The sequence below is a fragment of the Ursus americanus genome, chromosome X (assembly GCF_024610735.1).
Source record: "Ursus americanus isolate L20-20 chromosome X, mUrsAme1.1.p, whole genome shotgun sequence".
NCBI classification, from domain to species: Eukaryota; Metazoa; Chordata; class Mammalia; order Carnivora; family Ursidae; genus Ursus; species Ursus americanus.
In genome coordinates, this window is record NC_142164.1 from 61,014,071 (window position 1) to 61,257,863 (window position 243,793).

The 243,793-nt window shown below is 38.9% G+C and overlaps 3 protein-coding genes and 2 pseudogenes across 5 annotated transcripts in view; 1 reads left to right on the forward strand and 4 right to left on the reverse strand.

The window, feature by feature from the left end:
* Positions 1 to 12,185, reverse strand: part of PGK1 (phosphoglycerate kinase 1) — a 20,011-nt gene extending 7,826 nt beyond the window's left edge. Inside the window, exons 1-5 of the mRNA XM_045793703.2 lie at positions 12,022 to 12,185; positions 6,431 to 6,481; positions 3,613 to 3,768; positions 3,357 to 3,501; positions 29 to 132 (exon numbers count right to left, since the gene is read on the reverse strand). Coding sequence (XP_045649659.1) covers positions 29 to 132; positions 3,357 to 3,501; positions 3,613 to 3,768; positions 6,431 to 6,481; positions 12,022 to 12,086 — 521 coding nt within the window. The 5' untranslated portion in view covers positions 12,087 to 12,185. The remainder of the gene's footprint in view (positions 1 to 28; positions 133 to 3,356; positions 3,502 to 3,612; positions 3,769 to 6,430; positions 6,482 to 12,021) is intronic.
* Positions 12,186 to 50,743: 38,558 nt separating this feature from the next.
* Positions 50,744 to 76,050, forward strand: LOC123789781 (toll-like receptor 13; annotated as a pseudogene).
* Positions 76,051 to 81,025: 4,975 nt separating this feature from the next.
* On the reverse strand, positions 81,026 to 232,859 carry ATP7A (ATPase copper transporting alpha). Of its 3 annotated transcripts, none has more exons than XM_087859793.1 (23): positions 232,578 to 232,859; positions 176,674 to 176,814; positions 144,668 to 145,157; positions 143,413 to 144,138; positions 133,401 to 133,604; positions 130,220 to 130,383; positions 126,282 to 126,443; positions 124,162 to 124,238; positions 123,554 to 123,779; positions 122,235 to 122,468; positions 121,024 to 121,115; positions 119,445 to 119,572; positions 118,288 to 118,442; positions 117,918 to 118,052; positions 109,919 to 110,113; positions 108,191 to 108,373; positions 105,857 to 106,073; positions 101,017 to 101,163; positions 99,245 to 99,387; positions 93,243 to 93,446; positions 92,603 to 92,720; positions 84,044 to 84,146; positions 81,026 to 83,674 (listed from the first exon to the last, which is right to left on the reverse strand). In XM_087859793.1, the coding sequence occupies exons 2-23, from the start codon at positions 176,791 to 176,793 to the stop codon at positions 83,398 to 83,400; spliced, it is 4,500 nt and encodes a 1,499-aa protein (XP_087715919.1). In that variant the 5' UTR covers positions 176,794 to 176,814; positions 232,578 to 232,859; the 3' UTR covers positions 81,026 to 83,397. The 3 variants fall into 3 exon arrangements, with proteins under 3 accessions (XP_087715919.1, XP_087715921.1, XP_087715920.1); XM_087859795.1 differs by lacking the exon at positions 232,578 to 232,859 and adding an exon at positions 156,594 to 156,667 and having other exon boundaries at positions 176,674 to 176,791; XM_087859794.1 differs by lacking the exon at positions 109,919 to 110,113.
* LOC148106919 (solute carrier family 2, facilitated glucose transporter member 3 pseudogene) lies at positions 110,121 to 117,908 on the reverse strand (annotated as a pseudogene).
* A 6,059-nt stretch (positions 232,860 to 238,918) lies between the features above and the next one.
* COX7B (cytochrome c oxidase subunit 7B) lies at positions 238,919 to 243,417 on the reverse strand. Its single transcript, XM_045801303.2, has 3 exons — positions 243,257 to 243,417; positions 240,375 to 240,499; positions 238,919 to 239,115 (listed from the first exon to the last, which is right to left on the reverse strand). Exons 1-3 carry the CDS (start codon positions 243,294 to 243,296, stop codon positions 239,038 to 239,040), a joined length of 243 nt encoding a protein of 80 aa, XP_045657259.1. The 5' UTR covers positions 243,297 to 243,417; the 3' UTR covers positions 238,919 to 239,037.
* Between the last annotated feature and the right edge of the window lie 376 nt (positions 243,418 to 243,793).

Consider the following 243,793-nt stretch of genomic DNA (forward strand, 5'->3'; position numbering starts at 1 on the left):
GCTCAATGTCAAAAAAGACTGTTAGTACCTGTGGGCTCGGTGAGCAGTGCCAAAAGCATCATTGACATACACATCTCCTAGCTTGGAAAGTGAAGCTCGGAAGGCTTCTATTTTGGCTGGCTCAGCTTTAACCTGCAGGGGGAAAAAAAAAGGAAAAACCAACACAGAAAATGTTGATGGCTCCAAAGACAACTGTAAAAGCATTTCATACCCAGGAGTCCCCTTGAATATCTCAAAAGACCCAGAGTTGCTGGGACAGCAATTTTCACAACTAGCAACAAGATCTACTTCTTCCTCCAAATATTCCAGGTCTTCTGGTCACTTCTGCATTCTGCTCTCCTTCATTTTGCCTCAAATTGCAAACTTAAGATTCCTGAACCATGGCTTAACCTCTAATCACATGAAGCTAATCACATCCCACTGACCTCTCCCCAACTCCTAAGATAAGATTATCTTTTCCTTTCCTTAGCTTGAGTTATATTCTCATTTTAACATATTCTCCTTGCAGAAGTTAGGATTATACTTGACTCAAGCTTCTAGCTACCAAGGCCTTTCTGAAAACTGGAAGAGGCCCTCACATTCTTCATGAGGCTTGAACAGAGAAGGCAGGTGGAAACATGACAACAGAAAAGGACCTCAGAAACATTTTATATATATTAAAAGAAAGTATTCTATATAACCTTCCCTAGAAGTTAGGCCTCTAAGAAAACAAGAAATACACTTCTACAAAAAAGAGAAACAAAAATTAGAAGTAAAACACTATGGCCTTAAAATGTCAGCTCACTATCCAGGATCCCCCACCCACCCACCCAAAAGGGGACATAAAGCAGGATGGCAGGATGAACAAAATCTCCAGAAAGAAACCAAGCAAAGATGCACAGGGGGACACAGCACAAAACAATATACAGAACAGATACTCATTTCAGTCACTGCCGCCTCCCATCCTCCTGTGTTTCAAGGGGAAGGAGGCTGCCACAAAGAACAGGGCTTTCCTCTAATGACCCAGAGATGCAGGGGAACTACTGCTAAAACTAAAGACTGTAGAACCCACATAATCTTTCTAGAATGGAATATCATCTGCCACGGGTGACTGGAAGATAATTTGTGTAGTGATGAAAATACTGCCCAAATGGCAGGACACCTGGGTTCTAGGCCCAACTCCAACACTAATTCACTGTGTATGTAAGCTTTGGTAAGTTGATCTCTGTCCTGAAATCTTCCTATCTATTAAAAAGGTATGATAACCCCTCCAAGAATTGTCTAAGGAAAAATGTGCAAATTGAAGCTCTTCTTGGAAAAGGTACTATAGAAATTAATAACCAGAACCCATTTCTCATTTTTGATCTGCCAATAACTAGATGAAAGAAAATGTTCCTAAAAGACCAATGTGGCACACTGGGAAAAGGAAAAATTTTATGTCCTTGCTTTGTTTTGTTTTGTTTTTAAATCTATTTTGAACTTATTACTGGCTCTTGAAATTTCAAGCATTGAAAGCCTGGACACTAAATGTAAAGTTAATTAGCTAAAAAGTCATAGACTAAAACTGTTAGTTCATCACTTTCTGAATAAAAGGTTTTGCCTCAATTTGCTACCATTTCTAAGTCCTAGAGTCCATGCAAGTGAGTTTCACTCTAAAAGGGCACCGAATTTGAGATCAGCACTTGACTCCTACTATGGTTACCAAGACTACGCCAAAGGCAGGATAAGGCAAGACCAGGGCCTAAGGTGCTAAGAAAAGAAACTGCTTGAAAGCAGGTACTCCGATGACCTTAAGAAACACCAGAAGCACAACAGGAGATTAAGATACTAGCCTCAGAGAATCTTGTTCCCCAAGACACTGAACACCTACGGGTAGAAAGTTCTAACGCATGACTCCAGCTTCTCTTCTACCAATAGGCAAATTCTGTATCATCCTCAGGGAGCCAGCTTTATCATTTAATATTTAAATTCTCCTTGTGTCAGGTCATAGTAATCTATTTTGTGGATTATCTATCGTTGCTCTTATTTTTGTTTTGGGTAGTTTTTCTATGGTCGCTTTTGCATGCCGACAGCAGAACTGAGTAGTTCCAACAGAGACCATATACAGAGGTGTGACTGTATGGCCTACAAAGCCTAAAATAGTTATTGTCTGACCCTTTATAGAAAAAGTTTGCTGATCTAATGGACTGAGCTATATATAAAGCCCAGCAACAGCACTACTACCTCTTTAACTTCAGTAAAATGACTGCCTTTCAGAGACTCAAATTTCTTTATAAAATGATGATAACACCTGCACTTCCTTATCTTAAAGAGAATTCAAAAAAAATGCTTTACACTTCCAAAGTGTAAAAGGCAATATCATCATGATGATCATTTACCCAAATACAATCAATTTTCCCAAATAGTCCCTTTCCACTTGACTTAGGAAAGTACTTTCTCTGCTCACATATTCTTTAGTAAGAAATTCCCAATTATATCACACTTAATTTAAACTTATGGTTTTAAGAGTACCAAGCTCAACCATTAAGTTAATTCCCCTTCTAAATAAGAATATTACTGTCCTTCCATAACACGCCAGGGTCTATTGCTTAGAAAAACTGTTCCAGCCTTGTCAAAAAAAATCTAGAACGGGCTCTGTTGGAGGAACACCTGGTATAGCAGGAACACCCACCCCACAACTGCCTGTGAATGTCCACTCTCAGCACTTGGGAATCACAGGACACCCCTCACTAGGATTATCACACACACTGTCAGAAAAAAAAATCCTCATGTGTCATAGGCCAAGTAGGTAACAAAGGAACAATTGCAAAAGTCCACTGAAAACTCTTACACCCAAATGGCACTCACTTATTTTTCAGAGGTATTACAAACACTTGAGCATGAGAAGGCCTCAGGGATGCTAGCCAATATTCTATTCCTTGATCTAGGTGGTGGTGACACAGGTGTGTGTGTACTCTGTGGTAATTTATCAAGCCATGCATCTATATATCTGTATCTATATCTATCTATACCTATATCCATATATTTATATAAATGCATAGCTTTTATATAAATGCATAGCTTGAATATAAATTCATATATATTCAAGGTTATCATATGTGTATTAAAACAACCTTATATATATGAATAAAAGGTTATTTCATTTTTATTTATGTATATATATGAATATTCATGTATATGAATAACCTTTAAATACATATGAATAAATTTTAATGTGTAATAAATACATGTATGTGAATATATATATATATATATTTATGCTCTTCTGCAATAAAAAGGTGTCTAAGGAAAAAATAAACATGAACTACTTCTATTCTTCCGTCTCTTATAGACTCAGTCCTCCTCACCCCAAATAATGTCAAAGTCACAGGTCCTACCTTATTCCCAGAAGCATCTTTTCCCTTCCCTTCTTCCTCCACATGAAAGCGAAGGTTCTCCAGCAGGATGACAGACCCAGCAGCTGGGTTAGCACAAGCTTTTTCCACTTCTTGGCCCACACAGTCCTTTAAGAACAAAACATCCCTGGGGAGAGCAGGAGATGGACATATTTGACAAGGCTGAAAGAACCAGTAACAACATGCTTCACAACACCTCCTGTCACAGAGTCCACCAGCTCCCGAGTCTGGCACTTACTTGCCCAGCAGAGATTTAAGTTCTACAGCAACTGGCTCCAAAGAGTACTTGTCAGGCATGGGGACACCATCAGGCCGGCCCAGGTGGCTCATAAGAACAACTGACTTAGCTCCATTGTCCAAGCAGAATTTGATGCTTGGGATGGCAGCCTTGATTCTGCAACCAAAAAGAGACAGCAGGTAGATCAAGGTTACTCCTGGGAATTAGTGGGAAAGATTTTATTTATGGCCTCGTGAAATAGAAAGCCCCTTTTCTTCTCTAAATTCCTTCAAATTTAACTGTTGGCAACTCAGTGATGCTTCTCAGGTTCATGTTCAAGGGAAGAAGTCAATTATGATGCCAACCCCCCACCCAGGATTATTAAGTATGATCATGTTTTGCCCCTTATGCAGAAAAGAGCTAGCACAGCAGGCCTGAAGCTGCTATCTTTAGGAGGACTTGCTTGCAAGGTTGGCCCTTGGCCAAGGTCTGGAAAGCTGGCTTCCAAAGTGGTCCCTCAATTTTCTAACTGACACCACTCCTAGACTGTACAAACTAAGTGATTTATGCTGAACACCTGCTTTCCTCTAATAGTCTGGAATTTTGCTGGTTGCTAGGCAGAGGGTACCCATATGACCAGCTCCTAGTAAAAATCTTGGGAGCCAAATGCAAAAGCAATGCACAGTACTGCTGCAGTTTCCACTGCTGGAGGGAGAGCACTGGAAGCCCATGCATGGATTTCTCCAGACTTTGTGTGTCTTTTCACCTGCGGATCTTGTCATGCATCCTTTCACTGTAATAATGAACTTTAGCAGTGCGAACTATATGCTACGTCCTGTCCTGAGTCCTTCTAGTAAATCACTAAGTATGTAGGTATCTTGGCGACCCCTGAAACATCCCTCTTATGTGACTGAGGAAGATATCTAAAATTCCCAAATCTTGACACTATTAAAGGAAATTTAGGAAAAACTTAAAAATACGTAGTAACTTTTTTGCACCCATCATATATCCTAAGGAACATTTTTTGGTAGGAAGAAATACATTATATAGAGCATAGTTTAAATGATGTCATATTATCTACATTATATTTTAACAAAAAATTATTAAACTTCCTTCAAACATGTCAAATTTTTGTTATAAACTGGACACTAACTTTCCATTTTTGCCAGTCTTTAAGAAATTAAAATTGATAATAAAGAAAATCATTAATGTACTCAACAAATATTTATCAAGTGCTTCTTAAGCCAGGTACCTTTCCAGATTCTGAGAATACAACCGTAAATGAAACAGTCTCTGCTCTCATGGAAGTGAAATTCTAATGGAGGGAGAGACAATAAACATATATATGTGTGTATACATATAAATATGGGTGGGTGTCTGTATCAGGTGGTAATAAGAGCTATGGAAAAAATAGACAGAGAGACAAGAATGACTGAGTAATAGTGGTGAAGGGGATTTTAGATAGGGTGGCCAGGGAAAGTCTCTGGTAAGGTGACATTTCAGCAGACAACGGAATACTAAAAAATCAAGTTATGTTTCTAAAATACCTTATGCTATTTGACATATATAAAAACTGACACCAAATAAAGAAGAAACTTTCATTAGGTACAACGTTTGCCCAAAGAAACCAAATTATTCTTCAGGGCTATCCCTTATCGGCAAGTTCTATTATTTCTAATGCTTCCTTTTGTTAACTCCATGGATTTCTGAAAGTGAAAAAACGTCCTCAGACCTGCTTCTCTGCTTTTAATTCATAAAATACCTTGATAGGCATAGTTCCAATTTTTCCTGTGTGCTGCAGAAAGTAATGAAAATCAAGAAGGGTCAGAGCTGCCTTACACGAAACACAGACCTTCCACTATGGTGTAGCAGGGATGTACATGGTAAAATGCCAGACTCCACCCCGGGGCCAGTATCTGAAAATGTTCTGACTCTAGACCTGCACCATCCAATAAGGCAGCCATTAGCTACATGTGCCTCTTAAATACTAGAAATGTGACTAGCCCAGATCACGATATGCTGTGTTAAAATACATGCTGGATCTTGAAGACTTAATACCAAAAAAGTTAAATGTCCCTTTCATTTTTTATCGACTACATACTGAAATGATTATTTTGGACTTACTGGATTAAATAAAATATGTTACTTAAAATTAAGTTCACCCAGTTCATTTTACCTTTTTAATGTGGCAACTAGAAAATTTTAACTTATATGTGGCTCATACTATATTTCTATTAAACACTGCTCTAGATCATTGGAAAGCACACCTTTCCAGCTCAAACCCCTCATCTGAAATTTAAAATTAAACCTTCTTTACAATCAAGTCAAAAGCAAGAGTATACTCTCACTTAAAATTTCTGCTTCTGATTTTGGAGACGAGATATTTAGAACAGCCTTAACTGACCGAAAATATTACTTCTGAAATCTCTTCCATCAAAATTCTCAAAAACTGCTTTTATCTGGGCCATACTGAATAGGGGCTTGTAAAAATATATGTAAGCTTAATATTATTAGTATTAAAAAATCCTCTTGCACAGTTCTTCATTTTGCAAGGGACACCAAGTAACCTTCAGCTTCGATATTCTTTAAAAATGCATAACCCCAAATTCTTCAAATTTTCAAAAAATGGGGAGAGAACAAAAATCACTTGTCTTAAGATGACTTTTTTCGATTTCTGCATTCTCGTAAAAAAGCAGACCAGATAGTGGGTTTGTGGAAAGCCAAAACTATATGGCTTAAGTTACCACACAGTTCTACACTAAGAAAGGAAAAGCATTTCATCCTATATACCCAGATACACACACCTTAAACGAAACTCAAGGTTTAGCACAGACCTTACCTCTGGTTGTTTGTTATCTGGTTGTTCTTCATAGGAACATTGAAGTCCACTCTAAAAAAGAAACAAGGTTTCAGATTCCCTCAAAGATTAGGAGAAGCACTTTTAGTGAACCAGTTAAATAAGGTGGGAGTTCAAATCCACCTTAAAAATAATCAGTGTTATTAGAAGTCAAGATAGTGGTTAGCCATGGGAGGAGGGGAGTAGGGACTGGAATAGGACACCAGAGGGTGCTTCTGGGCTTGTCGTATATTTCCCAACCTAGGTGATTACACAAATGTGTTCGTTTTGTGATAATTCTTTGAGCTTATGATCTGTGTCCTTTAGGTATGTATCCCACCCTTTAAAAGAGAACAATCTTTAAAAATGAAAAACAAACCTAACTGACATCACAGGAACTAGCCCTGAAGAGCTGGGAAACTAAAACCAGTTCCACCTAAAAAGATTTTTCTGTGGGCCTAGCATGATAGTATCTAATAATAATGGCAGCTAGATGGATATGGGGTTAAGGAACACATCCGGATTCTGATTCCTTTGATATTATTTCTGGGTCCTAGTGAAGCTAACACCACTCAAAAGAAAAAAAATGACTGGAAAGTAAAACACATCAACAGATTATCATTTTTTCCGGAGAAAGCCTGGGGCCTCGTAACCAGAAAAAACCCAGTGTCCAAAACCCAAATTCACACAGTACTCTTCAAGCAAAAGACAGTAAAAGTAAGATAGCTTCTTTCATAAAACCTGAGAGGCGAGGGCGGAACATATGATCCTGCCTACCTGACAAACAGGCAAATAGGAGAGAAGTGATCGGGACGGCACAAGCAAATAATTTACTGCAGTATCTCCTTTCTCACCCAACAGATTACTGCTTTACCATTTTTTAAGAACCAGTAATTCCTTCCCCCTTCTGAACTCCTTGGAACCTCAGCTTACTTCAACCTGACTGAAAACAACGTGTGATAGCTAGTTGTTAGGGCTAAGTGTTGCCTGCCAAGATCCTGTTTAAACGCTTTCTTTCTCATGTGCAGAATGGGGATGATAGTATCTACCTTCCAGTTATTGTGAGAATTAAGTGAGTTAGTGTGATTTGTAAAGGGCTTAGAAGAGTACCCAGTACACAGTAAGTACCACACAAATGGCAGCTATTATTATATATGTTAATACTTCTCCAAAACGTAATCGACCATTACAAAACAGCTGACACAGTCACATGCTAAGGGACTAAGGGAAGATACGGCCTACTCAAGAAGACTGCTGCCATGCTCGAGGCCTAGTAGATAATTACAGAATCCTCAGCCCTATTAAGAAGACCACCAATTTCCTATATCCCCTAGGACTATACTCCAATCTACCTCATTGAAGAGTAGCCTTTCCAAAGGTGGGCTGAGGGAATAATTCTATATTCAAACATTTTAATCAAGTCTTCAGAAAGAAAGCAGTATGCCTCTGAAGAAATATACTCTACTCAGTTTCAGGCTACTTGATTCTGATTCTAAGCATCTTCTCTAAATATCCTGAACAAGGCTCCTGCCAGCCTCCAAGTACATTCTGAAGAGGAGAGAGTATCCCATTACCTGTGTCATTTTCCCTCTTGCAGCCTCCCAGAAAGGCCCATGGTCAAAAGGGCTAAAGCCAACAGGCTGAGCACAAGCCACCCTTTTTCAGTGCTCCCTACTCCCAAGCCCTTAGAGGGAGGAAATTCTTTGGGCAGAGAAACTCAAGAATCTGTGTCATCTAGCCCAGCTGCCATGACACAGCTTACTGATGAGAATTAGACTCCTCTCTTCTCTTTGCCTATGCTTTACCTCCTTTCATCACCTAGATTCTCCAGAACAGCTCTGCTTTTAGCTTCTCCTGAGGACTCTGCTGCAGAAACTGTTCTTGCCTACATAGTCCACTTCTTTGAACAGTCCACTTCTTCCATTCTATGTAAAATCTGCACCCTTTCCTTTTCCACTTCCCTGAAACACTGGTGAGCTTACTAGCTTCAGGCATGAACTCAGATTTCACTGCACAGCTATTAGAAGGGCTGAAATAAAAAAAATAATGACACCACCAAAGCTGGGAAGATGCAGAAAAACTGACCACTCATATGCTGATAGGAATGTAAAACAGTGTGCCTGCTGTGGAAACCAGTCTGGCAGTTCAGCATTTGGTGGTCCAGTGATTTCACTCCTAGGTGTTAATCCAAGAGAAATGACAGCATATGTCCAGATCAAGACTCATGCATGAATATCCAATGTACACAGCAGCTTTACTTGTAATAGTCCCAAACTGGAAACAAACCAGATGTCCATCAATGGGTGAATGGCTAAACACACTGTGCAACACCCGTACCATAAAGTACTGCTCAGCAGTATTAAGAATGGACTACTGATACATGCAACAACTTGGATAAATCTCAGGGGCATTAAGCCGAGTAGGGGAAAAAAAAAAAGCAGCCAATTCCAAAAGGTTATATACTGTGATTCCACTTATGTAACATTTTTGAAATGACAAAATGTTAGGGGCAGGAAGCAGATCAGTAGTTACCAGCAGTTGGAATGGGGGGGGCATGACTCTGCAGAGGTAGAATGAGGAAGGCCTTGGTGGTCATCAGTTTTGTAACTTGTGGTGGGAGTTACACAGATCTATACATGTTGGTAAAATAGCACAGACCTATACACTTTATCCCAATGTCAACTTCCTACTTTTGATATTGTACTCTTAATTTTTTAAGATGTATCCTTTGGGCAAAACTGGATGAACAAACTTCTCTGTACTAACTTTGCAACCTCCTGTGAATCTGTAATTATTTCAAAATAAAGTGTTAAAAATACTGATTTAGTTAGAATAAGACTATCAAGTCTCTGTCACCTGAAATCTCAGGGGTCCAGGCCCAGGCCCAGGCCCATTAAAAGCTCTCAAGAGTACTATGCCCACCCTTGCATCACTGCCCCTGGCCGGAAGATTTGGGTATTATGGATGTCTTAAAGACTTTTTCTCTGCTCAGTTTTTCCTCCCCATTTCTTTTTCCACTACATCAGAGCTGTTGCTTAACAAGTTAGAACAGGTTAGAGAAAAGCGATGAGGTTTAAAACAAAAAAGGTGTGGAGGGAGCAAGCAAAAAGGGAAGTGCTTCACAAGTCACCAAAGGATTAAGACTGGCAATCCGTGCGGGGAAGAAAGGAAATGACATTGCAAAAATAAGCCGGAAGTTACTCAAAAGGCGGTAAAGTCAACTGGAATGGGCGGGGAACGGAGGTGGAACTGTGGAACTTGATAATCATCCAGTCAGAGGTTTCTGGCTATCTGAAGTTCCCTCAACAAATCAGTGTTTCCCTTGGCAATTCAAAGCAGGAGCCAGAATACTCGACCAACATCAGTTATCTTTTGCAGAACAAAGAGAGGAGGCAAGTGAAGCAGCCACTACTCAGAAGGCCCTGTTTCTGAAACACTGCCAGCAAACACCACGTAAGGGTGTTGAAACAAAAAGCAGTTTGAGCTGGTAAGGCATAGCTGCCCAGGCTCTTCCAAAAGTCCTATAAAATGTGACTCTGTTCAAAAGAGATACTTTAATAATCAGGGAACAAAGTAACCCCCTGTCCCCAGGCGAAGCAAGCAGAATTCACCCAGATTACAGGGGAGAAAATATTGATTGCAACCTTCAGCAGACAAAAAGCCTTTTTTTAGCCTGTCCTTATTTACAATGTTGAGTATTTAGAGGACCTGGTTGGCAGCCAAAGAGATCCAAATTCTAGTTCTAGCTCTGCCACCAATTTGCTAGTTCAGTGACCTGGACAGGTAACTTTACAACAGCAAATCATTTCAAGGCTCAGGGTTAATCTGTGTTAAATGAAACTTTGAGCCCTTGGACACCAAGTTATTTCATGTTAAGTCCAGAGGGAGAAAAGATAAGCACCTCAAGTCCCACTCCCAGCTAGCCCAGTTAATTCCTCAAACCAGTTTCCATGAGGAGAAGATACAGCCGAAGACTGCAATTGCAGGAAGGTGACCAGTGTGACGCCTCACCCCGGGTCTTTCCGCCGGTGTATCTGGAAAGGTCAGCCTTGAACCCAGTGAAGATGGGAGTCAATAATTAAAACCTAAAATCTGGTTGCATGCCAATGTCCATCCGACCTGTTTTCCATAGAATCTGTCCCCTCTTAAGATCACCTGATGGGTAGAAAGTACTTTCTAATACTAGGATGACTTTGATTCCTACTTTGTCCAGACTGCAAATGCCTAGGTCATTTGGGAAAATGTGGACACCATGTGTTTCTCATGGCCATAAGCTACTGAGTTCTATTTACACAAGGCAGAGAAGGCCACGTGCGAATAGTGGCCATGATGAAATTAGAGAAAAGGATAGAGTTGCATTAACTCTTACGGTGTCGAGAGTTCTGATATTCAGAGTGCCCTCCTACATTTAAGCCTAGGGTGAAAGAGATTCCCTACGGCCTTATGTGTCTGTTAATATCCAAGAGATGCCCTCACTTGAACCAATCCAAAATGGGAAAGGGGCTGGATCACACCATTCACATGCCTGCCCATCAATCAACCACTTCCCAAAAAGGACAGGACTGGACAAGGCTATCAGTGCAAGCCCTGTGATCCGGACAACGCACCGCCCTCGGATCCTATCAAGGTATATTAACAGTCAATCCATCAGTCACATACGTAACTGTCCCGCACTTTGCTCCTGGCTTGCAAATATACCACACGCTACCCAAAGAATAAATGTAAAAGCTCCATACACCATACTACTCATTTCGGCATATAAAGGAGAAGCCACGTGGTAAGTGACCAGGGATGCACATGTGCAGAGTAAAAGACCCCAAAGTGCATAGGTAGCCATTCTCACGTCTAATATCCTACTTCTCTTGCCATCTGTGAAGTGAGGTTGGAGAACAGCAAGGATGAGCACCCACACCCTGCTCTACCATTACCCAGCGTGTCACAATTCTGATGTAAACCCCATGGCCTGTAGTCCAATGGCGTGGTGCAGGGGCCTGTTACATAAACTCTGCAGAGCCTCCTTCAATGTGCCCCACCCCTCCCCGCCCTCCCATCCCCAATGTTTTAGGGGGTTCTACTCCTGAACATCTAAATTAACATCTTCTGGGCAAATTTTCCTTTCGCGCAGGGACCTTTGAAATCTGTGCCTTCTCTCATTTGTCTGGGATGATCTAGGGCGGTGGGGGAAGGGAAACTAACCAAATGACCTTTCAAGGTCCCTTCTTTGGGGCCTAGGGATGTGCAGGCTAAGCATTAGGTCCCACCTCGCCTGTTGGGAGCTGGAGGCGACGGAACTACATTTCAGGAATAGGAAAGAGGACAAAATAGGTCCCGGAATTGAGCCCTTCCTCAGTGGAGCCACCTCCAAAGGGCAAAAACGGCTCGCTTTCCGGGCTGAGGCCAATGAGGTCAGGAACCTTAAAACTGGGGCAAAGCCTCGACCACAACGGTGAGAAGCCTCACTCTGCAGGCCTAGAAACCACGGGGCCGAGCCGACGACTAAGAGCAACTTTGGGCACGGGAGGAAGCAAGCTGGCTCTGGTCGAAGAGACTGCGGCCAACCCCTTGAGGGAGCACGAGCATATGCGCAGAATTACCTCATGACGACCCGCTTCCCCTTCACGTCCAGCTTGTCCAGGGTCAGTTTGTTAGAAAGCGACATCTTGGCAATACACGGGCCGCGAGGCGGAGAGCTTACACAGAGGAGAAGAACGCAGCCGACGTGCGCCCCAGCCGCAAACGGAATGCCGAGAGCCGCCCGCCCCGCCCCGCCCACCAGTTCTCCCCTTCCCCCACGCGCAGCGCCCGGCAGCCGCTATTGGACGCGGCCGGAAGGCGCCCGCACTCTGCCATTGCTCCGAGGCGCTGTCTGTCTGCGAGGACACTGGTGGGACGTGCTGTTTTCATTTGTCACGTCCCGCACGCAGCGAGCCGCCGGAGACCTTTGCGACTTGAGGGTGGGAGCACGGGGCGGGGCCACGGAGTTGGCAGGGGGGAGGGGAAGGGAACTGGGTGGTGCTCTCGGGGCGGAGGAGGGGAGAGTGAGAGGCCCAAGGCCTCCGCCCTGGTCCCTGCGGCCGTAGCGCCGCGTCCGGAGCCTCCCAGTGCGGTGCGGAGCAGACCCGCTACGGATGGAGGAAAAGCGCCGCCCCCACCCGGGGGGATTCTTGGCAGCCCTACCAGGATGGATGCAAATGGCACTTACCTTTGCAAAACTAATCGGGTTTCCTAGCTCCCCAAAATGTAATCCTAAGTAAGGCTGCTAATTGGCCTCGATAACTGAGACCTCTCAGAATTCGGGGAAGGCCCAGGTCCCCCCCAGCTCCCCCGCCTTTTATAATAAAAAGTGCTATGTAATTTTTCTGGTTTTGACACAATTAATGCTAATGGCAAACAAATAGCATTTTCCATATATTAACTAATCGTGGTCACAAAACTCGGAAGTAGGTATTGCCTTCCTCATTTTACAGATGAAATAAATGATGCAGAAGGAGGTTTAGTGACTTGCTTAGGGTTTCACATCTTTTAAGTGGTGGATTCAAACCTAGGCAGTCCAGATGTAGAGTCCATACATAATAACTATTCTGTAATACAGACACCATTGCCCGGAAATAGGTACTCCATGCCCCACATGTTTGCAGAGTTGGCTGGAATTGTAAGCAGAGTTAGGGGTCCCCGGGAAAAGAAAGACCAGATATAGGGACGCCTACAAACCAGTCTCGAGGACCCAAAGGGAGTCCACAGGACCAACCAAGAGGGTCCTTGTCTTTGCTCAGTATAGAAATCAAACGCGAGGCAGCAGGAAATGAAAGCAGAGTTCATCGAAGATAGAGAGCAGATACAGACGTCCGGAAGATTGAAAAGGAAAGAAGCATGTCTTGTCTTTGTTTGGGGCCCCGGGGGGGGGGGGTATTGAGGGTGACTGCCTGATGTACGTGTCCTCTCAGGCATCCAGGAACGGGTTCGAACAAAGACCAGGTATTATTCCTCAGAGCCAGGGGGCCTTAGCATCAAGAGGTCTAGCACCAGTAGTCTGTAATATGCATATGATAGCTTCTTCCTTCCACTCTCACCTGGTCCTTCCTCAGTTGTTATCTATTCTAGACAAATCATTAACTCCTTGTCTCTTAAATGGAGGACATACTCCATTTGCATTGCAAGGCATGTGTAAAGTGGGGTGGGGGTGCAGGGCCTAGCAAGAAGAGAAGCAGGAAAAGGAGCAAAAGCAGATTTTTATGGAATCCTTCAGTTTCCCCGTCTCAGTAGCTTTCTTGTCTTTTTAGGCCCCTGGCCATCTTGTGAAAGAACATAAGAATAAACAGCCACTATCAGACCAAGAGATAACCTAATCATATCCAGAACAGTAGTAAATCAACGGTAAAACTCCCAGTGCTGATTCAAAAGTAAAGATTGACCTTGACATACATTTTTAAATTATCTTTGCAGGATCTAAATCCTTTTGAACACTCAGATACTGACCAAGAAAAGCCAGAGAATTGATGATACTGACCCTTGCTGGCCCTCATAACTTTGACCTGGACTCTGTCACCTTGAGATGAATTTTGCCCGCAATTCCATGCTGAATTCCCCGTTGCACAAGCGCCTTCATGAATTTATGTGAACCCTTAGCTTAAAACTTCCCCAGTTTTGCTGTTTGAGGAGACACTGCTTTGGGAAATATCCATGGTGTTCTCCTTTACTTGTGGCAAGTAAAACTCTTGTTTTAACTAGTCTTTGGCTTGGTTGTGTTTTTTGGCTCCACACCCACTAAGAGGCAAACCCAGTTTCAGGTAACAGAATGAAGTAATTTGAGTCAGAAATATAAACGTTTTCCACACATGGCACTTAAGGTCCAGATAAAATGAAGTGTCACCAGCTAGACCCCAAGACCTATACTACCCGAAGCGATCTACGCATTTAATGCAACCCCTATCAAAATACCACCAGCACTTTTCACAGAGCTAGAACAAACAGTACTAACATTTGTATGGATCCACAAAACACCCCAAAGAGCCAAAGCAATCTTGAAAAAGCAAAGCAAAGCTGGAGACATTACAATTTCAGACTTCAAGCAATATAACAAAGCTGTAGTGATCAAGACAGTATGGTACTGGCACAAAAACAGACACATGGATGAAATGGAACAGAATAGAAAACCCAGAAATGGACCCACAAATATATGGTCAACTAATCTTCAATAAAGCAGGAAAGATGATCCTATGGAAAAAAGACAGTCTCTTCAACAAATGGTGTTGGGAAAACTGGACAGCCACATGCCAAAGAATGAAACTGGACCTCTCTCTTACAACATACACAGAAAAAAAATTCAAAATGGGTGAAAGACCTAAATGTGAGACAGGAAACCTAGAAGAGAACAAAATCCTAGAAGAGAACACAGGCAGTAACCTCTTGGACAGCAGCCTTAGCAACTTCTTAGTAGACACCTGGATGCAGCTAGAGTGTATTATGCTAAGTGAAATAAGTTAGAGAAAGACAAATACCATAGGATTTCACTCATATGTGGAATTTAAGAAACAGAACAGATGAACATAGGGGAAGGGGAAAAAAGAGAGGGAAGTACACCATAAGAGACTCTTAACTATAGAGATCAAACTCAGGGCTGATGGAGGGAAGGTGGGCAGGGGATGGGCTAAATGGGTGGTGAATATTAAGGAGGACACTTGTGATGAGCGCTGGGTATCATAGGTAGGTGATGAATCACTGAATTCTACTCCTGAATCCAGTATTACACTATATGTTAACAAACTAGAATTCAAGTAAAAATTTGAAAAAAAAAATCAAATTATACTGATGAGGCAAGGTAAGCAGGGACCAGATCCTTCGGGCCTTATATGTCATCACACACTGAAATGAAGTTCTCAGAGGCCAATCTGAGCGGCTGTGCAGGGCTGCCTCTGCAAGGGAAAGCAGCCGCAGCTGAACCCTGCACATAGCTTTTGTTTTTGTTTTTTATCAGAAAAGCAAGGACAGATGCCTCCAAGTGTGGGAAAGGAGTATAAAGGGATGGCAAATATCTTGACACAGCTTGCATTTTCCCCTCCACGTAGGCATGCAGGGAGTCAGTCATGGGATGAGGGAGGAGCGGGATGTTTGGGCTGGCAATCGCCAGGTAAAGAGAGGGGAGACTGAGGGTTACATTCTTTCATAGCTCCTAACTGATGCCCTGCCCTTGGGGATCCTGGGATCCTGCTCCTAACGGGCCGCTGAGTTCAACAGCCCGGGAACAGGAACGCTGCTGACGTTTCGGCTGCATCCACACTCACTCCTTGGGGCTTATAATATATTTTCTAAGACTAACTCCACACTTACAAGCATAATAAAGATGCAACTTTCATCTTAATAGCAATGAGAATCCATTTTTTGAAGTCACTGTTGCCCATCCAACAGCCATTCCCGAGCCACCATCTTCCTTCCTAACGGATTTGATTCTTGGGCCCAAGACAAGTACCCAGGGAAGGTAAGCTTATCTCACAGCCTCAAGGGATGAATCCCAATTGACCTAAACTAAGCATGGTAATCCCATTCCCCTTTGTCATGAATTAATTGGTCTGGGAATGGGCATTTACTGAATTTAGGTAAATGATCCATAAGAAGTCAAGAGTATTTGGTTCGCTCAGTGGCTAGTGCACATGACTCTTGATCACAGGGTTGTGAGTTCAAGCCCCATTTTGAGCATGGAGCCTGTTTAAAAGAATTTTTAAAAGTCAGCTAGCACTGTCTGGGAAGGAGTTTACTCTCTGATAAAAGAGGAGCTATAGGAGCAAGGTCTCGTTGCCCCTACTCCCAACTTCTTGCTTGGGATGCTACCCTGTGAGAACGTTATGTTTGCAATTCATGGTAGTTTTAAAATACGTCCACAAATTATCTGATACTCATCCTTTCAAAAGGCAGAGTCCAATTCCCTGTCCTTGACTGTGGTCTATACTTACTAACTTACTGCTGATGAACATGAAAGAGGACTTAAAACTACCTCCCTTTTTTTTTAAAGATTTTTTTATTTTATTTATTTGACAGAGAGAGACAACTAGTGAGAGAGGGAACACAAGCAGGGGGAGTGGGAGAGGAAGAAGCAGGCTCCCAGCGGGGTGGGGAATCCGATGTGGGGCTCCATCCCAGGACCCCGGGATCATGACCTGAGTTGAAGGCAGACACTTAACGACTGAGCCACCCAGGCGCCCCAAAACTACCTCCCTTTGGACCTCACTCTATGCTTTCTAATTCATTGAGTTCTTTCCAGCTTATCTCTTTTTTTTAATGTAATGTTCACTGATTCATTAGTTGTGTATACCAACCAGTGCTCATCACACCATGTGCCCTCCTTAATGCCCATCACCTAGTTACCCCATCCCCCCACCCCCCACCCTTCCCGCAACCTTCAGTTTGTTTCCCCAGAGTCAGGAGTCTCTCATGGTTTGTCTCCTTCTCTGATTTCCTCCCATTCAGTTTTTCCTTCCCTGTCCCTATGATCCCCTGCGCTATTCCTTATATTCCACATGAGTGAAACCATATAATTGTCTTTCTTGATTGACTTATTTCACTTACCATAATACTCTCTAGTTCCATCCATGTCGATGCAAATGGTAAGTATTCATCCTTTCCGATGGCTGAGTAATATTCCATTGTAGATATGAACCACATCTTCTTTATCCATTCATCTGTTGAAGGATATCTAGGCTCCTTCCACAGTTTGGCTATTGTGGACAATGCTGCTATGAACATTGGCGTGCAGGTACCCCTTCTTTTCACTATGTCTGTAGCTTTGGGGTAAATACCCAGTAGTGCAATTGCTCGGTCATAGGGTAGCTCTATTTTTAACGTCTTGAGGAACCTCCATACTGTTTTCCAGAGTGGCTGTACCAGCTTGCATTCCCACCAACAATGTAAGAAGGCTCCCCTTTCTCCACATCCTCACCAACATTTGTTGTTCTCTGTCTTGTTAATTTTAGCCATTCTAACTGGTGTAAGGTGGTAGCTCATTCTGGCTTTGATTTGTATTTCTCTGATGGCAAGTGATGTGGAGCATTTTTTAATGTGTCTGTTAGCCATTTGTATGTCTTCTTTGGAGGAGTGTCCATTCATTTTCTGCCCATTTACTGATTGGATTATATGTTTTTTGGATGTTGAGTCTGAGAAGTTCTTTATAGAACTTGGATACCAGCCCTTTTTTCATAATGTCATTTGCAAATATCTTCTCCCATTCCTACAGGTTGCCTTTTAGTTTTGTTGACTGTATCCTTTGCTGTACAGAAGCTTTTTATCTTGATGAGGTCCCAATAATTCATTTTTGCCTTTGGTTCCCTTACCTTTGGAGATGTGTCTAGCAAGAAGTTGATGCGGCCAAGGTCGGAGAGGTTACTGCCTATGTTCTCCTCTGGGATTTTGATGGATTCCTATCTCATATTTAGGGCTTTCATCCATTTTGAGTTTATCTCTTTGTATGGTATAAGAGAATGGTCCAGTTTCATTCTTTTGCATTTTCCCAGTGCCATTTATTGAAGAGACCGTCTTTTTCCATTGGATATTCTTTCCTGCTTTGTTGAAGATTAGTTGACCATAGAGTTGAGGGTCCATTTCTGGGAACTCTATTCTGCTCCATTGATCTATGTGTCTGTTTTTGTGCCAGTACCATGCTGTCTTGATGATTATAGTTTTCTAATATAGCTTGAGAAGAAGCCAAACTCTCTGTCTTTGCAGATGACATGATATTTTATGTGGAAAACCCAAAAGACTCCACCCCCAAAATTGCTAGAACTCATACAGCAATTCATCAACAAGGCAAGATACAAAATCAATGCACAAAAATCAGTTACATTTCTATACACTAACAATGTGCCTGAAGAAAGAGAAATTAAGGAATCGATTCCATTGACAATAGCACCAAAAACAATGAGGTACATAGGAATAAACCTAAACAAAGTGGTAAAGGATTTATACTCTAGAAACTACAGAAAACTTATGAAAGAAATTGAGGGCTGGAACAGAAGAACAGGTCTAACCCAGGCACAAGAAGGCAGGTGATCAAGATTAGAGCAGAGATCAATGAATTAGAAACCAGGAGCACAGTAGAGCAGATCAACAGAACTACAAGCTGGTTCTTTGAAAGAATAAATATGATCGATAAGCCACTGGCCAGACTTATTCAAAAGAATAGAGAAAGGACTCAAATTAATAAAATTATGAATTTAAAGGGGAGAGATCACAACCAACACCAATGAAATAAGAAGAATCATTAGAAACTTTTATCAACAGCTTTATGCCAATCAATTAAACAACCTGGAAGACATGGATGCCTTCCTGGAAACCTATAAACTACCAAATCTGAAACAGGAAGAAATTGATTATTTAAACACACTGATTAATTATGAAGAGTTTGAAGCAGTGATCAAAAACCTCCCAAAAAACAAGAGTTCAGGGCCTGACGGATTCCCTGGGGAATTCTACCAAACATTCAAAGAAGAAATAATACCTATTCTCCTGAAGTTGTTTCAAAAAATAGAAACAGAAGGAAAGCTACCAAACTCATTCTATGAGGCCAGTATTACCTGGATCTCCAAGCCAGGCAAAGACCCCATCAAAAAGGAGAATTACAGACCGATTTCCCTGATGAATATGGACGCCAAAATTCTCAACAAGATCCTAGCTAATAGGATCCAACAGTACATTAAAAGGATTATCCATCATGACCAAATGGGATTCATCCCTGGGATGCAAGGGTGGTTCGACATTCGCAAATCAATCAGTGTGATAGATCATATCAACAAGAAAAAAGTCAAGAACCATATGATCCTCTCAATTGATGCAGAAAAAGCATTTGACAAAATACAGCATCGTTTCCTGATTAAAACCCTTCAGAGTGTAGAGATAGAGGGTACATTCCTCAATTTCATAAAAACCATCTATGAAAAGCCTACAGCAAATATCATTCTCAATGGGGAAAAGCTGGAAGCCTTTCCCTTAAGATCAGGAACACGACAAGGATGCCCACTCTCGCCATTATTATTCAACATAGTACTAGAAGTCCTTGCAACAGCAATCAGACAACAAAAAGGGATAAAAGGTATCCAAATTGGCAAAGAAGAAGTCAAACTGTCTCTCTTCCCAGATGACACGATACTCTATATCGAAAACCCAAAGGACTCCATCCCCAAACTACTAGAACTTATAGAGCAATTCAGTAATGTGGTGGGATACAAAATCAATGCTCAGAAATCAGTTGCATTTCTACACATGAACAATGAGACTGAAGAAAGAGAAATTAGGGAATCCATTCCATTTACAATAGCACCAAAAATCACACGTTATCTCGGAATTAACTTAACCAGAGACATAAAGGATCTATATTCTAGAAACTACAAATCACTCTTGAAAGACATTGAAGAAGACACAAAAAGATGGAAAAATATCCATGCTCATGGATCGGAAGAATTAACATAGTTAAAATGTCTATGCTACCCAGAGCAATCTACACTTTCAATGCCATCCCGATCAAAATACCAATGACATATTTCAAAGAACTGGAACAAACAGCCCTTAAATTTGTGTGGAACCAGAAAAGGCCCCGAATCGCCAAGGAATTGTTGAAAAGGGAAAACAAAGCTGGGGGCATCACAATGCCGGATTTCGAGCTGTACTACAAAGCTGTGATCACAAAGACAGCATGGTACTGACACAAAAACAGACACATAGACCAATGGAACAGAATAGAGAACCCAGAAATGGACCCTCGGCTCTTTGGGCAACTAATCTTTGACAAAGCAGGAAAAAGCATCCAGTGGAAAAAAGACAGTCTCTTCAACAAATGGTGCTGGGAAAATTGGACAGCTATATGCACAAGAATGAAAGTTGACCACTCTCACACCATACACAAAGATAAACTCCAAATGGATGAAAGAGCTCAATGTGAGACAGGAATCCATCAAGATCATAGAGGAGAACATAGGTTGCAACCTCTTTGACATCGGCCACAGCAACTTTTTTCATGACACATCTCCAAAGGCAAGAGAAAAGAAAAAATGAACTTATGGGACTTCATCAAGATAAAAAGCTTCTGCACAGCCAAGGAAACAGTCAAAAAAACTAAGAGGCAGCCCACGGAATGGGAGAAGATATTTGCAAATGACACTACAGATAAAAGACTGGTATCCAAGATCTACAAAGAACTTCTCAAACTCAATACACGAGAAACAAATAATCAAATAATAAAATGGGCAGAAGATATGAACAGACACTTTTCCAAAGAAGACATACAAATGGCTAACAGACACATGAAAAAATGTTCAAAATCATTAGCCATCAGGGAAATTCAAATCAAAACCACCTTGAGATACCACCTTACACCAGTTAGAATGGCTAAAATTGACAAGGCAGGAAGCAACAAATGTTGGAGACGATGTGGAGAAAGGGGATCCCTCTTCCACTGTTGGTGGGAATGCAAGTTGGTACAGCAAGTTGGTCTGGAACTAGAAAAGACCCTGAATACCCAGGTGAATGTTGAAAAAGACAACCAAAGATGGGGGGGCATCACAATTCAGCTTATCTCTTAACTCAGGCAAAAGACCCTGTGGGCAAAGCATCCCCTGATGGGAACTGAAACTACCCCCTCAAGCAATAAGGACTGCCCCGAGCCAGCATATACCCCCCCTCCGCCCCCATGATTGACCCCAAGGAGTGATTGACCTGACCTTTATGGCCACCTGCATGCACCCACTGACCTTGTCCCACATTTCCTTATATAAACCCAGAAGTACTTTCAGCACTTGGGAGACAGTCTTTGAGATGTTAGTCCACTGTCTTTCCAGTGTTGGCCTCACTGAAATAAATTCCTTTTTTGTTTTACCATCACTCAACTCTCTGCCTTTGCATTTTGCCAGTGGTGAGTGGCTGAACCTGGTGTATTTGGGACCCCAGAGCCAGGTGCTCTTGTACCCCTGCACCCCAGTTACAAACAGAATGTGATAGAAATGACCACGTGTGACTTCCAAAATTAGGTCTCAAAGGACATTGTGGATTTTTCCTACTCTTTCTTAGGTCGTTCACTCTGGGGAAACCAGCTGCCATGTCATGAGGACATTCAAACAGCCTGATGGGGAGGCCCATGTGGTTACAAACTGAGGCCTCTTATCAACAGCCAGCAAAGAGCTAAGGCTTCCTTCCAGTAGCCATGTGAATGTGCCATCTTGGAAATGGATTCTGTAGGCCCACTCAAGCCTTCAGATGCCTTAAGTTCTGGCCAACAACCTTACTACAATCTCATAAGAGACCTTGAACCAGAACAAGGTTAGCTGTTTCCAAATTCATGGCACACCAAAACTGTGAAATAATAAATATTTGGTTTTTTTTTTTAATTCAATTAACTATTTGTCGTTTTAAGGTACTAAATTTTGAGGTATTTTGTTACTCAGCCTGGGTCCTTGATAACATCAATGACTTACTGAATTAACCAACCATGGCTCTGCCCTAATGAGACAGGGAAACTGAAAGGATCCCATAAAAAAATTTTTAAAAAGCTGTTTCTTTTCTTTGCTCCTTTTCCTGCTTTTATTCTTGTTGGAACCTGCACCCCTGGCTTCCACATGCCTTGTTGTATGGCCTCCTTGTAAAGGTGAAGGAGTTAACGATTTCTTTGGAGTCTTTCAGCACAAGAGATAACACCTAAGGAGTGGCCAAGCAAGCTCTTCATGAACGTTCTCCAAGACCACTGACTCCAAACACCTTGACACCAGGACCCCTTGCTCCAGGGCATAAGTGACTTATGGAGGACACCTGAGAATTGATCCTCATTCAACCAGTTCCTGGATGCCTGAAAGGACATGTACACAAGACCATCGTTCCCAGTAAAAACCCCCAGACCCCAAAGAAAGAGAACCATGCTCCTTCCTTTCCAAGTCTCCCAAATACTTCGTCTGTATCCGCTCTTTTTCTATCTTCAAGGCAGTGGCCACGTTTCCTGCTGCTCGCATTTGATTTCTATCCTGAGCAAAGCTGAGGACCCTCTTGGCCGGTCCTGTGGTACCTGCTCTGCATCCTCAGACCCAGCCTGCCTGCGTTACTATTACCCAATTTCTTATCATTGAGATTAACAAACCTTATAATTTAAGCCTCATTTCACTGAGTATACTGTTGCTTGCCGCTGAATATATCTTTCTACACTATTGAAGGGATTTAAGCAAGAGTGGTATGATTAAGTTTACATTTTTGAAAGTTCATTTTTGGGAGGGTTTCACCTCTGCTACTGGGGTAATCTTGGACTCGGTGATTGGAATTAACCCACCCATTGAGAAATAGAAAATCTGGACAAATTTTAAAAGCATCCATTCCAGGTATTAGAGAACTACCGAGGTCAGTGAAGCGTAATGAAGAATTAGGAAGGCGAGATTCAAGAGGAAAATGAAACACAGAGAAGTTCAGTCTATCTGGGGCTATTTTTCCCATAAGGATGTCTGCCAATTCCAGAAGAGGCAGAGGAGAGACCTAGCATAATTTTGGTTAGATTCAGGGGACTAAAGAGGAAAAATTAGACTTCGGGGCCTACCAAGGAAAGGGGGCTTTTTTAAACCATCAGGCTTTGGGTTGACCTTGAAGGGCAACACCTTAGGAATCACAGTGAAAAGGAAATAGATCAGCTCTCACATGAAGCCCAGTTCTTCTTATCTCAATCCATGATTGAATAATGTGACCTAGAATTTCTAATACCTCTAGTTTAGTAGACCACCAGGAAGAAACAAATATAAACCCTTTCTGGAGGAAGACAACATTATCAAAAGCCTCAAATTATTACTACATCTTTCATACACAAGTAAAAGTTAGAAAGTATAGGGGTGCCTGTGTGGCTTAGTTGCTTAAGCAGCCAACTCTTGATCTCAACTCAGGTCTCAATTTCAGGGTCGTGAGTTCAAGCCCCATGTTGGCCTCCACACTGGGCATGAAGCCTACTTAAAAAAACAAAACACAGGGGCACTTGGGTGGCTCAGTCGGTTAAGCATCCAACTCTTGATTTCGGCTCAGGTCATGATCTCATGGATCATAAGATTGAGCCCTGCATCAAGCTCCACGCTTATGAGGGAGTCAGCTTGAATTCTCTCCCTCTGCCCCTCCCCTTGCTCTCTCTGTCTGTCTGTCTGTCTGTCTCTCTCTCTCTCTAAAATAAATAAATAAATCTTTTTTTAAAGATTTTATTTATTTATTTGACAGAGAGAGACAGCCAGCGAGAAAGAGAACACAAGCAGGGGGAGTGGGAGAGGAAGAAGCAGGCTCCTAGCAGAGGAGCCTGATGTGGGGCTCGATCCCAGAACCCAGGATCACGCCCTGAGCCAAAGGCAAATGCTTAACGACTGCACCACCCAGGCGCCCCAATAAATAAATCTTTTTAAAAAATTACAAGTATATTCTTATCTGTTGCTATTTGTCTCAAAACTCAGCACCTTAAAACAACAACAACAAATATCTGTTTCTGTGGGTCATGAATTCAAGAACAACTTAGCTGGGTGGTTCTTACTCTGGGTCACTCATGACATTCCAGTTACGTGAAAGCTTGTCTGGGACTGGAGGATCTGCTTCCAAGATGGTGCACTCACATGGTTGTTGTCAGGAAACCTCAGTTTCTCACCACATGGGTCTCTCCATAGTGCTGTTTGAGTATCCTTATGATGAGGCAACTATCTTCCCCCAGAATGAATGATTAAAGAGAGGATGAGGAAGAAGCCATCATGTCTTTTATGACCTAGTCTCAGAAGTCACATACCATCATTTCAGCCATATTCTACTCATTAGAAGTAACCACTAAGTCCAGCCCACATTTGGGGATAGAAGAATTGGGTTTCACCTCTTGAAGGGAGAAATATAGAGAAATTTGTGGACATATATTGAAACAACCACGCATACCTGCCTGGGTCCTAATTTTGCTGAGGCCTAGACCTGATGATATCCTACAGTGCAGTCTTCTGCCCATGAAGAGATAAACATAATAATTCTGAGGAATATTAAAGACAGATTTCAGCCACTGTGGCCACTGCTTAGACTTCTACCCATGTCTTTTTTTTTATAATACTTTTTTATTATGCTATGTTAGTCACCATGCAGTACATCTTTAGTTTTTGATGTAAAGTTCCATGAGTCATTGTTTGCTTATAACACCCAGTGCTCCGTGCAATATGTGCCCTCCTTGATACCCATCAACGGCCTATCCCAATCCCCCACCCTCCTCCCCTCTGAAGCCCTCAGTTTGTTTCCCAGAGTCCATAGTCTCCCTTGGTTCATTCCCCCTTCTGTTCACCCACCTATTCATTCTTCCCTTCCTTCTCCTACCGATCTTCCTGCTATTTCTTATGTGCCATAAATGAGTGAAACCATATAATTGTCTTTCTCTGCTTGACTTATTTCACTTAGCATAATCCCCTCCAGTTCTGTCCATGTTGATGCAAATGGTGGGTATTCATCCTTTCTGATGGCTGAGTAATATTCCGTTTCTATCCATGTCTTGCTTATGCTTATATTTTCATGTGATTATAAGAATTTCACAGTTGGTAGCAATTTTAAGGTCCCACAGGTCCAAATTCCTACCTCCTATACTATAAAAATGCCTTTTAAACATCCAGCTTCTATTTGGATATTCAGTAATGGATATTACATTAAAGGGCATTTAGTTACATTATTGGGTAGATACCATTATTAGGATATCTATGTATTGTTTTTTTATTTTTTTATTTATTTGTCAGAGAGAGAGCACAAGCCAGGAGGAGAGGCAAGGGAGAAGTAGGCTCCCCGAGATCATGACCTGAGTTGAAGGCAGACACTTAACCTACTGAGCCACCCAGACGTCCCAGGATATCTATGTATTGAATTATGATCTGGGATACAATCAGCAAAATAATTTGAAGAAAGTGAAGAGGGTGAAATAATACATAGATTAACAGAAACAAGAGATATATCAAACAAGTGTGGTTCCTATTAGAATTATAGTTCAAACAAACCAACTGTACACACACACACACACATACACACATTTATGGGGCAACCTAGCAAATTTGAACACTGACTGGATATTTGATGGCCTCAAAGTATTTGGTAAAAAAAAAACAACTTTAGGTATGATAATGGTATCATAGTTATTTTTTTGAAGAGAATTAATCATACATACTGAAATGTTTTAAACTGTCTTCTGAAAATACTTTCAAATTTAGAGAAAAGTTGCATAAATAATACAAAGAATTCTCATATACCATTTGTCCATATATATATGGACACAAAGATGCAGTCTTCAGGGAAACAAAGTCTGCTAACACTCTGAGAAAAGCGAATCTTTCCATAGTTGAAACTCTGATGAGACAGTCACCCTGGCTGACACCCGGATTATAGTATAGTGAGACTGTGAGCAGATTACCCAGCCAAGATGTGCTCAGACTCTTGACTTACAGAAACTGTGAGATAATAAATGTGTATTGCTTGAAGCTGTTAAATTTGCTACACAGCAATAAAAAACTGATATACCAACCTATGACACCAAGAGGTAACACATACACTTGTAAAAAACAGTCAGGAAAGATTGGAGACTGAGAAAACCTTCATGGTGTACATTTGCTTTTGAAATCACATAATTGCACTTAGAGATATCTCAACTCGGGGGCAAAATCTTTTGATGGGGATTTAAATTTTAATTTGGTACATTGATATTGTGCTTCAGAATGGAATGAAATTGAGACTTCCAAAGATTTCGCAGTAACTTTGTCAGAATAGTGAAAAGAATTAAAAATAGAGATAACTTATTGGACAAATTGTATCTTAAGCATTAGTCAAGGAAGGGTACTCTGAATGGAGGCATAAAGACAGAACCTGTGAATATACTTGATCTGAAATATATATAGATTTCTAATAAAAAAAAAGATTAGTATTGAGAATACCTTCCATTTAGTAGAATTTTTTTCTTCTCCTATGGAGTATTTCTTCAATTAGAAATATTATTTTTAATGAATGGTGTTGAGACACCTGGGTAGCTATATTAACAAAAGATAAAGTTCAATCTCTTCCATACACCATATGATAGGTTAAAGTCTAAGTGGAACAAAAGACAAGAAAAAATTCCGAGAGTCTGTCAATAGGGGACTAGATAAACCATGATACATTGATATAACTGAATACTGTACTACGTAAGTTGTAAGAAAGAATGAGGGAGTTCTGTAAGCACTGATATATCTTCCAGGATGTACTTAGGTTAAGAAAGCAAGATGCAGAATTGCTGATAGTAATTTTGTGTAAGAAAGGGAGGAAATGAGAACATATACAAGCATACCTTGGAGAGATTACAGGTTCAGTTTCAGAACACTGCAATAAAGCAAATATTGTAATAAAGTGAGCCAGATGATTTTTTCATTTTCCCAGTGCATATAAAAATTATGTTTACACTATACTGTAGTCTAGTAAGTGTGCACTAACATTATGCCTTAAAAAGCAATGTACACACCTTAATTTAAAAATGCTTTAGTGCTAAAAAATGTTAACCATCATCTGAGCTTTCGGCAAGTTGTATTCTTTTGGCTGGTGGGGGGTCTTGCCTCAATGTTAATAGCGGCTGACTGATCAGGGCGATAGTTGCTGACGGTTTTGGTAGCTGTGGCAATTTCTTCAAATGAGATAGCAATGAAGTTTTCCACACCAACTGACTCTTCCTTTCACGAATAATTGCTCTGTAGAAGGCAAGGCTGATTGATAGCATTTTACCCACAGTAGTACTTCCTTCAATCCTCTCACATACTGTCAATACTTTATCAAAGAAGTTTATATAATATTCTAAATCCTTTGTTGTCATTTCAACAACCTTCACAGCATCTCCACCAGGAGTAGATTTTATCTTAAGAAACCACTTTCTTTGCCCATCCATAAGAAGAAACTCCTCACCCATTCAAGTTTTTTGTTTAAGATTTTTTTTTTTTTTAGGGAGAGGAGCAGGAGGGAGGGGGGAACAGAAGGAGAGGGAGAGAGAAACTTAAGCAGACTCTGTGCTGAGTGCAGAGCCCTACGCGGTGCTCGATCTCACAACCCTGAGATCATGACCTGAGCTGAAACCAAGAGTGGGACGCTTAACTTCTTAACTTACTGTGACACCCAGGTGCCCCCCATTCAAGTTGTATCATGACATTGCAGCAATTCAGTCCTATCTTTAGGATCCACTTCTAATTATAGTCCTCTTGCTATTTTAACCACATCCAGTTACTTCTACTGAAGTCTTGAATCCCTCTAGGTAATCCATGAGAGTTGAAATCAACTTCTTCCAAACTCATGTTAATGTTGATGTTTTGACCTCTTCCCATGAATCATGATTGTTCTTAATGGCATCTAGAATGGTGAATCCTTTCCAGAGTTTTTTAGTTTACTTTGCCCAGATTAATCAGAGGAATCACTATGTATAGCAGCTATAGCCTTATCAAATGTATTTCTTAAATAGGAAGACTTAAAAGTCAGGGTGCCTGGGTGGCTCTGTTGGTTAAGCATCTGTCTTCTGCTCAGATCATGATCCCAGGGTCCTGGGACCCAACCCAGTGTTGGGCTCCCTACTCAGCAGGGAGCCTGCTTCTCCCTCTTCTCCCTCTGCCCTTTCTCCCACCCCCACTCAAGCTTTTTCTCTCTCTCAAATAAATAAAATCTTTTTTTAAAGAAAGAAGACTTAGAAGTCAAAATTACTCTTTGATTCATGGGCTGCAGGATGGATGATGTATTAACGGACATGAAAACAACATTAATCTTGTGTTAATCAGAGTTCTTGGGTGCACTGTCAATTAGCAGTCATATTCTGAAAGGAATCTTTAATTTCAGAGCAGTAGGTTTCAACACTGGGCTTAAAATATTTAGGAAACCGTGTTGTAGACAGATGTGCTGTCACCCAGCTTTTGTTGTTCCCTTTATAGAGATCACAGACCACCAGCAGAGTATGTTTAGCATAATCCTTATGGGCCCTAGAATTTTTGGAATGGTAAATGAGCATTGGCTTCACCTTAAAGTACTCAGCTGCATTAGCCCCTAACAAGAGAGTCAGTCTGTCCTCTGAAGTTTTGAAACCAAGCATTGACTTCTCTCTAGCTATGAGAGTTCTAGATGGCATCTTCTTCGAATAGAAGGCTGCTTTGTCTACGTCGAAAATGCGTTATTTAGTGTAGCTATCTTCGTTAATTATCTTAGCTCGATCTGGATAACTTGCTGCCGCTTCTGCATCAGCACTTGCTCCTTCACCTTGCGATTTTACTTTATGGAGATGGCTTTTTTGCTTAAACTTTATGAACCGGTGTCTGCTAGCGTTAAATTTTCTTCTGCAAATTCCTCACCTCGCTCAGTCTTCATAGAATTAAAGAGAGTCTGGGCCCTGCTCTGGATTAAACTTTGGTTTAAGGGAGTGCTGTGGCTGGTTTCGTCTTCTATTCGGACCTCTACAACTTTCTCCATATCAACAATCTTGCTGTTTTGCTTTTTTATCATCCGTGTGTTCACTGGAGTAGCACTTTTAATTTCCTTCATAAACTTTTCCTTTGCATTCACAACTTTGCTAACTGTTGGCCTAGCTTTTGACCCACCACATCTGTTAACGCGCCTTCCTCACTAAGCTTAATCATTTCTAGCCTTTGATTTAAAGAGAGAAATGTGTGACTACTACTTTCACTTGAGCACTTGGAGGCCATTATTGTACAGTTATTAATTGGCCCATTTTCAGTATTGTTATGTCTCATGGAATAAGGGGGCCCGAGGAGAAAGACAGAAATGGAGGAACAGCCAGTAGGCAGAGCAGTCAAAACACACACACTGATTAAGTTTGCTATCTTGTATGGGTGTGATCCATGGTGCCCCAAAACAATTACAATAGTAACATCAAATTTCACTAGTCACAGATCACCATAACAAATACATTAATAAGAAAGTTTGAAATATTACAAGAATTACCAAAATATGACCTAGAGACATAAAGTGAGCAAATACTGTTGGGAAAATGGTACCAATAGACTTCCTTGACACAGGGTTGCCACAAACCTTCAATTAAAAAAAATGAAATATTTGCAAAGTGCAATAAAGTGAAGCACAACAAAATGAGGAATCTCTGTATTTATTTTTACTTGTATCTGCATAAAGAAACACGGAAAGGATACATAAGAAACTAGTAAACTGTTTATGAAGATGGAAAGGATAGGGTAGATGGGGACAGGAGTGGGTATGGCAGTTCTAAATGTAAACCTTGTTATTTTCTTTTTATTTTTGAACCATGTTAATGTATAAGCTAGTCTAAATAAATAAATGCAACTTTAAAAGAAAAAATGGGGTTGGGGGAAGCAAGATCATCCATAAACTCTTATCAGGAAAGCCCAAGATTTTTATTGACTCAAAGGCCAAAGTCATCACTAAATTCTATCACCTACGCACTCCCTGAACACCAGCATGCCACCAATGAACACATGGAGAAGGAAATCAAGAAAACTGGCATGATTGGGAGCTGTAAAATGGCTGGAGAATCCAGATACCATGCAACCACAGTACAAATTCAAAAATTCAGCCTTCTCTACGGCAGTGAGACCTCTTCCTGGTTTTCTTCTGGTCATCACATATAGTTTCATGAGCAGTCACTTTAGGCCACACAGGAAAATGGCAGAGACGATCATCGACAGTGAGATCACAGCACACAAGGAATTTTTATGGCATCATTTAGCCACTGGGTCATATATAAAAACAGCTATATAGAGAGAATTTCAAATGGCTTCAGGGTGGGCTAAGTGGCGCCCTTGCTCTGATTTCCCACATGCGTTGAACCTACAATTACATAAACACTACCATTTAAGGCAATGCTTGGGTAAAAGTATGGAAATCTTTGGCTAAATGGGGAGTTGGAGAGTTATCATATTAGTTGATTGCCACCCAGTAACGTCTTTTTTTTTTAAGCAAAGCAAGTTTTATTGAGTGATAGCAAAGTGATACTACAAAGCTCCTGAGGAGGGAGGGGACCCGAGAGGCTTGCCCGCCACCCAGTAACGTCTTATTATGAATTAGCCAGTCATCTAGGGTCCTGAAAAATGGAAACAAGAAATTATTAGATTTTCATTCTGAAAAGAAAGCTCAAAGGAATAGTACGATGAACACCATCGGAAGAGGGCAGGGTTGGATGAGCCACAGTAACAGGGGTTGGGGGAGGGGATGAAACTAAGAGTCTAGGAAATGTCAGGGTAGGCAGAGAAATGGTGGGGCCATGATAAAACCCAGTCTAGTTCCATGTGGCTTGCCACACAGATGTCTGAGCTCCAAAGAGAGTTACTAAATCATATGGTAGATGGAATTCCTTATGATGCAAAAACACAATGCAAATGAAAGGGGGACTATAAAATTTTATTAAGCACCCCAGGTGAATCTAATGCACAAAAGATCTTGAGAACTGCAGGTTTCTGGTACGTACTCACCATGGCAGTTGCATTTCTCACTGCAAATAATTAATGTTTTTTGGCAATTGCACAAGAGGTCAACTCTAGGACATGCCTAATGGCCAATGACAGTAGGCTACCCAAATAGCTCATGATCAAAGACTGGAATTAAGGCAAGTGAGAGAAGAGAGGGCAAGAGACACATTTTAAGAAAAGCTTGAAGCAGGGCAAATTTGAGCAAAAACATTTGCCTAGTCATAGGTAAAGAGACAAACCCACAAATTCCAGCAGATTCTACTATTATAGTTACAAACTAAGGATAATGTTCACATATACATAGTACTAAAATAATGGTTGGTCATACAGTGAATTCAACCACATTGCTGTCACTGTTAGCCATGTATCATTAAACATAAAGGACAATACATTGTATATACACAGATAATTTAGTTACTTTCACCAATGATGGTGAAGTGTCACAGATCATTTAAGCTAACAAATAATTCAAAAGTAATACCAGTTTGTCTGTGGAATACATTTTAAAATGTGCTCTGCTTTAACAAAACCAAATATATATCAAAGTTCAGAAGATAACAAATAACAAATGATTACTTGCATTACAAAAGATTATTTGCTTTATAGCAGGTATGGTTACAGTATGATTCTGTTTACATTAATTCAACTTACAGGTAGCACTTTGTTTATTTAAATCTAATTAGCCAACATATAGTACATCAGTTTTTGCTGTAGTGTTCAATGATTCATTAGTTGCATATAGCACCCAGCGTTCATCACATCACGTGCGCTCCTTAATACCCAGCACCCAGTTACCCATCCCCCCACCCATCCCCCTTTCCGCAGCCCTCAGTTTGTTCCCAGAGTCAAGTGTCTCTCATGGTTTGTCTCCTTCTCTGATTTCCTCCCAGTTTTCCCTCCCTGTCCCTATGGTCCTCTGCATTATTCCTTATATTCCACATATGAGTGAAACCATATGATAGTTGTCTTTGATTGACTTTTTTCACTTAGCATAATAATAGGTAGCACTTTAAATTTGTTGTTAAATTTGTTTTAATTATCTGGGGGCAGGGGTAAGGAGTGACTGAAAAGGACACAGGGGAGCTTTGGGGTGCTAACAATCGATACTCTGTTAGCTGATTGGCTGCTCATTACCTGAGTGTATTCAGTTCATGAATTTTCATAAGACTTATGATACATGCACTTTTCTGTATATATACTTCAATTGAAAGTTTCAAAAATAAAAGGAAGGGGAAGTATGCCAGGAAAAAAAACAAAATTCACGAGAAATAAACAATGCTAGTGCATTGTACCTAAACATAACAGATGCGGTCTCATTCTCTGCATTTGATCAGAACCACACAACTCTGACCGTTCACCAGTCTATGAATAACTGGAAACTACACATGGAAGAAGATATGGACGTGGATATAGATGATTGAACAGATGTGAATTACATTTTTGTGATTACTTTAAAAAACGGTAATGAGACTAAACTTTTTGGCTATCTATATTCTCACATTTTCTAGAAGAAAATTATATTATCTGCCAACAATGACAGTTTTGTCTCTTCCTTTACAATATTTATACATTTTTCTTTCTTTGTCTCACTGACGGGGACCTTCAGAAAAATGTCGACAGGAAGCGATGCTATTGAACATCTGCCTTTGTTTCTGACTTTATTGAAGCTTTTGCCTTTGACATCAAAGCTTTTCAACTTTTGCACCACATCCCACAGTAAAAAAAAAAAAAACTTATTTCACAATCTACACACACACACACACACACACACACACACACAAATATTCAAGAAACAATACTTACCCTTTCCTCATGCAGACTGCAACATTTTTTATCCTAGCTCATGTTTTCATGCTGAGTGCCTTAAAGACATTTAATGACAATTGGGGAAATTTGAATATGATTCGGTTTTAGATGATATTAAGGAATTTTTGTTAATTCTTTGTTAGGTGTAATAATGATATTGTGACTATGTAAGGAAATATTCTTATATTTTAGAAATCCATAGTAAAATTTTTAAGGGTGGGATGACATGATAATTTAAATTACTTCAAATGGATGATTGACATGACAAAACGTTAACCATTGTTAAATCTAGGTGATGAACACACCTATTACATGGGTTTTTCAAAAACTGGCAATACCAAGAGCTGGTGAGGATAGAGTAATTGAAACTCTCATATATTGCTGATAAGAATACCAAATGGTAAAACCGCTCTGGAAAACACTTCAGCCATTTCTCATAAAGTTAAAGCATACCCTTATCATGACCCAATACTCCCACTCCTAGGAGTATACTCAGGATAAATGAGAACATACATCCACTTTCACATGAATGTTCTAGGAGTTTTACTCATAAGAGCCAAAAAGTGGAAATAACCTAAATGTCTGTCAATTGACAACTGCATTTTTAAAAATGGGGTACATTGACAAAGATACAGACCTAGTGAAGAGAAGAGCCATATGCTCCCCAATGTTCATAGCAGCATTGTCCACAATAGCTAAATTGTGGAAGGGGCTGAGATGCCCTTCAACAGATGAATGGATTAAGAAGATGTGGTCCATATATACAATGGAATAGTACTCAGCCATCAGAAAGAACGATTACCCAACATTTGCTGTAACATGGATGGGACTGGAGGATATAATGCTAAGTGAAATAAGTCAAGCAGGGAAAGACAATTATCATATGGTTTCACTCATTTATGGAACATAAGAAGTAGGAAGATCAGTAGGAGAAGAAAGGGAAGAAAGGGGGTAAGCAGAAGGGGGAATGAACCATGAGAGACTATGGACTCTGGGAAACAAACTGAGGGCTTCAGAGGGGAGGGGGGTGGGGGAATGGGATAGGCTGGTGATGGGTAGTAAGGAGGGCACGTATTGCATGGAGCACTGGGTGTTATACGCAAATAATGAATCATGGAACACTACATCAAAAACTAATGATGTACTGTATGGTGACTAACATAACATAATAAAAAATTATTATTAAAAAAGACTACTGGCAAAAATAAAAAATAAAAAAACAAAAAAATAAAAATGGGGTATGTTGGAAAAATACACAACAATAAAAGGGGATAAATAACCATTATTAAATGCAACATCATGATGACTCTCTAATACATTATGTTAAGTTAAAGAAGCCACATGGTATCTGATTCCTAGGGTTAGGAGTAGGATAAGGCAAGGTTGGTACTCAGGGTTGTCCAAGTGCAGGGTCAGAAACAGAGTGGGTGCCTCTTTACATTTGGCACGACAGACACATCACTTGCCTCATCTTAGTCCTGGTCCTCGCGCCTGAAGTTTCTTTTACATCACATTCTGGAAAAGGTGAAAGAAAGAAAGAAAGAAAGAAAGAAAGAAAGAAAGAAAGAAAGAAAGAAAGAAAGAAAGAAAGAAAGAAAAGAAAAAGAAAGAAAGAAAGAAAGAAAGAAAGAAAGAAAGAAAGAAAGAAAGAAAGAAAGAAAGAAAAAGGGAGAGAGAAAGGAAAGTAAAGAAAAGGAAAGGGAAGGGAAGGAAAGAAAGGAGAGGAGAGGAGAGGAGAGGAGAGGAGAGGAAAGAAGGAAGAAAGACAGTCAAAGCAGATAAGTGCTTGCCAGGTGTTGGGATGGGTTGACTACAAAGGAGCAAAATAATGGAATTTTGGGGGAAGTGATAGAATGTCACTTGATTGTGGTGGTGGTTACATGACTGTATGCATTTGTCCAAACTCATGGAACAATACACCAAAAAGAGTGAATTTTAGTGCATATGATTTATAAAAAGTGAAAAAAATTTTTTTAAAAATCCAGGTGACATATATATGTTAATTCATGTGCTAAATTATACATTTTTGTAATGGTTGAATACTTTATAATAAGCATATATTACTTTGTAATCAGAAAAAATGAGAAAAAGACAAAGGTTTTTTCACAAAGATGTTCATTGTAGCCCTATTTTTTTTCTTTTTCAAAAATTTTATTTAAATTCAAGTTAGTTCACATATAGTGTAGTATTAGTTTCAGGGGTAGAATTTAGTAATTCTACGGTTGCATATAATACCTAGTGCTCATTACATCACACGCCCTCCTTAATGCCCTTAACCCAATGACCCCATCCCCCCACTCACCTCCCCTCCAGCAACCCCCAGTTCGTTCCCTATTGCTAAGTCTCTTATGGTTTGTCTCCCTCTCTGATTTCATCTTAGTTTATTTTTCCTTCCCTTCCCCTATGTCCATCTGTTTTGTTTCTTAAATTCCACATATGAGTGAAATCATGTGGTATTTGTCTTTCTCTGACTGACTTATTTCACTTAGCATTATATACTCTAGTTCCATCCACATCATTGCAAATGACAGCTCTTATTATAATAGAGAAATAAACTAAATGCTCAAGATCAGAGAGGTTGAATAAATTATGATACTGCCATATAATAGACTCTTACACTGATAAAAATTATTTTTATGTTGCATTTGTATAACAGGGAAATGTTTATGGTACAAAATTAAACATAAAAAGAAACATACGTGATCGTATTTACAGTATTTTAACTGGTAAAACTTTTGCACAGAAGAAGAATGGAAGGATGTAAGTCAAAATATGTCTGCATACTTCCATTATCAATTAATATTTATTTTTTAATTTTTTTGTTTCTAAATTTTCTACAATGAGCAAAAATTTTTAATAGTCCTAGGCAATTCATAAGGCAAAATAGTATTATTGGAAAAGACCAAACTGTAGCTAATATTTGCAAGTGAAGGGAAAAGAGAATTAGTTTCATGAAGTATGTTTCTGCTAGTCCACTATGCCAGGTCAATTCTCTCTAGATTAGAGTTTAAAATCATGCTTTCTGCTCAGTAAGTGAAAGCATGCTTGGATTTCAAAAACCTTTTACATTTTTTTAAAGATCTTATTTATTTGATAGAGAGAGAGAGAGAGACAATGAGAGAGGGAACACAAGCGGGGGGAGTGGGAGAGGAAGAAGCAGGCTTCCCGCCGAGCAGGGAGCCGGACGCGGGGCTCAATCCCAGGACCCTGGGATCATGACCTGAGCCGAAGGCAGATGCTTAACGACTGAGCCACCCAGGCGCCCCAAAAATCTTTTACATTTTGACAAGACTCGTATTTGACATTAGTGAGCCAGGCTGGCAAAGATAGTTTTCTAGGTCAAAAGCTCTAATTGAATTGGAGACGATTACTGAGTACTTCTTATGGAACAGGCATCAAGTTTTACACGTTGTATTAGTTTTCTCGGGCTGCCATAACAAAATATCACAGTCTGGGTGGCTTAAACAACAGAACTTTTTTGTCTCACAGCTCTGGAGGCTAGAAGTTTGAGATCAAGGTTTCTCCTGAAGCCTCTCTCCTTGGCTTGTAGACCACCATCTTTTCACTGTGTCCCCACGTGGCCTTTTCTCTACACGTTTGCATCCCTGGTGTTTCTCTGTGTGCACACATTCCCTCTTCTTCTAAGGACACCAGTCAGGTTGAATTAGGGCCTACTCTACCAGCTTTATTTTATTTCTTTATTTTTTAATTAAGTTCTCTATTTTAATTCCGGTATAGTCAACATACAAATACAGTGATTCAACAGCTCCACGCACCACTCAGTGCTCATCATGAGCGGCCTCTTTAACCCCCATGACCTTTTTCACCCATTTCGACACCCACCTCCCCTCTGGCAACCAACAGTTTGCTCTCCATAGTTACGAGTCTATTTCTTGGTTTGTCTCTTCTCTCCCTCTTTTTTATTTGTTTGCCTCATTTCTTAAATTCCACATATGAGTGAAATCATATGGTATTTGTCTTTCTCTGACTTATTTTGGCCAGCATTGCACTCTCTAGCTCCATCCATGCTGCTGCAAATGGCAAGATTTCATTCCCTTTCATTCTTGTACAGTATTCCATTGTATACACACACCACATCTTCGTCATCCATTCAACCGTAAATGAACACCTGGGCCACTTCCACAATTTGGTCACTGTAAACAGTACTGAAACAAACATAGGGGCTCATGTAGCCCCCTGAACAAGCATTTTTGTATTTTTTGGACAAGCACCCAGCAATGTGACTGCTGGATCATAGGGCAGTTCTATTTCCAACTCTCCAAGGAACCTCCATATTGTACTCCATGTTGGCTGCACCGGGTTGCATTCCCACCAATAGTGCAAGAGGCTTCCCTGCCCTCCACATCCTCACCAACACCTATTGCCCTCTGTTTTCTTCATTTTAGCCATTCTGACTTGTGTGAGATGATATCTCATTGAAGTTTTGATTTGCATTTCCCTGATAATAAGTGATGTTGAACATCTTTTCCCAGGTCTCTTCGTCATCTAGATATCTTCTTCGGAGAAATATTTGTTCATGCCTTCTACTCATTTTTTTTTTAAAGATTTTATTTATTTATTTGACAGAGAGAGAGACAGCCAGCGAGAGAGGGAACACAAGCAGGGGGAGTGGGAGAGGAAGAAGCAGGCTCATAGTGGAAGAGCCTGACGTGGGGCTCGATCCCAGAACTCTGGAATCACGCCCTGAGCTGAAGGCAGACGCTTAACCGCTGTGCCACCCAGGCGCCCCAAGATTTTATTTATTTATTTGACAGAGATAGAGACAGCCAGCGAGAGAAGGAACACAAGCAGGGGGAGTGGGAGAGGAAGAAGCAGGCTCATAGTGGAGGAGCCTGATGTGGGGCTCGATCCCATAATGCCGGGATCACGCCCTGAGCCGAAGGCAGGTGCTTAACCGCTGTGCCACCCAGGCGCCCCTCTACTCATTTTTAAATTGGATTATTTGTTTTTTGAGTGTTAAGTTGTAAAAGCTCTTCATTTATTTTAGATACTAACCCTTTATCAGATGTAATTTGCAGATTTCTTCTCCCATCCAGCAGGTTGTCTTTCAGTTTTGTTGATTGTTTCCTTTGCTGTGCAAAAGTTTTCTATTTTGATGTCCCAGTTGTTTATTTTTGCTTTTATTTCCCTTGCCTCAGGAGACGTTTCTAGAAAAATGTTGCTACGGCCTAAGTCAGAGAAATTACTGCCTGTGCTCTCTTCTAGGGTTTTTACGCTTCAGGTCTCACATTTAGGTCTTTAATCCATTTTGAGTTTATTTTTATGAATGGTGTAAGAAAATGGTCCAGTTTCATTCTTTTGCATGTAGATGAAGAGTTTTCCCAACACCACTTGTTGAAAAGATTGTCTTTTTCCCAATGCATATTCTTTCCTCCTTTATCAAAGATTAATCAACTGTACAATTGTGGGCCCACCTCTGGGTTTTCCACTTTGTTCTAACGATCTATGCATCCACTCCCACGGCCGCACCATACTGTTTTTTTTTTTTTTTTTAGATTTTTTATTTATTTATGTGACAGAGAGACAGCCAGCGAGAGAGGGAACACAAGCAGAGGGAGTGGGAGAGAAAGAAGCAGGCTCCCAGTGGAGGAGCCTGATGTGGGGCTCTATCCCGGAACGCCGGGATCACGCCCTGAGCCGAAGGCAGATGCTTTAATGACTGCGCTACCCAGGCGCCCCCGCACCATACTGTTCTGACCACCACAGCCCTGCAATACAATCTGAAGTCTGGAACCACGAACCCTTTGTCAACATTGCTTTGGCTACCTGGGGTCCCCCATGGTTCCACACAAATTTTAGGATTGTCCACTCTGGTACTTTCACAAATGCTGTTGGTATTTTGATAAGGATTGCATTAAATGTGTAGATTGCCTTGGGTAGTGTAGACATTCTAACAACACTTGTTCCTTCAATCCATGCGCATGGAATGTCCCTTCATTTCCTTGCATCATCTTGAATTTCTTTCATCAATATGCTACGGTTTTCAGAGCACAGGTCTCTCACCTCTTGGGTTAAGTTTACTTCCAGATATTTTATTGTTTTTGGTGCGATTGTGAATGGTATTGCTTTCTCAATTTCATCTTCTCCCACCTCTCATTAGTGTATAGGAATGCAACACATTTCTGTACATTGACTTTGTATCCTGCAACTCCACTGGATCCATTTATCAGTTGCAGTAGCTTTCCGGCGGAGTCCTTAGGGTTTTCTATGTATAGTAACATGTCCTCTGCAAATAGTGAAAGTTCCAGCCCTTCCTTACTAATTTGGTTGCCCTCCATTCCTTCTTGTTGTCTAATTGCTGTGACCAGGGTTTCTAGTAGTACCATGTTGAACAAAGGTGGTGAGAGTGGACATGCCTGCCTTGTTCCTTACCCTAGGGGAAAAGCCCTCAGGTTTTCACCCTTGACTATGGTGCTAGCTGTGAGTTCTTAATACAAGGCCTCCATTACGTTGAGGTATGTTCCCTCTAGACCTACTTTGCTGAAGGTTTTCGCTATGAATCGATCTTCTACTTCATCAAATGCTTTTTCTGCATCTATTGAAATGATAATATGATTTTTATCCTTTCCCTTATTGATGTGATGTATCATATTGGATGATTTGAGAATATTGAATCACACTTGCATCACAGGAATAAATCCCATCCAATCATTGTAAATATTTTTTTCAATGTATTGTCAGTTTCAGCTTGTTAGCATCCTGCTGAGGACACCCGCATCCAGGCTTACCAGAGATACCAGCCTACAGTTTGCCCTTTACATGACGTCTCCATCTGGTTTTGATATCAGGGTGATACCAGCCCCACAGAATGAAACTGGAAGTCCTCCTTCCTCCTCTACCCTCTGGAATACTTTAAGAACAGGCATCAACTCCTCTCTAAACGTTTGGTAGAGGGGCACCTGGGCGGCTCAGTTGGTTAAGCGTCTGCCTTCAGCTCAGGTCGTGATCCCAGGGTCCTAGGATTGAGTCCCATGTCGGGCTCCCTGCTCAGTGGGGAGCCTGCTTCTCCCTCTCTCTCTGCCTGCTTCTCCCTTGCTTGTGCTCTTTCTCTGTCAAATAAATGAATAAAATCTTTGAAAAAAAATAAAAACAAATAAACTTTTGGTTGAACTCACCTGCGAAGCTGCTGGTCCTGGACTTTTGTTTGTTGGGAGTTCCTTGACTACTGATTCAATTTCACCACTGGCAATTGGTCTGCTCAACCCCTTCACCTCTTCCTGCTTTAGCCCTGGCAGGTTATATGCTTCTAGGAATTCATCCACTTCTTCCAGGTGGCCCAATTTGTTGCCATATAATTTTTCGTAATATTCTCTTGTAATTAATTGTTTGTATCTCTACGGTGCTGGTTGTCATTTCTCCTCTTCCATTTGTGATTTCATTTGCTTGAGTCCTCTCTCTTTTTCTTCTGATGAGTCTGGCCAGAGGCTTATTAATTTCGTTGATCCTATCAAAGAACCAGCTCCTGGTTTCATTGATCTGTTCTATTGTGGGTTTTTTTTTTCAGTCTCTATATCATCTATTTCTGTTCTAATCTTTATTGTTTCCTTCCTTCTGCTGGTTGTGAGTTTTGTTTATTCTTCTTTCTCTAGCTCCTTTATGTAAAAGGTTAAGTTGTTTATTTGAGATTTTTCTTGCTTCTTGAGGCAAGCCCATATTACTATAAACTTCCCTCCTGGAACTATCACCAAATACATTCACATTCTGAGGTAGTGGTGGCTAGGGCTTCAAGTATGAAGTCTGGAGGGACACATTTCAGCCTATAACATATATTATCTAATTTATCCAATAATATTATGTGGTAAATTCATTCTGCATTTTGCAAATGTAGAAGTGCTTGGGAAGAAGTCTAAATAAAAACCCAACTCACTAATTTGAAAGAAAAATCAAACCAAATTATTAACAAAAAGACATTTTAAAAGATTCACTTTTAATTAAAATATAAATAGCTGGAAACAACTAAAACAGTATGGATTTTTACTTGAGAAGAGGGTGATTCGGCTTTTTCAATTTGTCAACCAATGGTTCGGGATCAATCGTTTTGTAATTTATATGCATTTATTTACTTTCAAATTAGTTAGCAATCAGATTTGTAGAATACATTTGGGGAAAATGAACTTCTGGGGAAGATGACAAAGTAGGAGGATCCTAGGCTCACCTTCTCTCATGGATATAGCTAGATAACACCCACATCAGACCACATGCGGTCTGACTCAACTCAAGCCCAAGGTGGCCCCGGACTAGCCCACTATCAACACAGGGAGCAGATACTGCTTGTAATAGGCAAAGAGAGCCACTGCAGATGGCCCAACTGAAGGCAAACGTGGTTCAGTCATAACAGTAGGGCACATTCACATACCCATGTAGTGTCAAGTTCTGGTGACCAGGATATAGCACTGCAGAGCACTACGGGATCTCTTCTTCACAAGGCCACTACTTTCAAAAGCAGGAGATATAACTGACTTTCCTAACATATAGAAACAGACACAGAGAGTTAGACAAAACAAGGAGACAGAGGAATATCTCCTAAATGAAAGAACAGGACAAAAGTCACAACAAGACAGCTAAATGAAATGGAGATAAGTAATACCCCTGATAGAGAATTTAAAGGAATGATCATAAAGACACTCACTGGACTTGAGAAAAGAGTGGAGGACCTGAGTGAGTCCCTCAACAAGGAAAGAAGTAGAAAATATTAAATTGAACCAGTCAGAGATGAAGAACCCAATAACTGAAATTAAAAATACACCAAAGAAAATAAATAGTGGACTAGAGGAAGCAGAAGAATGGATCAGTGACCTGGAAGACAAAGTAATGGAGAGTGATCAAGTTGAACAGGAAAAAGAAAAAAGAATAATAAAAAAATGAGAATTAACTAAGGGACTCTGTGATACCATCAAACATAATAACATTCACATTATAGGGATCCCAGAAGAAGAGAAGAGAGAAAATGGGGCAGAAAATTTATTTGAAGAAATAATAGTCAAAAATTTCCCCAATATGGGGAAGGAAATGGAAATCCAGATTAAGGATGCACACAGAGCCCCCAATAAAATTGACCCAGGGAGGTCCACACCAAGACACATTAAAATGTAAAAAGTGATACAGAGGACATTTAAAAAGCAGCAAGAGAAAAGAAAACAGTTACATGCAAAGGAAACCCCATTAGGCTCTCAGTGAGTTTTTTAGCAGAAACTATGCATGCCAGAAAGACGTGGCAAGATATTAAGGGGGACTATAAGTGGATAGGAAAGACCGTATAGGAGTAAGAAAAGTAGGAAGCACAAAAGCAGTAAAATTACATATATTTATAAAAATCAGTCAAAGGAGTCACAAAATAAAAAGATGTAAAGTATGGCACCATATAGCTAGAGCGGGTTCAAATTTAAACAATCATCAACTTAATATAGATGGCTACATGCATCAGATGTTACATAGAAACCTAATGGTAACCACGAATCAAAAGCTGGCAATAGATATTCAAAAAATAAAGAGAAAGAATCCACATATATCACTAAAGAAAACCAGCAAACCACGAGAGAAGAGAGCAAAAGAAGAAAAGAAATGAGAACTACAAAAACAACCATAAAACAAGTAACAAAATGGCAATACATTCATACCTATAAATAATTATGTTGCATGTAAATGGACTCAAAGCTCCAATCGAAAGACATAGCGTGACAGAAGGGATAAAAGGTAAGATCCATGTATATGCTGCCTACAAGAGACTCATTGCAGATCTAAAGACACAGGCAGATTGAAAGTGAAGGGCTAGAATGGAACATTACATCAAAAACTAAGGATATACTGTATGGTGACTAACATAATAAAAAATTATTATAAAAAAAAGAAAGTGAAGGGCTAGAAAGTGAAAGGTTGGAAAGACACAAGCATATAGAAGTGAAAAGAAAGCTAGGGGAACAATGCTCATATGAAACAAAATAGACTTTAAAACATAGACTACAACAAGAGACAAAGAAGGGCGCTATATAAGCATAAAGGGAACAATTCAACAAGAACATATAACAACCGTAAATATTTATGCACACAACATGGGAGCACCAAAACAAAACAAGCAGCTAATAACAAACATGAAGAAATTAATCAGTAGTATATACCTTAATAAGAGGGGGCTTTAACACCGCACTTGCGTCAATGGATAGACCATCCAAATGGAAAATCAACAAGGAACAGCAGCTTTGAAGAACACGGTGGACCAGATGGATCTAACAGAACATTTCATCCTATACAGAGCATTTCATCTTCAAACAGCAGAATACCTATTCTTTTCAAGTGCACATAGGACATTCTCCAAAAGAGATCACATGGGTCACAAAATGAGTCTCAACAAATTCAGAAAGGTTGAAATCATTATTATGCATCTTTTCCAACCATGACAGCATGAAACTAGAAATCAACCACACGAAAAAATCTGGAAAGAACACAAATACATGGAGATTAAATAACATGCTACTAAACAATGAATGCATCAACCAAGAAATGATAGAGGAAATTAAAAAATAAGTGGAAACAAATGAAAATGAAAACATGATGGTACAAAATATTTGGGATGCAGCAGCATCAGTTCAAGTGGGAGGTTTATAGCAATACAGGCCTACCCGAAGAAGCAAGAAAAATCTCAAATAAACAACCTAACTTTACAGTTAAAGGAGCCAGGAAAAGAAGAACAAACAGAACTCAAAGCCAGTAGAAGGAAGGAAATAATAATGTTAGAGGAAAAATAAACGAAATAGAAACCTAAAAAAACCAGAAAACAACAGAACAGGTCAATGCAACCAGGAGCTGCGTCCTTGAAAAGATCAAAAATATTGATAAACCTGTAGCCAGACTCATCAAAGAGAGAGAGAGAGAGAGACAAAATCAGAAATGAAAGAGGAGAATTAATAACCGAGAGCACAAAAATAACAAAGGATTACAAGAGAATATTGTGAAAAATTATATCCTAACAAATTGGACATCGTAAAAGAAAGGGATAAATTCCTAGAAACATATAACCTCCCAAAATTGAATCAGGAAGAAATAGAAAATTAGAACAGACTCATTACCAGCAATGAAATTGAACCAGTACTCAAAGAACTCCCAACAAACAAAAGTCCAGGACCAGACGGCCTCACAGGTAAATTATATCAAACATTTGAAGAAGCATTAATACTTATTCTTCTCAAACTATTCCAAAAAATAGAAAGGGAAGAAAAGCTTCCAAACTTATTACATGAGGTCAGCATTTACCCGATGCCAAAACCACTATAAGACACTTTAAAAAAAAGTTTTACTGGCCTATATTTTTGATGAACATAGATGCAAAAATCTTCAATGAAGTATTAGCAAGCCAAATCCAAAAATACATTTAAAAAATCATTCATGGGACACCTGGGTGGCTCATTGAGTTAAGCATCTGCCTTCAGCTCAGGTCATGATGCCGGGGTTCTGGGATCGAGCCCTGCATCGGGCTCCTTGCTCAGCAGGGATTCTGCTTCTCCCTTTGCCTGTCTCTCCCCCTGCTTGTGCTCTCTCTGTCAAGTAAGTGAATAAAATCTTAAAACAAAAATAAAATAAAAATAAAAAATCATTCACCACAACCAAGGGTGCTAGAGTGGTTCAATATTTGCAAATCAAATGTGATATAGCACATCAAAAAGAGAAAGGATAAAAACCATATGATCACTTCAATAGATGCAGAAAAAACATTTAACAAAGTACAAGATCTGTTCACGAAAAAAAAAACTCAACAAAGTAGGTTTAGAGGGACCATACCACAATATAATCAAGGCGATATATGAAAAATCCAACAGCTAATAATATCCTTAATGGGGAAAAACTGAGAGCTTTTCCTCAATGGTCAGGAACAACACAAGGATATCCACTCTCCGCACCTCTATTCAACATGGTACTGGAAGGCCTAGCCGCCACAATCAGAGAATAAAAAGGAAAAAAAGGTATCCAAATTGGTAAGGAAGAGGTAAAACTTTGACTATTTGCAGATGACCTACTATATATAGAAAACCCTACAGCCTCCACCAAAAAAACTACTGGAACTTATACAGAGATCCTGTAAGATCACAGGATACAAAATCAACATACAGAAGTCTGTTGCATTTTTATACACTAATAATGAAGTTGCAGAAAGAAAAATTTAAAAAAAATTCCATTTACAATGGCACTAAAAAGAGTTAAATACCTAAGAATACCTAAGGGGGTGAAAGACCTGTACTCTGAAAACTATAAAATCATAAAACATGGATGAAAGTAATTGAAGATGACATAATCAAATGGAAAGATATTCTATGCTCATGGTTTGGGAGAAAAAAACATTGTTAAAATGTCTATACTATCCCAAATAATCTGCAGGTTTAATGCAATTTCTATCAAAACACCAACAGCATTTTTCATAGAATCAAAAAAAAATAGTTCTAAAATTTTTATGAAATCACAAACCACTCCAAAGAGCCAAAGTAATCTTGAAAAAGAAGAACAAAAGTAGAGGTATCACAATCCCAGATTTCAGGATACATGACAAAGCTATAGTAATCAATGCAGATGGTAGTGGCACAAAAATAGGCACATAGATCAATGGAATGGAATAGAATAGAAAGTCCAAAATAAATCCACAATTATATGGTGAATTAATCTTCCACAAAGAATGCAACAATATATAATGGGAAAAATTCTCCTCATCAAATGGTGTTGGGACAATTTGACAGTTACATGCAAAAGAATGACACTGGACCACTTTCTTACATCATACAGAAAAATATATCCAAAATGGATTAAAGACCTAAATGTGCAACATAAAACCATAACAATTCTAGAAGAGAGTAATTTTCTAACATCTGCTGTAGCAACATTTTTCTAGATATGTCTCCTGAGGCAAGGGAAGTAAAAGCAAAAATAAATGATTGGGACTACATTAAAATAAAAAAAAACTTCTGCACAGCAAAGGAAACAATCGACAAAACTAAAAGACGATCTACTGAATAGGAGATATTTGTAAGTGATATATCAGATAAGGGGTTAGTGTCCAAAATATATAAAGGACTTATACAACTCAACAACAACAAAAAACATAATCCAATCAAAAAAATGAACAGAGGACACGAACGGACATTTCTCCAAAAAAGACATATAGGTGGCCAAGAGACACATTTAGAGATGCTCAACATTATCAATTATCAGGGTAAGAGAAATCAAAACTACAGTGAGATATCACCTCATACCTGTCAGAATGGTTAAATTCAAAAACACAAGAAACAATAAGTATTGGCGAGGATATGGAGAAAAAGGACCCTTCATGCACTGTTGGTGGAAGGCAAGCCACTGTGGAAAAGATTATGGCGATTCCTCAAAAAATTAAAATTAAAACTACCTTGTGATCCAGTAAATACACTACTAGGTATTTACCCAAAGAATATGGAAAACACTAATTCAAAAAGATATATGCACCCCTGTGTTTACTGAAGCATGATTTACAACAGCCAAAACACGGAAGCAGCCCAAGTGTCCCCTGAAAGATGAATGGATGGTGAAGAGGTGGTACATATATAATCAATGGAATATTACTCAGCCATAAAAATGAATGAAATCCCATTTACAGTAACATGGATGCATTAACAAGAGAGCACGATGCTAACTGAAATAAGCCAGTCAGAGAAGACAAATGCCATACTATTTCATTCCTATCTGGAAATTGAGAATGGAGGATCTAAGACAGCGGAGTAGTAGGAACACAACCCTAGGCTTGTGTTGTCCCTCAAACACAGACAGCTAAATATCAAATCATTCTGAATACCCAAGAAATCAATCTACTGTCAAAGGACTGACAGAAAAAAGCTGCACAACTAGAGGGACAGAAGAGGCCATATCATGGAAGGTAGGAGGTGTGATGTGGTGTGGGGGAGAAATGGATCCCAGGTTCTCCAGATGCGAGGGAGCCCCGGTCATGGAGAGAGGCGGGAGAGCACACAGGGAATTGCACAAGGAAAGCATTTCCCCAAAGCCATTGAATGGGAAAATGAGAGGGGCTGATTTTCATGAGTTTTTACAACCAGCTGGTCTCAAATGATGGAGCTGTAGAGGTCCCCAGCGTGGCTGGTGTGGAGCCCTGAGGGTGCTGCAGTACTCCTGTGGATGACCCTGCAGCTGGCAGACAGCCCAATCTGAGGATTCCCTGGAACGCACTGGGAAAGACAGTTTCTCCTTCTTGGAACACATCTTGGAGAGGTGGCATTGCCTCTCCTGGGACAAAAGAGACTGGGGGCACCATTATCCTCCCCTGCCCCACAGCACAGACACAGAGATTCCTGCTGAGGGCAACTAATCTGGACACTGGCTCTTTGCTGTGCTTTACTCTAAACTCCACACGTCTGTGCTTTGGTGCAACTGTCCTTCTGAGACAAACCTGCATCAGTCCCAGCACAGAGAGACCCTGCCCCAGAGGACCAGCTCAGGTCCCCACCACACCAAGTCCCTAAAGTCTGGAGTTTAAAAACTCAGCCAGCCTGCCTGGGATAGACCCCAAGGTGCACTGCGCTGTCCAGTGGGCAGGCAGCCTGGATGCAGACAGGGTGGAGGCAGCGATCTGAGGACACCTGGGACACACGAAGATTGTTCACTCTTCCGAGAGGGCTTCCGGACAGCAGCAGGCAAGAACTCCTCTCTCTGGGGACTAGGGAGCTGGCTGGCCCCATTTCCTTCCCCCACCCCTCAGCATAAACTGATGTCAGTAAGCAGCACTGCACCAATACAGGCGGACAGAACCACTCACACCAAGCCCTACCCCACTGCACTCTGCTGGTACTGCTGGTCCCACAAGTGGGACTTAACCCTGGCTTTCAAGGCTGGTCAATATTTGCAAATCATTCAATGTGATACATCACATCAATAAGAGAAAGAATAAGGATCATATGATCATTTCAATACATGCAGAAACGACATTTGACAAAGACAATATCCATTCATGATAAAAACCCTCAACAAAGTAGGTTTAGACGGAACATACCTCAACAACATAAAGACCAAATATAAAAACTCCACAGCTAACAACATCCCTAATGGGGAAATACTGAAAGCTTTTCCCCTACGGTCAAGAAGAAGACAGGGATGTCCATTTTCACCACTGTTATTTAACATAATATTGGAAGTCCTCGCCTCGGCAGTCAGATGACAAAGAAATAAAAGGTATCCACGTCGGCAAGGAAGAAGTTAAACTTTCACTATTTGCAGAGGACATGATACTCTATGTAGAAAACCTGAAAGACTCCACCAAAAAATTGCTGAAACTGATACATGAATTCAGCAAACTCGCAGGATACCAAATCAATGTACAGACATCTGGTGCTTTTCTATACACCAATAATGAAGCAGCAGGAAAAAAAATGAAGGATTCGATCCCATTTACAATTGCACCAAAAACTATAAGATACCTAGGTATACATCTAACCAAAGAGGTAAAAGATCTGTACTCGAAAACTATAGAGCACTTCAAAGAAATTGAAGATAACAGAAAGAAATGGCAAAGCATTCCATGCTCATGGTTTGGAAGAACAAATATTGAGAAAACGTCTATATTACCCAAAGCAACCTACACATTTAATGCAATCCCTATCAAAATACCACCAGCATTCAGGGCACCTGGGTGGTTCGATCACTTAAGCATAGGACTCTTGATTTTGGCTCAGGTCATGATATCAGGGTCGTGATGGAGCCCCATGTCACTCTCCACACTCAGTGCAGAGTCTGCTTGGGATTCTCTCTCCCCCTCTCTCCTTCTGCCCCTCTCCCCACCTGCTCTCTCTCTCTCGCTTTCTCTCTCTCAAATAAATAACTAAAATCTTTTTTAAAATACCACCAGCATTTTTCACAGAGATAGAACAAACAATCCTAAAATTTGTATGGAACCAGAAAAGGCCCCGAAGAGCCAAAGCAATCTTGAAAAAGAAAAGCAAAGCTGGAGACATCACAATTCCAGACTTCAAACTATATTTCAAAATTGTAGCCATCAAGGCAATGTGGTACCGGCACAAAAACAGACAGAAAGATCAACAGAGTAGAAAAGCAGGAAATGGACCCACAACTACATGGTTAACTAATCTTCAACAAAGCAGGAAAGAAAATCCAACGGAAAAAAAGGCAGTCTCTTCAACAAATGGTGTTGGGAGAACTGGACAGCAAAATGTAGGAGAATGAAACTGACCACTTTCTTACACCAAACACAAAAATAAATTCAAAATGAATGAAAGACCTAAATGTGAGATAGGAAACCATCAACATCCTAGTGGAGAACACAGACAGCATCTCTTTCACCTTGGCCATAGCAACTTCTCACCAGGCACATCTCTGGACCCAAGAGAAGCAAAAGCAAAAATGAACTATCGGGACTTCATCGAGATAAAACCTTCTGCACAGTGAAGGAAACAATCAAAATCAACAAAACTAAAGGCAACCTTTGGAATGGGAGAAGATTATTTGCAAATGACATATCTGATAAAGGGTTTGTATCCAAAATCTGTAAAGAATCTGTCAAACTCAATGCCCAAAAAACAAGTAATTCAGTCAGGAAATGGGCAGAAGGCATGAAGAGATATTTTCCCAAAGGAGACATACAGACGGCCAACAGACACATGAAAAGTTGCTCCACATCACTCATCATCAGGGAAATACAAACCAAAACTACAAAGAGATACCACCTCGTATCTGTCAGAATGGCTAAAATTAACAACTCAGGAACCAACAGAAGTTGGCAAGGATGTGGAGAAAGGGGAACCCTCTTGCACTGTTGGTGGGAATGCAAACTGGTGCAGCCACTTCAGAAAGCAGTATGAAGGGTCCTCAAAAAGTTAAAAATAGAGCTACTCTATGACCCAGCAATTGTACTACTAGGCATTTACCCAAAGGATAAAAAAATACTGATTCAAAGGGATATGTGCTCCCTGATGTTTATAACAGTGTTATCAGCAATAGCCAAATTATGGAAACAGCCCTAATGTCCCTTGACTTATAAGTGTAGAAAGAAGTTGTATATGTAAGTGACAATTTGCTAAATTCTACTCCTGAAATTAATATTACACTATATTTTAACTAACTAGAATTTAAATAAAAACTTGAAGAAAACAAAGTTGTAGATATATTACTTTAAAAAAATTTTTTAAATTAAAAAATAAAGTTGTAGCTATAGTACCTAAAAAAATAAAGAAAATCAAAAAAAGAAAAATTGAGATAGGAGTCACCGAAAGAAAAGCTCAAATGGCTACCAAACATATGAAAAGTTTCTCAACATCACAAATATTCAGAAATATGTCAATAAAAAGCAATGAAAGATCACTTTAATACCACTAGAATTGCAAAAATTACAAAAGTGGATAATAGCAAGGGTTACTAATGTTGTAAGCAGATGGGTCCTCCTGTGTGTTATTCTTGAGAGTCTTAATATTACAGGCTTCCGTAAGTGTCTTACTTATAAAAGGTTTTCAAAGTCATATTTTGTGATTCTATTCATTTTAATACTGTTGTGATTGTAGAAGTACCAACTTAAGAAATTCCCATTCTATTATATATATATTCTATTCTATTCATTCTAATATATATATATATATATATATATATATATATATATGTATGTATAAAACCAGTTTTTATAATGGATGCTTGTTTTGTCATTCTTAGAATTACAAAGAGTGCTAAAAATATATCTTTGTGTGCATAAGCCATTAACTCAACTCTACTGTTTCTCTCCTTCTGTGGCTACCAGCGCTCTTGAGACAAAAACTAGAAAACTCATACAAAGATGGTATGCTAATGTTGGCCTAGTGTTAAGGCAAAAGAAAAGTGGTGAGGAATAAAATTTATTGAGCTCCACAGTATTCTAGCCACCAAGCGGGGCACTTCAAGGTGTCTTATTGAATGTATACAGTGTTACAAGGAAGTAGGTATTATTATCCTACTGTATGGATAGAAACAGGTTCAGAAAGGTTAAGTAATTTGTCAAAGGACACAGGATGGAAGCCCAGGTCTGTCTGGGCTGATGCTTTTTCACTATGTTACCATGAGCGACAGTGGGAACAGGTTGAAACTGGGAAGCAAAGCTGGAGAAACTTCGGGCAGCACACATCAGAAAGTAGATTGGCAGATCTGAGTGTTTTGTAGTTCTATTTTTTTTCTGTGTACCAGAAATGCCACACACTGATAATGGGTTTAATTGCCTGACGGATGTAAATGCAAATCACGGTAAAATGGGTGGCTTTAAAGCAAGGACTCTATTCATTTATGTTAAGGTAGAGATGACCTGTAAACCTTGTTTTTTGCCCCTACCATGTATCTTTTAACTGGACTAAGATCCATAGACCCCCTCCAAATGCATTTCCAGTGGTGGAATTTCAGGTATCATCCCAAACAGTGAGGGAAGTGTTTTATTGAGCAAGGGTGAGAAGAGGGTTGGGGAGCCTGTTAATTCTTTAAATTAGATCAAATACGCATTCGCTGCCCCTGCCTCCATGTGCTAACTTTGATTATAGGAGAAACAACACTGGTGTTTGCTGACACACGTAGAGATTGCTTTGGAAATGGATTTGGTTTAGAAGTTAACTTTGGGGGGGGGGCGCCTGTGTAGCTCAGTTGGTTAAGCAACTGCCTTCAGGTCAGGTCATGATCCCAGTGTCCTGGGATCAAGTCCCGCATTGGGCACCGGGCTCAGAGGGGAGCCTGCTTCTCCCTCTGCCTGATGTTCCCCCTGCTTGCGCTCTCTCTCTCTCTCTGACAAATAAATAAAATCTTAAAAAAAAAAAAGAAGTTAACTTTGGGACACATTTTCTTTTTTTAGCTTTCTCGAGGCAGCTGTGAAGTATTTGTTAAGAGAGAGAAATTTGAACTAAACACCTTTCTTTTTTCTCTTTGCAGCAAAGTCAAAATGGAAGGGCCATGCGTTCAAAAACAAGCATCACACACGTAAAGGAACTTCTGTTTCTAACAGTAGCTCTGAGGCCTGGGGCCAGCAAGATGGGCTCAGAGAACCTCCTGCCTTCCCAGCAGCTCTGGTTCGTTCTAATCGGGTGTTCCCTACGGTCTTTGGCAGAGACATGCGTGCTCAGTAGATGCACACAGGACGAGTCGGACCTTCCCCATGACGTCTGCATTTGGAAGGAGATCACCACCCGGACAGATGCCGTTTGTGATATCCCTGGACACGCTGCTCAGCTCGGCCTGACAGAACCAAATTCAGGTTCTTCCTCCTTATTCTGTCACTAACATGTCTGCTCTGGTGGACTTGCAACTGGAATGGCATTCCATTTAGAGGATTGATGAGAGGGCCTTTCAGGGACTGGAAAACCTGACCCTTTTGAGTTTAGAAGAAAATAAGATTCAAAGTTCGAACAGCTCCTTTGAGGGCCTGTCCAACTAGTAGACTTTGCTCCTGAGCCACCATCAGATTGCCCGTATTCACAAAAATGCCTTTGTCCCTCTTGCCAAACTAAAAGATTTAAGCTTATCTCAAAACTTTATTACCGATTTTTTCCCGATATTCTTAAAGCAGTCCAGCATCTTCCACACCTGGAATACTTTGATCTTACCAACAACAGCATCATCTCCTTGGACCACAGGCCTAGGTCACTGGTCCTCCTGACCCAGCTAAGCCTGCAGGGGAGCAAGCTAAGGGAATTAAATTTGACTAACCTGACCACTCTGGATGTCTCTCTGAATAGCCCTCATGTCATCCCGAATGGAGATCTGGAAACTAACCCAACTGAGGAGCTTGAATCTGAGTGAAGTGTTGGTGACACTGGAGATGCTTCTAGCTGAATACCTACAGAATCTAAGGCAAAGAAACCTGAATAACCAGGAGTTTAGGGGTGGTCACTAGAACTTAAACACAGTTGTGTCCCCTCCTCAGAATCGTACCCATATTAGAGAATTTGGTTTTTCAGGAAAATGCCGCTGATGCAGGGGGCATAAAGTGCCTTGCCAACTAGACCAGGCTTTTGTCCCTTGACCTGAGCCAAAGAAATGATCTGGTTTACCTCAATGACAGTGAGTATGGTGCTGCCCAGCCTTGGGCATAGCCTTGTATAGCCTGGATCTAAACTAGTGCCAACTTCCCTTTGTCCGCAGCAGGACCTAGAGTACCCTCCAGAACTTGAAATCCTTAGACTTGAGCCAAAACAGGCTTACCAGATTTTCCAGACTTTGCATTTTCACCCTTGAGGTACCTACCTACAATCTCTCTTTTTCTCTAGAAATCCCATCCATAAGGTGGCCTTCTATGGGCAATATTCACTGAAGGAACTCAAGTTGGCTGAGTGCTGAATAGTGAAAACGGACAGATACTCCCTTGCTCAGTTTCCAAATTTAGAGAGTATAGATCTTGGAGGCAACAATATTCGTACTCTGGAGCATGGAACCTCTCAGTTTCTGAAGAAACTCCGTTTTGATTCTCTCCCCAAACTGCCTGAAAGCTGTAGAGAAGAATGCATTTCCTGACCTCACTTACCTCTACGAACTTGGTCTGGCGTACAATTCTCGTCAAGTTTTTAGGCAGGCTTTTTCTTGAGCCTTGAAAATCTAGAAGTTTTGAGTCTAAGCTTTAATAAACTTAAATTAAGCTTTTTGAAACCACTAGGTATCGTCGGGTTCAGAGAGCAAGCCACGAGACGGGGAATGAAGAGATGACTCCAGACACCTTAGTAGGAGAAAGGAGAGGCCTGGGGACCAGACGCTCTAGTGGCGAAAGGCCCTGAGCCAGGCTTTGTCTCCGCTTTTATTAGGGTCTTAGCAACATATCAGGTGCAAGCGCTAAGCAAGGAGGAAGGTGTAACCTTAATGGTCAGGATAATATATGGGGCAGCGTGTGATAAGGACGAGGAGGCAAGGAGCCCGTGAAGTACGTGACCACCACAGGTGCCTGTTTTTCTTCAGAATTTAAACATGTACTCCCTAGATGAGAGCCTTGAGCCGCAGTAGGAATCTGGCCGTTTTCAGCCAAGAAACTTCAAAGGAGGCCCAGTGTTCTAGGCACTCCTCTTTGCTTTTCAATTAGTCTCATCCAGGGAGGCACATACGAATCTGATTTTGTCTATCCAGGCACTGTGAATTCCCACACTATACCATTTGGCCAGGTGCCAGGCTTGAAACACGTAGAGCCCATACCATAGAGATGAAGTTCTGTTGGCACCAAACCAAGAGAAGACCATGGTTATGAGGACTGGACTGAAGGAACAGAAGAAGTCAACACTTGCCAGGTCAAAATTAGACAGCATTTTCAAAATATATCAACAAACTCTGGGTATTTGGCTGCTGACAGAGGTAGCTTCAAAGGTAGGGAATATGGGCATTTGCTGTCTTCACTGACTAGTTCTTGAGCCACACATTGTTACAGTCGCACTGAAGTTTGTTCTCATAGAGATCAAAGTACATCTGAAACTTCAGATTCTCCAGATGACATTGATTATGACGTTGAGGTTGTTAAATCTTAAAGAGAAGACCTGAAAGCTTTCCAAGCCAGAGAGCATGCCAGGAATCAATGACTCTAAGTTGTTTTCCAGGCACAGCATTTATAGTCTTTTCAGTTTTAGGAATAAAAAATTATTAAACAGAGATTTTGGTCTTCAGCTTTTGTTCCTGAGATAGCCAACTTTGTGAGATTCATCAGGGAATCAAATTGGAGGTGGTCCAGAAATACCACAGAATTTTTTCCTAGGAGTAGCTCCTGCAAGCCATTCAGTCTTTGAAAAAAGTTGGTTGGAACAACCAAATCCCATGTACTTGTCCTTCTCAGTTGAGTTGTTTCAAAGACCAAAAGTTCATAAATGGAGGAAATGGCAAAGTCCTAGTGGTTTCACGCCTGTGGGAATTCACAGTGCCTGGATAGACAAAATCGGATTCGTATGTGCCTCCCTGGATGAGACTAATTGAAAAGCAAAGAGGAGTGCCTAGAACACTGGGCCTCCTTTGAAGTTTCTTGGCTGAAAACGGCCAGATTCCTACTGCGGCTCAAGGCTCTCATCTAGGGAGTACATGTTTAAATTCTGAAGAAAAACAGGCACCTGTGGTGGTCACGTACTTCACGGGCTCCTTGCCTCCTCGTCCTTATCACACGCTGCCCCATATATTATCCTGACCATTAAGGTTACACCTTCCTCCTTGCTTAGCGCTTGCACCTGATATGTTGCTAAGACCCTAATAAAAGCGGAGACAAAGCCTGGCTCAGGGCCTTTCGCCACTAGAGCGTCTGGTCCCCAGGCCTCTCCTTTCTCCTACTAAGGTGTCTGGAGTCATCTCTTCATTCCCCGTCTCGGGGTTTGCTCTCCGAACCCGACAGTATAGGACAAAGGAGTTCATCTATCATGGCTTTATCTCTTTCACTGCTACTGCTGGGCAGTGGGTATACGAAGAAGAACTTGTTCCAGCCCTAGAAGAAGGTGGCCAGCCCACCTTTAAGCTCTGTCTTCATCACTGGGACTTTGTACCAGGTAAAGACATCTTTGAGAACATCCAGAATGCCATCAACACCAGTTGGAAAACCTTGTGTGTGGTCAATAACCACTATCTGCACAGCGCATGTGCCAAAGGGAAAGAGAGCTGGCCAGCATCAAGATGTTTTACGAGCGTGAGGATGTTACTAGCCTGATATTCCTGGAAGAGATCCCAAACTATAAGTTACCCAGCTACCACTGACTCAGGAAACTTGCGAAGAAGCAGACATTTATTACCTGGCCAAACAGTGTTGATGAGAGGCTACTCTTCGGAGCTCATAATAGGAATGCAATGGGCAGGGGCGCCTGAGTGGCTCAGTCAGTTGAGCGTCTGCCTTCAGCTCAGGTCATGATCCTGGAGTCGCAGGATCGAACCCTGCGTTGGGCTCCCTGCTCAGCGGGGAGTCTGCTCCTCCCTCAACTCATGCTTTTTCCCCTCTCACTCTCCCTCTCAAATAAATAAATAAAATCTTTTAAAAAAAGTAATGCAATGGGCAACAAATCTGTGGAGATATACAATGTAGGGTTAATTGTGGCCAAGTGACTAGAAGTCTTTGCGACCACAAATCCAATGTCGCCCAAGGCGTGGTCTAGGCTAAGAGAGTGGCTGAAGGGAAAAGGGCACGGGGTGCTCATGACCCTGAGCCTCAGATCATTTGGTTAATGTCCATCAGGCAACTGGAAGAGTGAATGGGGCTGCTTGAGGAAGCTTCAGGACCAGTGTTCCCACTATTAGGGGATTAGATATTTAAAAAGTGTATCTGTTTTATTAAGAGGAAGGTTGGGAGACAAGTCGCCTGCAAGTCTAGGGACCAGGAAGCCCTCACATGTGCCTGAGAACATTGCTCAGCTAGTTTATCCAAATCAGTTCCTGTCAAGATAGATTGACCTGTACTTCTAAACACCTGTAACAACAGAAAAAAACATATACATGGCTCAAGTAAAGCAAAAGAAAAATGTTGAAAATCGTGTATTCCTCTTCAGGGCTTAAGGTTCAAAAGGTCAACTTTTTCCTCTAAGTCTGAGCCCAAGAGTTGGAAGAGTCCAGTGTGGATGCATCCATTTATTTAATGGGAAGCAGCCTTTATGAACTAGCAACACAATGATGGCTGCAGAAGCTATCGTCTAGCTGTGGTAAAACAGACTTCATAGAGCAGTTTCTGTCAGTCACCTTAAACGGAGGTGTAGAGCTCCAGTGGTTTCACACGTCAGGCACCAGACACAGCAGTGTCCTATAGCCAGCAATGCCTCTCGGAAGCAATACCCACCTGGGAGCCATGGCTCTGGTACTAGGGAAAAGTGCTACCAAGTCCTTGAGCAAGAGGAACCATGGTGACCTAGTGGAGATCAGCTTATAATGGGAGTAGTAGGGAACCAACATTGTCCTCTTCTGATTGCCTCTCCATCAGGGCTTGGTCCTTTGCTACTGGCTTTCTTCTCCAGTCTTCCCCTTATCCCTAAAACTCTGGGAAGAGTTTGCTGAGGAAAAGGCCTTGAAAGGAAGAGTTGTTAGCAGCTGGGGTAATCAAGAGTTTAATTCAGTGGGCCTTAGCCAGGCCTCGTTGCACCATAAACGGCCCCCTGTGTGAAGAGAGGTTGGAACGTTTTGGACAGGACTTCTGTTAAACCGTGATCAAAAAATCCAAGGGCATTTGTGCTGGAAATTGTGAGTCAGCCTTCTGGGTGTGGGGCCCTGAGTGACTGTACTGGTCACAAAGCAATGAAGCTGGCCCTGTTTGTGATTACCAGTCAATGAATAGGCTTTGCTCCTCACAACTTAAATCTCCAAGTGGGAAAACGGTGGGTATTTCCCCACAGAACATATTAATTCGGTAAGGGGATGGATGATTAGTTCTTTAAACAAAACTCTCTCTGCAGCTTCTGAGGTCATCTAAGAAAAGAAATGGCACTGTCCTTCATAGTAAAACAAATACCACCACCATCACAGATAAAATAGGTCTTCTGTCATTCTTGTTGTTTTAGTCTTTGAAGGGATCAGTGAAGTAATTCAAAGCATACTAATTATATAATGGTTTGCATTATGTCTTTACAATGTATCAAATACTTACTTAGCTGGCATATATGGAAATTCATTTCCTAGACCAAGTTACTAGAACTACAGGTATTTTTAAATGAAGCCACTGGGTCTGTAATTTACTTCAAAAGATTTTTGGAAATGATTATGTAGTTAATTTCTCTGTCAACAAATCTGAAGTAGTAAGCGGTTTAAATTGGAACAGAAAAAAATTTAGGGGGCGCCTGGGTGGCACAGCGGTTGAGCGTCTGCCTTCGGCTCAGGGCGTGATCCCGACGTTCTGGGATCGAGCCCCACATCAGGCTCTTCCACTATGAGCCTGCTTCTTCCTCTCCCACTCCCCCTGCTTGTGTTCCCTCTCTCGCTGGCTGTCTCTATCTCTGTCGAATAAATAAATAAAATCTTAAAAAAAAGATATAAGGGATATGAGATGAAAGGTAATATAGTGAGGATAAATTTCTAAGCATGAAACTATAGAATTGTTCATAGAATCCCAGAAGGGATCTTTATGATTGGGTAGATTGAATTATTATGATGAGGGAGCAGAAGGCTGGCTGAAGACAAAGCATAAGCTGACACCTTGCAACCTCCCTCCACGCCCCCCCCCCACTCCTGGGTGGGACAGCTGTGACATTCTTCGGGGAAGTTCCCAACTATTTTAATGCTAATGCCTCGCTAGCTGGAATAACAACCTTAACTTGACAAAGGCAAGGCCTCCGGTATCCTGTGAGTCTTCTTTAACATATGAAAGTACTTTCTCAACTTCCCTTTTTCCTCACCTCCCCCAACCCCATATATATAATCAGCCACCCCTCACAACCCCGGGGCAGCAGCTCTTTCTGCCCCATGCTTTAATAAACCACCGTTTTGCACCAAAGATGTCTCAAGAATTCTTTCTTGGTCATCAGCTGCGGACACCACCCCACTGAACCTCACCTATATTCCAAAACCCCCATCAATTATGTCTAAAATAACATTCATTCTAGGGAGCACCTGGGTGGCTCAGTCCGTTGAGTGTCTGCTTTTGGCTCAGGTCATGATCTCAGGGTCCTGGGATCGAGCCCCGCATCGGGCTGCCTGCTCATCGGGAGCCTGCTTCTCCCTCTGCCTGTGCCCCTCCCTGCTTGTGCTCTCTCTGTCTCTCAAATAAGTAAATATTTTTTAAAAAGAACATTCATTCTAATTGTTAAGGTAAAATAAAAATAAAGGAGGCCTTGGAAGCTACTTATGTGTTCATTTGAAGCAGTAGGAACTTGAGTGAGTTAGAATTAGCCTAAGGTAATGGAGATACACAATGCAGGAGTGAGAACAGTGTGGAGGATCGACTCCCTCTGGAGCTGTAGAAACAGGTGCACAGATGTGTCTGGACGCCAACAGCTGTAAAGGTTTGTTTGCAGATGAAAAAGCTTACACGGACCCAATAATGTCACTTGTTCCAATTATCTTTGATTTTACTGTACTGTACCTCCAGGAGGAAATGAAAGAAGCCTTCGATAGGTGGCCCATTGCATCCTAAAGCATTTAGGAAGAATGGGGATAAAGCTATTACGGATTATGGCAGTTCTAAATCCAGTCCTAACAATTTTGTAGCTTTCAAATAAAGTTCTCAATAGAATCTTTCTAAATTGAAAATTATTAAATAAAGTGACATGGACAGGATTCTAACTGGGGGAAATGGTTTCCCAAGGTAAAAGATGTTAACAAGCATTTAGTGAAAAGCCACAGCTTTTAGGCTCAATGCCACAGGTGCTGTGTGGGCTACAAACATAGCTAAGGTATGGCCCCTAGCTTGATGGAGTTTGCTTTCTAATTAGGAGAAGATAACATATTTATGTAAAAAGATAATTCAAATGTTAGGCACTGGGGTGGTTAAAATGTCAAGTGAATATACAGACAGAAAATGCTATATTATCTAGAGCAGGGAAAGATGGCCAGAAGCCAAGTAGCAGTAAGATATGGCAATTAATACGAGATGACCAAGGTTTGAGGCTTGACTCGACCTCTTAGGAACTGCAGCCCTGTTACTCAACCACTCAAAACCTCAGTTTTCCATTCTGTAAAATCAGGAAAATTGTAATAGCTTGTTTCTAGGCTTCTTTAAGGATTAAATTTAAGGATGTATAGAAGGCCCTAGCAGGATGCCTGGCCCATAAATGTTAGCTAAGAAACGCACCTTCCTTAGATTGACCTGGGGCAGAAAGAGCAATGGGTGTCTGAGAATGGGCTTTTACTGAAGAGAAGCAGCTAGAAATATAGAGGCCACCAGCTTTGCCCACTTCACTATTTGACAAAAGACATCCCTAAGGGGAGACTTGGGTTGTTTCTCCTGAAGATGGCAGCTTTGTTGACACTTCAAGCTTTGTAGAGTACTGAGGGACAGATTTTCATTTCATTACTTACCACCACTTGATATGCCCAACCTAATTTCTATAATCTAAACTACCTGAGGATGTCCAAGGCCCAAGCCTGCAGCTTTTTAGGTCCAGAAAGAAGATTCCAGGTTACTGGGATGGAGTCATGAAAGGAAAGTCGATATCCAAGGAGAGAAAGAGGAAGTGAAGCCCCGGAGTTTCCTTGCTCTCTCCTGCATAGCACTGCCACCTGGTGGTCATTTACTGAATTATACCCTCTCCCCACCCCCTCCCCCCCCAATCAAGGGTCTTGTCTTAATGTGCAGCCTAGTGCTGAGAGAACAGACTGACACATTGTATTCCTTTCCTGTGACTGTTGTAACAAATCACTACAAAACTAGTGGCTCAAAGCAACAGAAATTTATTCTCCCACAGTTCTGGAGGCCAGAAGTCCAAAATCAAGGTGTAGGCAGGCCCTGATCCCAAAAGAAACTGTGGGGGAGAATCTGTTCCTTACCTTCTCCAGATTCTGGGGGCTGATGGCCACCATCCCTGAGCTTGTGGCCACATTACCCCCGTCTATGCCTCCGTCTTTACACGGCCTTCTCCTCTTCTGTGTGTCTGACCTTCTTCTCCCTCTGTCTTATAGGGACACTTGTAATGGCATTTAGGGCCCACTGGGGAAAAAATCTAAGATTTTCTCTTCATTTTAAGATGCTTAATTCAATTGGCATCTGCAAAGACTCTTTTCCAAGTAGGGTTACATTCATTGATTCCAGGGATTTGATATGGGTATCTTTTGAGGACCATTTTTTGGCCTAACATTCACACCTCTCTTTATTATCTTTTGATTCATTGTTGGTAATTAATATGTAAGATCTATTTGCTGGCCAGTGGTCAGGTTATCACAGAGGACTCTGGGCACATGGGTATAGAAGATAGTTCTCATCCTTCAAATCTTCTATATAAATAAGGAAATGGGTACTCTTAAACATTGCTGGTGAGACTGGTAGAGTTGGTAAAATCTTTTTGGAGAACAAATATATACATATATATATATATATATATATATATATATATATACTTCTATCCAATAATTTTACTTCTAGGAATCTATTTTAAGGAAATAATCAGAATACAGGAAGTTTCATACACAAAAATATTCCTTATATCCTTTTTTACGGTACTCTTGAGTGTTGAAAACAACTCAAATATTTACCTTTAGTTGAATGAATTATGGTTCATCTATGATGGAATATTTTATAGTCCTGAAAAAGTGTGTTTACGAAGAATAGGAATACTTTATATATATGCACATTGTACAAATACTAATTCTAGGCTGAATCAAGATTTCAAAAAATATATATAACCTCTTTATGCCCATTTATACATACCAAACTCTCAGAAATTGTGCATAAATATTTAGATGGCATAACAACTTTATTAAAAAGCATAAGCATCATTTCTTTTATTTTTGTATTTACCTAGCTCAGTAAAACCTTGCCACTTGAAGCTAAATATTTTCCCTCAACTTTTGTTCCCAAGAAGTTATGCTTAAAGATTTGTAGCTATACGAGTCTGCGATACATGCTGAATTACTACTGGAGCTGCAGCTGTAAACTGAGTGACTGTGGGTGATGCCCTTGTCCCTAAAGGCTATAAGGGACTTTGACAGAACCCAATAGAGTGGCAGCACTGCCACTGGTCCTGGAACTTATGGTACTTGGATTTTAGTCCTGATACAGATGAGACTTCTTTTTTTAAAAATTTATTTATATATTTTTAAATTTTACTTATTTTTTTAAAGTAATCTCTGGGTGCCTGGGTGGCTCAGTTGGTTAAGCAACTGCCTTCGGCTCAGGTCATGATCCCGAGGTCCTCAGATCGAGCCCCGTGTCAGGCTCCCTGCTCGGTGGGGAGCCAGCTTCTCCCTCTGCTTGCCGCTCCCCCTGCTTGTGAGCGCTCTCTCTCTCTCTCCCCCCCCCATCAAATAAATAAATAAAAATCTTTTTTTAAAAAAAGTGATCTCTATGCCCAACGTGGGGCTCAGACTCACGACCCTGAGATCAAGAGTCGCATGCTCTACCGACTGAGCCAGCCAGGCGCCCCCAGATGAGACTTCTTAACATTACATTTTGTTCATTCTCTAAAGTGCTTAAAGTGAATTCATGGCAGAAACCTCAATAAAGGCCAATGTAGAAAGATGTTCTTATGTCGGTGTTTTAAAATATATGTGGGAGATATACTGAAGATGGTGGAGGAGTAGGGGACCCTAAGTTTCCCTTGTCCCTTGAATACAGCTAGATGGTCATCAAATCATTCTGAGCACCTGTGAAATCAATTGGATATCCGAGAAAAGAAATGCTGCAATTCTACACTTAGAAAAGTGACCACTTTTTGGAAGGTAGGAGGTGCAGATAATTGACTGTGGGGTGATATATTGGAGGATATGGTGGAGGGGAGGCTACCGCAAAGGATTATAAGCAGCGGAGTGCAAAATCGGAACTTTTAGAAGTCGGCTACAGTGGGGTAAGCCCCGGCTTAAAGGTGCTCGGGTGGCGAAGTGGGGTGAAATCCCAGGTGGGACTGTGTTGTCTCAGGATCCCCGGGGTCACAAGAATAACAGGGTGCCTGAGGGCCACAGAGCTCGCAGGCATAGGAGCTGGGAAGCCGGCTGAAACAGAGTGCCTAGGTGCCGGCATTCTGCTGTGTGTTGCCATAAACTGTGTACTCCTGCACGGTTGTGGGACCACTTTACCAGCAGGGGTCCAGCAAAAGATAGAAGCGTGGTGAGATCCTCCTCCCTTGCTCGGGAGGAACTGGGTGGGTTCACACCACAGGAGTCTGTAAAATTCAGAGATTTGAAACTTAGTTGCATGCCTAAGATAAAAAAGCGCTGTCAAAGGCGGGGTGAACACAGAGCTCAGATGGAAACTGGGGAGGCAAGAGTGATTGACTGCTTTTCTGTGAGAGATCACTAAAGAGTGGGGGGCACAAACTTTCAGCTTTGGGGCTAGAGGGCGGGACGCTGCCGTTTTTTCATCCTGCCCATCGGTGCTGAAAGCCTTCAGGGAGCAAAACAGCACCACCTAGTAGAATCTGGAGGCGCTTACACTGACCCTGGCCCCCTGGCAAGAGAGGCGCATTTCGCATTTCCGCCTGGGCAAGGGCACAGGAGACTCAGCGCAACAGGCCCCTCGCCCAGAAGACCAGCAGGAACGACTGGTCCACACCAAGTTTCCTGATCATAGAGAGCTGCAAAGCTTCAGCTCTTGGGGAAAACAGTATACAGCATCCAAGGTTGTTTTTTTTTTTCATTCTTAAGTTTTTCAGTATTATTTGTTCAATCATTTTATTTTTTCAGTTCTTTTTTACCCTTTTTTAAATTTTTATTTATATATATATGTTATATATATTATTTTTTGTTTCCTTTCATTGTATTTTATTTTATTTTATTTCTGTGTGTGTGTATGTATGTGTGTGTGTGTGTATATATATATATATATATATATATATATGTATATATATATATATATATATATATATATATATATATATATATATATAGAACATATATGTTTTTCTTTCATTTTTATTTTGGATCTAATTTCTTTTAACAAGCAGACCAAAACACAGCCAGGATCTAGTATTTTTTTTCTTCTGTTTTGTTCCTGGTTTTATTTTTTTCTTGTTTTTTTTTTTTCTGGTTTGTTTTGTGTTTTTTTCTGTTGTCATTGTTGTTAGTCGTTTTCTTTCTTCTGTTCTTTTCTGAACAAAATCATGAAATGGAAAAGTTCACCCCAAAAGAAAGACAGGAGGTAGTACTCACTGCCAGGGATTTAATCAATACAGATATAAGTAAGATGTATGAACTAGAATTTAAAACAACAATTATAAAGATACTAGTTAAGCTTTAAAAAGGCATAGAAGACACTAGAGACTCCCTTACTGTGGAAATAAAAGCACTAAAATCTAGCCAGGCCTAAATTAAAAAGGCTATTACTGAGATGTAGTCCCAAATGGAGACTCTTAAAAGGAGGATAAATGAGGCAGAAGAGAGAGTAGGTGATATAGAAGATAAAATGATGGAAAATAAGGAAGCTGAAAAGAAGAGAGAATGAAAATTACTGGATCATGAAGGGAGACTTAGAGAACTCAGTGATTTCATAAAGCGAAATAATATCTGGATAAGAGGGGTCCCAGAAGATGAAGAGAGGGAGAGAGGAACAGAAGGTTTATTTGAACAAATTACAGCTGAGAACCTCCATAATCTGGGGAAGGAAACAGGCATTCAAGTCCAGGAGGCACAGAGAACGTTCCTCCAAATCAATAAAATTAGATCAGCATGTCAACATATAATAACGAAGCTTGCAAATTTCAGACATAAAGAGAAAATCTTGAAAGTAGCTTGGGACAAGAGGTCTTTAACCTACAAGGGTAGACACATAAGGGGCAGCAGACCTGTGCATGGAGACCTGGCAGGCCAGAAAGGACTGCCAGGGTACATTCAGCATGCTAAATGGGAAAAATCTGCAGCCAGGAATACTTTATCCAGCAAGGCTGTCATTCAGAATAGAAGGAGAGATAAAGAGTTTCCAGGACAAAGAAAAACTAAAGGAATCTGTGAACAGTACATCAGCCCTGCAAAAAATATTAAAGGGGATCCTTTGAGCAAAGAGAGCCCCAAAGCAATAAAGACCAGAAAGGATCAGAGACAATGTAGAGGAACAGAGACTTTACAGGTAATACAATGGCACTAAATTCATATTTTTCAATAATTACTCTGAATGTAAGTGGACTGAATGCTCCATCCGATCAAAAGACATAGGGTATCAGAATGGATAAATAAACAAGACCCATCGATATTCTGTTTACAAGAGATTCATTTTAGACCCAAAGACACCTCCAGATTGAAAGTGAGGGAGTGGAGAACCATTTATCATGCCAATGGACATCAAAAGAAAGCTGCGGTAGCCATCCTTATATCCCACAAACTGGATTTCAAACCAAAGACTGTAGTAAGACATGTAGGGGGGCACTATATCATACTTAAAGGGTCTATTCAACAAGAAAATCCAACAACTGTAAATATTTATGCCCCTAACTTGGAAGCACCCAAATATTAACCAACTTATAACAAATTTAAAGAAACTCGTTGATAATAATGTGATACTTAACACCCCACTCACTGCAATCAACAGATCATCTAAGCAGAAGATGAACAAGGAAACAAGGGCTCTGAATGACACACTGGACCAGATGGACTTCACAGATACATTCAGAGCATTTCATCCTAAAACAGCAGAATACACATTCTTTTCGAGTGCACATGGGACATTCTCCAGAATAGATCACATACTGGGTCACAAATCAGGCCTCAACCAGAACAAAAAGATTGAGATGATACCATGCATATTTTTAGACCACAATGTTATGAAACTTGAAGTCAACCACAAGAAAAAATTTGGAAGGGCCACAAATATATAGAGGTTAAAGGGCATCCTACTAAAGAATGAATGGGTCAACCAGGAAGTTAAAGAAGAATTTAAAAAATACATGGAAGCAAATGAAAATGAAAACGCGACCATTTAGAACCTTTGCGATGCAGCAAAGCTGGTCCTAAGAGGGAAGTATATTGCAATACAGTCCTTTCTCAAGAAACAAGAAAAGTCTCAAATACACAACCTAACGTTATGCCTCAAGGAGCTGGAAAAAGAACAGCGAAGAAAGCCTAAATCCAGCAGGAGAAGAGAACTAATAAAGATTAGAGCAGAAATCAATGATATAGAAACCAAAGAAACAGTAGAACAGATCAACAAAACTGGAGTTGGTTCTTTGAAAGAATTAATAAGATCAATAACCCCCTAGCCAGACTTATCAAAAAGAAAGGAGAAAGGACCCAAATAAATAAAATCATGAATGAAAGAGGAGAGATCACAACCAAAACCGAAGAAATACGATTATAAGAGATGGACATTTACGATGTTTCCATGTCTTAGCTATTGTACATAATTCTGAAATGAATGTAAGGATATGTAATATTTCTTTGGATCCCAAATTCTTAACAGCTACTTAAGTCATTGGATATATAGGTGGAAGGGTGTAAGCAGTAGGGAACAAGGCTTGTTGGACGATACGAAGAGAAATGCTTTGTTTCTTCTATGTAATACCACTATCTACGGTGGAATTTCTGCATGAGTTACTTTGAAGAAAAAATTATTTTCTTAATCCCTCAGTCTCTAGTAAAGCCACCTATGTCTTGGCATTATTCTGGGAAATTATTTCTTTCCAAAATTCCTTGTCTACTGCTGGGATGCAATCAAGGGTCAAAGAAAACGACATAACTGTGAGAAGCTCTTGGTACATGTTCCCGTTGCTCGCCTTTCTGCATTCAGATTTTCTTTAAAGTAATAAACTTCTCTTTCAGGAAGCTTCAAAATCTCAAGATGATTGCTCTGAGCTCCTAGGACATGTGCCCAAAAGCAAAAGGCATCTTCTTCCTCCTCAGACCTCATCCTTTTGTATGTTTGTATGGGAACTGATCGAGTTTCCTCAGAAGTGCCAAAGTCCTGCCTGGCATGTTTTGTGAAACAAGCAGGTTTTTAGTGAGATTTCACCTTCTGTCCATCACAAGTTCCTCCAGATTTCTTGCTCCCTGGGAGCTCCTGGGATCGTTCAGCTGGTTCAAGCCCTGTGTTGGGAGCAATTCCAGCCAATGTGCCTGGAATGGCACATGCTGCTTGGTCAGGTGAAGCCTCTCTTCTCTTTCTTTCCTGGAACTGACATGATTCATCCTCATCTCGGTCCCAGGTGTGTTTGAGCCTTGTGGGCAGCCTGTCTGACCTGCTTCCTTTCCCTCTGACTCCTTTCTACCACAAACGTGGTTGCCCACTTGAAGGGATTTCCATGTTGCCCTGCATTTTCTTTGGTTTGGGGTGCAGAATTTGTTTCTTTCCCCTGATGATGGCCAAGAGAAGCTTGTGAACAGGTTGAATCCTGACACTGCCACAGCATCAAGACTGATTCAAAATGATTACAAGAGGGTGGGAAGAAGAAACCCCACAAAAACCCTTGGCAAAACTGAAGGATTTCTAGCTGGGTCTTGGTAGTTGAAACTTAGTACTCTCTCCTTCACACATCTCTAGAGTATCAGGGGCCCAGATTGCCTTCTACAATATGTGTCACACTCCAGAAACTTGCGGGTCCCCCCTCCTTTCATAGTCCAGTGTTCTTCTAAGTACTAAAGGTTTCAGTAGAGCTGTGGCTCAGAAAAAGAGATAAAAGCAGAATAACATATTTTGCAAAAACATCGTAATGGGGAGGGGTTGGGATACCCCTGGACGAAGTCTTTCTGTGTATGTGTGTATGAGAAGACACCCCCTAGCATGCTTCCTGAGGTTTGGGGCAATGCCTTCTCGGCAGGAGGTGTGGGGGGTAAGGACTCTCTTTTGACTTTTTCAATACTCTCATTCATACCATGTACCCTCGCTTGTTTTATGATAATAACAATAGCCAATAGCAAAACTTCGAGAGCATTTATGTGCCAGGCATTGTAATAAGTACTTCAAAGGTATTTATGCAGCTAACAAATAACTCTATGAAGGAAATACTATTATTGCCCCAGTTTTTAGATGAGGTTATCGAGACACCGAATAATTAAATAAGTAGCCCAAGGTGACCCATCCAGTAAGGAATGGATCTGTGATGGTATCTCTGTTCACCCAGGCACCTGTGTGGCTTCTCTTGATCGAAAGTACTTTCTGCTGGTGGGTTTGGGCTAGTGTCTCCTCCTCCTTGGGATTCTGGATCTTTCTTACTCAAGCCACTGCCAGCTCTTCTGAACACCGCATATGTTCTGAGCCTATACCTTCGTGGAAAATTATTTATTTGGACTGAAACAATTTAGAAAACAACAAAAAATTTTAAATGAAGTCACACTAAGTGACACCGCTCCTAAAACAGCAAGACATCCTCCCCTTCCTTGCCACTCAGAGATGGCTTCTTTACATATTTCCTTCCAGAAACCATTTGCGATTAGCTCTCCCAACTGAGCAGCAAGAACAAAGTTAAAGCCATACTCTGGATCATCATATAAGCCATTTATAGGAGAAATTCATGATGCTAGTGTTATTTTTGTGGACAAATATACTGATCTGGAAACTTTGATTTACACAAGCTCCTCCAACCAAACACAGCCCATAAGCCAATGAAGTGTGATTCTACAAGGAAGGAACATTTATTTTTATGTACTTTATTATCTCCCTAAAAATAAAAAAAGAATTATATTTTTGTCAGATGCTTTTCCTAAATCTCCTAAATCAGTTCACAACTCTCTCCCACTTCTCTTGGGTCTGACATGAGGCCACCCAATTTCCCAGTCAGTGCTACCAGAGAAACACCTGGGGGGAGGTGGAAGGGAGGAAGGAGAAGCAGATTTAGGAGTGATTTGCTTATGATACTGTGATAACTCCGCCTAGGAGCAGGGATGGGCACGGGAGATGGCCAAGTCTTGACTTCTGTCTCGCAAAATTCACAGACAGTAAAGGTGTTCTTTCAATAAAAGGGTCAAAGTATTGGGTTTTTTTTATTTTTTTGAGAATGATTTCTTGTTATGATGAACCAGATATACGTAAGTCCACTGTAAAACTGGAACAGTGGACAGAATATGGTTGAACTTATTTCCCTCAAGGGAAATAGAGAGAGGGTCAAACAAAGCCAATGAATGGAGAAGCCCAAGATCGGTTTGGTATAAACATAAGGATAATAGCATTTCGGCATGGATAGCTTCTGACCCCTCCCAGCAGGTATCCGCCATCATTCTATCCCTTTCTTTTCTGAAGCGTCTGCAACCGAACGGCTATTTCCTCTCTATTGCGGGTATAAGCCAACCCAACAGTATCTCTGTGGACGCGATACAAAGCCAAGAGGGAGAGGGAGAGGAAGAGAATCCCAAGCAGGCTCCATGCCCAGTGTGGACAGGCTGTGGAGCTCCACCTCACAACCCCGAGTTCATGACCTGAGCCAAAACCAAGAGTCGGAGGCTCAACCGACTGAGCCACCCAGGCACCCTAAAGGCATCTTGGTGGTGCTTTTTTAAGCACAACTTTCACTGCTGACTATGCAGCCATCTTCAAATCTTGAGAATCAAAGGAAATGGATGCCAGTGCGTCTCCCAGGGCTGCCACCATGGCTGCAGCACATAGGCCAGACCCAGCCGAACCCGAGTTGACTTGGTGGGTGGTTGGTTAGAGGTATAAGCAATAGGTTGCTAGGTTAGCTCCTTGTTGCTGGAAGGCTATCTGGCCGGCCAATCCACCCGCTCACTTGGTCTGCCCTTTCTGTGCCATCACGGCCACCACCACCAGGGACTCCTGCTCAGTGTCCAAAACAAAATGGCTGCCACATGAGATTTCTTATCGGTAGTAATTGTTTGTTGTTTTATGTCATGAGAAAATATGGGTAAGACATAAAGAAATTACAGAACTTATGTATTTTGAAGTCTTAGCAGGCACTCTTGATGTCGAATGATAATTCCATCCCCCTTGCTTGTGACTAATTTAGGAAAAGGCATGTGATGCAATTTTAATCAATGAGACATGAAGTGGTTTCTGCTTGGAGCTTCTAGAAATGTTTCCTCACTCTTAAAAAGTGGCACAAGTGAAATATCACTACCTACCTTTTCGAACCATCCCAATCCACTGGCAAAGATGTGGAGCAACTGGAATTCTACTATATTGCTGGTAGGAAAGTAAACTGGCACAACCACTCTGGAGAAGAGTTTGGCCATTTCTTATAAACATACACTTACTGTCTGACTCAGAAATCATACTCTTGGGCATTTACCCTAGACCAGGTTTTCTCAACCTCGGCACTGTTGACATCTCAGGCCCACTAACTCTTGGTTGTGGGGAGCTATTCTATCCGCTGTAGGGTATTTAGCAGCCTCCCTGATAGAGGCATCCCAGTAGATGCCAGTAGCACTCCCCTGCCCCCCAAGTTGAGACAACCAAAATTTCCTAGACATTGCCAAGTATCCCTTGGGGGGCAAAATAGCCCCTGGTTGAGAACCAAATCCCTGGAGAAATGAAACATGTTTGTCTAAAAACCTGTACCCAAATGTTTATGGAGGGTTTATTCATAACTGCCAAAAACTAGAAATGACTCAAATGTCTTTCAATGGGTAAATGAACAAGCGAACGTCGCTAAAGCCATGCAGTGGAATACTAGTCTGCAATGAAAAGGAAAGAGCCATTAATACACCCAATAAATTCAAGGGACCCCCAAAGGTATTATGCTGAGTGAAAGAAGTCAGTCTCACAACATTACACTCTGTATGATTCTATTTATACGGCATTCTGGAAAAGACAAAATTATAAGTACAGAAAACAGATCCGTGATTACCAGAAGTTAGGAATGAAGGGAAGGTGTGACAAAGGGATAACATGAGGGAAGTTGGGGGCCTGGTGGCAGAACTCTTCTATATACAGATTATGCTGGTTGTCACACGTATTAAAGCTTATAAAACTGTATATCAAAAGAATCAATTTTATTGTATGTTCATTTAAAAAGTAAAAATTTTTAAAATAAAAAGGTTAAGAAAAACCATGGCACAAAGGTTTTGGATGTTATTAAATGAGGATGTGATTCCAGGAGCTTCTATAGCCATCCTGGCCTTGACAATGTCAGTGACAGTCAACATTGGAACCGCCCCTCTCAGGACTTCTTGTGGTGTGAGATAATACATTTCCCTGATCCTGAAGGCCACTTCCAGTTTCATTTTCTATTACTTGTAGCTAAAAGCGTTTCCTCAAAAATAGATGTTAGATGTTATTATTCATCAACCTGTTAACATTTCATTTGGTTTTAAAAAGTAAACATTGAACCTCTAATAAATTATATTGAAATAATTAAATGCAATATTAATGGAGAACAAAGTAGAAGTTTTTCTTTTAATAAAAAAGATCATGAATGATGGAACCTTAATAACTCCTCACATCAATACAGCTTTTTACATCTCAAAAGCATCTTTACATCCACCATTTCACTTGCTCCTACAGATACCATATGAGTGAGGCAGGCATCATTTATCCCATTTTAGTGGTGAACACATACTCTGTAAATAATAGGTAACATGTTTATGGTCAATACCTTAACACAAAACAGTAATCAACGGTGCAGCTTTATTGTAGGAGTGTGTTGGAGGAAGTATTTTTGGATACAGGAGGCCACTGTGAGTAGTTTTTATGTTCTGAGTGAGACAGGAAACCATTAGAGGCTTTCAAGCAGGAGAATGATTCCAAGGATCACTCTGGCTGTTGGATTGTGAATAGACTACAAGGGACAAGCATGGAAGCAGCAGTGAATACAGACCTGAAGGAAGTATCTCCTTATGGGAGGATAAGATGAAACAGTTTAAGGAAAGGGAGAGGGTGAAAAAAGTTTCTTGAGAATTCTAGGCAGAAGGAGCTGCGAGTGCAAGGACCGTAAGGCAGCAGTGTGCTTGGTGTACTCAAAAAACCGCAAGGAAGGGGTCCCTAGGTGGCTCAGTCGGTTAAGCGTCTGCCTTCGGCTCAGGTCATGTTCTTGGGGTCCTGGGATTGAGCCCCGCATCGGGCTCCCTGCTCAGTGGGGAGCCTGCCTCTCCCTCTCCCGCTCCCCCTGCTTGTGCTTTCTTGCTATCTTTGTCACTCTCCCTCAAATAAATAAATAAAATCTTAAAAAAAACCAGCAAGGAAACCAGTGTGGCTGGAGTGGAAGGAGTGAGAGGGGAAAATATAGGAAATAAGATAGGAAGGTGGGGGGCACAGGTTAAATTTGAGGCCTACTTGTGGAAGCACAGAGGCTTGTTGGGGATTATTGATGTAAGACAGATGAAAAATGATGTTGGACTGATTGCACCTGAGTGGGAGCAGTGGCAGTGGTGAGGTGTCAGCTTCTGAATGTAATTTAGGAGGCAGACCTGACAGGACTTGCTCTGGATGGCTATAGCATGTAATACGGAACAGGAGGACAGTACAACTTTTGAGTCACCAAATCAGATCTATACATGTTTGCCTTTGTATTTTTAAAAATGTGGACTGTGCCTCTTGTGGCAGCAATGAATGTAGCACCTGGTGTTTTTTGTTTGTTTTTGTTTTTACAGATTTTTATTTATTTGAGAGAGAGAGAGAGCACGCGAGAGCACGATCGGGGAGGAGAGGTTGAAGCAGGCTCCCTGCTCAGCAGGGAGCCCAACGAGGCTCTTGATCCCAGGACCCTGGGATCGTGACCTGAGCCAAAGGCAGGCGCTTAACCGACTGAGCCACCCAGGCGTCCCTCTAGTACCTGTTGATATCTTTGAGACATCCTCACCTTCCTAGAGGATAGGGTGAAAGAGTACTCAAAAGAAAAAAAAAAGGCAAGGAAACATGAAATAGGTAGCAAAAGATCCTGAAAACCTCAGAAGGAAATTAAATATAACAGGGACACAGATTATGCTTTCATACCCTTCCAGACTCTGAAAGAGAGAGGAAGATCTGTGAAGTAATAGCTAGTTACATAGATGGTGTTAAAAACCAGGATTTGACCTCAATATCACCAATCATTAGGGAAATACGAGATACCACCTAACACCCATTAGGATAGCTATTATAAAAAATACAGAGACAACAACTGTTGGAGAGGATGTGAAGAAATTAGAAACCTTGTGCAGTGCTGGAACGTAAAATGGTGTAGCCACAATGGAAAACAGTATGGCAGTTCCTCAAAAAAATTAAACATCGAATTAGCATATGATCCGACAACTCCACTTCTTGTTATATACCCCAAAGAATTGAAAACAGGGACTTAAACATCTGTTCACCCGCCCAGGTCCATAGTAGCATTATTCACAAGAGCTAAGAGGTAGAAGTGGGGCGCCTGGGTGGCTCAGTGGGTTAAGCGTCTACCTTCAGCTCAGGTCGTGATCCCAGGGTCCTGGAACCGAGCCCCACGTCAGGTTCCCTGCTCAGTGGGGAGCCTGCCTCTCCCTCTGCTTGCTGCTCCGCCTGCTTGTGCTCCCTCTCCCCCTCAAATAAATAAATAAATTTTCGCAGAATAAAAGTGAAAAATAAATGTCAAAGGAGGAAGCAAGCCAAGCGTCCACTGAAGGGTGAATGGATACACAAAATGTGGTATATGCATACAATAGAGTATTATTTGGCCTTAAAAAGGAAGGAAATTCTGAGACACACTATAACATGGCTGAGCCTTGAGGACGTTACGAAATAAACCCATCACAGAAAGACAAATACTATATGATTCCACTTACATCAGGTAGTTAGTGCAGTCAAATTCATAGAGACAAAAAGTAGAATGGTGGTTTCTAGGGGCTAGGGGAGGGAAGGAATGGGGAGTTATTGTTTAATGAGTACACAGTTTCAGTTTTGCAAATAAGTTCTGGAGATGGTAGGTGGTAAGTACAATATGAATGTACTTAATGCCATTGAATCATACACTTAAAAACAGTTAACATAGCAAATTTTATGTTATTTATACTTTACCACAAGTTTTTTAAAAAGTTTTTTAAAAAGAAAAAAACACAGGATTTGGTTTTCTGGATTATGACTAATAACTCAAGAAGGATAAGCCCTAGGAATCTCACAGAGAACATCTTTGAGAATAAATGTTTGTCTCACTTTATTTTCTTTGAATAGATTTCTAAAAATGGAATCCCTGAATCTAAGTGTTTGAATATTGGTAAACTCTCCTTTTGAGGTATATTGCCAAATTGTACTGTGGTAAACGTGCAACAACTTAAGCTATACCAGGAAACAGAAAACCAGAGAAAATATTTGTAACGAACATAACAAAAGGTTAATGGTCTTAATAGGAAAATACAAATGGATAAGCAAAATACACTAAGATCAGAATAGGTAAATTGGTAATAAAAATGAACAGACATCCTATATAAAGACACACACACACACACACACACACATACACAAATGGCTTTTAAAATTATGAAGTGGTCCTACCTCACTGGCATCAAAGAAATAAAAATTAAGGGGCACCTGGCTGGCTCAGTTGTTAAGCATCTGCCTTCGGCTCAGGTCATGATCGCAAGGTCCTGGAATTGAGACCCACATTGGGCTTCCTTCTCAGTGGGGAGTCTGTTCCTCTCTCTCTCTCCCTCCTTCATTGAGGGTTTTTATCAAGAATGGATGCTGTATTTTGTCACATCCTTTTTTTTGCATCTATGAGAGGATCCTTAACCTTTTATTAATGTGGCGTATCACACTGATTGATTTGCAGATATTGAACGACCCCTGCAGCCCATGAACAGAGCCCATTTGGATGCGGCGAATGATTCTTTTAAGGTACTGTGGATTTGATTTGCCGGTATCTTGTTGAGAATTTTTGCATCCATATTCATCAGGGATATAGGTCATCTCTAATTCTCCTTTGTAGTGGGGTCTTTGTCTGTTTTTGGACTCAAGGTAACGCTGGCCTCATAGAAGGAGTTTGGAAGTTTTCCTTCCATTTCTATTTTTCGAACAGTTTGAGAAGAATCAGTATTAACTCTTCTGTAAATGTCTGGTAGAATTCCCCTGGGAGGCCATCTGGCCCTGGGCTTCTGGGAGATTTTTGATGACTCATTCCATTTCTTTGCTGGTTATGGGTCTGTTCAAATTTTCTATTTTTTCCTGTTCCAGTTTTGGTAGTTTGCATGTTTCTAGGAATTTATCCATTTCTTCCAGATTGTTCAGTTTGTTGGCATATAATTTTTCATAATATTCTCTTATACTTGCATTTCATTGGTGTTGGTTGTGATCTCTCCTCTTTCATTCATGATTTTATTTATTTGGTTCCTTTCTCTTTTCTTTTTCATAAGTCTGTGTAGGGGTTTTTCAGTTTTAATAAGCGTTTCAAAGAATCAGCTCTTAGTTTCATTGATCTGTTCTACTGGTTTTTGTGTGTGTTTCTATATCATTTATTTCTGCTCTACTCTTTTTCGTTTCCCTTCTCCTGCTGGCTTTAGGTTTTATTTGCTCTTCCATTTCTAGTTCCTTTAGGTGTAAGGTTAATTTGTGCATTTAAGACTTTTCTTGTTTCTTGGTACTTTCCTGTTGCAGTATACTTCCCTCCTAGGATCATCTCAAAGGTTTTGGATGTTGCATTTTCATTATCATTTGCTTTCATGTATTTTTAATTTCTTCTTTAATTTCCTGGTTAACCATTCATTCGTCATTAGGATGTTCTTTAGTTTCCATGTATTTGTGGTCTTTCCTAATTTTTTCTTGTGGTTGACTTCAAGTTTCATACCATTATGGTCTGAATAGATGCATAGTATGATCTCAATCTTTTTGTACTTGAGGGCTGATTTGTGACCCAGTATGTAATCTGTTCTGAAGACTATATCATGTGAACTCGAAAAGAATGTGTATTCTGTTGCTTTAGGATGAAATGTTCTGAATACATCTGTTAAGCCCATCTGGTCCATGGCGGCCTGAGTGACTCGGTTGGTTTAGCTCAGTCATGATCTCAGGATTGTGGGACCGAGGCCCTCCTAGGGCTCCACTCTGGGCATGGAACCTGCTTAAGAGTCTCTCTTTCCCTCTCCCTCTGCCCCTCTCAGCACCCCCCCCCCCGGAAACAAAACAAAACAAAAGGAAACTGGATCCTATTTCCCCTAGAGCTGAAGCTTTGCAGCACTCTATGATCAGCAGACTTGGTGTGTGGGAGGGGTTCATACTGGTCGTCTGGAGAGTGGGACTTGGGGCGCGCTGATTCTCGGGCTGACTTGCCCTCTCGGAAATGCACTGGCAGGGCACAGGGGGGTCGGGGTTTGGTGTAAGCAGCTCTGGTCTCCACTTGGTGGTGCTGTTTTGCTCACTTAAGTTGGTCAGTGCCGATGGGCGGCAGGGGGCAGCAGGGTGCGGCGGGAATGGTGTTACTCTGCGGTCTTGTTCTCGGAGCGCCCACCAGTCTTCCGGAAGCCCTCACAGAAGAGTAATCACCCGTGTTGCGTCCCCGGCTTCCATCAGATCCCTACCTGCGTCTGAGCTGTCCGTCTGCCAGGCGGCACAGTACTCCTGTGTTTTAGCTCAGGCATGTGGCTGGGTTTCAAAACCCCAAATTTCGGAGATCGGCTTGGCACAGACCTGTGCTGATCCTCTGGGGGAGGGTCTCGCTTCGCTGTTTGCCAGGTGCCAGCACGTCCCAGAGGCTGGCCGAGGCGGCACAGCGGCTCGGGGTTTATGGTAAAGCACAGCAAAAAGCCAGCACCAAGGTTCGCCGGTCAGCCGGCATCCCTGTTCCTGTTAGTGATCGGAGCAGCTCAATGGAGCCTGCCGGGTCTTTTGTCCCCAGCAAGGCCAAGCCATCTCTCCCAAATGCACCCCAAACAGGGCAACAGTTTCTTCCCCTGCGACGCAGGGGATCCTCAGACAAGGGTGCCCACTCCCCGGGGGCCGCCCTCCTTCCCCACCAGAGATCCCCTAAGCCGGCCAGTCGAGGCCCTGACGATGGCGCGGACCTCTAAAACTTCAGACTTTCACTTCATTGCTTTTAATGCAGTATTCAGCCCCCTTTTCCTTTTCCTAGTCAGTGGTTTTGGGGAAGAGTTTTTTTCTCGGGCAATCCCCTTTGCATATTTTCACTCTCTCTGTCTCTTGCTCCTCTCTCTGTGACCGGGGCTCCCTCCCCTCTGCTTTCTCCCCCAAATTAACTCTCTGCAGCTCCCACCTTCCACGATGTGGCCAGGTTTGTTTGTTTTTTAATCTCTCGTTGTGCAGTTTGTTCTCTCAGACCTTGAATGGATTTCTTGGGTGTTCAGAAAGATTTGATATTTATCTAGCTGTGGTCAAGGGACGAGGCAAGCTTAGGGTCCCCCTACTCCTCAGCCGTCTTAGCTGCCTCCTAATTTTAATTTTTCCAGTAAACACATTCTTTAATAGCAAAACTAAAAGTGATGAAGTTTGTCCTCAAATGATTACAGTCTGGAAGACTCCGGTGTGGGTCTTTGACAGATTTGCAGGCATTTCCAGCTTATTCCAAAGCAGTTCGCTTCCAAGGCAGTGCTCTTTATATTTTAATGCACATACAAACAGGGATCCTGTCAACATGTGGGTTCTGGTTCATCTGGTCTGGGGTGGGGAAGCTGATAGTTTGCATTTCTTACAAGCTGAACCAGTGTTTCAACCTAACAAGGAACAGTAATTTTTTAAATTTAAATTCAATTAATTAACATATAATGCATTGTTTTAGGGGTACAGGTCTGTGATTCATCAGCCTTATATAACACCTGGTGCTCATTACAACACATACAGAGTAATTTATTTTGAACAGAGGCAGCTGGTTCTTTGTGACTATGTGAAAGGACTTTGTCTGACAGCTGTGGTCCTAAATTTATGAATGCACTTAGCTATTCCTCAGTGTGGGAGTGTTATTTTAGTGGAACTGGCACAAAAGTGAAGAGTAACAATTAAGGAAGAAAAGGAAAGGCGAACATTGCTAAGTTTAAGGACTCAGAAGAATGTGATCGGTACAGGCAGTATTTGGGTCAAGCTGGCTGCTATTTTGATGCTCCTCAAATCACATCATATGAGGCCTTCCTACAGGCAAAAGAAGCTCTCTTCGAAATAGGACATGAGCATCTCAGACAGCTCCAGACCAACACCTGATCTACAAACCCAAGTGGCTGTGGCAAGTTTGTCTTTCTAGCCCTATGCTCAGGCCAAGGAAACGGCAGCACTTCCCACTGTGGTTTTGGTGTTTCGGAAATATTATCTCCGTCACTAGCAAGTCTCACAATTCTGCAAGGTAGGTATTCTTGTCCTCATTTTGCACTTGTAGAAACTGAGATTCAGTTAGATTAAGCAGCTTGTCCATGGTCACTGTGGTGGGCAGAATAATGTTACTTTCCATGGCAAGAAGAGACTCGGCAGATACAGTTAAGGGTGTTGTGAGGAAGAAATTATTCTGGATCATCGGAGCGGACCCAATGCAACGACACAGGTGTTTATAAGAGGGAGGCAGAAGGGTCAGAGGGAATAGTCGAAAATGGGATGATGGAAGCAAGAGGTTGGAGTGATAGGAGGAAGGGGTCCTGAGCCAACAACTGTAGGCAGCCCCTAGGAGCTGAAAAAGGCAAGGAAGTGGATTCCTCCTAGAGCCTATAGAAGTAATACAGACTTGCTGACACTTGGATTTTAGCTTGAGACCAATTTCAGACTCTGACCTCCAGAACTCCAGATAAGACACCAAGTTTGCTGCAATTTTTTTACAGCATCAAGAAGAAACTAATAGTCACCCAGGTAGTAAGTGGCAGAACTGGGAGTTTGCAAATAGGTCCTGGGGGCTCCAAAATCACTGCTCTTCCCATCACTATGGGGGATGTGATGATTTTTAAGAAAGGAAGGATAGAAAAGTGGGGTCCTGGGGTCCTGGGATCGAGCCTCACGCTGGGAATCCCTGCTCAGCAGGAAGTCTGCCTCTCCCCCTGCGCGCCCCCCCACCCCGTCACGCTCACTCTCTCAAATAAATAAAATCTTTAAAAAAGAAAAGAAAAGTGGAAAGTAAAAAGCTGCGAGAGGGGTGCCTGGGTGGCACAGCGGTTAAGCGTCTGCCTTCGGCTCAGGGCGTGATCCCAGCATTATGGGATCGGGGCCCCACATCGGGCTTCTCCGCTGGGAGCCTGCTTCTTCCTCTCCCACTCCCCCTGCTTGTGTTCCCTCTCTCGCTGGCTGTCTCTATCTCTGTCAAAAAAATAAATAAAATCTTAAAAAAAAAAAAAAAGCTGCAAGAATCAAGAAGAGCTGAGCAGAGTTGATCCTGGGGTTTACTTTCCCCAAAATCTCTTCCACAGGGCCAGATGTTTTTCATTTCAATAACGTTATTTGGATTGAAAACAATCTTTCCAAATAATTGCAAATACTTCTGGCCAGATTTAAAGGGCACTGGCATTTTAGGATGGGTGAAATTAATCTCTGTTTTTGTCCTATTACTTGGTGATAAAACTGCAGTGAGGAAATCGAAGTTTTGATTGGGTGAGGCGAAGCAAGTAATGTTAAAGTAATGGCAACACTTCCACTTATCAACAGGCCTGGGGGCATGGATCTGGACACTGACAATGAAAAGCTGGGGGCCACTCCAGGGCCATAGGTACATTATGCGAAAGACTACACAGCCTATTTCAAACTTTTCCAGAGAGAAGACTGTATGGAAGTTCTCCGATTTCTTAAGTTGCATGAGATCCTATTTATAATAGCATCTTCACTTGAACCTTGTCCTGGAGTCTTGCCTTTCATCCCTCACTTCTAATTCATCTCCGCAACCAGTGGTCACATCCACGAAGAGGAAGCTATTAAGCAAGTAGGGTTGGTTGGCTCCAGTCACATTTGTGAAAAATACAGCTCTACCTCTCCTGTCTTGGTTTGAATTTTAGCAGGGACTTCGACGCCTTAACATAGCAAGCATCCCCAAATAGGAAGGTTTTCTGGTTTTTGGTTTTGTTTTTTGTCTGGAAGGTTTTGAAACCACACCTGGGATGTTGCCATCCTGAACATCCTTCCAGGTTAGTCAAGACACCGACAGAAGACGGAGGCTGAGCAGCTAAGTGGATGGTTCAGGGATTTTACTCTTATGTTTCCAGTTCCAATCCTATCTCATCAACCTGAATAGTCTCAAGATTGGGGGAGAGAAGTGAAAATGAGGTTTTCCTTTACAGTAAGTTTAAAACCCTTTCCTTAACCCACAAAAGTGCTTGGTAAGGGACTATATTTTGTGTGTGATCCTCAAACACTGTAGAGGGAGCCCCAAATGCAAGAAAACCTCTTGTCTCCGTTAAGCTCATTTGGGGTAGACAGTATCAAGAATGTATTAGAGACTACAAAATTCCTTCTGAGGACAACTATATTCCTTTCTTTGTTTCTCACCCTCACTAAATGATACGGCAGTGGGGTGGAACTGAAGGAAACCAGAGTTCTCTTCCCTCCCACTCGCAGTGAATGTGTAGTGCTGCCTCCAGTCCTGCCCCATCATCGATGAACAGTCAAAAAAAGAACTAAACCAGGGTAGTGTGGAACTGCTGGAAGAGGAGTTGGATGGTTTAACAAAAGAGACACTGACAAAAAACCATTTCTCTACAATACTATAATTATAAATTTGAAGGCACATCCGTGGCAGAAATATGATCAATTACATGCTTATGGAAAAACAAACTACTGAATATCTTAACTGTAGTAGATGATTATTGCACAACATTGTCCACTGCTGTCTTGGGCACCAATCAATGTTTAACAATGTTTAGTTAAACATTTAACTCAAAACATAAGGTTGAGACGCCTGGTTTTGGCTACACAAGGTATCTATTATCAATGCCATGATAGAAGCTCTTTTAATTGAAGAACAAGATTTCAGGTTTTTGGGCGTTCCCTGGTTATTCACACCGGATAAACTTTCAGAGGGACTACAGAAACTTAGGGTAAAAATAGCTAATAATTCGGCATGAATCCATATTTTTTATATTTGGAAAAATAATATTTTTAGATAGAGAAAAGTAAGAAATAAACAAGCAAAAAATCCAAAGGGAGTGATTCCAGGAATGTTTTTATTCTTATTAAAATAACCAATAACCAGATGCCTCACCCAAAGAAAATAACAAAATAGAGTAAAATAAATATTAAGAAAAATAAATTTAAAGCAAGACTCACAAGAAATGGGAAAAAATTCTCAAAGAACATACATTCTTGATTTTAAGCTGTGTACATAAAAGACATGCACACTTAAATTTTTGGAAACATCTTGTCTACAGTGCTATTTTAAGCATTCTGAAGAAAGAAGACATCTGAAAAAAGAAAAAAAACTTTTAAAAAGTTAAAGCACAATATAAAACTTTTTGTTCACAAGGCATCAAGTTTAACACTCCAAAATGCTGATACTAAACTAGGAGAAAGAACATCTCTGTTTTCACAACTGACCGCCATACTTCTTTAGACTATAACACTAAATATTCTAGTTGTGTTTTTAACCTTTGAAATTCAAAAGGCATCTTTGGATATTCAAGATAAAAGGTGCCCCATAGTTGAGTCAGAACCAGCACTGAATATCAAAACATCCTTGTTATCTTCAGACTGAGGGCATGGTTACCGAGTGAATACAGAAGAGTGATAAAGGAACAACAAATAAAGAACTTCAGATATTCAAATATCAAATTCAAATATAAATCCATTTTCCTTCAATACGGTAAATATGTGTGTGTACATACGTATGTGTGTACATATGTATGAACATACACATACACATTTATAACATTTGTTCTCACTAGTCACTACTTACTTAAACCTAGTTACTAACTGAAAGCAATGTTTTTGATCCTGATATCATCTCTCTCTCTCTCTCTCTCTCTCTCTCTCTCTCCTGTGAATACAGCTGCTCTATGAAGCTAATGCGAGTTCAGGATTACAAGAGACTTGTGGTAGAGAATTCAAAGATGGTTACAGATATTTAAAATCGGATTCTTTCTTTCTTTTTTTTTTTTTTAAAGATTTTATTTATTTATTTAACAGAGACAGCCAGCGAGAGAGGGAACACAAGCAGGGGGAGTGGGAGAGGAAGAAGCAGGCTCCTAGCGGAGGAGCCTGATGTGGGGCTCGATCCCAGAACGCTGGGATCACGCCCTGAGCCGAAGGCAGACGCTCAACGACTGCGCCACCCAGGCGCCCCGGGTAAAATCGGATTCTTTCTAAACATGTTTTCTGTTCTGATAGTAAGGGTTGAAATTAAATCCTTGATTTTTCCCAGACTGTAGGCTGCTCTTCTCACTGTCCCGGGTCCCTTGGCAAGTGGAGCCCAAAAGGACAACTCTACACATAGAAATAAAAGTAGTAACTGGCTGTGTTCAAGTGTTTCAAAGACAGAGAAAGAGTAAGTAAGGGAGAAAGAGAGAGACGTGCTTCTTTTTCTCAAAAGTCTATTATACATTTGTCCTATTAGCTGTTTCTTCTGGAAGAAACAAGTTGTGGTAGGATGAGTCACTTGAATTAAAACAAAAAACAAATATTAAAATTCAAAGTGGAAGCATGGAAGATGGCACAGGCATTTAAAGAGCCTAGACATACAAACACATTCATATTTCATTAAGATGGGTTTGCCTTTCTAGATTAATAGCACCTTCATCAATAGTTTCAATTCTCTCTTTAAGATAGTTGAGATAAAAATGAGATTTTCTTCCAAATCTGAAAAGACAACATGGAATAATGTGGTAAACTTTTATGTGTGTGTATGAAAGGATAAGAGAGAAAGGAAGTAGGAGAGGAAGAAACCCATCCCCCACTCCCATCCGATTATAGATTCTGCCCTAAAAAAACTGATTATTAATATTCATTACAGACCTCAAGGGGAGAAAAGAACAACATTTACTGAGTGCAAATCCTATGTGCTAGGCATTGTGCTAACAGCTTTACATATGGCGATGGGAACAAAATATGAAGAATTTATTTATTTTCACTTCCGTATTCCGCACATGAAATCCATCTTGCAATTAATGAGGAATTTAAACAGTGATAAAAGTACCAGATCTCTGACCAGTGTATTAACTCCTAGGCACTCAGAGGGCGATTTCTAAATGAATATGGCACTGAGAACAGCCCCTGAATTTGAGAACCATGCTAACTAGCAAGGGCAAATGTTTTACACTAGAGAAAAAGTATAGATTTAGCTAAAAAGTATCACAAACTAGGGAAATTCTCATTTCTGTATTATAATTTATTATAGTTTTTGGTAAATGCAGCTTTGTGTAATAGCATTATTTTAAAGTCATTTTGAGAAGTCATCTAAAATACTAAAATATAATTAAAATCTACTAAATTATATATACCAGCTAAAGTCTTGTATTCTCTCCATAAAAGGACAAATTTAGTGAATCCAGGTAATTTCTTATGACCCGTATATGTTAAAGGTGGTAGTGTTAATCTCTGAAAAAGTCAACTGTGGAAGAGGCTCAAAATCTTAAGTTTCTGGACTGAGGCTGCTAGAGTAAGAACAATTGATAGTGAAACTCAGCAGGAGTGAAGTGAAAGTTTGTACAGAGCTGGGGAGTCAATGAAAGAAGAATCTGATTTTTTTTTTTTTTTACAACAGCGGGAAGATAAGAAACGAGGAACCCTATGGACCCTTAGGGTCTTTTGGGCTACAAAATAAAGAAAGGAAGAAGATGTTGGAAAAGTTGTCAGTTATCTTTATCAATCAAAACTCACCTACACTTAGCTCACTCGAAAGAACAACAACAACAACAACAACAAAACGTACTAGGGCATCTAAGAAGGCAACGGCAAAGACAAAGGTGCAGGGAGAATAAGGGGGGAAGAAAGCCTGTAATAAATAAGGCACGTCTATTTTTAAACAGTTTCTACTGTTTTCCTTCTAAAACCAGATGCTTGATACAGTGTTTTAAAAGCCCTTGCTCCCCAAGCTGGCAGGGATGAGAGCTCAAGAATGTCCTCAAGATCATGGTCTCAGATCTTCAAACTTTTAAGTATCCTTTTTCTTGAGCCTTTTCTTTTTGGTCAAATAAAAAAGTATCCATCACTTTAGCAGCAATTCAGCAATCTTCAATTGTAGGGCTTGTTGTAAACCTCACTGGCCTACCTTATCTGTTATTAGTGAAAACAAAGAGTATTGGAAATTCATTTTAAATAAAGCTAGGTTGAGAGCTAATGCTCTGAAAAAAGATATTTTTGCCATTAGACAAATGCAATTCAAAGAGATTCCCTAACGTAAGGGCACGAGACCGATATAAAAGCCTTCCACACATTTTGAAGTTAAGGAGACATCATTCATGCTGTATCAGTGCATAACCACATCAGCTAGTAGCATCCTGTGTGGCCTGTTACAATGTGGTGTCATCATCTTCCCTGCAGTCTCCCACCAGAAGTGAATGCTTGTCAGGTTCACCAGTACCAATGCTGTTTAGGGACCGTTTATCAGACAGTAGTGAATTTATGGAGGCTCTGCTGTAATTAACAAACCGGTCCAGCAAACCCAGTTTAGGAGAATTTCTCGAGGTGTCATCTATTCCAACATGAACGCTGATCTCTGAAGGCCTTTTCTGTCCCATCTGGCTTCGGGCATGCAGTTCGTAATTCTCGTAAGTTGGTTTTCTATAACTGAACACATGCAAAAATACACTAGTTTGAAACAACCAAATAGGAACTAGACACCTGTTATGGTCAAAACTGGAAATACATTTGCCGGGTATGAAAGCTACAAAGGTGGCTCCCGCTAGGAAAGTAACTCAAAAAAACTGTATGAAGTCACATGGTCAGAAATACTACTTCTCAGAGCTCCGGTACTACATTTTACCCCACTCAGTGCTGTGGTTGCTAGGCAGAGACTACAGAAGATGACAATGACATAGTTAACATTTATTATTAAGAACAGTTGGGGCCCATCAGACAAGAATAAGACCTACCAAGACTGACTGTGGATGATAAAAGGAATATAAAATACAAACGTGAGCAAGCCATCATACTTACAGCTTAAGGAAGAGAGAAGAAAGTACTACTGAAACAGATGAGGCAGCCATTGCCGCAGATCCCATCCAGGGCTGCAAAACCAAACCGATAGGCATAAAAACTCCTAGGAAACAAGTTTGGATTAGTTAGAGCAGGCAGTATTAAACAGATTATTAATGTGTTTCTTTTTTTTTTTTTTTTTTTTTTTTTTTTTTTTTTTTTAATAATGATTTTTTATTATATTATGTTAGTCACCATACAGTACATCCCCGGTTTTCGATGTAAGGCTCGATGATTCATTAGTTGTGTATAACACCCAGTGCACCATGCAATATGTGCCCTCCTTACTACCCATCACCGGTCTATCCCATTCCCCCACCCCCCTCCCCTCTGTAGCCCTCAGTTTGTTTCTCATAGTCCATAGTCTTTCATGTTTCATTCCCCCTTCTGATTACCCCCCCTTCCTTTATCCCTTTCTTCCCCTACTGATCATTCTAGTTCTTATGTTCCATAGATGAGAGAAATCATATGATAGTTGTCTTTCTCTGCTTGACTTATTTCACTAAGCATTATCTCCTCCAGTGCCGTCCATGTTGTAGCAAATGTTGAGAACTCATTCTTTCTGATTGCTGAGTAATATTCCATTGTATATATGGACCACAACTTCTTAATCCAGTCATCTGTTGCAGGGCATCTCGGCTCCTTCCACGATTTAGCTATTGTGGACATTGCTGCTATGAACATTGGGGTGCATATGGCCCTTCTCTTCACTACGTCTGTATCTTTGGGGTAAACACCCAGTAGCGCAATGGCTGGATCATAGGGTAGCTCAATTTTTAACTTTTTAAGGGACCTCCACACGGTTTTCCAGAGTGGCTGTACCAACTTGCATTCCCACCAACAATGTAGGAGGGATCCCCTTTCTCCACATCCTCTCCAACAATTGTTGTTTCTTGCCTTGTCTATTTTTGCCATTCTAACTGGCGTAAGGTGGTATCTCAGTGTGGTTTTGATTTGAATTTCCTTGATGGCTAATGATTTTGAACATTTTTTCATGTGTCTGTTAGCCATTTGTATGTCTTCATTGGAAAAGTGTCTGTTCATATCTTCTGCCCATTTTTTGATTTGTTTATTTGTTTCTCGTGTATTGAGTTTGAGAAGTTCTTTGTAGATCTTGGATACCAGTCCTTTATCTGTAGTGTCATTTGCAAATATATTCTCCCATTCCGTGGGCTGCCTCTTAGTTTTTCTGACTGTTTCCTTGGATGTGCAGAAACTTTTAATCTTGATGAAGTCCCATAAATTCATTTTATCTTTTGTTTCTCTTGCCTTTGGGGATGTGTCATGAAAAAGGTTGCTTTGGCTGATGTCGTAGAGGTTGCTGCCTATGTTCTCCTCTAGAATTTTGATGGATTCCTGTCTCACATCGAGGTCTTTCATCCATTTGGAGTTTATTTTTGTGTATGGTGTGAGATAGTGGTCAAGTTTCATTCTTTTGCATGTAGCTGTCCAATTTTCCCAGCACCATTTATTGAAGAGACTGTCTTTTCCCCACCAGATGTTTTTTCCTGCTTTATCAAATATTAGTTGCCCAAAGAGCTGAGGGTCCATTTCTGGGCTCTCTATTCTGTTCCATTGGTCTATGTGTCTGTTTTTGTGCCAGTACCATGCTGTCTTTGTGATCACAGCTTTGTAGTACAGCTCGAAGTCCGGCATTGTGATACCCCCAGCTTTGTTTTTCCTTTTCAACAGTTCCTTGGAGATTCGGGGTCTTTTCTGGTTCCATACAAATTTAAGGACTATTTGTTCCAGTTCTTTGAAAAACGTTCTCGGTATTTTGATCGGGATAGCATTGAAAGTGTAGATTGCTCTGGGTAGCATGGACATTTTAACTATGTTAATTCTTCCGATCCATGAGCATGGAATATCTTTCCATCTTTTTATGTCTTCCTCAATGTCTTTTAAGAGTGATTTATAGTTTCTAGAATAAAGGTCCTTTACGTCTCTGGTTAAGTTAATTCCAAGGTAACGTATGGTTTTTGGTGCTATTGTAAATGGGATGGATTCCCTGATTTCTCTTTCTTCGTTCTCGTTATTCGTGTACAGAAATGCAACTGATTTCTGAGCATTGATTTTGTATCCCGCCACGTTACTGAATTGCTCTATAACTTCTAATAGTTTGGGAGTGGCTTCTTTTGGGTTTTCCATATAGAGTATCATGTCGTCTGCGAAGAGAGACATTTTGACTTCTTCTTTGCCGATTTGAATACCTTTGATCCCTTTTTGTTGTCTGATTGCTGTTGCAAGGACTTCTAGTACTATGTTGAATAATAGTGGCGAGAGTGGGCATCCTTGTCGTGTTCCTGATCTTAAGGGAAAGGCTTCCAGCTTTTCCCCATTGAGAATAATATTTGCAGTAGGCTTTTCATAGATGGCTTTTATGAGATTGAGAAATGTACCTTCTATTCCTACACTCTGAAGGGTTTTAATCAGGAAAGGATGCTGTATTTTGTCAAATGCTTTTTCGGCATCAATTGAGAGGATCATATGGTTCTTGAGTCTTTTCTTGTTGATATGATGTATCACGCTGATTGATTTGCGAATATTGAACCACGCTTGCATCCCAGGTATGAATCCCACTTGATCGTGGTGGATAATCCTTTTAATGAACTGTTGGATTCTATTAGCAAGTATCTTGTTGAGGATTTTGGCGTCCATATTCATTAGGGAAATCGGTCTGTAATTCTCCTTTTTGAGGGGGTCTTTGCCTGGTTTGGGGATCAAGGTAATATTGGCCTCATAGAATGAGTTTGGTAGCTTTCCTTCTGTTTCTATTTTTTGAAATAGCTTTAGGAGAATAGGTATTATTTCCTCTTTGAATGTTTGGTAGAATTCCCCAGGAAAACCATCCGGGCCTGGAGTTTTGTTATTTGGAAGGTTGTTTATCACTGACTCAATTTCTTCATAATTAATTGGCCTGTTTAAGAAATCAATTTCTTCCTTTTTCAATCTTGGTAGTTTATAGGTTTCCAGGAAGGATTCCATCTCTTCCAGATTGCTTAGTTTATTGGCATATAGCTGTTGATAAAAATTTCTAATAATCCTTCCAATTTCAGTGGTGTTCGTCGTGACCTCTCCTTTTTCATTCATAATTTTAATAATCTGGGTCCTTTCTCTTTTCTTTTGGATAAGTCTTGCCAGTGGTCTGTCAATTTTATTGATTCTCTCCAAGAACCAGCTTCTAGTCCTGTTGATCTGCTCTACTGTACTTCTGGTTTCTGCTTGATTGATTTCAGCTCTAATTTTGGTCAACTGCTTCCTCGTGCGTGGATTAGGCCTGTCCCTCTGTTGCTGTTCCAGCTTCTTGAGGTGAGAATATAAAAACTGCATTTTAGATTTTTCTATTCTTTTGAGTGAGGCTTGGATGGCTATGTATTTCCCCCTTAGGACTGCCTTTGCAGTATCCCATAGGTTTTGGACTGTTGTATTTTCATTCTCATTGGTCTCCATAAATTGTTTAATTTGATTTTTGATTTCCTGGTTTATCGAGTCATTCCTGAGCAGGATGGTTCTTAGTCTCCAAGTGTTTGAGTTTCTTCCAAATTTTTCCTTGTGGTTGAGTTCCAATTTCAGAGCGTTGTGGTCTGAGAATATGCAGGGGATAATTTCAATCTTTTGGTATCGGCTGAGACCTGTTTTGTGTCCCAGAACATGGTCTATTCTTGAAAATGTTCCATGGGCATTAGAATAGAATGAGTATTCTTTGGTTCTGGGGTGTAGTGTTCTATATATATCTAAGAGGTCCAACTCGTCGAGTGTGGCATTCAAAGCCTTTGATTCTTTGCTTAGTTTTTGCCAGGGTGTTCTGTCTATTTCTGAGAGTGGAGTGTTGAGGTCCCCTACTATTAATGTATTTTTATCTATATGTCTCTTTATTCTGGTTAAGAGTTGGCTTGTGTATCTTGCTGCTCCCCTGTTGGGGGCATATATATTTATAATTGTCATATCCACTTGTTGAATACTTCCTTTAAGAATAATATAGTGCCCTTCTGCATCTCTAACTATAGTCTGTAGTTTAAAATCCAATTTATCTGATATGAGAATTGCTACCCCAGCTTTCTTTTGAGGTCCATTTGCGTGAAAGATGGTACTCCATCCCCTTACTCTCAGTCTGAATGCATCTTTGGGTTCGAAATGAGTCTCTTGAAGACAGCAAATGGATGGGTCATTTCTTTTTATCCAATCTGCAACCCTGTGGCGTTTGAAACCAGAATTCAAACCATTAATGTTCAGGCTGAGTACTGAGAGATATGCTTTTAATTCTGCCATGTTGTCAGTAAAGTCTTTGTTTGTATTGGCTGTGACTTTCTGTTTTGTATCACTCTTGGGGCCTTTTTACTTTTATAGAACCCCCCGTAATACCTCCTGTAGGGCTGGTTTCGTGGTTACGAAATTGGCTAGTGACTGTCGATTCTGAAATGTCTTTATTTCTCCATCAATTCTGAATGACAGCCTTGCTGGATAAAGGATCCTTGGCTGCATGTTTTTCTCTGAAAGAGCTTTAAAAATGCTCCCCCAACCCTTTCTCTCATTCCAGGTCTGTGTAGACAGGTCTGATGTAATTCTGATGCCTTTGCCTTGGTACGTGAGAAATTTCTTTGCCCTGGCCGCTTTCAATACTGTTTCTTTGGATCTCATATTTGCGAATTGCACTATGACGTGACGTGGTGTAGGTCTGTCATGGTTGAGCTTGGGAGGGGTCCTCTCTGCCTCTTGGACACGAATTTTTGTTTCCCTTGCTAGATTAGGGAAGTTTTCAGCTACAATTTGTTCAAATATCTCTTCTAGACCTCTGTTTTTCTCCACCCCCTCGGGGATGCCGATGATTCTAACATTGGATCGTTTCGTTGAGTCAGTAATCTCCCGTAGCCAACATTCGTGGGCGTGGATTTTTTTAAGACCATCTTCTAATTTTATTTTTTCCTCTATTAACCCATCCTCCAATTCACTAACCCTTTCCTCCGCTTCCGTGACCCTGGCCGTCAGAGCCTCTAGTTTTGCCTGCATTTGGCTCATAGAATTTTTAATTTCTGTCAAATTCGCTCTCATTTCCGCCCTTAGGGATTGTATATTCTCAGTAATATTTTCCTGAATACTTTTTTCAAGTCTACTCATTATCTTGACCATTGTTACTCTGAATTCCATTTCTGATAATTTGGTTACATCCATATCCGTTACTTCTGTGGCAGAGGCCCCTGACTCACTGTCTTTTCTTTGCTGGGGGGGGCTTCTCCTTCTTGTCATTCTGATGAAGAGAGGTTGCGGGGTTTCCAGAGCCCAAAATTATTGACTGGGTCCCAGGCCGTGCCTCTTGTTTTATAGGGATCTTAGAGATGTGGGCTTCTTCTTTAAAGATTTTATTTATTTACTTATTTGAGAGAGGGAGACAGACAGTCAGCAAGAACGAAACAGAAGCAGGGGAGTGAGAGAGGAAGAAGCAGGCTCCCAGCGGAGGAGCCCGATGAGGGACTCCTTTCCGGAACGCCGGGATCACGCCCTAAGCCGAAGACAGGCGCTCAATGACGGCGCCACCCAGGCGCCTCCGGTTGTGGGCTTCTTGATTTTTCAGCCTGCCTTCTGTGTTCTGGGGGAGGGGCCTGCCGCGCCGATACTCAGGCAACCCTGTTTGGTTAGAGTCTCCGTGTCCCCTGCGAGGGAGGATGGGGATGGGCACTCTCTGAGCCGGTATTTCCAGGCTTTTGTTCTCTGGCGGCTTTCCCTGGCGGCCGGCTATGCCTCTTCTGAGGGTCAGAGCAGCAGAGGCTGCATTGTCGCAGAACAGAGGGATTGCGGCCCGTTCTCCACTGATGTTCTGGCCACTTTAACTCTGTTACTGTTGGTGCTGCTCAACCCTGCGGCGTCCCGGGATGTGCGCACCAACTCGGCGACCCTGCCCTCACTTCCAGGGCCGGCGCGTCTCTGTCCTTTGTGTTTCTAATGCCGCCAGCCACCGGCCCGCGCGTCTCTGTCCTTTGTGTTTCTAATGCCGCTAGCCACCGGCCGCCCCGCGCGCTCCCGGGTCTCCCGGTCTCAGTCTATGCCCGGTGAGCACACCTCGATTCCGGAGTTTCGTGAGAAGCCTGGTGGCGCGCGCACCCGGTTCAGGGTCTCAGTCTGCTGTTTCGCGGGTGCCGACCGCGAGTCCGCCCGCTCCCCCGTGCAGGTGGCCCGCCAGCCGCCAGCCGCCCCGCGCGCGCTCCGGGAGTTCCCGGTCTCAGTCTGGATCCCGTGAGCACACCGGGATTCCGGTGTTCCGGGAGATGCCTGGTGGCGCGCGCGCGTTCACGGCTCACCGGTCTCAGTCCGCTCTCTCGCGGGTGCCCTCTGTGTGTCCCCCGCTCCCCCGTGCAGGTGGCTGCCGCTTCCCGGCGCCCAAACGCGGCGGCTCCCTCCCCCTTCCGTTTATCTTCCGATATCTGTGCACGGTTTACAGCTCCCCTCTTCGTACCTCAATACTCAGCGCTGGAGATGTTCATTTGTAGAGATCCAGATGCATCATCCTGCGTCTCAGGCTGATTCCGTGGTTATTTAGGCTGGTCTGGTACCTATCCAGCTCGACTCAGGGGACCGGCTGAAAAAGGGGTCCCCTACTCCTCCGCCATCTTAACTCCCTCCTATTAATGTGTTTCTAATAGATACATACAAATCAGTTCCCTGTTTGATATTTATTCAGCACTTTATATGTGAAAAATTGGCAGTGACGTAAATCGCCACCAACAGGAAGATAGAGTGTTGCTGTGAACATTCTTGTACATGTCTCCTTGTGCACACGGTGGAGACTTTCTCTAGGGTATACCTAGAGGTGAAACTGGATTATAGCATGGGCACATCTTCAACTTTAGGTGGATATTCCTCAGTTGTTCTCCAAAGTGCCTCGGACCAGATCATAATCCCAGCAATAGTGTGTGAATAGTGTATGAATTTGACAGACATTTGAACATTTGGCTTATATGATAGGGATAAGATACACTTACTGTACTTCTAACTTTTTCTGTGCTTATCTGTATTTTTCTTTTTTCTACAGTGATCATACATTACTTGCATAATTTTTTCCACTCTGCCCCTACTTTTATAATTTTAAAAAAATCATTTGCTCTATGAATTAATCTTTCTGGATTTTGATTGTCCTTTTATTTTTTTGTTCCCTCAGCATTTTGTGTCCTTGTTTATAAACAGGTTTGTAATTGTTCTTACATCATTTTGTGTCCTTCTTTGGCTCTCAAACCAGAAACAACAAGAAGAAAGTGATAACTATTTCTCTTCTGTTATTACCAACTCCTGGGGCGCCCAGGTAGCTCAGCTGGTTAAGCATCCAACTCTTGGTTTTGGCTCAGGTCATGATCTCAGGGTCGTGAGATCAAGTCCCACATTGGGCTCTGTGCAAGGCGTGGAGCCTGCTTAAGATTCTCTCTCTCCCTCTCCCTCTGCCCCTCTCCCTGCACTCTCTTTCTCTCTCTAAAAAAAATTACAATTTATTACTAACTCCTACCAAGTCCCTAAGTACAGAACATTAACAAACGTTTATTTAAAAATTCTAAATTGCTTTTCCTGGTCATATTCCTTTATTCAATCTCCCTCCCTCTCCCACTTCCCCACTTTTTCTCCTCCCCCTCTCTCCCTTCTCCCACCCCGTCTGTCTCTGTCTCTCTCTTTTTCTCTCATGGTACCCAAACTTAAAAAAAACCAACCCTGTTGGCTATCAGAATGTTAAGAGCAAAAAAATTCTCAGTATGCTATAATTATAACTATGTAACAAGACAAAAACACTAATGCAAAGTAAAAAAAGACTAGAAGTAAAAACACTAAAATGCTAACAGTACTTGTATTTGGGTATTGAGATTAAAAGTAAATTTGTTCTTGGGGCACCCAGGAGGCTCGGTCTGCTTAAGCGTCTGACTCTTGATTCTGGCTCAGGTCATAATCTCACTGAGACTGAGCCCTGTATCGGGCTCCATGCTCACAGGCAAGTCAGCTGTAGATTCTCTCTCCCTCTCTGCTCGTGCTCTCTCTCTTTTTCTCTAAAATAAATACATAAATCGTTATCTGTTCTCTTCAGTAAAAGATAAATAAATAAGTAAATAAATATAAACATAAATATAAATGTGAGAGCACATGCAGAAAGAGATGAAACATTGTGGCAGAGTATTATTAATTTGTAAATTTAAATGAAGACTATAAGGTTTTCATTGTATCTTTCTTCCTGGTTATACATAGCTTTGAAATTTTTCAAAATAGAAAGTAATAAATTAATATGAATATTAATATAAATTAATAAAATATAAAGTAATAAATCAATATAAATATAAATATAAAATAAACCTATCAGAATGTTTATATATTTTATGCCATAATGAACATTGCTCAAAATTACAATTATTGATTTTAATATTACCTTTCACCACACCAGCAGGCTACATATAAAAACTGAACTCAAAGCTAGTAGTAAGATAAAAAACTTCCAATATGATAGGTCTCTAATGACTTCAGAGGAAAAAGTAATACTAGCTAACAGTCACATACCAGCAGCTATGGGAATTCCAACTAGATTATAAATTAGCGCAAAAACAAAATTTATCCGAATCCTCTTGACTGTCTTCCTTGATAAGTCAATACTTGCCACTACATCCAGAAGATCATTCTGAGAACAGAAATATTTGTGATATTAGTGAGAGACTCTAACTTAACGAGTACTTTTGTATTTGATACTGTGATTCTAAAGACAATGTGTACCTTACGGTGGGTAATGAATTAACTATAAATTTCAAATACTGCTGAAAATTTCAGTCAGCCTTGGAAGATGTTTTTCAGGAATTTTTCTCAGGGGTCTAGAAAACACTTTTTGGGTTATATGCTGCTACGTAGATTACCTCCCTTAAAATAATTTCAGCAAGTGTTTTTTGAAGATAATTTTATTATAAGTATATTCCCCAATCTTATTCTTTAACTTTAGAAGCTTGTCATTCTCATTTGCTTTGTTTGAGAAAGTCTGGAACTAATTAGTATGACTTCTCATACTCCCATCTTGAATTCTCCTAGTCTCAAAGACTAGGAGCACGGGAGTTAGAAGGAAAGAATTGTTCTACTCGACATACTTTACAACATTATCCCTGACCATGCGGAGCAATATCACAGACCTCAAAGTTCAGGCCACAGCACTTACCCTTATCAAAACCACATCAGCTGCTTCAATGGCTACATCTGTACCCGTGCCAATGGCAATTCCTACATTAGCCATCGCCAGGGCTGGAGAGTCATTGATCCCATCTCCTACCATTGCAACCCGTTTCCCCTCCTCCTGAAGTTGCTTCACCTTAGCAACCTTATGAGAAGGGAGAACTTCAGCAAACACCTTTGTAATGCCAACCTACATGAGGAAAAATAAACTCAATTCATTGCAAGAAATATTACCAGTACCTTAAATATAACACAGCAATAATGAGCATCGTTTTCTACCCACCAGAGAGCTAAAATTTCAAAAACTGATAATATCCAGTGATAGTAAGGATATGGAGAAATGAGCTCTCATATATATTCTCGGTGGGTGTGTAAACTTTTGTCGTCTTTTTGGAGGACATTTGACAGGATCTATCAAAATGCACACATCATTTGCGCAATTCCACTTCTAGCCATATTCTGGACATATTTATACAAGTATGAAAAGATATATGTTTGACTTCCAGGGAAGATGGCAAAGTGGGGGATGCTGGGCTCACCTCATCCCATAGATGCAACTGGATACACCCACATCAGTATGAATGGCCCAGAGAACGGACTAAGGACTGGCGGAACAGACTCTCCACAGTTAGGTACAGAGAAGAGGCCATGTTGAGGAAGGTGTGGAGGGGGACATACGGTCTGGAGCCAGGTGGACTCATGGGACAGTCTGTGGGAGGGAAGAGTGTGGTGGGTCTGGAGAGGGGAGAGGAACAGACCCCTACACTGGGTGCCCCAGGCACAGGGGCCTGCATAGGGAAGGCAAGTCCCCACAGAGTCTGGCTTTGAGAACCAGAGGGGCCTGGCTTTGCAAGTTCTTACAATCAGTGGGGCTTAACACCTGGAACTTCAAAAATCAGCTGCTTCAGCTCTGGGAGAACCAGAGGGCAATAAGGAACTGAGTCCCCCCCCTCCATGTAGACAGCACAACAAACAGCTTCTAGAGCACAGAAGCAGCAGTTTGAAAAATGCCTGGAGTACACAGGAGGGAGATTCGTTTACTAATGTCAGAGTGTGTGCAGCAGAGGCAGGGATCTTTGGGAGACTTCTCCAAGAACAAAAGAACTGGCAGGCAGCATTTCCCTCCCCTGCCCCCAGCCTAGATACACCAACACCTGTGGTAAGTAGCACAGTGCCAGCTCTCTCCACGTAGATTACTAACAGTGTGCCTGGCTGCCACACAATTCTGCAGATCCACCCCCTCCAACCCGGCCAGACTCAGCAGTTTTCCCTGGTGACTACAGGTCCCCTCCCACTGCAGGCCAGCGCAGACCTTGCTGGAACCCCACGCCCTGCCTACGCTCTCTCCCATAGACCTGCCCCCTCCCGTATGCCGTATGCCCTCAGCCGGGGCCCATCCGAAGTGGTGCCACAAGCCTGGCAGGGCAGGGGTCCAAACCACTCCAAAGTGGCTCCGGCCCCAAGCAGAGAGGAAGATAATCACACACACAAGTCCAACTGGGGCCCTAGCAGTGTGTGGGAGGTAGATATCGGGTCTGATGGCAGGCTCTACCCACCTAAGAAAGCTTCTCAGGGGACAACACGGGGAGAGCACCCTATAGTTTGGTGCTACTGCATCTCTGGCAAACACCTGCTCGGACTCAGCTCATGCTCAAAGCAGCCCCAGACCGGCTCACTGACGCCACAGGGACCAAATCTTGCCACCACCAGGCAAAGAGAGACACTGTCGACAACTGGACGGAAGGCAAACGTGGCTCAGCCAAAATAGTCCAGTGCATGCAGCACACATAGAAGACACCAGCAGAGTGTCAGATCTAGTGAGCAGGGGACACTGTACTATGGGGGTACTGAAGGACCTCTTCTTCATAAGGACACCAGTTTCAAGAGCAGGAGATATAGCTGACTTTTCTAACACATAGAAACAGACACAGAAAGTTCAACAGAATGAGGAGACAGAGGACTACGTCCCAAACGAAAGAACAGGACACTATCACAGCAAGAGAGCTAAATGAAATGAAAATAAGTAATATGCCTGATAGATAACTTAAAGTAAGGGTCATAAGGATACTCACTGGACTTAAGAAAACAGTGGAGACTTCAGTGTGACCATCAACAAAGAGATAGGAAACATAAAAAAGAAGCAAATGGAGATGAAGAACTCAATAGCTAAAATTAAAAAATATACTACAGAGAATAAACAGGAGACTAGAGGGCCCACAGCAAACATCATCCTTAATGGTGAAAAACTGAGAGCTTTTCCCCTAAGGTCAGGAAGAGAACAAGGATGTCCACTTTTATTCAATATAGTATCAGATGTCCTTGCCACAGCAATCAGACAACAAAAAGAAATAAAAGGCATCTGGGGCGCCTGGGTGGCTCAGTCAGTTAAGCGTCTGCCTTCGGCTCAGGTCATGATCTCAGGGTCCTGGGATTGAGCCCTACATCAGGCTCCCTGCTCAGCAGGGAGTCTACTTCTCCCTCTCCCTCTGCCTCTGCCCCTGACTCATGCTCTCTCTCTCTAATAAATAAAAAATATTTTTAAAAAAGAAATAAAAGGCATCCAAATTGGTGAGGAAGAAGTAAAACTTTCACTATTTGCAGATAACATCATACTATATATAGAAAGGCCTAAGGACTTCACCAAAAAACTACTAGAACTGATGAGAGAATTCAGTAAGGTCGCAGGATACAAAATCAATATACAGAAATCCATTGCATTTCTAAACACTAATTACACAGTAGCAGAAAGAGAAATTAAGAAAACAATAGCATCTACAATTACACCAAAAATAATGGAATATGTAGGAATAAGCTTAATCACAGAGGTGAAAGTCCGGTACTCTGAAAACTATAAAACACTGATGAAAGCCATCGAAGATGACACAGGCAAATGGGAAGATACTCCATGCTCATAGATTGGAAGAACAAATGTTAAAATGTCCATACAACCCAAAGCAATATACAGAGGTAATGCAATCCCTATCAACATACCAACAGCATTTTTCACAGAACTGGAACAAATAATCTTAACATTTGTATGGAACCACAAAACACTCTGAATAGCCAAAGTAATGTTGAAAAAGAACAAAAGTGGAGGTATCACAATCCAATATTTCAAGATATACTACAAAGTTGTGGTAATCAAAACAGTATGGTACTGCCACAAAAACAGACACATAGATCAGTGGAACAGAACAGAGAGTCCAGAAAAAAAACCCAGGATTATATGGTCAATTAACCTTTGAAAAAAAGAGGTGAGAATATGCCATAGGAAAAAACAAATCTTCAACAAATGGGGTCAGAAAAACTGAACAGTTATGTACAAAAGAATGAAACTGGACCACTTTCTTACACCATAGTAAAATAAATTCAAAATGGATTAAAGAACTAAATGCGAGACAGGAAATCATAAAACTCCTAGCAGAGAACACAGGCAGTAATTTTTCCAACTTTGGCCATAGCAACATCTCTCTAGATAGGTCCACTGAGGCAAGGGAAACAAAAGCAAAAATTAACTACTGGAATAACATCAAAATAAAAAGCTTCTACACAGTGAAGGAAACAATCAACAAAACTAAAAAGCAACCTACAGAATGGGAGAAGATATTTGTATATGACCTATCTGATAAAGGGTTGATATCCAAAATATATAAAGAACTTATCAAATTCAACACCCAAAAAACAAATAATCCAATTTAAAAATGGGCCGAAGACATGAACAGACATTTCTCCAAAGAAGACATACAGATTGGCCAACAGACACGTGAAAAGATTCTCAACATTAGTCATCATGAGGGAAATGCAAATCAAAATCATAATGAGATATCACCTCATACCTGTCAGAATGGCTCAAATCAAAAACTCAAGAAACAGGTGCTAGCAAGGATGTGGAAAAAAGGGAACCCTTGGTCACTGTTGCTGGGAATGCAAACTGGTGCAGCCACTGTGGAAAACAGTGTGGAGGTTCCTCAAATAATTAAAAGTAGAACTACCATATGATCCAGTAATTCCACTACTGGGTATTTACACAAAGAATATGAAAACACTAATTCGAAAAGGTATATGCACTGCTATGATTATTGTAGCATTATTTACAATAGCCAAGATATGGAAGCAGTCCAAGTGTCCATCGATAGATGAATGGATAAAGAATATGTAGTAGGTATATACCATGGAATATTACTCAACCATAAAAAAGAATGAAATCTTGCCATTTGCAACAACATGGACGGATCTAGAGGGTATAATGCTAAGTGAAATAAGTCAGTCAGAGAAAGACAAATAGCATATGATTTCACTCATATGTGGAATTAAAAAAAACAAAACAAACGAACACGGGAAGACAGAGAGACAAGCCAAAAACCAGACTCTTTAACTACAGAGAACAAACTGATGGTCACTAGCGGGGGGTTAAGTGGGAGGATGGATAAAATAGGTGAAGGGGATTAAGAGCACGCTTACCATGATGAGCGCTAATGTATAGAACTGTTGAATTACTATGCTGTACACCTGAGTCTAATATAACACTGTATGTTAACTATACTGGAACTAAAATAAAATTTTAAAAAATAAATAAAAAATAAAAAATGAAAGCTCTGTGAAACCCCTCCCAAAAAAAGATGTATGTCCAAAGATTTACATCACTGTCTGTTTGTAACAAAATCTTCAAAACCACCTAAATATCCATCATTAGAGGAATGTTTAAGTAAATTATGATACATCCATACCACAGAATTCCATGTAGTAATGTTGAAAGGCTAAAATAACTTTGTATGTTTGGATATGGACAAAGCTCCAAGGCATATATGTTGTTATGTATAAAAAGCGAACTGCTGGGGCGCCTGGGTGGCTCAGTCGATTTGAGCATCTGCCTTCGGCTCAGGCCATGATCCCAGGGTCCTGGGATTGAGTCCTGCATCGGGCTCCCTGCTTAGTGGGGAGTCTGCTTCTCCCTCTGCCTCTGCCCTCCCCCCTGCTCGTGCTCTCTCCCTCATGCTCTTTCTCAAATAAATAAAATCTTTAAAAAAAATAAAAATAAAAAATAAAAAGCAAACTGCTGAATGAACAATCTTTGGAAAAATGATGTAATTTATGTTGAAAAAACCATAACTATACATTTGTATATGAACACATATGCCTATGAAAAATTGGGGATAGGACTGGACAGAGAGCTTGGGAAAAGGGTGACTTAAACTTTTTACTTTATATCCTTCCACATTCTTTATATAAGAATGTACTCATCTAGGGGCGCCTGGGTGGCACAGCGGTTAAGCGTCTGCCTTCGGCTCAGGGCGTGATCCCGGCGTTCTGGGATCGAGCCCCACATCAGGCTCCTCTGCTATGAGCCTGCTTCTCCCTCTCCCACTCCCCCTGCTTGTATTCCCTCTCTCATTGGCTGTCTCTATCTCTGTCAAATAAAAAAAAAAAAGAATGTACTCATCTATTACTTGTGCTATTTAATAGAAGAGGGAGGAGGCATTCTGAAGTAAAAAAGACTAATATGAGAAAAGTTTTGTAAATAAGGCAAATGTGGGGGTCAGGAGCAGAAAATTATGTCAAAGTGGTGCATTAGGCGATGGTTCCACCAGTGATGTTCAGGATGGACTAGAGAGGGAAGTGCCTGGAGCTTTCAGCTGTAATTTAGGCATGAGAGATTGGGCACCTGAGAGTGTGGCTTAGGCTGGCAGCACCGGTAAAGAATATGAGCAGCATTTCAAAGGAAGTATCAACAGAAACTGGTGTATGGTGCTGCTGAAGCAACTCATGGATTAAGTAAATGGTTTTTTTAGTTATAACAATAACACAAAGTCCAAACTCCTCCAACACAGCATGCCAACTGTTCTTTAAAGAACCAGATATTGATACTCAGTGATAAGAAAAATAATAGGTAGTATGAATCTTTAGCACTTGGAAGCAAGAAACAAAATGTATATGAAGAACTAGAAGTTACCACACACCCCCACCCCAACAACTAAGTAAACCAATTACCTGAGAAGCAATAGATCTAGCCGTTTTACTGTTGTCTCCAGTCATCAGAACTACTTCTAAGCCCATAGATTTCAAAATATGGACAGCCAATTCTGCTTCAGGCTTCACTGTATCAGCAATAGCTATCAAGCCACACAGCTCATCTAATATGGGAGCACCAGAAAATAAGAGAGTTTGGGAATATGGCGAAGGCAGGAATAATACTCTAACTTAAATTTTGAGAAAGAAATTAATTTTGTTAAGCAAAGTTGTTCAGGGCTTAGCTTAACTCAGAATGTCTCCAAGCCCACACAGGCTGTATTCCACACAGTCTGCAACAAACCTCCATATTTAGTTATGAAAATTTCAGAGTGAGGTAGGGGTTACTAATGAAAGTAGTAATTGGAAAATGAAAAGAGAGGTCTTATTGGACACTAAAAGACTCTTTTTTTTTCCCCTTCGCGAAGTATTGATCAATAGTCCCAAACAGTTTAGTTCATTTAAAGGTAAATGAAACTGAAAACTAATGCTTTTTTTTTTCTTTTTAAGGTGAAGGGGGTGGATTGAGACAAAATTGGCACTTTACACTGGGGAAAGAAATCACTGCAAGTAGTTATTTTATTTTAAAAACAAAAGTAAATGGTATTTTTTGCTCCTTCTGGGCCTAAAAATGTCATAGTTAAGATACTGCCTTCAGGGGCGCCTGGGTGGCACAGCGGTTAAGCGTCTGCCTTCGGCTCAGGGCGTGATCCCGGCGTTGTGGGATCGAGCCCCACATCAGGCTCCTCCGCTATGAGCCTGCTTCTTCCTCTCCCACTCCCCCTGCTGTGTTCCCTCTCTCACTGGCTATATCTATCTCTGTCCAATAAATAAATAAAATCTTTAAAAAAAAAAAAAAAGATACTGCCTTTATGCTTAGCAAGGATTATAAATGTTGACTAATGAATCTCACAGCTAGAAATTTACCCAAGAAATAATTTAACAAAAGAAAGCACCTAAAACCTCATATATGTTTATCATAGTGTTACTTATAATAATGAAATATTAGGAATAGCTTAAATTTCCAACAAGGGAATTATGAAGTTAGTTATAGTAATATAATAAATTACTGTGTGTGTATATATATATAAATAAATTACTGTATATATATATATGTAATAAAATAAATAAAGCAGAATTAAAATAAAATTAGAAAATATTTATGAATATAGCAAGTAAATGAATAAAGCAAAATATAATAGTACTTGTACAAGGGATTTTTAAATTTTTTTAAATGATTTTTTATTATATTATGTTAGTCACCATACAGGGATTTTAAATTTTTATTCAACTTTATTAAGGTAAACTGTATATGCAAAATATGCCCACTTAAAAACAGCATATATACTAATATTATAATTCTGTACATATATTATATTGTATATAAAATATACACACACATACACACACAACCAGAAATGGAATACACGCAATTAAAACTGACACTGAGTTAGGATGATGAGATTATAGATATTATTTGCTATTACTTTAATGTTATTCTATTTTTAAGTTTAAAAAAAAATCCTTGATTAGCTTTTTTTTAAAAAAACATAGGCCAGGGAGAAAAAAACAAAGCCAGGCAAATGCAAAAGAATTCTAAGTTAATCAGTAACAATTATGTATTGCTAACATTTTCACTTTGCATTCAGGCTGCTTTTCAAAAGACCTCAAGTTCAGAAGTCTCTCAAAAATATACATAAAATCATAACTGAGATCATAACATTGAGTCATAGTGTACTCATGGAAAACCTTACCATCAACTGCCACCAATACAGCAGTCCGACCTTTTCTTTCATGTTCGGTCATGGAATCATCTACATCGTTATTAACAACAAGACCGTTTCTAATCATCCACTCCCGGTTACCAATGAGGACTTTGTACTGCTGAGCATTAAGAGCATCTGAAATAAAGTACAGAAAGAACATTTAGTGAGACTGTTTAATATTTGTAACAACACTGTGAGGCACGTTCTTCCTGTCTAACCTTACACAGTCACTATGTTGTATGTTTGGTAGACCGCAGCCTACAACAGTGATTTCCAAATTTTCAAGGAACATACTCTGCTCTTCTATGCCTTTGGGCCTTTGCCCATGTTGCTGTCTCCACCTGGAATGTCCTCACCCCTCCTCTCCAATTATCAAACTCTATCCTATTCTTCAAGAGCCAGTTCAAATGTTACTTTCTTGGTGAAGCTTTCCCTTTGATCTTTCACACAACTGAATTAAATTCAAAATATTTATTGTGCATCAGTAGCTGAATATGGTTGGATGAAAACATATAACCATACTGACATCTCATTTTAAACATGTGACCACTAACTTAACTCAAGTCCTTAGAGTTGTCCGGCAATTCTATACTTCCCTAGTCCATTCATTTTCTGTTCCTTCTAGAGAGCTAGTTTATACCTTCTATTCTCCCACCCTTATCTATGGCCAGATGATGAATCTGCTTCCTACTTCAGAAAGAAAAGCAATCAGAAGAGAACTTCTGCAAGCTCTCACTGACACATCTAACCAACTACCTGTGCCTATGTCTACACCAATCTAGCTACTCTTCTATTATAAACTGCCCCTGCTCCTGTTTGAGGCCAGCCTCTCCACTTATGTACTAGACTCCCTTCCTTTGCTTTTCTAGAACATTTCTCCTACAATTCTCTCCTCTTTCTCCCGCATAATCCCATTTTCTCTGTCGCACATAGTCCTATCTTTAAAAACAAAACAAAACAAAACAACCTCTCTTGATCTCACTTACCTCTTTACTACTGCCTCAAATTTCTGCTTCTGTACACAGCAAAACTTCTTGGAAGTGTTGTCTCTATTGACTATCTCTAATTCATATCTTCCCATTCGCTTGTGAACCCACTCCAATAAAGCTTTCATCTCTACTACTCCAAAGACTTGTTCACACAGTATGCCAGTGATCTTTATTTTCATAAACCTAATGGCTAATTCTTGTTCCTCATCTTACTTGCCCTATTAGAAGCATTTAACACAGCTAATCACTCCCTTCTTCCTTGGCTTCTAGGACACCAAATTCTTATGAGTTACCTCTTCACTCACCACTTCTTCTCAGTCTTCTTTGCTGATCTCCTTGATCTCTTAACCTATTGTACTGTAGGGCTCAATCCTTAAACCATCCCCCCTTCTACCGACTCTCACTCTTTGGTGATCTTATCCATTCTCATAGCTTTAAATACAGTCTACACCAGCTTTGTCCGACAGAATTTGGAAATATTCTATATCTGCTATTTAATACAGTAGCCGCTAACAACATGCGACTGTTGAGCAGTGAAATGTGGCTAGTATGGCTGAAGGGCTGAATTTTAAATTAAATTTATTTTTTAAAGTTTATTTATGTATTTATTTTAAGTAATCTGTACACCCAACATGGGGCTCAAACTCATGACCCCAAGATCAAGAGTCACATGCTCTTCCGACTGAGCCAGCCAGGCAGCCCTGAATTTTAAATTAAATTTAAATAATTTAAGTTTCAGTAGTCACATGTAATGAATGGCTATCATATTGGAAGGCACAGAACTGTAAGTGGATGACTCCCAAATCTACATCTCCAACCTAGTCTGTTTCCTTGAACTCCAGACTTGTGCGGCCAACTGTCTACTTGTTATTTCTGTTTATATGGCATCTGCACTTGAATATCTAATAGGCACTCAAATTTAACATGTAAAAAACATGATCAGTTCTCCTCAATATTGCCCTTCCAGTGGTCTTCCCCATTTTATTTAAATGGTAACTTCAAACCTTGGCATAGTTCTTGACTCCTGTTTCTGTCATGCCCCATACCCAATCTGTGAGAAAATTTGTCAGCCAGCTCTCCCTTCAAAACACATTCAGATTCTGATCACTTCTTATGACCTCTACTGTTACCACATTGGTCCAAACCACTCTTCTCTTTCACCTGGATTACGGCAACAGCCTACTAACTCATCTCCCTCCTTCAATCCTTCCCCCCATTCCTCCAACACTGTATTTTTGTCAGAGCAGCCAGGGTAATATTTATAAAACATTAAGTTGGATTCTGGCACTCCTGTACACAAAACTCTCCAATGGTTTCCCATCTCAAGGGTAAAAGCCAAAATTCTTTCAATGTTCTTACATAATCTAGTCCTGTACTACTCTCTAACCTCATCTCTTACCCCTTTCCCACTCATTTACTCTGCTCTAGGCACACTGTTCTCATTGTTGTTTCTCAAACTAGGCTTGGGTACTTAACATCCCTCCTGCCTGGAATGCTCTGGTCACAGTCACATAGCTTTCTCCCTCCCCCTTCTCAGGTTTTTGCTCTAGCACCAACTTATCAATGAGGCCTATTCTGATCATCCTATATAAAATAGGAGCCAATCCTCACAGCATTCCCTATACCCCTCTACCCTTCTTTATTTTCCTCTACAACACGATCTCCATCAGACATATTGTATTTTCTTATCTTTTTGCTCACTGTTTTGTGTTCTCCCACCAGGAATATAAGCTCCCAAAGATAGTGACTCTGTCTATTCTGCTTGTTGCTGATTCTTTAGTGTCTTGAACAGTGCTTAATAAAAGGTGTCAAATGAACAAAATTACTATGTGTCAGTATGCTTGACACTGGAAGTTCGCAGACAAATAATAAATTGTAGTTTGGTGGAATCAGGCAGGTAAATAAAGTATTACCATGCAGTGTACCTAGCACCAAAAAAATAGAGCTTAAGTACAGTACATATCAGTTGACAAAGGCTTCACTGAAGAGAGATGTGAGCTGAGTTTTGAAAGATGAAAATAAGTTCACGAGGTAGATGCCGCTGTAGACAATGACGTTACCCAGAGAAAACAGTACATGATCTAATAAGCAGGAAATGACACAATGTAAAAAGGAACTGTAAGTAGTTCATATGACTGGAACAGAGTACATGGAGGTCAGTGGAAAAAGACAAAGTGGGTGGTGTAGGTAGGCAGAAGACATATCATGGGGAACGGACCTGGAACAAAGTCCAGAGAGACTGGTCTTCGTCCCACAGGAGACAGCCAGCAAAGCCAGGATCCCTAACAGAATCACGCTGATAGGGTTTAGGATACATGCAAACCTGGAGCACTGGGTGTTATACTAACATAACATAATAAAAAATTATTATTAAAAAAATAATAATAAATGCTTCCCAGATTGCTGTAAGCCTTTGGTTAAAAAAAAAAATAAAGGCCTACTCTGCAAAAACAAAACAAAACAAAAAGGATACATGCAAACCTCCAAAACAAAAATTTTTGGCAGGGTGGGCATAACTTTTATCACAGTCCTCCAGAGGTTCATAATTCAAAAATAAATCATAAACCACTATAATAAAAGGTATTAGTCAGACAGTTATATCATCATATTTGCAGGTTAGCAAAATCACTAAGGCACAAATGGGTGGGAAGGTGCTAGAACACTTAGGTGGCTATATTATATTTTGGGGCAGATGGACAGATCAACCAGAAACTCGGGAAAACAGGCCTTGGCTAGAGATGTGGATTTTGGGGTGGTAGTAGAAGCCTACAGGTGGCAGAACAAGCAATAGACATGAATGAGATTGTACAGAGAGTATATAAAGTGAGAAAAAGACAAAGAACAAAACCCTGGGGATCCCCAACATTTGAGAGCAGGAGAAAAGAGAAATCAGAGGAGGTTTGGAAGCAACAGCCAGGTAGGTGAGAGGATAATCTAGAGAACAGATGGTCATGAAATTAAAAGAAGAAAGAGCTTTAGGAAGGAAGCAATGGTCAACATTCTCAAATGCCTTAATGACATTCTCAAATGTCATGCAGGATGCAGACTGAGAAGAAACCACTGGAGTGAGTACTGAATAAGATCATCAATGCACTTAGAAAAAATAGTTTCAGTAGTATGAATAGGGCAGAAGCCAGGCTGTGCAGTGAATAAGTGAATTCAGTAAACCGAGACTTCTCTTTCTAGAAGCTTAGATATAAAGGGGAAAAAAAAGAGACACGATACAGTCTAGAAGGGATTACAGTGATACTGATGGAAGAAATGTTTATATGTTTAGGAAAAGGAGCTAGTACAGAGAGATGGAAAATAAAGAAGTGAGGGGATGTAACAGAGTAAGGTCCCTGAAGAATCAAGACAGGGTAGGATCTAGAGCAAAGATTATGGGATTCATCATGCAAGATGAGGGATACCTCTTCCCCTGAAAAAGGAATCATTCTGGGCAAAAAGCTGAAAGAACAAATGTCTGAGAATCTTAATTTTCTATGTGAAAAATAAACCTGACAATTTGCTTAGGGAACTAGGGAGAAGGCCACAGTATCTCGTGAAAGATATGAAAGGCTTAGAGTAACTGTGGTAAGAAATAAAAGAAAGATAGCTGAACTAATATGGAAGATCAACTAAGACTAGAATTCATCACCCTATGGTAGAATCAAGGAGCACAGCTGAGAAATGTTCTCGAATAACTCAAGTGAAGTGACCAGAAGGTCTATGGTAAAATTATTTGACAGAATGAAACCATGATGCCAATTTTTGTTTCTTATCTAACAGTTCAGGATTATAAAGTTAGACATCTGTTTATATTTGTCCCATAATTGGTACTATGAAGAAAATTAGCTTACTTGAGAGCTGGGCATCAATAATCATGGAAGATGAAGTTGATGACTGTTCATTACTCGCACCAATTTGAACCAGGGATGCATTTTTAATATTATTTTCCTCTATCTTCCAGTTATTCTTATGTAGCAAGCCTTCAATATTGATGACTTTACAGCTAATACCACAGCCTGGCACAACCTGGAAATCTACGCAGGTACCCAAGGTTTCAGTGTCCAGCTCCTAACAAATAGAAACAGAAGGATTTCTTCTGCTGTTCCAATAATCCAAGGTCATCAATAGTACGATCAAAGATTATTGCTGGTTAATTCTAAATGTTTAGACACACGCTACATGCCTGGTTAATTCTAAATGTTTAGAATAAAACATCAGGATTGTTTATTTTAATCCCACTCTCTAAAATTTATACCAAGTTCAGAGAGAGAAAACATGGAAGGTTTACCAATATTCTCTGTCCTTTCCAATAGAGAATTACAAGTTAAATATTTAATTCTATTGTCAAGTCAGATTTTCTATTCAGTACAGGGCAAAGGGTAACAAAGAACAGGGCCTTTAGTTACCAGAGTGCCTCTCTAGTATGATTCTGTGTCCTTAGTAAGCCAAAGAATTTTGGTGGCCATCATTGTTTCCTGGCTCTTTATATCTTCATCCTCTCTGTTGTTTGGTTTGGGTGTAAAGAAGCCAGGTCAGTAATAGTAAATTGGTAAAAAGGAAAGAACACCAATGATAGGAATTGGCACATCATAACTGTAAAATTATGAGATAATTTACAAAGAACTTATACAAGTCAATGAAAAAAGGGTAAACAATCCTATGAAAAAAACTGGCAAAGGATACAAGCAGAAAAGTTACAGAAAAAGAAATTCAAATGGCCAATGAAAAGATGTTCAACCCGATTTATAATTATGGAAATACAAAGCAAACTATCAATGAATAAGTATTTTTTATTTATTAAATTGGAAAAAATAAAGAAAGAATGTGGGAAAATGAGCACTAATAACTTTTGGTGGAAGTATAAACTGGTACAACCCTTCATGTAGGTATTGGTAATATTTGCTATGTGGGCACTGGTAATAGTCAGCACAATTTAACTGCATGTATCCTTTGATCTAGCAATTGCACTGATAGGCATTTAACATAAAGATAAATTTGCAAAAGCTGACGAGAACTTGAACTGTACACTGTAAGAGACGAAAAAACCAATCATACAGTAGGACACAATATAGCTACTAAACATAATGAGACAGATCTATATGTCCTAATATGGAAGACTCATTCAATAAAATAAAAAAAAAAGGTACCACAGATTGGTCACTGTGTGACCTTTCTACATAAAGTCTAAAAAGTAATAAATGCATATATGTTCAGATATGCATTTAAAATGGTTAACAAATATTCACTTTTGGGATTATACTAAAAATTACTGAATTGTACAATTTATGATGAACTTTATAGTATGTGAATTGTATCTCAATAAAGCTGCTACAGGAGTCCTCCTTCTCCCAGCCACGGTTTCACTTTCCTTCAGTTACTCATGGTCAGCTGTGGTCTGGAAGCAGATGATCCTCTTTCTGACATAGCATCAGAAGGTCAATTGGAGCCTAATGCCAAGTCACAATGCCTACATCGTTCATCTCATTTCATCTCATCACACGGGCATTTTACCACCTCACATCATCACAAGAAGGGTGAGTACAGTACAATAAGTAATTTTGAGAGAGAGAGAGAGAGAGACCACATTGACATAACTTTTATTACAGTATATTATAATTATTCCATTTTATTATTAGTTATTATTGTTAATCTCTTACTGTGACTAATTTATAAATTAAACTTTCTCACAGGTATGTATGTATAGGAGAAAACATAGTACATAAGGGGTTCAGTACTCTGCAGTTTCAAGCATCTACTTGGGTCTTGGAACGTATCCCCTGCAGATAAGGGGAGACCACTGTATTTTAAAAGACTGTTAACAGATTAACACTTGTTAAACTCTAGAGAGAGGAATTATGAAAGAGCGCAGGGAATGAGGCTTTCCTTTTCATTATGTAACTCTCTGAACTATCTGAATTTTCCTACCATAAATAAGCATTACATTTTAATTTTTTAGTCAACAGGGGTTATCTGTGTGATAGAATTATAGTTAATTTCTGTTTTCATCTTTATACTCTTCTGTATGAAGAAACTAACACATACTATAAAATAAAATGAGAAAGTACAAGTCTTTCTAGCCTCCTACCAACTATACTATGTAAATCATAGTCAAATGCCAGTTTGGATTTGGTCTGTGTAATTCCTGTAGATGACAACTAAATTAATAAACAAAGGAAAAATTGTACCTGCTTGCAGTATTTGGTTATGGCTGCTCCTAGAGGGTGTTCACTGTTACTTTCAGCAGTTCCCACGATGGCCAGGATCTTACTGCGTGATATTCTGTTACTTTCCACTAGAACCTTTACTTGATTCACTACTGGGGTTCCATGGGTAATGGTTCCGGTCTTATCAAATACCACTACCTTCACCTGTAAGAAAATTAAAATACACTGCACCTATATGACTTGATAATCCTTAATACTACCTTTCCAAAAATAAGAAAAAGGTTTACTTTGTCAGATGAATATTTTGTTTCTTAATAAATTGACCTTTGACTTAATTGGAGTTGAACTGTCTTTGAGTGAGCAAAAGTAAGGGAGAATAAGAGAAAAAATACTCTAAGTTACATCTAATAGCCCTCCCTTGCTAATGTTCAACCATATTGTGAATATATGTTAAACAACTAGAATTGTTAATAGTTGACTGTTAATAAGTACTTAAGAGATGACTCAGTGCCTCAAGGAAAGAGAAAGGCTTTCAATACTAATGAATTCCAGAACTGCAGTGGAAATCTGGGCAGTAGGCATATGATTATAAAAGAAAGGTAAGTAATTAAGTTGAAGTGAACACCAGATAAGACCTGCTGGTTTGCTTTGATTTTATTGGGTCTAGATGAGAAGCCTGGTCTGAGAAGAGACAGCTCTGTGAACCCATGAGGGAAACTGAGCCCAGACAGGAAAAAGGAAGAATCCGGAATTAGAGAACACAGTCACCCCACAGTAAACATGGAATACAAACCTTGAAAAAGGACTGGCTTGAGGAACCAAGATGAAAAGAGATATAACGACTACATACGAAGCATAATTCTGAACAAGAGAAAAAATAGCTATAAAGAGCATTATAGAAACAATTGAGGAAACTGGAATACGGACTAAAGGTTAGATAACAGTATTATAGCAATGTCAATTTCTTGATTTTGATCTCTGTACTATGATTATGTAAGAGAATGTCCTTGTTCTTAGGAAAGGAGCCTGATATCTGCAGTAAAGGGGACACAGGAGTTCTTTATGCTGTTCTTTCAATTCTTAAGTTTGAAATTAAATCAAAGTAAATAAAAAATTACTATAAATACTAACATCTTGTATTCACTGGTTATATGAGGTTCCAAATCTGTTCTAAGCAGTGTTCTGTTTTTACTATATGCATCTGTATATAGTTTATATCCTCATAATAAGAACATATTAGAAGGAACATGGTTTTAGTTGAAGTCAAGTAGCCTTGATTGAAATTGTTTTGGAAATCCTAATATGAGAGAGATGAGGAATAAGATTGTATTTCTGAAGCTATAGCTGCAAACTCTCAGCTAGTGGCAAAGGCACGAAACTGCAATGTTAGGATAAGCACTATCTCACGGTGAAGAACACAAACATGGAGTCGCATTTTTCCTGGGCAAACGCCTCTTCTGTCTTCCTGACCTAAAGACATTTCTAATCTAAGTTGGAATAGGACTCCAAGTTTTCCACATCAGGGTCTGCTCTAAGAAAGTAGGCCTGGAGTAGTTTTAGAGATCTTACATAACTAAGACCAATCCAGAACAGAACCAAAATAACACCTTTCCTACCTCAACCCTCAGGATAGTCCCAGAAGAAGCTCGGCTTATGGACCATGTGGAAATAATTTTGGATTCTGTTTCCCAATAGGGGTGCTACTGCTAGTTTGCATGGGACAATTCTTAGTTCTGGGGACTATCTTACCTTATGAGCCATCTCCAATGGCTCGCCACCTTTGATTAGTATGCCATTTTGAGCGCCTACTCCTGTACCCACCATCACAGCAGTTGGAGTGGCTAGTCCCAGTGAACAGGGGCATGCAATGCACAGAACTGTGATAGAGGCTTGGAAAGCAAAGCGTATTATCGTTTCTGTTCGGGAGATACTTCTGTTATATCCCTTTAGAAGAAAGGCATGAATTTTGGTTATTGATCTAGAGCTGTATAAAACAAAAGGAACAATGCTTAACTCTATTTAAATAAAACCACATTTTTCAAGGCACACATAATCCTACTTAGCTGCCAACATACATATTTTGGTTACTAGTAAGAAATCACTTTTTTCTTCTTGTACGAATATAAGAAATTGTGACATTACTGGTAAACAAGTCATAGTCCTGAAATCAGAAATTCAATTTTGCTAATTCCAGAGTTACAAATTATGCAGTTAATCTAAAGAACATGAAAGTCAGCTTTTTACCTCTATATTGAGAATAAGTGCTTTTACTGGGATTTTCAAAAATAGCTGCAAATATGGGACCTGGTTCTCAGCAACTCTGATCCTGAAGAAAAAGAATTTTGAATCTCTGTACACTAAGACCATAAATCTGCCTTTCACACTATACTTTCAAAACAATGGAAAAATCACCCAGCATGCAAAAGAAGCTTAATCCTATTTCAGTAAAATTCTTTTGAACATAACAGTGTGAACTGAGTATATCAGGTAGTATATAGCTCTTAGTGACACTGAATATTTGCTTGTGTGAGTAAATACAATTGACAGTATTAGGGGAAATCTCCTAAGCCCCCTCCCCCGCCCCGAACTCATGAGAAAAATTCCTAAGAGATACACATTCCAAAATACTTCTCAGCAATCTTCTCGTTCAGTGTGTAATTAACGAATGTGAATCATTTAAAAAAATTTTTTATATTATACTAATGACCATATATCATGAAGTAGATACATAGTTTTTATGATTCTACTTGTTCTGTTTGTTTTTTTCTTTTTTTTACATTCAGAATTTTTTTTTAAGATTTTATTTATTTATTCGACAGAGATACAGCCAGCGAGAGAGGGAGTGGGGAGTGGGAGAGGAAGAAGCAGGCTTATAGCGGAGGAGCCTGATGTGGGGCTCGATCCCATAACGCTGGGATCACGCCCTGAGCCGAAGGCAGACGCTTAACCGCTGTGCCACCCAGGCGCCCCTACATTCAGAATTTTTATCTCAAAATAAAGAACCACAGGGGCGCAAGCGTAAATCCCTCCATCTCATCTAACTCTCTGAAATGTTCCAGAGTTAGAAGTCTCCAATTTGTTTTTTATCCCCTTAAAAGAAAGCCACTCTCTCCTCCACAATTCCCCTCCAGCGCCCCCAAGAGGCCACATGTCTTGATCTCACACTCTTCTTAACTATTTCCATTGTCTGGGTCTACAGTGAGAGTCCTCCACCCTCAGCCTCAAGACTTAAGGAGTTCTCCCCCAACTCTCCAACAAGAAAAAGTAGCCAGATGAGACTGAACACTAAAGCTTGGAAAAAAGCCATAGACACAAATTCCACAAAGCAGAGGCAGTGTTATTTATACACAGAGAGATGTTTAACAGATTCTATCCAAAAGGGGGCTGTAGGAACACAGGAAACAAGCTACCAATAAACTACTTCCAACTAGAGCAAAGTGACAGTACATATACATTCACACTCTCTCAAGTGTGGGCTACACTGCACATTTACTCACACTGTCTCAAACGTATGCGCCCCTAAGGGCACTTGACCTAATACAATGGAAACATGGTAACGAGGGTAACTTGACATGGTAGCAGATGAATAAGCATTTGATGACGCCAAAGCAACAACATACATCAACAAGATAATAAGGGTTCAGGAAAAATCCTCTCCCAGAGCTGAGGTTATGAATTCAAAGTTAGCTATGAACATTCTCCTCCGAATTCTTTTAAAGCTATGGCTTACAACAAATTAAAAATCCACATCAAATAAGACAAAGGATAAGAACCATACGATCATTTCAACGGATGCAGAAAAAGCACTGACAAAGTACAAAATCCATTCATGATAAAAACACTCAACAAAGTATGTTTAGAGAGAATATACCTCAACATAATAAAGGCCATTTATGAAAAACCCACAGCTAACATCATCCTTAATAGAGATAAATGGAGAGCTTTTCCCCTAAGGTCAGGAACAGGACAAGGATGTCCACTCGAACCATTTTTATTCAACATAGTACTAGAAGTCGTAGCCACAGCAATCAGACAACAAAAAGAAATAAAAGGCATCCAAATCGGTAAGGAAGAGGTAAAACTTTCACTATTTGCACATGACATGATACTATATATAGAAAACCTGAAAGACTCCACCAAAAAACTGCTAAAACTGATAAATTCAGGAAAGTAGCAGGATACAAAATCAATCTACAGAAATCTGTTGCCTTTCTATACACTGATAATGAAGCAGCACAAAGAGAAATTAAGAAAATAATCCCATTTACAATTTCACCAAAATAATAAGATACTTAGGAATAAACCTAATCAAAGAGTTGAAAGACCTGTACTCTGAAAACTAAAACACCAATGAAAGAAACTGAAGAGGACACAAAGAAATGGAAAATTATTCCATGCTCATGGATTAGAAGAACAAATATTATTAAAATGTCTATACTACCTGGGATACCTGGGTGGCTCAGTTGGTTCGGTGGCTGACTCTTGATTTCAGCTCAGGTTGTGATCTCAGGGTCCTGGGATCAAGCCCCATGTTGGACTCTGTGCTCAGCAAGGAGTCTGCTTGAGGATTCTCTCCCTCTGCCCCTCCCCTTGCTCATGCTCGCTCTTTCCCTCTAAAATAAATAAATCTTAAAAAAATGTCTACACTACCCAAAGCAATCTGCAAATTTAATGTAATACCTATCAAAATAGCAACAGCATTTTTCACAGCACTAGAACAAACAATCCTAAAATTTATATGGAAACACAAAAGACCCCGAATAGCCAAAGCAATCTTGAAAAAGCAAAGCAAAGCTGCAGGCGTCACAATTCAAGGCTTCAAGTTATATTACAAAGCTGTAGGAATGGAAACAGTATAGTAGTGGCACAAAAATAGATACAGAGACCAAAAGAACAGAATAGAAAACCCAGAAATAAACCCACAATTATATGGTTAATCTTCAACAAAGCAGGAGAGAATACCCAATGGGAAAAAGACTTCAACAAATGTTGTTGGGAAAACTGGACAGGGACATGCAAAATGAGGAAACTGGACCACTTTCTTACACCATACAAAAAAAATAAATTCAAAATGGACAAAAGACGTAAATATGAGACAGGAAACCATCAAAATCCTAGAAGACAACACAGGCAGCAACCTCTTTGACCTTGACCGTAGCAAATTCTTACTAGACACGTCTCCAGAGACAAGCGCAAAAATGAACTACTGGGACTTCATCAAGTTAAAAAGCTTCTGTACAGCAAAGGAAACAATCAACAAAACTAAAAGGCAACCTACGGAATGGGAGAAGATACTTGCAAACGACATATCTGAGAAAGGGTTAGTATCCAAAATCTATAAAGAACTTATCAAACTCAACACCCAAAAACCCCAAAAAATCCAGTCAAGAAATGGGCAGAAGACATGAATAGACATTTCTCCAAAGATGGCCAACAGACATGTAAAGATGTTCGACATCACTTATCGTCAGGGAAATGCAAATCAAAACCACAATAAGATATCACTTCATACCTGTCAGAATGGCTAAAATCAACAACACAAGAAATAACAGGTGTTGGTGAGTATATGGAGAAAAACAATCCCTCTTAAACCTTTGGTGGGACCTGGTGCAGCCACTCTGGAAAAGAGTATGGAGGTTCCTCAAAAATTAAAAACAGAACTACCCTACGATCCAGCAATCACACTACTGGGTATTTACCCAAAGAATACAAAAACACTAAATTCAAATGGACACATGCACCCCTATGTTTATGGCACCATTATTTGTAACAGCCAAGATATGGATGGAGCTAGATAGTATAATGCCAAACAAAATAAGTCAGTCAGAGAAAGACAAATACCATATGATTTCACTCATATGTAGAACTTAAGAAACAAAACAAACGAACAAAGGGGGAAAAAGCTAGAGAGAGAGACAAGCCAAGAAACAGACCCTTAACTATAGAGAATAAACTGATAGTTACCAGAGGAGAGGTGGGTGGTGTATATACCTGAAACTAATATAATACTGTATGTTAACTAACTGGAATTAAAGCTAAAACTTTCAAAAAAATAAAACAATTAAAATCTCCTTAGAAACAAAATTGGGTTACTCATTTGGAGGGCTCCCCCATCAGATTGGTGATTAGGAATAGTTTTCTTTTTTAAAAAGAGTCCGCTACATGGGGAAGAACTTTTTTGGTCCAGTGAGGGGAGAAAGGAGTTCTAGAATTAATCTTCCCTTCTCTGGACTCCATCCAAAATTAGAATCCATCAACCACCATTAACTACAATACCTATTTTGGTAATCATCCTAGATTTCAAGGAATACTACATATGATCTTCAACAAAGAAAAAAGTTCCAAAGGAAACCAGTAGCTTCTTAATATAGGCACATGACTTTCCTGAGAAGTTAAACTTGAGAGTTTCTACCTGAAGGACAGAAACTGTTAAGAGGCAATGTGCAAATCTCACACACCACATCATGTATGCTTCAACAACACATTACATTTCTCTCTAAAGTCTTCTCTTCTTATTGCACCTTGACCTTTCCAGTATCAAATCTTCCACCCTATAACCTCTCTTTAAGCACCTCCCTCTAACCTCAATTTCCTTGAGTTCTCATTATTTGGTAAAATTGCTTTACACTTAAAGAACTAAATATTTATGTAATAAAACCAGAAGATAAACAGAACTCGAGTTAATAATCTCTGCAGAGCTGTATAGAAGTGAGGAAGGTGCTCTTATTTAATCCCTCTCTGCCCTCCAAACTCATGTAGATTTGCTTCCTGTTAAGTCTGGGGTGGGGGAAACTGCACCTTACTCTTACACTCCTATATGTCCTTGTGAGGCAATACTGAACCCAAGGGAGGAAAAGCTGGCAAAGCTGTCATATGCCAAGCAGCCAATTCCTTTTGAAATGAGGAAGGTTCACTTGGTCTCTCCTAAACAGAAGAGAATGTCCAAGCAATAAAATGTTTAAAAAGCCATTGAAGATACAACTAATTCCAGCACTGGGTTCCTCTGTGTGCCCATGAAGTGTGTGGGAAGAGAAAGGAATCAAGTAGCAGCATTCAGAAACAGTCCCGGGTTACAACCTGATGAGGTCTCTCTCTCTCTCTCAGGGAGAGTTTGCTTTTTCATGTTGGTAGGGAGGCAGGAAGGATGCACGGCTTAGACCTTGGTGGTAGTCTCCCTCAACAGGTTGGATGCTGTTTATCTCCACAATGGGGCCTTTGTCAGCTCTACTGTCCTCTTTCACCTGCCCTTCAAAGTCTCGTTAATTTCCTCAAAAGTCCTGCCATGGGTCTCGGGGACTAAAGACCAAGAAGATAACAAGGAAGCCAGTGAAGACAATACAAACACGGGCTCCTAAACAGAATGCAGCTGAGGGGGAAGAGCTGCCCAACCAAAAAGTTGGAGGTCCCGTTGGAACAACCAGCCTCTGCCATTGCAGCTGGGTGGGGTCCCTGGCTGAAGAGTTTGGCCATAATAAACGAGGGAATGGAGCCTGGGCCAATTTCAAAAAATGGCATGAAGAAACAAGACAGCTGCAATACAGACAAAGCCCATTCAGTTATACTTGTCCTTTAATAATAATGAAATGGTCATGAGGATGGAACAAAAAGTCATTCCTCCAAGACCAATCAGATGCAGAGTCTTCCTCTCTGCCCTTTCCACTAAAACCAGAGAAACTACAGCGAAGACAGGATTCACCACACCCACACCAATGGCTCCCCAACACCTGCATCTTTGAAGATTCCTACTCAGTAACAGAACAAAGCACTGATTCTCCAGCCAGGAGAGCTGGAGCATGGTGGGAATGATGATATGCTGTCAGCAGCTGGGCACGCTGCAGAGCTCCAGCACAGTGACTTGCTTTTCTTGTGCCATCCCAGCACTCTCATCTTTTATCTCCCTGATGTCCTGTCTGAGTCACACCCTGGGTGCCCCACAATCACTAGAAGATCTCCTTAGCACTCTCTTCTTCCCCTCTGTTAATGACCAAGAATCTAGGACTTTCAGGGCAAAATGGAAGGGCTGTACTTCGTAGGACAGCTAGAATGATGGTGAAGCCCAACAGCAGGGGCCAAAGCCCTTCAGCCTCCAAGACGACTTTCAGACCAAAAATGTGAGCCACCAGAATCCTGACAACAATGCCCAGCCGGTTAGGAACGCCAAAGCCCCCACCTGCCACCACAGGGCAGTTAGGAGATATCTCTCCAATGCATATGGGCACAAAACCTGTGCAGTATCTGCAGAAGAGGTCAATAATCTATTGGCCCAGGACTGGCATTTCAACAGACTCTGCTAATTTGGAGAAACCCATTAGGCAGCCACCAGTAACAACCAATAGGTTGACAAGAAGCGTTGAATTGTGCCTGCCAAAGCTGTTGACAAAAAGTCCAGTGGAAAAGGAGCCAATCATACCACTAATGGAGAAGATGGCCACAGACAAGGACCAGAGGGAAGTGAGTAACACCTGAGTGGGAGTCTTCTAATCTCTCTTCCAAAGAACAATTGAGAAAATCCTTTATGATTGTCTCAGGAGCACTGATGACTGAAAAGAGCCAAACTGGAGAGTCTATTTTATCAATGGAGACAGCAAAGATCAGAGGTGCTGTGACCGTCTGTGTCCCCATGGGGGACATTTAATTCTTTTCCAATCTTCAATAAATATCTAGGAGTGAGAGCCCAGAGACACCTCTTTTAGACAACAAAATCTTCAAAATGTCCTTCTTGGCAATAAGTTTTTCTTCAGGTCCCCAGTAAGGCTCTACGTCTCACCCTCACTCTCCTGATTCTATTTGTTCTTTAACTGAAGGGACAAACAACATGAAACAGTGTATAGCATGGCATTTTTTTTTTTAAATAATGAAATACAACAAAGTAAGACTTTCTTAGTAGTAATGACTTTATGGTGCTAGGTTCTTACAAAGTTCTCAAATACTTAAACTAAGCATTCACCTAAGAGGCATTTATCTTTACAGAAACAGTTAGAAGGGACTTTCATAGACATGAAAGCTTATGCTTTAATATATGTCATATGTGCATGTTTTCACCTACACTAATTCCAATCTTGCAATTTAGGTATTATTATTACTACATTACAGGTGACAAACAAGGATAACAGAAGTGACTTAAAGGCTATATCTCTAATATGAGGCACAATCCAGACCTACTTTACCACTTTACAACACCATACTTTTGAGACTATCATAGAACTACAGAGGAACAGGCACTAATATTACCATATATTTATAATGCATTTAATAAATTACAAGTGTTTCCAATATATCATCTTATTTAACTTTCACAACAGCTGCAAGTTATGCAGGATGGGTATTATTAGAATCTCACTTAATAAATGAAGAAACTGAAGCTCAGAGAGAAATTAAGTTGACCTAAGATCACACTGATGGTATATGGCAGAGCTGAAATCCCAAGGTTTTTCTCAATATTATCTACAGTCCTTTGAGAAAGCAGAGTCATGTTGGGAATGAGACCAGGTATAAAATATAAAAGTTCAGTATTTGCTTTGGGAAGATCATAATGAAAATAATAAAAAAGAAATGAAAATAATGAAAAAAAATCTTTCCAGAAGGAAATTTTTATATTTATAGAAATGCAAATGTTATTCTTATTACCCTCCCATTCCAGGCCCATAAAGATACTAGTAATTATTAAAGTTATTTTCCAACTAATAGTTTATGCAAAAGATTCACAAACTATTTTACGTATGGCAAAGAGTTGTTACAAGTCACTTACAGGAAAGTAGGTTTCCACAATTTCAAAATTCAGAAATCCAATTATAATCCAAACCAAGAGGGTAGTGATGGAAATAATAACAATAAAAGGAACAAAGTAGCCACTGAGTTTGTCTGCAAACTGCTGGATAGGAGCCTAGAATAATAATAATAATAAAAATAATAACAACAACAACAACAACAACACATGTATCAAAGTCTCCTTTTTTTGATAATGAATACAGAGTATATTTGGTATTACACACAAATATTTTAATAATCTCCATATTAATGCAACCGGAGTTAAAGGAAAATATAAACGCTAGATCAAGATTTATACTGAGCAGCCTTGGAAAAAAATACTTTCTGTTTCTCCTAGGGAATTAAGTTACCTTTGACGTTTGTGCCTCTTCCACAAGTTTAACAATTTGAGAAAGTGTTGTGTCAGCTCCAACATGGGTTGCACGGATAAGTAGCGACCCATTCTGGTTAATGGAACCAGCAATTACTGTGCTGCCAGACTTCTTAGCCACAGGCATTGCCTCCCCTGTATAAGGAATAAAGACAGATTTAGGGAGCATAAATGCATACTATCTTGAAACATGCTGTTATTTATTAATTGTCAAAAATATGTAGAAAGGAGATTCTTACTTCATGAAATAGAATCTGGATAAACACCTAGGTGAAAGTTGCCCTCCCTTTTTTCTTATGTCAGTTCTAGGACAAACCCAGGGACACATATCTTAAACTAGAAAAATCTATTAAGTCAGCTCTTACGTGCAGACACTTTTAAAGCTGACCCTAGTCTTAGATCACGGGTCCTCAATATGTTCCCAAGGAGCATTTAGAAACGTGGGAGTTCTTGTTTATACTAACTACTGCTGGAGCATGGGGTACTGCTACTCCAATTTAGTGGGCCAGGGTCAGGGATACTAAATGTATTACAATGTGCAAGCAGTCCCCCAGAAGAACTGTCCCATCTGAACTGGCAGTAGCACCCTACTGAGAAACACAGAGTCCTAAATTATTTCCTCATAGTCCAGAAGCTGAGCCTCTTCTGGCTATCCTGAGGGTTCAGACAGGAAAGGTATTCCTTTGGTTCTGTTCCAGATTGGCCTTAGTTATCTAAGGTCTCGAAAACTACTCCAAGGCCTAAGTTCTTAGAGCAGACCCTGATGTGGAAAACCTGGAGTCCTATTCCACCTCCGACCAGACCACTCTTTAGGGCAGGAAAACAAATAGGTATTTGCTCAAGAAAATCTGCCAAAGTCTCTTGGGCTCTACATCAGAATGAGACAACTTCCTTTGGTTACACATTCTAGTAATTAATAATCCTCAGTGAAAAAAGCTTTCAGTAGCATAACGAAAAACACAAAGTAAGTCTACAGAAATTGATTTAATACAGTCTTAAAAAGAATTCCTATTCTCTTTACTCATCATTTACTCATTCCATAGTTTCTACAAAAAGCTCTTCACCTTTTATTCCTATTTTTTATTAACACTTTGGATCCACTTTACTTTCATGTCATGATTCTCTAAAAGAACATACCTGTGATAAGGGACTCATCTACCATAGAATGCCCTTCAATAACACGACCATCCACTGGAAATTTGCCTCCTGGAACCACTTTAATGATGTCTCCACGTTGTACGAGTTCCACATCCACTTGTTCTTCACTGGATAGGAGTTAAAATAAAAAGCATTGGGAAAACATGCTTCTCACCCCAATCTTTCCATGCAGGCTTATTGGTTCATGTCAAGCTTGTGGCTCCATAATTGCTACCAATGGAAACTAGAACTAACGTTTAAGCTGGGAACTACAACGTCAGTCCTGTTCACTGTTGAAGAACTGCTCAGTACCTGGCACAAAGGATATATTTGTTGAATAGTGATTGAATTAATAAATGAAAGCTTTAGAAAATAATACGAGGGGTTTTATTTAACTAAACAATTTATGGGATGCCTGGGTGGCTCAGTCGGTTAAATGCCTGCCTTCAGCTCAGGTCATGATCCCAGGGTCCTGGGATAGAGCCCCACATCAGACTCCTTGCTCAGTGGGGAACCTGCTTCTCCCTCTGCCTGTTGCTCTCCCTGCTTGTGCTCATTCTCTCTATCTGGCAAATAAATAAAATCTTAAGAAAAAATTAATTTGTGTAAATTTGCCTACATAATTTTATGAGTATATAAATGAGAAATACAAAAGAATGAATTTTTTTAGAAAAGAATGAAATCTTATAAAGTCTTTAACTCTAACTTTCACTTTACAGGTAACGGGAGTTATAGAACAAGTTAGATGACACCACAAGGAACCAAAGAGTTAAATTCATACTGTGTGATATTCTACAGGACAATTGATGGATGGTCCTCTAACAAGTCATCTGCAAGGGGCGGGGTGTGTGGGGGGGTGAACAGGAGGGATGAGCTGTTCTAGATTAAAAGAAACATATCAGTCAGATGCTTTGACACATGGACCTTGTTTAGTTTCCATTTCAAACAAAGAAACAAAACTTTTGGAGACAGGGGCGCCTGGGTGGCTCAGTCAGTTAAGCATCTAACTCTTGGTTTTGGTCAGGTCATGATCTCAGGGTGAGATCAAGCCCCACAACGGGCTCTGGGCTCAGGGCAGGGTCTGCTTGAGATTCTTCTCCCCTCCCGCACCCTCCCCATCTGCTCTTCCCCATGTGCTCCTCCCCCAACTCACACGTGTGCACTCACTCTCACTCTCTCGAGCACTCTCTCTCTCTCTCCCCATCTCTAAAGTAAATAAATAACTTTTTGGAGACAATAGGAGAAATGAGAATACAGACTACATACATATTAGATGATATTAAGGTATTGTTAATTTTGTTAAATGCAATATGGTCTTATAGTTACATAGGAATATGTCCTATTTTTAGAGATACTACAGGAATATTTAGCAATAAACCAATATAACTGGAATTTAAAATACTACTGCAACAATATAAAAATAGAATGTATAGATGAAGTCTGGCAAAATGTGAATAATTGTTAAATCTGGGAGACAGATGATGTGGGTTCATTATACTCTTCTCACTACTTCTGGGTATATTTGTTATTTTTTTTGTAAGAAGTTAAAAAGATAAGGGGGAAGAATGAAAATAAATACCTTAAGAGAATATTATCAGAGTCAAGAGTTACAATAGTTGCTTCCGTAGCTTGTAGTGAAATTAACTTAGCAAGAGCCTCTGATGTTTTGCCCTACAAATTAAAACAAACATGTTAACAATGTTAAGGAAGAAAAAGCTCAGGTTCTACCTAAAATAAAGATATCATACTTAACATTTGCCAAAAAGATAGCTTTAGGAATATTAATTACTTCAAATTAGAAAATGTTTCACTTCAAAAATACAAAGTATACAAAATATAAAATGTATTATAATTAACAAGAAAAACATCAGGAACTCAGGTACATGAGCAAAGGACATCATCAGGCAATTTGTTTAAGAAGAAATAAAATACCTCGTGTGTAGAAAAATGTTTATTCCGGCTATTAATGGAAGAAATGCAAACAAAAGCAACTCTATGATACCACTTAATGCCTACTAACTTAGCAAGAACTTATACAGGAGTTAATGCTGATGAAGGTGTAGCAAAACTACTTCACTAACATATTCTTACTGACAAAAGAATGTTACAACTCGTTGCATGAGCCATAAAAAGACTTATGCCCTTTACTCATACACTTTGTAATTTATCCTAAGATATTAATTGAACAGAAATTACTATTAAACACAAATAAGTTTAATACAGGATTATCTAAAATTTAAACTTGGAAACAATCTAATTGAGAACAAAACCAAAATGGTTTAGTGAGTTATAGCACAATGATTTGACAGAATATTATTTAGAAAATACCAAATATTTCTACCTGGACTGCAAAAATGGGGGAAAAACTTCCTAGTGTTAAGGATAAACTAGTATGTATACAATGTTAGCCACTCTAAAATATAAAGGTATATAGAAGAGAATTAGAAAGTAATTTCCATTATAGCAAGGGATTATGGGTGAATATCTTTTCCATCATTATTTTAAATCTTGTGGTCGCATCAATTTTTCCATTAATAATGTGATATAAATAAGTACTTAGCAAATGTCTCTCTCTTAAAATAAACATGGATATACTATACTATCGACAGTATTAATTACATAAATTTGGTAAATCTTCTAAAGGAATATTTAACTTAAATAACGTTACCAAAACAGAAGTATTTCTTTTGTCAATTATATAAATCAATGCATATTTCCAATAATTGGTCTAGAAAATAGGATCACTTGTCCATCCAAGATTTTAACAAACGTCACCCTCTCTTACTTTACCTTTGCTATATGCTCCAGCCACCGGCCTAGTGCAATAAACACAAATAGCATAGGAGGTGTGTCAAAGAAAGTAATTGGGTTTACTTTGGCTCTTTCATACATCGCAACCAGAAGAATAACCAAAGAGTAGGCAAATGCAATGGTGGTTGCCAGCACAATCAGTACATCCATATTTGCAGTTTTATGCTTCAGGGCTTTGTAGGCCTGGATGTAGAAGTACCAGCCTCCAAAAAACTGCAATATAGAAACAATAATTATTGCTTTTTAAAAAAATGCTGAAATTCACATTCATAGCTCAGCAACAAAGATACAGTCCCAATGTTAATTTCCTTTTGCTTTTATCTAATCCATAAACACTAAGGAAAGATTTTAGGCTGAAACAATAATGTTTGCATTTTAGCAGGTATGTGTGTGTTGAGATTCAAACTGCTGCAGACCTTGGCAGCTGTTCTCTATGATCCAATGGATATTCCATAATATAAAGAAAGTCAGATGATTCCTGGATTTTTCTTTTAGATGCTAGCAAACACAAGAACTAAGAAAACAATTACATTCTTTTGACAACGGTTTTTTAATATAAAACTCAGCTCCCCTGACTAAAATTCAACCCAAGTGGTATATATCACAAGCGACTGGAACTGCTGGCTGTTTTCATTGGTAAACATAACTGAAAAGCTTATTTTTAATTAGTAGAGAGAAACATACTAAGATGTTCTTAAAATCATCATTGCCTTTTATAAGGATCAGAAAAAGGAATAGATTTATTAGATGAAGTGTTCCATAGTAAAAGTTTATCTGAAAAGAAGAGCTGAAAACATACAAAAAGTAATGTATTTCAGTACCAGGGAGAAATAATTAAAATAATAACATAATATTATGATTATTACCATCATTTTATGTTATATAAGTTAATAATTAAAATATATTTATAAATATACTTAATATAGTAACCATAATATAATTACTTTTAATATATTTAATATAGAATATTAAATACAAATATAAATAAAATATAATCTATTTTATTATTATAACTTTAAACATAAAGTTATACACAACAGCAGATATGAATGCTAAATTCATATCTAAGCATGAATTGAACTCTTTTTCTCTGCTTTGTTGTTAAACAATATCCTTAGGAGTTAAGTGGAATTTATTATCTACTTTAACCACTCAGTTTAAGATTACTTTTATAAAGCATTTAGCATAAAGTGACCGAACTTCTGGCTAATATCTGTTTTGCAATTGAAAATAGCCTTGCCTGTCACATTTTGTTATTTTTCATTATTAACATATATACTTGCTAACATTTCACTTGCCTGTACAGGTACACACAATAGAAAGGATAGCAAATTCATAATGGACAATCCTGGCAGGATCTGGCGCTCCAGGAACATGGAAGAATGAATGTTGGTCATTTCTTCTTGACTCATGTTCTTATTATGGTGAAGAGCTGCAAGATGGTGATCCATAACCATCATATATATCATCAGCCCCATTACAGGAATACAGAAAAAGAGGCTCACAAGGAAGGACCGTCTCCACCTTACGTAGAAAAGAAAAATCCTTTTAGTAAGTGGCTGATGGTTAAAGAGTCTATGTACTACAGGGAAACAGAAATTGTGACCACTCCACCCAATATAAGGATGACACTGTAAAACCCGACATGTCAACAGGATGTTAAACTTGTAACAAAGGGGCACCTGGGTGGCCCGGTTGGTTAAACACCCAACTCTTGATTTTGGCTCAAGTCATGATCTCAGAGTCATGAGATTGCCCTGCGTCAGGCTCTGTGCTGAGTGTGGAGCCTGCTTAAGATTCTCTCATCCTCTTCCTCTGCCTCTTCCTCATTCTTCCTCTCTCTTAAAAAAAAATTTGTAACAAAGCATCAAAATCTGTTTTTCATTGACACACCAAAAGCACTTACTGTCTTATTTCTCGTTTATGGTCCAGGTGGCTTGCTGATCGATCCTTCTTGACCAAAGAAGCTTCAAAACCTAAGCTCTAAGGAAATTTATGAGAAAACAATTATTTTATTGAATATAAAAATATTATATAGAGAAATTCAAAGACACGGTACTGTCATTAAAAACAATTCAACTCAACTACTGAGGGCAAGTCACTCTGGTGAGTGCAAAGATGAAGATATGCTCCCTTCTCTTAATTGCTTTTGTTTATAATCTTTCATCAAAGAAATGAATAGTTCCTTAACCTCTAGTTAATGTCTATCCTACTGTTCTCAAACTAATGATTCAACTCAAGTGCAGTTGTCCTCACTAAGATTCTTATTATATCAAAAAGTAGGCTAAAGCCTCCAATACGTAATTTTAGAAAAAAGCAGAATCCGTTACTTGGTCAGGCTGACAGTGTTTGATGACCTAATAAAGACAGAATTCAATAATAAAATCACAAATCTTACATTTAGACAAGCATCACCCACTGGTATTGATATACATTAATCACCTTTTTTTTTAATTTTAGCTTTGACATCTATCTATCCATCCATCCCCTGAACAAGTACAGAAAACTGAATAACACGCCACAGAAGTTAGCACCATATTAAATATATTATTCCAGTTTTTGCAGATGCAGTCTCTGCTCTTCTTCTATCAGAAAAAGAACATGAACAAAAATTTTCTGCAATAAAACGAAGTATTAAAGGAAACTACACATAAGTAAGACTCATATGCACATAGTAACATACACTATATTTTCAACTGCTCAGGAAAATGCTGTCATCTTATATTTGTTGGCAGTGTAGTACAGCACAGTGAAAAAAGCAAGCATGAGCTTTAGAGACAGAAAGAATAGGCTTGAGGTGCCTGGGTGGCTCAGTCAGTTAAGCATCTGCCTTCAGCTCAGGTCATGATCCTGGAGTCCCAGGATCGAGCCCCATGTCAGATTCCCAGGGAGTCTGCTTCTCCCTCTCCCTCCTCCTGCCTGCCCTCAATCTCTCTCTCTCAAATAAATAAATAAAATCTTTTTTAAAAAAAAGAAAGAAAGAATAGGCTCAAATCCCAGTTATGACACTTAATAGCTATGTGATTTTGGGCAAGTAACTTAACTTCTCCTAACCTGAGTTTCGTCATGTCCAAAATGAAGATGACAGCACTGTTGTGAGAATTATATTTAGAGTTGAAGCTTTGCAATCTTGGTAACTGGCTCATAGTAAATACTCAATAATGCTAGCTTCACATTAATGGTATTGTTATCCATACTAATAGGATCTTATCTGAACTATGAATAGGCTCCAATCATTAAAACTTTTAAAGCATTTTCACATGTACTACCACTTGATTTATTGAAGAACATGAGATAAGTTTGTGACAAATAAAAGGGTTTGGTCTTTTAAATTTCATACTTAAAAATACATCATTTGTAAGCAGAATCAGACCTATAAATAGAGAACAATCTGATGATTGCTAGAGGGGAGGTAGATGGGAGATGGGTGAAGTAGGTGAAAGGGAGTGGGAGATACAGGCTTCCAGTTATGGAATAAATAAGTCATGGGGAAAAAAGGCACAGCATAGGGAATATAGTCACTGGTATTGTAATAGTGTTGTATGATGATAGATGATAGCTACACTTGTGGTGAGCATAGTATAACTACTGAGTTGTTGAATCACTATGTTGTACACCTGAAACTAATATAACGTTGTGTCAACTATATACAAATTTTTAAAAATTACATTGTTTGCTTTGATCTAGGTACAATAAAGCATCTAGCATGACGCTTGTTTTCTTAATGATTACTCTTACAACAAATTGTACTTTACTGCCATTTTCTAATTATTTTTAAAGGATTTGTGGTTCCACCTACAGTCTACTCCTGATTAATAGTGCCAATACGCCTTTGCCTAACTCTTCCTGACAAAGACCAAGAAAAGAAAGGTTGTAAACACATTTATGTTAAATTTGAGACATGTTAATTGAGAGTAATCAAAGGGACCAGATCTTTTTCATTGTCTCTGATATAAACAAGAAGTGACTGAACAGAGTGCTGACTGAATAGGTAAGAACACAGAAATGCAAAATCTTACCACTTACTTCAACCATATGGATAATATCCCTGGGACCAATAATTTCTGGGTCATATTTAATATGTGCTTTGTTGGTTGCCAGGGCCACAGAGCAGTAGAAGATCCCTCTGTGTTTTGTGAGGATAGACTCTATTTTATGTACACAGGAGGCACACGTCATTCCTCTCACCTGTTAAAGACAAAGGTTTTGTTATTCAGAAATCTACTTTTTCCTCCATCAAACATGAATTGTAACATGGGATGAACACACAAGATCTTATCTGCACTATTTATATCCTTCAGATATGTTCATTAGAATGCTGTTTTTATATAAAATTACATTGAATAAAGATATGGTCCCAGCTGCAACAGGTTAAATAGAAGAGGATCTCAGTCTCCCTCTTCCTGTCACTACTAAGTAATAGAGGATTGGACATCTATCATTTCCTGTATTCAATGTCTTGTTTCCCTCTAGATTTTTTAGTCTTCAGTATTACTTTTACCAAAGGTTAATGGATGACAAAAGTGATATACCTTTGTCTAAAAATGTATTTTGCCTTACGTCTTCGGTGAGGTTCTAGTTCAGCTTGGTATTGAATTCTAAAACGGAATAGCAGAACTTCCAGAATGACCATGTGTGGAGTTCAGCAAATCCTTTCCCCCAAAAGCAAAAATAAAATTGAACAAAAGTTTCAAAAACAACCCTTTAAAGACTCTGGGAAGTGACTAAAGAGTATACGACAAATTACAAAGCTTTTATTCAAGAGTATCTACTGAAAGAGTATCAGTAATGGTGTAGTAAAGGTCTTTGAAAATTATCTCTTCCATAAAAGCAATGAGAAAACTGGCAAAAACTGTCAAAAACAACTTTTTTTTGAAATCTGGAAATTAAATAAAAGCTTTCAGCAATCCAGGAAGCATTTATTAAAGAAAATCAGATGGGGGCGCCTGGATGGCTCAATTGGTTAAGTGGCTGACTCTTGATTTCGGCTCAGGTCATGATCTCAGGGTCCTGGGAATGAGCCCCATGTTGGGCTCCTCCTTGCTCAGCAGGCAGTCTACTTGAGGATTCTCTCTCTCTCTCTCCCTCTGCCCCTCCCCCAACTTGCACTCTCTCTAAAATAAATAAATAAATCTTTTAAAAAAAGAATTAAAGGAAAATATAAGAATGCGATCTCACCAAATAAATAATGTCAATAAAGAGAGAGATTATTAAAAAGGCCCAATGGACAGTCTGGAATTGAAAAGTACCATAACTGAAATGAAAGCAGTACTTAGAGGGAAATGTGTAGCTGTAAATGTCAATATTAAAAAAATAAGAAAGATCTCAAATAAATAACCTAACCTTCCATGTTAAGATACTAGAAAAGAAGAGCAAACTAAACGTAAAGCAAGCAAAAGGAAGGAAATCAAAGATTAGAGTGGAAATTAATAGAACAGAGAATAGAGAAAAATCAACAAAACCAAAAATCGTTTTTCTGAAAAAACTGACAGAATTGACAAACTTTTGGCTAGACTGACCAAGGAAAAAAAGAAAGAAGACTCAAATGCTTAATATCAAGAATGAGGAGTGACTGCTAACAGGCAAGACGTTTCTTTTTTGGGTTAATGAAAATCTCTTAAAATTAGATATGGTGACAGTTGCACAGCTCTGAGGATATACACTGAATTGTACACCTTAAAAGGGCAAGTTTTGTGGTATGTGAATTATATTTCAATAAATCTATTAAGTTTTATTTATTTTTTAAAGATTTTATTTCATTTATTTGATAGAGCACCAGTACAAGCAGGGTGAGGGAGAGGGAGAGGGAGAAACAGACTCCCTGCTGAGCAGGGATCCTGATGTGGGGCTGGATCCCAGGACCCTGAGATCATGACCTGAGCCAAAGGCAGATGCTTAACCAACTGAGCCACCCAGGTGCCCCCTAAGTTTCAGAAGTCTTTAAAAACTAGGGGTGGCACAACTGGGCATCCCACTCTTGGCTTCGGCTCAGGTAGTGATCTCCAGGTAGTAAGACTGAGTCCCGTGTCAGGCTCTGCATTCAGCATGGCATCTGCTTGAGACTCTCTCCCTCTCCCTCTCTAAAATAAATAAATCTTTAAAAAAAAGTTAAAAAAAAATAAAAGTCCATGGGGGTGTCTGCCTGGATCAGTCGATGGAGCATATGACTCTTGATCTCAGGGCTGTGGGTTTAAGCTCCATGTTGGGTGTAGAAATTTGTTAAAAATAAAACCTTAAAATTTTTTTTCAAATATATAAATAAATAAAAATAAAAACCCACCCATTCTTTTTAATAGCTGCTTAGTATCCTACTATATGGATGTAATTTATGTATCTAGTCCCCAGTGATTAACATTTAGTTGTTTTATCTTTTGCTATAATAAAAAAATAAAAAAACACTATAATGCACATAGTATGTCATTTCATACATACACAACTCTGTCTGTTGGATAACCTCCTGTGAGTAGAACTTCTAAAGCAAAGGGAATGTGCAATTTTACTTTTGATAGACATTGCCAAACCCCCTGCTAAGAGCCTGTATCAACTGGCTCTCGACTAGCAATATATGAGAGATCACACAGTGTTAACAAAATTGTGTATTATCTTTACCAATCTAATAGATGAAAAAATGGCATTTCTTTTGTTTTGGTTTCATTTTTTTTATTATGTTATGTTAGTCACCATACAGTACATCCTTAGTTTTTGATGTAATGTTCCATGATTCATTATTTGCGTGTAACACCCAGTGCTCCATGCAATCCGAGCCCTCCTTAATACCCATCACCGGGCTAGCCCATCCCCCCACCCTCCTCCCCTCTGAAACCCTCAGTTTGTTTCCTGGAGTCCATAGGAAAAATGGTATTTCAATGCAGTTTTAATTTGCTTTATTCTTGTTACAAGTGAGGGTGAACATCTTTTCATATGTTTAAAGTGATAACATTTTGAATTTTCTGTGAATTTTCAGTACATATCCTTTACTATCTCTCTTCCAGGTTGTTGGTTCTTATTGATTTATAATATCTCTTCATATATTAAGAAAATTCACCTTCATCTATGGTAAGAAATAATTCAATTTACTTGTCTTTTGACTTTGTTTATGGTGTTTTCCTTCCAAAAAGAAATTTTTATGGACACGAATTTATCAATCTTTTCTTTTATAGGTTTTGTATGATACTTAGGCCATTTCCACTCAACTATTATTTTTTAAGTGATAGATTAGACGTTATTATTGGGAAAAGCTGGGTAGAAGCTTCATAGAAATTCTCTATTAGTTTTGCAACTTTGTGAGTCTAAAATTATTTACACAATGGATTAATAGACTTATGCATAGTAAAACAAATACAATAAAATGTTAATGGAGAATCTAGATGGTGGGTATAAGGGTGTCCACTGTACAATTCTTTTGATTTTCCTGATGTTTCAAGTTTTTATAATAAAATACTGGGGAAAGAGCTCTAAATATTTCTCCTACTAATTTCATGTTTTTTTACGTTCAAATTTTTGATTGAGCTGGAACTAATTTCAGTACAGTATTAAGTTTTTTGTTTTAATTGTTTAAGTTATACAAATAAAACGCAATTTGCTGGATTGGAGAAAATGGCCATTTTAAACCAATATGCCTTACACCTGGTTCTATGGCTTCATTTATAGTCTACAATGCATCTGAAATTTATTCTTTTCTTTGTTATTAGGTAGGAATCATACTATATTTTAAAAGCTGATTTTCATTTATTTATTCAAACCTAAATCTCCTTTTTTGGTTGTTAATAGAGAAATGATTATCTTTTACATTCCATGCTTAAAGGCCACCGTTAAGTCATATCTTTTCCTTCTACTTTCCAGTTTCCTTAATTTTCCTTTTATGTCTTATTTTCGCAACCCTTAAATATCTTTGGAACTATTTTCTGAATCCTCCCTAAGTTTTTCCCGGAAATTTTATCAATCACACAAAAATGATTACTTACAACAAGTTCCAAAACACCATCTCCTTCATCAGCATTTTCTATCATAGTGGCTCCAAATCCAAGCTCTCGGATGAACTCAGCTATCACTGGGGGTTGTATAACAGCAGGATTATACCTTACTTCTGCCTTGCCAGCCATCAGAGCCACAAGTACAGAATATATTCCTAGAACCATTGATAAGAAAAACAATTGAGATAACATCCTTATAAAAAGAGTAAAGTTATTAGCTTTTTTTCCTTTGTAAAAGGATTAAAATGAACCTAGAAAAATTTATAACTTAATTTTTATACAGTCTTGAACCCAAACCAAATAAAACTATTTGAAAGGGGGCCTTAATTTCTTCAACTTCTTATTATGGAAATTTTCAATTATATATACCCAAAAGAGAGAACAACATAAAAACTTGATAAAACCATTGCCCAGTTTCAACAATTATCAATAATACTGGGGCTGGGGGTACCTGGGTGGCTCAGTACGTTAGACAGCTAACTCTTGATTTCAGCTCAGGTCAAGATCTCAGGGGTCCTGAGATCGAGCCCCACATTGGGCTCCATGCTCAGTGGGGAGCCTGCTTAAGGATTCTCTCTCTCCCTCTCCCCCTCCCCCGTTCTCTCTCTCTCTCTCTCTTTAAATAAATAAATAAATCTCAAAAAAAAAAACCCTAATACTGGGGTTGATCTTGTTTCATCTATATTCCTATCCTCTTACTTCCTATACTCTACCCTGATTATTTTAAAGCAAAACCCAGATAATATATCATTTCATATGTAAATATTTAAATACATATCTCTGAAAGATAGACTCTTCTCTTAAAAAATACCCATTGTACCATTATCACACCTAAAATAATTCTTCAATATCACCAAATATCCAGGCAGAATTCACATTTCCAGAATTATCTTGTAATTGTTTATTAGTTTGCCTAACACAGTCTGTTTTCTTGAATTGGGATCCAGGTAAGACCCATGAATTGTGATAGGTTGAGGCCTTACCATGTAAATATAAAGCACTTGTAGAAACTAGTAAGACAGAGCTCTAGATAAAAGAACTCATGCACTTAAGGAAATCACTGCAGTCACAGCAAAGAATTTAAGAATGTACCAACAGGCACATTAAAACATAATCAAAACATAGTCATTTCTTACAATTACCAAATTTTACTGTCTGGCAGACACTAATATAAAGTGCTCTTATTCATAGGGGGAAAAAGTGCCATAGAACTTGTTAACAAAACAAAGGAGTTCATTTTATCACAGTCAACCTGTTCTCTAGCACAAGCCTTTTATTAACAACCACCCTACTTCTCAAGGCCAGCTATTGCTGTCATTGCCAGGAAGAAAATTAATTCTGCAGAGCAGAAGTGTCAGCTCTTTCGGGTAATCTATGCACTTGGTGGCTACCTGAAAAGGAATGGGGATCAACAGTCCATAGGTTAACTCTGCCGTTGGATAAAAGGAAAAAAAATAATATTAATGATAGTTTTTAATAAGAAAACAAAGTACCTATATAATCTAAGTTTTCTATATAAAATGCTTACATTCTGGGCTTTGTGGATACCAAATAATTCAGAGGATCAGTTCATAGGAAAGCGTCAGTAATAAGAGTAGGGTACAGAGAAAGCAGAAAAAATCTTTTTGCTTCATTTGGATGTAATCTATAGCCAAACAGAAATAGAAGGGAAAATTTGACTCTCAAAAATAGGTTTCATACTTATATAAATTATGGATAACTTTCTAAACTCTTAGTTCAAACTATAATTAAACTCTATTCATTTTTAGAAATATAATGCAAACTAAATGAAGAGATAACCAGTGTTACTTAGTTTTCTAAAAAGTGAATATAGTGACCCCAGTTAGGCCAATGGTATTCCTAACTGGGTAAAGAGGTGGTAAAGGGGATAGTAGGAAGCAACTTAAGAACCAAGCAACACAATGGATTTTTTTTTTAAAGATTCATGATTGGCACAGGCATTGCTTGTCTCGTGAAAAAGGCTGTTTCTGAATTGCCAAAAATAGTTGGTTCTAAAATTAAACAGGAACCTTACAAACTTCTTTTGCTTTCATTTGTTTGTAACCTCCCTCCTTTCCCCTTTTAATCATTCAAAGTGTAATATAAGCTTCAGCCTCAACTGCATTCTAATTAGATATAATGCAGACTGAAATGACATGCAAAAATGACACAATGCAGATATGGTAATAACTGAAGATGGCTCTGTATAACATACACTTTGTTATAATATTCTGACCTGTATATATAAGGTAAGGTGTGTGTGTGTGTGTGTGTGTGTGTGTGTGTGTGTGTATACACATGTGTATATATATCTATATATATATATATATATGGTAAATATAAGGCCTATGGACCCCAGGCCTGTATTATTATCATATACTTTGAGTTACTGCCCCACAATAGAGGGGATAAGCTGATACTAATCTTACTTATTTGGACCCTATGACTAAGGGCATGTATTATTTAAGACACTGGGGCTAGTACCAAACCTATGATTTCAGTCTCATTAAACATAACTGCATATCTCTACGGTTAACAAATCTATTATGCCACAGTATGAAGTCTATTAATATGAATGCAAACTTATAAGGTAAAACATTTGAGTATAACTGAATAAAAAAGTATGCTATAAATTTTCTATGATTTTATAACCTAGAGTTAACATTTATACACAATATTGAGTAACTTTTTAACATTTTTACTGCAAGCAAAGATCAGCGATCAAACTGTTGGAAGAGAATAATAGAATTCTAAACAAACTTGGTTTTGGTCTAGTTCTTGGTCCAGGTACAGCAATAATGAAACTTAGGAACTGCGGTCATTAGTTTTAAGCACAGCTTTATCAGAAAGTTTGTGTGTTTCCTAAAATCCATTGCAACCAAGGTCCATAGAGAATAGTAACTTCATATATTACCTTCTGCTATTTTTCTACAAATTTCATTGATATTAAAATGTGACCGTGAGGTAAACAAGATAGGAACTTGGGAACTAAGGGAACAAAACAGAAAAATTGGCTGTCAGAAAGTCAAGGTCGTCCTGCACATCACTCATATGCAAGACTTCACAAGGCCTTGGCAAGAACCACAAAAATGGTTATAAAACACCTAAGAGGACAAAAAAGACAGAGTACTCAAATCAATACACAAAATAACAGGCTCCAAGAGTGTCTCACCTTCTTCTCGTCTTAAATTCCGTTCAATGTTTGCTACACAGGAAGCACAAGTCATACCAGTGACCTGTATGTAACACTTAGATGAAGTCTTTGCCTCCACATCGTGAATTGGTGTCATCATTTTAGTATAAAATTCATTAGTTGAGGTCAAAAGCGGCATTTCCGATGAGGTCTGAGCTATTATTACCAATGGCTCATTTGTATCTGGTGGACAGGGAAAGATTCTTTTCATTTGAGGTATTCCTCAGCTGCATCCTCGTCATTCATCACAATCCACACCTCCAGGCACTGTTAATTCATTCCTTTAAAACCAGCATGGACCTAGATCTCTCAGCACTGCTTTTTACACTTTCTAGAAAGTGACTTCAATTTTCAATACTGCCCATCCCAGTTCTCTAGAAAATCTGAACTAACTGAGTAAACAAAACTTTGGTTGTACCAAGTTCTTCTAGCTATTTTCTCTATTGCAAACCCCAGGTAGAGAGTAGTTTGTTGATGGATAGATAGCTCATGTTTTTATAATGAATTTTTATCATCATGTTAATGATTTGCGTACTGGCATTAAACCAATTCATGATATAGTAAGGAGAACAAAAAGCAATTTATAAAACAGCATTGCAGTATGATATCATTTAAAAATGTTTCCTGTAGGAGTGCCTAGGTGGTTCAGTCGGTTAAGTGTCTGCCTTCGGCTCAGGTCATGCTCCTGGGGTCCTGGGATTGAGCCCCATGTTGGACTCTCTGCTCAGTGGGGAGCTTGCTTCTTCCTCTCCCTTCGCCCCACCCCCACCACTTGGGCTCTCTGTCTCTCTCTCACTCTCTCTCGTGTGCACTCTCTCAAAATCTAATATATATATATATATATAAATTTTAAAAATTGTGTATATGTATATATGAGACCACTTATAAGAAAGTCAAGATATTAATGGTGGCTATCTCTGAGGAATGAGGTTAAGGCAGGAATAGAAAGACAGATGAACACATTTTCTCTATAGGCACTTCTGTATTGTTTGAATTTTAAACACTAATATATAGTACTTTTTTACATTAAAATGTCTTTGTGGACAACAGAAGAAAAGACAAGGAGTAAGCCAGCAGTAATCTTTGTTCTGTGCAAAGGACTATTTGGGGGGGGTGCCTGGGCGGCTCAGTCAGTTAAGGGTCCGACTCTTGATTTTGGCTCAGGTCATGATCTCAGGGTCGTGAGATTGAGCCCCAAGTCAGGCTCCACGCTGGGCATGGAGCCTGCCTAAGATTTTCTTTCCACTTCTACCTCTACCCCTCCCCCCTGTCACGTGCACATGGGCACATGCTCTAAAAATATATAAAATAACATAAAAGAAAAGGAATATTTGGAAAATCTCTCCAGAGAATGTTTATGCACTATGGAACAATGGGGAGCTCCTACAATCCAGAAGTTCCCCTGCAGTCTCAGAAAAAACTGCCATTCTGTTTTAGTTTATCCACTGCAGTATTAATCACCTCCAAGAAGGGAGAAGTTATCCTCTCTAGCACATCCATGCACTTGCAAAGCTAAAGATTTTACACTCCCCTGCAGAGATAAGGAGGAAAAGAAGTGATGTGGAAATTTTCAGGCACCTAACTTGTTCTTTCTTCCCCTTGGGCAAAAAAACTCATTCAGGTCTATTTGGCTAACCCACAGAGGAATCCCTGCATCAGAGCTGGTTTTCAGGATGCTAAAGAGGGCATCTTTTGCAGAAACTTTAACAAAAGCCCAACCATTTAACTCATAAATAATGATCTAGACTTCCCAAATCAGTGTAATAGCTCTTAAATTTTAATGCACATACAACAACCTGGGGGATTTTGTTAAAATGCAGATTCTGGTTCAGGACTTTTAGATGGGCCCTGAGATTCTGCATTTCCACCACTCTTCCAGGTGATGGCACTACAGTCTGTCTGGGTTACAGCAAAAGACACTTTGATCACTATTGACTAGATACTCCCAATTCCAAAATTAGTCCATCTCTGATCTTAAGAAAATCAATTTAGAAAACTATACTTATTCATTCAGATTATGAGAGCATTATTTAGAAAACATGGTAAAATTTACCAAATACTACTATTATTGGAAGCTCATTTGCCCAAAGGAAATAGCTGTGGCTTTGAAAAAATACATTATTTAAATCCATCCAGGAGCTTACTTCATTCTCTCATAATTATTATTAGGACTTAATTTTGAACTTAGACACTGAAAAAAGTTTATACTGCTACTTACTTTAGGTCCTTTGCCAGTATTCAGTTATTTCAGGTACCAGAGATAACCCATAATACAATCTGCAATTTTCACACTCTGGAAGTACAGTGCTAAATTAAAATAAGTCATGGAGGTAGTCCCTTTTAGCTACCTTGGCATGACCTCTCAACAAAGATCCATAAAATCGCGCCCTTTACCCCAGTGAGTGTGGCAACTAGAAGAGCAAAAGCTTCCATCTTCCACAGAAGCAGTGCAGGTGTTAAAAAGCCACACTGAATTAAATGACTACTTTTCTTCAATTAGATTTTCTATAGGCTGTAGCAACACTACCTATGCTTAAGTGAATTCAAAAGGAAGGAAGGTTGACTTCCCTGCACTTGAGGCAACAATCAGAAAAGATTCCAGATTTTTAAAGAAAGGGTTTCCGATATCATCCTCAAAATTGGTGGGTTCAGTGTCTGAAGTAATATGAAGAATAAATAATCAGAAAATGGATTAAAAAGAATTAAAAACATCATTTCTGGAACATACTCTCAAATGATTCAGAAAAAGTTAGTGTGTGTGATCTGTGTGTGGGTGTGTGTCTGTCAACAGAGAGTATGATAAAACAAATGTGGTAAAATATTTAAAATAAGGGAATCTGAGAGAAATTGGTAAACAGGAATTCTTTGTATTACTCTTGTAGCTTTTCTAGAAGTTTGAAATTAAAAATAGAAAAAGTTACAAAAAAAGGAAAAGATTTTAAGTATTTTTTTCCTTAACTGGTTACTGAAGACTTAACTTCATATGTTATATATCTTTTTAAGAGAATGATGAGATTGACGTTCATGATAAAAAGTACCTCCCATTCAAGGATGGCGCAGTATTTGTAAATCAATCAACGTGATACATCACATCAACAACAAAAAAAGGAAAAAACCCATATGATAATTTCAATAGGTGCAGAAAAAGCATGACAAATTACAACATCCATTAATTATAAAAACCCTCAAAAAAGTAGGTCTTACAGGGAACATACCCCAACGTAATAAACGCTTTATATGAAAAAACCCACAGCTAACATCATACTCTATGGTGAAAACAGAGGTTTCCCCCTAAGATCAGGAACAAGACAAGGATGTCTGTTCTCACCACTTTTATTCAAGTACTGAAAGTCTTAGCCACAGCAATCAGACAACAAAAAGAAATAAAAGACATTCAAATGGCAAGGAAGAAATAAAACTTTCACTGTTTGCAGATGACATGATACTATATAGAAAACCCTAGAGTCCACCAAAAAACTACTAGAACTGATAAATGAATTCAGTAAGGTCACAGGATACAAAATCAAGGTGCAGAAATCTGTTGCATTTGTATACACCAATAATGAAGCAGCAGAAAAAGAAAAAGCAATTCCATTTACAATTGCATCAAAAATAGTAAAATAGCTAGGAATAAACTTAACTAAATAGGTAAAAGACCCATACTCTGAAAGCTATAAAACATTGATGAAAGAAACCGAAGAAAACACAAAGAAATGGAAAGATATTGCATGCTCATGGATTGGAAGAACAAATAATATTAAAACATCTATATTACACATTTAATATAAGCAATCTACATATTTAATGCAATCCCTACTGAAATAACAATAGCATTTTCCACAGCACTAAAACAAACAATCCTAAAATTTGTATAGAACCACAAAAAACCCTGAATAGCCAAAGTAATCTTGAAAAAGAAAAAGAAAACTGGAGGTATCGCAATACCAGACATCAAGTTATATTACAAAGCTGTAGTAATCAAAATAGTATAGTACTAGAACAAAAACAGACACATAGATCAATAGAATGAAATAGAAAGCCCAGAAATAAGCCCACAATTATATGGTCAAATAATCTTTGACAAAGGCAGCTAGAATATGCAATGAAATTTTTACATCCATGTTCATCAGGGATATTGGTCTGTAATTCTCCAAAAAAAGACACACAGATCAATGGAACAGAATAGAGACCCCAGAAATGGACCCTCAACTCCATGGTCAACTCATCTTCAACAAAGCAGGAAAGAATATCCTAATGGAAAAAATACAGTCTCTTCAACAAATGGTGTTGGGAAAACTAGACAGCCACATGCAGAAGAATGAAACTAGACCACTTTCCTATACCATGAACAAAAATAAATTCAAAATGGATTAAAGACCTAAATGTGAGACAGGAAAGCATCACAATCCTACAAAAGAACACAGATAGTAACTTCTTTGACACAGTCATAGAAACTTTTTTCTAGATATGCCTCCTGAGGCAAGGGAAACAAAAGAACAATAAACTATTGGGACTAAATCAAAATAAAAAGCTTCTGCACAGCGAAAGAACCAACAAAACTAAAAGGCAACCTATTGAATTGGAGGAGATATTTGCAAATGACATATCCAACAAAGGGTTAGGATCCAAAATATATAAAGAACTCATCAAATTCAACAACCAAAAACCAAATAATCCAATTTAAAAATGGGCAGAAGACCTGAACAAACATTTCTGCAAAGACAGAGATGGCCAACAGACAAAAAGATGCTCAACATTAGTGATCCTCAGGGAAATACAAATCAAAACTACAATGAGATATCACCTCATACCTGTCAGGATGGCTAAAATCAAAAACTCAAGAAACAGCAAGTTTTGGCAAGGAGGTGGAGGAAAAGGGACCCTCGCCCACTATTGGTGGGAATGCAAACTGGTGCAGTCACTGTGGAAAATATTATGGAGGGTCTTCAAAAAGTTAAAAATAGAACTACCCTCTGATCTGGCAATCACACTACTGGGTATTTACCCAAAGGTTACAAAAACACTAATTCAAAGGGATACATTCACCCCAATTTTTACAGCAGCATTATTTACAATAGCCAAATTATGGAAGCAGCCCAATTGTCCATCGATTGATGAATGGATAGAGAAAGTGTAGTGCATATATATACTTACACACACACACACACACACACACACACACACACACACACAGTGGAATATTATTTAGCCATAAAAAATGAAATCTTGCCATTCGCAATGACACAGATAGAGCTAGACAATAAGGGAAATAAGTCAGAGAAAGACAAACACCATATGAGTTCACTCATACGTGGAATTTAAGAACAAAACAAATGAACAAAGGGACAAAAAAGAGAGAAACAAATTAACAAAGAGATTCTTAATTATAGAGGATAAACAGATGGTTGCCAGAGGAAGAGTTTGGAGGATGGGTTAAATAGGTGATGGGGATTAAGGAGTGCACTTGTGATGAGTACTGGGTGGTGTAAGGAAGTGTCGAATCACTATATTGTACACCTGAAACTAATGTAAAACTGTATGTTAACTACACCGGAAATAAAATTAAAAAAAATAAAATTTAAAAAAGAATTCATCAATGAAGAGAAAAAGCACCTCATATATCTCTATCTCCTTTAACTTTTACAGCCTACCCAGGATTAGTACTTCATAAAGACAAATCATGTCAGCCCCTCTCTGTCTGGGAAGGAGTTATAGTGATAGGTTGTGAGGCCAGGATCAGCACTGACACTGAGATTCAGAAAATGGGCAGCCACCATTCTGATGGCATCTCAAACTCTGAATGATCTCTAGCAGAAATATAGAATGCGATCATTTGATATCAACCTTCTATCCCAATAATATGGGTCATTGTAGCCACAACCCTATCAATTCTTTTAGTGACGTTCACTGTGCCAAGGTTTTTTTTACCTATTCATCATGGCCATTAATGTGTTTGTTATGACCCCTAACAGATGTAGGGCACCTAACACGCTCCTGGTAATTATTTGTCGAACAATCAATTCCTGGGGCCCTTGACAATAGTTGGTGAAGGTAAAAGCCGTTGTTAAAAGTTACTGAACATGTTGCGTTCATGGATCCTGAGAACTAGGTAGATGATAGACATGGTACTAGACTATTAAGTACTCTTACTAGTCTGACCAAAATTTCTCCTATTGCTCAAATCCATCTTTGAAGCCATGTGAGATAGTTGGAAAGTTACTTTTACTCTGCTCACATCTGTGATATAAAAATTCTTAAATGTCATTTTAAATTATATTATTTAATATTACATTATCATTGCATTAAATAAACAATGTTCATATAGATTTAATTCAAAGAGTTTATTTATAGAGGTCACTGCAGCAAATTATTTATACCAGTGCTTCTCAAACTTTAATGTGCATATGAATTACCTAAAGAGCTTATTAAAATTAAAATGTAGATTTTTATTTAATGGGTATGCAGTAGGTCAGACAGTCTAGTTCTAAAAAGCTCCCAGTGATGGTGATGCTACTGCTGATCTGTGAACCATAATTTAAGCTGCAAAAATACAGACCCTAATGAATAGGATAAATTCCAATGAGGGGGGTCCAATCTGAAAGTCTGCGAGGTTCTTGCTTACAATAATACCAGATACCAGATTCGATTTTTAAAAAGTATTTCACTTTCATACTATATGTGGTATAAGCTGATAGGATTTGAGTTCCTATATTTAAGAAGCATAGGAATATCACAGTGTAAGTAACTTGTCTGACTGATATTAACGTAAACTAAATTATGTGGTGTCCATAACGCATTATGTATGCCGAAGTATTTTAATTTAATAGAAACTGAATATTAACTCAACATTATGAGATAGCAAAATGTGAAACAGTTTCAAATACTGTCATTTTGAAAATTTTAAAAATTATAAGCAATGGGGGTGCCTGGGTGGCTCAGTTGGTTAAGTGTCCGACTCTTAATTTTGGCTCACGTCATGATCTCAGGGTCATGAGATTGAGCCCCACGTCAGGCTCCATGCTGGGCGTGGAGCCTGCTTAAGATTCTCTCTCTCCCTCTCCTTCTGCCCCTCCCCCTGCTCGTGCTCTCTAAATAAATAAATGAATAAAGTATTAAAAATTGTAAGGAATGATAGATACAACTAAATTTTGCTGATAACAATTTTATTCATTTTTTATCTGATACAGTTTCACTTTAATATTTCAATTAAAATTTTTCTTCTTGTTTCATAGTTATTTCCTTTTGCAACTATGGATTTCCCATACTTTGTTCAGACTTTTAGTACTGGAGGCTCTTTAACATTTCAGTATCCTGTATGAATTTTCTAAAAAGGAATTATGTATCTCTTTTTTTGAACACAAGAATTTTGGTCTTTTGAGATTTTCTTTATTAAAGTGAGAATTCTAGGTGGCAATGTAAAGTGGTTCAGCCACTTTGGAAACATATGGCAATTCCTGAAAAAGTTAAACATATTCACCCTATGACCCAGAAATTACACTCCTAGGTATATACCCAGGATAAATAAAAACATACATTCATGTATAAACTCATACCCTAATGTTCATAGCGGCATTATTCATAAAAGCCAAGAAGTGGAAACAACCCAAATTTTCATGAACTGATGGATGGAGAAACAAAATTAGGTGTATATATGTATATACACAATGGAATACTATTTAGAAATAAAAAGAAGTGAAATACTGATACATGTTACAAACACAGATGAACACTTACGTACCTTGAAAACAATATATTAAATGAAAAAAGTTAGACACAAAAGGACAAATATTCTATGATTCCACTTATATGGAACCTAGAGTTGTCACATTCATAAAGACAAAAAATAGAACAGTAAATAACAGGAACTGAGGGAGACGGAAGGGAAATGAGGCGTGACTGCTAATGGGTACAGGGTTTCTTTTAGGGGTAATGAAAATGTTATAAAATTAGATAGCAGTAATGGCTGCAAAACTCTGAATATACTAAGAACCACTGGATTGTATACTTTAAAAGGGTGAGTTTTCATAGCAGCAATGTCCACAATAGCCAAACTGTGCAAGGAGCCGAGATGTCCTTCAACAGATGAATGAATAAAGAAGATGTGGTTCATATATACAATGGAATACTACTCAGCCAACAGAAAGGATGAATACCTACCATTTGCATCGACATGGATGGAACTGGAGGGGATTATGCTAAGTGAAATAAGTCAAGCAGAGAAAAACAATTATCATACGGTTTCACTCATTTGTGGAACGGAAGGAATAGCACAGAGGACCACAGGGGAAGGGAGGGAAAACTGAACAGGAAGAAATCAGAGAGGGAGACAAACCATGAGAGACTCTGGACTCTGGGAACCAAACTGAGGTTTTCAGAAGGGAGGGGGGTGGGAGGATGGGGTAACCGGCTGATGGGTATTAAGGAGGGCATGTGTTGTGATGAGCACTGGGTGTTATATGCAACTGATGAATCGTTGAACACTACATCAAAAACTAATGATGTACTATGTATTGGCTAACTGAACATAAAAAAAAGAAACAGAGCTACAACTGATGTGAGAGATGGCCCCACAGAAGTCTTACATTTGCCATCCTTGGGGTAGCATATAATAAATTAATATTAGCTTTAAAAAACTGAAAAAATAAAAACTTTAAAAAATAAAAGAAAATATTTTTTTAATTAAAAAAATAAAAGGGTGAATTTTATGGTATGCAAACTACATCTTCACATTAAAAAGTGAGAAACCAACTGAGGGCTTCAGAGGGGAGGGGGGTGGGGGAATGGGATAGGCCGGTGATGGGTAGTAAGGAGGGCACGTATTGCATGGTACACTGGGTGTTATACGCAACTAATGAATCATCGAACTTTACATCAGAAACCAGGGATGTACTGTATGGTAACTAACATAATACAATTTAAAAAAAGTGAGATTTCTATAATTCCTGCCATTTGTCATGAGCATGAAAATTAAGAATATTTATTATGTCTCTGGGTCCTCTTCCACTGACATTTAACTACTGCAATAATTTGAGCATGTGTTTAATTTTTTATGCTTCTCAGTTTTAGTGAGCTCAAAAAAAGAATATAGCTATTTGATATCCTTCTTTCTGATCAGAATAGCAAAAGTTAATAACATTGTCTGGAAATTAGTTATACAATTTCTCTCTTTTACTTATAGCAAGAAATTTCATCAGGACATTTCCAGTTTAATTCAAGGCTAGGTTCAATTCTAGTTCAAAATAACAAGTTCCCATAGGCAAATTCATTGAATATTCAATTTTGGTTTCAGTTCAAGGTAAGAGCTGTCAGGAAACTGTCAGACTTTGGGGCAGTTCTAGAGTCAGTTTCATTTGAACGTCTACCTTTAAAGCTACAGTTAAAATTCTATTATTTATTTCTACCTTTTTTCTTTACAAACTAGCATTTGCTTCTCCCATTATACACGCACACATACATCCTTGTCACAAAAAAACAAAACACATAGGCAAGCACAATGGAAATAAATATCACCTTTACCCCACCACTCATATAATAACCACTGTTAAAATTTTAGTTCATGTCCTGCCAGGAATTTTATTCACTCATATATGTAAACAACATATACATGATATAAATCCTTATACACGTGTTTATAATATTTTGATCATGCTGAATATACAGATTTTTAGCTTTTATTTTTTCATTTAACAAGATATCACAGACACTTTCCTGTGGCATTAAGTATCTTTAGTACTGTAATTTATTTTGGCTCTATAGCATTTCATCATATTGATGTATCATGATTTAATGTTTCTAGTTTTTAAATATTGCAGATAATTATGCAAACATCCTTGCAAGCATCTTTGTATACATCGCTGACTACTTCTATAGGACTTACTTTCAAAAACTGGAATTGCAGTGCCTATTACTCATTTATTATTGATGAAAGCCACAGAATTCAAAATAAGAAATAAAAAACATTAGGGGAATCTGAGAAAAAAGTGATAATTACCTGACAAGGCAGCATCAAATCCCATGTCTTCTATTGCTTCTCTCAAGGTTTCTGGAGTGGTTAGTAGAGGATCATACTCAACAGTCCCATTGCCATTTGCAAGAGAGACTCGTATGGATTTTACACCTGCCTTTTTTGATATGACACCCTCAATAGACTGAACACAAGAATTACAAGTCATTCCATAAATGTTTATCACAGTTTCTTGAGTCAGAGGATGGCTAGCTATGTTCAAAGGAATCTTTTGAAGAGATGAGCTGGAGGGAGAGTTTGAGGTGCTCTCAGCTTCACTTGAAATACTAACTCTATATTGCCCTGGTGACACGGCCTCTATCGCTTTTCTCAGGGTTTCTGGAGTGACTGAGCTTGCATTGTACTTCACTATGGCAGATCTATTCTCTAAGGAAACTACTATGCTGCTTACATATTGGAGTGTAGATAAAGCACTTTCAATGTTTAACACACATGATTTACAATGCATGCCATCTATAATGAAAGTGACTGTTGAATCACTGGTGTATGATGGACTCCTTTGCTGTGATCCTTCTGAGGATTTGACTGGTGTATTCTTTAGGCGTTCTATATCAATAGCTCCCAATTTGAGGTACTTGGGCTGTTTCTTGATGAATGCTGGAAAGCCCACAGCTTCAATCTGCCTTTTTATTTCCTCTGCTGTGATAAGATGAGGTTGATAAACAATAGTAGCTTCTTGGTTGTCCAGGGAAACTAGTTAATAAAAAGAGAAATATTATATCAGTTATTTCTGGGCTACTTCAGAAAACATTCTGTAGACCAAATCAATACCACACATAATTGTTTCTCTTTGCTGTCATTATCCTTTCTTAAGCTAATTCAGTTCTTTTCAGAAAATGTTACTGACACAGACTGGAAAAAAACTAAAAAAATATGACCACTAGATCTATGGTCTCCCAGTTTCCACACGCCTGAACAGAAATATGTTAGAGGTGGAGAGGACCCCAGGCATGTTGCATTAAAAACCCGGGACTCCATGAACTGCCACTCCTGCTACCTTTTCTGCTTGCTTAAGACTCATGTAACTTTTAATTATAATCATTCATTTTACCCACTTTAACCCTGGGTATATGCGCACTGTACCCCAAACTGCAATGAAACAGTAAGTATTCTAGTCCAGTGGATTCAAAACCCATGCTTAAGAAGAAAGCAAAAACCTCAACGACCAAAACAGAAGACTAAGCTCATGAAACAATCCAACAAATAACACAAGATATATTACCTTTAATTCGCTGAACACCTTGCAGCTTCCCAATTTTTCCTTCAATGGTGCTGGTGCATGAATGGCAGGTCATGCCTTCTACTTTCATCTTCAGCATGACTTCACCTGCTTGAGCCATACTGTATTCTTCACAAGTTCCTGACTTTTTCTCCAGAGTTCCAGTATCTAAACTGAGATCTGGAAGCAGCTCTATTATCTGATTGGCATTCACTATAGAAGGAATTACTGTCACCACTACAGTTCTTTGCTGAGGGGAAATTTTAATGTCTGTCACACCCTTGGTCTTGAGCAATGTGTTTTGGATATGGTCCCATGGCACAGCCAGTGAAGCAGCAACAGTCAGAAACACAGTATCAGTTAAAACAGGGAAAGGATTAGGATTGTGGAGAATAGCATCAAAGCCCATGTCCTCAATAGCTTCCAGTAGGGTCTTTGGAGTCTGTAGTTTAGGGTCATAAATAATAGTTGCATTTTTTTCTTCCAGTGAAACCTTTTGGAAGAGAAGTTCAAAAGTCAGTTTAATTAAATTTCATGACCTAGGACTTAAAAATGAACAATCATCGTATCACATTCAAGAAGAATGGAACAAATAATTCAATCAAATTGAGTTTCCCTACTAGTTCTCATCTTTACTATTCTCTTCAGAAAGAAACAGAAAATGTCTTCTGTACTTACAGGAATGATAAAGTTATATGTAGGTGTATGTGATTCAAATACTGATTAGGCATTTGAAACATACACATAGACAAACACACCCTAGAATTTCACAACAGAGTACAAACAACTCTTCTTTACCACCTCCTCTCACTAATTATGCCAATACTTCACACTCTACCGATTCAAAAGATAATAAAGGAAACAGGATCAGCTGCAGAAAATAAAAAGTGATATGAAGTTTAAAATTTAAAATGTTCAATGAAGATAACTTTGTTTGGAAAAAAAGATATAAGCATGCTAGTTTATGATTAAAGGTAGTATCGTAGGGTTTTGTAGCATATATTCCTATAACCTTCTAAGCTACTACAGCCTAGTATTATTTTTATTCAAAATAAGGATATATTTATTGTTTCACCTGATTCAATGATAAAAACAATGATTGGCTTCCTAAACCTCAGTTACTGTATATAATTTAACTACTACCATGAGTACATGCGTATCTTTGGCTGACACCTTACAAAAATTATTGATGTGGTCACACACACAAACACATATGCACAAACACACAATTACTGGGCTGAGAGTCAGAAGATTTGTGTTCTACTGAAAATTCTCTGCTTATTAGTCAGTCACACTCATTAATTCTACCATCTGAAAAATGGGGAAATATGCCCTATAATCTTCTAGGGTTGTTATACGGATCGTATGAGTAAATAGATAGGAAAGCAGTTCTTTGCAGCAGTGAGTTAAAGGTAAACACTGAACAACTAATATTTATTGAGCACCTATTATATGTGCCAGGAGCCAGGATTCTTGAGACACAAAGCTGAGCATGACACAGTCACAGGGAGCATATACTAGAACAGAAAAATACAGAAAACAGACATGTATTCATCCCTGGGAATATGGGTCAGAAAAGGCTTTTTAGGGGAGATAATACCTTAATGTAAAAGGACAAACACAAATCAGCAAGGACACATGAGACAGGAATTCCAGACAAATGGATAAAGGATATAAAGATCACAAGCAAGAGAATTGGGCAACTGATTTATTATGGGGCCCCTTTTATGCCAATAATGGTTTGCAATTTATCCTGTTGGTAATAGGGGGCTATAGAGAAGTTAAGCAGGGGAATAACATGATTGTATTAGCATTTTAGAGAAGAATCGTTTTGGAGACGTGTGGTGGAATGGAGTGACACAGGATGGAAGATCAGTTTGGAGACTATTGCAATTGCAATAGTGGTACAGAGAAGATCTGAATTAAGGAATGAACGCTGGGGGTAAAGAAAAAAGGCCAGTTCCAACATACATGTGGGAGGGCAAGAACTAGTAAGGAGATTATAGAGAATAAAGGAGAGGATTACAACGACATATATGTTTATGGTTTGGGCCAATGTATAGATGGTGTTGCCATTAACTATTATCAGAGAGAGAGGAGGAAAACTGGAGGAAGTTAAGAGGTTGGAGTGGAGGGAAAAGAAAGAATAAACTGTTTCAGAACCACTGATTTGGAGAGGCAATAGGGTACTAATGTTCTAAAGGCAGTAAAAATATGGGCATTATTGGGACGCCTGGGTGGCTCAGTCTGTTAAGCTTCCGCCTTCAGCTCAGGTCATGATCCCAGGGTCCTGGGATCGAGTCCTGCATTGGGCTCCTTGCTCAGCTGGGAGCCTGCTTCTCCCTCTGCCTGCCACTCCCCCTGCTTGTGCACTCTCTCTCTGACAAATAAGTAAAATCTTTTTAAAAATATGGCCATTATTATTATTATGGATTTCTGATGAAAATCTCTGTTCCATAAAGAAAAGCAACCCCAAAACATAATTAAAAGTACTTAAGAATCAGGGCACCTGGGCGGTTCAGTCAGTTAAGTGCCTGACTCTTGATTTTGGCTCGGGTCTTGATCTCAGGGTCGTGAGTTGAGGCCCTGCATTAGGTTCCATACTGGGTGTGGAGTCTACTTAAAAAAGTAATTAAGAGTAGGAAATCTCACTTTAAACTGTCTACAATAGTTATATAGTTTAATCTTTCACTTATTTTAATGAACTTAATATTTTTATTTCTTCCTTTAGCTTGGTAATCAAGGGCTAGGTATTTGGTGGAATCTTAAAATGCGCCCATGAAACAAAAAAGATTCTAAGACTGATAATTCTAGTTGGTCAGCTTGCTCTTAGTTATGGAAGAGATTACTAGCATAAGTGATCCAAAACAGAAGTGGGAAAATAATTTAAATTTTGTCTTGGAATATGCCACATAACACTTTTTATGAATAAGCCACAGTATAGCCAAACCACATGTAGTTCAGGCATACACTTTTCAAAGAGATGCAATATAAATACAGTCACTATAAAATGAAGGCTTTTGTGTTTTTTATCTCTAAAGAGATTTTTTTTATTTTTTTAAAGATTTTATTTATTTATTTGACACACACACACAGAGAGAGCACAAGCATAAGAATGGGGAGCAGCAGGCAGAGGGACAGTGGGCCCTCTGGCCCTTCCCACCTTTGCTCTCTCTTTCTCAAATAAATAAATAAATATCTTTAAAGAGTTAAAAAATTTAAACATTTAAACTAAAGAGGAAGATGGAGAACAGATGATGGGTGGGAAAGGAGTGACTATAAAGGGGCAGCACAGGAGAGATTTTGGCATGATGGGACTAGAGTGTCCTGGTTGTGGTGGTAGTTAAATGAATCTATACATGTGTTAAAATTCACCAAACTAGGGGCGCCTGGGTGGCTCAGGTGTTAAGCGTCTGTCTTCGGCTCAGGGCATGACCCCAGAGTTCTGGGATCAAGCCCTACATCAGGCTCCTCTGCTGGGAGCCTGCTTCTTCCTCTCCCACTCCCCCTGCTTGTGTTCCCTCTCTCACTGGCTGTCTCTCTCTCTGTTAAATAAATAAAATCTTTTAAAAAAATATTCACCAAACTGAAAAAAAAAGAAATCATAGACCTGTATACCAAAAACAAGTCAATTTTGCTATATGATAATTGTTTTAAACAAAAAAAATTAAGATAAAAAATTCGGTTAGTTGCATTAGCTACATTTCAAGTGTTCAATGGCCACTGTGGCTAAGTGGCTGCCATACGGTACTGGGGATCTATAGAACATTTACATCATTGCAGTACATTGCATTGGACAGTACTGCTCCAGGTACTACTATACTTTTTTATGATAAAGTACGAAACTGTTTTGAGAAGGTGGAAATTTCCTTTCTCTTATGTTTAAAAACACTGTATATGGTATCTTTTTTAAAAGATCTGGTTTTGAGCTAATTTCCACCTCCCCAAAAATGCTAATTTACCAACATACCCAATGAGAAACTGTTCTTAAAACTAACTTTATTTTTTAAATTTTTTATAATAACTTTTTATTATGTTATGTTAGTCACCATACAGTACATCCCTAGTTTTTGATGCAATGTTCCATGATTCATTACTTGCATATAACACCCAGTGCACCATGCAATACGCACCCTCCTTAATACCCATCACCAGCCTATCCCATTCCCCCACCCCCCTCCCCTCTGAAGCCCTCAGTTTGTTTCCCAGAGTCCATAGTCTCTCATGCTTCATTCCCCGTTCTGTTTACCTTCCCCCCCACTTCATTCTTCCCTTTCTTCTCCTACCGATCTTCCTACTTTTTATGTTCCATAAATGAGTGAAACCATATAATTATCTTTCTCTGCTTGACTTATTTCACTTAGCATTATCTCCTCCAGTTCCATCCATGTTGCTGCAAATGTTGTGAAATCGTTCTTTTTGATGGCTGAGTAATATTCCATGGTATATATGGACCACATCTTCTTAATCCAGTCATCTGTTGAAGGGCATCTTGGCTCCTTCCACAATTTAGCTATTGTGGACAATGCTGCTATGAACATTGGGGTGCATATGGCCCTTCTCTTCACTACGTCTGTATCTTTGGGGTAAATACCCAGTAGTGCAATGGCTGGGTCATAGGGTAGCTCAATTTTTAACTTTTTAAGGGACCTCCACACTGTTTTCCAGAGTGGCTGTACCAACTTGCATTCCCACCAACAATCAAAAAACACTTTCTCACTAGATGGTTTACTATAATTTCTACTGCATTAACCTATCTTCTAATTATAAAAGGCATAAGGAGACACAGAAACTACGTATTTAAAATACTACACACAAAAGTTATATTACCCTATGTTGTTTTCATGCTATAGACTAAAAACACTTACTCATTTAATAACTTTTGTGTGTTTTAAAGCTGGCCAACCACACTTACCACAAACAAAAATGTTCCCCTTTGGGGTAACATCACTCAACTTTTCCTCTGAATGTTAGACATCTAAGGATATCTAGAGAGTTAGATATCAAAGAGACTTTTCAAGCCCAAAGTCTCAAAGGAAACAAAAACAAGCACTACCTTTGTTTCTTTTAAGAGGAAATTCATACAGTGATTATCACAATACTGTTCTGTATACCACATCCTTGAGCAGGAAACTAAAATAACATTTATTTATTTGACAAATATTTACTGAGTGTCTATTGTGTGCCTGGCACTGTGCTAGCCGCTACGGATACAATGGTGAGCAAAACAAGCACTGACTCTGTAAACCTGGGAATTCCTGGTAGCAGTACGATTCTGGGACGGCTTAACTCTTTCACATTTTCCCTGCCAATGAAAACCACCTCCACTTATTTACCAAATTGTTCCAAAGTTTCAACAGCTCGTCTTTTTCTCTCAATCTTTTATTAAGAACCAGTATTGTTAATTGCACTACTAGGCATTTACCCCAAAGATACAAATGTAGTGATCTGAAGGGGCACCTGCACCCCAATGTTTATAGCATCAATGTCCACAATAGCCAAGCTGTGGAAAGAGCTGAGATGTCTATCAACGGATGAATGGATAAAGATGTGGCCCATATATATAATAGAATATTACTTAGCCATCAGAAAGGATGAAATATTACCATTTACATCGACATGGATGGAACTGGAGGATACTATGCTGAGCAAAATAAGTCAATCAGAGAAAATTATCATATGGTTTCACTCATATAAAGAATATAAGAAACAGGGGCACCTGAGTGGCTCAGTTAAGCCTCTGCTTTCAGCTCAGGTCACGATCTCAGGGTCCTGGGACAGAGCCCCGTGTTGGGCTCACAGCCCAGCGGGAAGTCTGCCTCTCCCTCTGCCCCTTCCCCCTACTCGTGCTTGCTCTCTCTCCCTCTCTCTCTCAAATAAATAAATAAAATCTTTAAAATAAAGAATATAGAAACAATGCAGAGGATCACAGGGGAAAGGAGGGAAAAATGGAATGGGAAGAAATCAGAGAGGGAGACAAACCATAGGAGACTCTTAACTATGGGAAAGAAACTGAGGGTTGCTGGATGGCAAGGGGGGTTGGGGGCATAGGGTAACTGGGTGATGGGCATTAAGGAGGGCACCTGATGTAATGAACACTGGCCGTTGCATGCAACTGATGAATTACTGAACTCTACATCTGAAACTAAGGATGTTCTATATGTTGGCTAACTGAATTTAAATAAAATAAAATTAAAAGAAGAACCAATGCTGTTATTTCTATTTTCATAAGAACTGTTTTTCTATTAAATCAATAGTTCCTCTAAAAATAAACATATACTAGTCTACAAATTATGAATGTGACTCATAGGAAGGACTCAAGGTGGAATACTATTCACTGTATTTAGATGAAGGCAGGAGTGGAACAGAAGAAAAGAAAAGAAACATATTCTGTGGCCTCAACAGCATTAATAGTGGCGTAGAGGGTGCTAAATGTCCACAGAAATTATAACAATCCATTATTTTAATGAGTATGCTATTCTTTATCTACTGAAATGCCTAAAACATGAAATTCAAGCACAGTATACTTTATCTGCATGCAATTTCTACATAATTTGCTTTCAAGTAGGATGAAAGCTAGAACCTTGGACAAATCACCCTAACTTAAAGGGCTTCATTTTCCTAAAAGACTGGTTTAAAGCTCACTTTCTTACATTTTCATAACAACTCAACATAAAGGTAATCAGAGGTTTTTCAGAGCTTGAAAGGATTCTGTAATTTTATACAGACTGAAGTCAGAAAAATGAAATGATTCATCAGTTATCTTGAATTTCTAATATGTTTGATTCGCCAACCACAAATAGTTTTGACTCAACTAAAAACTATTTAAAATACATAGGAGGAACCTGATATAGATTACATATTTTACAATATAAATTCTATTATCCTTTGTTGAAAAAATAATATACATATATTAATCAAGTAACATTCTACTTGGATGCTTCGATATAGGATACTGAACATTAAAAGCCATTAATATAAACTGTATGGTACTGGCAAAAAAAAGAGACACATAGATCAATGGAACAGAATTTTAAAAAACCCAGAAATAAACCTATGCTTCTATGATCAATTAGTCTATGACAAAGGAGGCAAGAATATAAGATGAGAAAGAGACAGTCTCTTCAATAAATGGTGCTAGGAAAACTGGACTACATGTAAAAGAATGAAACTGGACCACTTTATAACACCATACACAGAAATAAACTCAAAATGGATTAAAGACCTAAGTGTGCGACTTGAAACCATAAGAATCCTAGAAAAGAACACAGGCAGTAATTTCTCTGACATCATCCATCGCAACATTTTTCTAGATATGTCTTCTAAGGCAAGGGAAACAAAAACAAAAATAAACTACTGGGACTACACCAGAATGAAAAGCTTTTACACAGCAAAGGAAACAAACCATCAACCAAACAGAAAGGCAACCTACTGAATGGGAGAAGATATTTGCAAATAACACATTCAATAAAGCATTAGGATCCAAAATATATAAAAAAAACTTATCAAATTCAACACCAAAAAAAATCCAAATAAAAAATGGGCAGAAAGGGGCGCCTGGGTGGCTCAGTCGTTAAGCGTCTGCCTTTGGCTCAGGTCGTGATCCTGGAGTCCTGGGATCGAGCCCCACATTGGGCTTCTCCCCTTGGAGCCTGCTTCTTCCTCTCCCACTCCCCCTGCCTGTGTTCCCTCTCTCACTGGCTGTCTCTCTCTGTCAAATGAATAAATAAAATCTTTTAAAAAAATGGGCAGAAGACATGAACAGACATTTTTCCAAAGAAGACATACAGATGGCCAACAGACACATGAAAAGATGCTCAAAATCAGTGATCATCAGGGAAATGCAAATCAAAACTACAATGAGATAGCACCTTACCCTTGTAAGAATGGATAAAATCAACAACACAAGAAACAAGAATTGTTGGCAAGGATGCAGAGAAGGGGGAACCCTCTTGCACTGCTGGTGGGAATGCAAACTGGTGAAGCCACTCTGGACAACAGTATGGAGGTTTCTCAAAAAGTTAAAAATAGAACTACCCTATGACCCAGCAATTCCACTACTAAGTATTTACCCAAACAATACAAAAATACTAATTCAAAGGGATACAAGTACCCCGATGCTTACAGCACCATTAACTGCACTAGCTAAATTATGGAAACAGCCCAAGTGTCCACTGACTGATGAATGGATAAAGAAGATATGGAACTATGGAATACCACTCAGCCATAAAAAGGAATGAAATCTTGCCATTTACAACAATATGGATGGAGCTAGAGAGTATTATGCTAAACGAAATAAGTCCAAGAAAGATAAATACCATATGATTTCACTCATATGTAGAATTTAAGAAACAAAACAAGTGAGCAAAGGGGGGGGAAGAGGGGGGCAAACCAAAAAACAGACTCTTAACTACGGAGAACAAAGAAATGGTTACCAGAGGGGAGGTGGGTGGGGGGATGGGTTAAATAGTTGATGGATTACCACCAAGTGTTGTATGGAAGTGTTGAATCACTATATTGTACACCTGAAACTAATAACACACTGTTAACTAACCAGAATTTAAATAAACACTGGGGAAAAAAGAATATTGAAGAGACAGTACAGATATCCATAAAACTCTTCCTTTATAGTGTCCCCTATTATATTGCTTAATGTATTACATTCGGTGTGATACATTTGTTAAAATTGATTAAAGTTTCTATTTTATGAAAAAAAATAAAAAACCAAATATCTTAAAATGAAAAAGATGCAGAGATTTTATTAGTTTTTTTTAAGTTGTAGCATTATTTTTCATACACTAAACTATCTGTAAACTGAGTGCACTGGCAAAATTTTCATTGCTAATATATTATCATTTTGTTAAAAAATTATACAACAAATGCATGGTTATGTATTATGAAATATTTAAATACAAAATTATACAAAGGAAATAGTGAAACTTGCTGTCCGTGCCATTCCTCCACTGCTAGATTTTTATATTGAATTTGACCTTTTTTTGAAATTTGGGATAATGCTCAACTAAATCAGAAACCTAACCCTCTTGAAAAACTGACTCTACATCTTCATGGATGGATGATTATTATCTAGGAATTATATTAAGCAAAATCCTGCTTTACTCTAATACAATGTTTGAAAAACAGAATGTTCAATGCTCTATCATTTGCCATAGGAAAAGTTAGGAAATGAAGAAAGTTCCAAATAGAAATAAAAAAAATTCATCTCTGTATGCTGATATGGAACAATCTCTAAGATATACTTACTAAGTGAGAAAAGCAAGGTACAGATAATATATACAGTATATGTGAAAGGTGAAAGAAAATGGAGTCCTCATGTCAAGGGGCTTTAAAATGGAGCCAGGAGGCCATTAAGGAGGTGGGCCTTATACATGCTCTCACCTGGTAGAACCATGAACTTCTGAACTGGGCCAAACCACAAATGTTCCAAGACTCTGCACAAACATCTGCAACTTACTATATTAACAGACTTTTGCTTAGTGACAGCCTTAGCAATCATGTTGAGCCAAAATTAGTTTTCTGCCACCAATACCAATCAAAATTCTTTGTAAACAATGTATACAAGCATTTCTCTTTGTCTTTAAAAACCAGTGACTTTTGTTCCTTAAGGGAACACAGTTTGGGCTGCTACATAAATCTGTGCTTCCTGAATTGTAATTCTGAGACCCCAAATAAATGCTTTTGTTCTATTTTAGTTCTTCTTCTTTTCTCAGTGGACATACGCTTCCACTGATTGATAGATATAGACAGACAGATGGATGTCTATATAGATACACATATATACATGTAAACCATTTTACACTCATAGTCTATTTCTGGAAGGATACAGACATCAGCAAACTGATAACTGGTTTCTTTTGGGAGGGGGATTTTACTCTGTTACTTTTTCAATAATAAAAAAACAGTTATGTATATCAACTATACTTAAATCTAAAAAAAAAATAGTTAAGGGGAACAAGGAATATATTGGTTCACAGGATGAATTTGGTAACTGCTAGCATCTAGGTGGCCATTTTTTACTTTTTAAAGATTTTATTTATTTATTTATTTATTTATTTATTTATTTATTTATTTTTATTTGAGAGAGAGAGAAAGAGCAGGGCAGAGGGAGAAGCAGACTCCCTGCTGAACAAGGAGCCCGATATGGGACTCGATCCTAGGACCCCGGGATCATAATCTGAGCTGAAGGCAGATGCTTAACCGACTGAGCCACCCAGGTGCCCCAATACATTTTTTTAATAATAATTTTTTATTATATTATGTTAGTCACCATACAGTACATCCCTAGTTTTTGATGCAAAGTTCCATGATTCATTACTTGCGTATAACACCCAGTTAGGTGGCCATTTTTTAAAGTGTAGTCTAAATTAGGCATATGGACTGCAGCCTTTATCTGAGTAAAGGGAAAAAGCACTCAAAATGCTAGCAGTATAAATTTCAGGGACAAAAGCAATTTGGTAATAAGGCATTAATCTTTGGAGTCATTCAGTACTTGTATCTAATTAAATTTGTTTTTACATTTCCCCTTTCAAAAAGGCCAAATAATTCCAGAGAAAGACCTTCATATTATCTGCCCATTTTATTTTTCCCCTGAACAGACCACTAAGTGATTAAATTAAACTTTGGGTTAATCTCTTTAAAGTCTACAGCCTTCACATGGACAAGACAAACAAGAGTATTATACTCATTTACAAACTTTACAAGGTAAGACACAATTCCCCAAATGTATTTAAAGGCTGATGCTGCAAAGAGAAATAATCACATTAATTCTACTTATTACAAAATTAGAGACATCTTGACTATTCAACTCTCCTTGAATTCTGTTAATTAAAGCTCTAATCTGTTCCACTGTAGCATTTTTTCAATAAAACAACCCCACTCAATTTAACGTCACAATTACATTACCTTATTGAAGAGGTTTATTCCAAATACAAGAGCTTCTTGACTTAGTTGAAAAAAATGTCCTCTCCAAATCTGTTTTCTTTTTTTAGATTTTATTTATTTATTTTAGAGATTTATTTAGAGATTTTATTTATTTATTTTAGAGAAAGTGTAAGTGCCCACAAGCCAGGGAAGGAGCAGAGGGAAGGAGAGGAAGAAGGAGAAAGAATCTCAAGCCGACTCCGCCTGAGGCAGGGCTCTATCTTATGACACTGAGATCATGACCTGAGCCAAAACCAAGAGTTGGACACTTAACCAACTGAACCATCCAGGTGCCCCTCCAAATCTGTTCTCTAAATTGACTGCACATTAGTCTTAACTACAATCTCAGTTGTAACTATGATCCAGAAATTTGAAAGCTTAACAGTCTTTAAAAAGTGACCAATATTTATGTATTATTAACTGCAATCTGACTGTAAATTATGTTTTCACAGGACAATTTTCTATGTGACGCCTAGAAAGAAGTGAATCCACCTTTTGCAGCCTCTGAAATGCAAACATTTTAAGGGTTTTCTTTGAGAAAAATAATAAGAAGGGCATAGGTAGTGATGAACACTGGGTGTTATACACAACTAATGAATCACTGAACACTACATCAAAAACGATCTACTGTATGGTGGCTAACTTAACATAATAAAAAAAAATTTTAAAGAAATGAAAAATAATACAAAACTGAGCCTGGGTGGCTCAGTCGGTTAACTGTGTGCCTTCAGCTCAGGTCATGATCCCAGAGTCCTGGGAACGAGCCCTGCGCAGGGCTCCCTGCTCAGCAGGGAGTCTGCTTCTCCCTCTTCCCCTCACCCTGCTCTCATGCTCTCTCTCACTCTCCCTCTCAAATAAAATCTTAAGAAAAAGAAAAATAATATAAAACTATAACAAAATTTTGTACAAAAGTAAATATTCTGAATGAGTTAACACAACAACAAGTTACAAATTTTAGGAAGCCACCAAATACCATAAAATCATGATACACCTTTATTTTCTTTTCCTATATTTTCACTGTATACTCTCCTGCTTCATTTGACAATAACTTTGTAAAGGCATTTTCTATATAGAGAAAAGAAAGATAATTTAGTTATTCCTGTACGTCAAAATATTTTTTATAGCTTAGGAAAGGAACCATTTCAGAGAAGTTTACTTGTGTAGTGATTAGTATTAAATACTCTTTGGGTTTTTTTTTTAAATAAAGATTTTTATTTATCTATTTGACAGAGAGAGCGAGCACAAGCAGGGGGAGTGGCAGGCAGAGGGAGAAGAAGAAGCAGGCTCTCTGCCGAGCAGGGAGACCAATGCAGGGCTCTATCCCAGGACCCTGGGATCATGACCGGAGTGGAAGGCAGACACTTAACCGACTGAGCCACCCAGGCGCCCCAACTCTTTGAATTGATAACAATCATTTACCATTTTTACACTGGGCCTTACACCTTTATGTCATAACACTGAGTGAGTTGGCAACATGGGTGGTAGGGGTATTACTGGAAGACATTCCTACATCAGAATTCCTAGCAAAAATTTCACTATACACAGAAATGACTAAGAACCACATTTGGCCAAATATCCTACTAACCCCAAACCAAACATCCCCAATTCAACCTTCCCTTAGTCAGATCCGCAAAATGCCCATGGCAAATCCCATACCACTCAAAACAAAGGGAAAGTCTACCAGAGGGCTAAGTAGAAATAGGCAATGGACTTAAATGCTTGTGGCTGAAATATTTTACTTTTGCAAAAACACATAACCATGTGAACAAACTCCTAAGACTCCTTCCAGTGTCTCAGAGGGGTCAATGCAAGTGAGAGGCTATGAAACATAAGCTTCACAATAAATCTGTCTCTGGGCCTAGAAGACTAAACACCTAGTAAAATATTTTTTAAAGGAAAGAAAAAAGAAGAAAGGTTACTAATATACACTATATCATATGGGCTTCTGACTGAAGGAGGAGAGGCAGAGCTGGGAAAGGCAGAAAAGTTAACTGTCCTTTTATTTTTAGCAATCAAATTATGAATGTGTCCTGGAAAGTATAGCCTGATGTATCTGTCACTGGGATCCACATAAATCACTGTTGATAACACAAAGTGCTTTTGCATTATATCATTGCTACTTTTCCTTTACAAGTTAATCCAATTCAATTGCATTTTCCTGACCTTAAACAGACCTTATTAAGCACAGGGAATTCTAGGAAGACGCAGAGGAAATAGCAGCATTATATAAGAAATGGGGTGCAACAGACTTTTTGGAAAATCTACACAGGAATGTACCTGCAAATGACAAAGCAGAATCCTTTCCTTTAGTTATATAGGAATATGTTGGGAAAAACAAGTATTAATCTAAAATAGTTTTGCCATACAAAGAACTGGGGGTTCTGGAAAATGCCCTAGTTGTCAGGGGACAGTAAGTACCTGAGTCATTTGGAGAAAAATTATGTGAACTAGTTTTTGGATGATTAAAATAGCTTTACTGTAGTTAGCATGCACAATTAGTAAGATTCAGCTTCTATTCTGGGCCCCCAGCATCAGCCACCTTAGATCAAGTGGAGGAGGCTTAACTGCTTTCACTTGAAGATAAATCAAATGCATACGTCATACTTATTACTCAATGAAATTAAACAACTCATTTTTAAAGATGTGGGACTTGATGACTAATAGAACAAAATAAAAATTATTAAAAAAATAAATAAATAAAGATGTGGGACTGAAGGGTACAGAGCTACTTTTGCCATCCTTTTTTTCTAATCAACAAACTGGAAAATATCCATCTAATTGTTGGATAGTTATGATTAGTGAAAAAATTACAAAATGTAATTGGGTAAAATCAATGTGAATGGATAAAAATTAACGTTTAGAGTAATTAAAAGGCAGAGACTCATAAGTCTCTACCTGATCTGGAGATATACCGGATATTCTAGTCCAAATTTAATGACTCATATACTTAAAAATATAATGAGCTTCTGATTATTAGAAAGAATCCAATGATCCCTGAGTTTAAATGTTGTGCTAAATCTGATGTCCAGTTGGACAAAAATCCCTTTCAAATTTTAACATTTACTCTGGATAGTGTGTCTAAAAATGTACCTTTTGCATGTGGATCCGAACTACTCATAGGAAAACTATTTTAAGATTTGATGCAGCTGATCAAATTCCAAGGTTGCAGTAACTTCCACCATCATTGTAACAAATATTGTATAAAAGCAAGATTACAGAAAACCTCCAATAAATAGAACCACCACCAATACAAAGTTGTTTTAATGATGCCGAAAACTTAAATAATACATTAAAATAATTAGTACATTATACGAATGAGGAAACAACTCAGTTAAAATGACACATCTGGGGATTGACTCATTAAGCCCTGGTAGTGAAAATAAACATGCTCAAGAGTCAGCAATTCATAGTATAACATTTAAGAAAAAGCATCCATATATTATTGTCATTATAGTAGGAATTCCTAAACTTTTGGCAAGAAGGCCATATTGTTAATGCCTTTGGACCCTTAGATACAAACTAGAAAGAAATAGGGGAGAACAGGAAGGGAACCAAACTTAATGAAGTATGAGAAAGAGTGCTGAAATTAGCTACACTCCAAACAGTGCTGAGAATCCTGAAGAGTAACAAGGAAAAAGGCAGGGGTGGGCAGCAAAAAGGCTTGGAAATGGTATTGAGATACATTAGGAAATTCCATGCACTAGGCAGGGACCGTACCTTAAAGTACAATAGGCACAAAGGCCTAGATCAACTCTTAGAAGCATCAGCAAAATACATTATCAAATTCAAATGAACACTACACCAAAAGCTAATGATGTCCTGTATGGTGACAAACATAACATAATAATAATTTAAAAACCCCCACAAATTCAAATGATGAGACTGTCATGAAAATAAACAGCAAGGATTCTCCTGGGTGATAGGTACTGGGAGATTCCTTGTACTAGGCAGTAGGCTCTCCCCTTTTGTGTATGTTTGAAATTTCTCATTACAAGTTAAGTACTCACAAAAAAAAGTCAAGTACTCAGGGCGCCTGGGTGGCTCAGCTTGTTGAGCATCTGACTCTTGATTTCGGCTCAGGTCATGATTTCAGGGTAGTGAGATCAAGCCCCACATCTGGCCCCCCATTCAGTGAGAAGTCTGCCTCTCTCTCTCTCTCTTCCTCTCCCTCTGCTCCTTCCCCAACTTGGTGTGCTTGCTCTCTCTAAAATAAATAAATAAATCTTTAAATAAACAAACAAATAAATAAAAGTTAGTACTCAGTCGATGGGCACCTGGGTTGTTTCCATTATTTGGCTATTATAGATAATGTTGCTATGAACACTGGGGTGCATGTATCCCTCTAAATTAGTATTTTTGTATTCTTTGAGTAAACACCTAATAGTGCAATCAACTAACGGATGGATAAAGAAGATGTGGTATATACATATGTATATGAGTATACATATACCCACACACAATGGAATATTACTGAGTCATCAAAAAGAACAAAATCTTCCCATTTGCAATGACATAGATGGAGCCAGAAAGTATTATGCTAAGCAAAATAAGTCAGAGAAAGACAAATACCATATGATTTCACTCATATGTGCAATTTAAGAAACAAAATAAATGAGCAAAGGGACAAAAAAAAAGAAAAGATAAAGGCAAACCAAGAAACAAACTCATAACTATAGAGAACAAACAAATGGTTACCAGATGGGAGGTGGGTGGGGGATGGGTTAAATACTTGATGGAGATTAAGGAATGCACTTGTGATGAGCACTGGGTGTGCTACTCTGTGACCGAGTAGGCTTTATCGTATGAATGCATGGCTGGTACAACATTTGAAAATGAATCAATATAATTCACCATATTAACAGCCTAAAGAAGAAAAATAACATGATCATCTCTAAATGCAAAAAAAGCACTTGAAAAACGTCAACATCCATTCGTAATTAAAAACAAAAACTCTCAGAAAACTAGGAATGGGAAGAAACTTCCTGAACCTGATATAGGCCATTTGCAAAAACCCTACAACTAACACGATACTTAATGATGAATGACTAAATGTTTCCCACCCCCATGATCAGGAAAAAGACAAAGATGTCCATTCTTACCACTTCTATTCAAAATTGTAATGGAGGGTCTAGCCAGTTCAATAAAGCAAGAAAAAGAAAAAGAAGTCATACATACTAGAAAGAAATAAAACTATCTTTATGACCTGATGACATAATTGTTTATGTAAAAAGTTCCAAGGAATCTACAAAAAAGCTAATAGACTTAATAACATAATTTAGCAAAGTTCAGGATACAAAGTCAACATACAAAAATGAACTGGATTTCTTCAAGCTTGTAATGAACAAATGAAACTAAAATTTAAGAAACAGTACCATTTAAATATCATTTGAAAACATGAATAACTTAAATATAAGTCTAAAAATATATATTAAGGAGGGCATGTATTGCATGGTGCACTGGGTGTTATATGTAAGTAATGAATCATGGAACTTTACATCAAAAACTAGGGATGTACTGCATGTTGACTAACATAATAAAAAAAATATCATAAAAAAAAGAATCTATTAAAAAAATAAATAGGGGCGCCTGGGTGGCTCAGTCGTTGAGCGTCTGCCTTCAGCTCAGGGCGTGATCCTGGAGTTCTGGGATCAAGCCCCACATCAGGCTTCTCCATTGGAAGCCTGCTTCTTCCTCTCCCACTCTCCCTGCTTGTGTTCCCTCTCTCGCTGGCTGTCTCTCTCTCTGTCAAATAAATAAATAAAATCTTTAAATAAATAAATAAAATAAAATAAAATAAAGATCTGCATGCTGAAAACTATAGATCCCTGATAAAAGAAACCAAGGAATAACTAAATAAATGAAAATATGTATTGTATGCAGATTAGAAAACTCAATATTGTTAAGATGTTAATCCTGGGGCACCTGGGTGGCTCAGCTGGTTAAGCGTCTGCCTTCAGCTCAGGTCACGATCCCAGGGTCCTGAGATCAAGCCTTGCATCAGGCTCCCCGCTCAGCGAGAAGTCTGTTTCTCCCTCTCCCTCTGCCCCTCTCTCCTGTTTGTGTGCCTCTCTCTCTCTTTCTCTCTCAAATAAATAAAATATTTTAAAAAAAATTTTCAAAAAGATCTTAATCCTATCCAAAGAGATCTACAGAATCAACACAATCCAAATCAAAATCCCAGCAGATATTTTGATAGAAATGTATAAGCTGATTCTAAAACTTATACGGAAATGGAAAGGAACTAGAATAGTCAAAACAATCCTCAAAAAAAAAAAAAACAAAGTTGAGGAAACACTATTTTAAGATTTATTATAATGATATAATAACTAAAACTGTGTGGTATTTATTGGCAAATGGACAGAAACACAGATCAATAGAACACAACAGAGCATACAAAAATATACCCATAAATATGTGGTCAACTGATACTCAACAAAGGTGCAAAGGCTATTCAATGAATAAAGAACAGACTTTTCAACAAATGGTGCTTCTTGGAAAAACTAGACATTCATATAAAAAATTTAACCTCAACCCACATCTCAAATGTGTACACATTAATTCAAAATGCAGGGCACCTGGGTGGCTCACTTGGTTAAGCATCTTACTCTTGATTTCAGCTCAGGTCATAATCTCAGGGTCGGGAGATCAAGCCCCATGTCAGGCTCCAGAATTTGCGTGGAGCTTGCTTAAGATTCTCTCTCCCTCCCACTCTGAACCCCCTTCCCCGCTTGTGGTCTCATTCCCCTCTCTCTCGCTCTCTCAAACAAAAATGAATCATAGACCTAAATGTAAAACATAAAATGATAAAATTTTAGATGACATAGAAGAAAAAATCTTTGTGATTTTGGGTAAAACTAAGATTTCTTAGACTTGACACCAGAAACATGACCCATAAAGAAAAAAGTAGATAAACTGGAATTCATCAAAAGTAAAAACATCTGCTCTGGGAAAGACACTTTGAAGAGAATGAAAAGACAGGAGGAGCTAAGATGGTGGTGTAGTAGGAGGATCCTAGGCTCCTCTCATTCCTCAAACATAACTAGATATCCATCAAATCATTCCGAATATCCAAGAAATCAATCTGAGGACCGAAAGAACAAATTCCACAAGTAGAGAGAGAGAAGAGACCACATGGAGGAAGGTAGGAAGTGTGGAGATGTGGTTTGGGGGAGAAATAGATTGCGGGTGCTGCAGAGGTGAGGGAGTCCTCATCTTGGAGAAAGGCAAAAGAGAGAAGAACACACAGAGGAATGCACAAGGAGAATACTTCCCCAAAGCCACTGGCTGGGAAAATGAGAGGGGCTGATTTTCATGAGTTTCTGCAACCAGCATGTCTTACAAGACCAGAGTTTTAAAGGTCACTGGCTTGGCTGGGATAGTGCTCTGAGGGTGCTGCCCTACTCCTGGAGAGAAGGCAAGCAAACAACCTAGAGGCAGACACCAGGATCTAAGGAACACCTGGGGCACACATGGGGAAGATTATTCACTCTTCTTGGAGCACATCTGTGAGAGGGAGCCTTCACAGAGACACCTCTACAGAGACAAAAGAGCTGATGGGTGCCTTTTCCCTCCCCTGCCCCTCAGCATAAACACAGAGCCACCCGACCAAGGCTGCTTGGCCCAACAGTGGCTGCCTAGCCTGCTTGATCCAAGTCCCATGCCCCTGTGCTCTGGCAGAAATGTCCCTCTCAATCAAACCTCCTTCATTCCCAGCATGGTGAGACCCTCCCCCAGAAGAACACTGCAGGCCCCTGCCCACACCATGTCCCTAAAGCCTGAAATTTTGTAAGTCAGCAAGCACAGCTGGCATAGAGCCCAGAGGCCATTGCACTGCTCCTGGAGACAAGGCAGGCAAACACACCAGAAGGAGACAGAGTGAAAACAGTGACTGAAAAATGCCTGGGCAACACAAGAGGGAGATTATTTGCTCTTCTGGGAGTGATCCCCTAGAATAATAAGCACAGAGACCCCTCTCCAGGGGAAAAAGAACCTGTCTGGCACCATTTCCTCCCCAACAGCATAAACACACAGCCACCTAGAGCAAACAATACAGCGCTGACACTGGTTGTCTAACCTGCTTATACCAGGTGTCATACTGCTGTGCTCTGCCAGTACTGTGCTTCCCGGTCAAGTTTGCCTCTGTCCCAGCACAGGAAGCCCCTTCCCCAGAAGACCAGTGGAAGCCCCTGTCCACCGCAGGTCTCCTGACCAGAGAGTTCTGCAAGGCTTCTGTGCTAGCGTAAGTAGTATCAGGTCTCATTTCACAAGCAGACCACAGCACATTTAGTTAAAACTCTCCACACTCTGGCCAAGAACCAAACACTGCCCACTGCAGGCAAGGAGAGCCTCTGCAGACGAATGGCCTGAAGGACAGAGCAGCCAAAACACAGCAGCAGGGTGCACACAGCACACCCTAGAGATATTCCTTAAAGCGCCAGGCCCTGACAGTAAATGACCTCTTCTTCATAAAGCCATTATCTCCAGAGCACGAAACATTAAAGGTTCTTATGTTTTAACACACAGAAGAAGACAGAGACTTAGACAAAACGCCAAGATAGAGGAATTCATCCTAAATGAAACAAGATAAGGTCATGGCCAGAAATCTAAGCAAAACAGATGTAAGTAATATGCCTGGTGGAGAATTTAAAGCAACAATCATAACGATATTCACGGGCTTGAGAAAAAAAATAGAACAATTCAGAAAGGCCCTTACTGCCAGATAAAAGAGTTAAAAAATAATCACTCAGAAAGGAAAAATGCCTGGGTTGCAGAGTCAGTTGACCGTCTGACTCTTGGTTTCAGCTCAGGTCATGATCTCAAGACCCACATCAGGCTCTGCACTCAGTGTGCAGTCTGCTTGAGATTCTCTCTCCCTCTCCCTCCCGTCCTCTCTTTCTTTCTAAAATAAATAAGTTTTTTTAAAAAGAAATGAAAAATGCAGTAACTGATATCTGAAACAGACTACATAAAATGAACAGGAGGAGTAAAGAAGCAGAGGAATGAGTAAGTGATGCAGAAGATAAAACAATGGAATATAATGAGGTTCAACAAAAGAGAGAAAGGAGAATTATGGAACATGAGAACACACTTAGGGAACTCAGTAACTCCATCAAACATAATAACATTCACATAATAGGACTACCAGAAAAAAGAAGAGAAAGAAAAGGGGGCAGAAAATTTATTTGAAGAATAACATCTGAAAACTTCCTTAATCTGGCGAAGGAAACAGATATCCAGATCCAGGAGACAGAGAGAACTCTCATCAAAATCAAGAAAAGCAGGCCAACACCAAGACATATTGTACTTAAATTTGCAAACTATAGTGAATAAAGAAAACATTCTAAAAGCAGCAAGACAAAAGAAGTAGCTACTTACAAGGGAAGACCCAAAAGGCTAGCTGTAGACCTATCAACAGAAACTTGGCAAGCCAGAAGAGAGATATATTCAATGTGCTGAATGGGAAGAATCTGTACCCAAAAACACTATCTCCAGCAAGTCTGTCATTCAAACAGAAGGAGAGATAAAGAGTTTCCTAGACAAAAACTGAAGGAGTTCGTGACCACTAAACCAGCCCTCCAAAAAATATTAAAGGGAACTCTTTGAGTGACAAGGAAAGACCACAAGTGACAAAGACAAGAAAGGAACAGAGAAAAACCCCAAAAGCCATAATAAAACAAGTAATAAAATGGCAATAAATACGTATCTATCAATAATTACTCTAAATGTAAATGGACTAAACACATTAATCAAAATACATAAGGTGTCAAAATGGACAAAAAACAAGAACTATCTATATGCTGCCTACAAGAGACTCATTTTAGACCTAAAGACACCTGAAGATTCAAAGTGGGGGGATGGAGAACCATTTATCATGCTAACAGACATCAAAAGAAAGCCAGAGTAGCAATACTTAAATTAGACAAACTAGATTTTATTTTATTTTTTTTAAGATTTTATTTATTTATTTATTTGACAGAGAGAGAGCACAAGCAGGCAAAGTGGCAGACAGAGGGCGAGGGAGAAGCAGCTCCCTGCTGAGCAATGAGCCCAACACGGGGCTCCATCCCAGGACCCCAGGACCATGACCCAAGCCAAAGGCAGATGCCTAAATGACTGAGTCACCCAGGCTCCCCCAGACAAACTAGATTTTAAACCAAAGAGTGTAAAAACAGATGAAAAGGGGCACTATATCATAACAACAGGGACCATCCAGCAAGGAAATATAACAATTGTAAATATTTATGAGCCCAACATGGGAGCACCCTAATACATAAATCAATTAATAACAAACATAAAGGAACTCAGATAATAATACAATAATAGTAGGGGACTTTAACACCCCCACTTACATCAATGGACAGATCATCAGAGCAGAAAATCAACAAGGAAACAATGGTTTTGAATGACACACTGGACCAGATGGATATAACACACATATTCAGATCATTCCATCCTAAAGCAGCAGAATACACATTCTTTTCAAGTGCATATGGAATATTCTCCAAAACAGACCACATACTAGTTCACAAAACAGGCCTCAATAGGTACAAAAAGTGTGAGATCATACCAAGCATATTTTCAGACCACAACACTATGAAACTTGAAGTCAATCACAAGAAAAAATTTGGAAAGACAACAAATACATGGAGGTTATGGAATATTCTACTAAACAATGAAATCAAGGAACAAATAAAAATACAGGGAAATAAATGATAATGAAAACATGATAGTCCAAAACCTTTGGGATGCAGCAAAAGCAGTCATAAGGGGAAATTATATAGCAATACAGGCCCTCAAGAAGCAAGAAAAGCCTCAAATACACAACCTAACTTTACACCTAAAGGAGCTAGAAAAGGAACAGCAAATAAAGCCTAAAAGAAGAAGGGAAATAATAAAGATTAGAGCAGAAATAAATGAATTAATAAATTAATTAATGAAATTAAGACACCTTAGCAGAATTATTAAAAAAGAAAAGAGAAATGACCCAAAAGAATAAAATCAGAAATGAGAGACAAGAGATCACAACTAACACTACAGAAATACTAACTATAAGAGAATATTATGAAAAATGATATGCCAAAAAATTGGACAATCTGAAAGAAATGGATAAATTCCTAGAAACACAAAAACTACCAAAACTGAAACAGGAAGAAACAAAATTTGAACCAAACAATTACCAGCAAAGAAATTGAATTGTTTAGGGAAAACCTGACAAAGACGCCACTAAAAAAAGAGAACTACACGTAGCCCAATATCTCTGATGAACATGGATGCAAAAATTCCCAACAAACTACTACTAAATCTAATCCAACAGTACATTAAAAGACTCGTTGAACACAATCAAGTGGAATTTATTCCTGGTCTGCAGGAGTGGTTCAATATTCACAAATCAATCAACATGATATACCACCTTAATAAAAGAAAGGGTAAGAACCATATGATCCTCTCAATAGATGCAGAAAAAGCATTTAACAAAGTACAACATCCATTCATGATAAAAAAAAAAACTCTCAGCAAAGTAGCATTATAGGGAACATACCTCAACATAATAAAGTTCATTTATGAAAAGCCCACAGCTAATACAATTCTCAATGGGGGAAAAACTGAGAGCTTTTCCTCTATTGTCAGGAACAAGACAGGGATGTCCGCTCTCACCACTGTTATTTAACATAGTACTGGAAGTTCTAGCCACTACTGCAATCGGAGAATAAAAAGGAATAAAAGGTATCCAAATTGGCAAGGAAGAAGTAAAACCTTCATTATTTGCAGATGACATGAAGCGCTATATAGAAAACCTGAAAGACTACACCAAAAAAAAAAAAGCCAGAATTGATACACAAATTCAACAAAGTCACAGGATACAAAATCAACATACAGAAATCTGTTTCATTTCTATACACCAATAATGAAGCAGCAGAAAGAGAAATCAATGAATCAATCCCATCTGCAACTGTACCAAAAACCGTAAGATACCTAGGAAATAAAGCCTAACCAATGAGGTAAAAGATCTGTACTCTGAAAACTATAGAACACTTATGAAAAAAACGAAGAGCACACAAAGAAATGGAAAAACATTTCATGCCCATGGATTGGAAGAACAAGTACTGTCAAAATGTGTATACTACTCAAAGCGATCTACACATTTAATGCAATCCCTATCAAAATACCACCAGCACTTTTCACAAAGCTAGAACAAACAATCCTAAAACGTGTATGGAACCACAAAAGACCCCAAATAGCCAAAGCAATTTTGAAAAAGAAAAGCTAAGCCAGACTTCAAGTTATATTACATCATTCTGAACACCTGTGAATTCAACAGGTGATCTAAGAAAAGAATAGCTGCAACTCTACAAATAGAAAACCACTTTCTGCAAGGTAGGAGGCCAGAAAACTTCTGCAAGGACAGAAAAACTCACTTCAAAAGAGAGAACAAGAGGTAGTACTGCCAGAGACCTAATCAGTATGGATGTAAGTAAGATGTCAGAACTAGAGTTCAGAATAATGATTACAAACATACTACCAGGGCTTGACAAAAGCAAAGAAGACACTAGAGAATCCCTTTCTGGAGAAAGGAAAGAACTACAATCTAGTCAATTCTAAATCAAAAAGGCTATTAATGAGATGAAACAAAAACAGAGGCTCTAACTGCTAGGATAAATAAGGCAGAAAGGAGAATTAGTGATATAGAAGACAAAATAATGGAAAATAAGCTGAGAAAAAGAGAGATAAATGGTTATTGGATTACGAGGGAAGAATCTGAGAGATAAGTGATACCATAAAGCAAAACAATGTTAGAATAATTGGCATCTGAGAGGAAAAGGAAAGAGAGAGAGGGGCAGAAAGTATATTGGAGCAAATTATAGTGGAGAACTTCCCTAATCTGGGGAAGGAAATAGGTATCCAAGTACAGGAGGCACAGAGAACCCCCTACTCAAAATCAATAAAAGTAGGTCAACACCCCAAGACATAACAGTGAAACTTGCAAATCTCAGAGACAAAGAGAAAATCCTGAAAGCAGCTCAGGACAAGAGGTCCACAACCTATAAGGGTAGAAACATTAGACTGGCAGAAGCCCTTTGCACAGAGACCTAGCAGGACAGGAAGGACTGGCATGATATATTCAGGGTGCTAAATGAGAAAAATATGCAGCCAAGAATACTTTATCCAGTTAGGATGTCATTCAAAATAGAAGGAGAGATAAAAAGCCTCCAGGACAAACATAAACTAAACGAATTTGTGATCACTTAACCAGCCCTGCAAGAAATATTACAAGGGATCCTTTAAGCAAAGACAGAGCCCCGAAGTAACATAGACCAGAAAGGATCAGAGACAATATACAGAAACAGTGACTTCACAGGTAATACAATGGCACCAAATTCATATTTTCAATAGTTACTCTGAATGTAAAGGGAGGAAATACCCCAATCAAAAGACACAGGGTATCAGATTGGAGAAAAAAGCAAAACCCATCAATATGCTGTCTGCAAGAGATTCACTTTAGACCCAAAGACACCACCACATTGAAAGTGAGGGGGTGGAAAACCATTTATCATGCTAATGGACATCAAAAGAAAGCTAGGGTAGCAATCCTTATATCAGGCAAATTATATTTTAAACGAAAGACTGTAGTAAGAGTTGAAGAAAGACACTATATCATAATTACAGGGTCTATCCAACAAGAAGATTTAACAAGTGTAAATATTTATGTCCCTAACTTGGGAGCAGGCATTTATATAAAACAACAAAATTAAAGAAAGACATTAATAATAATAGAATAATAGTAGGGTACTTTAACACCCCACTCACTGCAATCAACAGATCATCTAAGCAGAAGATGAACAAGGAAACAAGGGCTCTGAATGACACACTGGACCAGATGGACTTCACAGATAAATTCGGAGCATTTCATCCTAAAGCAACAGATTACACATTCTTCTCGAGTGCACATGGAACATTCTCCAGAATAGATAACATACTGGGTCACAGTCAGTAGCAAAAGATTGGGTCTCAACCAGTAGCAAAAGATTGGGATCATTCCCTGCATATTTTCAGACCACAATGCTTTGAAACTGGAACTCAATCACAAGAGGAAATTTGGAAAGAACTCAAATACATGGAGGCTAAAGACCATCATATTAAAGAATGAATGGGTCAACCAGAAAATTAAGAATTTTAAAAATTCATGGAAACAAATGAAAATGAAAACACAACTATTCAAAACCTTTAGGATGCAGCAAAGGTGGTCCTACGAGGGAAGTATATAGCACTACAAGCCTTTCTTAAGAAACAAGAAAGGTCTCAAATACAAGCCTAACCTTACACCTAAAGCAGCTGAAGAACAGCAAATAAAGTCTAAACCCAGCAGGAGAAGAGAATTAATAAAGATTACAGCAGAAATCAATGAAATAGAAACCAAAAGAACAGAACAGATCAACAAAACTAGGAGCTGATTCTTTGAAAGAATTAGTAAGATTAATAACCCCCTGGCCAGACTTATCAAAAAGAAAAGAGAAAGGACCCAAATAAATAAAACCATGAATGAAAGAGGAGAGATCACAACCAACACTGAATAAATAAGATTATAAGAACATATTATGAGCAACTCTATGCCAACAAATTAGTCCATCTGGAAGAAGTGGATGCATTCCTAGAGATGTATAAACTATCAAAACTGAGACAGGAAGAAATAGAAAACCTGAACAGACCCATAACCAGCAAGGAAACTGAAGTGGTAATCAAAAAAACTCCCAACACACAAGAGTCCAGGGCTGGATGGCTTCCCAGGGGAATTCTACCAAACATTTAAAGAAGAATTAATACCTATTCTTCTGAAGATGTTTCAAAAATTCGAAATGGAAGGAAATCTCCAATCTCCTTCTGGAATGCCAGCATTACCTTGATCCCACAACGAGACAAAGACCCCACCAAAAAGGAGAATTACAAAGCAACAGCCATGATGAACATGGATGCAAAAACTCTCACCAAGATACCAGCCAATAGGATCCAACAGTACCTTAAAGGATTATTCAGGGCATCTGAGTGGCTCAGTCAGTTAAGCATCTGCCTTCAGCTCAGGTCATGTTCCTGGGGTCCTAGAATTAAGTCCTGCATCGGGCTCCCTGCTCTCTTGCTTGCTTCTCCCTCTGCCCCCTGCTCTTGCTCTCTCTCTCTGTCAAGTAAATAAGTTAAATCTTTTTTTAAAAAAAGGATTATTCACCACGACCAAGTGGGATTTATTCCTGGGCTACAAGGGTGGTTCAACATCTGCAAATCAATGTGATACACTACATTAATAAACGAAAGGACAAGAACCATATGATCCTCTCAACAGATGCAGAAAAAGCATTTGATAAAGTACAGCATTCTTTCTTGATTAAAACTCTTGACAGTGTAGGGATAGAGAGAACATACCTCAATATCATAAAAACCATATACGAAAAACCCACAGTGAATATCATTCTCAATGGGAAAAACTGAGCTTTTCCCCTAAGGTCAGGAACATGGCAGGGATGTCCACTATCACCACTGTTGTTCAACATATTACCGGAAGTCCAAGCCTCAGCAATCAGACAACAAAAATAAATTAAAGGCATCCAAATCAACAAAGAAATCAAACTGTCGCTCTTCACACATGACATGATACCTTATGTTAAAAACCCAAACACTCCACCCCAAAATTGCAAGAACCCATACAGTATTTCAGCAAAACCAATGCACAGTGATCAGTTTCATTTCTATACATTAACAATGACACAGTAGAAAGAGAAATTAAGGAGTTGAACCCATTTACAATTACACCAAAACCCATAAGATACCTAGAAATAGACCTAATCCAAGAGGCAAAGGATCTGTACTCAGAAAACTATAGAATACTCAGGATAGAAAAATAGAGGAAGGGGCGCCTGGGTGGCACAGCGGTTAAGCGTCTGCCTTCGGCTCAGGGCGTGATCCCGGCGTTATGGGATCAAGCCCCACATCAGGCTCCTCCGCTGTGAGCCTGCTTCTTCCTCTCCCACTCCCCCTGCTTGTGTTCCCTCTCTCGCTGGCTGTCTCTATCTCTGTCAAATAAATAAATAAAAATCTTAAAAAAAAAGAAAGAAAAATAGAGGAAGACACAAAGAAATGAGGAAGACACAAAGAAATGGAAAAACATTCCATGCTCGTGGATTGGAAGAACAAATATTGTTAAAATGTCTATGCTACCTAGAGCAATCTACACATTCAATACAATACCTATCAAAATACTATTAACTTTTTTCACAGAGCTTCAACAAATAATTCTAAAATTTGTGTGGAACCAGAAAAGACCCCGAATAGCCAAAATAATGTTGAAAAAAAACAACCCAACGCTGGTGGCATCACAATTCCGACTTCAAGCTCTATTACAAAGCTATAATCATCAAGACAGTATGGTACTGGCACAAAAACAGACACATAGATCTATGGAACAGAATAGAGAATCCAGAAATGGACCCTCAACTCTATGGTCAACTAATCTTCAACAAAGCAGGAAGGACTACCCAAGGGAAAAAAGAAAGTCTTTTCAACAAATGGTGTTGGGAAAATGGGACAGACACATGCAGAAGAATGAAACTGGACCATTTTCTTACACCATACACAAAAATAGACTCAAAATGGATGAAAGACCTAAATGTGAGACAGGAATCCATCAAAATCCTAGAGGAAAACACAGGCAGCCACCTCTGTGACCTTGGCTGCAGCAACTTCTTGCTAGATACATCTCCAAAGACAAGGGGAAAAAGGCAAAAATGAACTACCGGGACTTCATCAAGATAAAAAGTTTTACACTGCAGGGGCGCCTGGGTGGCACAGTGGTTAAGAGTCTGCCTTCGGCTCAGGGCATGATCCTGGTGTTGTGGGATCGAGCCCCACATCAGGCTCCTCCACTATGAGCCTGCTTCTTCCTCTCCCACTCCCCCTGCTTGTGTTCCCTCTCTCGCTGGCTATCTCTATCTCTGTCGAGTAAATAAATAAAAAATCTTTAAAAAAAAAAAAAGTTTTACACTGCAAAGGAAACAGTCCACAAAACCAAAAGACAACTGACAGAATGGGAGAAGATATTTGCAAATGTCTTATCAGATAAAGGGCTAGTATCCAAAATCTATAAAGAACTTATCAAACCCAAAACCCAAGGAACAAATAATGCAATCAAGGAATGGGCAGAAAGCTATTTCTCCACAGAAGACACACAAATGGCCAATAGACACATGAAAAAAATGTGCAACATCACTTGTCATCAGGGAAACACAAATCAAAACCACAATGAGATACCACCTCATACCAGAATGGCTAAAATTTAACAAATCAGGAAACGAAAGATGTTGGCAAGGATGTGGAGAAAGGGGGAACATTCTTACACTATTGGTGGGAATGCAAGCTGGTGTAGCCACTCTGGAAAACAGTATGGAGATTCCTCAAAAAGCTGAAAATAGAGCTACCCTAAACCCAGCAATTGCACTACTGGGTATTTACCCCCAAGGATACAAATGTAGTGACCCAAAAGGGCCTCTCACCCAAAATGATACATACACTTACCATATGATGGAACAAATTAAATTCTAGGAATCTTCCCAAGAGAAAACCTATGTCCAAACAAAGTCTCCTATGTGAACACTCAGAGCATTGTTTTACATAATCACAAAAACGTGGCAACAATCCAAATGTCTCTCAGTGAGTGAATGGGCAAACAAATTGTGGCACATCTACACAACAGAATACCCCTCATTAATAAAAAGGAAAGAACCAGTGATACAAAAAACAACATAAGTAGATCTCAAATGCATAATGCTAAGTGAAGGAAGCTAGACTCAAAGGCTGTATGATTCCATTTATATGGCAGTTTTAAAAAAGTAAAATTTAGGGATGCCTGGGTGGCTCAGTCAGTTAAGCATCTGCCTTTGGCTCCGGTCATGATCCCAGGGTCCTGGGATCAAGTCCCACATCAGGTTCCTTGCTCAGTGGGGAGCCTGCTTCTCCTCTGCCTCTGCCTGCCACTACCCCTGCTTCTGCTCGCACTCTCTCTCTCTCGGACAAATAAATAAATAAAATCTTTAAAAAATATATAAAAGGAAAATTTACAGGGACAAAAAATAAATCAGTGGTTATGAAAGGCTTAAAGTAAGAAGGAAGGATGACTTCAAAGTAGGGTTACCAAAAATACAAGACACCCAAGGGCACCTAGCTGGCTTAGTTGTTAGAGTGTGCAGCTCTTGATCTTGGGGTCATGAGTTCAAGCCCCACATTGAGTATAGAGTTCACTTAAAAAAATAAACAAATAAAACATAAATTTAAGAATTTTTAATTAAAAAAACACAAGACACCAAGTTAGATTTAAATTTCAGATAAATAATTTTTAGTGTAAGTATATCTCATGCAATATAATAATCTCAAACTTTGGTCCCAGGGCCAGCACCATTGGAGTTAATTGGGCATTTGTTAGAAATGCAAACTCTCAGGCCCCATCAGCCCTAGAAACTCTGCGGGTAAGACCCAGCAATTTATGTTTTAGCAAGTACTCCAGGTGATTCTCATGTTGTGGTTTGAGAACCACTGCTCACTATACCTGTCATTGGAAAAAAAGGGTATCACGCTAAGCGAAAAAAGTCAATGAGAGAAAGATAATTATCATATGATCTCATTGATATGTGGAATTTAAGAAACAAGGCAGAGGATCACAGGGAAAGAGGGAAGAAAATGAAACAAGAAGAAACTAGAAAGGGAGACAAACCATAAGAGACTCTTAATCTCAGGAAACAAACTGAGGGTTGCTAGAGTGGAGGGGTTGGGAGGGATGGAGTGACTGGGTGATGGACATTGGGGAGGGTATGTGTTGTGGTGAGCACTGTGTATTGTGTAAGACTGATGAATCACAGACCTGTACCCCTGAAATAAATAATACATTGTATAAAAAAAAGTGCTAAGAGATTTCTACAACAGAAGCACTTCACTGTTTTTTTAGAGATTATTTTAAAATGAGCACTGAGCAATTTATAGAAAAATTCATGTTCTCTTTGGCTCATGTGATTCAACCCTACCTGTTAAAGGCTCAATAAACTGTTACTGCTTCATATTTAAAAAAAAAAAACATAAGAAGCTAATATGAAGAGAAAGGGGCACATGAACCTATTCAATAAATCAATTCACCATCATTGAATACTAACTGAAGAGCCAAAGTGTATGTAGTAGGTTCTCTGAGAAGGGACTGTAGCAATGAATCTCAACTGAGGGCATTTCTGCCCACAGAGGACTTTTGGCAATGCCTAGAAACACTTTTGGTTGCCACAAGTACAAGAAAAGGCTATTGGCATCCAGTGGGTAGAGGCCAGGGATGCTGCTAAACATCCTATAAATAACAGCAGCCCTCACACAATAAAGAATTATCCAGCCCAAAATGTCAATAGTGCTGAGATTGAGAAAGCTGGATTATAAGGTAAAGATTAATCAAAACATTTTTTTACCCCAAAGGCTTCAAAATCAAGGACATTTTTAACAAAATGAAAATAGAAAGTTTAAAAAAAGTAATGACAAAACATAATTCAAGGTTTCTCATACTAAAAATACTAGAATTATTCTGAGAAGAATTTATAGAGACTAGCCATACAAAGATAATAAATACATCAATTAGGTGGTAAGAGGCACCTTTATGATGATTAATTTTTTCAGAACTTATGTGAGAGAATAATTCAGAGACGACCAGTTTAAGAACCATATGCAAATTAAAATGCACCTGTAGACTCTATATGACCAGGAAACACACTGGCCCAGGAATCATGGAACTTGAGTTCTAGTTTTGCTTTGGTAATAGGTAGCTATGTAATTTAGCACGAGTCACTCCATTAATCTAAGCTTCCATTTACTAATTGGTAAAATGAGGAGGTCAGACTACTGAAGTCATATGTAAGAGCCTTTGTAGCTTTAACATATGTCTATGTTAAAAAATGAACACAGGAAACATTCAAAAAAAATTTATAAGGTATGAGGGGGGATGGCATCATTATATTCCCTGTAGGGTTGTCTTGTATTGACTTTGGGACTTTTGGTTCTTGTGTTTAGGTGTGAAACAAGGCTGTTTAGCTTATTTATTTATAATAGTTACATTAACAATTCAGGTTCATTACAGACAAATTAGAATATATAATATAAACCACTCTTTTTCATCAAGTAATATTCTGAGATGAACTACAGTAGGAATGTGTTAAGATGATCTGACAAAAGTCTATTTTACTTTTGCAATTAAAAAGTGAAATGAAGGGGCGCCTGGGTGGCACAGTCTGTTAAGCATCCAACTCTTCGTTTTGGCTCAGGTCATGATCTCAGGGTCATGAAACTGGGCCCTGCATGGGGCTCTGTGTTCAGTGTGGAGTTTGCCTAGGTTTCGCTCTCCCTCTCTCTCTCTCCCCACCCCACACACACTCTCTCTCTCTCTAAAGTAAATAAATAAATCTTTAAAAAAAAATTGAAGTGAAAGGTGCGCTTGGTTGGCTCAGTTGGTGGAGCATGTGACTCTTGATCTTGGGGTTGTGAGTTCAAGTTCCAAGTTGGGTGTGCAGATTACTTAAATATATATAGATATATTTATATATACTTTAACTAGAAATGTTTAAAAAAATTGAAGTGAAAAAGCTTAGAAAATTACTGTTACACCTTGTATGCATGTGCTTAAGGAAGATTACATTATTATTTCACATAATAATTGTCATTCTATATAAGAGAAGAAAGCCCACAACCCTGAAAACATATTTTAGTTCAGTATGAAATTAAGAGTAATAAAAAGTATATTTGCATCTATACACATATAAAACATAAATCTATAAATATACAACCATAATAACGTCAAGATTCCATCTTCAGATGTTTTTAAGTTGAAAAATATATATAATTTCTTATTTTTTTATAAAAAAAAGTTAAAGGGGCAAAGAAAACATAAATATAAATCAGTCTTTATTGACAAATGTGTCAGTGTATCTGCTTCTTATCTCAGTGTTAGAAGTAATTTTCTAGAATCCCAGTCAACAACATTTGACTTCACTGATTTCCAAAGACTAACTTACTTTAATATGATGTACACCATTCAGTTTTCCAATCCGCTGCTCAATGGTCCAAACACAGGAATTACATGTCATCCCCTCAACAGTGATGGTGACCGAATCCACACCCATACGTCGATCCATCTTGATTTCTTCTTTACATTCCTATCAGAAACAATGAACTCACTAATTTCAGCCATGGAAATAATCCTTCCTCAACTTTCCCCCCACCTTCTCAACTGAAAATATTCTAGTAATAAAATATGGTCAGCATTCTTTTCTCTCATCTCCTTTTACTCTCACCTCAGGGCCACTGCTTTAGCTATTCCCTTGGAATAGACTTTCTTCTTCCAGATATCTGCTTAGCTAACTTCATCATCTCTTTCAAGCCTTTACTCAGATCTAATCCCCTTAATGAGTTTTACACTAACCACCCTGCTTAAAATTGCAATCCAGGGGCGCCTGGGTGGCACAGCGGTTAAGCACCTGCCTTCGGCTCAGGGCGTGATCCCGGCGTTCTGGGATCGAGCCCCACATCAGGCTCCTCCGCTATGAGCCTGCTTCTTCCTCTCCCACTCCCCCTGCTTGTGTTCCCTCTCTCGCTGGCTGTCTCTATCTCTGTCAAATAAATAAAATCTTTAAAAAAAATAAAAAAAATAAAATAAAATTGCAATCCATATCCCTTCCACACATATACACTCTGATTCCCCATACATCTGCTCTATTTTGTCTTTTTTGCATAGAACTTATTATCTTCTAATATACTCCATGATTTATTATGTTTATTGATTATTATCTGTTTTCCTGCGGTGGTTTTAAAAAGTGCTCACAAATTCTTTGTTACTCCTTCTTTCAAGAGATGGAATTTAACTCCTTTCCCCTTGAATGTGGCCTGTGCTCAGTGACTTGCTTCCAAACAGAAAATGGTGGACTAGACAAGGTATGACTTCCAAGACTGGGTCATAAAAGGCAGGCACTATGGGAGGGGGGAAAAGAGTCACTGGGGATTCCTCCTTGTCCTTTCTCTTGAAAGGCCTGATCTGGGGGAAGCCATCTCACATCATGAAGACATTCAAGCAGCCTTACAGAGAGGTTCATGTGGCAAGAAATTGAGGCCTCCTGCCAACAGCCAGGTGAGTGAACCATCTTAGAAGCTGATACTTCAGACCTAATTAAGACTTTAGATGCCTGAAGCTCCAGTCAACATACTGACTACAATCTCATGAGATACGGAGCCAGAACCACCAGCAAAACCACTCCCAAATTCATGACTCGCAAAAACTGTAAGACAATAAATGTTTGTTGTTTCAAGCCACTAAATTTTTAGGTAATTTGTTACACTGCAATAATAAACTAATACATGTCCCACTGGAATGAAAATTCTATGAAGGCAAGAATCTTTTTTTTTCCCACTGATACTAGTTTGAACCACGTGAAATTGCCTTTGTTGCATATCAAAATAGTCAAATACTGCCAATTTCATATAAATCAACCTAATATAGCCCATAGAAACAGTGTTTTCCTCTGGTGAGAATAACTAAGTGGTTAGGGGATAAGGATGGAAAAAAAGAATTTTCAGTATATAACCTTTTATACCTCTTTTTGAAGTTGAGGTATAATTGACATAACATAGTTTAAGGTGTACAATGTGTTGGTCTGATACACATATATATATTGTAATAGGATTACCACCATTAGCCAACACCTCTATCACACCACTTAATTATCATTTCTTTTTCTGTGGTGATAACAATTAAGATCTAGTCTCCTCTGTATTTTTTAAATTTTGTACCACGAGGATGTATTATCTATTCAAACACACATGCGCACACACACACAAAAGCACAGTGGACCTGAAATAATAGAAAATAATAGGGAAGGGAGTTTATAGCTGAGGCATTCTGAGATCTCTGGTCTTGCTTGGAATGTATATAAAGAGATAAACCTTAGATTTTGTTAAGAATACATGTTAAAACTTTAAAGGTAACTAGTAGGAGACTAGAAATAGAATATAAAGCTTCCAAAACAGCACAGGAAGAAAGAGAAAAGAGAAAATCAAATTAAGCCAAAAGACAGCAAGGAAGATAAATGAAAATTACAAGAAAAGAAACTACTAAGAATATATTTCTATAAAACTCTTTTCTTTAAAATGTAATGTGAAATGATTAAGATAAAAGCAGCACTAGATTCAGGCTTAAGAAATTATTCAGGAAAAAAGAGAGACTTCCCAGTGTAGATCTGAGGGCCTCTTTTAGAGCACCGTAGATTATTCGTGTTTAGGTAAATTAGAGGGTGGTAATTAGAAAATGTTTAATCATGTAAGAAAAATTTTATTTGGAAGAATATATTAGCTAGGGGGTGCCTGGTGGCTCAGTCGGTTAAGCGGCTGCCTTCAGCTCAGGTCATGATCCCAGGGTCCTGGGATCGAGCCCCATGCCCTGTCAGGCTCCTTGCTCAGCAGGGAACCTGCTTTTCCCTCTCCCTCTGCCTGCCGCTCCCCCTGCTTGTGCTCTCTCTCACTCTATCAAATAAATAAATAAAATCTTTTTAAAAAAGAATATATTAGCTTAGGGGCGCCTGGGTAGCGCAGTTGTTAAGTGTCTGCCTTTGGCTCAGGGCGTGATCCCGGCATTCCAGGATTGAGTCCCACATGGAGTCCCACATCGGGCTCCTCCGCTGGAAGCCTGCTTCTTCCTCTCCCACTCCCCCTGCTGTGTTCCCTCTCTCGCTGGCTGTCTGTCGCATAAATAAATAAAATCTTTTTTAAAAAAAGAATATATTAGCTCAATGTAAAGAATTTGCAAATTATATAGATTTGCAAAAAAAATATTTTGCAAAGATCACAAGTTATGTAGAAAGTACCGTTTTGTATAAGAGGGAGAGGAGAAATACTGAAATAAAACTGTTACCCAAACCAGTGATGAGGAAAAAGAAGAGGAGCAGGAAATAACCAGTTATTATGAAGATGGTATCACCTAAAATTGAAGTACAAATAAAAATACAAGTCTTAGGTCCAATAAAATTAATCCCATATTCATTAGGGGGTCTCCATGCCCTTGGGTTTACAAATACCATGATTTACATTGACTCTATCTTGCCCCAAAAGTCATTTCTTTAAAAATGTTAAACTACAAGAGGGAAAATTTTTAATAAATCAAAACACTATGTACAAAATATCTCTAGAAGGACTCACAAATAATCAGTAACATTAGTTACCTCCACGGAGAGAAAGAGACTGGGTGGTTGGGTGGGAAGCTTTTGCATTTTGAATTATGTAAATACAAAGCCAATTCAAAATAAATAAAATTTATGAAAAACTATTTAAACTAAAACATTTCTTTGCAATAAACTTATCCCAAGTGGTATAAAAACAATTACTACATCATCTTTGCTTTGCTAAGCTCAGAGAAACAAACAGAAACTGCTGCTGAGGGGCACCTGGGTGGCGCAGTCGTTAAGCGGCTGCCTTCGGCTTAGGGCGTGATCCCGGAGTCCTTGGATCGAGCCCCACGTCGGGCTCCTCTGCTGGGAGCCTGCTTCTTCCTCTCCTACTCCCCCTGCCTGTGTTCCCTCTCTCGCTGGCTGTCTCTCTCTCTGTCAAATAAATAAATAAAAATCTTTAAAAATAATAATAATAAAAAAAAAGAAACTGCTGCCGAACCTCATCCTCTGCTCCTAACAAAGCAAGTAAGTGGATTCTTCTTACTTCTTTGACTGATTTCACTGGAGCTTTGAACAAATGAACCACCAATATAATTTCCAAATATCTAAAACCACAGAATTTCCTTGGGGATAATTTGTTTTCAAATGTTAATTGGTTTTCAGCACATACTTTTCATTATAATATATATATATATATATATATATATATATATATATATATATATATACACATATATATATATATATATTCTTTTTTTGAGATAAAATTCACACACTAGAAGATTCACCCTAAGACGTACAATTCAGTGTTTTTTAGTAATATTCACAAGGATATGCAACCATAATGACTATGTAACCGCAGAACATTTTCATTACCCCCAAAAGGAACTCCATACCCATCAGCAGTCACTCCTCGATCCCCTTACAGCTACTGGCAAAAATGAATCTACTTCTTATCTCTATGGACTTGCCCATCCTGGTAATTTCATAAAAATTGATTCATTCAATATGTGGCTCTTTGTGTCTGAAATTCTTTCACTTAGCATAATATTTTTAAGGTTTAACAATCTGTGGAATGTATCTGTACTTCATTTTTTTCACTTTCTTGATGGCATCCTTTGAAACAAAAAAACTTAATTTTTATGAAGCCAAATTTATCAATTTTTTCTTTTGTAGCTTGTGCTTTTGGTGTCCTAGATAAGAAACCACTGCCACACTGAAAGCCATGAATATTTACTTCTATGTTCTAAGAGTTCGGTAGTTTCACTCCTACATTTAGGTCTTTAAATCCATTTTGAGTTAATTGTTGTACATGGTGTGCAGTAGGAATCCAAGTTACATTCTTTTATATGTGGATGTCAGGTTCTCCCAACACCATTTTTTAAACAGCTTTAGTGAAATACAGTTTCGCATATAATATTTAAGGTGTAGAATTCAATAGGTGTTACATTCACAGATATGTGCAACCATCACCACAATCAGTTTTAGAACATTTCTGTCAGCTCAAAAAGAAGCCTGATACCCTTTAGCTATCACCCTCCCACCTCCTCAGGCCCCACACCCACTGCCAGGCAACCATTAATCTTTGTGTCTGTGTAGATTTTTCTCTTGTGGACATTTCATATGAATGAAATCATATAATATATAATATGTAGTCTTTTGTGATTGGCTTCTTTCACTTAGCATAATGTTTTCAAGGTTCATCCATGTTATAGCATTTGTCAGTACTTCATTCCTTTTTATGGCTGAATTATATTCCATGGTATGGATACACCATGTTTGTTTATCCATTCATCAGTTGACATTTAGGTTGCTCCCATCTCTTGGCTACTAAGAATAAGGCTGCTATAAATATTTATGTACAAATTTTTGTGTTTTCATTTCTCTTGGGTAATACTTAAGAGTGGAATTGCTGGGTCCTATCACTCTATGTTTTAATTGAAGAACTGCCATAGTTTTCCAAAGCAGCTGTGCCATTTTACATTCCTACAAGCAGCATATGAGGGTTCTAATTTCTCCACCTCCTCATCAACACTTGCTGTTATCTGATTTTTTTATTTTAGTCATTCTAATAAATGTTAAGTGGTATCTCATTGTGGTTTTGATTTGCATTTCCCTGATTACTAGTAGTGTTAAACATCTTTTCTTGTGCTTATTGGCTATCTGTATACCTTTTTTGGAGAAATGTCTATGTGAGCACTTTCCCCATTTTAAAATAATATTTTACTTATTTATTTGAGAGAAAGAGAGAGCACGCACAAGCAGGGGGAGTAGCAGAGGGAAAGGGAGAAGCAAGCTCCCTGCTGAGCAGGGAGCCCTGACGCAGGGCTCAACCCCAGTGAACTGAAGGCAGACACTTAACCAACTGAGCCACCCGGCACTCCTTTGTTTTCCTTTACCCATTTTTTAATTGGGGTTTTTGGGTTTTTGGTTGAGTTACAGTTTTTCTTTATATATTCTGGATATTAATCTCTAATCACATATATGATTTCCAAATATTTCCCCCTATTCTGTGGGTTACCTTTCCACCATCTTGATAGAGTCCTTTGGTGTCCAAAAGTTTTTAATTTTGATGAAGTCCAATGTATCTATTTTGTTATTGCCTCTAGTCATTTTTTCAATTGAGATATAACTTACGTATAACATTATATTAGTTTTAGGTGTACAACAAAATATTTGATATATGTATACATTGTGAAATGATTACCACCATAAGTTTATTTAACATCAATCACCACGCAGTAAAATTTTTTTTTCTTATGGTAAGAACCTTTAAAATCTACTCTCTTGGGGCGCCTGGGTGGCTCAGTCGTTAAGCGTCTGCCTTCGGCTCAGGGCGTGATCCCAGCATTATGGGATCGAGCCCCGCATCAGGCTCTTCTGCTGGGAGCCTGCTTCTTCCTCTCCTACTCCCCCTGCTTGTGTTCCCTCTCTCTCTGGCTGTCTCTCTCTGTCAAATAAATAAATAAAATCTTTAAAAATAAATAAATAAAATAAAATAAAATCTACTCTCTTAGCAACTTTCAAATACACAATGCAGTACTGTTAACTATATTCACCATGCTGTACATTATATTCCCAGAACTTATTTATCTTATAACTGGAAATTTATACCTTTTGACCACCTTCACCCAATTCACCCATCTCCAACACCCACCTCTGGCAACCCACCAATCTGTTCTCTATATCTATGAGTTTGGTTTTTTTCAGATTCCACATATAAGTGAGCTCACATAATATTTGCCTTTCTCTGACTTAATTCACTTAGCAAACTGCTCTCAATCCATATTGTTGCAAGTGACAGAATTTTCTTCTTTTTAATGGCTGAACAATGTATGTATATATACACATTTTCTTTATCCATTCACCCACTGATGGACACTTAGGTTGTTTCTATGCTTTAGCTATTGTAAATAATGCAGCAATGAATACGGAGTGCAGATATCTTTGAGACAGTGATTTCATTTCTTTTGGATAAATACCCAGAAGTGGAAATGCTGAATAATATGGTAGTTCTATTTTTAATTTTTTAAGGAACCTTCATACTATTTCCTATATATTCATTTTTAAAATGTAAAAACTTAGGGGCTCCTGGGTAGCGCAGTCGTTAGGCATCTGCCTTTGGCTCAGGGCGTGATCCCGGCGTTCCGGGATCGAGCCCCACATCAGGCTCCTCTGCTGGGAGTCTGCTTCTTCCTCTCCCACTCCCCTTGCTTGTGTTCCCTCTCTCGCTGGCTGTCTATCTCTGTCAAATAAATAAATAAATAAATCTTAAAAAAAAAATAAAATGTAAAAACTTAGAAAAGCTGAAAGAGGGATACCTGGTGACTCAGTTGACTCTTGATTTCTGACTCTTGATTTCGGCTCAGGTCATGATCACAGCGTCATGAGGTCAAGGCCTGCTTCGGGCTCCGTGCTCAGCAGGGAGTCTGTTTGAGATTCTCTTTCTTCCCCTCCCTGTCGGTCTCCCTCTCCCCCCACCTGCAAGTATGTGCTCTCTCGCTCTAAAAATAAATAATTTTTTTAATAAAAAGAAAAACTGAAAGAAAAATTCATCACTAAGCCCACTATTCTGTCTTAATTTCATTCTACTCACATTAGCTATGGAATAATTATAATTTATAGTGTGACTTTATCTGAAATTGATTCACAATTATTAGTCTATTTGCATTATTTACTTTTTTATTTTTATATTTATTTTTATTGAAGTATAGTTAACACACAATGTTACATTAGTTTCAGGTATAGGACATAGTGATTTGACAGGTCTATACATTACGCTACGCTCACCGCAAGTGTAGCTACCATTTGTCACCATACAATACTATTACAATACCATTGACTCTTTTATTGCTATGACTTAGTCTTTCCATAACTGGAAACCTTGTGTTATTTACTTTTATTTTTTGTTAGTTTTATTTTTGTAATCTCTACACCCAACGTGGGGCTCAAACTCACGACCCTGAAATCAAAAAAGTCACATGCTCTAGTGACTGAGCCAGCCAGGCACCCCCATGTCATTTACTTTTAAAGTTATAGCTAAAGCTATTACAAATGTGATAGTTAACAATTCAAGTGGGTCCACTACTTCTTATGAAACCAGTATTAAATTATTACCTATTTGTACATAGACTTACAATACTTATTCAGTGTAAGGGAATACAATTTGTCTAATTTTTGTTTTTAATGACCTGAAACAGCCTTTATTCAAGGTCAAAAAAATCATGATCTCTAATGAAGCACACTGCCAAAGATTTTCACATTCTGATAATCCATGATTTACAATCTACATGTAAAAATAAGTTGTCACTGTCTTATGAAACTCTATCTTCCTTCCTCTAGCCAAAGCCGTTGCTGCCAATAGGACAAAATCTTAATCTTTGAATCAATGATAAGTGAAATAAGGGAAGAAGTAGGAGATCTGAATTAGTTTAGAGCAGCTAGAACCAGCTACTGCAGGTTTTAAAAAAATTCTCAATACTGCCTGAATTTACTATCATGTATTCAAGATTTAGGATTATATTAACACATATATCCCCCTTCCCCCAAAACCTTTATTATGAAAAATTTCAACCACACATAAAAGCTGTAATAGTACAATGAACATCTATCTGTATATCCTCTGCATGAATTCAACAATGGTTAACATTTTGCTATATTTGCCTTATTTTTTCTAAACTATTTGAACGTAAGTTTTAGAAATCATAATACTCCAGCACGCATTTCCAAAGAATAAGAATTCCTGCATAACCATACCATTTCTATCAAAGCTAAGAAAATTAATGATTGTATATCATCTAATACAAATTCTCTATTTAAATTTTCCCAAATGTCCCAAGAACATTTTTACAGCTTTTATTTTTCCCAACTCAGGATCTGGACAAGTTCACACACTGAATTTGTTTGTATTTCTTTTAGTCTCATTTAATTTAAAACAGTCCCTCCCCTATCTCTTTTCCCCCATGAAGTGACTTTTTGAAGAATCCAGGTCAGTTGCCTTAAGAGACACTATATCCTCTTTTTAAAATACAAACTCCACTTTGATAGTTTAAGGGACTCTTAGCTAGAATTATACTTCCTATACCTACGAAGCCCAGATGGGACAGGAAAAGCAGGTAATTGTGAACAAATGATACCTCGGATGAAGGGAACTCATGGGCCCAGGTGAAAAGTCCAAAGATGAGGTACTTAAGGCCAGCACAAAGGCATCAGGGGCTGGGGAGAGGGTCGCTCCCCTCCCCCAGTATAAACCCCCTAGTATATGGGTATAAAAAGGGAAGTAGAGTAACGTCTAAAACAAACAGATCCTATCAAAATGTTGCCTACAGTCAGTCCTCTGCCTTAAAAAGGAGACTCTCTTTCCTCTTGTAGCACATGGATGCCTTCGTCTAGGACAGAACACTGAGACTTAGTACTACATAACTCAGATATGTTATGGGTCAAATAGGGCTTTTGCAGGTTGATGTGGGCACACTACCAAAACTGACTAAATTGTTTTATGGGAAAATGTCAAGTTCAAACAACAGAATTGGTAACAAACTTTTGGACTATAATACATTCAGCAGGTAAAGGCTAGTTTATCAGGTTATTTAGAAATGTAAAACCGAAATACAATTTTCTTATGTGGTATGTCCCAGACCAAAGTACTGGAGCATCTCTCAGGCTTACCGAGGAACTGAGAGAGACGAAGCAGAAAGGCACTTTTAAAGTAACTGGATAATTCACCTGGAAGTCTGTACTGGGGAAGAAGGAATTTCTGAGCACAAAATGAAAACTACATTAATACAGCCACATTTCTAGCATGTTAAATCATCTATGAATAATATATATTTCCTCCTACCTTCATAATTCATCTGCATTTTTTCTTCAAAACTATACTTAAATTGGCCTTTACACACAAAAGCTCAGAAGAATTCCATCTCCCTCATGCTACTCTTATACACACCTGCAACTAATTTTGTAATATGTGTTATGTCCATCTTTTGAATTTTAAATGTCTCAATGATAGGTACAAAGTCAGGAACATATCTTGTAACTTCCCATTGTATTTAGCAAAATGACTCAGAAAACAGAGTAATAGCATAAACAATTTCAAATGGTATAGTAAAACGTAGGCTTCTGGGAGGTCACAATATCAAAGAACAAATCTGGCATGCAGCTATTAGGAATGAAGTAACTCTGAGAACAACAGCATCCAACAACACTGAGGGAAATAACTTCTGGTTATTAAAGTATTTTGAGTCACTCCCTAAACACATATGGTAATCACCATTAATAACAACATTTCCTAAGAGGAAGAACATTAATGAACATTAATGACTACATCATCATGTCTGGTTTAGAAACAGAAACCGAATGAGTTGAGTACAAACATGACACATATACATGAAGTCTGCTCAAAACCACTTTTTAAAGCTGATCACAGAAGCTCAAATATTATTTTTTAATTCCCCTAAAATAATTAGTCTTCATAATTTTGGAAAGGTTTCTGGATTAACAAATTATAATTAAGATAATGCAAACTGAAACCACAATGAATATCATTTACACCCATCAGGTAGATAAAAATTTCAAAATCTGGCAATACCAAGTGTCAGTGAGCATGTGGAGCAACAGGATCTTTCCTATTCAGCTGGTGAGAGTGTAAATTAGTATAACCATTAGGGAACCTGTTTGGTGATACTTGGTAGAGTTGAAGATATAAAGATAACACCAGAACTTAACATTTTCACTCCTAGGCATATCACCCTACACAAAGTCTCACACATGTGCAGAGGAAACATGAACAAGAATGCTCATTGCAACAGTGTTCCTAATAGTTAAAACTCTGGAAATAACCTAAATGTCTACCAACCAGAAAATGGAAAAATTGGTGGTGGTGGGGGGTGTGCATAGTGGAGAACGACATAGTAGTTAAAATTAATGAACTAAAATAATGGTTCTCACTGGGAGGAGGGAAGATTTTACCACCAAAAGGACATCTGGCTAAGTCTGGAGACATTTTTGGTTATTAACTGGGGGGAGTATGGGGAGGTGCTACTGGCATCCAGTGGATACAGGCAAGGGATACCACTAAACATCCTTAATGGACAAGAGATCCATTCACAGGGACACCTGGGTGGCTCAGTCAGTTGGGCATCCGACTTGATTTCTGCTCAGGTAATGATCTCCGGGTCGTGAGACAGAGCCAGGCATAGGGCTCTGCAATCAATGGGAAGTCTGCTTGAGATTTTCTCTCCCTCTCCTCTGCCCCTCCTCCTGCTCACACCTGCGTTGTCTCTCTCTCTCAAAAATAAATAAATCTTAAAAAATAGAAACCCACTCACAGCAAAGAATTATCTAGTCCCAAATGTCAACAGAACAGAGGTTGAGAAACTAGAACTATAAGCAGCAGCATGGATAAATCTAATTAACATAGTTGAGGCAATAAAAAGAGTTTCACAAGGGAGTGCCTGGGTGGCTCAGTCAGTTAAGCATCTGCGTTTGGCTCAGGTCATGATCCCAGGGCCCTGGGATCGAGCCCCTCGTCTGGCTCCCTGCTCAGTTGAGAGCCTGCTTCTCCCTCTCCCTCTGCCTCTCCCCCACACTCATGCTCTCTCTCACTCTCTCTCACTCGCTTTACCTCAAATAAATAAATAAAATCTTTAAAAAAGGTTTCACAAGGATACAAAAGTCTGAGAACATAAAACAATACCATATATTGTTTCTGTATGCATACATATATAGTAATGTTAGTCAAAATATAAAACAATGTGCATGGGAATGACAAATGCCAAATTCAGGAGTTTGGGAAGGGAGGAAGGGATGTAACTGCAGCACAAAGGGGAATTTCAATCATACATATAATGTTTCACTTCTTAGGCTATGTAATAGATACATACTTATATTACAGAGCTTCCTATATTCTTTGTTGGCCTAAATTAATTTATTATAAGAATTTTTAAGGGGGGGCGCCTGGGTGGCTCAGTCAGTTAAGCATCTGCCCTCGGCTTAGGTCATGATTCCAGGGTCCTGGAATCGAGTCCTGCATTGGACTCCTTGCTCAGCGGGGAGCCTGCTTCTCCTTCTCCCTCTGCCCCACCCTGCCCCCATTCGTGTGCTCTCTCTCTCTCACTCTGCTCTCTTTCTCATATAAATAAAATCTTTTTTAAAAAATATTTTTTAAAATGAAAATAAATGAATGACCCTGGTTGACATTATGCTAAGTGAAATAAGCCAGACACAGAAAGACAAAAACTGCATGATCTCACTTATAAATGGAATCTGAAAAAGTTGAACTCAGAAGTAGAGACTAGAAGGGTGATTACCAGGGCCCAGGGGGTGGGGGAAATGAAGAAATGTTGGTCAAAGGGTACACTGTTTCTCACTCATCATCAGGGAAATAGAAATCAAAACTACAGGGGCGTCTGGGTGGCTCAGTCGTTAAGCGTCTGCCTTCAGCTCAGGGCGTGATCCCAGCGTTCTGGGATCGAGACCGACATCAGGCTCCTCTGCTGGGAGCCTGCTTCTTTCTCTCCCACTCCCCCTGCTTGTGTTCCCTCTCTCGCTGGCTGTCTCTCTCTGTCAAATAAATAAATAAAATCTTTAAAAAAATAAAAGGAAAAACCTTTAAAAAAAAAGAAATCAAAACTACAATGAGAAATCACCTCACACCAGTCAGAATGGCTAAAATTAACACAAGAAACAACAGGTATTAGTGAGGATGTGGAGAAACTTGGTGGGAATGCAAACTGGTGCAGCCACTCTGGAAAACAGTATGCAGGTTCCTCAAAAAGATAAAAATAGAACTACCCTATGATCCAGCAATTGAACTACTGGGTATTTACTCAAAGAATACAAAAACACTAATTCAAAGGGACACATACACCCCGATGTTTATAGCAGCATTATCAACAATAGCCAAATTATGGGAAGAGTCTAAGTGGATAAAGAAGATACGGTGTACACACACACACACACACACGGATTAATCGGTCATAAAAAAGAATGAAATCTTGCCATTTTTAATTACATGGATGGGGCTAGAGAGTATTATGCTAAGCAAAATAAATCAGTCAGAGAAAGACAAATACCATATGATTTCACTCATATGTGGAATTTAAAAAACAAAACAAACGATCATAGGGTAAAAAAAAAAAAGAATCAGATTCTTAACTTTAGAGAACAAACTGATGTTTACCAAAGGGAAGGTGGGTGGGGGAATAGGTGACAGGGATTAAAGAGGGCACTTTTTGTGATGAGCACTGGGTGTTATTTATAAGTGTTGAATCACTATATTGTATACCTGCAACTAATATTACACTGTACATTAACTAACTGGAATTTAAATAAAAACTTTTAGGGGCACCTGGGTGGCTCAGCCGGTTGAGCGCCTGCCTTCTGCTTGGGTCATGATCTCAGGGTCCCGGGATCAAGCCCCGCATCGCCTCCTGCTCACTTGGGAGTCTGCTTCTCCCACGCCTGCTGCTTCTCCCCACTGCTCGTGCACTTGTACGCGCTCTCTCTCTTAATTAAATAAATAAAATCTTAAAAAAAACTTTTAAAGAAAGTTAGAAAGTTCCAGTTATGTAGGATGAATATCTGGAGATTTACAGCATGGTGACTATAGCTAAAAATATTATATACTTGAAATCTGCTAAGAGAGATCTTAATTGTTCTCAAAAACAAAAAAGGTAACTATGTGGGGTGATGGATGTGTTAATTAGCTTGACTGTGGTAATCATTTCACAATGTATATGTATATCAAAACATCATGTTATACATCTTATATATACAATTTTTATTTGTCATAAACCTGAGGAAAAAAGATTTTTAAAAAGCCAGCTCATTTTAGGGGGAAATAAAGAAGAAAAAATATAGGGAATGGGCAGAAATTAAGAGAAGTGTTACTAAAATTTAAATAATTCAGTAAGTGAGACCAATGATAAACTCAAACATATAAGCAGCCAAACTCCTCCTGTTATACCAGGGCTATAAAAACATCACTGTGTTGTTAAACAAACTGATGATTTCTAGCTGTGCAAACATTAAACCAGTTGCCTTCAAGGTACCTATATAATATTTCCAAATCAATTTAATTTTTTCCTACCCATTTGCTTTTATTTAAAATCACTACCACCTCTAGGGACGCTTGGCTCCTTAGTCTGTAGAGCATGGGACTCTTCATCCTGGGCTCATGAGTTCAAGCCCCACATTAGCCTACAGCTTACTTTCAAAAAAAAAGCAGCAAAATAAAATCACTACCACCTCTAAATTGCAAACAAAAAGGGAAAACATTAACTTGTCTCGTTTTATATAATGGCACCTCTTTCGTTTAAATTGTGTAAGCCTTTAAAATGAAAATTGATCTTACTCTTTAACCTGTTTTCAAAATACTGAGTGCCTAATCTCTTTCATCAGACAATTGTCATTACATAAACAGAGGATGAATATTCCAGATGAAACTGCTGGAGTAGACAAGCATGTTTCAAAACATAATTTGACCATTCCCAAAAGATTAGGAGTCAATACTTAAGACATATTAATAAGGTCAAATAAAGAAAAGAACATTCAAATTAAGAAAAGGTAATGTGTTTTGCTGGTCATTTTTATGACTCCTGGGCCAATCACTGCCTTGCTATAAAAGAGTTGTCCTTATGATAACAATACGGACGTTTCAATTTCTTATAGCATGGAACAGTTGAGAAAACTATCATATACATGAATTTTACAACAATCCTGCAATAAAAATAGAGTAGTAGCCTCCTTTTAAAATGAAGGAAGCTAACACTCAGACTTATACACCCTTATACAGACAATTCAGGCTGGAGTCCAGAGCTAACAATAGCCTCAAAGGGATTAACTTAATAGGGCAATGTTTGCAAAACGCATAAAATAAAACCAGCCAAAGGTCAGGGTAGGGTGGGGAAAAAAGCTTGTAAAATACTAGTATCCTGAAATGTACCCAGGTGGGGACAGGTTCTAAACAAACTGAGAAACAGTCCTCAAGTTACTAGGTGCCTTTCCACCAAGGGTTGAACATCTGCTGCCATGTCAATAACAGACTAGAGGAAAAAACATGTTTTTAGTATAAATAAAACTTTCATTGCCTCAGACAAGGCCATTGTTATCCCAGAAAACTAGAGGGTAGTAGGATTCAACTGTTTGACACTGAAATGTGTCAGATACTTTTCAACCATATTATTGGATAATATGGTATTGGTGCAGCAGTCACTCAGATTCTAAGATTGTTTGGTAGTTGGAATGCTTTTCCCTTGTCAAAATAATCATCTGATTCAAGCTTGTCAGATACAATCTGTAGGTAAGTAACAGACTGCTTGCAATGATATCTCTTTCTTCATAAGGAAAAATCCACCTTACAATTTTAGCTATAAGACAAAATAGTGCCACAAACCATGATGAAAAAAACATTAAATATCTATGAAAACTAAAACCAATTGTCAGTATTTAACCATTATACAGAGTAAGCTGAAAAAGCACTTATTTTATATTTGCTACAACTGATTAAGAACAAGAAAACTATAAATAATAAAAGTTTGGTGAGGCTGAAAATGACAACTCAGTTTGACCAATATTTCAAGTATGTCATTAATTTTTTAACAACAGCAACTACAAACCCTGGGGTAGGGAAGGCCTTTTTAATTTTAATTTTAAAATTGTGTGTTATAAAAAACACCATGTAAACAAACTACAAAAATATATATGCATGGAGCTTCTTGTGGTGGGTGATGAAATGTTCTGAAATTAGTAGTAATGGCTGCATAAATCTGTGAATATACTAAAAACCACTAAATTATATACCTCAATGGGGTGAATTTCATCATATGTAAATATATATCAAAAACATATATACAATAATATATCAGACAATTAACAAAATAAGAAATCCATTATACCAATAAACAGGAAATATACATTTAAAAGTTAGAAATTGAGGAGAAGAGCTAAATTGGCAGAACGGTAGGAGGACCCTAGGCTTGCTGCATCCATGGAACACAGCTAGATGAATATCAAATTGCTCTGAATACCCAAGAAATCAATGAGGACTGACAGAACAAAATGCACAACTAGAGGGAGAGAAGAGGCCACACTGTGGAAGGTAGGAGGCATGGAGATGTGATCTCGGGGAGAAAAGGACTGCCAGTGCAGCAGAGGGGAAGGAACGCTGGTCAGTGAGAGAGGGGAGAGAGAGAGAGAGAGAGGGAGAGAGAGAGAGACAGAAAGAGAGAGGAGCACACCGGGAATAGCACAAGGAAAACACTTCCCCAAAGCCATTCACTGGGAAAATGAGAGGGGCTGATTTTCATGACTTTTACAACTAGCAGGGCTCAAAGACTGGAGTTTCAGAGGTCCATGGCAAGCCGGTGTAGAGGCCTGAGGGTGCTGCAGTACTCCTGTGGAGAAGGAGGGTGAAAGCCCAGGGGAAAACAAAGTAATCAGAGGAACCCGTGGGACTCACTGAGAGAGACGGTTCCTCATTCTTAGAGCACATGTGGGAGAAGTAGCATTCTCTCTCAGGGGACAAAGAAGCCTGTGGGCACCATTATCATCCCCCACCACTCTGAGACACGTGCTGAGGGCGCCTAACCTACATACTGGCTCATTGCTCTGCTTTACCTAAATTCCACATACCTGCGGCTTTGGTGTGACTGACCTTCTGGGACAAACCTGCATCAGCCCCAGTGTGGCGACACCCTCCCTAAGGAACAAGCACAGGATGGGGCCAGGCCAGGCCTCTAAAGTTTGGGGTTTTAAAACTCAGCTGGCTTGCCTGGGACAGAACACAGGTGCACTGCACTGCCTGGTGGGCAGATGGCCCGGACACAGGCAAGGTGAAGGCAGGGATCTGAGGGATGCCTAGGACACCTGAGGGGATATTATTCACTCTGCTGGGAGGGCTTCCCAGAGAGCAGAAGGGAACTCTCCTCTCCAGGGACAAGGCGCTGGGAGCCTGCTTCTTCCTCTCCCACTCCCCCTGCTTGTGTTTCCTCTCTCGCTGGCTGTCTCTCTCTCTGTCAAATAAATAAAAAAAAATCTTTAAAAAAAAAAGAAATATTAAAGCAGACTCTGAGTGGGAAAGAAAGACCAAAAGTGATAAAGACTAGAAATGAACAGAAATAATCTCCAGAAACATCAACTTTATAATGCCAATTTTATAATGGTAATACAATGTCAATAAATTCATATCTATCAATAATCACCCTGAATGTAAACAGACTAGATGTTCCTATCAAAAGACATAGAGTATCAGAATGGATAAAAATAAAAGACCCATTTATATGCTGCTTACTCATTATTAAATATTAAAATTTTATTTATTAAATATTAAATATTAAAATAGAGACTCATTTTAGACCTAAAGACACCTGAAGATTGAAAGTGAGGAGATGAATGGAGACCCCTTTATCATGCTAATAGACGTCAAAAGAGAAAGCCCAAGTAGCCATACTTACATCACACAAACTAGAATTTAAACCAAAGATACTAACAAGAGATGAAAAAGGGCACTATATCATAATAAAGGGGACTATCCAACAGGAAGACCTAACAATTATAAATACTTACGTCCCAACTTGGGAGCACCCAAATATATAAAACAATAACAAACACAAAGGAACTCATTGATAATAATACAATAATAGTAGGGGACTTTAACACCCCACTAACAGCAATGGACAGATCATCTAAGCAGAAAATCAACAAAGAAACAATGACTTTGAATAACACACTGGACCAGATGATCAAAACAGATATACTCAGAACATTTCTTCCTACAGCAACAGAATACATGTTCTTTTCAAGTGTACATGGAACATTCTCCAGAATAGATCATATACTGGGTCACAAATCAGGCCTCAACAAATACAAAAAGATCAAGATCATATCAAGCAGATTTTCAGACCACAAGGCTATGAAACTTGAAGTCAACCACAGGAAAAAATTTGGAAAGACCACAAATACATGGAGGTTAAATAACATTCTACTAAAGAAAGAATGGGTCAACTTGAAAATAAAAGAAAAAATTTAAAAAAATACATGGAAGCAAACAAATATGAAAATATGACAGTCCAAAATCTTTCGGATGCTGCAAAAGTGGTCATGGTAAAGGTGGGAGGTGGGGGGAATACTTAGGTGGCTCAGTTGGTTAAACATCTGCCTTCGGCTCAGGTCATGAGCCCAGGATCTTGGGATGGAGCCCTACGTCAGGCTCCCTGCTCAGCAGGGAGTCTGCTTATTCCTCTCCCTCTGCCCCTCTCCCCTCCTTGTGCTCACTCTCTCTCTCTCTTAAATAAATAAAATCTTTTTTAAAAAGCAGTCATAAGAGGTAAGTACATAACACTATAGTCATAACTCAAGAAGCAAGAAAAGCCTCAAACACACAACCTAACTTTACACCTAAAGGAGCTAGACAAGGAACAGCAAATAAAGCTTAAAGCCAGCAGAAAAAGGGAAATAATAGAGATTAGAGCAGAAATAAATGATACAGAACAAACAAAAAAACATGAGTAGAACAGATCAATGAAACTAGGAGTTGGTTCTTTGAAAGAATTAATAAAATTAACACTCCCTAGCCAGAATTATCAAAAAGAAAAGAGAAAGGACCCAAATAAATAAAATCACAAATGAGAGACAAGAGATCACGACTAACACCACAGAAATACTAACTGTAAGAGAATATTATGAAAAATTATATGCCAACAAATTGGGCAATCTGAAAGAAATGGATAAATTCCTAGAAACACAAAAACTACCAAAACTGAAACAGGAAGAAACAAAATTTGAACCAAACAATAACAAGCAAAGAAATTGAATCGGTAATCAAAAATCTCCCAACAAACAGCGTACCTGGGTGGCTCAGTCGGTTGAGCATCCAACCCTGGATTTCAGCTCAGGTCATGACCATGCAGTGCTAAGACTGAGCCTCATGTCCGGCTCCCTGCTCAGTGCAGAATCCTCTTGAGATTCTCTCTCCCTCTCCCCCTCCTCCTGCGTGCTCGCTCTCTCTCTCTCTCTCTCAAATAAATAAATAAAAATCTTTTTTAAAAAATCTCCCAGCAAACAAAAGTTCAGGGCCAGATGGCTTCACAGAGGAACTCTACCAAAGATTTAAAGAATTACTACCTATTCTTCTCAAAATGTTCCCCAAAAAAAAGAAATGGAGGGAAAACTTCTAAACGCCTTCTATGAGGCCAGCACTACCTTGATTCCAAAACCGACAAAGACCCCACTAAAAAGGAGAATTAGAGGCCTGATGAACACGGATGCAAAAATTCTCAACAAACTACGAGCAAATCCTTATAAGAATTATTCACTATAATCAAGTGAGATTTATTCCTGGGATGCAGGGTGGTTCAATATTCACAAATCAATCAATGTGATATGCCATATTAATAAAAGAAAGGATAAGAACCATATGCAGATGCAGAAAAAGCATGTGACATAATACAACATCCATTCTTGATAAAAACCCTCAACAAAGGAGGGAGAGAGGGAACATGCCTCAACAATATAATGGCCATATACGAAAGACCCACAGCTAATACCATCCTCAATGGGGAAAAACTGAGAGCCTTTCCTCTCTGGTCAGGAACAAGTCAGGGATGACCACTCTCACTACTGTTATTTAATGTAGTACTGGAAGTCCTAACCTCAGCAATCAGACAACAAAAAGAAATAAAAGGCATCCAAATCAGGAAGGAAGAAGTCAGATTTTCACTAATCACAGACAACACAATACTCTATATAGAAAACTCAAAACACTCCACCAAAAAATTGCTAGAACTGATATACAAACTCAGTAAAGTCGCAGGACATAAAATCAATGTACAGAAATCTGTTACATTTCTATACACCAATAATGAAGCAGCAAAAAGAGAAATCAGGGAATCGATTCCATTTACAATTGCATGAAAACCCCTAAGATACCTAGGAATAAACCTAACAAAAGAGGCAGAAAATATGTACTCTGAAAACTATAGAACACTTAGGAAAGAAATTGAAGAGGATGAGGACACAAAGAAATGGAAAAACATTCCATGCTCATGGATAGGAAGAACAAAGTAGTATAGACTACTCAAAGCAATCTGTACATTTAATACAATCCCTATCAAAAGACCACCAGCATTTTTCACAGGGCTAGAAGAAACAATCCTAAATTGTGTGTGGAACCACAAAAGACCCTAAATAGCCAAAGTGATCTTGAAAAATAAAAGCAAAGCTGGTGGCATCACAATTCCAGACTTCAAGTTATACTACAATGCTGTAGTGATCAAGACGGTATGGTACTGGCACAAAAACAGACACATTGATCAATGGAACAGAACAGAAAACCTAGAAATGGACCCACAACTATATGGTCAACTAATCTTCAAAAAAGCAGGAAAGACTATCCAATGGGAAAAAGTCTCTTCAACAAATGGTGTTGGGAACACTAGAAGAATGAAATTGGACCACTTTCTTACACCATACACACAAAATCAAAATGGATGAAAGACCTAAATGTGAGAAAGAAAACCACCAGAACCCTAGAGGAGAACACAGGCAGCAACCTCTCTGACATCGGCCATAGTAACTTCTTACTAGATACACCTCCTGAGGCAAGGGAAACAAAAGCAAAAATGAACTATGGGACTTCATCAAGATAAAAAGCTTCGGGGGACACCTGGGTGGCTCAGTTGGTTAAGCATCTCCCTTTGGCTCAGGTCATGATCTCAGGGTCCTGGGATCGAGCCCCGCATTGGGCTCCCTGCTCAGCAGGGAGTCTGCTTGTCCCTCTCCGCCTGCCCCACCCCCACTCATGTGCACATGCTCTCTCTCTCTCTCTCTCTCTCTCAAATAAATAAATAAAATCTCTTTTTAGAAATAGATAAAAAGCTTCTGCACAGCGAAGGAAACAATTAACAAAACTAAAAGGCAATGTATGGGGGCACCTGGGTGGCTCAGTCAGTTAAGCATATAACTCTTGATCTAAGCTCTGGTCTTAATCTCAGGGTTTTGAGTTCAAGCCCTGCATTAGGCCTACTTAAAAAATAATAATAATAAAAAGTAAATGGCAACCTACAGAATGGGAGAGGATATTTCCAAATGACCTATCGGATAAAGGGTTAGTATCCAAAATCTAAAAGAACTTATCAAACTTAACACTCAAAAAAGCAAATAATCCAATTAAAAAATGGGCAGAAGACACGAACAGACATTTCTCCAAAGAAGACATCCAGATGACCAACAGACACATGAAAGAAGCTCAGAAACACTCCACATCAGGGAAATACAAATCAAAACCACAATGAGCTACCAACTCACACCAGTCAGAATGACTAAAATTAACAACTCAGGAAACAATAAGTGTTGGTGAGGATGCAGAGAAAGGGGAATCCTCTTACACTGTTGGTGGGAATGAAAACTGGTGTAGCCACTCCAGAAAACAGTATGGAGGTTCCTCAAAAAGTTAAAAATAGAGGGGAGCCAGGGTAGCTCAGTCAGTTTAGCATCTGCCTTTGGCTCAGGTCATGATCCTAGGGTCCCAGGGATCAAGCCCTGCATTGGGCTTCCTGCTCAGCAGGGAGCCTGCTACTTACTCTCCCTCTGCCTGTTGCTCCCCTTGCTGAGCTCACTCTCTCTCTCTCTGTCAAATGAATAAATAAAAAAATCTTTTAAAAAAAGTTAAAAATAGAGCTATCGTACAATCCAGCAATTGCACTACTAGGTACAATGAATATCTTATATATTGGTTCCTCAAAATGTTAAAAATAGAACTACCCTATGACCCAGCAATTGTACTACTAGGTATTTACCCAAAGAATACGAAAATACTAATTCAAAGGGACATATGCACCCCAATGTTTAGAGCAGCATTATCAACAATAGCCAAATTTTGGAAAGAGCTCAAATGTCCATCACCTGATGAATAGATATAGAAGAGGTGGGAGATACACACACACACAGAGGAATATTATTCAGCCATCAAAAAAGAATGAAATCTTGCCATTTGCAATGACGTGGATGGAGCTAGAGTGTATCATGTTAAGCAAAATAAATCAGTCAGAGAAAGACAAATGCCATATGATTTAAGAACTTAAGAAACAAAACAGATAAACATAGGGAAAGAGGCAAAAAAGAGAAGGAGGCAAACCATAAGAGACTTAACTGTAGAGAACAAACTGAGGGTTGCTGGAGGGGAGGTAGTTGGGGGAAGGGCTAAGCAGGTGATGGGTATTAAGGAGGGCATTTGTGATGAGCACTGGGTATTATATGTAAGTGATGAATCACTAAAGTCTATTCCTGAAACCAATATTACACTGTATGTTAACTAACTAGAATTTAAATAAAAACTTCAAAAAGGGGGGGAAAAGTACATGAAATCACTATGTCAAAGGGGTATCAACACTATAAAGTTCATGAAAGCATTACTTACACACAAACACAGCAGAGTATTATTCAGCCATAAAAAAGGAAGGAACTCTTGTCATCTGCAACAACATGGAGGTACCTTGGAGGCATCCTTCACTGACATGCTAACTAAAGTAAGTCAGACAGAGAAAGACAAACACCGTATGGGGAATCTTGACCAAAAAAGATGAGAGTCGTGGTTACCAGTGGCAGGATATGGGGGAATTTGATAAAAGTGGTCAAAACTTACAAACTTCCAATTATAAGATAAATAAGTGTTGGTTATGTACAACATGATGACTATAGTTAACACTGCTGCATAGTATATTTGAAAGTTGCTAAGAGAAGAAATCGTAGAAGTTCTTTTTTTTTTTTTTAATTTTATTATATTATGTTCGTCACCATACAGTACATCCCTGGTTTCTGATGTAAAGTTCGATGATTCATTAGTTGCGTAAAACACCCAGTGCACCATGCAATATGTGCCCTCCTTACTACCCATCACCAGCCTATCCCATTCCCCCACCCCCCTCCCCTCTGAGGCCCTCAGTTTGTTTCTCACAGTCCATAGTCTCTCGTGCTTCATTCCCCCTTCTGATTACCCCCCCTTTCTTTATCCCTTTCTTCCCCTACCGATCTTCCTAGTTCTTATGTTCCATAGATGAGAGAAAACATATGATAGTTGTCTTTCTTTGCTTGACTTATTTCACTTAGCATTATCTCCTCCAGTGCCCTCCATGTTGCAGCAAATGTTGAGAAATCGTTCTTTCTGATAGCTGAGTAATATTCCATTGTATATATGGACCACAACTTCTTAATCCATTAATCTGTTGAAGGGCATCTTGGTTCCTTGCACGATTCAGCTATTGTGGACAATGCTGCTATGAACATTGGGGTGCATATGGCCCTTCTCTTCACTACGTCTGTATCTTTGGGGTAAATAGCCAGTAGTGCAATGGCTGAGTCATAGGGTAGCTCAATTTTTAACTTTTTAAGGGACCTCCACACTGTTTTCCAGAGTGGCTGTACCAACTTGCATTCCCACCAACAATGTAGGAGGGATCCCCTTTCTCCACATCCTCTCCAGCAATTGCTGTTTCCTGCCTTGTTAATTTTTGACATTCTAACTGGCGTAAGGTGGTATCTTAGTGTGGTTTTGATTTGAATTTCCCTGATGGCTAATGATTTTGAACAGTTTTTCATGTGTCTGTTAGCCATCTGTATGTCTTCATTGGAAAAGTGTCTGTTCATATCTTCTGCCCATCTTATGATTTGTTTATTTGTTTCTCGCGTATTGAGTTTGAGAAGTTCTTTGTAGATCTTGGATACCAGCATTTTATCTGTAGCATCATTTGCATATATATTCTCCCATTCCGTGGGCTGCCTCTTAGTTTTTTTGACTGTTTCCTTGGCTGTGCAGAAGCTTTTTATCTTGATGAAGTCCCACAAGTTCACTTATCACAAGGAAAAAAAACATTTTTCTATGCATGGTGATAGATGTTAACTAAACTTATTGTGGAATCGTTTCACAACATATGTAAGTCAAGTCATTATTCTGTACACCTTAATTTTACACAGTGCTATATGTCGATTATATCTCTATAAAACTGAGAGGAAAAAAAGACTGTAACTCCAGTCCATCTTGTTATCCTTGTAAATCTTTTATTTTTTTAAAAGATTTTATTTACTTGAGAGAGAGTGCACAAGCAGGGAGAGCAGCAGGCAGAGGGAAAGGTAGAAGGAAGCTCCCTGCTGAGCAGAAAGCCCAACGTGGGGCTCGATCCCAGGACCCTGGGATTATGACCCAAGCCACAGGCAGATGCCTACCCAGCTGAGCCACCAGGCACCCCTGTAAATCTATTTTTAATCACACCTTTGATAGACAGGAAAAGTCAGAATTAAATCTGTATCTGTACTCTTGGAAAAATATAATTTGTAACCCTTAGAAGTATAAAAATATATGTCTTAAAATTATATGTCTTAATAAAGTTAGGAAATAAAATCTCTCATTTGAAGGCAGTATTGTAATAAAATCACTAGAGAGAAAATCTCAGTTTTTGAAGTTTCATTGAAGATAACATATCTTAGTCACTCACAACTTACCATTTCAGTACTGACCTACTGAGATACCATGGCAAATTTGACTTCTTCTACCATTTTGCTCTGTGATTTTATTGTGGAATTCTGGACAATTTAGTGCATATGCCTACAGGGACTCTGACCTATAAAACACAGAATTAATACAGAGTTCCCATGACAGGCTGATGTTAAATGGTAGTAAGCTAAATCAGTCACCTAAAATAAAGATATGAGAAGATTTATAAAGGAAAAAATAAGTAGCCAACTATCAGGAATGAAATAATTGTCCACAAAGCTAAATCATTCTCACTGGCAGACTTGAGCAACAGCCTGTTCGGGCAGGTAACAGGTAAGAACAGCCTATAGGAAAGAGATACTTGGCTTATCAGCCCAACATATGTAAAAGTCTACTGGTTGGGACTTCTTTATATGTACCTGAAAACATGATCAATTTGTACATTATGCTATTTTATTCTAAGCATATGTATGAAAAGAGGGAAAAAAGATTACCCACTTTCTTTCAATGTGTGCATTTTTTTCCTTACTGAAGGCTTGTGCATGCTTACAAACCTTTTTATTTAACATATAATTTAGTTGTTAAATGAAAAGATGCTCAATTAAACTACTTAAAAACACAAATTTGAGAACTACAAATTAGATGTAAACTGAAACAATGATATTATCGTTTTTGTATATCATGTTAGCAAAAATTTAAGAGACCAATGTATCTATTCACTATGGTCAAGGGTGCAGAAAAATATTCTACTACACTGTCAGTAAAGTGTAAATCATTATGGACTTTTTTGGAGGGCAATTTTGCAAAACCTATCAAGATATGACATGTATACAAGCAGAAACCAGAAGTACAGTAGAGCAGATCAACAGGACTAGAAGCTGGTTCTTTGAGAGAATCAATAAAATTGACAGACCACTGGCAAGACTTATCCAAAAGAAAAGAGAAAGGACCCAGATTATTAAAATTATGAATGAAAAAGGAGAGGTCATGACAAACACCATTGAAATTGGAAGGATTATTAGAAATTTTTATCAACAGCTATATGCCAATAAACTAAGCAATCTGGAAGAGATGGAATCCTTCCTGGAAACCTATAAACTACCAAGATTGAAACAGGAAGAAATTGATTTCTTAAACAGGCCAATTAATTATGAAGAAATTGAGTCAGTGATAAACAACCTTCCAAATAACAAAACTCCAGGCCCGGACGGTTTTCCTGGGGAATTCTACCAAACATTTAAAGAAGAAATAATACCTATTCTCCTAAAGCTATTTCAAAAAATAGAAACAGAAAGAAAGCTACCAAACTCATTCAATGAGGCCAATATTACCTTGATCCCCAAACCAGGCAAAGACCCCCTCAAAAAGGAGAATTACAGACCGACTTCCCTAATGAAAATGGACGCCAAAATCCTCAACAAGATCCTTGCCAAAAGAATCCAACAGTACATTAAAAGGATTATCCATCACGATCAAGTGGGATTCATACCTGGGATGCAAGCGTGGTTCAATATTCACAAATCAATCAGCATGATACATCATATCAACAAGAAAAGACTCAGGAACCATATGATCCTCTCAATCGATGCCAAAAAAGCATTTGACAAAATACAGCATCGTTTCCTGATTAAAACCCTTCAGAGTGTAGGAATAGAAGGTACATTTCTCAATTTCATAAAAGCCATCTATGAAAAGCCTACTGCAAATATTATTCTCAATGGGGAAAAGCTGGAAGCCTTTCCCTTAAGATCAGGAACTCGACAAGGATGCCCACTCTCGCCACTATTTTTCAACATAGTACTAGAAGTCCTTGCAAGAGCAATCAGAGGACAAAAAGGGATCAAAGGTATTCAAATCGGCAAAGAAGAAGTCAAAATGTCTCTCTTCGCAGATGACATGAACTCTATATGGAAAACCCAAAAGAAGCCACTCCCAAACTATTAGAAGTTATAGAGCAATTCAGTAACGTGGTGGGATACAAAATCAATGCTCAGAGGCGCCTGGGTGGCACAACGGTTAAGCGCCTGCCTTCGGCTCAGGGCGTGATCCCGGCGTTATGGGATCGAGCCCCACATCAGGCTCCTCCGCTATGAGCCTGCTTCTTCCTCTCCCACTCCCCCTGTTTGTGTTCCCTCTCTCACTGGCTGCCTCTATCTCTGTCAAATAAATAAATAAAATCTTTAAAAAAAATCAATGCTCAGAAATCAGTTGCATTTCTATACACGAATAACGAGACTGAAGAAAGAGAAATTAGGGAATCCATCCCATTTACAGTAGCACCAAAAACCATACGTTACCTTGGAATTAACTTAACCAGAGACGTAAAGGACCTATATTCTAGAAACTATAAATCACTCTTGAAAGACACTGAGGAAGACATAAAAAGATGGAAAGATATTCCATGCTCATGGATCGGAAGAATTAACATAGTTAAAATGTCCATGCTACCCAGAGCAATCTACACTTTCAATGTTATCCCGATCAAAATACCGAGGACATTTTTCAAAGAACTGGAACAAATAGTCCTTAAATTTGTATGGAAACAGAAAAGGCCCCAAATCTCCAAGGAACTGTTGAAAAGGAAAAACAAAGCTGGGGGCATCACAATGCCGGATTTCAAGCTGTACTACAAAGCTGTGATCACAAAGACAGCATGGTACTGGCACAAAAACAGACACATAGACCAACGGAACAGAATAGAGAGCCCAGAAATGGACCCTCGGCTCTTTGGGCAATTAATCTTTGATAAAGCAGGACAAAACATCCGGTGGGAAAAAGACAGTCTCTTCAATAAATGGTGCTGGGAAAATTGGACAGCTACATGCAAAAGAATGAAACTTGACCACTATCTCACACCATACACAAAAATAAACTCCAAATGGATGAAAGACCTCGATGTGAGACAGGAATCCATCAAAATTCTAGAGCAGAACATAGGCAGCAACCTCTACGACATTGGCCAAAGCAACCTTTTTCATGACACATCCCCAAAGGCAAGAGAAACAAAAGATAAAATGAATTTATGGGACTTCATCAAGAGTAAAAGTTTCTGCACAGCCAAGGAAACAGTCAGAAAAACTAAGAGGCAGCCCACGGAATGGGAGAATATATTTGCAAATAACACTACAGATAAAGGACTGGTATCCAAGATCTACAAAGAACTTCTCAAACTCAATACACGAGAAACAAATAAACAAATCAAAAAATGGGCAGAAGATATGAACAGACACTTTTCCAATGAAGACATACAAATGGCTAACAGACACATGAAAAAATGTTCAAAATCATTAGCCATCAAGGAAATTCAAATCAAAACCACACTGAGATACCACCTTACGCCAGTTAGAATGGCAAAAATAGACAAGGCAAGAAACAACAATTGTTGGAGAGGATGTGGAGAAAGGGGATCCCTCCTACATTGTTGGTGGGAATGCAAGTTGGTACAGCCACTCTGGAAAACAGTGTGGAGGTCCCTTAAAAAGTTAAAAATTGAGCTACCCTATGATCCAGCCGTTGCACTACTGGGTGTTTACCCCAAAGATACAGACGTAGTGAAGAGAAGGGCCATATGCACCCCAATGTTCATAGCAGCTCTGTCCACAATAGCTAAATCGTGGAAGGAGCCGAGATGCCCTTCAACAGATGACTGGATTAAGAAGTTGTGGTCCATATATACAATGGAATATTACTCAGCTATCAGAAAGAACAAGTTCTCAACATTTGCTACAACATGGACGGCACTGGAGGAGATAATGCTAAGTGAAATAAGTCAAGCAGAGAAAGACAACTATCATATGATTTCTCTCATCTATGGAACATAAGAACTAGGAAGATCGGTAGGGGAAGAAAGGGATAAAGAAAGGGGGGGGTAAACAGAAGGGGGAATGAAACATGAGAGACTATGGACTATGAGAAACAAACTGAGGGCCTCAGAGGGGAGGGGGGTCGGGGAATGGGATAGACCGGTGATGGGTAGTAAGGAGGGCACGTATTGCATGGTGCACTGTTTGTTATACACAACTAATGAGTCATCGAGCCTTACATCGGAAACCGGGGATATACTGTATGGTGACTAACATAATATAATAAAAAATCATTAAAAAAAATATGACATGTATATAACCCTTGACCCAGCTATTTTACTTAAAAGAATCTAACCTACAAAAATACACAGATATAGAAGGCTATAGGGTAAGCATACTTAAAACAGTCAAAACTTGGAGACTCTCTAAATGTCTGTCAATACAGAAATAGATAAATTGTGATGCATTCATACTGTAGAAGACTACACAGCAGTTAAAGAGAATGAGCTAAATCTGTATATACTGACATCAAAGCATATCCATGAATAGAAAAAGGTCTAGAAAGATACAAACTATTAAAAATAATTACCCTTTGAGGGGTGACTTTTTTTCTTTAACTTTATATTCTTCTGTATTGTAATTTCATGAAAATAAGCATGTATTACTTCAGTATTCAGAAAAAAAAAAATAATAAAGAAATGGCTGAAATTGGCCAAACATTTTTTCTTTGCTGGAAATGGATGCATAAATTTTTTCCTACAGCTTTAGACATTTGCAGACAGCTTTTTTCCAAACACAAAAGAGGAAACAGGTGACATACAGTTCTGTTTTTAAAAACAAGCAAAGGTTAAGGATGACCAAAGAAAGAAAGAACGAACGAACGAACGAAAGAAATAAGAAAGAAAGAAAGAAAGAAAGAAAGAAAGAAAGAAAGAAAGAAAGAAAGAAAACCTACAGAAAAAGGAATTATTTTAGTGCTAGGCATGAAAACAATGAGCAGAATACAATTCTGTAATCTTCAACTGGAAAGAGAAGCAAAAAGAACAACTGAGATATAGTTTCCTTAATCACAAAAGGGGAGTTTAAAACAAACAGCAGTAATAATAAAAAAAAAACCTCACTACAATCAGTTTTAAAAGCCTAGGAAAATCCAGCTGTAATCAGGAAATTATACAAAACCTCAAGAGAAAGATGAACAAACCAGTTTCCAAACTGTCTGATTGAGAATCTTTGGAATAACCAGGAAAACACACAGCATTATCCTAATAATCTGACTTTAGGGATGAATTTGGGACAAAAGAATTTATAAAATTTCCATAACCAAAATTAATTAAATCCTCTCTAAAACTAGTAATAAAGAAAGTCTATCAAATTAGGAATAAGACGTACATAAATTACATTAAAACCCTATGAATAAGCAATTACAGAGTGCTGCATGTTAAACAAAGATTTTGACATAAGGAGATAATATAGTGGTTTGGAGTTGAGAGAATCTCTTTTTCAGACTCAACAACAACAAACAACACCAATAAATCTGCCTTGGGCAAAATAACTTTAGAGGTCATACTGCCTTGATAATCAAGACATTACCGTCATTTCAACCTGCCTAAAAATGGTAAAACTGATAAATCACTTTCCTGACCATTCCTTCTACTCAAAAGGCTGAAAAGACCTGGATTACTACCTTGTCACATCATTTCCACCCTGAGGCTTATAAATTAACATTGTTCCCAGAGAAACAAATTCTCTTAATACAATATACTTAATTAATAAGCAGAGTAATATAGTAATTTATTCTCATAACCTTTAACGTGCCTAATATAAAGATGTATTTAGTTTATATAGCATGTGATGTCAGTTCTCATACCTACTCAACAGAACTTTTAAGGCAACCAGAAAAAAGGTGAAAAGAATTTATTCCTGAACTATATTCTAAGGATAGAAATGAAAGCTTTGTTATTATTTTAGGAATCATACAGAGAGAGAAACAGATATGTGGTGAGCACTCGACCCGGAGCCAGGAAACCTGGGGTCAAGAATAAATGACCTATGTGAATTTTGGGTAGGTCACTTAATTGTTCCCAGAGCATCAGTTTTCACTCTAGTGGATCCCAAACTTCATTGTACTTAAGAATTACCTAGGGGGGATTTTTAAAACCACAGGTTCCCAAGCCCTATACCCAAAGATCTTAACTGATTAGCAGAGATGTCCAGGAATCTGCATTTTTAACAAACACCTTTGAGGATTCTAACGCAGGAAAGACAGAGACTATACTTTGACATAGTCCGAAATAATATAGGAATGGATAGCTAATTTAGCTACATCATAGGGTTGTTATATGAATCTAATGAAAAAAGCAAGTAAAATAAGCAGATACAAGTCTATATTAATTTACGTTTTACAGAAATTTTTTTTGTATTACATAATATGCTTGTTTTCCTGAAATATTCACTCTAATTACAGGTTTATTAAGGTTAAGTTAATACAAAGAGGTATTAGAGAATTTAATGAGGTTGGCAGTTAAATATATCAAAATCAATTGCTCATTTATTAACAATAATCACCTAGAAAATATAATGGTAAAAGATCCCATTCATATAATACCTCAACATCTCTCTGAAAAAAAATTTTAAATACTTAGTAATAAATAAGAAATGTGTATGAAGATATTGTGAAAACAAGTTAATTCTACCCAAATTAATCGTAAGGTAGTCAGTGGGATTTTGAGGTAGGTAAAACCTGACACAATGATCAGAAGGTTCATATGAAAGAATAAACATCTAAGAATGCACAAATTATGAAAGAATGATAAGGGAAAATTATGTATGTATATGTATATATTTATACACTAAAATATGACTTTCTATGTATCACTATATAAAAAACAAAGACAACATTTCTTTTTTTTATTAGGATTTGATTTTTGAGTAATCTCCACACCCAATGTGGGCTCAAACTCACAACTCCAAGATCAAGAGTCACATGCTCCATGCACTGAGCCAGCCAGGCGCCCCAAGACAGCGTTTCAAGTAGGTGAAGAAACAGTGGCTCACTTAACAAATAGCACTGGGACAACTGGTTAATAGTTTTAGAAAAAGGTAAAGTTAGTTACCCATGTTATATACCTAAACTAAAATAAATTTTAGACGCATTGCAAATTTAAACGTAAAATACAGAAGGTACTGAAAGAAATTATAAGCAAAAATTAGTATAATGTTGGGGTAGAAAAGGCCTTTTTCTAAGCATGATACCAAAGGCAAGACAGCTCCTGCTTAGGGAAAAAACACAGATAAAAGATAAACAGCAAAATGTAAAAATGGACTAGCAATATATATGACAGGCAAGTGATTAATACCTTTAATACACAAATATCTCTTACATATCTATAACAAAAAGATGAACACCCAAAAGAAAAAATGCACAGTGGAAATAAACAGGCAACTCACAATGAAAAAATACAAATGGTCACAAAGTCTCATTAGTCATAGAAGATAAAAATAAACAGATAATCATTTTTCGCATAACAGCCTGACAAAGCTTAAAAATTTTTTAATAACATATGGTGTAAGTGTTAGACACTCTCCTACACCGCTAGTGGGAGCATAAAATGATAGCTTTCTGGATGAAAATGTGGCAGTATGTTAACAAAAGTCTTATAAAGTATTAACCACTTTTATATACTGTTAGTGGGAGTATATATTTGTACAACTTTTTTGGAGGCCATTATGGCACTATTCACCAAAATGTATAATGTACATGCCCTATGACCTAGCAACTCCACTTCTAGGAATTTTACCTAAAAGATACGCTCATAAAGATTTATGAGTATGATCCCATGTATGTAAAGAGAAAAAAAAGTAGGTATTACATAGGCTTGAAAATGCAGTGACAATTTTTGAAGAAAATGTACTGAAAATTTTTGAAGAATACACAAGAATCTGCTAACAGTTCCTCAGAGAAGGGGGCTGGGAAGTAAGAAAATTTTATTTTTCACTTTATATGCTTTTTTGTATTGTAACATTTTATCACGATGAATATATATATTACCTTTGATATAAAAAATAAGCTTAGAAAAAGTACCACTCTCTGATCTGGAAGTACTGCTCTGAGGAATATATCCTAAGGAAATAAATAGAAAGATACTTAAAGATATAAATAGAAGAATACTCATCACAAAAAAAAAATGTGAATACAAGTTAAATGACTAAAAAAGTGAGGACTGGTAAAATAAACGATGGCCCCTGTATTCAATGGAATACTATATAGCTATTAAAGTTAAATTTTCTTATACACAAAACAGTCAATAACATACTGAAAAATCTTTTTTGTTTTTAAAAAGAAGCAGACACAAGTGTGCACGTTTGCACAGGAAGAAGTCTGGAAGACCAAAAAAACAGTTATCTTGGAGAACAGTAGTTCTGGTAGTAGCTAGGATGTTTTGCTATACTTTATGAAGTTCCCTGCAATGAACATACTGTTTACTGAAGCACAGTGACTAACAATCCATGTGGGGTTAAGCCCATAAATCCTAGGAAATAGACGATTCAGCTTACTGCCCATGTATATTCCTTAAATAACTTCAAATCCCACTTTGGTTAACCCAATCCTGTATGAATCCTGGGATATGTCTAGTGCTAGCAGGCTGTTTCACAAGAGTTGTATGATACCTGGTATTTATAAGAAGATTGAAATTTACTTTTTAAAAAGATATTAAAACAGGGGCACCTGGCTGGCTCAGTCAGAAGAGCGTGGAACTCTTGTTCTCAGGGTTGAGAGTTAGAGCCCCATCTTTGATGTAGAGATTAAAATTTTTTAAAAATCTTTTTTAAAAAGGCACTAAAAATAAATGAGCCTTTTGAAAATTTCAATGACATGGATGGAGCTAGAGAGTATTACACTAAGCAAAATAAGTCAGAGAAAGACAAATACCATAGCATTTCACTTATATGTGGAATTTAAGAAACAAAACAGATCAACATGGGGGGGGAAAAGAGAAGCAAACCAGAAAACAGACTCTTAACTACAGTGAACCAACTGAGGGTTACTGGAAGGGAGGTGAGCGGGGGCATGTGTTAAATAGGTAAGGGGTATTAAGGAGGGAGGGCACTTGCTGTGATGAGCACTGGTTGTTGTACATAAATGATGAATCATTAAATCTTACACCTGAAGCTAGTATTACACTGTATGTTAACTGGAATTTAAATAAATTCATGGAAAAAATAAAAAATAAAAACATTCTCTAAAAAAAAAATCTTGTTCCGTATAACATTTTAACTTTAAAGATACCTATAAAAGGAAAATAAAATCTTTAAAAAAAAAAAAGGAAAGCATTTACCTTGTTTTAGCACCTTCCATCATCCTGGGCTGCCTGTACTGCAAGATAAAAGCTTTTCCGAAACAGTCTGAGGAGCTCAAGTAGGTAGTTTGCTCACAAAATTTATCATTAACTTACCCAAACAGTCTACTGAATGATCAAGCAATGCCCATTACTTTGGCAAGAGTTGCCAACAGAGGTTGGGGGTGGTGAGGACATGAGAACCACTTCCCAAATTCCCTCATGCTACCCCTTTATAACCAGCACTTCCCTACATCCCTAAATCCTGGAAGCCACTGATCCGTTTTCTTCCTTATACTTTTGCTTTTTCAGATTGTCATATAAATGGAATCACATTATATAGCCTTTTGAATCTGGCTGCTTTCACTTAGTTAAATGCATTTCAAGATTTACCTATGTTGTAGCATGAATCAACAGGCAGTTCCTCTTTTGTCAGGGAACAGTATTTCACAGTATGCGTATAGGACAATCTGCTTATCAGTTGAAATAACTGGATTGCTTCCAGTTTTTGGTGATTAACACTGTATAACGTTGCTCTAAATACTCACGTACAGGTATTTGTGTGAACATAGCTTTCATTTCTCTTGGATAGATGCCTAGAAGAATTGCTGAATCATATGGTAAATATATGTTTAATTTCATAAAAAACTAACAAACTGTCCTTTAAAGTGGCTGTACTATTTTTCATTCCCGTTTGGAATGTCTAAAGTTCCAGTTGTTCTGCCTTGCTAACACTTGGTATTGCAGTTTTGTTTTGTTTTGACATTCTAATAGGTGAACAGTGTATCTCACTGTGATTTTTTAAAATATTTTTTTAAAGCACTGTTAAGTTCACAGCAAAGCTGAATGGAAAGTATAAGATTTCCCATATACTCTTTCCCTCCCATGCACAACAACCTTGCCCATTATCAACATTTGTTAGAATCATCACTGTGGTTTTAATTTACACTTCTTTAGTGGTTTTCATTTGCATCTGCCTATTTTGCATTTACTTTATTTGCTATTTGTATATCTTCTAGGTGAAGTGTCTATTCAGAGCTTTTGCCCATTTTGTTATTGGGTTATTTTCACATTGTTGAATTTTGAAATTTGAGGGTTTTTAAATTGTAAATATTTTCTCCCCATCTGTGACTTATCTTTTCATTTTCTTTCATAGGACAAAAGTTTTTAATTCTAATAAATAAAGTCCAAATAACCATTTCTTCATGTATGGGTTGTGCTTCCAGGATAATATAGATTTCTAAACACATTTCTTTATTCATGTCTTTCTTTGTATAGAGTAACATTTCTCCTAATCAGTAGCCTCAGTCACAAAAGCTGAGAAAAAATAAACAAAAACTGCCACCAATATTGTTTAATGGGTACAGCATTTCTGTCTGGGAAGATGAGAAAAGTTCAAGATAGATGGTGATGATGGCTGCATAACAACATAAATGTATTTAATGTCACTAAACTGTACACTTAGAAATGGTTAAAGTGGTAAAATTTTGTTACCAGAATAATATCATTTTACCATAATAAAAAGAAAAAACTGCCACCTAGCAACAATATGTAGGGGAGATCTATGTTCCAAAGCTCACATACATTTGTTAGAACACTTCAAGGAGTACTGAAACCAATGCAATGGAGCCAAAGCTTCACTTTGGATCCATGGAAGATGAATGAGGATCCATTTCCAAGATGAGAGGTAGCCAGACAAAATGAACCACACTCAGCCACTTTGTAGAAAGGTTGTCTCTTTTCAGTCCTCATAGTCATCGTATAAGACAGATAGTATACTCTGCTTCTTTCACAATAAAAAGAACTGAAGCTTGGAGGGCAAAGTTGCCTGTTCAAGGTCATGTGTGAGTCAGTAAATCGAGGAGTGAAGATGAGCAGAAGCTACCAGTTCGACCCCAGAGCTCTCACTCCAGACCATTCCCCTGTACTACCTCCAAATCTATGAAGAAAAACTCTCTCTTCAGCTTTTATTTTTAAAATTTTTGAAGTTTTAAGAAACTACAAATAATTTCACAAACATTCCTTGGGGATTGTTAAATGTAATTTCACTAGATTGGTTTCCCATAATACATTGAACAAAGATAAGCTATGTTACGTTTTACTTCGCAGTGGAGTGGATAACAGCTCTAATCTAAAGTCAAATAGCCTCATGTCAAATCCTAGCTCTGGCTTTGTGCTGAAGTAACTTAACGCATTTTAGTTCATATGAATGAAATTTCCAATTTGGGGTGATATAAACATAGCACTAGAAACTTGTTCACTCAGGGGCGCCTGGGTGGCACAGCGGTTAAGTGTCTGCCTTCGGCTCAGGGCGTGATCCCAGCATTCTGGGATCGAGCCCCACATCAGACTCCTCCACTATGAGCCTGCTTCTTCCTCTCCCACTCCCCCTGCTTGTGTTCCCTCTCTCGCTGGCTGTCTCTGTCTCTGTCGAATAAATAAATAAAATCTTTAAAAAAAAAAAAAAAGAAACTTGTTCACTCAAATACACATTTGCTCTTCTCATCTTGAAGCTCCAAAATATAGGTAAATTCACTGATACTGTGAAGACCTAGTAATGCTTAGAATACTTTGAATCTCTATAAAAGTGAGCTATTATTGTTGGTTTTTTATGATTATTGTTTATAAAAAAAGTTAGCTTGGACAAATCACTTCATCTATAAAATGTAAGTATTTAAGAGCAAGGGCTCCAGAATCAGTCTACCTTGGTTTGAATCCTGGCTCTACCATTTGCTGAATTTAAAGCCCTGGACCTGTTACTTTGTCTCTTTAAGCTTCAATTTTCCACGGATGAAAAATAAGAATTATTACAACATTGCTGTGAGGATAAAATGAAACAACCTACGCAAATTGCTTAGTACAGTCCTTCATACACAGTAAGCCATCAGTGCACATGGACTGTTATTGTTTTTTATTAGCAATACCAAAATGTGGGTATAGCATTAGGAATCAAATCATACAAAGGCATTTTGCAAATCTGCAGAGACAGCAATACTATAAGTAATCAATTCTTCTTTTTTTAAGATTTTATTCATTTGAGAGAGAGAGAGCAAGTGCATGAGTGGGGGGAGGGGGAAAAGCAGAGGGAGAAGCAGACTCCCCGATGAGCAGGGAGCCCAATGTGGATGTGGACTCGATCCCAGGACCCTGAGATCATGACCTGAGCTGAAGGCAGATGCTTAACCATCTGAGCCACCCAGGTGCCCTCTAAGTAATCAATTCTTAGAGAACTGTCACTTCCCTTATTTGATACTCAAAAGCATTGACCTTTCCATTAAAAGCTACCCTCTACCAGTCCCTTGATATCACAACTTTCTTGTTTTACATTTCACCATACCATTTATCATTATTTAATATCTATCTATTTACTTTATTTACTATCTGCCTTCCCCTTCCAAAATGTAAGCTCCGTAAGAGTAGGGAGGCATAATGGTTAAAAACACAGACTTGAGAGCCAGACTAGGTTTGATTCCTATATCTGCTGCTTGCTGTGTCCTTGGGCATGTTACTTAAGTTCTGTGCCTCAGTTTCCTTATCTGTAAAACAGGGATAACAACATCTGTTTCACAGGGTTGTAATGAGAATTAAATGTCTTAAGATATATAAAGCACTCAGCAAAATTTAAGACATAGTAAGCACTCAATAAATGCTAACATAATTATTGACCTAATTGTCATTCCAGCAGCCTGAGTAGTCCTGGGCACAGAGCAGGCACCCAATAAACATTTGCTGAGTAAAGGAATAATAAGAGCTCAATGCTCCGATTGAAGCCAGTCTTACAGCTCAAGAACATTCCTAAGACAGAGCTGAGAACAAAGGAGAGGGAATGGGGAAAGGTGCTTTCTGCAGGGTCAAAGCCTCTGTTCAGACCCCACCTTCCACCCTAAGTGTTAAGGTCTGCTGATCACCATGGGGCATGATCTAAATTCTAGAGCTGGCTTTGGCAGCTAGGGAAGTCCCTGGGCACCACCTCCTTCCTCAACTAACATTCATCAAGAGGTTACCATGAGCAGTATTTTGCATGTATTAACTCATTTAACCCTTACAACAATCTTGAGGTAAATACTACAATTACCCCCATCTTACAAATGGGAAAACTGAGGTAGAAACAGGTTAAGTAACTTGTCCACAGTCACATTACTCCCCAGGGCGGGATGGGGAAGCAAGCAAGAGGATCACCTTAGTGTAGCAGGAAACAGAAAAGACCTGAGGGGTCCAACCGTGTTCTGTCAGTTTTTAAAACTCCTTTATTTTCAGCCATCGGTCTCCTCCTTGCCTTTCAGGAAAAAACACTCACCTTCAAATTCTGAGCCTCTCATGGGTAATACGAGATAAAAGACCTCACTTCCATTGATATCCCCCTCTGCAGGCAATGCAAATCCCCCCTCTTCTTCTGTTTCCTGTCTTTCAATGATATGTTCAAACCATTTCTCTGCTGATGCCCCTCTCCTGTTCTTTCTGTCCTTGTGGGTTAAAGCCTTTTAAAATTTCTTTACTGTCATATTAGTGGTTGGGTGGCCATGTTTAACCCCACATACTACTTCTTTGATTTTTTTTCAAGTAAAGACTAAAAAATCAGAAGATAATGCTGATAGTAGGTGGAAATATGGGGTAAAGGGAAAGAGAATAAAAGGGAAAAGAAATTAAGAGTTACTGAGTTGCTATTATATGCCAAGGATTTTTAAATATTGTAATCCTAACAATAATGTTAAACTGTCCTCCTTTTGGAGAAGATGAAATTCAAGTTCAAAGAGATAATGAGAGCTTCTTTGCCTAATGCCAAGAAGCTAATGAATGGTAGAGTCTGATTCTAAGTCACACCTCTTAGACTCCCAAAAAGTATGTTATTTCCCTTACTTGATTTGTCTGGAAAGAACAGTTCAGTCAAAAGATGAGAGCCTGAACTAAGATAACAGTCATTAAAGCTGGAATAGTGAGTGGATTCAAGAGATTCTTTGCACATACTACAGTAGCAGTATAGCACTGTTCTCAAATATAAACAACACTGGTGATCAGTCTTGTACAGGTATTTGCAAATACTAATATTCGCACATGGCACTTTGGCAACAAACACAATTCGACTTTTATGTCCTTCCTCACTCATCCTGAAAGGACACACAAACAGTACCCCTTCTTCCCCTTAATCTGAAACAAACATTCAACTTTACAATTCTTTCCGTTTCGCCTACTTCCTTACCATTTCCTAGCTGTTTTCTCCTTCTACCTCTTCTGGCCAGCTATTCTTTTGATCCTGGCCCCCAAAGTTCTATAGAATCCCCCTCCCCCTGGACCTATACCTGGTACAAACACACACATTCCATCAATGTTTCTTCCCCAAGTTATAACTGCAACTGGTTATCCTGCCCTGACCAAAGTAAGTAGTGACTAGGTGCATCATCAAGAAAAGAAATATCCACTGAGTGCCTAGCATATTTCTCTGAAACATATGATAGGCCCTCAATAAGTATTTATTGAATTTAAAAATGGGTTATTATTTTTGTATAAATGTATGTATGTATTATTTATTCAATTTAAAAATGGGTTCCTTGAGTGCAACTTATAGAGCATGGAAACAGTGGGTTTTCTGTGTTTGGCAGCAGCCTAGCATGGGGCTTCCTCTGGGTTTGCGACTCCAGGGAATGAAAGAAAAGTCAGGAGCTGGCCGGAGTTCTGGGAGATGGAAGCAGACCCCTCCTGGTGATCCCCTGCCTCATGTTCTTTGCTCCCACTGTGCTACACCTAGCCTGCCTAAGGCACCGGCTGTCCTTGCTCTGCTTCTCTGCAGGGTTCTCTGTTACACGGAGCTAAGTGAATACAACAAAGGTCCCTTCTCTGGGCACTTCAAAGAGAATCAGTGGCCCTAGTGTGTGGACCATAGCAGCCAGCTTCCTAAGTAGATTGAGGGACGACACCAGCTTTTGTACTTCACTGCCAGCAAGATTGAGGAGCATAAGAGAACTACTCCCATTTCATTCCATTTAATACCTACATTTCCGTTAGGAAATGTGACTGCACTCATTATTCTGTGGAACCTTTTTTTATGCCGAAGGACCAAGAATAATGATCTTACTATGAGACTCCAAACAGAATCTAGGCTGTATCAAGTCTGCCCAACCCTTAAAATTTTACTACTAACAGTAGCAATGGACCTTACTGCTGCTTTTAAAATCCATTTTGTGTAGTGCCTGGGTGGCTCAGTCGGTTAAGCTTGGGTCATGATCTTAGGGTCCTGAGATGAAGCCCCACATCGAGCTCCCTGCTCAACAGGGAGTCTGCTTCTCCCTCTCCCTCTGCCCCACCGCCCCCCGCTCCTGCACGCTCCTGCACATGCACACGAGCTCTCTCTCTCTCAAATAAAACCTAAGAAAACAAGAAAAAAAAAACCATTTTGTGCTAGAAAGATGCATATGTCAAATTGAAGAGATAGACTCAGATCATTAGACTAGAAAATAATTTTATAGGTAATTTTAGAGTTCAACTCCATCAACTTTCAGTGAAAAGGTATTTCAAAGAGTAAGTCCTCCTTTACCATACAGAAAAGATGGACTGAGAAAACAAAAATTGACCCTGATACTGGATTACGGTAATAATTTCACAACTGTATACATATAAATTAACTATCCATAGACAATGGGTGAATCTTATGGTATGTAAAATTTATACTTCAATAAAGCTATTTTTAACCAAAAAATGAGTTCCTTGAACAGTTGTTTCTCAGTTGATTCTGAAGATGAATAGTGTTTTCTCATAGAAAGAACATTATACACGATGGCTAGGTTCACAGACTGGTCTTCAGAAGTTTCTTGGCAATAATGAAGCTAGATATAGATAATAGATATATATTAATAGTATTTTAGCACTGATTTTTATGAAGAAATGCACAGTGAGTTCCAATTAGGAAATCAAGATGCCAACGGACACTTATCGATTCACATTTCCAGCTCTGGAAAAGACTTCTCTGCCCCATGGAGGCAGTGATAGGGGTAAGTGATGACTGTCCTCAACAATAACATGTGAACTCATGCCAGGTCTTTCACAGATGGGAATACAAACTAAAACTCTACAGGGATTCTAAAAGACAATTTGGCAATATTTATCAAAAGCCTGAAAATATGCATGCCCTTTTAACCCAGAAATTCCACTTCTAAGAATATACCAGAAAAGGGAAAAGTACAGACAACTGTACTAAAATGTATGGCTAAGATGCTCATCACAACATCGTTTATATGATTGAAAAACTGGAACCAACCGAAATATCAATATGGGATTGGTCAAATTATCATACATCTATTAAAAACACATAGTTGTACACTTAATGACACCAAAAGACATCCATAATGAGTTAAGTTAAAAAAACAGAGGCTACAAAGGCTAACCGTATACTGTAGTCTTATTTTTGTAAAAATATTTTATACATTATTATACAGAATATATATGTAGGAGAAAAATACATTTGGAAGAATTTGGGTTTTTAAGATTTTTATTTATTTATTTGGGAGAGAGAGAGAGAGGGAGAGAACATGAGCAGAGGGGAAGGGCAGTAGGAGGAGAAGCAGATTCCCTACTGAGCAGGGAGCCCGATGTAGGGCTCAGTCCCAGAACGCTGGAATCATGACCTGAGCCAAAGGCAGACGCTTAATCGACTTAGCCACCCAGGTGCCCCACTTTTGGAAGAATTTATATTATAATCTTAACAATGGCTAATACCTGGATGATGGAATTAGGGTAATTTTTACTTTCTTCATTCATTTAGTTAGCAAATATTTATTAAATTCCTACTATGTTTCAAGTACTACTCCAGATGCTGGTGATACAGCAATGAAGAACATAGACACAGTCCACACTCTCACGGGGCTTACATTCTCATGAGGGAGATGGACAGTAAACCAACAAAGTAATATAGAAAATCAAGTAGTGATAAATGTTATAAAGAAAAAATAAAACCCAAGAAGGAGAGATATCTAAATACTGCCTAGATTTTGTTTTTACATTGACCATTTACTAATCTTCTAATAAGAAAGAAAAAGTATTTTTATTTTAGAAAAAGTTAATGTATTTCAAGGATATCTTTGGAGGATCCATACATTGATAAGGGACTGGACCAAGACACATTTAAGACCTCTAAATGACTGGGACACCTGGGTGGCTCAGTCATTAAGCGTCTGCCTTCGGCTCAGGGCGTGATCCTGGCATTCTGGGATCGAGCCCCACATCAGGCTCTTCCACTGGAAGCCTGCTTCTTCCTCTCCCACTCCCCCTGCTTGTGTTCCCTCTCTCGCTCTCTCTCTCTCTCTCTCTCTGTCGAATGAATAAATAAAATCTTTAAAAAAATAAAAAAATAAAATAAATTAAAAAATAATTTAAAAAAATTTCTAAAAGACCTCTGAATGACTAAAATTTAAAGGGTAGACTTCAGTTATCTGGAAAATTCACTTCTGTGAAATCCCTCATTCCTCACTGATGCTTAGTAAAAGGTACTATAGATCACAAAAGACCCTGGACTACACTGGAGGCTCAATTTCAAGGGATCCCCAGAGGCTCACTTAAAACCTCTCTACTCAATACAGATAAGCCTATTAAACCCCAAAAAGTTGTTTGGTTTCAATTCCAAAACTGTAGAACTATAACTCTAGAGACATTTGTTGAGATCACCTTATGGAGGTGGAAAAAAAAGCCCTATTACTTTCTACAGGTGTATATAGTGAGCCAAGGCTTTCCTTAGTTCTCTGAGACCATGAAGTTTTTTAAGGCAAAGGAGTCTGGAATAAAGGCCAAAAAGGGATCTACAGTTGAAACCACAGAGACATGAGCAGAATATTCCGTAAGTCCAAAGGATTAAATTTCTTTTTTTTCTAATTCTTTTTTTTATAATAATATTTTTTTATTATGTTAGTCACCATACAGTACATCCCTGGTTTTTGATGTAAAGTTCCATGATTCATTAGTTGCGTATAACACCCAGTGCACCATGCAATACGTGCCCTCCTTAATACCCATCACCGGCCTATCCCAATCCCCCACCCCCCTCCCCTCTGAAGCCCTCAGTTTATTTCTCAGAGTCCATAGTCTCTCATGCAAAGGATTAAATTTCTAAGTGCAGCCTCCATTGATAAGTGAAAATATGTATGATGTGTTTGAAATTACAAACACATCTAGATATTATAGATCCTCCTATCAGGAGAAAAAAAAAGTATGGGAATTGATGATGGCTATTTTACCGACCTCTCTCTTCCCCAGGCTAGTCTCCGTCTTAACTAACAGCAGAGGTACTGGTGATGGGTAATAAGGAGGGCACGTATTGCATGGTGCACTGGGTGTTATACGCAACTAATGAATCATCGAACTTTACATCAGAAACCAGGGATGTACTGTATGGTGACTAACATAATATAATAAAAAAAACATTAAAAAAATAAGTATAGCTAATGACAACAGAAGACAAGTACACACACAGAGCTAAGATCTGTAACTTCGGCTTCATTAATACTATTCAATCAGCCAAACCAAAAAGATATCAGGTAGGGGCGCCTGGGTGGCTCAGCAGTTAAGCGTCTGCCTTCGGCTCAGGGCGTGATCCCGGCGTTCCGGGATCGAGCCCCACATCGGGCTCCTCCGCTGGGAGCCTGCTTCTTCCTCTCCCACTCCCCCTGCTTGTGTTCCCTCTCTCGCTGGCTCTCTCTGTCAAATAAATAAATAAAATCTTTAAAAAAAAAAAAAAAGATATCAGGTAGATTTATACCACCAATCCCATGCACACTAACATTTGACTTCTATTGGAGGAAATTGTAATACTCAGTATATGTGGTATATCTTGGTGACTCATCTTGCTGATTATGCAAAAGTATCTTCCCTATCACATAAGAATATAATCAATCTTTCCAGGACTTAAAAAAAGCAGTTAAAATATTGGTAGAAAAATTATTTTGTCTTAATTCTTAGAGATGAAATATTTGTATGCTATGACTAAAATCTAAAAAATATGTATCTGTTTTTCAGAATACTTTGACTACTTCTAACATCTATATTTTTCATAAATTTTCTTTTTATCAAACCAAGGTCCAAAGAACAATTTTCAGCATGAAGCAGACACTCTGTAAATACAGTCCAGATCTATATTCCCACCCACACCCAATCCCTCAATTTCTTTAATGTCCTGTTTTATACACTTCGCTTAACAAAGGTGAAAATCTGATAAGATCATCTCCTGTTCAAAGTTCAGTCACCATCAGAACAGAAAAGGACCGGGGCGCCTGGGCGGCTCAGTAGGTTAAGTGTCTGCCCTCAGCTTGGGTCATGATCCTGGTGTTCTGGGGTTGGGCTCCCTGTTTGGGGGTGGGGCCTGCTTCTCCCTCTTCCTTTGCCTGCTGCTCCCCCTGCTTGTGCTCTCTCTCTCCGTCAAATAAATAAAAAAAATATTTTTTAAAATTACTCAAAAAAGAACAGATAAGGATGAAAAATTATGTACTAGGAATATATAGGGAGTTCAGTTTTTAAAAAGGGAATAGCAATTCCAAATTGTCAAAAACGACTGTTTAGCCAGGTATTTTTTATACAAATGAATAAGAATGAATTCAGAGAAGGCCTACATCATTCCATATCCTTTAGGGTTTTTAACTGGGAAGTTTCAAATGCTTTGTTTTTTGTTTTTTAAGTAGGCTCCACACCCAATATGGGGTTTGAACTCGTGAACCTGAGGCAGCCAGGTACCCCTGAAGTGCTTTGTTATCGCAAGCAAGCAGAAGTCCTAATACTGATGGCTAATCAAATCCACTGAATTGCTGGGAAAAAAAGATTAATTTGAATTCAATGCACATTTGTTGAACAGAAATCAAGACAAATAGCCAACAACATTTACTATTTTTGGAATTTAAAATACAAACTCATTATGATTTGCAGGAAGTTCTTTTATTTATTTTTTTTTTCAGAATTCATTTCTCCGTTCTGGGGTTCTGTGCTCTCTTAGAAAGCACTAGGATGGGGGTGCCTGGGTGGCTCAGTTGTTAAGCGTCTGCCTTCGGCTCGGGGCGTGATCCCGGAGTCCTGGGATTGAGCCCCACATCAGGCTCCTCCGCTGGGAGCCTGCTTCTTCCTCTCCCACTCCCCCTGCTTGTGTTCCCTCTCTCACTGGCTGTCTCTCTCTCTGTCAAATAAATAAATAAAATCTATAAAAAAAAAAAACAAAAAAAAAGCACTAGGATGAACTTTGTCATCTTACAAAACTAAGACTCAAAAATACACTGAAATTCTTAGAAAGTGGGTTTGGGATGAACTTTGTCATCTTACAAAACTAAGGCTCAAAAATAGGCAAATAGGCTGAAATTCTTAGAAAGCTGGTTTTGGTAGAGTAAAAAACATGCTTTAACTACAAGGGAGCTTCTCCCTCCCCAATTTCAGACATGCAATTTTCACAAAGTGGATGCTTCCCTTCAGTTAGTTTGCTTTAAAGCGGGTTGAATTTTCTAATTCTGAAAAAGCTGTAGGAAGTCAAGCTATAACTAAATTTTAAATTTCAATTCAGTATATTCTCTTGGGTCTTTGAAATAAATTATCAAAGTGCCTTTTCTCTTGCCTTACCTGACTTTTTTTCTACTTTCAATGAAGGGTTCATGTGCACGTGCACGTGCGTGCACACACACACACACACACACACCCCAGAAAGAACTCAGATACAGACTAAACTTACTAACATCTTTCAGCTAAAAACAACACCTCCTTTTGAAAAAGGCATGACAATGAATGTAGGAAATTAAAGTTGGACATAGCACAGAGAAAGTTAAACAGATCAAATTAGGAAAAGTTTAAGTATCTATGTTCAAAGATGATACTGCCATACTTTGGTGTAAAACAAATTATATCTGGCCAGATACTTGCAAATCAGTCTCCTCAACATGCATGCACAATGAGTCTGATGGAAATGGATGGATTAACCTGAAAAGTTTCATATCATAACTATAAGCCAAGTTCATAAAAAGTGGGTAGAGCATGAGCAATATAAAAAGACAAAAGGAAATAAAATGCCGGTTGAACAGAGAGAGGAAAAATTGTGTGTGGGAGCAGGAAAGCAGGTTTGCCCAGTCAGAACTGAGGGTGCAGGTGGGAATATCACAAAAGATACAACAACATATCCTTACATTCACACAGCACAATTCTGTTTACAAAGGAGTGCTTCATAAATTATTTCATTAGAGACAGCAAGTATATTCATTAAGCAATTCATTAATTTGATATACATTAAAGAGAACATCGTTGGCACCAGACAGACTTGGATTTGAATCCAAATTCTGCCCCTTAGTAGCTGTGTGACTTTCAGCAAATTGTTTGATCTCTCTGATGTGCAGTTTTCTCATTTAAAAAATACAGGTAACTTTTACTCATGGGACTGCTGAGAGGAATATTATGAGGTAACACATGTAAAGTGCTTAGCACATAATTCCATCTCTTCTTCACCTTACTAATATTGCCAAGTTCCTAGTATCTTCTAGGTTCTGTGCTAGGCCCAACTGGGGATACAAAGGTGAATGAATATGACATAGGCTCTGCCTTCAAGGAGTTCAGCATTATTAGGTTTCCTTTTATAGATAAGGAAACAAAGGCCCAGAAACACAAAATAATTTGTCCAAAGTACAGTTTGTTAATAGCAGAATTGGAACTTAAATTCTAGACTCCTGGGGCGCCTGGGTGGCACAGCGGTTAAGCGTCTGCCTTCGGCTCAGGGCGTGATCCCGGCGTTCCGGGATCGAGCCCCACATCAGGCTCCTCTGCTGGGAGCCTGCTTCTTCCTCTCCCACTCCCCCTGCTTGTGTTCCCTCTCTCGCTGGCTGTCTCTATCTCTGTCAAATAAATAAATAAAATCCTTAAAAAAAAAATTCTAGACTCCTGTCTCAAAGTCAGTACTCTTTCCACTACAAGACAATACATCAAGAAAGAATATTATCCTGGGGCGCCTGGGTGGCGCAGTCATTAAGCGTCTGCCTTCAGCTCAGGGCGTGATCCCAGCGTTCTGGGATCGAGTCCCACATCAGGCTCCTCCGATAGGAGCCTGCTTCTTCCTCTCCCACTCCCCCTGCTTGTGTTCCCTCTCTCGCTGGCTGTCTCTCTCTGTCAAGTTAATAAATAAAATCTTTAAAAAAAAAAAGAAAGAATATTATCCTACATTTGTATGGCACTCTATAATTTATAAAGTACTTTCATATATATTATTTCACTTGATACTCTTAACCTATGAGTTAGGGCAGATATCATCATCATTTTACTGATGAGTATGCTTAAATAGAGTAAGAAAACTGATGAAACTCCTTAAAATCCTCGAAGATCTAAATTTCATCTGTTGGATTACAGAAGAGCCTCAAGGTGGGAAGTGAGATTCAAGTGATGAACTTGGGACTACCACGGCTGCTGAATGTTGTAGGTATTGAGAAGAGAAAAGGGGCTAGAAATAGAAGTGGTTTGGGTAGGTTTCAGGATGGCCATATTGTAAAACTCCACATCATAACATCTATAGACTTATATATATTTTAATATTTATAGACTAACAATGTGACTGCTGCCCCCTGGAGTTGTGTAAGACAACAGCCCTAGATGAAATAAAGTAGAAGTCCCCAACCTGCAGATCAGGATCTACTGGTAGGTCTAGAAACCTTGCTTCATGGAGCTCCAAGGTGGTTTCCAATAATGTTTTCTCCACTCTGCTATATCCCCTTTCTGTCACACATCCCAGCTATCCCAGCTAATATTCCCAGAGTGAAAGCGAGAACAGTACAGCCAGCAACTACTTCTCAGGAACTACAATGACTGTATCTGCCCTGGTCTCAAGATTCAGATTAAAAGAAGGTCCTCCAGGGTCACCTGGCTGGCTCAGTTGGTAGAGCACATGACTCTTGATCTCAAGGTTGTGAGTTCATGCCCCACATTGGGCGTGGAACCCACTTTTAAAAAAATAAAGAAAAAGAAGGTCCTCCATATAATAAGGTTGGAGATCACCCTAATAAAGGATTGGGATGAGACAAAAATGGTCTTGTGTGATCATTTCTACTTATCTGGCAGAAAAAAATTCTAGCAAGTGCCAGAATAATACTGTTAAACCTTCTTAGAACATGATCGTACTTAAGTTAAATTTTCAAAGGTAACAAGAGACAAAAGGCAGGTCATAACAGGCATTCATTTGGCAATCCACTCATGCCTTGAGAGAATACTAAAACAGATTATAAACAATACTTACTATATAAGCTTTTGACCAAGTTGTGATTAGGTAAAATACAAAACTAGGACACAATGGTCTAATCAGATGCTTCAAATATAGAAGATAATCTGAAACTGACCAGATGCTTCAATTGTAGAACAAAACCTAAAATGACCACTGGTAGTCTTCAAGTGGCTGAGTCAAATAACTGCAGTTAAGTTTCTTTTCCTCATATTTGGACAAAGGAAACACACTATTCATAAAGAAACAGAACTGAAAACAAAGGCTAGGCAAATGCACTGTATTTTGCTTGAAGATATTTCTGATGGCATTCTACCAACCATCACAGAATGTATTTCTTTCTCTTTCCTTGCCTAACCTCCTTCTACTTCTGACTTCTTGGACTTCCCACTGGCACTTCATGTACACATTGCTCTCTAGTGCTACTTGGTGCTACTAGCGTTACTGATCCCAGCTGCTCTACGTAAATACCACTTTATTGCTTACATAGTTGTATCACGAAGAAAACTTAATACAAAATTCTAAACTCGTGGCGGGGGCACCTGAGTGACTCAGGTGGAGTCTTGATTTTGGCTAAGGTCATGATCTCAGGGTCATGAGATTAAGCACTGAGCCTGCTTAAGATTCTTTCTCTCTCCCTCTCCCTCTGCCCCGTCCCTCACGTGCACACTCTCTCTCAAAAAGAAAGAAAGAAAGAAAGAAAGAAAGAAAGAAAGAAAGAAAGAAAGAAAGAAAAAATTCTAAACTCAAGGAACAGGGACGCCTGGATGGCTCAGTTGGTCAAGCTTCTGCCTTCAGCTCAGGTCACGATCCCGGGGTCCTGGGATCGAATCCCATGTCAGGCTCCTTGCCCAGCAGGGAGCCGCTTCTCCCTCTGCCTGCTGCTCCCCCTACTTGTGCTTTCCCTCTCTCCATCAAATAAATAAATAAAATCTTTAAAAAACAAAAAATAACAATAAATAAAATAAACTCAGGGAACAAACTAGAATGAAAATGGGATCAAATCGAGGCCTATGACTCCAAAGCCCATGCATGCTAACTCTCTCCAAAACACTGTATCCAAGGAATTTACCACAGATTAAACAGCTCCTCAAAGCATTCAAAAGATGGCTGTATTAGAAAAACCTAGTCTTCCTTCTCATGTTTCTCCTTACCTCCCATACTACTACCACACTCACAACATTTCTGGCACCAGATATGTGGCAGTTTTCCCCTACCAAGCAATTCTCTGTGACACCAGCTAGGTGTCCTAATTTAACTCAATTCTGACACCTATCTACCTAGAGATAGGGTCAGATCCCACAGATTAAGGGCTTAATCCCACAAGACTGTTCCCACCCCACTTTCCACAGACTTAAATAGCTATTCAAAGCATTCAAAAGATGGCCCTCATCTATCCCTTTCAATACTCTTCCCCCAACATAAAATCTCTACTACAATCAGGCAAGTACCTCACTACCATATAGTCCATGCTTGCCATTTCTTTCTATGATTTTGTTTAGACTGGTCCCCTCACCTGGAACGCTCTCTTCCACATATTTAAATCCTATCACCTCGCTCATCTGTAAACCCCAGAAAAGCAGGACCATATCTGTTGTATACACAATCATATACCCAGTACCTTGCAAATGGCAGCTACTCAAATAATTGCTGAGTTAGTAAATGAACCCACCTCCTCCATGAAAAGCACGTCAAATACTCATACCCTCTTTCTGAATTCTGAATACACTTGGAATCAGCATCATAGTTTAGTACCTAATTTCTCTGTAATTGTTTGGTATTAGATTTCTTTCTCTGTTTAGACATTGGAGCATATACCTTATGCTTCTTTGCATATCTTACAGAACCCACATAAACACTAGATATACAGCAAGCACACAATAAATGTGTATTCACTGGCATGCTAATGTAATTTATAAAAACTCAACTTACATACAACTTTGTAAGAATGCAGCTATTTTGCAGAGTAGGTCAGACCTACATAAAGCCTTTCCCTCTGTCTGTATTTTATATTTCAGAGATCATTCAAAAGTATGTTTCAGCATTTGGCTATTAGAGAAATAATCCAGAAAAGCTCAATGGCCCAGAGTCTGTAGCTCACAAGCAGACCGTCATGAGTTTTCTCGGTGGTGAAGCAGAAAGAGTAAGTACATCAAGGTGATCTGACTTGCTAGCTGTTACAATGAGTTTTGAGATGTGATGTTAGCATACTGTAGGTGTAATGTAGGCTACTATGCCCTTCCAAGCTGAGTTTTCCATTTTCTGTGGTGTAATTTAGAAACTGAATATTGCTTGCAGGTACTGACTGATTAGTATATTCCTCCTATAGTCCACCCAATTTATAGTACTGCAAAGCTAAAATTTATGATTTTATTATATAGGTGGCTAACATTACTTTTACAGTAAATAATTTTTATTTATTTTATATTTTTTAAAGATTTTATTTATTTGACAGAGAGAGAGACAGCCAGCGAGAAAGGGAACACAAGCAAGGGGAGTGGGAAAGGAAGAAGCAGGCTCCCAGCAGAGGAGCCCGATGTGGGGCTCGATCCCAGGACTCTGGGATCACGCCTTGAGCCGAAGGCAGACGCTTAACGACTGCACCACCCAGGCGCCCCATACAGTAAATAATTTTTAAAAGAATAATGGTAACTAAACTTTATTGTGTGTTTACTACCTGCCAGGCACTGCTCTTAGGGCTTCACGTATATTAACTCATTGACAGTCCTCTGAGGTAGGTACTGTTAAATCATTTTGTATTTTCCTAATGTCTGAAATATATGTATTAAATAAACATTTTTTCCTTTTTTGAATAAACATTCTTTCTTTTACAAAAAAAAATAAAATACACACAAAGACCATTTCTTTTCTCTTCCTGGGAGACTTAGAAAATACAAACAAAATAAGACTAAACACCATTTTAAACATTAGGTCTTTCAGCAGATCTTTAAATAATGTACTACCTAAAAACAAAACTATGAGGGGCGCCTGGGTGGCACAGCGGTTAAGCGTCTGCCTTCGGCTCAGGGCGTGATCCCGGCGTTATGGGATCAAGCCCCACATCAGGCTCCTCCCCTATGAGCCTGCTTCTTCCTCTCCCACTCTCCCTGCTTGTGTCCCTCTCGCGCTGGCTGTCTCTATCTCTGTCGAATAAATAAATAAAATCTTAAAAAAAAAAAAACTATGAGTCTTTACTTACAAATTTAGTTTGAATGTACCAAGGAAATTTTGAGCTACCAATACTTTGTTATCATCAAATCTATTTGTTCATTCATACTTTCAAAGAAGATAAATATTTTTCCCTTTAGGACAAACAAGGAACTTAATTCCAATAGAGCTAATTTTGCTCAAATGTCTATGTACTTTAAAAAAATACAGTTCCTTTAAGTAAGGTAAGAACAAAGGTTCTAAAACCAGACTGACTGGCTTTAAATCTCAGCTTAGCCACTTGCTAGGTCTAGAAATAAAATTTGGCCCTATGAAAGAATATGTCAGCTCCTACTAAAGTGCAAACTATAGACAAAGTACCAGATTTATTTTTTCACACTAGAGGAAGGATCAGTTCTAGTCTCCTTCATTTACGTGCAAAAAAAAAAAAAAATTCAAGATCCCATGACTTAACACTTCCCCTAAAGTTAAGAAACAGGCACTTGTGGGTTATTTTTGTAATAAACACACTGGACACACTCTTATGCAATCTTAATCATACCCTAAATTCAAGGTCAAGTAATATACTGCACTAAATAAATTATTCTTTTTTCCATCATCATACAATGAATTTAAGGTTACTAAAATTCATCCTACAATCACTTAGCTAGAAACAGAGGAGACAGATAAAACACTCTGCTTTAGATGGACAATACTTGAAGATATATGACACCAATTTGATTGCTAATACGTAAAAACCCACTTACAGGTGTGATTAGGAATTAATACCAAGGGCGCCTGGGTGGCTCAGTTGGTTAAGCGTCTGCCTTCGGCTCAGGTCGTGATCCCAGGGTCCTGGAATTGAATCCTGAGTCGGCCTCCCTGCTCCACAGGAAGTCCACTTCTCCCTCTGACTATCAACCCATTCGTTCCCTCAAACTCTTTCTCTCTCTCTAATAAATAAAATCTTTAAAAACAATAAATTAATACCAAGATATTGTGGTTATAAGTCTGACCTAAAAACTGATATTTAGAATTAACAGTGAAATGGCATAGTAAAAGAAAAGAAAGAATTTACTGGCCAAAATGAAACTGGCTGTATCTAAATAATTTAATATTAATAGTAGTGTTTTAATAATATTTATTAATAATCAATACAATATACATTATATTAATAGCATTATTATTTTATTTTTTTCTATTTTTCCATTTTTTTGTTAGGCTATTAATCTTTCTTTCTTCTTTTTTTTTTTTTTACTGGGCATGGAGCCCAACACAAGGCTTGAACTCACAACCCTGAAATCAAGACCTGAGCTGAGATCAAGAGTCGGACACTTAATCGAGTGAGCCACACAGGAACCCCTTAATAGCATTATTATTGATTGATTTAATAATTCAATTAGAACTCTTAGAGCAAATAATCTTATTGTCACCAAAAAAAATAGATACCTCCTTTTTTTCTTACCATTGAAAGTGCGAGGATCAACAAAGGAGATAACACTTGGAAGTCCTTTATAACCAAGCTCTTTGTAACCTTTTGTTAGCTCAAGGATCAACCCTTAAGTATCCTCATGACACTAGAAGTCAGCTACAGGGGCGCCTGGGTGGCTCAGTCGTTAAGCGTCTGCCCTCAGCTCAGGGCGTGATCCCGGAGTTCTGGGATCGAGCCCCACGTCAGGCTCTTCCGCTAGGAGCCTGCTTCTTCCTCTCCCACTCCCCCTGCTTGTGTTCCCTCTCTCGCTGGCTGTCTCTCTCTCTGTCAAATAAATAAAATCTTTAAGAAAAAAAAATAGAAGTCAGCTACAAATTTATTCTAAACAGTCCTGAGAATTTTCTTTAAAGAGCTCTCCACTGTGGAATTCTTTCTCTCTGTTCTTATGTCTCTGATGACAGGTTTTCAGGTCTTAACAGAAGCCCTCTTAATGCTCTCCTCTCTTGAATGGCAGGTAGCACACTTCAGATGAACACTCAAGCGAGTGGAAACCATCTTCTTCGTAATTCCAAGAATATACAATGCCCTGCAAACTCGCAGGTCGGAGTGGAGGAGGGAAGTAATTCCAGTATTATTCCCTCCCAATCTTTGGCTGGGACATCAAATGCACAAGCAGGATCAGCAACAATTACAACAGCATAAAACAAAAACACTTGTTTAAAACAAAACAAAATCAACTAAGGTTAAATGGCCAAGTTAAAACAATTTCCCTAAGATGGAAAATAACCCATTAATTTCAGTTAGTAAATCATGAAAATGTACTCCTGAGTATACATCTGGAAAACTGGACTTCTGCACTACAGAATTATAGAGTAAAAACAGGTTTTAAAAAACATAGCTGTATAATTCTAAATGTAGACAGAAAACATGAAACAAAGTGCAACTAACTGGCTCAAAATGGGGATATTTTATCCTCTTTTCCTTCAAGGAAAGAAATACCTGTGAAAACTAGTGTAATCTACCAATATCCCACACATTTAATCCCACAAAGATATGAAAATCATTTCAATTTTCTAACAGTGCTGGAGAAACTAGGAACATATTTATGAAACCAGAAACATCCTACCCTTTCACTCTAATAAAACACATTTTAAAAGTATCGTGATAATTTTCTTGCCATACTACTTCAACAAGTAAGCAAGTTATATCACATTAAATCGACCTGAAGACTGAGATTTGTTCGTAAAAATCATGATTGCTGGGATGGTAAATTGAACCAAAATAGGCCTGTTGCCGGTCTCTCCCGCCCACCTCCCCCCTCCAACCACATTTTGATTTATGTCCTAAGAAAGACCACGGTTTAAAAACGAAACTCTGTAAAATCTTTTAAAAAGATGAGTAGAGGGAATTTTAAGACAAAACTCCCAAATATTATTCTCACCTGTTCCAGTGCCTGTATCACCTCAGACAAGTCCCTCCTTACAATTTAATTTCCCAACTGGCAAATAAACATTATTTTCACTCATTGGGATGTGTCAAAAGTCTTGATTACAGTTTGTCAAATATTTTTAAATATGTAGATAAAAGAAACTATAATGAGGAATTTACAAAAGGAATGTGTTGCCTTAAAGCCCTGACAGAAGTAAAAACTGTAGTGTGTTAGTTGGGGTTATTTTTGCTTATCACTCTCTCTCATTTTCAAATAAATTTTACTACTTCTCCATACATTTTTCAAGGAAAACAACCTTCTGCATTAGAGATCAGAGATGTTAACCTAATCTTTGGAGGGATTAGTTAATCTAACTCTACCTAGAGGCCAAGAATAAAGATCTTCCTAAGACTAAGATTGGAAAAGAATCGTTTCTATCAGGTTAAGAAGACTAGTACAGAACTCAATTTGGAGGAGAAAAGAAAATGCAGAAACTCCTTGAGGAAATTCTGGAACAGCTTCTGGCTTCAGACAATGATGTTATTCATTCCCAGCAATTTAAAAGTTGATTCCAAATTACATTTAAGTCCTAACAGTCAATCAAAATTAAAATATAGCAAGATTTAAAAGGGAAAAAGAGAGAGAGAGACAAATCAAGAAAAAACAGACTCTTAATTATAGAGAACTGATGGTTACCAGAGGGGAGGAGATGAGGGAATGGGGTAAATAGACAACCGGGATTAAGGAGTGCATTTGTCTTGATGATGTATGGAAGTTTTGGATCACTATAATGTACACCTGAAACTATATACTACTGTATGTTAACTAACTGGAATTAAAATAAAAACTTAAATAAAAAAATATATAGCAAGCTTTATTTTTTTCTCTTTTAAATTTGAGTTTACATCAGAATTAAGACTCATACATTAACACTGTTTTTGTCATTTCATGTATTTTTTCTCTATATAAGCTTTTTTGTTGGCTGGAGGGTAGCTGGATATGGTTGTAAGCTTACCAGTTTTATATTCTGTATTTTTTTCCTTTAATAGTAATATCTTAGAGGCTGTGGCTGTGTTAGAAATAGGGATTTTGATGTACCATGTGTTGTTGGATGTCCTGCGTCTTTCCAGGCCCCGAAGCCTTTGCTCATATTTTTTCCTCTACGTGGGCCACCCTCCCCTACCTCCATTCCTGCAAAGTTAAATCCTATCCATTTTCAAGGCCCTCCTCAAATGCTCCCTTCCCTGAATTCTCATAACACTTCTCTGATACACAATGTTACTGAGATTGAAAGGGACTATCTGCCTTTCCTCCTACATTGTGAGACCCTCTAGTCAAAAAACACCCTCTCATATCATGAAAGTAGACACAAGAAAGTTTCAAAAATAAAATCTCCGTTCAAAATATCCTTTAAAAAGGATGAGAGGGGCGCCTGGGTGGCTCACTTGGTTAAACCGAGGACTCTTGATTTTGGCTCAGGTCAGGATCTCAGGGTTGCAAATGGAGCCCCACCTCTGGCTGGGCTCTGCACTCAGCACTGAACCGGCTTGTCCCTCTCCCTCTACTCTTCTCCCCGCTTGCACGCTTGCTCACTCCCCCTCTCTTTCAAATAAATAAATTAAATCTTTTAAAAAATTAATAAAAAGGATGAGATAAGCAGTCTATTCCATTAGCGGGGCTGCTAGAACCCACTGTCTTCATAAGTGAACTCAACTAATTTGACTGATAACTCATTTAAGGCCAGAGACTCTGTCCTGTTTCTTGTGTATACCCCCTGCCACCCCACACCTCAATATCACCCAATTCAATGTCCTGCGCACATTAAGACTCAATACAAAACCATATTACTGTAGATGAAGACTCTAAAACAAAAATCAGATGCTAAAAATATGAACTTGTGAAACAATAAATGAGTTGTTGGTGCTTAGGATAACCTCAACGTCTACAACAAAGTATCAAAGAGAAAGATGCCACAGGGATGGACAGTATCTTTACTGGGAAGGGGGCAGAATGAACAAAATGAAATGGAAATAAGAGTGTTCTCTCAGTTTAGCTTATGCTCCAAGAGAAAGCAAGAAGCAAAATAATATTTTTGACATCATTTCATTAATGGTCATCAATCCATATGACTTCAAATACCGGGTACGGACGTTCCTGTACCTTCAACTAATTAGGTTAACATGGGCCATTGGATGATCAGGACACTTTCTCAGGAGGGTGCAAGAAAAGTGACATGGGTCAGGACTCAATCTCCCCTCCATTATCCCCTGCTGGGAAGGTAAAACATAAGTGTGGTAAACACCTGAGCTGTGAAGAAGTCAGAGTTTGGAGACTGTACCTGATTAAAATGACTCCTCTACACTCGGTAGTAGAGACTGACAGTACAGAACACCTCTCCAGTAGAAGGGGACGACAGGAAGCCGATATAGGACTTACCGGTTTTTTCTTTCCTATGGTTAAACCTCGTAAGCTACGCAGTCCGTGGCAGCAGCAAATCCACGCGCAGGTTCCAATCTCACACGCACCAAGAAGAAACTGTAGTGGTGGCGTGGGGGGGGAGGCGGCTGCGGCGCCGAAGACAGCGGCGGCGGCGGCGGCGGCGGCGGCGGCGACGGCGGCGGCACTCCCACGGCTTCTCTTCCTCCACCCACTGTCGCCCGGGCCTGCGGCCTTTACCCGTCCTTTGCTCACTCCCCCCACTTCCGGGTGACGCCCAGGCCGGAAACGGGGCCTGAGATGCAAAGAGAGGGACGCGTCACGTGAAGAGGGACGCGAACCCCAGAGTTGAGTTTCTCCCGCCCCCTGCTGCCCCTGGGTTGACACGCAGCCTCCGGTGGAAGTCTTTTTTGGCGCAGCAGAGAGCCCTCCTTTCTCCCTTCACCAAAAACAGAACAAAACAAAATCCCACCAAAACTTGTGTCATCTGTAGTTTCCTAACCTCGAGCCATGAAGTACCATAGGCCTCTTCGTAAATCATCTTCTGCATAGTTCAGCCTTTCCCAGCATGAAATTAACGTGCCTGCTGTTACTGTGTAGCCTAACTCCGGATGCAAAAATGCCAGAACTACGAACTTGGCACTCGTCCCTCCATTCAAAAATTATCTCAAAAAATGTTATGACTTTTTATTCGTGCTTTTTAATTCATAACCTTTACGTGTGTGTTGGAGCTGGGGCAGGCATCTCACATCACATTACCTTCATGTCGCCAATCTAAAGCTTTGAACCATTTGCCCATTTATCCATTCACTTGTCCATCACCTTAAAAACCTAGAGGATTCCAAGGATGCAAAGAATATTAGAGTATCTACCACCATAAATTTAGAAAGAAATGAGATGCATAAAATGTATACGATGCAATAAATGATCCAGAAAGCATTTGAGAAAAATGTATTTTTAATCCTGTTTTTCCATTTTCACATTTTAAAAAATAGCAAAATCCTAAGATTTTTAAAACAATATTAACAGTAAGAGGAACAGGCTCCGTTTCACTAAATTCAGTGAGATGTGGTCTTTTCATATTTCCTTTCATTGATTATCTGTCATGAGATGTATGGGGAAATTAATTAATTATATTTTCAGCTGGAACCGTTTGAACCCAGTTCCCATAAGAAAAGTATCAAGTCCTTTTTATATAGATTTTGTCTTAGAGAGAGAGAGCACGAGTTGGGGAAGGGGCAGAGGGAGAGGGAGGGAGAGGGAGGGGGAGGAGAAGCCCACTCCGGGCAGAGCAGGGCTGGATCCCAGGACCCTGAAGTCGTGACCTGAGACTAAGGCAGATGCCCTAGGCGCCCCTCCAGTCTAATGTTACCAAACTCAAAGTAGTACATGAAGTATAAATATTAAATTAATATTTGTAAAAGGCTTAGGGAAATGGCATAAACTAACCATATTTGTTAAGTAAACCAATTATATCCCACCTGTTGTCAAATTCCTATTAAGCCTTGACAAGCCACATTTAAAATTGCCCACAGATCTAAATTTTAGGCCTACAATTAAGTATTTCAGAAAGAATTAGTCCTTCCCCCTCTATAACCATCCACATTAAGTATCGAGACTACTAACCTTCCCAGCCATTAAGTTGTAATTGTCAATCAATGTGCACAACCTTAAGTCACAAATTCAACCCCAAGTTTAAAATCTTAAAAATCATATCACATGGGGACACCTGGGTGGCTCAGTTGGTTAAACGTCTGCCTTCAGCTCAGGTCATGATCTCATGGTCCTGGGATCTGGCCCCACGTTGGGCTTCCCTACTCAACAGGGAGCCTGGTTCTCTCTTTCCCTCTGCCCCTCTGTTTGTGCGCGCTCTTGCTCTCTCTAATAAAATCTTTTTTAAAAATCACATCACATGAAATTAACAGGGCTTTTAAGTGGGCTTCCAATTATTAGTAAGTTCGTTTGTAACTACAATATTAACACAGTTAAGCTTTCAAAGAAATAAAGTCAGAAACCATAAATAAAGCTTTATCAGTTTCAAATTTACCAGCTCATTTTTATGTAAAGATTATGAGCTGCAATATACATCCTTAGTCATTGAAACTTTCCCTCACTTTAAAACACCTCACATCTCTAAGTGCATCATCCCTACACCCCCTTATCAATGCACAAGCGTACCAACAGTTTTATACTCTTAACTGAGCCTTCAAATAGAAGGAATGTCTTCAAGTAATCAGGTTTTCTGGTGCTGAGAAGATAGTAGGTGCCCCAAAAATGCTTATAAAGTGGTATTAATATCTCCAATAAAGCCAAGTCACAAGGGTGAGAACTCATTATCTGTGCCTCTACAATTACTATAGTACCTAGTTCTAAATAAGTTTAATGAATTTATTTTTTTAAAGATTTATTTGAGAGAGTGAGCACACAAGCAAGCCTGAGGAGGGGCAGAGAGGAGAGAATCCACAGGCAGGCTTCCCACTGAGCACCGAGCCCGACCTGGGGCTTGATCTCACAACCCTGAGATCATGACCCGAGTGGATACCAAGAGTCAGGCGCCGAACCGACTGAGCCACCCAGGCGCCCGAGTTCAATGAATTTAAAAGAACAGAAAACCCATAGTAACATAACTTAAACTAAGAATGGCATTTATGACATTCACCCTAATTTTAAAAAATACATCATAGCCCTCCAACAAATAACATTTAAAGGACTGGCAATGCAATTCAGTAATGTGGCGGGATACAAAATCAATGCTCAGAAATCAGTTGCATTTCTATACACAAATAATGAGACCGAGGAAAGAGAAATTAGGGAATCCATCCCATTTACAATAGCACCAAAACCCATACATTACCTTGGAATTAACATAACCAGAGACGTAAAGGATCTATATTCTAGAAACTATAAATCACTCTTGAAAGACATTGAGGAACACACAAAAAGATGGAAAAATATTCCATGCTCATGGATCGGAAGAATTAAGAGTTAAAATGTCCATGCTACCCAGAGCAATCTACACTTTCAATGCTATCCCGATCAAAATACCGAGGACATTTTTCAAAGAACAGGAACAAATAGTCCTTAAATTTGTATGGAACCAGAAAAGGCCCCGAATCACCAAGGAACTGTTGAAAAGGAAAAACAAAGCTGGGGGCATCACAATGCCAGATTTCGAGCTGTACTACAAAGCTGTGATCACAAAGACAGCGTGGTACTGGCACAAAAACAGACACATAGACCAATGGAGCAGAATAGAGAGCCCAGAAATGGACCCTCGGCTCTTTGGGCAACTAATCTTTGATAAAGCACGAAAAAACATCTGGTGGGAAAAAGACAGTCTCTTCAATAAATGGTGCTGGGAAAATTGGACAGCTACATGCAAAAGAATGAAACTTGACCACTCTCTCACACCATACACAAAGATAAACTCCAAATGGATGAAAGACCTTGATGTGAGACAGGAATCCATCAAAATCCTAGAGGAGAACATAGGCAGCAACCTCTATGACATCAGCCAAAGCAACCTTTTTCATGACACATTTCCAAAGGCAAGAGAAACAAAAGATAAAATGAACTTGTGGGACTTCATCAAGATAAAAAGCTTCTGCACAGCCAAGGAAACAGTCAAAAAAAAACTAAGAGGCAGCCCACGGAATGGGAGAATATATTTGCAAATGATGCTACAGATAAAAGACTGGTATCCGAGATCTACAAAGAACTTCTCAAACTCCATACGTGAGAAACAAATAAACAAATCATAAAATGGGCAGAAGATATGAACAGACACTTTTCCAATGAAGACATACAAACGGCTAACAGACACATGAAACAATGTTCAAAATCATTAGCCATCAGGGAAATTCAAATCAAAACCACACTAAGATACCACCTTATACCAGTTAGAATGGCAAAAATTGACAAGGCAAGAAACAATTGCTGGAGAGGATGTGGAGAAAGGGGATCCCTCCTACATTGTTGGTGGGAATGCAAGTTGGTACAGCCACTCTGGAAAACAGTGTGGAGGTCCCTTAAAAAGTTAAAAATTGAGCTACCATATGACCCAGCCATTGCACTACTGGCTATTTACCCCAAAAATACAGACGTAGTGAAGAGAAGGGCCATATGCGCCCCAATGTTCATAGCAGCATTGTCCACAATAGCCAAATTGTGGAAAGAACCAAGATGTCCTTCAACAGACAAATGGATTAAGAAGTTGTGGTCCATATATACAATGGAATATTACTCGGCTATCAGAAAGAACGAGTTCTCAACATTTGCTGCAACATGGAAGGCACTGGAGGAGATAATGCTAAGTGAAATAAGTCAAGCAGAGAAAGACAATTATATGATTTCTCTCATCTATGGAACATAAGAACTAGGAAGATCGGTAGGGGAAGAAAGGGATAAAGAAAGGGGGGTAATCAGAAGGGGGAATGAAGCATGAGAGACTATGGACTCTGAGAAACAAACTGAGGGCTTCAGAGGGGAGGGGGGTGGGGGAATGGGATGGACTGGTGATGGGTAGTGAAGAGGGCACGTGTTGCATGGTGCACTGGGTGTCATACGCAACTAATGAAGCATCGAGCTTTACGTCGGAAACCAGGGATGTAATGTATGGTGACTAACATAATATAATAAAAAAAACATTAAAAAAAGGACTGGCAGTGCTTCTTAAGTCACTTACCTAAATTCTTCAAATGTACAGAATTTTTGATGGGCAGACCAATTTGACAACCTGCCCACTCTAGATATTAAAACTCTGTGTTGTGCTTTGGGATAAATTAAGTGCATTTGTGAAAGGATAAAACTTTGACTCTCAGTACACTAGGAAAGTTGCAAGGTCAGAACATTGTGATGACACTAATTTGTACTTACACTACTGCTTCATTTCTGGCAGGGGCTGAGGTAGTTTTAGAATTACTGATCAGGACAAGATTAACTACAAAATTAAGTTCTAAAAGCCTCTTCAAAAATGCCAACTACCATCATCAGGTTTTACCACACAAAGCAACGTGTATGTTGGAAAATGGACAAACAGACATTTTTAAAGGTCATTATTTTTTTTGCCTGTAAGTATAGCTGACAATTATCACTTACCTGACAGAAGTGGTACAAATCATATTGAATATTACCTGTAGTCGTTAGTAATGCCAATTCAGAAATAAAAAGGTAAATAATCTAATGGAACATTGAAACTTCCTTAAAGCGTATATTTTGCTTAATCACATTTCAGAGTTACATGCATTTGAACACTTCAGTCCTATTTTAACATGCTTTCTAAATACGATAGAAAGTGTTCAAACTTTATCAAATACTGGCACTATCATGTAGTTACTAACCTTTCAATGCACTTATTTTGCAAGGACATTCAACTTTTCCTACTCAATGAACTTACTTACTGGCTTTGATGCATTTAATGAGAAAACAGGACATATTGCCATCAGAGCATTCTTCTAGTATTTCATTTAAGTAAAAATTGTTCAAATGCTGTTATGCATAAAACCTTATCTACATCAGGTAAATTTAGAGAGTCCTAAAAGGCATTTACCTTATAACTTAATGCATAGGTAAGTGAATTTAGGAATCTCTCATTTAGCTAACATAGATTACTCCACTGAAATTTCATTTTCTGCTTATTTCAGCACTATCAAACATGAGGCTTTTTACACCTTCAGCCAAGGAAGTACTGAAGTACATGGTGTAGATTTTTCTTCAGTTAGCATCATACATATAAAATCCAAAGTCATATTGAATTCAGGATAATAAATGCATCAAAAAGTTGGTGTAACTACAGAAAGCCAAAAGCAGATGTCACCACCGATAGTAGCTGGATAAGTGAAAATAAAACATATTTGACAGATTCTTTAATAGCATCATAAACATCCTAAATAAATATAATGAAAGACCCAAAGCTCTAAGATAAATGTGCCAATGGAGCCAAGAAGCTAGCTAACCTTCAGACATCCTAAGAGTTCATTTGATAGGACCACTCTTCCCTTGGGTCTTGTGACACCCCAAGTTCTCCTGGCAGGAGTAAAAAGGACTTAATACCAATTCCAAATATAAACATAAATTAGAGATAAAAGTAGTAGGCATAATGAGTATCTGGACACTCAAAGATGTGCCTAAAATAACTGTGATCAGTTATTCATGAACTGTAATTTCAGCCTACTATATAGCTGACTTCCAGGTGACAGACAGATTTTACTTTCATACTACCTCAGGAAGAAAAATTATTTAAGAAATTGTAAAGCATCTGACTTTAACAGTAACAGTAAGGTTAAATAGATGAAAAGTGATCAAGCTTGGTTTCATTACAAAGAAATAAACTGACAACAAAGGTTTCAAATGCACTTTATTTCTTCAACCATGCCATATTTTAATGGGTGCACAGTGCTTCTACTTGGCATCAACTGTGAGTTGGTTTTGAAACAATTCAGTATTACACCAACTGGGATGATTACTGATCTCTCCATTCCTTTGGGGTGACTCTGCCAACAGGGGACAGGTTCCATTCTATTCCAATTTGTGTTGCTGTCTGTAAGAATTAAAATGCTATTAGTTATAAATGTTTAAACCAGAGTCCACTCTCCCTTGGAGACTATTTCTTAAAAGTGACAAAGATATTCAACTCTACAGGTTAAAAACACACAGAAACTCAGCTGGGAAATAGTGCCTCCTCCATGCAGGCCAAAGCTAATTACTGTCCTAATTCTCTAGACCAGTACTGCTCAAAAGAACTTCCTGAGGTGCAAGAAATGTCTAGATCTTCACTAACACAATAGCCACATATGGCTATTGAGCAACTGAAACGTGGCTAGTATGACTGAGCAACTGAATTTTTAATTCAAATTTTTACTTCACATTTCTCTACTATCTCCTCAAACACTGCTTCACTCAACCACAATTACCTAAATACTGCCAAAAAGCCCTTTTAAAATATCTTTCATCAAGGAACACCACCTCCAAAGGTGCCCCTGATCATGCATTTGTTCAACATCTATTTACCCTTCTAATTACACGCACCTATTTTAAGTGTATTTAAAGAAGGTTAAAACAAGAATGAAAAGTCCCACTAATATTTTTGTTTATTAAGGCAAGGTTAATAGATATCTTTTAAGAACAACATACATTTATCCTACTTTTAACCAATAAATACATCAACTGCTAAGAAGACTGTTAAATGTAAGATGTAAAAAACTAAAATAATCAAAGCAAGTCACTGTACATCTCATCCACCAGAAATGTTGTACTCAGTTCCGGGGATAGAATTTTAGAAGAGAAACTGACTAAGTGAAGGAAGGTGACCCAAGATGGTGAAAACCCTGGAAACCATGTAACAAAAAATTATTAACAGAACTAAGGATGTTTAATCTGAAAGAGAAGATTAAGGAGACTGATATCTAATTTTTCTAGTATCTTTGGTTTCTAGTATCTTATGGTTGATACATGGAAATGGGATCAGAATTTCTTGTTGCAAGAAAATGATGGGTAGTGCACCTGGCTGGCTCAGTCGGTAGGGCATGTAACTCCTGATTTCACTGTTTTGAGTTCAAACCCCATGCTGGGTATACAGATTACTTTTAAAAAAGAAAGAAAAAAGAAAATGATGGGTAGAATATGAATGCTTAATGCTATGGAAGAAATTCCTGCACTGGGTGGGTAATTATATCAGAAAATTTCCGAAGTCCCTCCTAACTAGAAATGTATACTACTCTGTGAAAGCATTTTGAATACACAAAATAAATAGGAATGAAAAACATCTAATATAGAAAATTATCAATCAACAGTACTTACATATGCCCATACAGCAATACAGAAAGTGGCTCCACTAGCTAATACGGCATTACCATATTTGTCATGGAAATCAGGCGTCCTTTTCTGGTGGCTCTGCCTTGTCATTGTTTGTGGAATGCTTTGTACTTAAAAAAAAAAGGAATACAGAAGCGTATCTATCAATTATAAGGAAAAAAGAACATGTAATTGATATTGCTAATCAGGAAAGCAAAGGATATTAAGTTTATAGTACTTTGTGGTTCAATACAATGTTAAAACATATTGTAGCTAAGGGGCGCCTGGGTGGCACAGCGGGTTAAGCGTCTGCCTTCGGCTCAGGGCGTGATCCCGGCGATCTGGGATCGAGCCCCACATCAGGCTCTTCTGCTATGAGCCTGCTTCTTCCTCTCTCACTCCTCCTGCTTGTGTTCCCTCTCTCGCTGGCTGTCTCTATCTCTGTCAAATAAATAAATAAAATCTTTAAAAAAAATAAAAATAAAAAAACATATTGTAGCTAAAAGCAAAGTAGTATACTTTAAATGCATCACAAGTAATTTGACAGATGTATAGATATGTGAGAAAACAAATATATCAAAATGTTAATTGTATCTATCCAGTGCAGTATGTGTGTTTATCATACACTTCTTCCAAATTTTCTCTATGTCTGAAAGTTTTCATGATAAAATCTTGGGGGATAAAACAGAACAGGTGATGTCAGTAACATTCACTACAAACCTCTGGAACTTGGCTCCTATTCATTAATTTGGGTATTTAGGACTTAAATTTTCACTAGTTTACTCTGCCGTGCTCAGCAACTTACAACATAAAAGGGTAAACTCAAAATGAATTTCAAATTAAAGCATACTAAATGTTTATGACCTTAAAATTACAAAAAAAAAAACCCTCCAAAAACTAGAGTCATATGGGATAGACCAGTGATGGGTAGTAAGGAGGGCACGTATTGCATGGTGCACTGGGTGTTATACACAACTAATGAATCATCGAGCCTTACATCGGAAACCGGGGATGTACTGTATGGTGACTAACATAATATAATAAAAAATCATTTAAAAAAAATAAAAAACTAGAGTCATGTTGATTTAAAAAACAAAAATTACTAATGAGGGCACCTAGGTGGCTCGGTCAGTTAAGTGTCTGCCTTCAGCTCAGGTCATGATCCTAGAGTCCTGGGTTCCAGTCCCGGGTAGGGCTTCCTGCTGAGTGGGGAGTCGGCTTCTCCCTCTGCCCCTCCCCCTGGCTCATGATTCCCCCCCCCCCCGCCTCGATCGCTCTCAAATAAATAAATATTTTTAAAAATAAGTAAATAATTGCTAATGAATATAACACAATGCTAAGAGAAATGGCGTACATGAAAATGTGTAACATACAGACCCTGCCTTCAAGTAACCTCCAACCTAGAGGAGGATATGAGACATGTATACACAAATCACTGTGATACAAAAAAAGTAGAATATTAGCTAAGTACTCTCAACAGCAGGTAGAATTTGGTTATGTAGATGTAGGAAAGGGAAATCTTTAAAAAAGCGGAGGAAAAAAAAAGCCCAGTGTACTAGAAAACCAATTATGTTTGGCTGAAGGACGAGGTGTAGAGATAATAGGGATAAAACTAGAAAGGATAATGGAGGGCCACTTTTTTCGTAGAGGCAAAGGTTTTTGAGCAGAATGACATTAAAACTTTGCTTTACTATTATTTTAGTAGAATGTATTTTCAAACTGCCTCTCCAGGCTCTTAGGAGAGCTTGGCAAACAGCCAAGACTGCAAAATGCATATTTCCAGATTTATTTCCTTCCTACGTAACAGATCCTTACTGTTTTATTTTAAGATTTTATTTATTTATTTGAGAGAGGGCGAAAGAGCGCGGGGGCGGGGGGGGGGAGGCGGCAGAGGGAGAAGCAGACCCCCGGCTGAGCAAGAAGCCAGACGCGGGACTTGATCCGAGGACACTGGGATCATGACCTGAGCCACCCCTACGCGCCCGGATCCTTACTGTTTTACAGCCTCAAGTGGTACTTATGTAATGGAAAGCATGTATCATTTGCTCAAAGTGGAAGAGATAACAGACGCGGCTTCTGGAATATTGAAAAACCAGTTGGGCAACTATTTTTTCAGTGACTGTCAAAGCTGCTTTAGTGTTTAGAACACAATCTAGTAATGCCACTAATGACTGTGTAAACTGAAAATATGGCTAAAGAAGCTAAATGGTAATTGCTTAAAGTCACTTTTCAATGTAAAACAACTGCTCACATTACTCAAGGTCACCTTCACTGCAAATCAAGCACGGAAATGAATTTTCTCTTTCCAATCTAGGCATTCTCAATACATAAGGCTGGTCTCAAAATTCCCTTGTACCTGCCAAACTTTTAGATAAGAAAAAAATTACAATTGTTTTAGAATAAGCTAATATTCATTTAATAACAACATAAAACCTGCAGGGCCACCACCTGGGTTGTCTCCTTGAAATGAAACCAGAGAAAGAGCTAGATTTCCAGTTTCCTTCCGTCACAGTTACAGGAATTGGAGAGGAAGTTCTTCGGGGGTAAATGTACCCTCAAAGCTAAAATTTACGAAATTACTGAAGGAATGAGTAGTGCCCACCAAGAACCTCCTTCCCTGAAATCGTAGGTAAGTGAATTAAAAAAGAAAAAAAAAAACAGGGCTATGCTATGACTCTAGTAACAGAAAGTGAGCCGAGAACCAAAACAGAAACACTGGGGATTAAATTAATGCTAAGGACAGCTTCCCAATTACTTGGGGCGAGCCGGGAGACACCGCATTTAGAATTAGAAAGTCGGGATGCAGGTGGAGGGAAAGGGCACGAGAGACCACTAGGACAAATGGGTAAAAGGCGATTGGAAATTATTTGCTCACAATTTTTACTTACCTCGGAGACGACTTAGAGCAGTTCTGGCCATGGGAAACATCCTGAAGCTGAAGACAGAACGGCGCAACGGCAGCTGCTCCTTCGCTACAAACTCGTGCCAAGTCTCCTTGCAAAATGCCCTGAAAGACAAAATGGCTTTCCGCAGGGCTCTTTAATGAGATTTAATGAAATCTCGCGAGACCTGTAAAAACCCCCTATAGAAATTGTAATCCTCTTTACTGATATTAGAAATAAAGGCTTTTTGGGAAATGTAGTTTCACGCTTTGCAGGTGCGGTATTTAGTGAAGAATGAGAGAAACCCTCCCCGTCCGACCCGCGCCTTGGAGCCAGGTTTAGGGCTCTAGAAGAGAGAGCTGATACACTCATCTTAGCCTAAATCATCAAAGGCACTAACTTCAAGTTGGTGTTTAGAGGCGTGAGCTTGTATCTCCCTCCACACTAGCAGTTCTTTTGAGTTCCCCGAACCTCCTTCACTTCTCTAATTTTTGTCTCCTATTACTATATAAGAATTTGTTTAACTTTTAATTTTGAAATGAT

Coding starts and splice junctions, on each gene's coding strand:
- ATP7A (XM_087859793.1), bottom strand. CDS start 176,793: ATGGATCGACGTATGGGTGTGGATTCGGTCACCATCACTGTTGAGGGG. Junction 145,158..176,673: donor ATGGTGTACATCATATTAAA/GTAAGTTAGTCT, acceptor CTCTTCCAAAAG/GTTTCACTGGAAGAAAAAAA. Junction 130,384..133,400: donor GAATTTAAGACGAGAAGAAG/GTGAGACACTCT, acceptor CAATGGTTCTAG/GAATATATTCTGTACTTGTG.
- COX7B (XM_045801303.2), bottom strand. CDS start 243,296: ATGTTTCCCATGGCCAGAACTGCTCTAAGTCGTCTCCGAG. Junction 240,500..243,256: donor TGCTCTAAGTCGTCTCCGAG/GTAAGTAAAAAT, acceptor TTTTTTTTTAAG/TACAAAGCATTCCACAAACA. Junction 239,116..240,374: donor GTATTGCTGTATGGGCATAT/GTAAGTACTGTT, acceptor TAATTCTTACAG/ACAGCAACACAAATTGGAAT.